This window comes from Mastacembelus armatus, chromosome 18, assembly GCF_900324485.2.
Source record: "Mastacembelus armatus chromosome 18, fMasArm1.2, whole genome shotgun sequence".
In the NCBI taxonomy this organism is placed as follows: Eukaryota; Metazoa; Chordata; class Actinopteri; order Synbranchiformes; family Mastacembelidae; genus Mastacembelus; species Mastacembelus armatus.
Window position 1 is genome coordinate 17,205,510 of NC_046650.1, and position 229,581 is coordinate 17,435,090.

Sequence of the window (229,581 nt, forward strand, 5' to 3'; positions counted from 1 at the left end):
GAAACAGGTCAGACTGTCTGTCTATAAACCAGTCATTTACCTAAAGTGATGTCAGTGTAACTGATGGGGCTGTTTGGTCTCACTGGTGTCACTGATCAGGTTTCAAGTCAAGCCAAAGAAAAGATGACAGCAGATCTCCTCAGGAATAGTAGAGAACAGCGCCCCCAGGTGGATGCACAGAGGAATGTATGACAGTAAGTAAAATGCTTGTGTCACAGTAATGAGCTGTAGTTCTGAGACAGAATGAGGTTTGGACACTTTAGTTGTCTCCTCTTGTATCTTAAATAACAGTCACATGTTTTTCATATTTCTGTCCATAATATATTCAGTTCATGCTAATTTGTGAGCCTGATCCCCCCTGATGTACTGCACATCATTTGAGTCCTGCCACCCAGAACCACAACTATTCTGAAAAAGTTGACCTAGGACGTCCAGATGGGGGCAGCACTAATCTAAATCCATCCATCATCAATCCCCACTTATTCCTAACCAGGGTCACAGGGATCTGCTGGAGCCAATCCCAGCTGCCTTTTTTATCTTTAATAATATTGTAGATTGTGGTTTGCACAGATGAGGCCATGAGGGTTGAATCCAGATACTGTTCTCCTGAAATATGTTGATCTTGTGATCACGATGACATTTGATATTTGTGTAGGGAAATAGCTCCAAAAGCCTTTAGCCTCTAGTCTCTGCCAACACATGTCCTGAGAGGAGAAATGGTTCCTGCTGTTTTAACATGTTATTGAACTTTTTATTTATTTCCTGTCAGGCAACATTAAAGTTTGCTCTGACTGTTTGTAATGAGCAGGTGACAGATCAGCTTTGGGCGACATGTGAAACTGATCCAGGGCGTTGTTGGACCAGAGACACTGAGTCTGTCTTCGTGGAAAGCCATCCAGGTTGTCTGGGACATTTCCACACTGCCATCCATATCATCCACTGGCCTGGCTAAAAATTTTTTTAATTAATTCAGGGCGTTGCTGAAGAACATTTATAATCAGCAAACAGCTTCACTACATAAATACCAGTGAATCCAACTCCCTGATCATCTGGTGTCTTGTCTTTGACAGGCTGTCAGTCTTTACAGGTCTGTTCCCTACAGAGATATCAGCCTCATCTTTAACATCTGCATCATCTTCACCATGAAGACTCTGATTCTGGCTGCTCTTCTTTGTGCCCTGTTGGCTCTGACCTCAGCTGAGGGTGAGTATTACTACACTATATATTGTGTGTATATATGTTTATGGAATAGATATGCAGATGTTATAAATGTATATATTCTGTGGATCAAACCAAATGACTTCTGCGTTAAGTTTCCTAGAGCCCAACACAGATATGAAATGGATCAATATAATGTCTTTCCACCTGTTGTGTCTCTGGAAATGATGCTGACAGGATGTTCTACACAGAGCTGCACTGCCCAAATTCCAACCCAGTCTATTAGAGTTTGTGTTATTGGACTTTGACCACTTTGTTCATCAGAGTTAGATACAACATCCTGCACATTTCCTTCTCTCTGACTTCCTTTAAGGCAAACTAAGGGCTTTGTACTTCTTCATACATTAAGACATATCAGAAATAAAACCTGATTATTTCCTTTATGGTCATTTCTGTATTTTCTCACCTTCATCCAAAGATGCAGCTGTGGACCAAAGGAAAACTGTTTAATAATTACAGAGTTTTAATGTGTCAGAGGAAGAGATGTGACAATAAATAAATAAATAATCGATGATGGTTCAAATTCACAAGAAACTAAACATTATGCATTTTATTTGTCTTTAGGACAGTCTTGTTCCTCTGGTTGGACACGGAATAACGGCCGTTGTTACATGTATGTTCCCACAGCCAAGGACTGGCCTGTTGCTGAGGTAATCAGAGTGTTATGGCCCGGCCTCAGGGAAACCTGGACATAACATAGGTGCTTTCTCCACACTTCCCCACTCTCAAGAAGAAACCAGTAGCACAAATGATTTTAAGGTAGAGGTAGCACTTTATTGCCTTAGAGTCGAACAACTGCCCAAAACAACAAACCAAAAGTCTAATACAAACCCTAACCTTACCCGACCAAACAAAACTAACAAAAAGACAGGTTCTCTAACCTGAACTCCTAAATCCAAAGACAGGAGAACAATCAAATACAAAATAAAAGGGGGGTTCAGTCCTATCAAAGGCTCCGTTGTGCTCAGTATGTACAGTGTAATATTTACCGTATTCACAACTTCATTTCTCTAATGTTAAGATTCACAATACACAGAATTCACAATACACAGTGTGCTGGTTCCCTTGGGAGTGGCAGAAGTGGAGTGGAGTCCAGGCTGCTGTCAGTTGGTGCTTCTATAGACTTCAGGGAAGGACTGGACCAATCCTGAAACGGCAATTGAATTCAAATGGGCCAATCCCCATGGATCCACCTATAACTCCACACCCACTCATTCTCTCTCTCTCTCTCACAAACACACGCACGCATGCACACACACACACACACACACACACACACCACACATACACCAAGAACCAGGAGAGGAGAGACATCTGACAACAATCACAATGATAAATCACAGCAACAACATTATTAATGACCCAGGGTCATAACAAGAGTGATGTGGATTCAGTCCACAATGATTCTACACTGTTTATTTGGTCTGTGTTCACTTTAACACTGGCATCTATTCCTGCCTTGGTGTTTTCCTACTACTCAGCTCATTTTGCTTCTTTACTGACTCCACTGTCTGTTTATCTGCACTGTAGTTAAACTGCCTCCTTCAGGACGGATGGCTTACATCTGTGCATGATGCTGAGGAGTATGCAGTGATTCAGAAAGTGATCACTGACGCTAAAGGGACTGGACTCATATGGGTTGGAGGCCATGATATTACAGAGGTAAATTCACACAGTCTGACAGATAAATACTCAGCTGATATTGGCTTTGTCCTAATGTCACATTGTCACCATCACAATGAACAGCCTACATTACCCACAATGCAACTGGACTGCTGACAACAATGGACATGTGTTATGGTAGAAGCTGCTAATGTTGATTCTCCTTCCTCATTGTCAAACTTCAGTCCAAACCAACACTGACTCAGATCAGACACTCAGTCATTTTATCAGATGTCATGAAGTTCTTCTTTAAAGAACAACTATTGAATTCTCTTTCTGCACTGTTCACATAATCACTGACTCTTGGTGACTGATGTTGACACATAACAACTAATTCATGGCTTTGTAGCTCAAACCAGCCTGAATGTGTCTCTCCTGACTTATTCTGTGTCCCCTCCATCAACCCTAAACACAGTCAGTGTCCTGTGGTTGGATTTGTCTTCATCAGACACTGAAACACGTCACTACATTTGATTCTCTTCTGGTTTATAGGTGGGCAACTGGAGATCGACTGATGGAACACCTTTCACATACACAAACTGGGCTCCTGGAGAACCGAACAACTAGCAGGGCAATGAAAACTGTCTACAAATAACTACTGGAGGTAAATCACCAAAATGTCACTATAGTAAAACAAACTATCTACATATTGATTTGACTGTGGCCTCATTAGACAGTCTCAGGTCTCAGGTCTTGGTCTGTAGCACTGACTGACTCACATGTTACAGGTAGATGGTTCTGGAATGATCTGGATTGTGAGACTCCTCTCCCATCTGTCTGTGTCAAGAAGCTGTGATGATCCCAGGTCTGATCCAGAGGCATGAAATCCCTGTGAAAAGCACAAACACTAGTGGAGGTGTGTTTGTCTTTGCATACTCTCACATTTTGTGCCATCAGTCTCATAGAACCTGAATTCTACTGTATCTCATTTGACATCTTCTATCATATCCAGTATATATCATCTGTTTCTTTTCTATGGCTGTAACGCTACTGAAGGAAGGAAGAGACAAGTAACATAAACAGGAGCTGGACTGTCTCTGAGGTTTTGTGCCTTTAATAAGAGCAGACTGAATGTGTTATGGAAAGAATGCTTTGAGCTCAACTTTATTCTGCAGTCTGACTCTTCTTTCTTGGCTCATGCCAAAATAAAAGTCTATCAGCATTGAAACCAGTTGGTCTGTGTTTTACGGCTCCTGTATTATGAAATTTCAAATCGCACCAGGCATAGCAAATAAATAAATAACTGATACTGTACAACATTATTTTTGAAGGACTTACTGAAAATTCCTGCCCCACAATATGCACTGTAATTATAGAAAAAACAAGACTCATATTTTTATTAACTGTAGTGTTGCATCATCATCCAAACATCAGACAAACACTTATTTTCTTGCAAAAGTGAATCAGCCACCATTTAGTTTAGATTAGTGCAGCCCCCATCTGGACGTCCTAGGTCAACTTTTTCAGAATAGTTGTGGTTCTGGGTGGCAGGACTCAAATGATGTGCAGTATTTCAGGGGGGATCAGGCTCACAAATTAGCATGAACTGAATATATTATGGACAGAAATATGAAAAACATGTGACTGTTATTTAAGATACAAGAGGAGACAACTAAAGTGTCCAAACCTCATTCTGTCTCAGAACTACAGCTCATTACTGTGACACAAGCATTTTACTTACTGTCATACATTCCTCTGTGCATCCACCTGGGGGCGCTGTTCTCTACGATTCCTGAGGAGATCTGCTGTTTAATGTGATGACTGATCAGACACACACTTTTCTAAATACACTGATGGATGCACATGGATCAGTGTCAGGAGACCATCAGTCCTAATGTGTTCAAACTGTAACTAGTAGTTAGAATTTGAGCAGCATTTACCTTCACTTGTCAGATCAGTCTCCTTTCTGTTAATCTGAGACTTAAACCTGGAGATGACAGTTTCATGATACTTCACACTGCTCTGAGATTCTGTTGCTGGGTCCTCTAATGAAATAATTTCACAACAACTAATAAACAGTTTTCACTGACCTATGATCCCTCACAAAAACATTTTCTTGAAACCTGATCAGTGACACCAGGTACAGAAGATCAGGGTTTGGGGGGGGTTCAAGTCCTGACCAGGGTGCCACCAGTGTTTGCCCTTAAGCAAGGTCCTTAACGCTACTGGCCTACATCATTACAAAAATGAGCACAGGAGTCATACAGGCTCAGACGTTGCCCAGGTCAACAAGGTCTGTGTCAGGTGCTGGAGAACCAGGGCAGCCTGATATGAAGTGGGCAACTGGAACATGACATTCATGGATGAGGACAGAGAATAGAGAACTGCTGGAACACCACTACATAAGTAATCCCAGGGAAAGGGGTTATATGAAGAGGATGTGGGACATATGGAAACTTGGAATCCCAGGCATGAAGAATCAGCACCAGGAACTGACATGATCCACACCTACTGTCTAAAGAAGCTAACTCGACTCCATGAGCACCTGGCAGATCAAATGAACCAGCTGCAAATAGATGGGACTCACCCTGAATGGATAACTGATGGAAGGACAGTCTTGATCCTGAAGGACCCCCAAAAGGGAGCGGTCCCATCCAACTACCATCCAATAACCTGTCTCTGCACAACATGATAACAGAGAGAGAAAGGGTTGTCAGGACTTAAGGAACTGAATTGCCAAAAGGCAGCAGAGCAGATGTTGAGGGAAGCTTCAAGAACCTTGGAATCCCACAGGCAAATGGGAATCAAGAAGAAGCTGCAAGTAAAGCAGCCACAGAGAGTAAAGCAAGTCCTAAGAAGTCAGCTAAATGGGAAGAACAAGGTCCAAGCCATCAACACCTACACCCTGCCGGGCATCGGATACCCTGCTGGTATAATAAGCTGGCCAAAAGAGGAGATAGAGGCTGCTGATGTCAAGACAAGGAAGCTCCTCACAATGCATGGAGAGTTTCACCCCAAATCCAGCATCCTGAGACTGTACACTAAGAGGACGGAAGGAGGTCGAGGACTGGTGAGCATTATAGCCACCATCTGAGAAGAATCACCAAAGATCAATAGGTACATCAGGAAGATGGCCCAGAGCGATGGAGTATTTAGTGAATATCTCAGACAGCAGAAGCCCAAAGCAGAGGTCTTACTGGAAATTCCTGATTTTATCATAAGGATATTTGATTTTTTATTCAAAACTGTTTATTTTCTGTTAATCTGAGACCTACATTTGTAGATGACAGTTTCATGCTACTTCACACTGCTCTGAGATTCTGTTGCTTTGTCCTCCAATGACATTTTTACACAATGTTAAGGTTAACTATAAAACAGTTTTCACTGAGATATGGCACCACTGTCGGACTGAAAATAACTAGCAGGTCACTAATGTCTGACACCTGACAGTCCATCTTTCTTTGGCTTGACTTGAAACCTGATCAGTGACACCAGTGAGACCAAACAGCCCCATCAGTTACACAGACATCACTTTAGGTAAATGACTGGTTTATAGACAGACAGTCTGACCTGGTTTCAGTTTGGATTGGATTAGTTAGTGCTGACTAACACTGCAGGCTTGTTTGACTTAAGTCAACTTTCCTTAATTTGCAGTTTTTCCTCCTCTGGGATAATGTTTGGTTAAATTCAAGGAAGATGCAATATAACCTTCTAATCTCAGAACAACCCTTAGACCTCCAGTAGGTCTTGTGAAGCTCCAGAGTTTTCCGAGGCCACAGGAGACACTGTAGAAAATTCCTCCAGGTGGTATCTGGAAGTGCTGTCCTGAAGATCCCAGTAACTACCATGGATGTCTATAGCACTTAGCTATGGACTGGGCAGGTACCTGAAGCCACCAAGTGTTTCATTAATGTGACTGTAAATGATAAAGGGAAACAGAAAAGTACAAACTGTGTGACAAAGTATTTCACTCACCAACAAAGTGTCATGATCCACACCGTGCACTTCCTGTGTTGTTTTATTTTGAAAGGATCATGGCAGGATCTTGTTTTGGTTTTTCACTTTACTTTGACCTGATTAGTTCATTGTTTTCACCTGTGCCTTGTTTTTGTCCCTCACCTTAAATACCTTGTTTCAGTCATTGCTCCAGTCTAGGTTGTCTGTTGCAATACCTATGTCCATGCCTTGTTTGCCTGCTTCTTTCTGCCACATTCTACTCTGCTGTTTTGTCCTGGATTGCCTTTTTGTTTCTCCAAGTTAAGTTAAGTTTTTCTGGCTTTCTTTTGTGTGTGTCCTTACCATGTTTTGTGTGTTTGTCTAGTTCCTTTGGTGTTCAGGTTTTGTCTTGTTACCTTGTGCCTGTTAGTTCCCTTTGTTCATGCCTTGTCCCTTTTTTTCATGTCCATGTGTTCCCTGTTTGGTCTGGTTCGTCTCCCTCAGTGTGTGACCCAGACCCTCATGCCTTGCTCCCCTTGAGTCCCTGTCTTTGTCTTCATGTTCATGGTTCATGTCCTTGAGTACTCCTGTTTTGTGTGTTTGTTTCTTGTTTAACCCTGTTTGAGTTCAATAAGGCCCCTTTTCCTTTACCTCTGTGTCCTGTGTGGGTGAAATGTACTCCCGACCTTGTCTCAGTTCATGACACAAAAATCCACCATCAGTTCCCCAAACAGCTCCCAGATCATGATGAAAGGTTGGATAAGAGTTTGGTTTTCTTTAATACACATGGCTGAACTAATAAACACTGAATAAAAGTCATAAAATGTTTCCCCTTAACACATAATAGAATATTTATTATTTTAATACTTATTTACTTATTGGTGCTTCACTGGGTGGCTCAAAGAGTGGCATCTGGGAAACTGTGAAATTGATTCAGGGCGTTGCTGAAGAACATTTATGCTCAGCAAACAGCCTCACAAAATAAATACCAGTGAGTCCAACTCCCTGATCATCTGGTGTCTTGTCTTTGACAGGCTGTCAGTCTTTACAGGTCTGTTCCCTACAGAGATATCAGCCTCATCTTTAACATCTGCATCATCTTCACCATGAAGACTCTGATTCTGGCTGCTCTTCTTTGTGCCCTGTTGGCTCTGACCTCAGCTGAGGGTGAGTATTGTGGTTTATCCTGCACCCTGTGTGTGTATATGAAAATAAAATTCATATTCATGTAAAACACATATATGCATGTATTGTATGTACAGTACTGTGTAAGTTTTAGGCACAAAAAGTAAAGTATGTTTTCAGAAATGATACTATAAATAGCTATTTTAGAATTATTTTATAGTGGTTTTCTCTCATTTTAGTTTCTGTGAATCAATTTTTCCTCAGTTTGTGGATTTTTTAAGGTTTTTAGTAATTTTATTGACTTTCTAATGAAAGGCTAACAGCCCCATTATGGTTCTCTGGTCTAGGGGCCCCTGAGACACTCTGGGCCCCTGAGAACCTGCTGAGACAGACATGTTCAGTAATCCATCCATGAACTAAAGTTCCTAACACTTGTACAAGATTCAGTTCTCTGCTCAAGAAAATGAAACGTTACTTCTGGTTGATGCCTCATTGACCCCAACTATAAAACGTAGAGATTCTGTTATTGGAGTTTTAACACTCTGTAAGAGTTAGACCTCTGAAGTTTACCTGACCCCATGAATTTACTACAAATTATACTGCACATTTCTACCTGTTGAATCACTTCAAGGCACCAAATGGATTTATACTTCATACAGTACTTCTATAAAACATGAAATATGTCCTGAATTGTCTTTATGGTCATTTCTCTATTTTATCACTTTCATCAAAGGTGCTGCCCCAAAACAACAAACATGGAAGTGAAAAATTCATGAACAGCGTCTTTCTGGGATACATGTAAAAAAGCATGGATTGGAGGCTCTGATGCACAACAGGTAACAGATTCTGACACTTTACACTCATATACTATCGTCTGCCTCATAATGAACCGCCCACATTAACCACTATGCCACTCAGGTGTGTTATGGTAGTTGAAGGTAACGTAGGTATAAGTCCTGCTATCCAGGGTCACAGGGGGCTAAGGTCTCCAGGTGGGTCTGAACTTGTTCAGCTTCATCCTGTCAGAAGCTGATGACAGAGACACAACCCACTGTTGTCTCTGAGCAGCTGCAGCCCTCATCATCTGTCCTGCTCTTTGTTTTGGTTCCTGACACATGTGGAGCTGTGGCTCTTGATTTGTCGTCTGCTTTACCTCACAGTCACGTCACTCACAGTGTGTCACCGGCGACAGCGTTGTACTTGGTCTGTGCTTTTAACAGCTATTGTAACTGTGTATCCAGAGAACGTCTTTCTCAAAGACAGATTTAAAAAGTCACACTGAGGCTGTATGTCTGTGCCAGCCAGCCAAGTTACACTATGCATGCTGGGACACCATACATCACCACTGACTATACATCACCCACAGGGGGACGCCTGGCGCAAAGCACCCTGGGTAAAGGAAAACTGGCTGGTTACCTTATCTGTTCTATTGTTCTACTGTGTGTGTTCTGGTTGTGAATTGTTCATTGTGTGTTCTGGAGTTAATACAGGGGTTTGGGAGCATGTGTGTCGTGTTTTGGGGAGATGGGTTAGTGGCACCGTAAGTGTGGAGGATTGTTGTGGGAGGGACCTCCCTGATGATGGGGGCCTGTAGGGAGAGTGAGTTTGTTATGCAGAATTGTGCAGCTAATAAAGGAGAATATAGGTATGTGCAGTGTGTGTACACTCATAAAACATAAAGAACTAGTGTGTGTGTGTGTGTCTTCTTAGCTATCTAGCTGCAGTCTAGGTAGACCTGTCAGATTGCTGTAATATAAAATACTATCCTGTTCTCTTGTTCCGGAAGGGTTCATGGTTCTGGGCTGATGGAACACCTCTCAGATACACAAACTGGTCTCCTGGACAGCCTGATAACAAGGATGGCAATCAGAACTGCATTCAAATGAACTTCGGAGGTAACTCACCAAACTTTGGTAATAGACAATCTGTCTATATACTGATGTGACCATGGCCTCAATAGACAGTCTCAGGTCTTGGTCTGTAGCACTGACTGACTCACATGTTGTTGGTACTTACAGCTAAGAAGCTCTGGGATGATGGAGACTGTAACCGTGGTAACCCATCTGTCTGCTCTAAGAGGCTGTTCTGATCCCAGGTCTGATCCAGAGTCATGAAAAGCACAAACAAAATAAAAGTATTGAAACCACCTGCTCTGTGTTTGTGGATCCTGTTTGTGCTACAGATAATCTCCTTCTTGCATCACACTGGCTTATGTCTAAAAGTGACTTTGACATAGAGAGTAAAACAAAAGGATTTGCCTTCCCATGTAATCCTGTTTATTAGGGATTTTTCTACCAATAAAGTACATGTAACATTTCTTTTTCTACAGAAAGTCAAAGAAACAGCGTCATGTTTAAAAAGTGAAACCCAGACCACAATCGGTAAGATTGACAGTAGGATTTCAAAGCTTAAAAATCAATTTAAAACGTGTCAAATCTGGTTTTGAAACAGAAAAACAGATCAAACATTTGAAAATTAGATTTAAATGTGTGAAGAAATGTCTTTGTTACTGTCTGTGTTAAAAATGTGTCCAGCTGCTGTTCCAAAGCTGTCCCTCTTCACGGTTAGAATCCAGGTGGAATTACTCATGTCCAGTAAACACGTCTAAACAAGTTTGCTCTGACTGTTTGCAATGAGCAGGTGACAGATCAGCTTTGGGCGACATGTGAAACTGATCCAGGGCGTTGTTGGACCAGAGACACTGAGTCTGTCTTCGTGGAAAGGCATTATAAATGTGATGGAAGTTTTCCTCTTCATGAGCTTGTGCAAATTTCCATAACAGAAAAAGTTTACTCAACATCAGTGATCTCAACATCTTCATCTGTGTGTTTCTCTTCCTCTGTAGTTGGATATTTCCCCCTGATGAAGTTAACACAGTGACGTCGTGTGGACAGGTGCGTGTACTGCAGGCTGTACAGCAGGTACAACAACATACATGCTGAAGCTAAATCAGCATCAATACAGCTTTTATTATAAAGTTGGCCTCAGTGCCATGTGGTGGTTTTATGGCTGTACTCTAGGAGGCTGTGGCCTTACATGTCAGTGTGATATTTCTGCTGACCTGAAAACTGTTTAACACCATAGTTACAGTTCACAGTTTAACAGGTTTGGAATCATTTTTTTATTATGTTCAGTATTATAGTAGAGGATTTTGACAGAACAGGAGCTATAACATAGAGTCATAGACCACATGGATTTAATGCTTGACATTTTTATTTTTGCTCTAAAGGAGAAAGGACAGTTCAGAATAAAGTGGAGCTCAAAGCATTCTTTCCATAACACATTCAGTCTGCTCTTATTAAAGGCACAAAACCTCAGAGACAGTCCAGCTCCTGTTTATGTTACTTGTCTCTTCCTTCCTTCAGTAGCGTTACAGCCATAGAAAAGAAACAGATGATATATACTGGATATGATAGAAGATGTCAAATGAGATACAGTAGAATTCAGGTTCTATGAGACTGATGGCACAAAATGTGAGAGTATGCAAAGACAAACACACCTCCACCAGTGTTTGTGCTTTTCACAGGGATTTCATGCCTCTGGATCAGACCTGGGATCATCACACGTTCTTAGAGCAGACAAAATGCATAAGGCTGCCACAGTACTCGTCACCCCAGAGCTTCTGAGCTTTAAATATCAACATGTGAGTCAGTCAGTGCTATAGACCAAGACATGAGACTGTCTATTGAGGCCATGGTCACATTAACATAACGTTTGTTTTATTACTCTGAAATTTTGGTGATTTACCTCCGTAATTCACTTGAATGCAGAACTCATTGCCCCATTCGTAGTCAGGTTGTCCAGGAGCCCAGTTTGTGTATCTGAAAGGTGTTCCATCAATCCAGAACCAGGATCCCCCCTGGAGAACAGAAGAAAATAAAATGTAGTGATGTGTTTCAGTTTTCATTGTGATGGTGACTGTATTAGGATAAAGCCTGTATCAGCAGTGTACTTTTCTCTCAGACTGTGTGAACTGTTGAATGTTTTACCTTTTGTCCTCCAATCCATACTGTTCTAGTCCATTTGCCGTCAGCGATCACCTTCTGAATTACTGCATAGTCATCTTTGTCACGCACAGATGCAAGGTTTGCATTCTTGTTCCGACAGTTTACCTACAGTGCAGTTAGACAGTGGAGTCAGTAAAGAAGCAAAATGAGCTGAGTAGTAGGAAAACACCAAGGCAGGAATAGATGCCAGTGTTAAAGTGAACACAGACCAAATAAACAGTGTAGAATCATTGTGGACTGAATCCACATCACTCTGATTACCTGAGCGTCATTCCAAGACATATATCTGGGAACATAGGTGAAGCAACGGCCATTATTCAGAGCCCAACCAGAGGGACAAGACTGTCCTAAAGACAAACAGAATGAGTAATATTGAGTTTGTGGTTACACAGCTCTGTTTTTGGGAAAATTGATAATTATCTTTGTTTCACTTCATTGTTTGGGCTAGTAACATCCTGTCAGCATCATTTCCAGAGACACAACAGGTGGAAAGACATTATATTGATCCATTTCATATCTGTGTTGGGCTCTAGGAAACTTAACGCAGAAGTCATTTGGTTTGATCCACAGAATATATACATTTATAACATCTGGATATCTATTCCATAAACATATATACACACAATATATAGTGTAGTAATACTCACCCTGAGCTGTGTCCAGAGCCAACAGGGCACAAAGAAGAGCAGCCAGAATCAGAGTCTTCATGGTGAAGATGATGCAGATGTTAAAGATGAGGCTGATATCTCTGTAGGGAACAGACCTGTAAAGACTGACAGCCTGTCAAAGACAAGACACCAGATGATCAGGGAGTTGGAGTCTCTGGTATTTATGTAGTGAAGCTGTTTGCTCAGAATAAATGTTCTTCAGCAACGCCCTGAATTAATTAAAAAAATTCACAGATAACGGCTGTTTGAGCCACCCAGTGCAAACGGCAGAGAGAACACCACAAACCTTAAGGCCATAACGTCAAAGAACGTCCTAATGTGACTTTTACTGTGTTTATTAGTTCAGACGTGTCAGCAGGACAGACTGAACAGTGTAGACAGTTGTAGGCAGCAGAGATACAACAAAAACCTTTCAGATCCCTTTTAAACAGATTGTTGCTGCTGATGTTGTGGATGTAAATAAAAGACAAAACCCAGCTGGTGGAGAATTTCTGGGTAAATGTTGATGGGAGCTGTAGTTTTTGCTCACACTAGCAGCATGTTAGCCTGCTACAATGCTGAACAAACATATTTATTATTCCACCTGCTCAGAATCAGCATGAACAAATGAAATATCACCTTGAGTCAACAGGCAGTTTTAAAGAAAACCAAACTCTGATCCAACCTTTCATCATGATCTGGGAGCTGTTTGGGGAACTGATGGTGGATCTTTTTTGGAGGAGGAAAAGCTGCAAATTCAGGACAGTGAAATTAACTTAAGTCAAACAGGCCTGCAGTGATAGTCAGCACTAACTAATCCAGTCTAAACTGAAACCAGGTCAGACTGTGTCTATAAACCAGTCATTTACCTAAAGTGATGTCAGTGTAACTGATGGGGCTGTTTGGTCGTACTGGTGTCACTGATCAGGTTTCAAGTCAAGCCAAAGAAAGATGGACTGTCAGGTGTCAGACATTAGTGACCTGCTAGTTATTTTCCAGTCTGACAGTGGTGCCATATCTCAGTGAAAACTGTTTTATTAGTTAACCTTTACGTTGTGTAAAAATGTCATTAGAGGACAAAGCAACAGAATCTCAGAGCAGTGTGAAGAAGCAGGAAACTGTCATCAACAAATTTAGATCTCAGGTTAACAGAAAATGAACAGGTTTGAATAAAAAATCAAATATCCTTACGATAAATTCAGGAATTTCCAGTAAGACCTCTGCTTCGGGCTTTTGCTGTCTGAGATATTCACTAAATACTCCATCGCTCTCGGCCATCTTCCTGATCTACTTATGGATTTTTGGTGGTTCTTCTCAGATGGTGGCTATAATGCTCACCAGTCCTCGACCTCCTTCCGTCCTCTTAGTGTACGGTCTCAGGATGCTGGATTTGGGGTGAAACTCTCCATGCATTGTGAGGAGCTTCCTTGTCTTGACATCAGCGGCCTCTATCTCCTCTTTTGGCCAGCTTATTATACCAGCGGGGTATCCGATGCCCGGCAGGGCATAGGTGTTGATGGCTTGGACCTTGTTCTTCGCATTTAGCTGACTTCTTAGGACTTGCTTTACTCTCTGTGGCTGCTTTACTTGCAGCTTCTTCTTGATTTCCATCTTCCTGTGGGATTTCCAAGGTTCTCGTAGCTTCCCTCAACATGTGCTCTGCTGCCTTTTGGCAATTCAGTTCCTTCAGTCCTGACAACCCTTTCTCTCTCTGTTATCATCCGACCACACTTATCCAGTTCAAATGACATTCCAGTGTCATTGCTGTAGACCCTGGTGGTGTGAATCAGTGAGTCGATGTCTTCGATGTCTTTCTTGTAATCAATCAGGGCAGTCTACAGGTTAGTCAGTCTGGTCTTACAGAGTTCTGCCACCCTGGTGTTCTTCCCCATTCCTTTATGGGCCCTGCTCAAGTATTCAGCCATGTGCTTACTCGTATTAGCTGCTATGATGCCTGACAGGAGCTTCCATGTTGTGCAGAGACAGGTTATTAGGTTGTAGTTGGATGGGATTGCCCCCTTTTGGGGGTCCTTCAGGATCAAGACTGTCCTTCCTTCAGTTATCCATTCAGGGTGAGTCCCATCTACTTGCAGCTGGATCATTTGATCTGCCAGGTGCTCATGGAGTGGAGTTAGCTTCTATAGACAGTAGGTGTGGATCATGTCAGTTCCTGGTGCTGATCAGTTCTTCATGCCTGGGTTTCCAAGTTTCCATATGTCCCACATCCTCTTCATATAGTCCCTTTCCCTGGGATTACTTAGGTAGTAGTGTTCCAGCAGTTCTCTATTCTCTGCCCTGATCCATGAGTGTCGTGTTCCAGTACCCCAATTCATATCAGACTGCCCTGGTTTCCCAGCACCAGACACAGACCTTGTTGACCCGGGCAACGTCTGAGCTAGTTTAAGAATAATAGTAATAATAATAATAATACTTTTATTTATGAGGCGCTTTAAGAACAGCAGGAGATGACACAAAGTGCCGTACACCAAAACAAACAGGAAACAGATATACATAAAAGAAGAATTTTAAAAACAGGTCAAAAGTTTTTCAAAATAAAACAATAAAAAAAAGTCCATAATCAATTCATCACACCGGTCCAAAGACCTGGGTATAGAAATAGATTTTAAGTTGTGCTTTGAACATAACTAATGTAGGGGTTTGTCTTATGTGCAAAGACAAATTGTTCCATAGCCTTGGGGCAGCAATAGAGCTCTATCTCCAAGAAGCTTCCTCCTCGTTTTTGGTAGAACCAGGAGGTCGGCTGATCTAGGGAGTGGCTAGGAGTATAAGGGTAAAAGAGTTCAGTAAGATAAGATGGGGTAAGGCCATTTAAAGATTTAAAAACAAATCATAAAACCTTAAAATGAACTCTAAAAGACACTGGCAGCCAATGGAGTGCAGCCAGGATAGGTGTGTATGCTTGTATTTTTGCGTTCCAGTTTAAAGATGAGCCGCTGCATTTTGGACCAGCTGGAGACGTGAAAAGGATGCCTGACTAACCCCAACATACGGAGCATTACAATAGTCAAGGCGTGATGTAACAAAGGCATGCATTACTAGCTCAAAGTGCTGCCTTGACACTAGAGGTCGTAGTTTTGCCAAACGCCTTAAGTGGAAAAAACTGGATTTTACCACCGCACCAATTTGCTTATCAAATTTAAGGTCCGTGTCCATTTTGAACCCTTAATTAGTGACCAGTGGTCTAAGATGTGATGTCAAGGATCCTAGATTAACATTGGAAGATTCACTGGAAGCACTAGAGCCAACCAGCATTACTTCCGTCTTTGCCTCATTAAAGTGAAGAAAATTTAATGCCATCCAGGCTTTAATGTGATCAAGACATGCGAGCAAAAGTGCAATTGAAAAACCCTCCTTTTGCTTCAACAGAAAATAAACCTGGGTATCATCTGCATAACAATGGAACGATATGCCAGGTCGTCCGAAGATGAAACCCAGAGGAAGCAAGTAGAGGGAATAAAGCAAAGGCCCCAAAACTGAACCTTGGGGAATGCCGGAGGACACACGAGCAGAGGAGGATTTAAAGCTGGCAAGACCCACAGAGAAAGTTCTAGCTGCCAGGTAAGATCTAAACCACTCCAATGCAAGACCACTGATACCTACAACATCATGCAGGCGAGAAATCAAAATGTGGTGGTCAACTGTGTCAAAGGCAGCAGATAAATCAAGAAGAATAAGAACCAGGAAATCGCCAGTATCAGAACAAGTGAAAATATCATTAAAAACCTTAATTAAAGCTGACTCTGTGCTGTGATGTGGTTTGAAACAGGACTGGAAGATCTCTAGGATCTCATGCTCATCCAAAAACACTTTCAATTGAGCATACACAACTTTTTCTAATACCTTTGAAAAAAACGGTAGTCCAAAAATAGGTCTATAATTAGCCAGCACAGATGGCTCAAGACTAGGCTTCTTCACAAGCGGTTGCACTTCCGCATGTTTGAAATTAGAAGGAACAACACCAGACGATAGAATACTGTTAACCCTCTGGGGTCTGAGGGGGTTTTGGGGGCCTGGACAAATTTTGACATGTCCTGACATTTGTGCTTTTTTCAGTGTCTTTTAAACATAATGTCTAAAGTCTACACTGTAATCAGCACAAAATTGGCTACAATAATATGTGAGCAGCAAGTTTATACATGATTGTGTTTTTGAGAAAAAAGTGTTTATGCATGGTTAGTGCAAAACTACAATTTTTTACTCACTGAAATAAGACCATAAAACACAAACAGAACATTGGTTCACAAGACTTTGGAGACCTTCATGTTGTAGGCTAAAGTGTTTACTTCACAATGTTGTGAATGTCATCTTGTTCACACATTCACAGTAAGCAATACACTGATTTAAATTTTCTAAGACACTTTTTGTCCAGAAAGGCCATATGCAAGAGGGTGTGTCTGAGGATGAATAGTCATGTGATTTACCTGAGAACACAAAAGACGCACTGAACGACCAGACAAAGACGCGCATAATGAGCCTTTCAGTCAATGTAGATGGCACAGATTAGTGCAGCACAATACAAAACAATGAGGAGCCAAACGATCCTCATTTGAGTTAAAATCAGTGTTTTTACTCTGAGGACAAACTAAACTATTTGTCTCTGTGTGGAATACAAGAAGCGCTTTTTCACGTGCGTGACGCGCCATCATCCAAACGCGCAGAAAAAGTGAGTAAATTCTATGATGAAGTTTGATATTTTGTGTCATTTCTCGGGGGCGTGCACATATTTACCTGGTTCACCTGAGATTATTTACATGTGAACAGTGGACAGTGTACAAGGCGGGACCGCATTACCTGTAATGAGGTGAGACAGGAAAAAACTTCTCAGGAAAGACTTCTCCTTACGTTCATACGGATTAAATAAAAAGTGATGATTTGTTTTCGACTTGAATTGTTTCACTTAAAAGAAAACATTTCAAGCTTTCTAGTTATATAATTCTTATTTTTATGAGGCAAATATTCGCTGAGATTCTGGTTATTTTATTTACGCGTCTGTGAAGAGAAATGGCAGAGACAGAAAAGGCCGAGAGCGCACCCTGTCGGCTTTCTTTAATTAAAAAAAGCACAACGTTTTGTTGTTATTATGATGGTATACCACTAAAACTAGAGCCTTTACAGATTTGAATGATATACTTTTTTTATCTGTACGATCAGAATTGACGGAGTAATTTAAGTTTGTTTCGGCCTTATCAGAGGTATATTATTAGACTTTGAGCAGCATTTACCTTCACTTGTCAGATCAATCTCCTTTAATCTGAGACTTAAACCTGGAGATGACAGTTTCATGATACTTCACGCTGCTCTGAGATTCTGTTGCTACTGGAATACCTCATTGCAAAAATAAGCTATAGAAACACAGTTGTTCAATTCTAATCAATATCAATGTCACAGCTAGAGGATTTGGTTGGCTCTCTTAATCTCTCAGGCTCCCCTCGCGATCCAGCTCCACACTGGTTTTTTAAAGAAGTTTTTCCTTGTGTAGGCAAATTGGTGCTTAACATTATTAAATAACAGTAACATGTTTTTCATATTTCTGTCCATAATATATTCAGTTCATGCTAATTTGTGAGCCTGATCCCCCCTGAAATACTGCACATCATTTCAGTCCTGCCACCCAGAACCACAACTATTCTGAAAAAGTTGACCTAGGACGTCCAGATGGGGGCAGCACTAATCTAAAGTAAATGGTGACTGATTCACTTTTGCAAGAAAATAAGTGTTTGTCTGATGTTTGGATGATGATACATCAGTGTATTTATGTAGTTTTGTTTCATGTGCAACACCATAGTCAATAAAACATGATTCTTGTAACTTCTATAATTATAGTGGTGGTATATTATGGTGGGGCAGGAATTAACAATAAGCTGTTCCAAAATGATGTTCAGCTTCATTTATTTATTTATTTATTTGCTATGCCTGGTGCGATTTGAAATTTCATAATACAGGAGCCATGAAACACAGACCAACTGGTTTCAATGCTGATAGACTTTTATTTTGACATGAGCCAAGAAAGAAGAGTCAGACTGCAGAATAAAGTTGAGCTCAAAGCATTCTTTCCATAACACATTCAGTCTGCTCTTATTAAAGGCACAAAACCTCAGAGACAGTCCAGCTCCTGTTTATGTTACTTGTCTCTTCCTTCCTTCAGTAGCGTTACAGCCATAGAAAAGAAACAGATGATATATACTGGATATGATAGAAGATGTCAAATGAGATACAGTAGAATTCAGGTTCTATGAGACTGATGGCACAAAATGTGAGAGTATGCAAAGACAAACACACCTCCACCAGTGTTTGTGCTTTTCACAGGGATTTCATGCCTCTGGATCAGACCTGGGATCATCACACGTTCTTGGCACAGACATATGGGAGAGGAGTCTGACAGTTCAGATCGTTCCAGAATCTTCTACTTGTAAGTACCAACAACATATGAGTCAGTCAGTGCTGCAGACCAAGACCTGAGACCTGAGACTGTCTATTGAGGCCACGGTCAAATCAGTATCTAGAGAGAATGTGCTGTTTTCGTGAAGTTTTTGTGGTTTACCTCCAAAATTCTCTGAGGTGGGAGTTAAAGACCCCTCTGACAGTGTGTTCGGCCAAACATTCCCAACAGACCCTCACATTACGTTTGGGCCTGCCAGGTCTTTCCCGCTTCCTCCTCCGCCAGCCGATTCAACTCACCACCAGGTGGTGATCAGTTGACAGCACTGCCCCTCTCGTCACCTGATTGTCCAAGACATACTGCTGAAGGTCAGATGACACGACGACAAAGTCGATCATTGACCTCCGGCCTAGGGTGTCCTGGTGCCTTGTGCACTGATGGACACCCTTATGCTTGATCATGGTGTTCGTTATGGACAGACTGTGCCTACTACAGAAGTCCAGCAACAGAACACCACTCGGGTTTGTATCAGGGAGGCCGTTCATCCTCCTGCGGGTGGTGGGTCCACAGAAGGGCAGCCCCACGTTGCTCTTTCGGGCTTTACCCGGCTGGGCTCCATGGGGGGAGACCCAGCCACCAGGTGCTCGCCAACAGGTCCCAACCCCAGGCCTGGCTCCAGGGTGAGGCCATGGAGAAGGACTACCCGTCGGCCCCGAAGAGATTCTGGCAAACCGTCCGGCACCTCAGAAGGGGGAAACAGTGCTGTACAAACACTGTTTACAATGGAAGTGTGGAGCTGCTTACCTCAACTGGGGATATTGTCGGACGGTGGAAGGAATACTTTGAGGATCTCCTCAATCCCGTCAACACATCTTCCATAAGGGAAGCAGGGGCTGGGGATTCGGAGGTTGAGCCATCCATCACCCAAGCCGAAGTCACTGAGGTTGTTTGGCAGCTTCTCGGTGGCAAAGCTCCGGGGGTGGATGAGATCCGCCCTGAGTACCTCAAGTCTCTGGATGTTGTTGGGCTGTCATGGCTGACACGCCTGTGCAACATTGTGTGGCGTTCGGGGACAGGACTCCTGGATTGGCAGACCGGGGTGGTGGTTCCTCTTTTTAACCTCTTACCAGCAACCCCCATTTTTTGCACAAGGGCAAAAAATGCATACCCAAATTAATCTAGCTGTTGTCTTTACATTTTAAGGGTTATATTGATGACCTTGGTATCACTTTCCAGTTTATTGTGAAAAAGTCAGAATATGGATAAGTCATACTGTACTAAATTTACACAGCCACAAACTTGATAAAAATGATTGAAAAATCCTCGTCTAGTTTTATTGTGTTGTTTTTACTAGAGAACTTGAAATGAAGGTTGATCTGGTGAATCTAGTAACAAAATGGATCAAGGGTCACACTTGTTGACCACAAGAGGTTTTAGTCAAAAATAAGCTAAAAGTGATTTTTCAGCAGTGTTTTTTGTAAGACTTTGCCCAGGCGGAATTTGGGGAGTTTGTAGAACTTGGAGAGTCCAAAAATGGAAAAATGTGCCAAAATGACTTTATGGATGTGTGGAACTGTAAAACACCATATTTTCTTATATAAATCAACAAGACTAGGAAAACTACTCTGTGATGGAGTGGACCGTCACTAAGCCAACAGGAACAACCATAGCCCAAACACATAGCATAAATTTCAGTTATTGAGCACATTTACACTTATTCACACATATATGAACATTGCAATTATAAACTTACCTTTGCCATAATTTTCTCCCCAATCACCAACATTCCACATAGGCTTCAAGGGTGCACACTTGTCGTTCTATTTATCCAATATTTCCATAAGATCAAACATTCGCAAACATTCCATTACAACACGCACTACATTCCATTTCTGAATTTCCTGTTCCAACCAGAGCAAACATGAGTTCCGGGTATATATAGCCCCACCTAATTAATATGGGATATGACGTCAGAGGGTTGGAGGCCTTAGAAGACGCCTCATTCTATTGAGAAAGTGTGGTGGAAGACAGTTGGATAAGCTGTGGGGTTATATGTGCTGAACGATCAACTGTACGTCACAAATGGTGAATGTTTCTAACTGAGTTTTGTTACAAACAAAAAGAAAGGATTGCTGAGAGACTTCTTGTTATTCTTTGCATGGATATTATAGAAGAATATCCTGACGAAATACTTTGCTTTGTTTGCTGTACCTGACAAGGACAATTGCAATAAAACTTTTAACATCTAAACGCTACGGACTTTGCCAAGGTTCTTTTGGATAGGACCCCGTCACATACTCGTAACATGTTTTTATTCTAAAAATAAAGATAAATAATAAACTGACAGTATCAAAACTAGTTACAAAATATCAAAACTACTGACAAAGTATCAAAACCATTGACAATGTTTACAAACTATTTACAATGCACACAAAATCCACAATTCTGCATTCCAAAACACTGGGTTGTTCTAGTGTGCTCCTCACTGTGCTTCGCCTTTTACGCAGGGCAATTTGCATAACTTCCCAGAACATTTCAGCATCATATGATATGTCATTTGAAAGGGAATTTTATTCGCTACAACTTGAGTCAATCATTAGTGAAAAGCATTGTGACTGGCAGCTTACAGCTACATGTGAAAAGTTACACCCCTTCTATGAAGGTAATGTGAAAGGTGTGAACTTTCATTGGTTTACTGGATAGAAAATAGGCAAACATTGGCTAAATTGGTTGAATAACATCTCATTCTCTTCAGGAAACCCCGCTGAAATGAAACCTACCTTTTGTTTCATTATTGGCAGTACATACACGGTAAGAACAAGCGGAGAAGTAACCAAAACAAAAGTTGTTGTTGAAGACTGAAACGCGTACAGTGATGGATTTATGGCTTTTTCTCAAGAATAATACATCTTTTGGACCTAAATTGCTTTATACCGTTTGAACTATGAGACTTTAAGCTTTCATTTGACATATATATTGTTACACTTCATTCAAAATTATTCAGCAATTTTTGGTGTAATATCTGGACATTTCCCCCACCGGATCGTTAGCGATCTACCGGACGGCAACAGGTTTTATGAAGGGGGACCGGAGGGTGTGTTCCAACTACAGAGAGATCACACTCCGCAGCCTCCCGGGGAAGGTCTTTGCCAGGGTGCTGGAGAGGAGGATCCGGCTGGTGGTCCAACCTCGGATCCAGGAGGAACAATGCGGTTTCCGTCCCAGCCGTGGAACACTGGACCAGCTCTACCCCGTCTCGAGGGTGCTCAAGGGTTCATGGGAGTTTCCTCTACCAGTCCACATGTGTTTTGTGGACTTGGAGAAGGCATTCGACCGGGACCCTAGTGACATCCTGTGGAGGTGCTCCAGGTGTATGGGGTCCGGGGCCCTTTGCTGAGGGCTATCTGGTACAAATGGAGCAGGAGCTTGTTGTCAGTAGTAAGTCAGACCTGTTCCCAATGCGCGTTGAACTCTGGCAGGGCAGGATTACTATTGCAACAACACATCATCAGTAGGGTAAAACTAACCTGTCTCACGACAGTCTAAACCCAGCTCACATGCCCTGTTAGTGGGTGAACAATCCAATGCTTGGTGAATTCTGCTTCACAATGATAGGAAGAGCCGGCATCCAAGGATCAAAAAGGACACGCTGGAGGGACTATGTCTCCCAGCTGGCCTGAACGCCTCGGTGTCACCCGGAAGAGCTGGAGGAAGTGTCCTGGGAGAAGAAAGTCTGGGTATCCCGGATTCGGCTACTGCCCCCACAACCCGGCCCCAGAAAAGCGGAAGAAGATGGATGGATGGATGGACGGATGGACAGATGGACGGATGGATGGACGGACCTCCAAAATTCATCTGTAGGCAGTGCTGAACACCCTGATAGTTGTCAGGTTGTCCAGGAGCCCAGTTTGTGTATCTGAAATGTGTTCCATCAACCCAGTACCAGTTACCCTCCTATAAAACAGAATAGAATAATAGAATAAAATGATGGAGGCTGTTTGCTGAGCATAAATCATCTTCTTCAGCAATGCCCTAAATTAGACTAAAGGTTTTGCAAAAAATTTGCAATTTGCAAAAAATTACATTTGTGTCTTAAAGCGTAAACATTGTGTTTACTGAGACAAGACCTAAAGTTTGTTTGGATCCAGTTTGGACTGAAGCCACGTGGAGACTTTAGAGTCTTGGAAAATATCTTCAGTTGAGCAGCTAAACCTTCTTGAGCTCATTTAGCTCCTCAGTTCATTTGTCAGAAACATAGCAGTGTTAATTTTGACAGCAGATTTTAATTTAGTTTTAGTCATACTCTTTTGACTAAAATGCAATTTTAGTTTTAGTCATATTTTAGTCATCTGCTTTGTTTTAGTTTTAGTCTGTTACGCTATTGGTGTGGTGTCGGTGAAGGAAAGGCGTGTGGACCCAAGTGCAGGACACAAACTTTATTCTCCTTGGATCGTCCAGGGCTCAGGCAGAAACAAAATATCCTCCACTACTCGGCGGACAGGCAGACAGGACAGAAACACTCTTCACCTATTGTATTACAATTCGTAGTAAACGTAAGTATAAGTAATTCCGACGGGGAACAAAGGAACACAGGGGATATATATACACAACTCAAGACACAGGTGATACTAATGAGTAAGGACACAAAGCTGCATGGGATTAACACAAACAGAACTAGAACACAGGAAACTGACCAAAATAAAATACAAACAGGAAACCAAGACTCAGGGCCTAACAGTACCCCCCGCCCCCCCAAAAGGCCGGCTCCTAGACGACCTACAAGGTCCCATCACAATGTCCAGGGTGGGAGGGAGGGAAGGTCAGGCGGCAGGTCAGGGAACTCTGGCGGCTCAGCGGGGACAGGCACGTCGGTGCACCGAGGTTCGGGCTGCTGCGGTGGAACCTCAGCGGGGATGGGCATGTCGGCGCACCAAGGTTCGGGCTGCTGGACGGGGACCTCAGCGGGGACGTCGTTGTCGGCGCAGCGAGGCTCGGGAACCTGGACTGGGACCTCAGCGGGGACGTCGCCGTCGGCGCACTGAGGCTCGGGGACCTGGACGGGGACGAGGGTGGCGGCGCACTGAGGCTCGGGAACCTGGACGGAAGCCTCAGCAGGGACGTTGTTGTCGGTGCACTGAGGCTCGGGAACCTGGACGGGGACCGGAACTGGAGCCTCAGCGGGGACGTCTTCGTCGGCGCACTGAGGTTCTGACTTCCACCTCCTAGGGCGGCGGAAACGGCGGAACTGCGGCACCTGGGCTGGTGGTTTAGGCGGCTCAGCAGCAGTGAGGAGGGAAGACTCCAGGCCTAACATAGTTGACTAAATCTACTGTAGATTTAGTCGACTAAAATCTATTGGGTTTAATTTAAGTGTAATTTAGTAAAACTATTGTAATATACAAAATATTCTAAATTAAAATGAAATGAAAAACAAGTTGCATTAAACATGTATGGAATATGGCCTTTTCATAAAAGACCAAAAATTAAATATGCATTCTTTATAACTTGCATATGACATTCTTCATTCTTTAAAACAAAAGAGCAACTCCAAAATTTTTAAGAGAAAAACTGTATTTAGCAGTAAGGTCATTGCATCAAACGTGAAATTGACTATGTTCTCTTTGTTTTCTCCCAGCTGTTGCCATTTCATTATATTTTAAGTTAGCAGGGGCCAGTAGTCTCTACTGGTCAGTCAAACAGGGACAGTGAAAGACAGAAACCCAGTGTAGGCTATGATGATGATGATGTGTACTCGCACATCCTGCGTCACCAGGTGGATCAGTTACTTTTCAAATGTGTGTCTAAGAAGATTAATTCTGATTGGATCTTTACTAAAAACGTCCCTCACTCACATTTTTGTCTCGTTTTTATTAGTCAACGAAAATGTCAGTATGTTTTTATTTAGTTTTCATCGTCATCAGTTTTTATTTAGATAACATCACGTTTTCGTCTGTGAAAACTTGTCCACGAAAATTATAACGAAAATACTTTGTCAACGAAATTAACACTGAAACACAGTCAGGATAACACCAGAGTATCTGGAGCTCAGTGACTATAAATTTTTATGTGATGGAATCTGTAGCCCAGTTGTTATTAATGGACTTTGACTAGTTGACAAAATGAGCTGATATCACCTCACACCAGAGAAGTTCCTATTATCTATCTACCTGGATGCCTTCCCACGAAGACAGACTCAGTGTCTGGTCCAACAACGCCCTGGATCAGTTTCACATGTCGCCCAAAGCTGATCAGTCACCTGCTCATTACAAACAGTCAGAGCAAACTTTAATGTCGCCTGATAGAAAATAAATAAAAAGTTCAATAACATGTTAAAACAGCTGGAACCGTTTCTCCTCTCAGGACATGTGTTGGCAGAGACTAGAGGCTAAAGGCTTTTTGAGCTATTTCCCTACACATATATCAAATGTCATCGTGATCACAAGATCAACATATTTCAGGAGAACAATATCTGGATTCAACCCTCATGGCCTCATCTGTGCAAACCACAATCTACAATATTATTAAAGATAAAAAAGTCAGCTGGGATTGGCTCCAGCAGATCCCTGTGACCCTGTTTAGGAATAAGTGGGTATAGATGATGGATGGATTTAGATTAGTGCTGCCCCCATCTGGACGTCCTAGGTCAACTTTTTCAGAATAGTTGTGGTTCTGGGTGGCAGGACTCAAATGATGTGCAGAATTTCAGGGGGGATCAGGCTCACAAATTAGCATGAACTGAATATATTATGGACAGAAATATGAAAAACATGTGACTGTTATTTAAGATACAAGAGGAGACAACTAAAGTGTCCAAACCTCATTCTGTCTCAGAACTACAGCTCATTACTGTGACACAAGCATTTTACTTACTGTCATACATTCCTCTGTGCATCCACCTGGGGGCGCTGTTCTCTACTATTCCTGAGGAGATCTGCTGTTTAATGTGATGACTGATCAGACACACACTTTTCTAAATACACTGATGGATGCACATGGATCAGTGTCAGGAGACCATCAGTCCTAATGTGTTCAAACTGTAACTAGTAGTTAGAATTTGAGCAGCATTTACATTCACTTGTCGGATCAGTCTCCTTTCTGTTAATCTGAGACTTAAACCTGGAGATGACAGTTTCATGATACTTCACACTGCTCTGAGATTCTGTTGCTGTGTCCTCTAATGAAATTATTTCACAACAACTAATAAACTGTTTTCACTGACCTATGATCCCTCACAAAAACATTTTCTCGAAACCTGATCAGTGATACCGGGGTTTTGGGGGGGGGGGGGGGGGGGTTCAAGTCCTGACCAGGGTGTCTTCGCCCTTCGGCAAGGTCCTTAACGCTACTGGCCTACATCTTTACAAAAACAAGCACAGGAGTCATACCGGCTCAGACGTTGCCTGGGTCAACAAGGTCTGTGTCAGGTGCTGGGGAACCAGGGCACCCTGATATGAAGTGGGCTACTGGAACACGACACTCAAGGACCAGGGCAGAGAATAGAGAACTGCTGGAACACTACTATCTAAGTAATCCCAGAGAAAAGGGTTATATGAAGAGGATATGGCACATATGGAAACTTGGAAACCCAGGCATGAAGAACTGATCAGCACCAGGAACTGACATGATCCACACCTACTCTCTAAAGAAGCTAACTCCACTCCATGAGCGCCTGGCAGATCAAATGAACCACCTGCAAATAGATGGGACTCACCCTGAATGGATAACTGAAGGAAGGACAGTCTTGATCCTGAAGGATCCCCAAAAGGGAGCAGTCCCATCCAACTACCATCCAATAACCTGTCTCTGCACAACATGGAAGCTCCTGTCAGGCATCATAGCGCCTAATACGAGTAAGCACATGGCTGAATACTTGTGGGGGCCCAGAACGGAATGGGGAAGAACACCAGGGGGGCAGAATACTGTAAGACCAGACTGACCAACCTGTGCACTGCATGGAGTGATTACAAGAAAGACAAGTCAGGACATGTGTTGGCAGAGACTAGAGGCTAAAGGCTTTTTGAGCTATTCCCTACACAAATATCAAATGTCATCGTGATCACAAGATCAACATATTTCAGGAGAACAATATCTTGAGTAACTATCAGTCACCTCCTTCATGACATGGATGACATCAAGCTATACACCAGGAGTGAGCGAGACATCGACTCACTGATCCACACCACTGGGGTCTACAGCAACTGGACACTGGAATGTAATTTGGACTGGATAAGTGTGGTCGGATGATAACAGAGAGAGAAAGGGTTGTCAGGTCTGAAGGAACTGAATTGCCAAAAGGCAGCAGAGCAGATGTTGAGGGAAGCTACATGAACCTTGGAATCCCACAGGCAAATGGGAATCAAGAAGAAGCTGCAAGTAAAGCAGCCACAGAGAGTAAAGCAAGTCCTAAGAAGTCAGCTAAATGGGAAGAACTAGGTCCAAGCCATCAACACCTATGCCCTTCCAGGCATCGGATACCCCGCTGGTATAATAAGCTGGCCAAAAGAGGAGATAGAGGCTGCTGATGTCAAGACAAGGAAGCTCCTCACAATGCATGGAGAGTTTCACCCCAAATCCAGTATCCTGAGACTGTACACTAAGAGGACGGAAGGAGGTCAAGGACTGGTGAGCATTACAGCCACCATCTGAGAAGAACCACCAAAGATCCATAAGTAGATCAGGAAGATGGCCCAGAGCGATGGAGTATTTAGTGAATATCTCAGACAGCAAAAGCCCAAAGCAGAGGTCTTACTGGAAATTCCTGATTTTAGTTAAAATAACTAGCAGGTCACTAATGTCTGACACCTGACAGTCCATCTTTCTTTGGCTTGACTTGAAACCTGGTCAGTGACACCAGTGAGACCAAACAGCCCCATCAGTTACACTGACATCACTTTAGGTAAATGACTGGTTTATAGACAGACAGTCTGACCTGTTTTCAGTTTGGATTGGATTAGTTAGTGCTGACTAACACTGCAGGCCTGTTTGACGTAAGTTAATGTCAGCATTGTAGCAGGCTAACATGCTGCTAGTGTGAGCAAAAACTACAGCTCCCATCAACATTTACCCAGAAATTCTCCACCAGCTGGGTTTTGTCTTTTATTTACATCCACAACATCAGCAGCAACAATCTGTTTAAAAGGGATTTGAAAGGTTTTTGCTGTATCTCTGCTGCCTACAACTGTCTACACTGTTCAGTCTGTCCTGCTGACACATCTGAACTAATAAACACAGTAAAAGCCACATTAGGACGTTCTTTGATGTTATGGCCTTAAGGTTTGTGGTGTCTCTCTGCCGTTTGCACTGGGTGGCTCAAACAGCCGTTATCTGTGAATTTTTTTAATTAATTCAGGGCGTTGCTGAAGAAGATTATTGCTCAGCAAACAGCTTCACTACATAAATACCAGTGAATCCAACTCCCTGATCATCTGGTGTCTTGTCTTTGACAGGCTGTCAGTCTTTACAGGTCTGTTCCCTACAGAGATATCAGCCTCATCTTTAACATCTGCATCATCTTCACCATGAAGACTCTGATTCTGGCTGCTCTTCTTTGTGCCCTGTTGGCTCTGGACACAGCTCAGGGTGAGTATTACTACACTATATATTGTGTGTATATATGTTTATGGAATAGATATCCAGATGTTATAAATGTATATATTCTGTGGATCAAACCAAATGACTTCTGCGTTAAGTTTCCTAGAGCCCAACACAGATATGAAATGGATCAATATAATGTCTTTCCACCTGTTGTGTCTCTGGAAATGATGCTGACAGGATGTTCTACACAGAGCTGCACTGCCCAAATTCCAACCCAGTCTATTAGAGTTTGTGTTATTGGACTTTGACCACTTTGTTCATCAGAGTTAGATACAACATCCTGCACATTTCCTTCTCTCTGACTTACTTTAAGGCAAACTAAGGGCTTTGTACTTCTTCATACATTAAGACACATCAGAAATAAAACCTGATTATTTCCTTTATGGTCATTTCTGTATTTTCTCACCTTCATCCAAAGATGCAGCTGTGGACCAAAAGAAAACTGTTTAATAATTATGGACATAATGAGTTTTAATGTGTCAGAGGAAGAGATGTAGTCAGATCAGTCTTTACTACTTTACACAGCTGAAATCTGGAGGACAACTCAGCAGGGCTGAAGAAGAAAAAAAGTGGAGGAAGACTGATGGGTTGAGACACCTGAGGCTTACAGAGAAGAAGAACTACAGGCCCTGTCTCCACCCTCCTCGTGGGGAACGTGCAGAGTCAGAGGGATTATAAGAATAAAGCTTAAAGCTCAGCATTCTAGTCAACAACAGATGGTGCAACCCTGCTCACATCACCATCAACGAGTGGATTCATGGCCCGGACATTGAATTTTGTGCTGTTGGACTCCAACTATATTGGACTATATTTGGAATTTTCTATTTTAAACTTGTCCTGTCCAGCTGCCTCCACATACAGTACTGAGGATCTGGATGCCTTGATCAACCAGCTCCAGGTGGTTTTAATGAAGCAGCTACAGGACAAGTCAGGCATCACTAACATTATAATAAATAACATTAATAACTATAATGTCAATAATACAGAGAGATGACAACTACCACAGAGTATGTGCATGTGAATGTGTGTGTTTGTTACCGAATGTTACACACAGCAAGAGCAGGAGGCACCAAGCTGCTTGGAGACGACACCCATGGGCTCAGACTGGAACACAGGCTTGTGTTGATGCTGTTGTTCCAGCTGAGACTGTTCTTCGTTACCAAAATAACAAGTCGTGGGTAACGCAAGATATCCAAATCATCATCATCATCATCATCACCATCGTCATCAACATCAAGAAGAAGAAGAAGATAGGTAGATGAGTGTAACAGTCCTAACACTACAGACCTGTTTGACTTTAGTTAATGTCACTGTCCTGAATTTGCAGCTTTTCCTCCTCCAACAAAGATCCACCATCAGTTCCCCAAACAGTTCCCAGATGGCCATCAAAGGTTGGATAAGAGTCTGTCCTAAACAGATGAGATACTGAGCAGGACCCTCAAGCTCCCAGTCCTCTGGTGGAGGACCCAAGCTTTGAAGGACAAAGACACCTCCCACAGGAATGATTAGGGAAACTTGATTTGTAAAGGGAATATGGTCAATTTTAAAAACCTCAACCCCCACAATGAACAGCCTACATTACCCACAATACAACTGAACTGCTGACAATGATGGTCACGTGTTATGTTACATGTGGAGGTTGCTAACGTTGATTCATTTTATCAGATTTCTCCTCTAAATGAAATTTACAGTCACTGACCTCCAGAAACTTTGGTCTTATAGGACACAATAAAATTAGATTTTTTAATTTGTGTTCGTGCTGAGGAGAGCATAGGTGTGAACCTTTTTAGTCTAATTCAGGGTCTTTCTGAAGAAGAAGATGTATGCTGAGCAAACAGCCTCACTACATAAATACCAGAGACTGGAATATTAGTCACTTTTAGCAACAACAGCATTGTTGAACAGAACAAATACATATAGAGTATATATATATTGCAGCTTTCAGGTGGAAAACCATCTCCCCTTAAAAATTTAATATGGCACACAAAATTTTTTTCATATTTTTTCATATATATATAAATATTTATATATCAGCTCATGTCAAAGGCCACTGGAGGTCCTGTACGAGAACTGTTCTGTGTATCTAGAAAAACATTTATTTGAATGAAGTCAAAGAACCTTGGAGCACTAGTCAACACTATGATGAAGTCCAAACTCAAAAGAAGTCGGACTCGACTTGTATGTAAATATAAGGTCGTCTCATTTACCTAAAAGTATATATTTTCCTCTGTGTAACTTCTACTACTGTTTGGTCTTGGGGTGATATAGAGGTAGATATTCTGTATCTGTGTGTTGGATCCAAGTCTAGTCCAAGTCCAAGTTTATTGATGGATGGTCGGGTTTTCAAGCTGGTCGACTTTAAAGAGTTCCCAGAAATGACCCCACAGTTCTGTGAGTCATTTTGTCAGACCAACAGCCAGAAGAACCTCGGCTGAGGGTCCTAGTGAGCCGAACCAATACTACAACTACAACAGACTATGGGTCAAATGATGGCAGCACTTATCAAAACTAAACTATGTCTGATGCATCGTTATTTAAAACATAAATCTTGTAACTTTGATAATTACAGTCCATATTGTGGGGCACAAAATTCCAATAAGTAGCCTCAAAAATAATGTTGTACAGTATCATTTATTTATTTATTTGCTATGTCTGGTGTGATTTGAAATTTCATAATACAGGAGCCATAAAACACAGACCAACTGGTTTCAATGCTGATAGACTTTTATTTTGGCATGAGCCAAGAAAGAAGAGTCAGACTGCAGAATAAAGTGGAGCTCAAAGCATTCTTTCCATAACACATTCAGTCTGCTCTTATTAAAGGCACAAAACCTCAGAGACAGTCCAGCTCCTGTTTATGTTACTTGTCTCTTCCTTCCTTCAGTAGCGTTACAGCCATAGAAAAGAAACAGATGATATATACTGGATATGATAGAAGATGTCAAATGAGATACAGTAGAATTCAGGTTCTATGAGACTGATGGCACAAAATGTGAGAGTATGCAAAGACAAACACACCTCCACCAGTGTTTGTGCTTTTCACAGGGATTTCATGCCTCTGGATCAGACCTGGGATCATCACACGTTCTTGGCACAGACAGATGGAAGAGGAGTCTGACAGTCCAGATCATTCCAGAACCATCTACCTGTAAGTACCAACAACATCTGAGTCAGTCAGTGCTACAGACCAAGACCTGAGACCTGAGACGTTCACGTTAATATGGTTTGTTTTACTATAGTGACATTTTGGTGATTTACCTTCAGTAAAAATGTGTAGACAGTCCTCATTGCCCTGATAGTTGTCAGGTCGTTCAGGAGCCCAGTTTGTGTATGTGAAAGATGTTCCATCAGTCCATTTCCACTTGCCCTCCTATAAAACAGAAGAGAATCAAATGTAGTGACGTGTTTCAGTGTCTGATGAAGACAAATCCAACCACAGGACACTGACTGTGTTTAGGGTTGATGGAGGGGACACAGAATAAGTCAGGAGAGACACATTCAGGCTGGTTTGAGCTACAAAGCCATGAATTAGTTGTTATGTGTCAACATCAGTCACCAAGAGTCAGTGATTATGTGAACAGTGCAGAAAGAGAATTCAATAGTTGTTCTTTAAAGAAGAACTTCATGACATCTGATAAAATGACTGAGTGTCTGATCTGAGTCAGTGTTGGTTTGGACTGAAGTTTGACAATGAGGAAGGAGAATCAACATTAGCAGCTTCTACCATAACACATGTCCATTGTTGTCAGCAGTCCAGTTGCATTGTGGGTAATGTAGGCTGTTCATTGTGATGGTGACAATATGACATTAGGACAAAGCCAATATCAGCTGAGTATTTATCTGTCAGACTGTGTGAATTTACCTCTGTAACATCATGGCCTCCAAGCCATATGAGTCCAGTCCCTTTAGCATCAGTGATCACTTTCTGAATCACTGCATACTCCTTAGCATCACGCACAGATGTAAGCCATCCGCCCTGACGAAGACAGTTTTTCTACAGTGCAGATAAACAGACAGTGGAGTCAGTAAAGAAGCAAAATGAGCTGAGTAGTAGGAAAACACCAAGGCAGGAATAGATGCCAGTGTTAAAGTGAACACAGACCAAATAAACAGTGTAGAATCATTGTGGACTGAATCCACATCACTCTGATTACCTGAGCGTCAAGCCAGGTCATGGCTTTGGGAACATAGGTGAAGCAACGATTTTCACTGGGCCTCCAAACGTCACGACAATCAAAGGAAAATGCTAAAGACAAACAAAATGCATAATGTTGAGTTTCTCATGAATTTAAACCACCTCCCTGTTTCTGACAAAGATACTAACAATTACCTTTGTTTCCCTTCATTGTGTTGGGCTAGTAAAATTAACCATCTGGATATCTAGTCCATAAACATATATACACACAATATATAGTGTAGTAATACTCACGCTGAGCTGAGGTCAGAGCCAACAGGGCACAAAGAAGAGCAGCCAGAATCAGAGTCTTCATGGTGAAGATGATGCAGATGTTAAAGATGAGGCTGATATCTCTGTAGGGAACAGACCTGTAAAGACTGACAGCCTGTCAAAGACAAGACACCAGATGATCAGGGAGTTGGAGTCTCTGGTATTTATGCAGTGAAGCTGTTTGCTGATTATAAATGTTCTTCAGCAACGCCCTGAATTAATTAAAAAAATTCACAGATAACGGCTGTTTGAGCCACCCAGTGCAAACGGCAGAGAGACACCACAAACCTTAAGGCCATAACGTCAAAGAACGTCCTAATGTGACTTTTACCGTGTTTATTAGTTCAGACGTGTCAGCAGGACAGACTGAACAGTGTAGACAGTTGTAGGCAGCAGGTCAGACTAGATTTTAAATCTATAAATATAAGACAGAACCGTTGTTATTAATGGACTTTGACTAGTTGATGTCAAATCCCACTGGAGCCTCTCATACCAGATAAGTTCCTATTACCTAGAAAACACTGCTCCACTTAAATTCCAGTTTCTTATTAAAGTACTTGACCTAAGTCAAACAGTCTGGCAGCACTAGTCAGCACTTGATAGTCCAAACTGCGAACTCCAAACAAGTCAGACTAGATTTTAAATCTCAATATCCAAGCGGATACCCCGCTGGATGCCTTCCCACGAAGACAGACTCAGTGTCTCTGGTCCAACAACGCCCTGGATCAGTTTCACATGTCGCCCAAAGCTGATCTGTCACCTGCTCATTACAAACAGTCAGAGCAAACTTTAATGTTGCCTGACAGAAAATAAATAAAAAGTTCAATAACATGTTAAAACAGCAGGAACCATTTCTCCAGTCAGGACATGTGTTGGCAGAGACTAGAGGCTAAAGGCTTTTTGACCTATTTCCCTACACAAATATCAAATGTCATCGTGATCACGAGATCAACATATTTCAGGAGAACAATATCTGGATTCAACCCTCATCGCCTCATCTGTGTAAACCAGAATCTACAATATTATTAAAGATAAAAAAGGCAGCTGGGATTGGCTCCAGCAGATCCCTGTGACCCTGGTTAGGAATAAGTGGGTATAGATGGATGGATGATATTGTGAATTAAAGTCATGTGAGCTGTGAGTTCCTGTGAGTCTGAACTCAAATGTCATCAGTCTCTCAGGCCTGGATAAAGTCAGAGGAGCAGTTGGAGCTGTAGTGTGTGAGTAAAGGCTGGTATCCAGAGCTGAGGGAAACCTCCTGCTAAAAGAGTTTTAAACTATCGCTTTCTTAAGTGATTGGATTATATGGTATATGTTTGTTCTTCCTGCTTCTGAAGAGTGCAGATGCTCTTCTGCTTGCTCCTGCTTCTGCCAGTTTTACTTTCCTTTATTCCATTTTACTTCATGTATTCTTACCCAATGATTTTATAATACACTTTTTAACGTTATTTTACCCCTTTTTTTAACTGCACTTGGAATTTAAGTGAGGATTTCATTTTTCTTTTTGATCAACCTCCGATGACCATGCCTCCCTTCCCTGAGGACGATCACAGCAAACTCCTACAGAAAATCACTATGCTGGAAACTAAAGTGCAAAGGTTAGAGATGAACGTGGAGATAAATGGACTATCTGGGAAAGAGGACACTACTCTACCACTCTACCATAGTAGCAGACAAGAGCATACTAGTATACAGCTAACTAGCATTAACAAGACCGAGCAACAGGAAACAGGAAAACTACTGGTATCAGTCCTCCCTGGAACGCTCTCCGAGCAAAGCCAAAGACTATATCAGGACAAGCAACAGGCAGAACTCAGGCTGGCCAGCGTTACCATCCTCCTCAACTCCTGTGCAGAGTAAAGCACAGTCATGGATAACAGCTAAAGGGAAAAGGAGCAACAAAACTCCTAAGGAACCAACTGTACAGCTACAAAATAGATTCGCTCCACTACTGCAGGACCCTGGATCTTCATCTGATCACTTGGACAATCCCCCACATCCACAGAGAAGGTCTGAAAGCACATCAGAAGACAGAAAGCTCAGAGGAAAGCTAACAGGGCCCCAGACTCTGATTGTGGGAGACTCTGCCATAAAAGATGTGAGACGGATGTGCAGTAGCAACACAAAAGTGCTGTATTTCCCAAAAGATATGGTCTCTGACATTACAAACAAAATCCTGAGCATTGTTGCAGAAAATCCAACTCTGAAAAACCTCGTACTACACACAGGGGCAAATGATATTGTGAAGCAGCAGTCCGAAATCCTCAAAAAGGACTGCTAAACACAGTAAGGTCGCTAAATGCAGAGGTTTTTATCAGTGGACCTGTCAGACCACCAGTCAGAGGAGGAACTGAGAAATTCAGCAGGTTACTAGCACTGAACACATGGCTTTCAACTGCATGTGATGTCCACTCAGTACATTTTATTGATAATTTTAACCATTTCTGGGATCGCAGGCATCTTTTTAAGGGAGACGGATTGTCCCTAAATAAGTCAGGGGTAAAAGCTTTCACCTCCAACCTATTTTTTTTCCTGCGCCACAGTCTTCCCTCTGCCAAGGACAAGATACGACGGGAATCTGCCAAGGACAAGATACGAGGGGAATCTAAACAAAATGAAAAAACATCAAAACATCCACAGCCAACACTCTCCCCCGAAAGCTTTAACATGTAGAGAAGTCAGAGCAAAGATGAGGAGGCCACACCCCCTCCACTAGCAGACACTGTCTGTGAGGATTCACTTCCCACAACCCCACAAACCCTACCTAGTTCACCATCTTCCCGGGGCATCCCATTCCCCATCACCAAGAACCTCGCCAACCTGATGAAGCACATCACTACTGGGCCCAAACTGACCTCCTCCCCCAGTGTCATTTTCACCCCCAGAAGCCCCTCAAAGCGGCATGCCCCACCAATTCCTCAGCAAGCTCTGCTGCAATCATCACAACTGCAGCATCCACCACCCCCTCCTCCACGCCGTCACCAAAATCATTCTTTGTCTCCACAGCCTGATAACAGCACAGCAAGCTCTAACTGATATGTGCTGGGTCCAGGCTGCAATACTGTTAGTCATGGCTCTCTCCAGAAAAAGCCTGTGAAAAGACTGTGACGTTCCAGAATAAAGCTTCCGGGAGAGGAGCTTTATTCTGAAGGAACTAACAGGATGTAGAAATACTACATTCAGCACATTGACTCATTAGGTTAACACTTTTCACCTGTGTTAATTCTCAGCTTAAATAGCAGACCCTGGGCAGCAAGAAGCTGCCAGGTTGTCTGTTGCCATTTCACAGAATAATGCGCCTATCTTTTCATTCACTCAGCGATATCCAGAGAGGGAGTCAAACTTCACCAGCCACAACCGCCTGGTGAGAATACACACTCGGCTAAGGAACTTTGGATAATTCCCCTCTGTGGAAACATCGGGAAGAGGAGAAGGAGGACTGAAATAAACGGCTTAGCTTTGGAGCCGAAATCGTTCGGAAAGACGCCATCTGACACTAAGTTGCAGAGTTGGACCGAAGGAGAACGCGGGGACGCCACTCCGCACCTAAAACAAGGAAGACAGGTGCGTTAACTCCATACCAACTAACATCCTCACTAATCTCTCCTCTCTCTCTATTTACTTCAAGTTTCGGAGGAAGCGATTGCTGTGGCTCTACGAAGAAGCCATAAACAGACACGCTCAACGGATCCCATTAATTGAGACTAACGTCTTCACCGTCATCGAACTAGGTTCAACTGATTCTGCCTCCAGCCGAATCCGTACTGGAGTCTTCCTAGCCACCATCCTCCTGATTATCCATCCACCAGTAACACGATTAGTCACCTTATGTTGTTGTGAATAAACACTTTTCGAGCATTGAATAGACTTTGGGTGTTTCTGTGTGGGGAAGGCTGTGACCCAACATCACAAATCACTAAAAGTCATGACAAGGACCCAATATGCAAATAGCTGTCTCAGTCCCAGTTTTGATAGGTAACAGAAAAAGTCTGATAAATCTACAGAGAAATAAGATTCACCCAACGCATTCTGCAAATTTATGTATCCCTTGCCAACCACAGTATGTCCCTAACACACTAACTTTAGCTCTTTAAATGTCAGGTCTTTGGTAGGCAAATCAATGATTTTATTAAGTATTATCAAGCTTGAGTTTATATTTTTAACTGAAACATGGTTAGGACAAGATAATGCTGCAGTTCTTATTGAATCAACCCCTCCAAATTTCAGTTTTATGAGTGAAACAAGAATACATAAGAAAGGAGGTGGAGTTGCTATTTTATTTAGTGATAGCCTCAAATGTAAAAACATATCATATGGAAAGTTTGACTCCTTTGAATATGTTGCTCTTCATACCAAATCCTCCTGTCGAGCAACATTTGTAACTATTTATAGACCCCCAAAGCACAACGCACATTTTTTTGATGAGTTTGCTAAATTACTATTGTATGCATTGATTTTGATTAATGCAACCACAGGGGGGCACAATCCAGTGTGTTCATGGGCCGGTCCCAAGTCCGTGTAAATGCAGAGGGTTGTGTCAGGAAGGACATCCGACGTAAAATTTCAGTCAAATCAAACATGTGAATCACAAAAATGACTTCCATACTGGATCGGTCACGGCCCGGGTTAACAACGACCGCCATTGGTGCTGTTGACTTACAGGGTGCCAGTGGAAATTGGACTACTGTTGGTCGAAGAAGGAGAGGAGGAAGGCGTGTTCGTAGGCAAAAAGAGAAGAGGAAGGGCAGGAGTGTAGGACTTAGAGTAGGGACTTTGAATGTAGGGACTTTGAATATAGGGAAAACTAGAGAGTTGGCTGATATGATGGAGAGAAGAAAGGTGATTATCTTGTGTGTTCAGGAGACCAGGTGGAAAGGTAGCAAGGCCTATAGATTAGGAGCAGGGTTCAAGCTGTTTTATCATGGTGTGGATGGAAAGAGGAATGGAGTAGGAGTTATCCTGAAGGAGCATTTTGCTAGGAATGTTCTGGAGGTGAAGAGAGTGTCAGATAGGATGATGAGTCTGAAGCTGGAAGTTGAAGGTGTGATGTTGAATGTTGTCAGTAGTTATGCCCCACAGGTAGGATGTGAGTTAGAACAGAAGGAGAAATTCTGGAGGGAGATGGATGAGGTGATTCAGGGTATCCCTAGTGGTGAGAGAGTGGTGATTGGGGCAGACTTCAACGGACACGTTGGTGAGGGAAACAGAGGTGATGAGGAAATGATGGGTAAGTTTGGTATGTAGGACAGGAATGTAGAAGGACAGATGGTGGTAGACTTCTCAAAAAGGATGGAAATGGCTGTAGTGAACACATTTTTCCAGAAAAGGGAGGAGCATAGGGTGACATATAAGAGTGGAGGCAGGAGCACATAAGTTGATTACATCTTGTGCAGACGTTCCAACCTGAAAGAGATCAGTGACTGCAAAGTAGTGGCTGGGGAGAGTGTAGCCAGACAGCATAGGATGGTGGTGTGTAGGAGGTTAGCTAAGAAGAAGTGGGACAGTGAGAGGACAGAAGAGAACAGACAGGAGTACAGGGAGATGCAGGTTGGACTCTAAGGAGGGAGAGGTGGATTTGTATAGGTTGGCGAGGCAGAGAGACAGAGATGGGAAGTGATGTGCAGCAGGTTAGGGTGATCAAGGACAGGGATGGAAATGTGTTGACAGGTGCCACAAGTGTGATGGAAAGATGGAAGGAATACTTTGAAGAGCTGATGAATGAGGAAAATGTTAGAGAGCACAGAGTAGAAGAGGTGACTGTTGTGGAGCAGGAAGTAGCAAAGATCAAGGATGAAGTGAGGAAGGCACTGAAGAGGATGAAGAGTGGAAAGGCAGTTGGTCCTGACAGACATACCTGTGGAGGTATGGAAGTGTTTAGGAGAGGTGGCAGTAGAGTTTTTGACTGGGCTTCTTAACAAGATCTTGGAGAGTGAGAGGATGCCTGAGGAATGGAGGAGAAGTGTACTGGTGCCCATCTTTAAGAACAAGGGAGACGTGCAGAGTTGTGGAAACTACAGAGGAATAAAATTGATGAGTCACACAATGAAGTTATGGGAGAGAGTAGTGGAGGCTGGGCTGAGGTCAGAAGTGAGCATTTGTGAGCAGCAGTATGGTTTCATGCCAAGAAAGAGAACCACAGATGCAATATCTACTTTGAGAATGCTGATGGAGAAGTACAGAGAAGGCCAGAAGGAGCTGCATTGTGTCTTTGTAGATTTGGAAAAAGTGTATGACAGGGTGCTGAGAGAGGAGCTGTGGTTTTGTATAAGGAAGTCTGGAGTGACAGAGAAGTATGTTCGGGTGGTGCAGGACATGTATGAGAGCTGTAATACAGTGGTGAGGTGTGCTGTAGGGGTGACAGAGGAGTTCAAGGTGGAGGTGGGACTGCACCAAGCATCGGCTTTGAGCCCCTTCTTGTTTGCTGTGGTGATGGACAGGCTGACAAATGAGGTCAGACAGGAATCTCCGTGGACCATGATGTTTGCAGATGACATTGTCATCTGTAGTGAGAGCAGGGAGCAGGTGGAGGTTTGCTCTGGAAAGGAGAGGAATGAAGGTTAGTCGCAGTAAAACTGAGGACATGTGTGTAAATGAGAGGGACTCAAGTAGAACAGTGAGGTTACAGGGAGTAGAGGTGAAGAAGGTGGAGGATTTTAAGTACCTAGGGTCAACAGTCCAGAGCAATGGAGAGTGAAAAGAAGTGAAAAGACGTGTGCAAGCAGGTTGGAACAGGTGGAGGTGTCAGGTGTGATGTGTGACAAAAGAGTGTCAGCAAGAATGAAAGGAAAGGTGGACAAGACAGTGGTGAGACCAGCAATGTTGTCTGGTTTAGAGACAGTGGCACTGAGAAAAAGACAGGAGGCAGAGCTAGAGGTAGCAGAGCTGAAGATGTTGAGGTTCTCTCTGGGAGTGACGAGGATTGATAGGATCAGGAATGAGGACATCAGAGGGACAGCTCATGTTAGATGTTTTGGAGAAAAAGCCAGGGAAGCCAGATTGAGATGGTTCGGACATGTTCAGAGGAGGGACAGTGAATTCATTGGTAAAAGGATGCTGAGGTTAGAGCTGCCAGGAAGGAGGCCTAGAGGAAGACCAAAGAGGAGGTTCTTGGATGTAGTGAAGGAGGACATGAGGATAGTTGGTGTGGGTGAGGAGGATACAGAGGATAGGGTTAAATGGAGGCAGATGATTCGCTGTGGCGACCCCTGAAGGGAGCAGCCCAAAGGAGGAGAAGAAGTATGCATTGATTTTGATTGCATTGTTTTAGTGTTTTAACTTTCATGTTGATAATCTCAATGATGCAAGTGCAAAAGAAGTCTTGAACATCCTGGACAACTTTGGGCTTTCTCAGCATGTAACAGATCCAACACACATCAAGGGACACACACTGGATCTAATAATCTCTAAAGGTCTTAATATTTCTGAGGTGGAGGTGACCGATGTTGCTCTTTCTGATCATTACTGTGTTTTTTTTAAAACAACCACCCCTGCTGTTTTGAACACAGGTGAAACAGAGGTAGTCAAAAAGCGGAATATTAATGAGAAGAGCTGTGCATTATTCATTCAGGCTTTTGCACCATCACCAACCATGCCATCAGCCCCTGTTGATGATCTTGTAAGAAGTTTCAGCTCCAAAGTTATGACTATTATTGATTCCATTGCCCCAATTAGGACCAAGGTATTGTCAGCAAGAAAAAAGTCAAAGTCACCTTGGAGAAAAGCCACAGTGGTTAAAATTCAGAAAAGAATATGCAGACAAGCAGAACGCAGGTGGCGAAAAACCAAACTCCAGGTACATTTCGACATTTCGACAGGTACAAAGAGAGTCTTCACAACTATAACCAAAAACTAAAAAATGCAAGGCAATCATTTTTCTCAGAGGTTATCAATAGAAACGCACATTGTTTTCTGTTGTAGACAGACTCACAAACCCAGCACCCTCTATTCCTTCTGAACTGCTGTCCAAAATGTCATGCAATGATTTTGCATCTTTTTTCACAGACAAAATATCAAAGATAAGACAAGCTATCTCTAGCTGCAGTCCAAGGAACATGACAATATCACCTGTGCCTCCTTGTTCTCCAGTGAATCTAGAACATTTTGATCTCCTTGATCACAGAGCTCTGGCAGAAACGCTTCTACAATTAAAACCTACATCATGCTGCCTTGATATTTTACCAACAAATTTTTTTTTAAATGTTTTTAACAGCTTAGCTCCAGATGTATTGCAGATTGTCAATAGTTCTCTTCAGTCAGGGCAGTTTCCCCAGGTCTTAAAAACTGCTGTTATAAAACCTCTTCTTAAAAAGCCTAATCTAGATGCTTCAGCAGTAAGTAACTACAAGCCAATATCAAATCTTCCATTTTTGGGAAAAATAATTGAAAAAGTAGTTTTTCAACAAATTCACAGATTTATGGTGCAAAACAATCTTTTTAATGCACTTCAGTCTGGATTTCGCGCACACCACAGCACAGAGACTGCACTTATTAAAATTTTAAATGATTTACATTTAAATAATGATGAATCCAAAACCTCTGTTTTAGTACTACTGGATCTCAGTGCTGCGTTTGACACAGTTGATCATGATGTGCTGCTTGATAGACTAGAAGCGTGGGTGGGAGTTACTGGCTCAGTGTTAAATTGGCTAAAATCTTACTTACAAGATAGAGACTATTTTGTCTCACTTGGTAACTATGAGTCTGAGCGAACAAAAATGAAATGTGGGGTTCCTCAAAGGTCTATTATTGGTTCTCTCTTATTCAATATCTACATGCTGCCCCTTGCTCAGATTATGGAATACGACAACATTGACTACCATACCTATGCAGATGACACCCAACTTTATACAGTGGGTACGGAAAGTATTCAGACCCCTTTAAATTTTTCACTCTTTGTGTCATTGCAGCCATTTTCTGCAATGACACAAATTTTTAATAAATTTTTGCAAATTTATTAAAAAAGAAAAACTGAAATATCACATGGTCATAAGTATTCAGACCCTTTGCACTGACACTCATATTTAACTCACATGCTGTCCATTTCTTCTGATCCTCCTTGAGATGGTTCTGCTCCTTCATTGGAGTCCAGCTGTGTTTAATTAAACTGATTGGACTTGATTAGGAAAGGCACACACCTGTCTATATAAGACCTTACAGCTCACAGTGCATGTCAGAGCAAATGAGAATCATGAGGTCGAAGGAACTGCCCAAGGAGCTCAGAGACAGAATTGTGGCAAGGCACAGATCTGGCCAAGGTTACAAAAGAATTTCTGCAGCACTCAAGGTTCCTAAGAGCACAGTGGCCTACGTAATCCTCAAATGGAAAAAGTTTGGGACGACCAGAACTCTTCCTAGACCTGGCCGTCCAGCCAAACTGAGCAGTCGTGGGAGAAGAGCCTTGGTGAGGAGGTAAAGAAGAACCCAAAGATCACTGTGGCTGAGCTCCAGAGATGCAGTAGGGAGATGGGAGAAAGTTCCACAAAGTCAACTATCACTGCAGCCCTCCACCAGTCGGGGCTTTATGGCAGAGTGGCCCGACGGAAGCCTCTCCTCAGTGCAAGACACATGAAAGCCCGCATAGAGTTTGCCAAAAAACACATGAAGGACTCCCAGACTATGAGAAATAAGATTCTCTGGTCTGATGAGACCAAGACTGAACTTTTTGGCGTTAATTCTAAGCGGTATGTGTGGAGAAAACCAGGCACTGCTCATCACCTGCCCAATACAATCCCTACAGTGAAACATGGTGGTGGGAGCATCATGTTGTGGGGGTGTTTTTCAGCTGCAGGGACAGGACGACTGGTTGCAATTGAAGGAAAGATGAATGCTGCCAAGTACAGAGATATCCTGGAAGAAAACCTCTTCCAGAGTGCTCAGGATCTCAGACTGGGCCGAAGGTTCACCTTTCAACAGGACAATGACCCTAAGCACACAGTTAAAATAACAAAGCAGGGGCTTCAGAACAACTCTGTGACCGTTCTTGACTGGCCCAGCCAGAGCCCTGACCTAAACCCAATTGAGCATCTCTGGAGAGACCTGAAAATGGCTGTCCACCAACGTTCACCATCCAACCTGACAGAACTGGAGAGGATCTGCAAGGAAGAATGGCAGAGGATACCCAAATCCAGGTGTGAAAAACTTGTGGCATCATTCCCAAGAAGACTCATGGCTTTACTAGCTCAAAAGGGTGCTTCTATTCAATACTGAGCACAGGGTCTGAATACTTATGACCATGTGATATTTCAGTTTTTCTTTTTTAATAAATTTGCAAAAATTTCTACATTTCTGTTTTTTTCTGTCAAGATGGGGTGCTGAGTGTACATTAATGAGAAATAAAATGAACTTTTTTGATTTTGGCAAATGGCTGCAATGACACAAAGAGTGAAAAATTTAAAGGGGTCTGAATACTTTCCGTACCCACTGTATATCAGTATCATCTCATGATTATAGTCCTCTAATTTCATTATGTGAGTGTATTAATCAAGTCAAAGAATGGATGTGCCAGAATTTTCTCCAGCTCACTACAGGCAAGACAGAAGTGATTGTTTTTGGCCCCAAAAATGAAAGGTCAAAGGTCATTGCTCACCTTGACTCCATGTCATTGAAAGCTACAAATCAAGCCAGAAACCTTGGTGTAATCATTGACTCAGACCTGAATTTTAACAACCACATAAAATCCATCACTAAATCTTCCTATTACCACCTGAAAAACATTGCTAGAATAAAAGGTTTTCTGTCTAAACAAGATGCAGAAAAACCTGTTCATGCATTTATCTTCAGTAGGTTAGATTATTGTAATGGCTTGTTTACAGGTCTTAGCAAAAAGTCAATCAGGCAGCTGCAGCTAATCCAGAATGCTGCTGCCAGAGTCCTTACAAACACCAGGAAACTGGACCATATCACACCAGTTCTTAGATCACTACACTGGCTTCCCTTTAGTCAAAGGATAGATTTTAAAATCTTATTGCTAGTTTATAAAGCACTAAATGGTTGTGGACCAAAATATATTCAAGATGTATTAGTTCCCTATGAGGTTTCCAGACCCCTCAGGTCATCTGGGACAGGTCTACTGTGTGTTCCCAGAACCAGAACCAAACAAAGTGAAGCAGCATTCAGTTACTATGCTCCTCACTTGTGGAACAAACTTCCTGAACGCCTGAGGTCTGCTCAAACTGTCAGCTCATTCAAATCAGGACTGAAAACACTGTGCACATTGTGCTTTTATTTTAATTTACTTTATTTGATTTAAATTTATTTTATGTTAAATGTCTTTGTTTTTAGATGCTCTTTTCAATGCTTTTAATGTAATTATATGCCTTGTAAAGCACTTTGAAAAGTGTATGAAAGGTGCTATACAAATACTTTTGCCTTGCCTTGCTTTGCTACTGTTTTCGTTTTGAATGCTGAAATTCTGTTTGGCTTCTGTGCAGTTTCACAATTTTTTTGTTGTATTTGTTCACAATGAGAAGAAAGAAAAAAACAAACACTCATGGCAGAAAGCAAGACAACTGAGGGTTTTGTTGACAAAAGGGCAAAACTCGAGGAGCAGAAAACCAAACTCTCCTCTCAGTTGCAGGAGGCAGCGGGAGAATCAGAGGAGAACTGGAAGGAGGTTGAGTCAGAGGATAAAAGAATAAAGGAGAAGGAAGGAGATGAGACTGTTGACAGGGAGATGTCATCACCAGGAGCATCTGGAACATGGAGGAGAGAACAAAAGAACATCTGCAGCTAAAAACACAGCCAAACTAATGACGACGACAATAATGTAATGTGATTAATACATTCACAGCAAAGAAGAACCAAGTACAGGAGAAGATGGAACAACTTAACACAGAGAAACAGCTTTAGGTTTCATTTAATTAGAAGTTCAGTTTAGAACATGTTGTATTCTTCCCTAATAATACTAACAATAATAATAAATTTTATTTCATGGCGCCTTTCAAAGTCTTAAAGTCACCTTACAGGCAAGTAAAAACAACATAAAACATACTGCATGAAATACATTAAAATGCCTTAAAACGACAAAACAACAAATAGAGTGACAAAGTTATAAACGCAAAAGGTGTAAAGGACAGTAGTATATAATGGTTTATGTGGCGGGGGCTATTAAGGGGGGTCACTTTTTATGGCCGTAATTTATGACAGTCATAAAGATAATAAACCATAAAATCGTCGTCACGCTCCCCACCCACAGGGCGGCGCGATTTTCCTATTGGTCATACCTGTGTCTGTGGGTTGTGGCGTGGTGACGCGCTGCCGAGGTGGGTGTGAGGGTCTGTGTCATGTGTGGCGGGTATTTAAACACCTGCAGAAGGCGCCTGAGGGCCTTTTCTATCGCTTGTTTTATTAGCAAGAATTGTAGGGAACAACCATGATGATCTTTCCGTCAGGTACGTGCGTCGTTTGTTCCTCGATTCAGTAGCGTGTATATCAGACCGTCTGCAGCGTATACATTGTATTTCAAAATAGCGTGACTCCGTCAGGTAGCCTATCGCATCAATTTCGTTGGTGGACGAGGATTCTCCACAATCATCATCATCATCATCTGCTGGAGGCATGTATCCGTCTTTTATATATATATATATATTTTATAATATGTTTTATCTGGGTGATGCTCTTACTGTGGGGATCTAATGGAAATATGGGTCCGCTCAACAGGGACCATCGCTGAGTCGGATGATCGTGGCGAAGCATACCTGAGTGATAAAGGTGAGAGTTATTCTTACGTGTATCCCTGTTTTAAAGCAGGATCAGAAAGTTGTGGTTTTTACAAAATGTTGGTGTGCTTCACAGAAAATCCTGGAGGGCCGCAGAGAGGCCGTCTGTCTTTAAAGAGACGCAGAGAGCATGCTATTTTAACTGAAATAAACAGTCAGGGTGAGTATGTATGTGATGCCGGGTTTATATTAAAAAATAGTAATGGTGTGTATGTGTGTGTAGCTGATTATCTTTTATCCTATCTGGTAATGTAGAGGGTGTCGAGAGCGCGGTGAGCGGAGGAGCAAGCCCCAGCGGCCCTGTGCTACCCAGCCGCTCGAGAGTCGCGGAGCGACCGCTGGCTCCGGAGGGGCTGCAGAGGACGGACGAGCTGTGTCGTGAGCGGGTGATAAGCAGACAGCTCTGGGATTACGATAGTGAGGGTATGAGATTGATATACAATGCATTTCAACACGTTTAAATAAACGAGTTGTTTATAACGCTGTTTTTTAAATGGTTTGTCTGTCTTTATATCTAGATGATTTTCAACCGGCCAAGAGACTGAGAGCTGCCCCTGCGAGATCTGCACAGAAGAAGAAGAAGAAGGAGGAGGAGCAGAAGAAGAAGAAGACCGATTCTTGTGTTACAGCGACACCGGTGGTCGACGAGGAGAGTGAACTTTGGGGATCGGAGTGGGTCGCTGAGACTGCAGCCGCCGCTTTATTTTTGGAGCAACAACAGGTGGAGGACGCTACAGCCTGGCCACTGCATCTTCAGGAGGATTCCACAGCATCTGACTCAACTCGGGGTGTGCTGGAGGATGCGGCTGTTTCATCTCAAGGTGATGTGGCTGTGTGTTTTCCTACCATAAACTTTGATGATTTGTTGCTGAATAGTCAGGACACCGCACCACCCGCCGAGGTGGAGCGTGAGAGGTCGCTGTTGTATACGCCTGATGTTACTCCTGTTGATCCAGTCCGGAAGGGTGGGAAGCAAATTTCTATGCTTGAGTGGCTAGCTGATGGTGCTTATAGCTGTAGTAGTAGTGACTCTGACTCTGAGAGTGTTCCATCTCCTACTCCTGTTGATCCAGTCCGGAAGGGAGGCAAACAGATTTCTATGCTTATGCGGTCGGCTGATGCTGGGTATACTAGTGACTCTGATACTTGTTCTTCATCAGATAGCGAGTCAGACAGTGATTGTTATTCTGCGGCTTCAGAGATTAGCGGTGTGTCAGCTCTAGATATTAATTCTGCTGGTGGTGCATCAGCTGTAGCACCTGCTGGTGCTGCTGTTGCTGCTGTTGCTGCTACAGCAGATGCTAGCACACAGGCCAGTGCTGACAACACGGTCCTGGTAAACCAAGCTGTGTTAGAACTATTGACAAATCTCTGTGCTGCAGTGAAGCACAATGACACAAAACTCACGCGTCTAGAATCGTATGTCACGCATGCTGTACCAGTTTTAGCCGACTGCATAACAGACGCACAAACTCTGTATTCTACCTCTCTAGACAGAAATGGCAGGGTGTGATAACCTGTATGGTGGGGGTGCTGCTGCTGCTGCTGCTGATATTGGCTCAACAATGAGGGCAATGACACATGATCAATTCTTCTCTTGAGCTGCACAAACTTTTGGCGTGTGTTTTCAGCCCATCTGTCAAAATCTGTGGTGTTTAATGAGGCATTGAGATATTCTGTCTTTGGTGGCGGATGGATGTTCAACATGTTCATTAACTGTGTGTTTTTGGTACGCATTTCAGCAGCCCAGCGTGAGAATTGATCATGTGTCATTGCCCTCATTGTTGAGCCAATATCAGCAGCAGCAGCACCCCCACCATACAGGTTATCACACCCTGCCATTTCTGTCTAGAGAGGTAGAATACAGAGTTTGTGCGTCTGTTATGCAGTCGGCTAAAACTGGTACAGCATGCGTGACATACGATTCTAGACGCGTGAGTTTTGTGTCATTGTGCTTCACTGCAGCACAGAGATTTGTCAATAGTTCTAACACAGCTTGGTTTACCAGGACCGTGTTGTCAGCACTGGCCTGTGTGCTAGCATCTGCTGTAGCAGCAACAGCAGCAACAGCAGCACCAGCAGGTGCTACAGCTGATGCACCACCAGCAGAATTAATATCTAGAGCTGACACACCGCTAATCTCTGAAGCCGCAGAATAACAATCACTGTCTGACTCGCTATCTGATGAAGAACAAGTATCAGAGTCACTAGTATACCCAGCATCAGCCGACCGCATAAGCATAGAAATCTGTTTGCCTCCCTTCCGGACTGGATCAACAGGAGTAGGAGATGGAACACTCTCAGAGTCAGAGTCACTACTACTACAGCTATAAGCACCATCAGCTAGCCACTCAAGCATAGAAATTTGCTTCCCACCCTTCCGGACTGGATCAACAGGAGTAACATCAGGCGTATACAACAGCGACCTCTCACGCTCCACCTCGGCGGGTGGTGCGGTGTCCTGACTATTCAGCAACAAATCATCAAAGTTTATGGTAGGAAAACACACAGCCACATCACCTTGAGATGAAACAGCCGCATCCTCCAGCACACCCCGAGTTGAGTCAGATGCTGTGGAATCCTCCTGAAGATGCAGTGGCCAGGCTGTAGCGTCCTCCACCTGTTGTTGCTCCAAAAAGAAAGTGGCGGCTGCAATCTCAGCGACCCACTCCGATCCCCAAAGTTCACTCTCCTCGTCGACCACCGGTGTCGCTGTAACACAAGAATCGGTCTTCTTCTTCTTCTGCTCCTCCTCCTTCTTCTTCTTCTTCTGTGCAGATCTCGCAGGGCCAGCTCTCAGTCTCTTGGCCGGTTGAAAATCATCTAGATATAAAGACAGACAAACCATTTAAAAAACAGCGTTATAAACAACTCGTTTATTTAAACGTGTTGAAATGCATTGTATATCAATCTCATACCCTCACTATCGTAATCCCAGAGCTGTCTGCTTATCACCCGCTCACGACACAGCTCGTCCGTCCTCTGCAGCCCCTCCGGAGCCAGCGGTCGCTCCGCGACTCTCGAGCGGCTGGGTAGCACAGGGCCGCTGGGGCTTGCTCCTCCGCTCACCGCGCTCTCGACACCCTCTACATTACCAGATAGGATAAAAGATAATCAGCTACACACACATACACACCATTACTATTTTTTAATATAAACCCGGCATCACATACATACTCACCCTGACTGTTTATTTCAGTTAAAATAGCATGCTCTCTGCGTCTCTTTAAAGACAGACGGCCTCTCTGCGGCCCTCCAGGATTTTCTGTGAAGCACACCAACATTTTGTAAAAACCACAACTTTCTGATCCTGCTTTAAAACAGGGATACACGTAAGAATAACTCTCACCTTTATCACTCAGGTATGCTTCGCCACGATCATCCGACTCAGCGATGGTCCCTGTTGAGCGGACCCATATTTCCATTAGATCCCCACAGTAAGAGCATCACCCAGATAAAACATATTATAAAATATATATATATATATAAAAGACGGATACATGCCTCCAGCAGATGATGATGATGATGATTGTGGAGAATCCTCGTCCACCAACGAAATTGATGCGATACCTGACGGAGTCACGCTATTTTGAAATACAATGTATACGCTGCAGACGGTCTGATATACACGCTACTGAATCGAGGAACAAACGACGCACGTACCTGACGGAAAGATCATCATGGTTGTTCCCTACAATTCTTGCTAATAAAACAAGCGATAGAAAAGGCCCTCAGGCGCCTTCTGCAGGTGTTTAAATACCCGCCACACATGACACAGACCCTCACACCCACCTCGGCAGCGCGTCACCACGCCACAACCCACAGACACAGGTATGACCAATAGGAAAATCGCGCCGCCCTGTGGGTGGGGAGCGTGACGACGATTTTATGGTTTATTATCTTTATGACTGTCATAAATTACGGCCATAAAAAGTGACCCCCCTTAATAGCCCCCGCCACATAAACCATTATATACTACTAAGGACATCTGAGAAGTGGTCGATAGATGTAAAAACACGGGAACCACAAAGACAGATCGACAATAGAATAATAAGCAGAGGGTAAAGAGCATTGCAGACTAATGATCAATGAGCCAGAGGTTGAGAAAGTTTGGTGGGGAATGCTAGGTGGAACAGGTAGGTTTTGAGAGAAGATTTAAAAGTTGGTAAATCAGGAGACGACCGGACACTGTGAGGAAGAACGTTCCAAAGGCAGGGTGCAGTGAGGCTGAAGGATCTAGAACCCATGGTGGAAAGGCGAGCCGTGGGTGTGCAGAGGAGAATGGAATCAGAGGAGTGGAGTGTACGAGGTGGAGAGTAGATATGTAGGAGATCAGTGATGTACAGTGGGGCTAGAGAGTGGAGGGCTTTGTAGGTGAGAAGCAGGATTTTATTGTTTATACGGAAGGACACGGGGAGCCAGTGAAGTTGTTTGAGGACAGGGGTGATACAGTGTGAGGATGGGGTTCTGGTAATGATCCGGGCAGCAGAATTCTGGGCAAGCTGGAGTTTGAAGTGATTTGAGAGGTAAACCAGTAAGTAGTGAGTTACAGTAATCTAAAGAAGAGGTGACAAGGGCAATAACAAGTATGGCAGTGCTGTCGGAGGTGAGTGATGAACAGATATGATTGATGTTACAGAGATGGAAGTAGGCCGACCGGGTAGTGATATTGATCATGCTGAGAAAAGGAAAGACTGCTGTCGAGAATGACACCCAGGTTGTTGACTTGGGGGGAAGGGAGGACAGTGTTGTTATCGATTTGTATGGAGAAGGTGCCGGTTTTGGATATTGTGGAATGGGTGCCTACAAGAAGAATTTCAGTTTTGTTGGGGTTGAGTTTCAGGAAATTGTGGGTGAACCAGGTTTTGATGTTGAGAAGGCAGGTAAGGAACGAATGAGGGGGAAGGGAGGTAGATGGGGCTGCAGAGAAGTAGAGCTGAGTGTCGTACACATAGCAGTGGAAATTGATATTGTATTGCCTAAAGATATTCCCAAGCGGAAAGAGATAGATAATGAAAATGAGGGGCCCCAGGACAGAGCCCTGAGCCACGCCATATCTGAAATTTGAGAACTGGGAAGAAAGTTCTGGAGGTGGACGGACTGGGTATGGTCTGAGAGGTAAGATGTGAACCATGCGAGAATGGTGTCGGCTATGCCAATGGAGGCAAGGCGATGGAGGAGGATGTTGTGGGAGATGGTGTCGAATGCTGCAGTTAGATCAAGGAGGATGAGTATGGAGAGAAGGCCAGAGTCTGAGGCTAACAGGAGATTGTTGGTGATTTTGACCAGGGTAGTTTCGGTGCTATGGAGTTGGCTGAAACCAGATTGGAACTGTTCATACAGGTTATTGGTGAAGAGATGATTATGGACCTGGTGGTGGACAATTTTTTCAAGAATTTTGGAGAGGAAGGGAAGATTGGAGATGGATCGGAAGTTAGTTAAGTCTGCAGGATCAAGACCAGGTTTTTTTAGAACAGGTGTGATGATGGCTGTCTTGAATGAGGGGGGTATAATGCCAGAACTGAGGGAAGTGTGAATAATGTGGGTAAGATGGGGAAGGAGGGATGGGAGACAGAGAACGCGTGGAACTGGAGGCAGATACAATGAGTGAGGTGTAGTAGGCAGTTTTTGTTTGAATAATGGTTTGCTTATATTTCAGTATGTGGTTTAGAGATATAAGTCCTTATGGATGAATAAACCGTTTGGTTTTGAGGAGGCATAGCTCGGGTGTGTACCATGGAGCAGAGTGTATAAAGGAGACAGATCTAGTTTTGAGTGGGGCGAAGGTGTCTAGTAAATTACATAACTCACTGTTAAAATTGGATAACATGTCGGGGAGGGAGGGAGAGTGATTAATACATGGAAGATTATTAAGTGCAGCTGTGAAGGAGGAGAGGTGGATGTTCTTTATGTTGTGGAAAGTGATGGTGTGGGAGAGGTGGGTTTTAAAGAGAAGTAGTGTGGAGTTAAAACAGACTACTTTGTGATCAGAAAAGAATGTGTCGAGAATAGAACATGACCGAGCAGTGACACCAGAACAGCAAACTAAGTCAAGGATGTGACCATGAGAATGTGTGGGGGAGGTGATATATTGTTGGAGCCCAAAGCTGTGAATACGAACTGTGAGAGGTTCAAAAGACTGGGAGGTGACAGTGGGGTGAATGGATATTTTGTATTTGAGGTTGAACAGTATAGCAAGGCCGCCACTGTGTTCCACTTGGCGTAAATGGCTGAGATATGTAAAACCAGGAGGAACAGACTGATTACGTTCAGCGAAATCGTTGGGCTGCTGCCAGGTTTCAGTTAAACACAGGATGTCCAGCTTATGATTGAGTATAATATCAAAAATAAAAGAAGCTTTTGTGTGAGGGAACGAACATTCAGTAGTCCAAACTGGGTGTTATGGGAGGGTGTAGAGTCCATGTTTCTGGGGAGTTAGTTAGCACTGAGTGGCGTATGCCAGATTTCCTCAGCCGAGGTCGGGAGGCTGACCATATGGAGGGGATTGGTTGAATGGAGTCTGGTAGTCAGTCATGTGGGACAGAATGAACAGCATGTCCAGTGTAAGCATGCAGGGTACAATGAACAGCATGTTGAATGTTGGTAGAAAGCATATGGGTGCCCAGGTGGTTAGGATGCAGACCACCTCCTGCAAAGAAGGCAGGGCGGTTCCAGAAGAGGTAAAGAGATAAATTGGACATTGTATGACAGGGAGACAGACTTGAACCAGGTGTTGAGGCTGAGGATTCTACTGAAGTGGCCGGAGCCTCTTCCAAGCGTGGGGATGGGACCAGAAATAAAGATGGACTTGCCACAGGTTGAGGAGAGAGATAAAATCCTTTTTAGTCAGTTCGGACCAGCAGAATGACGTGTCACATGTTCCAATATGTACAATCACTCTAATGATGGAAGACGGAAGTGTTGGCAGTAATCCAGGAAGCATGTCCAAAATGTCCAAGGCTGTAGCACCAGGGAAACAGTGAGTAGTGGCGTTGAAAAAGCGTGATGTCTTTTCCGCCCACGGACCGCGACCTCGGTCCAAACAAACAGCCAGAGCAGCTGTGCAGAACGATCACTGGACTGGACTTTAAAATCATCTGAATAAATAAAACAATAAAACACAGAGAAACAGAGCATTTACAGGAAGCAGACCTTAGTTTGAGTTTAACACCTGAGTGAAAATGACCATCAGTACCTGAAAGCTGAATGTGTGTGAGTCTGGTCTGTGTCAATCAGCCCTGTGACCTCCCTACACTGTCACTCTCTGTGCTTTAACTCAACCCATTACCATTATTTTTACAGTCAAATAGTTTGAGTGACAGAAGCAGGTGTGACAAAGCTTTTGTGTGAGTTACCTCCACTGGAGGGAGTTAGGAGAAGTTGGAGAAACAAAACCCTGAGGAGTCTGAGCAGACGCTGAAGGGACAAATCATCACTGTGGGGGAACATCCTGGAGTCCTGCTGTTAAACTGCAGGACTCTGTACCTTTAACTGAGACTTTCACAGCTGGTGAGCCTGTTTAGAAACATCTGTTAAAGTATTTTAAAGGTAAAATAAAGTCTGAGTCAAACACTCGATAAAAACGTGTCAGTCCTACCTGTTGTTTGTCTCCCTGTGGGGTCAGAGTCCAAAAACAAGAGCAGCCTCCTGTCAGCTGTGTTCCCACGTTGACTTTGCAGGTGTTGTTGTTGTTGTTTATTTGTTGTGCTCATTCATGCACAGCCTCTTCCTGAAAACGTACAGACGTACATGTTGTTCTAACCACTGATGTGTGGATCATGTCAGTGGTCAAACTGGTCTGACTGTAACAGTAAATGATTAACCAGGTAGATATGAAATCATTAACAGATTCCTAATTAACTCCAGTGCTGCAGAGTCTGGTTCCTCAGATTCATGTGCAGCCACTGTGGAACGTCAACGTTCCATCCACACTGATACGAAGAACCTGCAGGGTCTGTCCAGTAATGGATTTAGAACAAACAATAATGCACAGCTGGAGCTAAAACATATGCAAAGGCTTTAGATTTCCAGATCAACCTTCAAATAGAAACCCTGTCTGGTTTCTGGTTTCCTGAGCTCACTTTCATTTTGAGTGAACTTTGACCCTGTTGCTGGTCACCACAGCAGATCATAAACAAACAACACACCGGGAGAAGAGTCATGATAATTGGTGGCTGTTAGCTGAGCTACTTTACTGCAGAGGGCAGCACCAGGCCTTTTTTAGTGTCAGTGATACAAACGGATCCAAAGACCCTTTGATGGGGTCAGACCTTGGTCCCCCCTGGAGACATAACCCAGTGTTGAAGTGTCTGACAGTATAAACTGTTTATTTCAGTCTGACCCTTGTGGGAATTATTACTTTTATTACATTACAGCTTAAACTATAAGGCATTATTACAGTATACTGGTATACTGTATTGGTATGTGCAAAACAATAGCAGTTTAGAGATGAACATACAGTGGGTACGGAAAGTATTCAGACCCCTTTAAATTTTTCACCCTTTGTGTCATTGCAGCCATTTGCCAAAATCAAAAAAGTTCATTTTATTTCTCATTAATGTACACTCAGCACCCCATCTTGACAGAAAAAAACAGAAATGTAGAAATTTTTGCAAATTTATTAAAAAAGTAAAACTGAAATATCACATGGTCATAAGTATTCAGACCCTGTGCAGTGACACTCATATTTAACTCACATGCTGTCCATTTCTTCTGATCCTCCTTGAGATGGTTCTGCCCCTTCATTGGCGTCCAGCTGTGTTTAATTAAACTGATTGGACTCGATTAGGAAAGGCACACACCTGTCTATATAAGACCTTACAGCTCACAGTGCATGTCAGAGCAAATGAGAATCATGAGGTCGAAGGAACTGCCCAAGGAGCTCAGAGACAGAATTGTGGCAAGGCACAGATCTGGCCAAGGTTACAAAAGAATTTCTGCAGCACTCAAGGTTCCTAAGAGAACAGTGGCCTCCATAATCCTCAAATGGAATAAGTTTGGGACGACCAGAACTCTTCCTAGACCTGGCCGTCCAGCCAAACTGAGCAATCGTGGGAGAAGAGCCTTGGTGAGAGAGGTAAAGAAGAGCCCAAAGATCACTGTGGCTGAGCTCCAGAGATGCAGTAGGGAGATGGGAGAAAGTTCCACAAAGTCAACTATCACTGCAGCCCTCCCCCAGTCGGGGCTTTATGGCAGAGTGGCCCAACGGAAGCCTCTCCTCAGTGCAAGACACATGAAAGCCTGCATAGAGTTTGCCAAAAAACACATGAAGGACTCCCAGACCATGAGAAATAAGATTCTCTGGTCTGATGAGACCAAGATTGAACTTTTTGGTGTTAATTCTAAGTGGTATGTGTGGAGAAAACCAGGCACTGCTCATCACCTGCCCAATACAATCCCTACAGTGAAACATGGTGGTGGGAGCATCATGTTGTGGGGGTGTTTTTCAGCTTCAGGGACAGGACGACTGGTTGCAATTGAAGGAAAGATGAATGCGGCCAAGTACAGAGATATCCTGGAAGAAAACCTCTTCCAGAGTGCTCAGGACCTCAGACTGGGCCGAAGGTTCACCTTTCAACAGGACAATGACCCTAAGCACACAGCTAAAATAACAAAGGAGTGGCTTCGGAACAACTCTGTGATCGTTCTTGACTGGCCCAGCCAGAGCCCTGACCTAAACCCATTTGAGCATCTCTGGAGAGACCGGAAAATGGCTGTCCACCAACGTTCACCGTCCAACCTGACAGAACTGGAGAGGATCTGCAAGGAAGACTGGCAGAGGATCCCCAAATCCAGGTGTGAAAAACTTGTTGCATCATTCCCAATAAGACTCATGGCTGTACTAGCTCAAAAGGGTGCTTCTACTCAATACTGAGCACAGGGTCTGAATACTTATGACCATGTGATATTTCAGTTTTTCTTTTTTACAAAATTTGCAAAAATTTCTACATTTCTGTTTTTTTCTGTCAAGATGGGGTGCTGAGTGTACATTAATGAGAAATAAAATGAACTTTTTTGATTTTGGCAAATGGCTGCAATGACACAAAGAGTGAAAAATTTAAAGGGGTCTGAATACTTTCCGTACCCACTGTATTTTTCAGTAGTTGCAAGGTTTTTCACAGGGCAAAAAGTGGACTAGACATAACGTCAGATAGGATGTGCCTGTTGCTTTTGTTGTTGTACTCTATCTTACAGGAAAAGATTGACCTCTGCCTGGAGGCATAGCAACAGTGATATCTCAGGACATCCCCATCGTTCTCAACCAATGGGAGAGAAACATGCCAACTTCCTAAGGATTGCACATTTCATTCTGTAAGATTATCACTGGGTCGAGGGAAGAATAGGCAGTCAGACTTCATGCCCTGACTAAGACCAGAAGTGAACAAACAGAAGGTTACAACCTCAGACTGATCAGTCTGAGCTGGTTTCTGAACCGTGCTCTGGTTTTCTGCTGCAGAACCTGATGTTAAGTACAACCTTTATTGGGATGAAAAGGTCGTAGAGATGCCGACAGCAAGGGGAGACACTTGTACAGTATCAGGGTCAATGTGGGGGCATTTAAAGGGAGGTGCAGGGGACAGGAGGTTGTGTTTTCACAGCTGAGGCTGGGGCTCAGTGGAGTGAGGCAAACACTTAAAGAGACAACAGACCAATGTGAGGTGTGTGGTGTCAGAGAATGTACAATATGTTTCAATGAAATGCTGGAAATATGCATCATACAAGGGTGTTCTGTTGGGCAGAGGTTGGAGTTTGCAAGGAATCCTGGGAAAGGATGACAACGCTAAAGAGTGTAGTACCCTATTACTGTGTTGTCCTACATAACCTGTAACCTGAAGACACACGCTCTGGTACAGTAGGTGGCGCTATGCACCTTTAAACATTGTTACCACCTGTAAGAATAAAAAGAAGAAGAAGCAGAGACAAAGTCTTTTAAATGTCTTTACTGGAGAAGAAAGGTGTGTTTGCTGGAACAGAGATAGAAAAAGACCAGTAGACTTGGCTGAATCATGAACTGCTGTTAAATGAAGGTAAACTTCATCATGAGCACCTGGTTGTTAATGTTGGTTGTACCTGGGAGGATTGAGGCCTGCTGGCTTTGTGGAAGCACAGCAAGCTAACATGAGGCCACACAGACAGACTGTTGACTGGTTCGTAGTGATTTTTGAGACAAAATGGATTCTGGTTGCTCACAAAGTTAAAGTCCAGATGTTTGAGGTGTTTGTGGCTGGAGAATCATGTTGCTAACACAGGTATTAGTCCCATGTTTCCATGGTTGGTGTTTGCTGCTTGGTGAGACTGAGGAGCATGTTGGGGTCAGGGTGCAGCTGTAGAGGGGGCTTGTTCTGGGACTCACTGTTGAACCTTCTTGGTGTCATGGGCCCAACTCAACAAAACCCCGTTATTGAGATGATTCCCACCTGTAGACCAGCCTGGACTCTCACCCAAAGACTGAAGCTGATGTTGGTATGTTGTTCTTCTGCTTGTATGAATGGGACAGCGAACCAGTGAGCTGTGCCCCCCTTCTCAAAGAGATTCTTTAAAGTCTGCATGAACTTTAAATCCCCCTCATGAGTTAATGTGCTAATTTTGTAGTGTTAGTATAATGGAACATGGGCAGCATGTCCATTCATGCACACATTTAATATCACTGTTGTCATTTCAAGAACAAAAAGTCATTAAGGGTAAAGACCAGGCCAGTATAAAGGAACCTGAACCAAGCAGAAACCCAGGGCTGAGCTCACTTTGAATGAGAGGCTGGAATTCAAACCGACATGTCTAAGACTCTGTGCCAGTTTTTCATGAACACCAGAAAAACCTACACAGGAAGAGGAAGTTGTCACCTTGAGTTTTAAGTCTAATTTCAGCCTGAGGCTCAGACAGTGTCAAGCCACCATGGAGGTCAGAGCGCTGTGCCTCAGACTGTGTGAGTAGAGTTACAGCTGGTTTGTCCTCAGATTTAGTTTTGTTTCTGTGTCTGATATGAAGATTTGCTCTTTGTTCTGTCCAGTGATGCTTCAGGTCATTTTACTGAGGGCACATGTTCAGAACAGCTACACTCAGAAGCAAAGTAAGTGACTGAATAAAAAAGTTTTTGCAGGATTCTGTCTCATACTATCAGGCTGAAGTTTTAAATCCGTCTTTCTCTTTATGAAGTAGGTTTCAAATTGATGTTCATGCAAAACAAACATTTTTACGCAGTTTTTTTTTATGAATCTGTAATTCATATATTTTAATTTCTAATTTTCTTATTTGCTGTTTTTTCTTCATGTGCAGCTTCTCTTCACGTCAAACCAAACAAACTGCAGTACTTTCAAAATGAACCCATCCGTTTTGAATGTGTTGGCTCTGGTGGTCTGACAAGTGTGAGGAGGATCTGGAATAATGAGGAATTTGATCCAGTTTGTTATAAGAGCACACAAACATCCTCCTGCGACATTGATAGGGCCTATCCCGAGGACTCTGGACAGTACTGGTGTGAGGGTAATGGAGAAAGGAGCAGTAGCATCAACATCACTGTCACTGGTATGTTTTTGTTTACTTTACTTTGAGATTTCAGTGTGTTTAGTATGATGTGGATTCACAGTGACTGGGCTGTAGATTCATGTTAACAGATTTTTGTTTTGCATCAATATTTTTATCATTCAAAGTGTAAGAAAATGTGTCAAACATATTTGACCCTAAATGCTTAATAATATTTTCTATGCAGATGGTACTCTGCTGTACACTGGTATTTGTTTGTGTTTGTTGTTGCATAGGTGAGCTGACAGTTCTGAATTATGTCTCATAACATGGGGTCTTGCATATGGAGAATCTGTCTAACAATATGACTTTTTTTTGTTTAGCTGGATCATTGATCCTGGAGAGTCCGGCTGTTCCCGTGGTGGAGGGAGACACTGTGACTCTGCACTGCAGGACCAAGCAAACGTCCAACAGCTTTGCTGTTTTCTACAAAGACAACATGCTCATAAACAGCCAATCTGCAGTAGAAATGACCATTAAAAATGTTTCTAAGTCTGATGAAGGCCTCTATTACTGCAGCATCCCAGAATTTGGACCATCACCAGAAAGCTGGCTGGCTGTCAGAGGTGAGACAAATGGTGTAACAATACTAGAAAATAAAAAAATACATGTTTCACTGATTGTATGGCCAGATCATGTTGTAAAACCTTCTACTGCCATCTGGGTTAATGTGAAACTTCAAAAGTGAAAGTTTTATATTTACAGCTCTTTCTGCTTTGTTCCATTATGTTCAAAAAATATATGCATATTGAAATATAGGAAAAAGTCTGATGGTCTCAACTGTAGCAGTTACTGTTACTACAAATACTGTCACATCTCCCCCACCTGGAGAGCCCCTCTCCGATGTCCCAGGCTCCTATAACATCCTCATCTGGCTGTGGATCGCTGTCATCATCTTAATGATGGTCCTGGTGCTGCTTGTGGTGGGATTTCTTTCCACTAAGAATCGCAGAGGTAAAAATTTGACATTTATCTCACAGAACCTTTGACACTTGTCCATGTTTTATTGTTGTGCAGTTTAAAACAGAAAAGTCAAATGTGCACTGACAAGAGATGTGGGATCATCCAGGGTTTGGGCTTTAAGCTCATTTCACATCTTTCCTTTATTGGTACATGGCTTCTGCTTTTACATGTTGGACAATGTTGTTCTCTCATCAGTACGGTACAAAGTCCATAAAATTATACAAATATATTGTGAATGTTTGTGTTATTTTATTAAATTTTAAACCCCTTTTCTTCTCCTGTCTCTGACATCTGTTTTTGTTTTTCCATCAGTTTCCTCTCGAACACAAACTGCTGCAGCTTCACACCCAGGAGATCATCAATTAGGTGACTCTAATTAAAACAAGCAGCTTTATAAAGACCTGTACAAGGATTTAAATGCACTTTCTGTTTGCATCTGACTCTAATGTTTCAGTCTGTGGACTGGGCGATCCAGAACAGCCAAGTGGTGTGACCTACGCAGTCGTCGTCACAAACCAGACGAAGACCAAAGGTTCATTTTTCTTTTTCTTTAACATGACGTGAAGCCCACAGCAGCTGTACTTTGTCTTAAGGTTCACCTTAATCATCAGTAGCTTTTCTAAGCACATGCACGTTTTATCACGTTTAAACAGGTTAACCACTGACACAATGGTAATAATGTGTTGATGTATGTTGCACAGCAGGACTCGGGTCTGGTTTATTTAGTGTTTTCTCGCTGTGGTCTGTGCAGGTTTAGAAGCTGAGGCAAACCAGAGCAGCAAACCACAGGCAGAGAAACGTAAGGCGACGTTTCAGTCTGTCGTATATGAATCTTTTTATTTAGCTTCTGCAGGTCTGTAATTCTCTTGTGTGCTGCTGGTTTCTCTCCTGTAGATGACAATGAGCACCCACATGAACCCGTGTATGCAGATGTGACCATCACTCAGGCTCCACAAGCTCTGCAACCTGGTCTGTGTAGATCCAAACTGAGTTTTGTATATTTTATAAATAGCATGATGCTTTTACTGTGTGTGTGTGTGTGTGTGTGTGTGTGTGTGTGTGTGTGTGTGTGTGTGTGTGTGTGTGTGTGTGTGTGTTTATTAAAGATATTTCAGTCTCACATATGGAGAGTGGAAAACAGGCAAATGACCCCCACTGTCTGAGAAATCTAATAATAGTCAACAAATCAACATCTTATTGAAATATCTTCATCAGTGGCCAAAACCTTTTTGATCTTGAATTCCTCTTGTTTCCGATGCAGAGTCTGGATTTTCCAGCTCCAGACTGAGTCCCACAGCAGCCCAAGACCCAGGTTTCCCAGAGCAGGGAATTCTGTCATCGTTCACTGGGAAGGTGAGACTGAGAGCAGCCTCTTCTTCATTCGAGTTTTTCTTCTTCAGTGAATGGGGCTGGCTCTGGTGCTGTGGTTTAAGTTCTGTTCTTGTATTTAGGCCCCCTTTCAGCACCAGCACCAGTCCCTTTCACTGCAGGTGGTCTGGTCTGGAAAGCTCAGTAAAAAGCTGAGTAAGTGACTGTTGAGTTCTGATGTGACTTTTGGTCTGTTCTGTCTTACAGGTCAGAGACTGGACCGAGTGACTGATGTGGTTCATGGCTTTTATTAGTATCTGAGTGGACACACTCTCCTTTAGACTGAACTGTGCATGTTTTATTTACTTCATGTAAACAACAGATTTTATAAAATATATGAAAATTATAAATTATTCTTCTTATTAATTGTTATTCTCATATTTTTGCTTTATTGAATCTGTCATTTGTTTTTTCTCTTGAATAAACCAAAAATACATGAAATGTGAGTTTACACTTTATAAAAACAAATCAGACAAATACACTTTATATATATATTTTTTTTTTTTATTGGGTTGGAAATGAATTTACAGGCAGCACTGGGTTTGTACATTTTTAATATCTGATTTTCTGGGTTTAACTCCTTTAACAGCTGGTTAATCACATCCACATGGTTTTCTACTTTCCTCTTTCTCTCTCTCATCCTGGTGTCCACTCCCTCAAGGCTCTGCAGGTGTTTCTCTGTGTTCAGCTGCAGGTTCTCCAGTTCCCCTTTTCTCTTCTCCTGCTCCCACTGAGTTTTCAGCAGGATCTGCCCTACTCTCAGGCATCCTTCGGTTTTCTCTGTCGTCGCCGCTCTCTCGCTCTCTGATATTTCCTTCTCCACTGCCTGAAGCTTCTTGTTGTTCTCCTCCCACTGGGTCTTGACCTCCTGCAGCATCAGGCGGATGTGGTCTCTCTGTTCCTGCTGCATCTGCTGAATCTCCTCCATCGTGGCTAAAAGGTTGTTGATGTGCTGCAGCTCCTCCTGCATCTCCTGGGGCTGTTCATCCAGGGCTGCCCTTTTAGCAGCCAAAGGCTCCTGGTTTCTTGATGAAATGCTTGATACTGACACAGACACAAGAGAATATGACAGTAAACACTTGAAAAATGACTTGACCAGGTGTTTTAGTGCTTGAAAAGCTGTTTCAGATCAGTTTATGGATTTTTTTTAAGACATTTTAAGACACTGTTGTTATATTCTGAAATAAATCAGGTTCTATTCCATGAGTTTTAAGAATTGTTGTCTTTTGATTATAAAGATCTAATATGCGACTTACTGATTTTGTGTAATTTACATTTCCACAGTGAACAGCAAACGATGCCCAACACCAGGCCAGAAACCAGACCACCAGCCCCACCGACGGCCAACAGAACAGTGAGAGAGTAAGTACCTGCATTTATAATACACACATGCAGTTTCAGCATTTGATGTTTTAGTAGAAATTACAGGAATTACACTAATAAAGTATTTTTTTAATTGATAAAGTAAAACATGGACCTTCCTGCTGAAACTGCTTCTCACTGTCTTCTGCCCCATTTGAACATCTAATTGCTGAGAAATGAGAAATAAAATGTGCAGACACAAGAGTCAATGTTTTAAATAAAACGTGTTGCGGGCTGAGATCAGGCTGGACTCTTGTGTGTGGTACCTCCATATGTGGTCAGCAGCACCAGTAGGAACAGACAGGAGGATGTTTTCTGACGCCTCATCCTGGACATCTGAAAACAAACAGCACATCATCATCATTCAATCAACAAATTAAAAACAGCAGCACTTCAAACACTTTAATCAGAGTCAGTATCCACATATTGTGTCAACTGAACCGTGTTAAAGTCCAAGTCCTGGTTGTCTGATATAATGAAATAAACACAGCAGACCTGCCTTTTGCTCAGTGTTACTTCACTTTGAGGTATTGGTCCAATAATAATAATCGCTCCTATGTTCAGGTTTACAGCGTGTACACTGTGTTAATATTCTACAGCCCCAGTCCAAGAGTCCAGTCTCTTAGTGAATCAGTGACGAGTATCATGAGAAACGTTTCTGAATCTTAAGAGTTCTTCCTCCTGTCAGATCAATAGCATTAAAATCAATAATAAAATCAATCTGAGAACTGTCTTCTCAGAGCTCGACGTACCTGATGTTTGTTGACGAGTCGGAGCAAAACTCTGCTGCACGTTGAAGCTGTCGGATTAGATGACCTTTGACAGGGTGTGTTCACTGCCGCTGTGCTCAGCACACACACATTTCTGACTCTTCACACACTGTCACTGCTCAGTACGTTCACTTTCTATAAGTGGGAGCTCATAAAGAGATGACTGGACATGAAATGGAGCTCAGTAATTTGTTGCTGCCGTCACATTGTCCGTCATGTGACTGATTCATGATCAGTGAGTGAAAGCTGCCTCTAACACTTCATTATGAAACTGAAACTTTATTAGAATAATATTTTACAGGAGGAGGAAACAGTCAACATAAAATATGATTAATCACATGATCACAGCCTGCATCAACAGCCTTTTTATTACAACAGACACATTTGACTGTCTTTTATTATTAATGTAGAAGAGAAACTGATGTTTATCAGAAAACAGGGAAAGGACTCAGTTTGTTGTTGTTTAGTCATTAAATCAACAAGGCTCCTCTGTCTCCTTCACGTCTTCACTTGTTTCCTCCTTGTTGTTCTTTGTTTCCTTCTTCCCGACTTTGATTCCCTGAATCACAGTCTGTGTTTTGGTCACTAGTGTCTCAGTCTCATAGACCAGTTGTTGATGTTTAGCTTTTCTCAGCTTCAGCTGATGTTTGGTCTCTAACATGATTCCTTTCAGTTCCAGGTATCTCTTCACTCTGTCACTGTCTGTTTCCTTCCCCACTGACTGAACCTTCTCCTCAATGTTCCCACATATTTTCTCCATCTCAGTCATCTCATGTTTGAGTTGATGGTTCAGGTTCTGCAGCTGGTTCTCCTGTTCCATCAGTGCATTGATCACCTGTTCCCTGTTCTCCTTGTTCTCAGCTAAAAGCTGCTCTGTCTTTGCAGACTGATGCTGCAGCTTTGTCTCTGTGAGAACAAAACACAGATTTAATCTTTAAAAGATTTAATGGAACAATCATAGTAGAGGTTGGAAACACAGAGACATAACACACGAGTGAATCTCATTAAAGTCATTTAAATGTAAAGACAACAAAATATTTCATCAAAAGATATTCCAGCCCACAACAATCTGCTGTTCATCCCTGCAGCTCCTCAGGGTCTGTTAAATATTTTTACTCACTAGTATTTTAAAGTACTTTAAAGTATTTTAATGTGATCAGCTTGTATTCCACCAACAGAGAGCTGTTCTAGTACCTCTGTTTTGGTTCTGTCTCCGTTTCCAAACAACAAAAGCTGCTGCACAAACCAAACCGAGCAAAGAGACCACGATGAGCCCGACAGAAGCAGAAGAACAAGATGCATCTGCAAAGAGTTCGGCTGAAATGATAAAACACAGAACACGATAACAGTTAAAGAAAACAACATCTCAGCACTTTGACCTCAGGAAAAACAGGATAGCAAAAAAATCACCTGAAAGCTGAATGTGTGTGAGTCTGGTCTGGTTGATGTGGGTCTTTTGGACTCTACAGGTGAAGCTGTTGCCGTGTCTCTTCTCCACTGTCAGTCTGCTGCTGACAGTATAGAGGTCATCAGGACCTCGGAGCGTCTCCATAGGTCCAGCAGAGAGGAGGTTTCCCTCAGAGTCCAGCCACAACAACTCCGGCTCTGGATACCAGCCTTTACTCTCACAGTCCAGCTCCACTGCTCCTCTGCTGTTTCTGCTGATCTTAGTTATGACGGGTGACGAGACAGAACCTGGGGATGGAAATGAGATGTCTCTATGGAAATGTAAAGACATGTAGGAACAACATGTCCACAAACTTATGTCCACTGACCAACCACAAGCTGGACAGTCGTCGTTTTACGCTGTGAAGGAAACAAACATCTGTATCTTCCATTATCAGAGTGTGTGACTGCAGACAGCTGCAGGGAAAGGTCTCCAGTCCTCAGTTTCTCAGGAGACACTGATGTTCTTCCTGTGTAAACTGGGTTCTGGTTCACCAGGAGGTTTTGGCCTTCGTGCCACACATGGACAAACCTGGGTTCCAGGTCCAGCCTCCCCCACTCCACAGTGCTGGAAACAGCATCTGCTGCAGGCTCCAGGTGACAGGGCAGGACAACATCCTCACCAACTAATGCTGTCACTGTCTGAGCTGGTCCAGGTCCCTGAGACTGACCTGGGCAGGGACAGAGATGTTCAGGTAAACACTTGACACCTCTTTGATTCTGCTGGTGGTTCTGGTGGAAATTACCTGGACGAGCCTCTGTGAGCAGGAGGAGGATCACAGTGAGCTGGACAGCCAGAACTCTGAAGGACCTGGGCTGAGCTTCAACAGAGAGTCCAGCATGTAGTGAACACATCCTACACATCTGGAGAAGAAACATCTGGAGAAAAAACATGAAGTAAAGGAAGAAGAAAGATCTTTTTCAGTGGAGTTACCTGACTGGACAAATGGACACGTCCAATACAAATGTATGGCAAATGGCAAATTCTGTCACTGACTGTACGTCTAGAAAATGTGGGAGAACATCTTGGAAACTAGTCACCTACATTATGATCCTTGTTCCTCCTTCAACAAACTTTAGTTGGCACAAAAAACCAGATGTAAGTTTAAAAGCAGCAGACATTGTATCCAAACGAGGCAAACACACACACACACACACAGAGACACGACAGTACAAAGTCTTCACTGGTGTAAACTGTGTCAGTGTGTTTTACCTCAACAACACACAGACATGAATCTTAAAACGAAGAGGCAGTGAAAGCTCCGATAAAACTGAAGTCAAATCTCCGTAAAAAGGCACAAACCTGTTGTTGAGTCGGTTCACGGCCGAGACCACGAAGCCAAAGCTGAGCCAGTGAACTTTGACCTGGGCCATAAAGTCTTTCCTCTGTCCAATGATTGACCTGGAGACGTGAAAACAGTCTCAGAGGGTTTTAGCTCAGCCTGTCAGAGTCCAAACTCCTCAGGTGTGGCTCTGACTGAGCACAGCTCCTCACACATCAAGACATTTATGTTGGTGAGTTCATTCATAGCTGGATCAAAGTCCTTCCATCAGACACACAGTGAAGCTGAAGTCATGGTTCAAAGCACAGTGACTTTATTTGGTTTTAATTCATCAGACAGACACAGAAACACACAGCTGAGGGATGTTTTAATCTAAGTTACTGTTGTCTGATACTGTTAATGAAGTTTCTGCCTCTGGGTCTTTGTGAGCCTGATGAAGTCCTTCTCTAGGTCTTTGTGAGCCTGATGAAGTCCTTCTCTAGGTCTTTGTGAGCCTGATGAAGTCCTTCTCTAGGTCTTTGTGAGCCTGATGAAGTCCTCTGCCTCGCAGCACTGCAGCAGTTGCTCTGCTCTGAAATAAAACATGTCAAATATACATGTGAAGAAATGAAATGGCTTCTCACAGATTTTGTCACAAATCCATCTCCATATACGAGACACAAGACAGACTCTCCAACAAAAATATGAAAATGTCCCCTGACAAAACAAAACAAGACATTTAGAGACTTTTATATCTCAGCCCTTTGGACATTAACAAGACACAGCAGCAGTTAGAAAAAGATGTATCATAGTTGAAATATTAGTAAACAAAGTTTTACCATAGTAGTAAAAATATACTCCTTCATCTGAAGAGATTCATCCCACAATAAAACACTAGAGAAAGAAGGAAAATGTGATTTGCTCAAATGTTTGATTGGTCCTTCAATAAATCTTCAGTAAATCCAAATGTCCAAATTATTTCATGTACCTTCCTGTGACTGAGGACAACATTTAGTAAACCCTAACCCAGCAGGAATGATAGGATTTAAAACGCCAACATACCTGTCGAACACCACAGGGCTTCACAGACGAGCAGCAGCAAAGTCCACAGATCAAATATTATTATGGCAAAGTTGAACAGATAAGGTCTGTGTCTGCTGCAGCTGATGTTTGTGTGCAGGCTTCTTAGACTCTCCTCTGCAGGTTCTCAGCATTTCTGACTCATATTCACTGGGTCATAGCTCATTGGCCCCATAGCTGCACTGCTGGTGTATAGTCATGTGAAATCTTTGTGTACTGAAGAACTACAACTTCTCATCTGCTTTATTTTTCAAGGGAAATAGGACTGTGTTCAATGTGGGCAGTTACAGGTTGTCACTCATTTTGATAGAGGAAGGAAAAGCTTGAGATGTGCATGATTTACTGCAGGGGGCAGAGCAGGACTGAGACAGGAACAAAGACCTGACTTCTATAGAGGCCAAATCATCCCAGTCAAAGCAACAGAGACCTGCTGAATTTTATTAGAAAGTACTGGTGAAGCCTGAATACACTGGAGCCTACATTTCCCACAATGCAACTCACATTCACCTTTTGTCCTTCCTGTCATGAAAATGCCACATCCTAAGGCACTGGTTCTCAAACTTTTCCTGCCATTCCCCACTTAAGGCCGAGCATAAAGTTTCAAGCCCCACTTCACCCCAAAAAATGACAATGAAATTTATTTCAAACTTAAAATGTTCAAATTTATTGAAAATAACTTCTAGAGACCCAGGTAGGCTTCATCGTATTTTCTTTTTGGCTGGCTTTTTGCTTGATTTACATACTGTCTGTTGTGTTTTTGTCTGCTGGCGTGGAGTCGCCTGCTCTTTTAGGGGTCCGTGTAACAAATTATCCATTGTTATACCCACTAATCATTGCGTCGCTGCGTGAAGGTTTGCTTATTGTTCCGCTACAATTAAGTCCTGAGGTTAAACATTTATTTCCCACGTCATGGTTCCTCTTGTTTTCCTCTATTTTTTTGTTTTTTCTTTGTCACGTTTCTTTGTATGTGGTTGTTTTATTTTGCGTGTCTGGTGTTTGTCAGTAAAGAAAATTATGAATTAGGACATACACAAAATTAGACTCATTTACTCCCGTTCGCTGCGCCCCACCTGTCAAGGCCACAGTTTGAGAATCACTGTCTTAAGGCAGGCTTTTTAAAAATGCTAAACTCAAACTGAAATAACTGTCAGGCAGCACAGCATAAAAACACCTTTTGCAAAGATATTAATTTATTAGGGAAATTTTGAAAGTTGAGATTTTACAAATCTCATCTACAGCCACAAAAACATACGCAACTGTTTTAATAGGCTGTGTGTGTGTGTGTGTGTGTGTGTGTGTGTGTGTGTGTGTGTGTGTGTGTGTGTGTGTGTGTGTCTGTGTGTGTGTGTGTCTGTGTGTGTGTGTGTCTGTGTCTGTGTGTAGACGCACTCACAGTTAAATAACTCAGTGAAGGTTTTTTTATCCTCCACCCCACGACTGTAAACTGCCGTGACCTCGAAACAGGAAGAGGAGACTCCACCTTCACCTGCTTCACATTTTGAACTCAGTCAGTGTGTCAGCATCAAGACATCATGGAGGTCACAGCGCTCTGCACCACACTCTGTGAGTAATTTACAGGTTACACATCATGTCATTTACTACACGGTCACACTGCCAAGTGTCGGCTGCAGTTTGTGAGTGTGCAGATGAAAACATCCAGCTCCTCTTCTGTCTGTCCAGTGCTGAACATGCTGCTGCTGCTCCCTGCTCAGTGTCAGAGCAGTCCCTCCGCTCAGGGAGCTGGTAAGTTGACGTCTGTTAACTGACTTCACATCAGGCGTCGTCTCACTTCACATCTGAGACACATTGTGTTTTCTGGCTTCACTTCCCATTTGCAGCTCAAAGCAAAGCAGGTTTCTGACCAGGCTCCATGTGACACTATGTCTTGATTGATTTTCTGTCCGTCACAGATGCAGCGTATCCTCGTATTGAGCCCGACAGGCTGCAGTTCTTTGAATATGAATCCGTCTCGTTAAACTGTTCTGGGTTTCCCGGCCCGGCTGGATGGAGAGTGATGAGAAAACAAACCAACTCAGGTTCTTCTCAGTGGGAGAACTCGACTCGGTGGTTGCTCCTTAAACCTGCCTTTGTGTCCCACAGCGGAGAGTACTGGTGTGAGAGTGGAGAGGGAGAGAGGAGCAGATCTGTCAACATCTCTGTCACTGGTGACTTTAACAACCACTGACTCAAGCTCATCTGTGCTAATAGATCAGATATTACTGTATGAAGGCTAACCTGGTTTCTATCAGAGGTGACAGCAGGATAGTTTGAGAAACTCTGTTTGTCTGGTGTTGCAGCTGCTGATGTGATCCTGGAGAGTCCTGCTCTCCCTGTGATGGGGGGACAGACTGTCACTCTGCGCTGCAGAAAATGGGGACACTCCAACCTCCCAGCTGATTTCTATAAAGACGGACACCTGACTGGGACTGGATATGATGGAGAGATGATCATTGAGTCTGTTTCCAAGTCTGATGAAGGATTTTATAAGTGCAGCATCTCTGGAGCTGCAGGAGCATCAGCAGAGAGCTGGCTGGCTGTCACAGGTCAGACCTGATGTTTGAGTAGTAAAAACTGCTGCACAGATGTTTTAGCTGTTTTTTCAGCTGGTTGTGAAAAACGTGTCAGGTGTTAAAACAAAGATCTTAAAGTCTAAAGGTCAGATTGTCAGATTTCACCCATGAAAGGAGCAATTTTGGCTGATGGTGCTGCAGGAAACCATTAAAACCATTAAAACCATAACACACATCATGGCGATCAGGCCTGGGGTTTCTAAGACATGTCCACCACTGTCCTGCTTGTTTTAAAACCATCCCTGCCCTTCCAGCTTCTGATTGGCTGAACACACCTGATCCAGGTAATAAGCAGCTGGGCAGGAATATCTGGAAACAAGGGGCCCTCAAGGGCCAGAGTTAGCTGCCCCTGGTCTAGAACATGTCCCACATATCATAAGTCTGAATGTGTTTCTGTGCAGCTGTTGCCCGGATCGTTCCCTCCAGCCTGCAGCTGTTTGACTACGGCTCCGTCTCCTTTACCTGCGAGGGTCCAAACACCACATCTGGCTGGAGGGTGCTGAGGAGGATCGAGGGACGTGTCAGCACGTGCGTCAGTACCTGGGAGACGCCGACTCCGTCCGTGTGTGCCATCAGACCCGTCTATCCCACAGACAGTGGAGAATACTGGTGTGAGAGTGGAGAGGGAGAGAGGACCAGCACCGTGAACGTCACTGTCACTGGTACGTCCAGATTTCACACCAGTTAAAAAACCAGTGCATCAGTCCAGTCACATGATGGGACAGTTGGTTCACAGCATGTCCATCATATCTGACTTTCATCCTTATGATCAGCTGGTTTCGTGATCCTGGAGACCCCCAGCCTCCCTTTGCTGGAGGGAGAAGCTGTGACCCTGCGCTGCAGGACTAAGACGTCCTCCTCGACCCACGTTGCAGATTTCTACAAAGACGGTCTCCACGTCGGCACCGGCTCCTTTGGAGAGATGACCATCGCCAGTGTTTCTGAGTCGGACGAAGGTTCCTACAAGTGCAGCATTTCTGACTTTGGAGAATCCCCAGAGAGCTGGCTGGCTGTCTCATGTGAGCCAGGGTTCTGTGCTCAGCAGGAACTCACCCAGTCAGTTACTACATATGAAGCTACAGCTTTGTCTTTCACCCTTAACATGCAGTACTGTGCACAGGTTTCTCTGCCCAGATCAGGGCTCTGTGCGGGTCAGACCATCTCCTGCAGGACTCCTGGTTCTTCTTGTCCCTGACAATAGATCTTCATGAACTGTAGTGGGCCCTTTATGGACTCAGGGATCACAATGATCCTGGGATCAGTATGATAAGAACTAAAACCCCTTAAACGTCAGCACAGTACTGTGGATCTCCTGGGAAGCCTGATTTGATTTGACAGGTTATGGCTTCACGTGTCATGTTAATGACATGGGGTCATGTTGCTGCATTTTCCTGAGCTGATATAACAAACTGCTGGTCAAATCTTCAGATTTAGTTTCACTGATGGGTCTCATGTTATTTGGACTGAGGTGTGTGACTTCTCTGTTGTGTTTTCAGGGCGTCCTGGACGGCTTCCTGCCCCCTCAGGCCCGTCCTGCCACATTTATCTGATGCTCAGGGCTGTTTTCACCGTTCTGATGGTGGCTCTGCTGCTGCTGCTCGTGGGGATGCTTCACTGTGGGAAACTCAGAGTTTACACCCAGAGACTGAGCTGTTTGCTGCTGCAGGAGCAATAATAAGAAACTTTCTGCTTGAGCTTTATTTGCACCTGCAGCTCGAAGACGCAGACGTGGAAGGTTCATCAAAGACGAGAGACTGAAACCACATAGATGCAGCCCAGCATTCCATGGACGATGGATGGATGGATGTTGGATGGATGGATGGATGTTGGATGGATGGATGGATGTTGGATGATGGATGGATTTTGGATGATGGATGGATGGATGGATGTTGGATGGATGGATGGATGGATGTTGGATGATGGATGGATGTTGGACGATGGATGGATGAATGAATGGATGTTGGATGGATGGATGATGTTGGATGGATGGATGGATGTTGGATGATGGATGGATGGATGTTGGATGATGGATGGATGGATGGATGTTGGATGATGGATGGATGGATGGATGGATGTTGGACGATGGATGGATGGATGTTGGATGGATTTTGGATGATGGATGGATGGATGGATGTTGGATGGATGGATGGATGGATGTTGGATGATGGATGGATGTTGGATGATGGATGGATGGATGGATGTTGGATGATGGATGGATGGATGGATGTTGGATGATGGATGGATGGATGTTGGGTGTTGGACGATGGATGAATGGATGAATGAATGGATGTTGGATGGATGGATGGATGTTGGATGATGGATGGATGTTGGGTGTTGGATGATGGATGGATGGATGTTGGATGTTGGATGGATGGATGGATGTTGGATGATGGATGGATGGATGGATGGATGTTGGATGATGGATGGATGGATGGATGTTGGATGTTGGATGGATGGATGGATGTTGGATGATGGATGGATGGATGGATGGATGGATAGATTTGTGAATTAAAGTCATGTGAGCTGTGAGTTCATGTGAGTCTGATCTCAAATGTCATCAGTCTCTCAGGCCTGGATAAAGTCAGAGGAGTAGGGGAGCTGTAGTGTGAGAGTAAAGGCTGGTATCCAGAGCTGAGGAAAACCTCCTGCTAAAAGAGTTTTAAACTATCACTTTCTTATAAAAGACTGGATTATATCTGCTACTGTTTTCGTTTTGAACGCTGAATTTCTGTTTGGCTTCTGTGCAGTTTCACAATTTTTTTTGTTGTGTTTGTTCACAATGAGAAGGAAGAAGAAGAAAACAAACACGCGTGGCCGAAAGCAAGATGACTGAGGGTTTTGTTGACAAAAGGGCAAAACCTGAGGAGCAGAAAACCAAACTCTCCTCCCAGTTGCAGGAGGCAGCGGGAGAATCAGAGGAGAACTGGAAGGAGGTTGAGTCGGAGGATAAAAGAATAAAGGAGAAGGAAGGAGATGAGACTGCTGACAGGGAGACGTCATCACCAGGAACATCTGGAACATGGAGGAGAGAACAAAAGAACATCTGCAGCTAAAAACACAGCCAAACTAATGACGACGACGACATGTAATGTGATTAATACATTCACAGCAAAGAAGAACCAAGTACAGGAGAAGATGGAACAACTTAACACAGAGAAACAGCTTTAGGTTTCATTTAGTTAGAAGTTCAGTTTGGAACATGTTGTATTCTTCCCAAATGCATTTGTTCTTGATAAATAATAAGCTTCTAGAAATGTCAACGTCTGGTATTTCTTTGTCTGTCTGTAATTTTAGAAGGTTCTTATTAGCAATAAGGAAAATATGACAATAATTCATTTGGTATATTCAAAACACAGACATGAAATCATTTGTTTTAGGTTTGTCTTTTATTGATTTACAATCTGAAACAAGAGGAACTTGTGTCTCAGAGGTAGAACATGTAGAAGAAGAACAGACAATAACATGAGCATGTTTTGGTGTATTCATATAAATAGAAATGAGAGAATCAGTAGCAGGAGCAGACCATAAATAAAATATCAGTATTATTATCACTGATACAGATGAGATGTAGTCCCTGTGACCCAGGTCTTGGTCTCAGGTTGAAGGTCTGCTACACTCTGGTACACCCATGAATCATCTGTCCTGGGCTGGAACCTGCTGGAAACAATCAGATTATATTTTCTGGCAGAAAAAAAAAAATACACAATGATTGATCACACATCTGCACAAACAGAGTTCAGTTTATCAGGTGAGTGTCCACAGATTTAGTCAGTTCACATCTGGAGTCAGCTGGAAAATCTGATTCAGACACTTGGTCATTAAATGTCCAAGATCATTTCCGTCTCTGTTTTTCAAAAGCCAATGGCTTCACTTTCATTTTCAGCATCAAACACTCTGACTCTGGGACCAGCATCAATAACAGACTAACCTGGTTGTTCTGGGTCTGCAGGTCCCGTTTCAGCTGCTGGATCTGCTGGTCTCTGGACTCCTTCTCCTGTCTGAGCGTCTTAACTTCCTCCTCAGCCTCCATCTTCCTCTTCTCCTCATCCTGCAGCTTTTTCTCCCACTGGGCGACAGGACAGATGAAGACAGACTTCAGTTTATCAGGTGAGTGTCCACAGATTTAGTCAGTTCACATCTGGAGTCAGCTGGAAAATCTGATTCAGACACTTGGTCATTAAATGTCCAAGATCATTTCTGTCTCTGTTTTTCAAAAGCCAATGGCTTCACTTTCATTTTCAGCATCAAACACTCTGACTCTGTGTGAGGTTAATGCTGTTCCACAGTTGACTAAAGTGTCTGGGACCAGCATCAATAACAGACTAACCTGGGTGTTCTGGGTCTGCAGGTCTCGTTTCAGCTGCTGGATCTGCTGGTCTCTGAACCCCTTCTCCTGTCTGAGCGTCTTAACTTCCTCCTCAGCCTCCATCCTCCTCTTCTTCTCATCCTGCAGCTTTTTCTCCCACTGGGCGACAGGACAGATGAAGACAGACTTTAGTTTATCAGGTGAGTGTCCACAGATTTCCACTTTTCATCCTGATAATTATATTTTAGAGAGTCAATTCAGCCACTGCCACTGTTTTTCACATAATGATGGCTTTAATTTAACGTGTCATGGTCCTTCAAGGTACAAAGTCAGGAGACAAACAGTCGGCTGGAGACAGAAACTAAAATGAACCTCGGTCTTCTCTTGTTTCTGGGCCTCTCTCCTCGTCTCCTCTTCATCCTGCAGCTTCTGCCTGGAAATGATCGTCCACTTGAGACAGAGACGAAGGTTGTGAGTGTAACTGAATATAACTGTTCTGTCTGTGTTTGGTTAGTTGTTTTCTGCATCAGCACTTACTGGGAAGAAAGACTGGACCTGTCTTCTTTCTGCCTGAGACTGAAAAGAGAGAGACACGTCAGAGCTCAGGATTCACAGCTACATTAACGTCTGGGCTGGGAAAAAGAACATTTGAACTCTTATTACTTATTTCTACCTGCACATTCAGAACATGAATCTATATTGTAGGTTTGTTTTCTCTTCCTCTACTGAAACCAGTGTTTTGTTTTCTTACATCCTCAGTTTCCACTTTTCTCTCGCTCAGATCTTCTATTTGCACAGTTTGATGGTCGATGAGCTGATGTCTCACTCTGTCACCCTCAGTTTGATTCATTTTAGAGATGTTCTTCTTTCCGCCATGATCGGTTTTATCCGACCGTCTGCTCTGTGTCTCTGGGAAGTGGAAGCAACAGGATTAAAGTGTAAACCACACACCAACAGGTGAGACATGACCAGCTGGAAAATGGGCTTTTACACTTTTACTCAAGTTATTAGATCAACATTCAATATCACAGTTTCTATCACGAGATGTCACATGACTTACTGTTTTTTCTGCATTTCCAAATGAAATAAACAAGAATGAACAAGATGGAAACCACCAGACAAACAGCCAGAGCAGCTGTGGCAGAACGATCACTGGACTGGACTTTAAAATCATCTGAATAAATAAAACACGATAAAACACAGAGAAACAGAGCATTTATAGGAACCAGACCTTAGTTTGAGTTTAACACCTGAGTGAAAATGACCATCAGTACCTGAAAGCTGAATGTGTGTGAGTCTGGTCTGGTTGATGTGGGTCTGTTGGACTCTACAGGTGAAGCTGTTGCCGTGTCTCTTCTCCACAGTCAGTCTGCTGCTGACAGTATAGAGGTCATCAGGAGCTCGGAGCGTCTCTGTAGGTCCAGCAGAGAGGAGGTTTCCCTCAGAGTCCAGCCACAACACCTCCGGCTCTGGATACCAGCCTTTACTCTCACAGTCCAGCTCCACTGCTCCTCTGCTGTTTCTGCTGATCTTAGTTATGACGGGTGAGGAGACAGAACCTGGGGATGGAAATGAGATGTCTCTATGGAAATGTAAAGACATGTAGGAACAAAATGTCCACAAACTTATGTCCACTGACCAACAACAAGCTGGACAGTCGTCGTTTTACGCTGTGAAGGAAACAAACATCTGTATCTTCCATTATCAGAGTGTGTGACTGCAGACAGCTGCAGGGAAAGGTCTCCGGTCCTCAGTTTCTCAGGAGACACTGATGTTCTTTCTCTGTAAGCTGGGTTCTGGTTCACCAGGAGGTTTTGGCCTTCGTGCCACACATGGACAAACCTGGGTTCCAGGTCCAGCCTCCCCCACTCCACACTGCTGGAAACAGCATCTGCTGCAGGCTCCAGGTGACAGGGCAGGACAACATCCTCACCAACTAATGCTGTCACTATCTGAGCTGGTCCAGGTCCCTGAGACTGACCTGGGCAGGGACAGAGATGTTCAGGTAAACACTTGACACCTCTTTGACTCTGCTGGTGGTTCTGGTGGAAATTACCTGGACGAGCCTCTGTGAGCAGGAGGAGGATCACAGTGAGCTGGACAGTCAGAACTCTGAAGGACCAGGTCTGAGCTTCAACAGAGAGTCCAGCATGTAGTGAACACATCCTGTACATCTGGAGAAGAAACATCTGGAGAGGTAATTTTGAAAAACTATATGTAAACGGTTTCATCACATGCAGAATCAGGAACAAATATAATCCCACACTAACACAGATTATTGTTAGACCTGCAGACTGGACAGTGACTCAGTGAACTTTGATTCAACCAGAAAACACCTTCCTGCTTCTGCAGAGCCTAAAAACAGCCAAAGTCTGAGTCAGGAGCCAATCGGGTCTTGAAACCTGCTGTGGCCTGCTGTGTCACTTCTACACAGAAACATCAGAATCTGTGTAAAGTTAAACCTTTTCCTGTGGTAACTGGCAGCAGTTTGATGTTCCTGCATAAATGAGGCGACGAGGCAATTGTTACCGGCGCCAGACCTAGGGGAAATCCGTGCCGGCAGCAAGTGATACACAAGCCGTAAGGCCTGTGGATTAATGAAGAGGAACAGACATAAACGTCTTGCCAAAGCCAGTGCTCGTTTAATACTGAATTTCTTTCAATAATGTTTCATTAACATAATCACATCAACAGAAAAAGTACAGTTAAATTAAGCGAGATGAAAAACTGTATAAACATGTACCTCAATGTGCCAAAATAAGGAAAATACTTTAACTAATGTTGAATTTCCTTAAAACATAGATACAGGTACACATTCATGACATATCCCACATTTAACCAATTGTTCTGGATTTTGACATCGATATGGTTTCTCTAATGTGTTCGCTGGCGCCATTTGGTCATTACAATCATGCTTCTCTACAACACCCATAACGTAACAATGCAGTTCTTATAAGTACCCAAACTAAGCTAATCAGCACTTTTTAAAAAACATTCAAAACATATATTTCCCCGTTACAGAGCATTCACACTGCCTCTCGGTTAATACAATGCGATGATACTACAGCTAACCATACGGATGTCGGTAGGAAATATACAACTTCCTCCTGTTACTTACTAACTCCAAATACATCTAACACGTCTCAGAATGGCACGAAAATCATCACAAACACATTTTGCATCCATTGATGTTTAAACAACCCGGAGCATGAATATATAAAGTTTGACAGTACCTGTGGATTAATGAAGAGGAACAGACATAAACGTCTTGCCAAAGCCAGTGCTCGTTTAATACTGAAGCACTCAGCTGGGTCGCTAACCAATGTTCCTCCCAGTGAATCCACCCAGCAGTGGCGCCCTCTACTGTCTTAAAAATGCCACTACACCAGAGTAGGTACTAAATACACAGCTACTAGTTCACAATTAACAAAAAAAATAGAGGGGTGTCTTGTTTCTATCCAACTAAACATACAGCAAATCCAACCTGCTACACAAACACACACACACACAGAGACACGACAGTACAAAGTCTTCACTGGTGTGAACTGTGTCAGTGTGTTTTACCTCAACAACACACAGACATGAATCTTAAAACGAAGAGGCAGTGAAAGCTCCGATAAAACTGAAGTCAAATCTCCGTAAAAAGGCACAAACCTGTTGTTGAGTCGGTTCACGGCCGAGACCACGAAGCCAAAGCTGAGCCAGTGAACTTTGACCTGGGCCATAAAGTCTTTCCTCTGTCCAATGATTGACCTGGAGACGTGAAAACAGTCACAGAGGGTTTTAGCTCAGCCTGTCAGAGTCCTAAGTCCTCAGGTGTGGCTCTGACTGAGCACAGCTCCTCACACATCAAATCATTTATGTTGGTGAGTTCATTCATAGCTGGATCAAAGTCCTTCCATCAGACACACAGTGAAGCTGAAGTCATGGTTCAAAGCACAGTGACTTTATTTGGTTTTAATTCATCAGACAGACACAGAAACACACAGCTGAGGGATGTTTTAATCTAAGTTACTGTTGTCTGATACTGTTAATGAAGTTTCTGCCTCTGGGTCTTTGTGAGCCTGGCCTGATGAAGTCCTTCTCTAGGTCTTTGTGAGCCTGGTGAAGTCCTTCTCTAGGTCTTTGTGAGCCTGATGAAGTCCTCTGCCTCGCAGCACTGCAGCAGTTGCTCTGCTCTGAAATAAAACATGTCAAATATACATGTGAAGAAATGAAATGGCTTCTCACAGATTTTGTAACAAATCCATCTCCATATACGAGACACAAGACAGACTCTCCAACAAAAATATGAAAATGTCCCCTGACAAAACAAAACAAGACATTTAGAGACTTTTATATCTCAGCCCTTTGGACATTAACAAGACACAGCAGCAGTTAGAAAAAGATGTATCATAGTTGAAATAGTAGTAAATAAAGTTTTACCATAGTAGTAAAAATATACTCCTTCATCTGAAGAGATTCATCCCACAATAAAACACTAGAGAAAGAAGGAAAATGTGATTTGCTCAAATGTTTGATTGGTCCTTCAATAAATCTTCAGTAAATCCAAATGTCCAAATTATTTCATGTACCTTCCTGTGACTGAGGACAACATTTAGTAAACCCTAACCCAGCAGGAATGATAGGATTTAAAACGCCAACATACCTGTCGAACACCACAGGGCTTCACAGACGAACAGCAGCAAAGTCCACAGATCAAATATTATTATGGCAAAGTTGAACAGATAAGGTCTGTGTCTGCTGCAGCTGATGTTTGTGTGCAGGCTTCTTAGACTCTCCTCTGCAGGTTCTCAGCATTTCTGACCCATATTCACTGGGTCATAGCTCATTGGCCCCATAGCTGCACTGCTGGTGTATAGTCATGTGAAATCTTTGTGTACTGAAGAACTACAACTTCTCATCTGCTTTATTTTTCAAGGGAAATAGGACTGTGTTCAATGTGGGCAGTTACAGGTTGTCACTCATTTTGATAGAGGAAGGAAAAGCTTGAGATGTGCATGATTTACTGCAGGGGGCAGAGCAGGACTGAGACAGGAACAAAGACCTGACTTCTATAGAGGCCAAATCATCCCAGTCAAAGCAACAGAGACCTGCTGAATTTTATTAGAAAGTACTGGTGAAGCCTGAATACACTGGAGCCTACATTTCCCACAATGCAACTCACATTCACCTTTTGTCCTTCCTGTCATGAAAATGCCACATCCTAAGGCACTGGTTCTCAAACTTTTCCTGCCATTCCCCACTTAAGGCCGAGCATAAAGTTTCAAGCCCCACTTCACCCCAAAAAATGACAATGAAATTTATTTCAAACTTAAAATTTTCAAATTTATTGAAAATAACTTCTAGAGACCCAGGTAGGCTTCATCGTATTTTCTTTTTGGCTGGCTTTTTGCTTGATTTACATACTGTCTGTTGTGTTTTTGTCTGCTGGCGTGGAGTCGCCTGCTCTTTTAGGGGTCCGTGTAACAAATTATCCATTGTTATACCCACTAATCATTGCGTCGCTGCGTGAAGGTTTGCTTATTGTTCCGCTACAATTAAGTCCTGAGGTTAAACATTTATTTCCCACATCATGGTTCCTCTTGTTTCCCTCTATTTGTGTGTTTCAATGACACGTTTCTTTGTATGTGGTTGTTTTATTTTGCGTGTCTGGTGTTTGTCAGTAAAGAAAATTATGAATTAGGACATACACAAAATTAGACTCATTTACTCCCGTTCGCTGTGCCCCACCTGTCACAGCCACAGTTTGAGAATCACTGTCTTAAGGCAGGCTTTTTAAAAATGCTAAACTCAAACTGAAATAACTGTGAGGCAGCACAGCATAAAAACACCTTTTGCAAAGATATTAATTTATTAGGGAAATTTTGAAAGGTGAGATTTTACAAATCTCATCTACAGCCACAAAAACATACACAACTGTTTTAATAGGCTGTGTGTGTGTGTGTGTGTGTGTCTGTGTCTGTGTGTCGATGTTGATGTTGATGTTGACTCACTCACAGTTAAATAACTCAGTGAAGGTTTTTTTTATCCTCCACCCCACGACTGTAAACTCCCGTGACCTCGAAACAGGAAGAGGAGACTCCACCTTCACCTGCTTCACATTTTGAACTCAGTCAGTGTGTCAGCATCAAGACATCATGGAGGTCACAGCGCTCTGCACCACACTCTGTGAGTAATTTACAGGTTACACATCATGTCATTTACTACACGGTCACACTGCCAAGTGTCGGCTGCAGTTTGTGAGTGTGCAGATGAAAACATCCAGCTCCTCTTCTGTCTGTCCAGTGCTGAACATGCTGCTGCTGCTCCCTGCTCAGTGTCAGAGCAGTCCCTCCGCTCAGGGAGCTGGTAAGTTGACGTCTGTTAACTGACTTCACATCAGGCGTCGTCTCACTTCACATCTGAGACACGTTGTGTTTTCTGGCTTCACTTCCCATTTGCAGCTCAAAGCAAAGCAGGTTTCTGACCAGGCTCCATGTGACACTATGTCTTGATTGATTTTCTGTCCGTCACAGATGCAGCGTATCCTCGTATTGAGCCCGACAGGCTGCAGTTCTTTGAATATGAATCCGTCTCGTTAAACTGTTCTGGGTTTCCCGGCCCGGCTGGATGGAGAGTGATGAGAAAACAAACCAACTCAGGTTCTTCTCAGTGGGAGAACTCGACTCGGTGGTTGCTCCTTAAACCTGCCTTTGTGTCCCACAGCGGAGAGTACTGGTGTGAGAGTGGAGAGGGAGAGAGGAGCAGATCTGTCAACATCTCTGTCACTGGTGACTTTAACAACCACTGACTCAAGCTCATCTGTGCTAATAGATCAGATATTACTGTATGAAGGCTAACCTGGTTTCTATCAGAGGTGACAGCAGGATAGTTTGAGAAACTCTGTTTGTCTGGTGTTGCAGCTGCTGATGTGATCCTGGAGAGTCCTGCTCTCCCTGTGATGGGGGGACAGACTGTCACTCTGCGCTGCAGAAAATGGGGACACTCCAACCTCCCAGCTGATTTCTATAAAGACGGACACCTGACTGGGACTGGATATGATGGAGAGATGATCATTGAGTCTGTTTCCAAGTCTGATGAAGGATTTTATAAGTGCAGCATCTCTGGAGCTGCAGGAGCATCAGCAGAGAGCTGGCTGGCTGTCACAGGTCAGACCTGATGTTTGAGTAGTAAAAACTGACCTTTTGCACTGACACTCATTTCCTTTTATATGGAGCTGAACACTTTGTGTAACAAAACCACAGACTGTGTTGCCGACAGCTTGTAGGGTCTGACGGTAAGAAAAATCTGTACCGAAGGAACAACACACACACACTGGCGACCATGTTGTCCATCGGTGTGTGTGTGTTAAATGTTCCTCGATACATCACCATCACATTAACTGTGGTTTTTACCCCAAACTCCATGGCAGTCTGAGTTTTTATGTGTTGATCTAAACCAACCTGACTTTGGCTCTGGAGTGTTTATTTTTTTATCATTTCAGACAAACTAGAACAATATGCACGGACTCATAGACTGATATTCTCTTTCATATTGTCAAACCACCTTTTCTGAGGGTATTAACAGCATCTAATACTTCCATACATGCAACGCCATCTCAAGAGACCTCTCCTCAGTCCCTCCACCCCGTCTCAGGTCAGCTCTTTTCCACCCTGTTACCAGTTCTCTTCACCGTTTTGGTTGTGGTCCTGTTGGTGGTGGTGGCGGGAATACTTTGGAAACACAGAGGTACAAAAACGTATTTGTGAGAAACATAAAATATGCATGTAATAGTTGTTTTGTCTCTCTAGACATGTTCTGTAAAAGAGAAAACAATACTTTCCTTCCAAGTCAGTTCACAATGATGTTGACCTCATTTTTCCATTTTTCACATTAGTGTTCCACCGTCTAATTGAACATTTTTCCTCTGAGACCACCAGACCAGAACCAGAGCCAGGTAAGGATCAAGAAATTTGTTTAATATAGCAGGTTACTGCTAATGCTATGTACTAGAAATTATTCTCAGTGTCAGTACTAATCACTTAAGTATCAACATACTGGTTCATGGACTTAAATTCTTTCCATTAGTGTGTCAGGAGTAAAGATTAAATTATCTGTATCTTTCTGTCTTGCTACAACAAAATGCTACATTCTATTTAAAAAATAAGTTTATTACTGTTGTTTCAGTCTATGAACATGTTGGTGCGGCTGATCCAGACATGTCTGCATGTACCAGAGGTAAGTCTTCCCTTATTTTTTAGCTTTAGACTTCCTGAGCAGAAATATAAAAACAGCTGTCATCAGCAAAGAAGTGAATTACAACAATGTGGATATTACATTGACTAATGTTCCTTTGTCTATCAACCTAAATGTGAATCCAAGTGCTCACACATAGAGTTTTGTTTTTCATTTATGGGATGACAGAATTTGTTTATGTTTCAGTTTGTCAGGAGAGAAATGTTAGGGGTGCAAGCAATGTGACATATGCTGTTGTCACAGTGGCGACGAAGAAGAGAGGTAATTTATTAACATTTCCTTTGTGCTTATTAGCTCATTAGCTTCGGTTTATTGATCATATTTTTTATTTTTCCTGTTCCTCATACAAAGAAAATCATAAAAGCAAATATGAGAATGAGAGAAAGTTGTGCATCATCTGCAAAACACAAAAACGCTGCAGCGACAGTTTTTGTTTTTCATGGTCTGTTCTGTTTTATTTCAAAACAGACCATGAAGAAAAAAATTTATAAAAAATGTGAAATTAAATTTTTTGTGGTTTCAAATTATTTTGAAAGTCATAATTATACAATGATCAGTGTTTCACTTTTATCTCAGTTTATCAAGCAGCAAATGAGCCTGATCCAAACAAAGCAACATATGCAGCCGTCGTACACAGGACGGAGAGAGGTTCTTTACTAATATCTACAATTCTTAATGTTTACTAATAACAATGTACAGCATAGCAAGTCTGTGTCACAACAAATGGAAACAGTTCATTGTTGTTAACTTTATAAGTCCAGCAAATTCAGTCATTTTTAATTAGAATCACTGATTTCATTGTTTGTTTAAATTAGATTCATAGATTTTTCAAGTTTGTTTTAAAGATTAAAGCTGGGTTTAGTAAAGTTATTAAAGATGCTTTGTAGTGTCCTAGATGGTGTTTTAAATTAATTTTAGTCTCTTTGTGTGTCAGTATCTTTTTATTGCATAGAAATTAATTTATTATTTAAGGTTTTACCACCTTGACAGCTTTAGTTCTCTGTATCCCACAGATCACTGACAGACTGAAGGTTGGACGACTGATGCTGCTAAACCATTGTGCCATAGTGTGTAGAGAACCTGTTCTTTAAGCTTCAGTTCCCCATGCACAGTATTTAGTTTGTAGTGCGTATTGCTGCTGCTTGTAAAGGGTCTGCAGGTGTTGTTGAATCAGTGTCTTAGTAAAGACAAGTCATACATGGACTGATGACTTATTGACTCATTTGACTTATACACTGACTTATGCTTCAACAGTCTGTGACAACAGTAAGAAAAATAATATAAACATCTTTGTTTGTAGCTTTTTAGCAGATTTTCTTCCAGCATTCATGTTACAAGGAAATATGAGGAATTAATACATTTAAAAAATAGACTAAGACCGAGCAAATGAAATGTGCTGTGGATGTCGGATGGTGCTCGTACTGTTTGATGCAACAACTTGGTTTTTAATCTAAAAAAGTATTGTGCTTTTTCTATTTCACGCCTGGCAGCATTTTAAATAGACTTGGACCTCTTTAAGATCATTAGCCTCCACCTGCAGAGCATCAGTGTGGTTAGGTGGTGGTTTATTATAAGGTCTCAGTTAAACCACAGTCCTCTCTGCTCAGCCTGCTCACACGTCTGCTGCTGCCTTCACATAGACTCTGTGGTCGACTGCTCACTGAACCAGACACACTTCTATAAATGGACATGCATGAGAAGAACCAGCAGCGAACAGAGGTAGTGTGTACACAGGTCACCTCCAGGTTTTCAGTCTTTATTGACATATAAACAGTGAACTGGGCCAAAGCAAAGTGGTCAGGATGATGAGGCTGTGGAAGGAAAGGACAAGACGCTCGGCTTCAAATGATGAAGCGGCAGCTCAGTCTCCAGACTGTCCAGGTGAAGAGGCAAAGACACCTATGGGTGCAACAACAACAGGTGCTGTCTGTGCCAACAATGTTAGAGTCAGCCACAGGGTGTGAGGCTGCTGGAGGATCCAACTTCCACATCACATTCACTGAGACCTGGACAGTTTTCACCTGCACACGTTTGTTTCTGCTTTAACTTTGATTTCAGAGACATTGAAATAAACTGCAAACATGTTTAGAACAACTTTTGACTGGCTTCAAATTAAGAAAACAACACACACGCACACACACACACACACACACACACACACACACAGGGCAGTAAAATCCCCACAGACGTATTTAACACATTGATTTTATGATCAAAACTGGGAAAATGTAACGTGACTTTTGACAAACAGGCCAGAACCACATATGAACAAATGTATTCAGAAGTGTCACTGAAGAACATTTGTGGAACCCACAGATTCTCTTGCAGATTTTTCTCTGAGCGGTTCAGACCTGTTGTATCAGTCAGACTGGACAAGACTCATTTGTTCTGGCATCATAAGGCCTGAATCTGCATTTTAGAGTTTAAGTACAGTATCTGTGGATTTTACTACATGTCCTGTTACTGATATATAAACATATTAACAAATCTGAAATACTTTGTTGTTGTTTAGTGATTAAATCAACAAGTCTCCTCTGTCTCCTTCACGTCTTCACTTGTTTCCTCCTTGTTGTTCTTTGTTTCCTTCTTCCCGACTTTGATTCCCTGAATCACAGTCTGTGTTTTGGTCACTAGTGTCCGAGTGTCATAGACCAGTTGTTGATGTTTAGCTTTTCTCTGCCTCAGCTGATGTTTGGTCTCTAACATGATTCCTTTCAGTTCCAGGTATCTCTTCACTCTGTCACTGTCTGTTTCCTTCTCCACTGACTGAACCTTCTCCTCAATGTTCCCACATATTTTCTCCATCTCAGTCATCTCATGTTTGAGTTGATGGTTCAGGTTCTGCAGCTGGTTCTCCTGTTCCATCAGTGCATTGATCACCTGTTCCCTGTTCTCCTTGTTCTCAGCTAAAAGCTGCTCTGTCTCTGCAGACTGATGCTGCAGCTTTGTCTCTGTGAGAACAACAGAAATGAATTTAACCTTTTAACACAGAAAGAGGTGCAACAAAAACAGAAGACACAAGTGAATCAGCCTCAGATCCTTAAAATAGAAGAGAATAAAACAACAGATTGTTTTACAACAGGTTCTACAGCCAACACATGTATTAGACATGATTTATAGCACATGCATTTCTCCATATTAAACTTAATATTAATGTAAGCACATTAAATCATGAACATGAGGAACCTAAATACTGTTCTAGTACCTCTGGTTTGGTTCTGTCTCCGTTTCCAAACAATAAAAGCTGCTGCACAAACCGAACCGAGCAAAGAGACCACGATGAGCCCGACAGAAGCAGAAGAACAAGATGCATCTGCAAAGAGTTCGGCTGAAATGATAAAACACAGAACACGATAACAGTTAAAGAAAACAACATCTCAGCACTTTGACCTTGAAACCAAGTGTGAATGTAAAAAGTCTTTTTTTTGTACCTGAAAGCTGAATGTGTGTGAGTCTGGTCTGGTTGATGCGGGTCTGTTGGACTCTACAGGTGAAGCTGTTGCCGTGTCTCTTCTCCACTGTCAGTCTGCTGCTGACAGTATAGAGGTCATCAGGAGCTCGGAGCGTCTCCGTAGGTCCAGCAGAGAGGAGGTTTCCCTCAGAGTCCAGCCACAACACCTCCGGCTCTGGATACCAGCCTTTACTCTCACAGTCCAGCTCCACTGCTCCACTGACTGTATTGTTTTTCTTTAGGTTGATGGTTATGAAAGAGACAGCACCTGTAGATAAAGAGCAGATGATCGTTTAATCCGGCTCAGGCCTTAATGTGTCAAACAGGAAACGCTATGTGAGTGGAGTACACAGTGAACAGTGCAGCACACACAGGCGTTAGAGTTTCTTCCTGCGGTTTAGTGCAGGAATGTGGCCGGACCAGTAAACTGAAACTGTACTTTACAACCTCTGCTCTATCCTAATGTTGTATGAAAACCAAGGAGCAGTGATTCAGCCTTTTTTGTCACAAACCCCCTTGCACTCAGAACCACACAAGCCCAGTCAAATCCTGTTGATTTACAGAAATAAGACCCTGTGGAGTCCTGAATGTTCACTCACCTACTACCAGTTCAACGGTGGATTCTTTCCCCAGACTCGGAGTAAAGCACCTGTATTTCCCCCGGTCAGATATTCTCACCCTGGACACTTTCAGGGAAACGTCTCCATACGTCAGCTTGTCGATCAACAGTGATGTTCTTCCCTTGTAGTCTGGATTTTTCTGATTCTGCAGCTCTGCACCGTCACGCCACACCAGGACGAACCTGGGCTCCAGGTCCTGTTTGGTCCACTCCACCGTCTTGCCTGAAGCATCCACCGTAGGACCCAGGTAACACGGCAAAACGACGTCGTCACCGGCTGTCACCAGTATTGTCTGAGATGGACCAGTCACCTGGTTCTGACCTGTAGGAAGGGAGTTTGGTCATAAACATCCTGCTGTAGGAAGCACACACAAAACCACGTAAGTCAGACATGTACACGTGTAAACATGTTACCTGCACAGCACGGTGTCAGGAGGACACAGGCCAAGGTGTAGTGGAGAACAATGGTGGACCTGAGCAGAGTCCATCTGTCACAGGAGGCATCATGGAGATTAGATCTTAGCCTGTCCTGAAATAATTCAAATAGAAGGTCTGACTCCATGTTTGCAGCCTGTACCAGTGTTTCATTTGTTCTAAGTGTTCTACAGTAAAACACTGTCAGTGAATAATATTCCTCTGCTATGTTAATCCCTGCAGAATGATATTTATATAAAAATCACAAACCTACCTGTGTCATGGCTCAGTCGTCCTGGATTCATGCAGAACAGTTCCTGAACAAAGTCCCTGCATGTCCTGGTCACGCCCTCTGTACCGCCCACTGTGTTTCATAACTGACTCACAGTCAGCCTGTTTACAGGTCTTAGCAAAAAGTCAATCAGGCAGCTGCAGCTAATCCAGAATGCTGCTGCCAGAGTCCTTACAAACACCAGGAAACTGGACCATATCACACCAGTTCTCAGATCACTACACTGGCTTCCCGTTAGTCAAAGGATAGATTTTAAAATCTTATTGCTAGTTTATAAAGCACTAAATGGTTGTGGACCAAAATATATTCAAGATGTATTAGTTCCCTATGAGGTTTCCAGACCCCTCAGGTCATCTGGGACAGGTCTATTGTGTGTTCTCAGAACCAGAACCAAACAAAGTGAAGCAGCATTTAGTCACTACGCTCCTCACTTGTGGAACAAACTTCCTGAACACCTGAGGTCTGCTCAAACTGTCAGCTCATTCAGATCAGGACTGAAAACTGTTGTTTCCTGCTGCCTTCAAATAATTGTTCATATTTGTTTTCTTAATGTGCTTTTATGTTTTATTTTAATTTATTTGATTTAAATTTATATTATGTTAAATGTCTTTATTTTTAAATGCTCTTTTCAATACTTTTAATGTAATTATATGCCTTGTAAAGCACTTTGAGTTGCGTAGTGTATGAAAGGTGCTATACAAAGACATTTGCCTTTAGGCCTTTTCCTCTGAGCCTGTTCTCAGCTGCAGACCTCGACCTCGATACTAATATTATCTCAACCTCAATAAAGCCAACAATCAAACCTTTGGTGAACAGATCAGGACTAATCTTTGTCATGTGATGCTATAAAATGAGGTTTGTTATGAACAGGAACACACACACACACACACACACACACCACAGGTACATTGCATGCACATGTGCCACCACACTCTGCAGCTTATTCTTATTTTAAATCACTCAAATAATATAACACAGTGAAATGCACACTGTACATTAGGGTTATGTCAGCAGCACCATAATCTAAACAACGTTCATATTCCATGTACTGTAAAAGTAAAAGGCAGCCAGGAAGTGCTGTGTGTCACTGAGCTCATTATCCCCTCACCCCAACCAGTCGAGGCAGCCGCAAATAAAACTGAACTGAACTGAATTAATAGCTGAGACAAAGTCCTCTGACTGATGGGAGTGTATATGATTATTTTCCAGTTTTCGACTTCAAACATCGTGTCGGTTCATCGAGCTCTGCCCACCGTGGTCCTTTAAACCACAACTGCTTTTTGAAACTGTTGTGACATCAAGAGCAAAATAAGCCACAGAGGATCAGCCCTGCCCTCACCCCTTCCACTCCTCAGCCTGATGTTCAGTCAGCAGCAAGTTGACATGGAGGCCACAGCTGTCGGCGTCATCAGACTGTGTGAGTACTGAGTCCGGCTCCATGTCCTGATAAAAAGCACATGACCAGCTGAAGCGTTGTGTTGCTGACAGACAACAGTGGATGCTGAGCTTCAGGATCAGGATATAGAAGCTGTAAACATGTCTGGGCTCTTTTGTCTCTGCAGGGCTGACTGGGATCATCCTGGTGTGTGCACACGATCAGACTATTGGTACGTACAAGTTCCTTCCTGTGGTGTTGAATATAAAAACCAACCACAGGAAGAACATTACATCTGTAGTTTTCTATGTGCAGCTTCATCTGTTTTTGTTATTCAGGAGCCTTCATCTTCCTTCTTTGTTTCAGATGCTGCTTTTCTTCATGTCGTCCCAAACAGGCTGCAGTTCTTTCAGTATGAGCCTGTAACTTTCCACTGTGAAGGGGACGATGGTGCAACTAGATGGAAAGTTGTGCATGGACGCAAAGGGCCATTAGCGTCATGTAATGTCACTAAATCAGGGACAGTATCCACGTTTTGCACCATCACACATCTGTATCCAGATGACAGTGGACAGTACTGCTGTGAGTCTGGAAAGGGAAGAACAAACTGTATCAACATCACTGTCTCTGGTAGGTTCACTGTAAGATTTGGAGCTCAGCCTGAGTTTAACCTGAAATTAATGTTGTTTCCTGTTGTTCAGATGGTTCTGTGATCCTGGTCAGTCCTGCTGCTCCTGTGATGGAGGGACAAGCTGTGACTCTGCTCTGCAGAAACAAGAATCCCTCAGAGTCCAGAGTTAATTTCTTTAAAGACAGACGCCTCATCCACAGCAGTTCAACAGCAGAGAGGACCATCCACACAGTCTCACTGTCTGATGAAGGACTCCACAAGTGCAGCATCTCTGGATCTGGAGAATCAGCAGAGAGTCAGCTGGTGGTCACAGGTGAGACAGTGAGGAGCTTCAACTCAAGTTAAGATGATATTTGCCTGTGGTTTTCCTGCTCGTTGCTCAGCCAATTTAAAGGCACTAACAGCACTAATCATACTGACTCACCACATCATGTCATTTGTGAAAGGCTGATTTGAGAAAGTGTTTCCCAGTGTTTTTTATACAGACCTGAACAAACTTGTTTTTGGGTTTGTTTTTTTTTTTTTTTCAAACAATAAAACTGCATCACAGGCAACATCTGGTCTGACACAACAGGCAGACTATTTGGTTATGATTGCGACAGTGTCTAACAAAGACACATCAAGATGTTTAAAATAATAGTGATTAGAGACAAAGTTAAAGATTTGGTGACATTTACTTTGGCGTGTTTTTTAGGTATTACTACTTTATCTGAGTATTTCCATGTTGTGCTACTTCATCCTTGGACTTCAGTACATGTCAGAGTCAAACCTTGGACTCTTTCTGACCTTAAATTAATGTTGTTTCCTGTTGTCCAGATGGTTCTGAGATCCTGGACAGTCCTGCTGCTCCTGTGATGGAGGGACAAGCTGTGACTCTGCTCTGCAGAAACACAGGTGGGACAGTGTGTGATGCTCAGCAGACCCTGTTCCTCATTTTTTAACTGTGTTCTCCTTTTGTCCCTGAGTATTTCTACTGTAGAACAACCTGTCTTGTTAATGCACTTTTCAAATCATGTTTCTGGGGAACAGTGATGGCTGCTGGGCTGTGTTCTCCCAGTGCAGAACGTGCTGCAAAGTACCAGACACCACTGACGTTCTGCACCTGATGCGATGTATAAACTGCACTGTACCTCCTGACATTACAGTAAATATTTTCTGTTGTGTTTGAACAAACAGAGCCTCCTCCCTCCTCACACCGTAGGACTTTTATTATCAGAGCTGTGGTCATCAGTGTGTTGATGCTGCTGCTGCTGCTGCTGCTGGGACTGCTTCACTCTGGGAAACTCAACATATGAAGATGACCTCATGACCTCTGACATGCAAATGTACCCGCTTTAATAAAGTCAGCAATGATGCGTCAGAGAATACAGTCGATTGCTTTTAATTTCCCATCATGCTTCATGTGGAAGATGGACAGCTGCCCTGTTCGTTTCATCCTCCGTGACGTTTCATATCTGCACATTAATCTGTAACGATGCAGCTGCTGCTGTTTGAAGAAGTGAAAACATCTGTTGGCTTTTGAGTCACATTACGTGCAAACGTCCACTTTCTACTTTGACCGTAACGTTGACGAAGCCTCTGCAGAACAACCGCAGCTTCTCCACGCCGCCATGACACACTGTGGGAACACACTGCAGGGGAAAGACCAGTGTCGTTCTCTGCTGCTTGTTCAGAGAAATAAAATGGACTTTTAGAACATTTCATGCTTTAATGCAGTAAATGTTGAGTATCAGCATCAGCACCATATGTCAGACTGTATGGAACTATATCATGTTTTATTAAAAGCTGTAGAATCAAACTAATGTTTCTGTTCTTCTGTGGCATCATCAGTGTAATAAACGTTAGAAATGAAAACTCAACAAGGAGCAGTTACAGTAAAAACCTTAAAGCCCTGACTTTTCCTCCAGCGCCCTCATCAGGCCAAGGTTTAGGTTTGTCTCATACCCAAACTAAAACCTGCACTTTGGGTTTAGTGCTGATGATGAAGCGTTTGCACGGCAGCACAGTGAGGTGGGATGATGTGGAGCTGCCAGTGTTGTCACTGTGAGCACTGTTAGCTTAGCAGGGCTGCAGCTTTAAAATAGATGTTACTTCAATGAGCTTTTTTATCTCTGCTGTGATCAGACGTGTTTCTCTGTACAGTGTGTCTGCCATGTAGCGTGACCCACCCACTGAACTGTTTCCACCACAACAGGAGGCCTGACTCTTCCTCTTAGAGAACCATGTAAGCCACAGAGGATCAGCCCTGCCCTCACCCCTTCCTCTCCTCAGCCTGATGTTCAGTCAGCAGCAAGTCGACATGGAGGCCACAGCTGTCGGCGTCATCAGACTGTGTGAGTACTGAGTCCGGCTCCATGTCCTGATAAAAAGCACATGACCAGCTGAAGCGTTGTGTTGCTGACAGACGACAGTGGATGCTGAGCTTCAGGATCAGGATATAGAAGCTGTAAACATGTCTGGGCTCTTTTGTCTCTGCAGGGCTGACTGGGATCATCCTGGTGTGTGCACACGATCAGACTATTGGTACGTACAAGTTCCTTCCTGTGGTGTTGAATATAAAAACCAACCACAGGAAGAACATTACATCTGTAGTTTTCTATGTGCAGCTTCATCTGTTTTTGTTATTCAGGAGCCTTCATCTTCCTTCTTTGTTTCAGATGCTGCTTTTCTTCATGTCGTCCCAAACAGGCTGCAGTTCTTTCAGTATGAGCCTGTAACTTTCCACTGTGAAGGGGACGATGGTGCAACTAGATGGAAAGTTGTGCATGGAGGCAAAAGGACATTAGCATCATGTAATGTCATTAAATCAGGGACAGTATCCACGTTTTGCACCATCACACATCTGTATCCAGAGGACAGTGGACAGTACTGCTGTGAGTCTGGAAAGGGAAGAACAAACTGTACCAACATCACTGTCTCTGGTAGGTTCACTGTAAGATTTGGAGCTCAGCCTGAGTTTAACCTGAAATTAATGTTGTTTCCTGTTGTTCAGATGGTTCTGTGATCCTGGACAGTCCTGCTGCTCCTGTGATGGAGGGAGACAATGTGACTCTGCTCTGCAGAAACAAGAATCCCTCAGAGTCCAGAGTTAATTTCTTTAAAGACGGACGCCTCATCCACAGCAGTTCGACAGCAGAGAGGACCATCCACACAGTCTCACTGTCTGATGAAGGACTCTACAAGTGCAGCATCTCTGGATCTGGAGAATCAGCAGAGAGTCAGCTGGTGGTCACAGGTGAGACACAGGTTCAGGTGATGTGGTGACTTCTGCAGCTCTAATCTTTTTGCTACAGTCTTTTTTGACACATTTGTCAAATCTGTTAATTGTAAAAATCATTTGCGTAAGTAGATGTGAAACATTGCACCGCATGGTGTGGTGAGCATTGAAATGACCAGTTCACCTATTTGCTTCCTTTTTTACTTTTCACAGTATTTCCTATTGTTGTTCCACAAGAGCCTGAGATTTCTCCTTCTCCTCGTCTGCTGTGGAAAATTGTTGTTGTTTCACTGATGGCTCTGCTGTTGGTGTTGGGATCATGGTACTGTGTCAAAAGTTACAGGCACAGAGGTAAGAAAATACAGGACACATTTTACTCAGACATTGTGTTCATTCTGTACAGTATGTACCTCCATGAGTCCAGACTGTGGCTTTAGGTCAAATACTCTGGAAATTTATAGCCGATCAGTTTCAGCAGTCACTGAAATCATCATACTAAGAAAATCAATCATTTTATTGTCATTGATTAGAAACAGTTTGGGGCAAAACCCTTCAGAAATCAGTGATGTCGAAGCCTGAGGGACGGCGGCTCTAAAATAATAAGTAAATAAATTCATAAATTATTGTTAAACAGAACAAAACACTTAACATCAGGAAGCTGCTTTGTTTCCTATTTCAAATCAAATCCAAACAAATCTTTTTTCCAAACAAATATAAGTTGAAATAGTCTCCATTTTTATTTATTTAATATTTTTAATTCTTGCTTTTATTTTTACTGTTTTCCCTTTATTGTACTGCAGCAGCTCCCTGCCTGTCCACAGTCACACCTGCATCAGTCCCAGCTGAGAATCAAACAGGTTGGAAGACAAATCATTTGTTAGTATCCAACTGTAGGCGTCTTATATAAAGCTGCTGTTTACACGTAAATATGTAGAAATGTAGTCACCTTGCTTTGTTTAATATGCTCTGATTTAGAAAATGCTCTTTAATGTTAAAAAACATCTTGTTATAAACTGCATGTTGTTAAGCAGACGTCAGTGTAATTGTCTTTGATTTGGGCTCTGCTGCTGTTTGGGTTTTTTTTAGCCCCTGTAACATCGAGTGCACCTGACACAGGAAGAGCAACATATTCTGCTGTGACAAAAATCAGGAAGGAAAAAGGTACATCATCTGACGTTACTTGGTGTTTCTGGAGTACATCTATAATGTGACATGAACACTGACACTAACAGCAGCTAAAAATACAACCACAAGAACAAAGTGGTACATGAACGTACATTAGGTACTTCTGGTGTCGTGTCAGTCTTCGTTGGTTGCTTCTGATAAATGTGTAGATGCTGATGATAATTTGAGCTTCCTGGAATCCATCAACAGAGGAAAACCACAAAGAAAACCGGTCTAAAGTACATGCAGAGTGGAGGTCACGAACTGGTTTTATACACCATAGAAAGTCGCTGGTGTTTAATGAAACTTATGATATAAACTCAGTTTAAAGTTAAAATCTCTGTTTGATTGTTTTGTCTTTAAAAGGAACATAAATTAATGAGGTCAATAGGCTCAGGTGGATTTATTATCTTTTTGATAAGAAATAAAGATGTGAGAGCAAACGCCTGAGGGTTTGACCATCACTTGTTCAGCAGAATTCACCTGCATATTTCAGACCAGATGTTGTTCAGACAGAAACACAAAGTATCAACACAGTTCAACCACTGGGATCATCTGGTGCTTAAACCAAACATTCATCCAAAGTAGAAAACCTGTAACTGTACTTGGGTTAACTGAGACGTAAAAATGAGCATCATCTGCATAATAATGATAAAACTAGAACTAATTAGAAAAAGTATAGATGAAATAAAACAATTTTGTGTTGTTACCATGAAGTTGTGAATTAGTAAAAACTCCAAAAAGTTTGTGCAAGATAAAACTAAAATGAGAGAAAAAGAGAACAAATAAATATTGATATGATATTCAGTCAGCTAACGTTGCCTTTCTCCATCAGATGCGGATGAGTTTTATTCCAGACCAGTTTACTACTCGTTAAGCATGGGTGATGCTCAGGCACTGGGTGAGACTGTGATTAAAGAAACTTTTCAGAAAGACCAGAAATTGGACAATACAATGAGTTAAACAAAGGTCAAAGGAAAGACTATTTTGACAAAATACAGATCTTTTTTTTTTTTTTTTTTTTTTTTTTCCAAACAGAACTTGGAGCATCCAGTATCATGGACAGGTCTGGTCCCTCAGCAGGTACTCGGACCTCTTTAACAGAAGATGCCTGCTACTCTACAATCCAGTAGGTAGGTGGGATGGATGCCTGCAGCGATTCAGGCCACTGGACACATCAGTATGTTTGCTTGATTACAAAGTTGGTTTGGTGACGATGTGAGTTTGGGTTTAATCGTATTGTGCTGTATGTTCAGTTTGACAAAAAGCAGCCATGTTGGTTTGGTTCTCAGGCCAAGCAGCTTTCAGATTTGCTGAATTGTAAATGCAACTCAGAAATGAAACGTGATGCTATTTACAAGTTCTAAACTCATTTTTACAATAACTCAGTAGGACTTGAATGCAGCATTAGTTATTGATTTATTCCTAACTTCATGTTGCTTGAATGAAGAAGAAAATTCATCTTTCATGTTAAAAATGTAAGATTATATGTAAGTTCATGTGAAATAATTTATATGGTAGAATTTGATAAATCAATCAAACAAGTCTGGATTCAAGTATTTACAGGCCATTTGTGACTTTCTGTATTGCATGAAGGAGCTTTGACTGTAATGTATGACCTGTACACCCTGTGAGTATTAGAGCTTATTAATGGAGCAGGCTGATCTTAAGAAGATTCACACTCTGCCTAAATTACCAAGTCAAATGTAAAGCCTGTAAAAACATGTGTACAGATGTGTACAAATCATGTATAAATGATGCAAAACAATAATGGAAGGATGAAGCAAACTTCATATGAGTGGTGTTAAGTTATTACTTTAGATTTCACTGTCTATATTTAACAAACTGAAACTACGTCAAACATCTGAAGCTCTGTGAAATGGGCTCATCTGAAGGCTGTGGCTAATTCACACAGCTTTCAGTTTCTAACAGTAAAACCAACTTGTCCTATTTGCTTCTTCTGCCCACATGCATGAGAACATATTTCACAAGCTCCATGCTGCTCGCTGTGGTCTCCCTCTGCACACTTTCTGTTTTTGTTTGACTTCGTGGTCAGAAACACAGTTTTCTTGTGACCGTGAGTGTCATGAAAGTCAAAAGCAGAAGTGGTTCGTCATCCGTCACTGTCAGGATGGTGAGTTGCTGCAGGCTGATGACTAATATTTGTCAGCATTTAATGAGCAAAGATTCTCCTGAAACTAAGTTTGCTGCAAAATGTTGCTGTTTCAATAGCAAGAGGACCTTTACAGAGCTGACTGAAAACACAGTTTGTGAAAATCTTCTCACAAATTTGTTCATCTGGATGTTTCAGTGTCAATTAAAGCATTAAACACTATTAAACCTCATTCCCTCCTTTGAATTCAATTTCAGCAGAAATCTAAAGAAATGAGATCCAGGTAATGATGTCGAGTTGATGTCTCAATACGAGGTCTGAGACGGTCATGTGGTCCTGAGGTTTGGTAGCATATATAAAGACTAGCACCAAAGCCTTTAAAGAAATGTCAGTCCTCACTGTGCTGCCGTGCAAGTATATCAGAAGACACTGTGTTATTATATCTGCACATTTTTCACTTCAACAAAAGGTAAGTATCTGTTCCCTTCATTCAATCTGTAAGAAAAATAGATTTTAGATTTTATTTATTAAGTCTACTGTACCTTTATATTCATCATCTTCAAGAAGGGCAAGAAGAATTAAATTATTCTGCCGGACTTTTATTTTCCTGTTAACATGACCATTTTTATTGTAATTTATCTCATCTGGTTTGTACTGTAGTAACCAAGGAACTCCCTCTGAGTCTGGATATGTGGTGTCTGAGAATACCATACTGTACCTGCTGAAAGTGCACATTTCCCCTCCCCAGTTCCTTGATTTATTCCCATTCAGCAGTGAGGAGCCACAGTACAGATCTGGCCTCTCGTTTGGTTTTGCTGGCTCAGGATTTTCACTGGTACAGTCTGGTTTGTATCAGTGTCTGAGTTCTGCTGGACTTATCTGGAGTATGTATCACACAGACTCAGTGTTCCTGTAGGCTATTTGTTGGTCGGTCCCAAAAATTAGAGTTTTGCAATCTGGACCAGGTTGACCTACAGAATCAGCAGCCGATTGGTTTGCACTTACAGTGTGTCCAGTTCTCAGCCTGAATTAACGGTTCAGTCTGCTCCTGGTGTGCAGGTTTCAGGGTTAGGTTAGGAAAAAAGACCTTACAGAAACAGAACCTGATTCAGAACTAGGACTCAGCTGAAAGTGAGAGAACTGCCAATCGGTCACTAACAGCAGCTAAAATGAATTGGAGGACTGGGTCACAAAACCTGCTGCAGCCTTCTGAACAAGCTGAAGTCTTGCAAGAGAGAATTTCAACACAAAAGGCATTTTTGTAGCATCATGTCCTATAGGTTGACGTGCTCAGTCAGCAATTCTTGTCATTGTTGTGTCATACCATACCTGTGTCCATAGGTTCAAATACCAAGCCTGGAATACGTCTTCGTTTGGCTGACTCCACTCACTGTTCTCACACCTCCTTCCCCCTCCTCTACAGTCAGACCCTTCTGAACCCTGTGGTCCACTGCATCTTTCGTTGGTCCCCCCAACATTAACAATTAGTGTATTTTAGCCGTAGGAGGATTTTTGCAGTCCTGATGTTCTGGCCTGCTGTGCTCAAGCTTAAATCAAGGACAAATGATTAAGTGCTCCCTTCATTTATTCAACAGAGCTGCCTATAAAGGACCATCTCTGACCTATAAGGGAAGCCCCTCCCTCCAGGTAAACACTGCAGCTTCTTCAGAACTAGAACAACGAGACTGTTCAACATTCATCACCCCTATGCCCTGATGGCTTTGGAGCACGTTTTCATACATTCCTGTTTAACCTGTCTGTGTAAATCAGAGCTATACTTGCTTTCAGGGTTTGTCTTTGTTTCAACTAACTATGACAAAACTCATGTTTATACCTCAGTCAAAACTAAACAAGAAGTCTTCTGGAGATATCCACCCTCTGGTCCTCCCCTCCGGTGGGTGTGGACGGAACTTATAATGGGCCACTGAATTAGTGACTCCTAGTACTTTTGTTTAACATATGAAAAGTACAATAACAGTTCACCTTCACTAGTTGTTGCAATTCTGCTTTGAATGTATTTTAAAATACTTTCAGTGTACTCTTCCTATAAACTGGGTACATGAAATACACTTGAAGTGAAAGTTTAGTGTAATTCCTTGAGTGCACTTATTTGAACTTGTTCTTTAATATACATATTTTGTATACTAAGTAATAAGTACACTCAGAATTATAATTGTGAGAATTGACTGAAAGCATATGAAACTAATTATGTGGCAGTGTCAGTAAAATGGAGTGTAACTTCAGTCTTCCTCATTATACTTAACATACTTCAATGTACTTTGAATGGTTTTACATTCCCTGTTGAGTGTTAACATGAATTACTTCAGTAACACACTCTAATCCCACGTAGAGCATGTTACATTTAACATTGTGTAGAAATACTTAAGCAGCCTTCTCCAGCCCAAGACTGTGGTCTCTGGATGTCGACGCTGATTCTCCCACAGGCAAATCAACTGGATTCGACTTTGCATGTGACAAATAGCAGAAAATCATATCTTGGAATCTGTGTTCAAAGGTTTTAGGAGGGAAAAATGAATGAACAACTGTTACACTCCTAAGGTTAGGGTGAGCAGAGTTTGACTGATTGAGGCGGATTTGTAGCTGTTGAGTTCAGAAATTGTGCCAATCACCACTGATACATTAGAAAAGAAGTCATCCAGGAAATCATGCTCAGGTTTGTCAGACCAGTCTTGCAGCATCAGGGCTGTATATAAGAAGAGGGAACTTCAGTTAAGGTCAGTGAAGCATCATATTTTGGTGTTTAAGTTTCTTGGAAGGTAGGTTCTGTCTTTTTATCTGCTGAATTATTAGGACAGTTCGACTGAATCACTGCAGAAAGAACTACAGACAGAACAGAAAGGCAGGCAAAACATTCAGAGCTAATTTCATATGTACAGTCATTGGTTTATCAGGCAAGTTACAACATAAGAGTCCAGTTTTTAAAAACATTTGTAAAATGTGAATTGTGTTAATGACATGTCTGAATGGCACATCATATATTTAATGATTTATATTTAATCATTCTAACTAACAAGTTCCAGTTAGAGTCAGATGTAAAGTGAACGTCTCCAGGCCGGACTGTCCAACATACTGTACTTGACTGTTTGTCTTCATCAGTCACCAAACAGGGACCAGAGTACTGAGATGGACCTGCGTCCAGTGAAATGGAAAACATGTGAGTACTGTGTTACTGACACAGGTCAAATCATTACTTTATTTAACTTTATTTAAAACTATTACCTGCACAGCCCAACACTTTAACTGTCTGTGTGCATAAAGCAGAGTGAGGGTATAGTGTATTTTCTGAGAGTGGAAGTTTACTCAGTTTATTCCCTGTCTGGACTGACTGGTCCAGTCTGGATTTCATAACTGTATGATGAAACAAGGATCGGCCTGAGTTTGCTGGATTTCAGCATCTAGAAGGTTTTGACTTTGACTGTAAATAATGTGTGGAACAGAAATATTTAACTAAATCCTCAGACTAATTAGTTCTTTGGGCTCATTTCATATTTTAAATACAGGCCTGAAAGCTTCATAAAGAGCTGTAAGCGTCTGTTCTGCTGTGTTTTATAATAATGTAAAAAATAAAACAATATGTGCTGTGATCATGATGGTGTTGATATAATTTAGACTTTTATTCAACATGTCTAAGGGGGTAAATGAACCTTGTTAATAAAAGTCAAAGATCTTTGACTCCTGATCCTCATTGGAGTAAATGTTGTGTTTTGCTTCTGTTGTGTGTCCAGCTGTTGTCGCTGTGCTGCTGCTCACACTGTTCCACAGCATCACTGCCGCTGGCCGCCTGAAAGAACATCTGGCTGATTGCCTGGAGGATAAAGACTACGAGGAGCTGCTGTGGACCGTGCAGAACGGCCTCCCAAACATCAACACATCTCATCATGTGGTCATTGTTGGAGCTGGCATGGCTGGACTGACGGCTGCCAAGCTGCTGCAGGACGCAGGACACGAGGTACAGACTGGACACTAATATGCTGCTGATTTTATCATCAAAACCACTACATCAAAACGTTGATGATCTGGGGCTTTGGGTCAGGACTAGTACTAGAAACAATAGGTACTCTAGGAAAAAAGGAAGTCTGGTTACATGATCTAGCAGAATCAATACCAGTAGTATTACTACATGTTGTAGCATAAGTAGTACCAGCAGTAATGGTGGTTGCAACAGCTGTAAAATATATTACGTGTTAAGTGTTAAGGCATAGTAGCAGTGACAGAGAATAGCAGTATTAGTATAATACGGTAGTAGTTTCTGCACTAGGAGCACTATAAATATATGCAGAAATATTGGTACTTCAAATACATTTTAATATTTAGTATTTTTGTGTTTGAACAAGGTGACAATATTAGAGGCCAGTGGGCGAGTTGGAGGACGGGTGGAGACCTACAGGAATGAAAAGGAGGGCTGGTACGCTGAACTGGGGGCCATGAGGATCCCAAGTTTTCACCAGTAAGTTTATTAATTTTAGACTTACGTGTAACTTTAAAGTTTTTGTAGCAAGTCACAATGAAAAGTATAGAAATTATCATTCATGGGCTGATTTTCAATAATATCCAGATCCAGAAACCACCAAATTATTAAAATAAAGAAGAGACACTGAAAATGGATCAACAGTCACTGTCTCTGCCAACAGCATCCTCCTCTGGTTCATTGACCAGCTGGGTCTCAAACAAAATGACTTCATCATAGATGACCCCCAAACCTTTTACCTGGTTAATGGACTGCGGACAAAGACACACATGGTTCAAATAAACCCTGACATCCTGCAGTACAACGTGTCAGAAAGTGAGAAAGGAAAGTCAGCTGATGAGCTGCTGCAGCAGGCTTTGCAGAAGGTAACTAAGAGAGGGAAGCAAGGAGGTCTTCTGAAACATCTTCTTATGTGCCTGGTCACACAGGAACGTTGATCAAATTCCCACATTCCTGAAGCAGATGGTGCAGACAGGTGGTGTCCTTGGTCATTACCTGAACAAAACACAAGTTCAGCTAATGTATTTGTCGCTTTCATTGAACATTTGAAACTTTTTGCATCTCACTTCCCTCAGAATGGCAAGATGGTTTGCCGTTGACCAACAGCAGTTTTTCCTGTGTTTAACTCTAAAAGACTACATCATGATTTACTTCTACATTTGGTGAATTTGGTGGCCCAAGTACCAAACTTTAAATTACTCGCACGTGTAGAGGAGACATATGATGTCGGACAAAGATTAACGATAACTAGCTCAGAAGATTGTCCGGGATATGAGCATGTTAACAAGCTAAAATCTTAGTTAGCCAGTTAGCATGTTCAGCATCTTAGCTAGGCTGTGACCAAACAAATTAAAAACCACCCTTCCCTTTAGTGACAATAGGTCTGTTAGGTTTCTCAGACTTCATGGAAGCCAATTCAGCACTTTGCCCTGACCAATATGTTGACTTTGACAGACCCACTGGCTTCACTTCACTTTACTCTTTTCTTTGTGGTCACCAACCTCAGAAATCTCCCATTTGCTTGCTTTTTTGTGTGAAGCTGGCCTGTGTAGTTGACTTGCATGTTCGTGGTCCTCACATTAGCAGGATCCACGAAAAAGATGACTAACTCACTTATGACTTGTTACTGACTCCAGTTGTGAAAGTGACTTTTTGTTTCTGTAGGTGAAAGATGAAGTGGAGGCTCATGGATGCAAGGCTGCACTGAAAAAATACGACCATTATTCTGTGAAGGTAAAGTGCATTGTGATCTCATGAAATGTTGTTACTTTACAAGATAACTGCTGAATTATTTAATTATCATTATCTTTGATTGGATTAGAAAACACTAGCTCCAGTTGTACTTGTTTAATAGGAGTATCTGAAAGAAGAAGGGGATTTGAGTCCAGAAGCAGTGAGGATGATTGGAGACCTGCTTAACGAACAAAGCCTCATGTACACTGCACTGACTGAGATGATCTATGACCAGACGGACATCAGTGATAACAATAAGTAAGACCTTTCCTCCCACAGTCAAACTGTGAATTAGTCTCTTTTTGCATTGTACATTTTAAAAAGTGTAAAATCCATAGTCAGTAAATCTGACCCATCATGAAAGTTCTGCAGAACTGAAATTGTTCACTTCTTTGCAGATGACGCTTTTAATCATGTTTAAAGAACATCGAATTGTTAGATCAGTTACTATTAGCGTTAGCATACAGCAGGTGAGAATGTCTCATCCTATCGGTGTGAAAGTATATTATAATGGGATCAGAGGAGCCAATAGATGTACATGCAGTATTTATTCCAACACCACTGGGGAAAAACCTGCTCTTTGGATGTTAAATGCTTCACTATGTTCGTTAGCAAGTCACTAACTTTGTTTGAACTTTACAATTGTAAATCAAACCATATGGAAACACTGCCAGGTCATGTCCTTGTCTATAATATGCATGCTAAATCTATCTGTCTTTTTGCTTTGGAGGTATTTTGAAGTGATTGGTGGGTCAGACCTTCTTCCCAAAACTTTTCAACGTGTTTTTCTTCATGATGTCCCCATTCTCCTCAACTCCAAGGTCAAACGCATCAGCCAGTCAGATAGCGGCATTGTTGTATCATATCAGGCTGACAACCAGTCATCTTTAACACAAATTTCAGCTGACGCTGTTCTGGTAACAACTACAGCCAGAGCAGCCCTCTTCATGGACTTTTATTCCCCTTTGTCCATCAAAAAGATGGAGGCTCTGAGGGGGGTCCACTATGACAGCTCCACTAAAATCATCCTCACCTTCAGAGAGAAGTTCTGGGAGAAGGACGGTATCCGAGGAGGGAAGAGCATCACCGATGGGCCCTCTCGTTTCATCTACTACCCCAGCCACAGTTTCACAAGAAACAAGACCGTCGGTGTCCTTCTGGCTTCCTACACCTGGTCTGACGACTCCCTCCTCTTGAATGGTGCCAGCGATGAAGACCTGAAGGAGCTGGCTCTGAGAGATTTGGCGCAGATCCATGGTGATCATGTAAGGTCTCTGTGCACAGGGGTGGTGGTGAAGAGGTGGAGTCTGGATCCTTACAGCTTGGGTGCTTTCGCTCTGTTCACGCCGTACCAGCACTTAGAGTTTGCCAAGGAACTCTTCAGACCTGAGGGCAGGGTGCACTTTGCTGGAGAACACACAGCTTTTCCTCATGCTTGGATCGAGACAGCGATGAAATCTGCAATCAGGGCTGCTACAAATATTAACAAAGCTGCAAACAAAGGGTCCACTGGAGGTCAGCACCGAGATGAGCTGTAGGCTGTTAAATCTGCTTTCTAGAGCAGTCGGGATAATCAAAGGTGCCCTGGGCTGAATTAATAAATGATTAATTTTAGTAAAACCCAGTCAGAGATTTGTCAGGAATGATTTTCCCTTGTAGTTGACTTCCCTTTTTATACCTATGCTTTAGCTTTGTAACTTTCTTATTTTCTAGTTGAAGCTAAAGTTGTGCCAGTTGTACTTTACTGAACTAGATGGAGGTTGTGCCTCAAACACTGTGTGGTTTTCAATAAATCCAGCTTTGCTTTGCAAAGTGACTGTCAACCCTCATTCATCATTTGGTCCTTGATGGTTTTCTTCTTTTCTTTCACTATCTTAAATTTAAGGTCCAGGTTTGTACTAAGATCCTAAGCCCACCCTGCTGTTATATGTTAGAGTCCTAGCCTTTGAGAAAAGCACTGTGGCTACTTATAACCCCATAGAACTGCAATGGAATATGAAGCATTTGTCTCATATTGATTAGAATAATCAATAGTGGTTAGCACAGTTGCCTCACAGCAAGAAGGTTCCTGGTTTGAAACCCATCAGGGGCCTTTCTGTGTGGAGTCTGCATGTTCTCCCTGTGCTTGCGTGGGTTTTCTCCAGGTACTCTGGTTTCCTCCCACAGTCCAAAAACATGTATGTCAGGTTGATTGGTGACTCTAATCCGCAGGAATAAGTAGGTATAGATGATGGATGGATGATTAGAATAATGGGAAAACTGAAACCAAACCACATTATTGCATTAAAAGAACCTGATAAAATGTCTGTGGCAGAGCTGCAACTGAAAGTATTTTTCTCCCTCACTAATTCAGACAAACTATTACTCGTTGTGGTACACACTGAAACTACATGACTGTGAGAATGACAATCATGTGGGTGGCACATAAAGATTTTCACAGCGTTAAAAAACACATAAAGGAAGTCATGCCCTTTTTGGTAAAGCCAGTCTTGCAGCATCAAGGCAGAGGACTATATAAGAGTCTCCAGTATAACATAAGGTCACTGTATCATCAGACTGAGGTTTAACATCTACATCAGGTAGGAAATCATTCAATATTCCATTTTATGTAATAGAACTGAACAAAATCACCTAATAAAATATAAGTTGGTGCAATTTGAAAAATATGAGTAAAGAAAAAAAAAAATCACTGCAGTGAGACCAATTAATGAAACAATACATTTACATACATTAATTGAATACATTAATGAAAATATACAGCTAAAGTGAAAATGCGAAATGTATTAATAAACATTTACTTTTCTAACAATATAATGTGCATAAAATATGGTTCACAGTTGATGCTGTCATGTTAATAATACAGTAGATGTGCTTAAAGTCTGAATTGTATTGTCAAATACCTGAGATGAAGATGGTTGTACTTCCTGGCTCTAGTCAGGACCTGAGCAACAGCGTTCTGAATGTACTGGAGCTGTTAGTTTTGAGAGCCCCGTGAGCAGTTACAGTGATATGGAGATACTCCTTACTGCTGGAGATAAATGCACCGTCAATACCGCGACTGAGGTGAGACCCTTGAGCAAGGCACCGTACCCCCAACTGCTTCCCGGGCGCCGCAGCAATGGCTGCCCACTGCACCGGGTGTGTGTTCACGGTGTGTGTGTGTGTGTGTGTGTGTGTGTGTTCACTACTGTGTGTGTGCACTTTGGGTGGGTTAATTAAATGCAGAGGGGAATTTCGAGTATGGGTCTCCATACTTGACAATAGTAGTCACTTCTTTCTTTCTTTCTTCATCTGCATGGATGAGTCTTTCCAAGTCTGGTTTAGACCTGATCCCTTTGATTCTGACAATGTTTTTTAGATGGTAAAATCCTGACGATTGATTTAATGTAGCTGTTAAAATTTAAGTCTGAGTCCACGATTATACCTAGATGAGACTCGAGGTGACTGCGGACACTTTCTCTTTGTTTCTGAGGCCCAAAGATGATTATTTCAGTCTTGTCACTGTTTATTTGGAGAAATCTGTTTTGCAGCCACACAGTGATCTGTTCAATACAGTGAATCGACTGGTCCATATTCACCAGTGAGTGAAATGTAAATCTGCGTGTCATCTGCATAGTTATGGTAGGACACACTATTGCTGTGTATTCACTGGCCTAAAGGAAACATGTAAGAACTGAACAAAGGGGGTCCCAAGATGGACCCCTGGGGGACCCCACATGTCAAGGCCATTTGGTGACAACAGTTTTTAAGGCCCTTGGAAATATTCCAGACAGTAATGAGTCATTAACCAATTGAGTGAGTTGTGGTAACACAGTGAATGAATGATGCTCTTACAGTTTTTTATATTTAGCTGTTTCCTGTCACATCCCAGTTCATACAGATGATGCACTGTGTGATAAGTATTTAAAGGGTTTCAACATCTTTTCTCCTGTATGTTTCTGTTTCTTCTCCTCTGACACCAAGGCCTCCAGACTGAGATGGATCCACATATATTAAAGTGGAAGTTTTGTGAGTATTTTGCAGTAATTTTATTTTATTTTATTTAGACAAATCTTTTGTGTCTAAGTAAGTACCCAGAAAATGATGAACCATCCACTGCTGCTTTGAAATGTATTTTGTTCTGCAGTGTGATGGCTTGAAGGTGGACAGAGTTGAGTTTAAATCATAATTTCTCTTCATGAATTGTGCCAGATGTGCACTTTTCACTGTGGTCAGTCAGTCCCTTGATCTTTTGCCATGTCTGCGGTTCTGACCACTGAGGAAAGCATTGCTGTACAGCAAGTTCTGCTTTTCAGCATAAGGTTTTCACAAGTTCAGCTTGATTTTCACTGCAGAATGACATGAAGGGGAACCTTCCACTGGAATAATTTTCACAGACTAAACAGGAGAAGTGGGATTAACCAACATGAACCACATGCTTTTGATTGTGAACTAATGCAAACATCCAAGATAGATTAAATATTCAGATTGCGCTGAGATTAAAATGTGTGTTAATAAAAGTCAAAGATCTTTTGACTCCTGATCCTCATTGGAGTAAATGTTGTGTTTTGCTTCTGTTGTGTATCCAGCCGTTGTCGCTGTGCTGCTGTTCACACTGTGTCACAGCGTCACTGCCGCTGGCCGCCTGAAGGAAGAGCTGGCTGATTGTCTGAAGGATAAAGACTACGAGGAGCTGCTGTGGACCGTGCAGAACGGCCTCCCAAACATCAACACATCTCATCATGTGGTCATTGTTGGAGCTGGCATGGCTGGACTGACGGCTGCCAAGCTGCTGCAGGACGCAGGACACGAGGTACAGACTGGACACTAACACTGTAAATTCACTGTTTTCTTGATTGATTGAAATTATTGGTGGTTGTTTTTTGGAATTAGTTTGTTGTTAAATTCTTCTTTTCATCATCATTTCTCTCTGCAAAGACTCTATTTTCATACAGTAATAATCAATCATCATATATTACCACAGCCTGTTGTTTTAGCAGCATTTGTGGTTTTTCAGTGCTGACATTAAATTTCTCTTTTCTGATAAGGTGACCATATTAGAGGCAAGTGGGCGTGTTGGAGGACGGGTGGAGACCTACAGGAATGAAAAGGAGGGCTGGTACGCTGAACTGGGGGCCATGAGGATCCCAAGTTTTCACCGGTGAGTAACAGATATGTAAAGATATGCTTTTTTACTTTAATAGAAACAGGTCATGTTTTTTATGCCCCTGTTAGGTGCTTCAACAGCAGCTGTTTCACAAAAATCACAGTCTGATCACCCTGTGTCTTGACAGGATTGTCCACTGGTTTGTCAACAAACTGGGGCTAAAGCTGAATCAATTCATAATGGAGGACTTAAACACCTTCTACCTGGTTCGTGGACAGCTGAAACGGACCTACTCAGTGAAACAAGACCCCGACATCCTGACCTATAATGTGTCCTGCGAAGAAAGGCATAGCTCAGCCGACCACCTGCTGCAGGAGGCTTTACAGGAGGTGTGTGAGCATGAAGCAGCAGTTCATGTCTGTGAATATGTTCTATTAGATTATTAAATAAAGTGCAGAAAATGCATATGTATGGACGTATTCAGTAAAGCATTAAAGCAGGGGTGTCAAACTTACGGCCCGCGAGCCAGATCAGGCCCACAAACGGGTTTAATCCGGCCCGCGAGATGATTTGAAGTTTAAATTCGCTGCAATTTTTCAATGAAAGAAACTGCTGTTCTAAATGTGTCCACTGGGTGTTGCAATTATGTTAAGCAGGCAAACTGTTTATACCAGGGCTGAGCAAGTAAGCCTATACCTGTCAGCTGGCCCGGAGCTAGCTGCCTTGTCGTTCTGCCTATTAAATCTTCTACTTCGAACATTACACGCTTTGTCACCGTCCTTGTGTACACAGAGTGCAGAATTTACTAAGAAAAATGGTCATCATCCTATTTATTCACGGAAGTGAATGGGAAACCGGTGTGTTTGGTATGTTCAATCCCAGATAGGCTGTGACTTAAAGTTGTATGACTTTGTAGATAGAGTAGATAGATATGAGATGAAGTTTAAGTTCTAGTCACTGAGGCATTGTGTTCTTGAAATTGCACCAATTTTTTCCTCAGAATTTTCAACTAATTTGAAGTGTTTTGTAAAGATCATTATTTGTGATGTGTTCAGAATGTGCTTGTACTATCCATCCATCCATCTTCTGTACCCATTTTTTCCTGAAAGCCAGGGTCACAGGGATCTGCTGGAGCCTATCCCAGCTCTCTCTCGGGTGAAAGGCAGGGGTACACCCTGGACAGGTCACCAGTCCATCACAGACTGTGCTTGTACTATTTTGGACTAAAATAAAACAAAGGAAACAAATCTGAAGTTGTTATTTTAAAGTTATTATGCCATGATTTTACCGGTGCAGCCCACTTGGGAATAGATTTTCCTCCATATGGCCCCTGACCTAAAATGAGTTTGACACCCCTGCATTAAAGCCTTTATACAACAGAGCAATTGATCTTTTCTGCAGGTGAAAGATGAGGTGGAGGCCCACGGCTGCAGAGCTGCGTTGGAGAAGTACGACCACTATTCTTTAAAGGTAATGCAACTTATTTCATCAGAAAACTCTGCATATTAATTATGTGAAGCACCTGCAGTGCAAATTGGAAACATATTTTCAGCTGTTGGGCTCTGCAGAGTCAGTAACTAACAGATGTTCTGCAGGAAGAAATACTGAATGTAGACATGTGTTTTGTTCAACAGGAGTACCTGAAAGGAGAAAGTGGTCTGAGTGCAGAAGCGATCACAATGATCGGGGACTTGCTCAATGAACAGAGCTTCATGCACCTGGCGCTCACTGAGATTATCTATCTCGAGAGTGACGTCAATGACAAAACCACGTAAGATCCGCTTTGATATGTTGAAGTCTTTGTGCTAGACTAGGCTAATGGACAGATATGATGTTGATCTTCTCATCAAACTGGTAATGCAAGGATCCAAATGTTTCTTTTGATTTTGAAGGTACCATGAAGTGACTGGTGGGATGGATCTCTTCCCCAGTGCTTTTCTCTCTGTCCTCAATGTCCCTATTCTCCTCAACTCCAAGGTCAAACACATCAACCAATCAAAGAAGGGTGTTGTCGTATCATATCAGGCTGACAACCAATCATCTTTAAGACAAATTTCAGCCGATGCTGTTCTGGTAACAACCACAGCCAGAGCAGCCCTCTTCATGGACTTTAATCCACCTTTGTCCATCAAAAAGATGGAGGCTCTGAGGGGGGTCCACTATGAAAGCTCCACTAAAATCATCCTCACCTTCAGAGAGAAGTTCTGGGAGAAGGACGGCATCCAAGGAGGGAAGAGCATCACTGATGGGCCCTCTCGTTTCATCTACTACCCCAGCCACAGTTTCACAAGAAACCAAAACATCGGTGTCCTTCTGGCTTCCTACACCTGGTCTGACGACTCCCTCCTCTTCACTGGTGCCAGCGATGAAGACCTGAAGGAGCTGGCTCTGAGAGATTTGGTGAAGATTCACGGTGAGCATGTAAGGTCTCTGTGCACAGGGGTGGTGGTGAAGAGGTGGAGTCTGGATCCTTACAGCTTGGGTGCTTTCGCTCTGTTCACACCGTACCAACACTTGGAGCTCTCTCAGGAACTCTTCAGACCTGAGGGCAGGGTGCACTTTGCTGGAGAACACACAGCTTTTCCTCATGCTTGGATCGAGACAGCGATGAAATCTGCAATCAGGGCTGCTACAAATATTAACAAAGCTGCAAACAAAGGGTCCACTGGAGGTCAGCACCGAGATGAGCTGTAGGCTGTTAAATCTGCTTTCTAGAGCAGTCGGGATAATCAAAGGTGCCCTGGGCTGAATTAATAAATGATTAATTTTAGTAAAACCCAGTCAGAGATTTGTCAGGAATGATTTTCCCTTGTAGTTGACTTCCCTTTTTATACCTATGCTTTAGCTTTGTAACTTTCTTATTTTCTAGTTGAAGCTAAAGTTATGCCAGTCGTACTTTATTGAACTAGATGGAGGTTGTGCCTCAAACACTGTGGTTTTCAATAAATCCAGCTTTGCTTTGCAAAGTGACTGTCAACCCTCATTCATCATTTGGTCCTTGATGGTTTTCTTATTTTCTTTCACTATTTTAAATTTAAGGTCCAGGTTTGTACTAAGATCCTAAGCCCACCCTGCTGTTATATGTTAGAGTCCTAGCCTTTGAGAAAAGCACTGTGGCTACTTATAACCCAATAGAACTGCAATGCAATATGAAGTATTTGTCTCATATTGATTAGAATAATGGCAGCATGGTGTCACAGTGGTTAGCACAGTTGCCTCACAGCAAGAAGGTTCCTGGTCTGAAACCCATCAGGGGCCTTTCTGTGTGGAGTCTGCATGTTCTCCCTGTGCTTGTGTGGGTTTTCTCCAGGTCCTCTGGTTTCCTCCCACAGTCCAAAAACATGTATGTCAGGTTGATTGGTGACTCTAAATTGCCCATAGGAGTGAGTGTGAGTGTGTGAGGTTGTTTGTCTCTATGTGGCCCTGTGATGGACTGGTGACCTGTCCAGGATGGACCCCTGCCTTTCACCCAAAGAGAGCTGGGATAGGCTCCAGCAGATGAGCTTTAGGCTGTGACTGAATCGCTCATGTGGCTGCAATTATTTCTTGACCTAACTGCTTTATTTTAATTTTTGATCAATCGATCATTTGCTTAGTTTGTCAAATGTTAAAAGATAAATTAAAGATGTTGTATTTTCTGTCACATCTGACACAAAAGCCCTGAATCCTCATATTTGAGAAGCCTGAACAAGCAAATGTTTTGCTTAAGTAAAGAGTGAATTAACTGATTATCAAATTAAATTAACATGATGATTATTCAACCAGACAAAAACAAACACCTCCCATTCTGAAATCTTTTATTTCTGTACATCAACTTTAATTCACAATCCCTCACATTAGGTCATTGTACACACAAACTACTAATTTATTCTCTGAAATTAGAAAATTCATGTGTTCATGTGCTTTTGAATAATGCACAAAATAGTAAAAACTATTTTAATATGATCTTATTATCTGACATAAATACATGGATATAGTAATGTATATGAACTTTATCACACTGTAACATAAATAAAATGCTAAAATAATAATAATAACTGTAATTTGTGCTACACATTTGACAAAATAAAACAAAATCTAGTCTCTCTAAGGGAACACAGGTCTCAGGTGTCTATATATGCAGATGATACGTCCTTCTCAGTATTTGTTTTATCTAAATAAGCTAAATCTATTTTTCTATGCTATAAGTTAGTTGCGTTATATTAATGTCTCTTCACTAATTTCATATAATTCTCCTCAGTGACTGTTTTTAGTGGCAACAAAGCAGTTTACCTGCTCTGTGCAGAAACAGCAGAGGAGAAACCAAACTGCAGGGCAGAGTAGCAAAGTTCCCAGAAAGCAGTACCAAACACCGGACCCTGTAACTCAGCACACTGTAGTTTTGCACCGCAAGACACACAATAACCCCAATGAAAAACAGCCACAGCACTGCCATTATGGCTGTGATGGTGTTGAAAGCCCTCTGTTTTGATTGGTCCACCCGTGCTCTGTGCCCCACTGTTTCCCCAGGCCCTGGACGAATGAGAACGCAGAGAACAGACAAGCTACAAAAAGACACAATAACTAAGGACAAGGCTAAGAAGAAGAAAAGTGGGATGTAGGGAATGCTGGGACTGTACAAAACTGCTACGCCGTCCCATCCAATGGACAGCAGCCAAACACATATGGTGCAGATGTTTCTGATCCTGACCCCCCCTGAATGTTTCAGCCTCAGGTAGACAATGGGCTGAACAACAGCCAGGTAGTGCTCTATACAAGTCAGGATGTGAAAGAAGATTTGTCCAGGAAAAATAAGAGCAGAAAGATGTGTTCCCATGTTCATCACCTCTATGAGACCAGTGAAGGTACCACATACAAAAATCATCAACCCCAATGCAGAGATCACCTCGATGGCAGCTAAGTGGCAGGCAAAGATGTCAGAGTGAGTTGATGTGGCAAAAGAGCGCTGCCGCCACCATCGTTTGTGGCCCAGGTAGAGGACGAAGACGGACAGAGGAAAGACGAGGAGGAACTTGGTAGCCATGAAGGCAATGATGATGAATAATACAACAGTAGAGTCGAGGCATTGCTGGAAGGGTGTGTTTGTGCTGGAAGACGAGGAGTTGGCTTCCATGCTGGTTTGTGTGGTGTTGCTTTTATAGAGAGAAGTGGAAAACATGTTAAATTGGTAAGTTTTCATTTTCTTAGTTTCTATTCAGGAAAATATGTGGAGGCTGATTCCTGATGGGGAACGAGATGAAATTATACACATAATAATAAAAACACACTTAGTTAATACATTTTTAAATTAGTGTCCTACAGTTTTGTCATAAAGGCCAAATTAAGCATATTTTTATCTCCATCTTAACTTAACTTAACTTTAAATCCCAATTTTTGATCCTGCAAACAACATTCCTAAAATGATATTAATACTAAAAATGATTCAGACTTAAAAACTTAATTTGAGCTTTTGAAGTTACTTATTTAAAGATGAATCCTTGTTCTCGCTGTATTTTCTGTAGGGACATTTGAAAGCGCAACAGAAAAGCAGAAAATTAGTGGGAAAATAAGAAAAGAGCTATAAACATTGATAATATCCTCAGATATTAAAAACTGTAGCTGCTGCAGATGGACCTGTGTAATTCATGGACACCCACCTTGTCATCAGTGTCTGAGTCTGATCTGTCTCCTGAGTCTCTACACTCAGTCCGCTGCCCTCAGGTACCTGATCCTCAGGTATGTTAGTGCTTCAGTGTGACTCCACTAATTCAGACATTTGTCCCAGCAGCAGGACTGAGGGCTGTTTTTGCATATTGTCAAACAAACAGATGATTGACTCTTTATGTTTACACTCAGTGTATAAATCATGTCATGCAAATTCCCTTTTGCACATTATTCTTGTCTAGGGAGGTCAGAGCACAGGACCAGCTGCTTATGACTCTGAGTCACTTTATCTGGTAAAGCCTCAGTCACAACACAAACTAACAGTGAAACAGAAACTACCAATCAGTATATTTTTATGCCTCTGTGCTGAGGCTGGAGGTGTTGTATTTTCAGACTGTGGGTCCATAAGGTCCATTCTTAGACAGGTTTGATTCATTCACAGTGTTAAATTTCCTTATACCTCTCATTCATTTTAGTCTGACATGATTCAAATGAGCTGCAGACTGACTGCTCATTATTCAAACTGAACAGCGTGATGCAGACACGGTGTGCACAGACAGCAGTGTGGTGGACATGCTCTGGCTTCACAGTCGACTGTGTCATAAATGAATCTGCTGCTCTGATTTCTAGGAAGTGTCATCTGCGAGTTAAATGACTCACTGCAAACACTTCGCCATTTACAGGAGCTGTGCTGTGAAGCAATTTGACCTAATGACCAAACCACATGATTTGAACTTCCACATCCGTCCCATGATGCACAGAGGCCCAAGAAGAATTTCAGCCAGAAAATAATAGAGTCAGCTGTAAATATTATTTCATCAGACTTTGATCCATTCAGCCCAGTATCATTTGGAAAGTCCAGCAGAGTCTGAGAATTATTTGATTTTACACTAATCATGTGGCCAACATGAGTCAGCCAGCACTGCTGATTCTTCACATCTACGTGTTGGACAGGATTCTCATGATGCTTTATTAGAAAGATTAATATCCTATTTGTTTTCATTTGTCTGTATATGTCTCCACTGAACGTCAATAAATTTATAAATTGGTCCTCTCTCTCTCCTGAGCCTGGTTCTGCTGGAGGTTTTTCCTCTCCACTGTCACCAAGTGCTGCTCATAAGGGATTTGTTGGGTTTCTATGTAAAACTGAATTCAAACTGAACTGAGCTGACCCCCATTCCACCTCCCAGCCAAAGTGCATGTTATCACTCAGCAGGTTGAGGTGATGGATGAATGCAAAAAGACTTTCCCAGCTGTGATTGTTAGTACAGTTTGTAGTCAAACAATCTCATTGTTGGTTTTTCCATATGCAAAAAAACAAAAAAAAAAAAAAAACAAAAACACTCCACAGTCCTGCTGCTGTTGGTCTCTAACACAAACATATTATGGTTCAGAGCTGATGGTGAAGGTAGAGATGAAAACTCTGCTGACAAGGTGAGAGTGATTTCTATTTTTACTTTATATCTGATAACCCTCCTGGTTTAATCAGTCCCCAAAGCAGGACTAAGTGCTGGCAGCCTGGGGGATGTATCTTAGAAATATATGTGAAAGTTCGTATAAAAGCTAAAGGTTGGACGATAAATTGGGGCTTTAAAGGAGCAGGGGGATTATTCCAGAGAAAGGTCTGATCTTTGTCTAATTCATTCTGTTTATCATACTATCACTGGTCTCATTGTCTCTTTGTATCCTCCTCCTCATCTTTATCTCCAGACAAATTGACATGTCAGTCAACTCCTCCAATTCCTCGGACTCCTCTCTTTTCCTCCCCCACTGCTTCGAGTCCAGAACAACCATTTTCATCCTGATGTCCTTCCTCATCGCCAACATCTTCCTCCTCCCTCTGTTCTTCTTCATCCTCAACTTGGGCGTCCGCCGGTGGAGGGATCAACGCCGCAGCTCTGCAGCCACCTCGATGAGCCACTCCGACTTCTTCACTTACAACGTGATTGTTCTGGAGCTGATTAGCCTTGTGGGGGCTGGTCTTTACTGTTTTGGTGCCTACACTGACGCCCAAATACTCCAACAAGTTGGGGGGTCCATCTGCAACATGACCTCACCTGGACAGACTCTGCTACACCTCCTCACCAGTGTGGAGCGCTACCTGGCTGTGGTTCACCCCATCACCTACCGGTCTCTGAGGCAGGCGGGCGGGGTCAGGATCAGAAATATCATCACTGGGTGCGTTTGGCTGCTGTGTATTGGACTGATGGGTCTGAACGAATTCCTGAGTGATATTGTCTTAAGTGTCACAAACTCGGGCCTGTTGTTCTTCTCCCTGTTCATCCTGTCTTTCTGCAGCTTCTCTGTTCTCCATGTTCTGAATCAGCCAGGGCCCGGGGAGATTAGTGGGGACAGGGAGCGGGTGGACCAGTCAAAGCAGAGGGCTTTTCACACCATCGTGGCCATTATGGCAGCACTGTCCTTAAGGTTCATGGGACTGCTGCTGAAATACTTCATGTTTTCACCAGTGTGGCGGACCCAAACACACTGTGTGGTCGGGTGGTCTGCAGTGTGGCTGACTCTGCCCAGCAGTCTGGTGTTACCTCTGCTGTTCCTGCACAGGGCCGGAAAACTAGCAGGCTGCAAACACACCCCTGACTCTGGAAGAGGATCAGATTAGAGCGTCACTAATTAGGTTCAATGAGACTAAATGAAATCAACCTGTGTGAATTACAGCCTCTTATAGTAAATAGTGATGCTTTGTCAAGTATCTTTAATGATGAGGGTAAAATCCCAAACTCACCCCTTTTCATCAGTATGTGACAACCCTCTAATGAAAACCCTTTCACTTCAATAGGTTTTGAAAAGTTCTTGAGAAACAGTCAATATTTGTACAGATCTATGACCATCAGATCCTACTTTGAGTCTATTACAGCCTGTCAGTGCAAGATATGCATTTGAGCTTGTTTAGGGGTTTTTAATAGATGAGGAATCTACCTGTTGCCTTCTTTTCTCTTCTCTTTTTGACTCTGAGCTCATGTTTGGGTTTGTTGTGCTGCACAATGAACCTGAAGTGACTGCGTGTGACCTGTGTAAAACATGTGATATGTTTGATATTTTGCAAAAATAAAAACAAGCTCCATGTTCACGTGAAGCAGGTTTGTACCCAAGCAGAACTTGTCACCGCGAAGTTTGTGTTCCTGTCACATTCTCTTTGAGTTACTGTGTTTGAACTCAACACCTTAAGAGTCCAAACCACAGTAGAGGAAGAAATCTTAACTGCAGATGTGACGCTGCACAGGGCAATATCCACGGTTTGTTCTGCACAGCGGGTTGGGATCAGTGATGCAAAAAGAAAATTTGCCTGCTGTCATTGTCAGAAAAAAATCCTATATTTGCTTTGTGGTATGCAAAAGCTCCACAGTCCTGCTCCCATTTGTCACTGTGCCACACTGAAAATCCACACACTGATGTGAAGGTGTCTCTGCAGCACAGACTGTAACTGTAACCTCAGCTGAGCAGGTGAGTTTTCATCTTTAATGCCTGATTTCTTAAGTAATAACAGGATGTGTGTTATTGTCCAATAGTTATGACTCAATCATTTCTCCAGAACAAGTCGGTGTCTCTACCAGATGTTTTTGGTTAAATAATATATGGTTATTATTGTTTTTTTGTAAGTCACATATCTGGATATTCTAAGGTTTGAGACTATCTTCAGTTTGGAAACTACAGTAGAACCAACACATTCTCCTCCAGGGCTTGTCTGTGCTGTAAGAACGATCAAAATGTGTTTTATTCGGTTCTAAAGGTCAGTTGTGACAGACCCAAATTATCTCAAGATCAAGTCTAATCTTAGATATTTAGGGAACCACTAAAGGGGAAAGAATCATATTCATTATACATATTTTACTCATCGATGTTATTCTCTCTCCTCAGTCCTTCACGTTCATTTCTCCTCCTCTTCTAAAGACATGTCAGTCAACTCCTCCATCTCCTCCCTCCAAATTTTATCGAACTGCTTCGAATCCAGGATGACCGTTTCCATCTTTACTGCCATGCTCATCACTCACATCCTCTTCCTCCTTCCTCTGCTGTTCTCTGTGATCTACCTGGGCCTCCACCGATGGATGAAGCAGAGATCCGGTTCTACAGCAGCAGCGATGAGCCACTCTGACTTCTTCACCTACAACATGGCTGCCCTGGACATAATCAGTGTTTCTGGAGGAGGCTTTTATTGTTTTGGCGTCTACAGTGACGGACGAAGTCTGCAGCAGTTTGGGTACTCCATCTACATCTTCACCTCACCTGGACAGACTCTGCTACACCTCCTCACCTGTGTGGAGCGCTACCTGGCTGTGGTTCACCCCATCACCTACCGGTCTCTGAGGCAGGAGGGCGGGGTCAGGATCAGAAATATCATCACTGGGTGCGTTTGGCTGCTGTGTATCGCAATTCTGGGTCTGAACGAATTACTCAGAAATCTTTTCTTAACCATCACAAAGTCCTGCCTGTTGTTCTTCTCCCTGTTCATCCTGCCTTTCTGCAGCTTCTCTGTTCTCCGTGTTTTGAATCAGCCAGGGCCCGGGAAGGTTAGTGGGGACAGGGAGCGGGCGGACCAGTCAAAGCAGAGGGCTTTTCACACCATCGTGGCCATTATGGTAGCACAGTTACTTCGGTCTGTGGGCGTCCTGGTTTGCACTGTGATGTTTGCACCGTCACTGCTGAATGACACACACTGTGTGGTGGGGTCGTCTCTGATGTGGCTGAGTCTGCCCAGCAGTCTGGTGTTACCTCTGCTGTTCCTGCACAGGGCCGGAAAACTAGCAGGCTGCAAACACACCCCTGACTCAGGATAAACCCTGGATCAGAGAGGAACTTTAATCAGGATGCACACACTTCTATCCCATTTCCATGTAAGATGATGTAAAATATCAATCTATCAATATATGAAACTTCATAATGTTTTCTCAGTGTGTTTCTCCAGCTGGATTCCAGCCTCACCTGTGTATGAACTCTCATAGTCCGTTGTGGATTTTCTGAAGCACTGAGCCAGTACGAGGTGGTTCACTGCTTCGAAGCGTTTGACACAGTAAAAAATGGCGACATCTGCTGGTCAAATCTTAGCATTACATTTCCATGTGCAGGGCTTGAAATCAAAGTAGGAGTGTTAGTGCTGCGCTTTTTTAGTTTGCGTTTCTATCATGTTTTATGTGCGTGTTGCTTTTATTTTATGTCACGTTTGCATTTGTGCACAAATAAAAAAACTGAAATCACCAAAACTGAAGTGGTTAGTGGGTGTTAGAGAAATGCGCTTTCTAGGTTGTTGCTTGTTTAGTTAGTTGGTTGTTTATCTTTTCAGTTTGGATATTTGACATATTTGAAGTAGTATCACTAGTATTTGTACCATACTCTGAGGTACCTGAAGTTGTAACGGTCATTGCCAACGAGACAGGAAACCTCGTGCAGACACAATATAGAGGACTACATCTCCCATAATGCATTGCCGGATTTGATGAGAAGAAGATATGAAAGACAGACACACACACAGCAGACAGGTGCACTGAGCTGAGTGAAGAGATTTGAATAAACACACTTCTTTGTTTATAAATCACCTGAGTCTAATGTAAACTACACAATCCAGTTTAGCCTGGGACATGATACTGTTGTACATGTATGACTGTGATGTCGGAGTATTCAAATAGAAGCAATACATTCTCAGTCGTCAGTGTGTGAGTTTTGTTTAGCGTGACGGTAAAAACATTTGCCTACTGTCATTTACCGTGAAAGTGTCTGAAAATCTGCATCACTTTTGCAACATGCAAAAGACCCCCCACCCCCCAGACCTGGTCTTCAAACACACCCAGGTATTCCTGTACATCTGCACCAAACCCCAGTCACAGACAGCGACTTCATCAGAACCAAACACCACTGACAAGGTGAGTTTCTTTAAATAACATTATGTTATGTTTCATTATTTCTCTGTGTACTTTTCTATTTCATTCTTTTCTCTTTTATTTTAAAGTTCACTTTCCTGTTGAGGACAAGAAAGCACCAGAACAAATATCAGGTAAGGGTCTGGATACGTCCACAGGCCCAATGAGCCACAATACACCTGCTGAAGGTTTTTGTTGTGGGTTTATACTGAAGTCAGCTCAGTAAACCAGATCAAAGAGCTGAGACCATAACACCCTGTAGTCAGAGCCTTGACTGTGTAAAATCACATTCACGTTGCCTCTCTCTGTCTCCCTCTGTGCACCTCATCCTCCTCTGCAGGCCTCCATGTGTTCAAACATGTCAGTCAACTCCTCCTTTGCTTCTCCTCCCCTGCGCCCAGGCCCAGGGGAGCCGGGTGGGGACAGGGACCGGGTCACTATAATGTGTGTCCTGTTGTTGAGCTTAGCAGGGGTGCTGCTTTGTAACGTGCTGTATGTCTCAGTGCTGCTAAGCAGCAGCGATTCGTGTGTGATGATGATGTCTTTGGCCTGGCTGTCCCTGCCCAGCAGTCTGGTCTCACCGCTGCTGTACCTGCACCAGGCAGGAAAACTACCAGGCTGCTCACGTGAAGAAGAATCAGGCTGAGGATTCAATATGAGAATTACCTGCAGAGATTTGTCTGGTCACTACAAACCCAGACCACATGTCCCCCTAAACTTCTAGAACAGAAATGAGTTTATTACTAATAGGAAGTTTTACTAGTGGTTTTTCTTTTGCCAGTGCTTCCTGTAGTGTTGTTATAGGCTGTTGGATGGCTTTTAAAAACTCTCCCAGGTCCTTGTTGAGCTTACTGGTTCTTGCCGACTGTACTTTTAGTGTGTGAACTGTAATGTTTCATGTGAGTATCCAGACATATGGAAAACAGATCTAATGTTGTGTGTAGTCGCTGCTGGACATGCAAATATAATGATCTGTACTGTGTGTATAATACATGCAGGTACCTTTGTGCCACAGAAGGTCTGATATCACAGTGTTATCATCACATTTATGTGTTTTATCATTCCAAACCAAACCACAACAAACAGATGCCGTTCTTGAATCACTGCTTTATTTCGGCGTTGAGTGGTGGTGAATATTGGAGAGACAGTCCATAACAATGAAGACGTGACAGATAGTAAATACAGAGAGCGAGAAAGAGCAGGCAAGTGACGCTGTAAGAAACTGACTGTTGTTGAGTTGGATTCTAAAACACTACATGTCCAGTTTTCATCTCATGGTGCAAACGTACCCAAACTACAGATTTTTCCTAGAGTTCTGCTGGGTTCCTTAAGGAACGTGTTGTCTTCTTACTGTGTGTTGGCGATACATTTCAAACTAAAGTTACTGAGAAGGCATTTCCATCATGTCAAACATTCATATGTTACAGACTTTAAGGATGAATATCCAGCAGACAAGGCCAAGATTTCTTTAAGAATCAAAGCGTCGTTAACATTCAACACTGAACCCACAGGCCACAACCAGCCAGAAGCTACTGGGTCAGCTTCAAACTGTGTTCACAACATTTTCAAATAACCCGTCTGACTTATTTCTGTATGCTAACTCATTAGCTCATGTGCTAAGTGTCCATTGGTTTCAATCACTAATGCTATGCTAACAAGCTGTTGCTAACTTGAATGTTTTCTCCCCTCGCAGCGTGAGAGCTTTTCAGAATAAAACATTAATTAACACTAATGTGTCTGCTGAAAACTGTAAATAGAAAACACATGAAATATTTTCTCTCAACCAACAAAACGTATAAAAAGAAGAAATATAATGGGCACTTAAGAATTGCAATGCACATGGTGGAACACAATCAAATGACTAATGCAATAAATAAATAAATAGGAGGAATAAATAAAGTCGATGCTGTGAACATTATATTTCTGTTCTTGTTAGTGTTAGTCAGCAGGATGTTGGATGACGCAGGTTAAGACTGTCCAGCTGAAGGATGTCATGGATGCCTGTTTTATATTTGATGGAAATGTTTAGTGTAGTTATTATTATTATTACGATCACGCTGCAGTTTTCAAATGTACTTTGGAAATGCTTTGAGGTTGGTATTTAACGTTACTGTCAATCTGCTGTTCAGTCACATATCAGTCACGTAAAACTGAGGCATGCTTCCTAACACCGAGGTATTGTTCTCTGGGTGAGGACGGAACATGTGCGTGACAGCACTTCATGGGTTTATTAAATATGAGGCTGCTGATATAGTGTGTTTGTGAGTTAACGAGGCCAAATCCCATCCAGAGACTAACAGCACCAACAACAGGAGGCCTGTCTCTGTCCAAAAACCAGCTCCAGTCGACGCTGTGAGCAGAGAGAAGCTGGTGGAGCAGTGGAACCAGAGACCAGTGGACTCTTGGTTCCTTCAGAGCCTGTAAACAATGACGGCCATTCTCAGCGTCTGGAGCTGGTTTTTGGAAACAGACAGTCCTCCCATTGTTGGTGAGGAAGAACCACGTGAGCCAGGTCAGCGGTGTGGCTCCCCGCTGTGTTTATAATAGTTTTTGGACAACAATGGAGGTCTACGGCACAGACCCATAAGCTGAACCAGGTTCTGGATTCACACACATTACGCTGAGGACACCACATTCATTGGTGCTGTCAGTCTCTGGACTTGATTTGTGGAAAAATAGCTCAAACTTCCCTCCTCTGGCCTTTTGTTTGCTGTTCCCCAGACTGCAGAAATCAGTATGTAAAAATGTTACTGATTACACATTTGCTTAATTTGAGCATTTTTCATGGTATTATTAAAGTTTTTTTTTTACGTATCTGTAGGAGAAGTTTGTTCTTGCAACAGATTTCTCATGAAAACTTTAGGAACAATGCTGCTCGTCATAGCGTTTCATAAATCAGTCAGTCAAGCCATGAGAATCAGTCAGTCAGACCTTCCTAATGATGACTGTTGTCTGAGACTTGTTAAGAGTATCAGCATATGCTTATAGAAACAAAATCCACATTCCATATTCAGACAATCGAGCGGACAAACGCTGGGCTGAGCAGACTAAAAGTGGCCCATGTCTTAGTCTGTCAAATATTTTTAATGCATCTTCATTCCACAGTGGAAATTTAGAGGACTTTGCTTTGACTATCTTTGCTTCATATTTACAGACTTCCTGGTACAGCTACAGACTCCCACTGCTGATGTCAAAATGATGTCAAGCTAAGACACAGGCCTCTTTTAGCTCATTGGCCATTATTTTGATGGTTGCACATAATACGAGAAGGCAGAACATTAGAAAACTTTCAGTATTTCCATTCACTCTCTCCATCACACCATCCTCTGTTCATTCACTCGTGTCTTTCATCCTTTAATTCATCATGTTCATTCACATTCATGTTTCCAAAGACAGTTTCTTTTCTTCAGCTCCTCCACTGTTGGATTTATGAGAAAGAGGGATTTGACATCATGATCCTCCCACATCTTCTCTCCTCTCTCCAATAATTCTCAAATTTTGCAGTCTGTAGTCTGTACACCAATAACCAGGATCCTAAAACTCGACCGTATTTCCATTACAGTTCTGATAATGTAATGATGGAAACTTGGCTAATCCTGCATCTTTGCTTCCTTCTGTCTATCCAACCTTCCTTCCGTCATTTCAGGCAGAGATTCATGCAAGAATTCCTACAAATCGTGCGTCGTATCTCTCCCCCTCTTCATCCCTGCTGCCTCCGCTTCACTTCACCATCCCAGCCTCCATCATTGGAGGTAGCGGTACACTTTGAAGCAGTGGTTGCCAGAGTCGGCCACTACCACATGCCCGTCTGAAGTCAGAGCCAGACCCTGGGGTCCGTACAGAGGGTCCGCAGATGTGTTGATGTATGAGAGGAAGGAGCCGCTACCGTCGAACACCTAGATATGTTCGAAAGGAGAGAAAATGTGAGCTTTGATTATTCCAAAGGGATTTCTTGTTTTACAGGGCGAGAAGCAGCAGATTGTACTGTTGTACCTGTATTCTACTGTTTCCCCAGTCAGCAACAATGATGTTCCCATTAACGTCCACAGCTACACCCGTGGGCGCGTTGAACTGGCCGTTTCCTTCTCCGTTAGAGCCAAATTTCAACACCAGCTCTCCCTCGGGGGTGAAAACCTGAACAGGACAGAGAAACGCCTGAGGAGTCACAGTCGCGTTGAGTACATTAGGTATCCATAACTCTAATGGTATCCTTTAATTGAAAATGGATCAGGAAGAAAGTCATCTGTGGTCCTTACCTTGACAGAGTGGTTGTGGAAGTCAGTCACAATGATCTCGTTGTTGTTGTTCACTGCGGCAAAGTGTGGCCCTTCAGGAAACAAGCAACAAAAACAAACTATTTTAAGTTTAAGTTTATACTTCCCATGAAGTGTACACTCTGTTCTCTGCTTATCAGCTGATCAGCTGCATGGCTGACGTTTTCCAGAGTCAACCATTCAGGACATTTAAGCAGTTTCCAGTGCTTTCATGCAGTTTTTAGTGTGTACGAGCTCAACACCACCTGCAAACTGCTTGTCACCGTTGCCTCGACTGCCAAACTTGGTGATGAGCTTGCCGGTCAGCTGGAAGATGAAGACGGTACAGGCCTTGTTGTCAACCACAATCACATGACCATTCTGGTCCACGGACACGCCTTTGGGCCCCATCAGTCTGCCAGAGCCGAGCTTCGCCTGATGGGCAGCAAGTCCAACCAATGAGGATCAAAAATGATACAAATAAAAGAATCAACCAAAGGTTTCTACTGATTCTTCAGCCACTAGAAGCTCAAAGGCAGCACACCCACCTTGAACTTGCCATCGCAGGAGAAGATGCTGACCCACTTGTTGTCGTAGTCAGCGATGATGATGTCCCCGCTGGGGTGCACGGCCACACCAGTGGGACGCTGAAGTTGGCCTGGAGACCGCCCCCGCACCCCAAAACGACTCTTGAATTCTCCCTCGTTGGAGAAAATCTGGAGTGAGGAGACACTTGTGAGAAAGATTATTGAAACAATGCATTCCTTAGTCTCAAACCTCAAAGTCTGAACCCACCAACAGTTTCTTAAAGACATGAGGACAAGACGGGTCTTACCTGGACACACTGATTGTTGCTGTCAGCTATCAGTATCTTGCCGTTGGAGGAAGCAGCCACTCCTTGAAGGTTGGTGAACTCTCCTTTGTTTCTGCCTTTTGTTCCTGGAAAGAGCAGGAAAATCACATTAAATGAATTTCTGACTCATTTTTCTGTTTTCACTCGCTTTATTTACAGTCGGACTACTTCTATCTAGACTTGAAATCCCATCATAGTCTAGGAAGTTGGGTGGTGTTGGCTTCAGCTTGAGCCCCAGCCTCTACCTTCTGTTGGTCTATGTTTGGTGTAATTAGGAGTAAAAGCAAAAGTACACAAGTCTCATGGTTTATCAGTTGTGTCCCGTACACACAAATGTCTCACCAATCCTGAAGATGAGGTCGTCTTCTATGGGGTTCTGGGTTTTGCGTCTTGGGGTGCCCAGTGCGCTGCTCGCCCTCTTGGAGCCTTTCTTCTTCTGGCCAGGAGATTTCCCTCGTCTCTTTGCCCCTTCAGAAGAGCCTGTGGACGGGGTGGCATTGGCTGCTGAGTTCGTTGCTGTGGTGGTGGAGGGAGAAACCTGAAGAAACAGCAAAAGAGGGGCAATAATTGCATACAAGTCTGCACTTCAGGTGTTTCATTAGGGGTTGGACTCCATGTGTAATAAAAATAATTTATTTTATTTATTTACTTTTGTGTGCACACACCACCCACCCACCTCGACTTCTACCTCTGAGGCCGTGGTGACGGTCAGTTTGAAGGGACTTCCTTTGATGTGCTGGTCATACAGACGCAGAGCCAACGAGAAGTTGCCCTCTTTGGGCACCGTGTACACAAACTCATATGTCCCGTTCTTGTGGTCCACTATTTCACCATCCACTATGCTGCCATCCGGGGTGAACACCTGGATCAACACATGGGTGTTTTTGTGAATGTCTTCACAGCATTACACACATTGTGTTTGAGAGATGGAGTACAACAAACCTCAGCAGACAGGATCGCATTGCCACTCTTACAGGCTCCCCCTGACTTGTCTCTTGTCACTATAGTAACAGAGGAAGGGTGTCCCACAATGCACTGCTCCAGGCCTGCACCCATAGCCTCGCTCTGGCTCGCCACAGCACTGAGGAAGAGGAGGAAGATGAGGATGTGGTGAAAACGGTGTTAATTTGAAAAATGCTTTGGCAGCACAGACTCACCTGGTTGTCACGATGGTCCCCAGGTTGTGTATGGACTTCCTCAGCCCGTCCGTCTCCATCACCAGATCCAGTTGGTCATTCTCCTCTGGTTGGCAGGGCAGGCTAAGGTGGGAGAGCTCCCTCAGTCTCTCCCCCAGCTCCTGCTCCATCTGCAGGCTCGCCACACATGGGTCCGCCGCCAGAGCTTCCTCCGTCTGGGTACAGATGGCTGTGATGTCCCCGTCCCCCCGGGTGAGGCTGTCTGCCTGAGCCTGAAGGACCTGGAGACCAAGAGGGACAAACATAGTGATTCCTTCCTTTAATGTGTTTTATTTAGTGATGTACTCCAGTTAGAGGAGAGGTTGTAAAACCAACATCTTAGTGGTTTTTGCAGCCAGACAAATGTGCACCTTCTGTTTGAGTCCATATGTGACCTCCAGCTCCATCAGCAGAACGCTCTTCCGAACATCCAGTTGCTTGTGCAGGTCCTCAAAACTTGACTGGATGTCCTCTTCAATGGAAGCTCTCTGATTGTTCAGCTGTTGGAGGATCTCCTTAACGAAGGACAGGGCATCCGAGATCTGAGGGAGCCTGGAGAGCCGTACAGAGGGATCCAGAAGTGAAGACAAAAAGTCTGCTCAGCACAAATTAAGGTTCTTTTTCTGAGGTGTGTTTTCCTTGTCTATGAATATAGTACAACATGCACATAGGCAAACACAAACCACTTACTGATCCTGTTCAGTGATTTGGTCATTTTTGACAGTGTTGTTCTGCAGTTCCCTGCCTGTCCACCAGATGTCAGTCTCTCCACCTCACTCCCTTTACTGCCTCATTAGGTTTCATACCTGTGAATTTCCTCTGTATCTTTAAATGGCAGTGCAATGTAACTAAGTACATTTCTATGTATTTGTATTTTATGCTACTTTATGGTTCTTCTCTGTAACAGTTCATCAGAATTTCCTGAGAGAGGTTTTTCTACAACACTCTTTGAAGTGTTGATCCAGAGAGTCAGTGGTCAAAACATTTAGATGGGAATTTTGTCCTGGTGATTATTAATGGAAGTTTTGTTTGGTCAGAGAGACCCCTGGTGGATAATAGTAGCATTACAGTCATGATACTGCATAGATGCATATTTCACGTTTTTAGACTCTTTAATTCTTTTCCATTCACAAAACTTCAACCCTGTACCTGTTCTGGACCATCTCCAACCTCTCCTGCAGGCTGCTGCGGTGCTCCTCCAGGGCCTGACTGAGGGCCACCTTAGGGTGTTCCACATGGTCCGACATGCAGTCCTCACACAGAGCACCCTCGCAGGACGAACAGTACAGCTCGGCCACCTGGAGGTGAGAAGAACAAAAGAAGAAGGGCGGATGCAGTGAGAGAGAGGTTTGGATAAAACACAGCACAGTGACAGTTAAATGCATTATACTGTAAAGTGTGTGTCTGCTGCACAACACACACTCACAAAGTCCTGACAAATTAAGATTCTGGCTCAGACTGAGTTCAGGTTCAGTTATTTTCGTGTGTCTCAGTTTGATGTCATCCATACCTTCCCTGCATGCTGCAGACAGGTGTTTTTGTTGGGCGGAGCCTCCAGGACGGTGCACTCCTCACTGCTGCTATCTGGGGAGTGTTGGTGGGCCTCCATCTGCAAGCGGCAGCCTGGTGGGGGTGAACCTCCAAACAGGCCCCTTAGCCCACACTGTGGCCAGGGGAAGCAGCTGGATGTTAAAAACAGGGGTTCCTACTGTTGTTTAGTTGTGTTTGGTTTGTTAACTGCTCGTGTCAAACTTTATTCCATCGTGGACTCAAGAGGGATGTGTAAAATATTCAAAACATCCTTATGATAGCTCTTGGCACATGTTGGATCTGAGGACAGCCATTTCAAAGCAGGAGGCACAGCCCCTTCTAGATCCTACAGGAGTTTCCCACACAGCAGCCAGAACACGGTACTGGAAATGCAGATGTAGGTCACAGGAGCTTTCTCTGTAGTTTTAGTGTAACTTGATCCACTTTGCTGGTCAAAGGAGGGGCTGTAGTTTCAGACATGCCCTCTACTCAAGCCTGTTGTCAGTAAAACTTCCTGTTGGGTTAAAAGCAGGGTCCAGAAATCAGGAAGTCATCCATATAAATCCTTCTTTTGCTTCTATAAGCTGTCTAATCTCAGAATGGCCTACAGCATCTTTGAATCCACCAAAAATAAGAGTTCTGGTCTATGAGCAGCAATCCAGTGGCCTTCAGGTCTGATTTTGGGGAAAGCGATGAACCTTAATTTAATTCCAGATGGTTCAGACTGAGGACAGACTCAGTCTGTGTCCTGCAGGACAAAAGACAGAGAAAATGGTAAAAACTACTACCCCAACTGATTTAACCTTGACAAATTTACCACAGTGGGGAGTTGTTTTCAAACGCATTCACTTTTAGTTCAAATGGTCATGTGACATTATGGCATTAGCTGAGGTCTTTTTAACAAACGTGAGGATTGTAAGTTAGACTTTGCCTGCATTCATGTGCAGAATGATGACAAACCACAGACTGTGACAGAAACAGCAGCAGAATAAATGCACCTATCCCCACATACAAACACTCCCCACTATAGGAATGTCCATGTGCTCCTTCCAGCTGGTGCTCCCCCACGATGACTCCCAGATGGTACAGTCAAGAGCGATGAACCTGTTGAATCCCCCCAGGGACAGATGGTGCGACCCTACAGACAGGGTGGGGGGGGCCAACAGGAGACGTGAACATAGAGTACGACACTGATGGAGAGCAGCAATGTAGGTCACAGAAATATCTTCAAAGTGACGAGAAGAGAAGAAGAGGAGAGTACGATGAGGAGGGAGGCTGTGGTATCCATGGAAACAGACCAGATGAGGAGGGGGTGAGATGCAACACAAAGTGGAAAAAAATCACCAGGCCCTTTAATCCTAAAATCCTAAATTTAGCGGCCTGTGTGCTCCATCACAGCTCTATACACACTGACGATACAGCAGCGACACCAAACACCTGCGCTTCTTGGCACCTGGACCCTAAGACCCTAACTACTTCTAACTAGTCTCCATATGTTAATCTGACCTGTGATGTCCGTAGGTTCACCTAGGCCTGATAAAGTCCACACTCAATACACAGTGTGTTTGTAAACTGTTCTTGTTTAGCTGCACTGAACTTCTTTTTAAAAGACACAATTCTCTGTATATGATCCTCTCTTATATTGAGCTATTAGTCAGTGTGAGCTGATACCTGTAACTAAAATGATCCAGTGATTCATTTCCATTATGGTTTTTACTTTGTAGTGTCTCAGTGTCTCCGCCATAGAAGATATCCAGGTCCTGTCTGTATTTTAATGTACTGGGTGTAAAACATGAACTGAATGTGTTATGAATCATTTATAAAGGGGATGGATTATGGAGATGAGTGTCCTGTGATCTTGTACATAATCCTGTTTTAACACCTCCCCCCAAAAACATCCACAACCTGCCTGACATAAAACGCAAACGCACACATGATATCTCATCCTTCTTTTTTCGGTCTTTCTGCAGAATTAAGGACATTTTACACACAGACACACACACACTTTAATTCTCTGCAGTGAAATGCTGCAAAGGATTATGGGCGACAGAGTCTGCAGGGTGTGTTTCTGTGTTTGCGTCTCGTGACCGTGTGGTGACTGTCTGTAACTGTCACTGAGTGACAGACAACCAGAGTCTTTCTTTCCTTCTGTCTTGCACAGAGAATAAATTCCTGTTTGTGCAGAGATGGTGAGACTGAAAATACCAGTAACAAACATGGCTCTAACATGGTCCAGTCCACCCGAAGACCAAAAATATGAATAATGATGGAAAGAACACGAGGTGGAGACAGAGGAAACATTATCTGATGGAAAACATCCACAAACCTGCTGCTATTTCCTGTTTCATCCTGTAGCTGCACCTTATTTCACACTTTCATGGATTACCTGTTGAAAAGTGGTTTAAACATCCTGCTGTGTTTCTAATACGAGGACTGAAACAGACTTAGTTAATTGGAAACCTACTTACGTCATCTTGCCTGCACAGACCAGACTCCGTTTCATTATCACCCTTTCAAAAAAAGGCGACATGCAGCAAAAGTTCGTTTGAGTTGTGCAGCGGCTGCAGGTTGAGGCCGACACTGGATTCTAGAGAGGTTATCAGTGAATCTGCTGTGTGTGCCCACATTCACAGAAAAACACCCAGCACCCTGGTAATCTGACCTCCTCTTCTCTCCATACTCCCGTGGGAAAAATTCATGGTCACTCCTCTTTCTGTTTCTGTTTAATCACTCGTTCCTCCCACAGGTCTCCCGCCCACTCCCTCACCTGTGTCCCTGCAGTTTCCAGCTAATTTATAACTATTTTCTATAACGGTTGTGTAATATTTGGGTTCAACAACAAGCAGACACTGGCTGGTGAACATAACAACTTTCAAAGAAATAAGAATAAAGTGTTCAGGTAAAATTAAAGCGACTTTATCAGAACGTCTTCCAATATTCAGCCTATAGAGCAAAGAGCAAAGCTTGTCCACGTGTCTGTCTGTCTGTCTTTTTTCATGTTGTCTGTTGTCTTCATGGTCATTTTGCATCTTTTTGAGTCTCTTACTGCACATTTGCAGTTTGTGTCTCCTTTATAACCCTTTTTGTGTCTGTACAGTCTTTGCACTTCTTCTTATCCCAGTCTCTGCTCGTTTCTGTCTCTTCCTACTCATTGTGCATTTCTTACTAATCCCCTTTAGTCTCTTCATGCACATTTGCATCTATTCTTAGTTTTTTTTTTCATGTACTCACTTTCCCAACCCTTGTGTATATTTGTGTCTTTGTGTGTGTCTCTGGTTGTTTTGTGTAGTCATTTTCTTCTCTTTGTGGTCATATGTGTCTTCATCACTGTTTTGCATCAGTTAGTGGTCGTTTGCGTGTCTTTACTCATATTGTATCGCTGGGTAGTTGTTTTTGCATCTCTCTGGTTGTTTTGTGTGACATTGTAGTCGTCTCCATCCTTATTTACCATTTTTATGTCATTTTGTTGTGTTTTGTGTGTGCGGTCATTTTTGTGTCTGTCTCACTGTTTTGCATCTGTTGGTCTCTGAGTCCTAAGTATCTTATCAGTTTTCTTTGTCTCTGTGGTTGTTTGTGTGTCTTTATGTGACCCTCCAGTGGGAAATATTAAACATCCTGATCCTGGGGCCCTGATGGCCCCTGACCCCTGGGCTCTGTGGGCCTGTGCCCTGTTCTCAGTTCATACAGAAAACTGCCACAGTCAGACAGGATCAATTTCTGTGCACAGACGTGACGAAGCTCCTGTTACCGTTAGCCCTCAGGATGCTAACGTGCTTACTATAGGCCTGATAGCACACAAACACACACGCACTTGTATTTGCTGTAAAGCTGATGTGGATCAGACTGTGCCTGCGTTCATTCATTCATCCTCCACCCTGGTTCATCCTGCTCTCTGTCCATCCTCCTTTCCTCCCTCCTCATCCCTCGCTCAGGAAAACACAGCAGGTTACAGATGCTGCTGTCATCCCCAGACATTCCTCCATCACTGCCTCCATCCGCCCATCCCTCCATCAGTCCATCCACCCATCCCTCCATCCTCACATCCCAAAACCAGAAAGCCAGCACTCACCATGTTTTCCTAAGACGCAGGCAGTGAGTGTGTTGCTTTTCCAGCCTGAAGCCATCGCATCATGATAGCGTCTTGTTTGCTCCCTCTCTTCTCTGGTGTGTGCGTATGTGTGTGTGTATATGTGTATATCTGTGTGTGTGTGTGTGTGTGTGGGTGGGGGGGAGGATATCATCGTCACGGCAACACCAGCAGCTTGCAGCAGCAGGACCCATTCTGTAGGGCGGGGCATCTGTACTGTCTCACTGTAGCATCCACCAATCAGGAGCAGGAGTGTTTAGAAGGGGGCAGAGGTGATTGGCTGAACTGTCTGTCATTTAACTAAAAGAGTGAGCTGGGATTCTCTCTCTCTCTGTTTATCACAAGGTCTCTCTCCCCTCACAGGTTTTAACTCAAAATAATTAATTTTACATGTATGAAATATTTGTTCTTAATAAAGTTGTAAGATAAAGAGTACAGTTAATTGTACAATTGTGTATTTTGTCATAAATCAGGTTTAAATAAATTTTTAGGGTTAGTTTATATATATATCTATATTTATTTAGATATATATCAAAATATTGTTTTTTATTTTGTTTAATTAATTTAAATCTTCAAAACAATATATAAATAATAAAAACGATTATTGGGTTTATGTATATTTATTTATTTTTACTATAATTTATTTAAAAAATGAATATATCCACAGCTTTACTAAGATTATTAATCATTTTTAAATACAATAAATATTTAACATAAAATCCTATAAATAAACACAAATAGCACATTGTCAGTGGACATTACTAAGATATGTTACTGTAAAAATAAATGTTACTATAAAATAATGTGTTTACGGTTTTATTCCGGTCCAACAGTCGGCGGCGGAAACACGTCACCAGCCGCGATGTTGAAATACAAAGAAGAAGAACTGGCGGAAGTCTTTGAGTCATTTGAGTCGAAGCTGCAGGGTGAGTCGGAGCTGTTGTTGTTCTGAAGGTAAAACGTGTTTTATTTTGAGTCTAACCCTGAAATGTTAACGTGTATTTGTTGGTCACAGTGTGGGGACGTGTCGTTTGGCCATTTTCACCTTAGATGATGAGTTTATTTTACGGATGGTCGTAGATTGTGGCGGTGTCGGGAAGTCGATCAGCTTTTCCCCACGTTGTACTCAGACATCACTGCTGGTTGTTTATTTCGTGTTGTTTGCTGTTTATTTGGAGATGAATGTTGTTCCACAGCAGCTCGGACACAAACTCAACACACCAGGTCCACGTGTTAAACTAGAAAGTGGCTTTAGCACCGACCGTGTGTTTGGGATCATGAAAACCACAAAACCTTCATTTGAAAAGACCAAATATGGAAAAATCAGAAAATGAACAGTGTTTTATTTCTAACAACCTGCCACGTGGTGCAGGCCAACATCTGCCCGCAGCTGCGTCAAACTCCCAAACCTGCTTTTACCATCACGAGCTGTGCATTAGCTTCTAATAAAGAGACAATATGTTTAAAACACTGTCCTGGTGGTTTATGAGCTGCTGGTCTGATTCTCTTAACCTGTTCTTCTGTTTCTCTTGTTCCAACAGTCAGATTCACTGATGTACTTGGTAATAAAACAGGTTCTGACTGATCATATGTTTTCTGTATTTCCCAGGATTGAGAATGACCTTCAGGGCCACCGTAGAGAATCTGCTCAGGTGTGTCGGGACAGAATGGGCGATGATGTCCCTGAACCTGTGGACCGGTGAGCTTCAAAAAAATGAATCCATGATTAGTTGATTCTGAGTCCATACAAATATGTGGTTTATTAAAACTGTTGAGCATTAAGTTTTCACCTGTTGGCCACAGTTCGCTGTGATGATGGTTTTCCTGCCATTCGTAGTTTCCACCTGAGGTCTACAGACCAGTGACGGTCCAAACCTTCCTTGGATGTCTGAGCGAACTGTGGTCCTCTGTACCTGGTCTGTAACTGTGTCTCTGCTTTCAGGTCTAACGTCGTCTCCTTTGTTTCAGGGTGAACACATTGATGTCATGTGACGTCCAACAGCAGCAGTGAAGACCAGCCCTCATGAAGACAGGAGGTGAGTTAAAAAAACCTTTTAGTCCTGCTTGGTGCTCGTCGCTGTGATGATGGTTTTCCTGCCATTCGTAGTTTCCACCTGAGGTCTACAGACCTGAGACGGTCCAAACCTTCCTTGGATGTCTGAGCGACTGAAGGGAATACATATGATTTTGTCTCTGTGCCATAATAATTAATCTGACGTCTTGTTCACTTTCAGGCTGGCTGAGAAACCACAGGGTCAGATGGAGGCGTGTTCGTCATGATCGAGTCCACAGGTTTGTGTTTGTGTGTCAACACATTTTTTTTTTTTTAATTTATCAAGTAAATTTCACAAGGATGTTAAAATAATTTTTTGGGAGACTTGTCCAGGAGGGGAGCTAATGGTCTGAGTTATAAGTTGGTGTGTGGTTTACTTTTATCTCGAAACCTCATTTCTCCTGGGTCAATATCAAGAGCTCGTCCTTGATGTTTTCACCTGTTGACCACAGTTCGCTGTGATGATGGTTTTCCTGCCATTCGTAGTTTCCACCTGAGGTCTACAGACCAGTGACGGTCCAAACCTTCCTTGGATGTCTGAGCGAACTGTGGTCCTCTGTACCTGGTCTGTAAATGTCTCTGCTTTCAGGTCTAACGTCGTCTCCTTTGTTTCAGGGTGAACACATTGATGTCATGTGACGTCCAACAGCAGCAGTGAAGACCAGCCCTCATGAAGACAGGAGGTGAGTTAAAAAACCTTTTAGTCCTGCTTGGTGCTCGTCGCTGTGATGATGGTTTTCCTGCCATTCGTAGTTTCCACCTGAGGTCTACAGACCTGAGACGGTCCCAACCTTCCTTGGATGTCTGAGCGACTGAAGAGGATAAATATGATTTTGTCTCTGTGCCATAATAATTAATCAGACGTCTTGTTCACTTTCAGGCTGGCTGAGAAACCACAGGGTCAGATGGAGGCGTGTTCATCATGATCGAGTCCACAGGTTTGTGTTTGTCACATTTTTTTAAATTTTATTTTCACATGTTGACCACAGTTCGCTGTGATGATGGTTTTCCTGCCATTCGTAGTTTCCACCTGAGGTCTACAGACCTGAGACGGTCCAAACCTTCCTTGGATGTCTGAGCGAACCTAACGAAGTGACAAACATCAGTTTTGTCTCTTGAGCTTTAATCAGTAACTGGTTTAAATGTCTCCCACAGGGTGAACCTTAAAGTCAGTCCAGTCCAAGGAGCATCAACACTCCTGGTTTTTGACAGGTATGTTTGTTTTACCCTATATTTGACTGTAATGTTCACACAGCTGCTCGTCGCTGTGATGATGGTTTTCCTGCCATTCGTAGTTTCCACCTGAGGTCTGCAGACCTGAGACGGTCCAAACCTTCCTTGGATGTCTGAGCGAACTGTGGTCCTCTGTACCTGGTCTGTAAATGTCTCTGCTTTCAGGTCTAACGTCGTCTCCTTTGTTTCAGGGTGAACATGTTGATGTCATGTGACGTCCAACAGCAGCAGTGAAGACCAGCCCTCAGGAAGACAGGAGGTGAGTTAAAAAAACCCTTTAGTCCTGCTTGGTGCTCGTCGCTGTGATGATGGTTTTCCTGCCATTCGTAGTTTCCACCTGAGGTCTACAGACCTGAGACGGTCCAAACCTTCCTTGGATGTCTGAGCGAGTTCAGTTCTAAGTGTTTGTTGACCGACTGCTCAAAACATTTGTCTGAGCTTGTTTTGTTTTTCTTTCAACAGGTTGTTCAGTCAGGAGGCTGCAGTGCATCAGTTTGTCTTCACTGCCACAGTGTTTCTTCAGTGAGATCTGTATTTATTTTGGTTTTAAACCAAGAAATAAAGACCCATTAACGACTTGGATTGACTTGTGGTTTCTTTCATTACAAGCTGCTTATTTTATTTTTCTTCCTTGTTTTTTAATTTGTGGGTCTGAGAACAGGGTGTTGTTAAAAAGTGGACCCTACTAATCTGTATGTATTGTTCATTCTTTATTTTCAGTTATATACAAAATGATTTTAATGTCCAGTAAAAAGAAAAACTTATTTTAAGCTGCAGGTCGTTGTGCGTCTTAAATATTATATTATAGACAAACTGGCAGAAACGATCTGCCAAAGATGAAGTGTACTTTTAATTTAACACGGCACCGTGACCAGTTTTCCCTGACTTAGTTGTGGGTGCACCTTCCTTCAAACACGCGCGTCCCTGTACCAAGATGGCGGCCGCGTTGACGCGTCGCAGCAGCGGCTCATGTGGCCGCGGTCAGCGGGGCGGCTGCTGTCAAACCGGCGCTAACAGCAGCTGTGAGCCGCTTAGCTTCCACCGGGAGCGGGTTGGACGCACACGATGGAGGGTGTACATCCGCAGGTACGTGGGCAAGGAGCGAGTCCAGCTGTTCGTAGACATGACTGTGATATTTCTAATGTTTAAATCGTAAAACTGGGCACAGGCGGCTGACGCGTCGCTAGCTGCTTAGCTAACTAGCCGAGCAGGCTGCTGGTGTTTGGACGTGGCAAGTCCAGGGGGGTTATCAGAAACTGAAACTACATCTTATTTTATTAGAATAACGACACAAAGCGTATATTGTCATCACTCACAGCCTCTGGTTCCTATTGACCCACATTAGACTGTGCAGTGAGACCCACAAACCTCCCACTGCTGCTATTTCTGTCTCTGACCCTCTGATTACAGGACGACCTGCTGAAGATGACTCACAGAGAAAACTGGAGGTGAGTACCAGCTGTGTCCCACCTCAAGTCCTTAAAAACAAGAAAAACACCCAGATAGATGGTCCCATGGTGCTTTTCTCGTCCCCCGTCCTCCCTCAGGGTCCAGCATGAGCGTCTGCACGTGAAGCACAGGGGTCACGAGGCCATGCACGCAGAGATGGTGCTGATCCTCATCGCCACCCTGCTGGTGGCTCAGATAGTCCTGGTGCAGTGGAAGCAGCGGCACCACCGCTCCTACAACGTGAGTGCTGCAGGGTTCTCCCTGAAGGTTTTACTTTCAACATGGGAAATAGAAATTTCTTTGGTGAGCAGTAAATATTCTCCCATGTGTCTCGTCCTCAGCTCGTCACTCTGGTCCAGATGTGGGTGGTCCCCCTCTACTTCACCATCAAACTGTACTGGTGGAGGTTCTTGTCCATGTGGGGCATGTTCTCCGTCGTCACCAGCTACGTCATCTTCAGGGCCACTCGCAAGCCGCTGTCCTGCAGGACGCCGAGGTTAGCAGGAGGACGGTCGGGTCTCTGGACCTGAATCCTAGAAAACAGGACATAAATACGACTTTGAAAAACCTGAGTGGTGGTTTGGTATCAGTTGGATTTACACAGATTTGATGAACTGGCACTGGATAATGAACTTCAACACCCCTCATGTCTATATTTGTTACAGTATCATAATGTTCTGGTCTTGTTTAGGATGGTCTACAAGTGGTTCCTGCTGATCTACAAGCTAAGTTATGCAGTGGGTGTCCTCGGCTACCTGGCCATCATGTTCACCATGTTTGGGTTCAACGTCTTCTTCAGGTGACTTGCTACTGACGCTCGATTATTAAACAGTTCATTCCAGTCCACATGAGCTTTGCTGCCAAGACATTAAATATTCCTGGTATTAACAGACGACTTGTGTTTTCTGTACAGGATCAAGGCAGAGGACTCTATGGACGTCGGAGTCATCATGTTGTTTTATGGTCTTTACTATGGCGTCATGGGCAGAGACTTTGCTGAGATCTGCTCTGACTACATGGCTTCTACGATCGGGGTAGGACTGTTTTCATCTGTTTTTGGAAAGCTACTTTAAAATCTTTAGCGCCCGTCACATCTGCACAAACCAGATGCACCTGTTTTTAGTTTCATCATAAATGATCTGAGCGAAACTACAGATCCTGCCTGCGAATCCTCACTTTTTTAAGTTTTTTGTCTGTGTTTAGTACTACAGCAAGGGGGGCATGCCCAGCAGGAGTCTGACCAATGACATCTGTGCAGTGTGTGGTCAGAAGATCCTGGTGGAGGTGGAGGAGGAAGGATTTATAGAGGACACCTACCAGCTCTCCTGTGGACACATGTATCCTGAACGTTGCTTATCTCCCTCACAGTTGATTTCTGTATATGACATAAAGAAGACAAGCAGAGTAAAGACGACAGCTTTAGAGATGTTGGTTGGTCTGTTTTTTTTGCTCCTGTTTCCAGTCTTTGTGCTCAGCTGAGCTGAAGTGTCAAGTCTAATATAATAATTAAATTATAGAAACAGGATTGGTGGAAAAGTGTAAGAGGTGTTAGAGGTTGGAGAATCCAGGTCTCTGTTTTGACGTTACTGAGGATTTGAAGTCTTTCTGCCTTAGCTCGCCTTGTTCCAGATTCCACGAGTTCTGCATCCGGGGCTGGTGCATCGTGGGTAAGAAGCAGACCTGTCCCTACTGCAATGAGAAGGTTGATTTGAAGAGGATGATGAACAACCCGTATCCTTTCATTTTCCCTGTGATGTTGAGTAATAAGTAAATTAACAGACTTTTGTATCAAGGAAAATTGAGACAGTCATAGGATTTCCTGTTCTGATCCATTGGACCCACTGGCTACGAAGCTTAAATTCAGCACAAAAAGACAAGAAACTCTCCTTAATTCTTTCAACTCTTTCCAGCTGGGAGAAGACCCACGTCCTGTACGGGCAGCTGCTGGACTGGCTCCGATACCTGGTGGCCTGGCAGCCAATCATCATTGGGATTGTTCACGGCATTAACTTCTCCCTGGGCCTTGAATAGAGCCTTGAGGAACGCCGCTGTACGTGCAGGTGGAGTCATGTGAAGGGAAAGAAGCCTTTGGCAGTGACCTGTGGAGGTCAGTGCTGCAAAGGAACTGCCTCAGGCTGTTTTTGGAAGGCTTTTATTTCTGGAGGACTTGTTCTGTGAGAGGACTCTGCCAGCATAAACACAAATCTCCAGTATTCACACCTGTCTGATTTGGAAATGTTTCTGTTATGCCTGTTATTTTTATTGTTTGCTTTGTGCTGCAGTAAAAATGCATTTTATTGCAGTTTTATAATGTAGCTGAACTCAATGCTGCTCGATGCTGGTTCTGTTGACACCATTAGCACAGACCTGATCTGGGTTTGGAGGCTGCTGCTCTTTGCACATTGATTTAAAAACATCTGTAGCCTGTTTACATTTAACTTTTATTATTAAGGTTTTATCTGAAAAGTTGTTGCATTTTAATTTGTAGCTAAAGTTGATGATGAATATCAACATATTGTAGCAGGTGAAGTTAATACGTCACTGTTGTGTTTCTGGGCTGGTTTTGTAGGTTTGGTTTCACTGCAGCTGATCCAATCTGATAAAAACTGGAGTAGAGGAGAATAAAATTCAGAAACTGGACTGAACAGGTTTAATGAGATCCTTGAACAGTTTGCAGTTATTTTCTTTTGCCAAATCAAAAACATTGTTTTCTGATCGAAGCTGCTGCTGATTAATAAACATCTGTAAACCTGATCAGACTGTCCAGAGATGATGTGATCACAACATAGTGGTGAACTTTAATATTTTCTTCTTCAGATTTTTAGTGAAGTCCAAATGTTATTTGTTTGTTTTTAGAAATGAAGATTCACTCTATACTGTGACCTGCTGTACAGGCTGTAACAGTGTGAGTCAAAAGGGTTAATGATGGGGCTGGAACGACGTAACAGAATCCCACCCAGGGTGAACACTTCCTGGATTTTCTCTTTAAATACCGACAGAAATACAGTGCCCGGTCTTTCAGAGCCAGGCAGTTCATGTTACGGTAAGACATTACATCATGGTCTTCATTTTATAAATACATTAAAACATATATGGATATAAACTATTTTTAAAGCCAGAGGAAAATCCGAGCTATAGTTTGACGTTGACTTGTGTTGCTTTGACTCAAGGGTCTGTACTTATAATCGAACTTTAACAAAAGTTTGATTATATGTCATAAAAGTTTAAAATACGTTGCTCAAGTCTCTAAAAGTGCCAGTAGGTTAAGTGTTTGTTGTAATTATTTGTCTTGACGTTAGCTCAGCATTAACCCATAATGTCTGGTATCAGTAAGTTTTGTTTCTGGTGTGCCATGCTGCTCCAACATTAAGGCTGTGGTCTCTATTATTCCATGTCCGTTGTAGATTCCTAACATCTAGGTTTATTTAAGGCTGCTGGTTCGGTTATTGCTTTGAGCTGTTACCTGATTGTTTGCAGGAAGAAGCGGGTCGAGTGTGTGAGTCAGAGGTGAGTGTGTTTCCTCATCGGGGAACTTTCTAGAACAAAACTGCAAAATCAGCTTTTATCCTGTTGAACTAACAGGTTGTGTATTTGGAAACTAAATATTCTACAAGTAAAGCAGTATAATACATGTTATTTACTGCAGCTTACATATTAATGTGTCATATTTAATCATTTTAATGTCAGGGTGAAACTTGATTATAAGTTATATAATAAACATCAATCTGTTCTTATATTTGAGTTGAGGGCGGAATATATAAGTTGTGTTCTTTGCTTATTAAACTCGTCATTTTAACATGAGCTAACTTTATGGTTCTATTTCAGGGGAACATGCCTCCAAAAAAGCAAAACACAAAGGACACAAAGAACACACAAGACATCAGGTCCTTTTTATCCTCAAAGAGAAGTGTAAGTAACAACTTAATGTTCTGCAATCTGTGTTTATCATTTGGACCTTGGTCACTTGTTCAGCCTTAATGTGTAATATAATATGTAATAAACTAAGACCATCGCTCTAACATGGGAATCATTATAGCTGTTGTTGGAACTTTGTGTGTGTGTATGTGTGTGCGCACGCGTGCGTGTGTGCGCGAAACAGGCCAGTCCTGGCAGTAACAAGGAGAACTCACAGCCAGGTGGAGCTACAGCTCCTCAGGTGAGCTCATGTGTCACAAACCTTTTCACACACAAACCCATTAAGTTTCCATTATGTTCACTCTCATTATGATGGAATCTCTTATTTGAACTAAACCAACAGAACGTCCTCTGTGGCGTCCCCTGTGGTGAGGAGGAAATATGAGGCACTGTGGTTTTGCCTTTAAAACAATGGCAGGATGTTCTTTTTTTAAGTCTGCTGCATGATGGTCATGGTCAACACTGGTCTGCCCATCATACCTTTCACACAGAACAGCAACATGGCAGCTAAAAGATGGCAGGCTGGGCTGCCACTGATGTTAATGTTCATAATTTATAATTGTTTTGAAATAATTAATATCTGGAATTTTTACTTGCATAATACAACCAAACCACCACAGTTGTGTGTATTTAGAGGTGGGCCACATTAACAAAAGCACAAAAATAACTTCAGTAAAACAAAAAATCTTAATAATTCCACACACATTAAAGCTAGTTTGTTTTTTGACTTTATAGTTTATTCAGTTATTCTCAACAAAACACATTTGGCTGTTGCATAAATGTGATCAATAAGTTTCTGATCAGGGGAACAACATGAACTCTTTGTCAGGACAAGTGCAGGCAGACACAGCTGCTGGTCACTTTAACCATAACATGAAACCTAAATCTTTTCCTCACTTTGCAGACTGACTCAGACTGTAACATCAAAGTGAAGCAAGAAAATGACACGGTCAGTAAACTGAGATGCACTGCAGGTACAGACTGGGTTGTATTTTTATATGAGGCCATATAATCTTTATTTTTCACTCTGATTTCCTGCAGGACCCACATCGACATCATTTCACAGTGAAGTTTGATTCCAGTAAATCCACAGAACACACCTTCACCTGTGTGCAGCCCTGCACTGTGCTGGAGGCCATAAAATCATGTGATGAGTATAAGAAGATGAAGTTCACAGATGAAAAAATTACCATTAAGCTGGGTAAATCAGATAAGAAATATATTGTTGCAACACATTTCCCTTGTATTTGTATCGAGGAAGATCAATGTCTGACCATATCACGTAGATCAGAACAGATTGAAAAGAGAGAAGAGAGAGAAAACCATTGTGACAAAATGATATATCCAAGAGACCAATACTCAGTCTTCTACATTGATACACAGGGTGGGGTAAACACTGAAACTAAGACGCTTTTTAGAAGCAACATTGTGAAAAAGTTCAAGTGTCTGTGTGTTTATGGAAAGAAGGGGACGACTGTGGAGGCAGCTCTGAAAAGAGACGGTCGCTTTGTTGATGACCTTGGAAACTTTCATCTGTCTGACAATGAGGTTGAAAATCTCCTCACTCACTGTACACAAGTGGTTGACAACCTCAATCACAAAGAATTCAAGATACGTCTTCCTAAATATACGAGTGATGACGATGAAGAACAGCATGAAAGCTCAAACTGTTCCCAACAGTTGCGCAAGTGTGACATAAAAACAATAGTAGATGAAATAAATCAGGGTCCAGTCAGTGTAAAAACAGCACTGACAAAGACAGACGGCAGTGACAACACTGAGGAGATCTATAACCTGCTGCGTGAGCAGTTTCAATGTCTGAAAAAATGGATGGAGAGTAGATTCCCTGGTGAATCTTATCAGGAAGCAGTGAATCTGAGGAAGGAAGACTTTGGAAAGATCCAGGCTTCATTCAGTGAAGTTTTTAGAGTCAGGAAGCTGCTAAATCTCAGCAGGTCAATCTGTCGATTACGTATCGTATGTTCATCTGTCACAGTCCATGGCACAGGCTTTGTGCTGTTTGATAACTACATCATGACAAACGCCCACTTGTTCACAAATCATGCTGTGTTTCAGACAGATGATTGGATAGCAAACACAACAGTTACTGCTGTGTTTAATTGTGAGAATCCTGACGAAAGAACCTGGAACTTCTTTAAAGGTCGGCCCTCAGTAATTAGTTTAGCAAACAAAGAACTAGATTATGTCGTTCTCAAGCTCAACCCTCAGGGCCAGAACATCAGCAAGAAAACAAAAAAGAGGAAAATCAATGTGCCACCAGGGCTCCTGAATAAATTCAGTCCGATGCCTCCAAATGGTGAAGCCTGTGTTATTGGACACCCAGGAGGAAGTGTCAAAAAAATGGATCCTACTTGTATCATTGAGAAAGAGAAGAGGGAGGAGGCTGTCAATAATTATTTAAATTCATACAAAGACACTATGTTCACATTTTTGTCAATCAGACAGCAGCTCAAAGATCAGGGCATTGAAAACATAATGATGGGGGGAAATGAAGCAGACAAAGTCGTGACCTACAACACCCTCATGTATCATGGATCTTCTGGCTCCCCAGTGTTTGATGCTAGTTGCAGAGTTTTTGGTTTGCACTCATCAGGATTTGTCTATGGGCATCCAGGCCACACAGAGAGTGTGATAGAGTTAGCCCATCCTCTGCTCAATATATTTAAAAGCTTTGTCACTGAGCTGAGAGATAATGGAAATGAGGATCTGTTGAATAAAGTTAAGGAGGCAGCAAAGGGAAACCAATACCTAGAAAATATCCTGAAGGATGTGGTGTCGGACACAGAGGAGCCGATGGAGACTGAGTAGAAATTCAGAGGCTCAAAACACGTCTGACTGTAGTAGCAGTACAGAGTGATTTAAATATATAGAAACACCAATAAATGTTCTTTAATGACAACATATTTATGAAATACTATATTCAATTTCTGATAATCAATCAATCCATGTATTACACATTGATCCTTTAAGTCCTTTTTGTGGTGGCAGGTTAATTTTTTCACTTATTGTTTAGTTATAGTTAATTTTTCACAGTAAATTTAATCAGCATTTAAAATTATTTTTGTTTCTCTTATTGTATAAAACTGTCTTTGTTTTTACTCTTTCTGTAAAAACTTTGTACTTTAAATTGATCCACTTTGGCTGATGTTGTTGGGAGGTTGTTGGGAGGCCACAGATCCAGAGACTAGGTTTGTGATGGCGGATAACAACATTAGACTGTGAGCCTTCTGTTTTTAATTTTCTTATATTAAAACTCATTTATTTACTCTGATCTGTTTCCTGTCAATCATTTTTATTACATCTGACTCACAACATGTCCCACCTGCAGACTAAACACTGGTTCCCGACCCTGGTCCTCACTGTCCTGCTCGTTTTCCAACTACCCCTGCCCTGATTACCTGGATCAGGTGTGTTCAGCCAATCAGAAGTGTGAAGGGCAGAAACAGGGCAATGAACCAGCGTTATAGATGGAGTGGTGGAAATATGAGGCACAGCGGTTTTGCTTTGAGAACAATGGCAGTGCTGCTGTTCATGATTCCAGGTTCTCCCTGATGTTCATGTTGAAGGAAAAGTCTGACTGGCTCAATAATAGGATTGAGTCAGTAAAAGAATAAGTTAATAAGGAGTTTCTTTAAAAAACTTAATAAGGCAGAGCTGAACAGACAACAGTTAGTTCTAAAATTGCTGTTGGTACAAACAGGAAACGTCTGCATCAGCTTCAAGTTTAGTCACAACGGTTGTGCAAGAAACGTCGCAGCATCTGGCCCAAAGCAAAAGGTGTGAAAATAATGCAACAGCTTTCTGCAAGTTGACACCAGCCGCCCCCACTGAGGTGTTAGTTACTCGCTTGTTATTTTTGAAATACGAGGAGCGGAGAAGCATAGCACGTACTTCTTCAGAAAGGGCTCAGTGAAGTAGGAACAAAAACTCTAGCCCTTCAGAGCTTGAGGTCTTCTTCAGCTCGGCTGCAGACCATGCTGATGTCAGTCTCCTGCTAAGATTCGCCCAGAAGAACGATAGATCGATTGGTAAGAGCTTACAAGATTTTAATAGTCTAAACTATTGGGACAGTTTGTAGAATTGGCTGAAAATCATTAGTTGTTGAAAAACCTTGTAGATTTTCTCATTGTCTATGTTCTTACAAACCTCAGTTATAATTCAGCAACTGATTTCATTTCAGTTTTAAAAGATTTTTCCCAATTCTGCTGTTATATTGTTTAAATTTGTCAATATTTGATTCTATTGTTAATTTTCATTTGAATTTTAACATAATTTCCAATGTTTGGTATTCATTTAAAGTTTTTATTATTTCTACTTTAAGATGCATTTTTGAGTGTATCTTCCTTTTAACTTAATTTTTGCTTATTTTTCATTTTTATACTGCATTTTTCTTATTTCTAAGCAATTTGAAAACTTATTTTTGTTTTTTATTCAGTATTTTTAGATGCTCACTGGTTAATTTTAAATAAAGATTTTATGCTGATATTTTAGATGTTTGAATTCATTTAAAGCATTAATAGTAGATTTATTTGCTGCAATTTTATTATAACCTTTTTTGAGTGTTTTTGATTCATTTACTGAACTTCAGAAGTTGGTATTTACTGAAATATCCTGTTTTGATAATAAGTTAAATTGAATTTTGAGGAAACTTCTAATTTTGATTTTACAAAAATTATTCACAGAAATCCACATTTTTAATTATTTGCTGAAAGTCACATTTTATTATTTGGTAACGTGAAGATTTATTATTTGATAAGATCATTCTGAGAAATTATTTTGACTTTTTTCCAAAACAAGATGTAAGCTAAGCGTTTTCTTTATTTAACTATTTTATAGTTTATCTTAATCATTTGTTTTTGTGTTTTTGCTTTCCATCTTTGATCATGACTTAATCCTATTCCTATTTGAACCATTTTATTCCTTTTTTAACGTTTTAATTTGGTAATAGAATCAATTGACTTGATTTTGAAATTCTAATTTGTGTGTATTTTAAATTTGAACATGTAATCTCGTTTCATTCCTCTGTGTGGAATTCAAACTTTATCCTGATTGAATCTAAGAGACTAAAACTTTCTCTACTTGGCCACCTCCCGCCGAGCCAAACCCAGGGTTCTCTGAGTAGAACACAGCAGGCCCCCTAAGGTGAGCTGATACAATACTCCCACTACAGCACACACACTGACAAGCGTTAGGCTCACCCACACACCTCATATAGGATTTGGGTCGAAAATCTCAATGGACTCTTTCCCTTAATTTAGGGAAATTCTCACATTTTAAGAGACGCCTATAACTGTTAGGGTCTTCCAGGAGTTTCTGTAGGATTTTTGAGTTTGCGAGTTCTGCTGGCTCCGGTCAGACACACAACAGTAACAGAGGGTGTGCTGCTTGGGAGACAGATACCGGGGACCAATATTCATACTAAGACTAGTGAGGATAATGGGGGAGCCCATTTATCAAGTCCAAGGTCAGAACAACCATCTACCAGGAAGTTTCAGAGCACTTCATGTTTCCCTCTTCTGACCAGCTTTATGGAGATGCTGATTTCATTTTCCAGGACTTGGCACCTGCCCACACTGCCAGAAGTACCAATACCTGGTTAAATAACCATAATATTACTGTCCATATATATATGAACACTCCTTTCAGAAGGCCAACATTTCTATATTAAAATGTTTCTTATTGGTCTTATCTAATATTCTAAATTTAAGATACTGATTTTTGGGGTTTTCATGGACTGTGCACCTTAATCATCACAATCCAAAGAAATAAATGTTTGAAATATATCAGCCTGAGTAGACAGTATCTATATAATACAGGAGTTTCACTAACTGAACTGAACTGAACTACTGAAACGAGTCAAGTCTTCCACCATATTCCAACTTATCCAGATGTACCTGTGTGTGTTAAACAGGACAGTCCTGACAGCAGCATGGAGAACTCACAGCCAGGTGGAGCTGCAGCTCCTCAGGTGAGCTCATGTGTCACAAACCTTTTCACACACAAACCCATTAAGTTTCCATTATGTTTAGTCTCATTATGATGGAATCTCTTATTTGAACTAAACCACCAGAACGTCCTCTTTGGCGCCCCCTGTGGTGAGGTGGAAATATGAAGCACAGTGGTTTTGCTTTTAAAACAATGGCAGCATGGTCATGGTCAACACTGGTCACGTGTGTATTTAAAAAGTTGCCATGAGCACAAAGACATATAAACAAGACAAAAGGTTTTTTAGTTATTACAAAACAAATTAAAAATAGATTCTTTTTTCAGAGTTGAGAGTTTATTCAGTTACTCTGTTGCATAAATGTGATCAATAAGTTTCTTTCCTCATGAAACATGTATGAAACCTGAATTCTTTGCATCAGTGTTTGTTTACTTCACTAAACTGAGATGCACTGCAGGTACAGACTGGATGGTATTTTTATATTTTTTCACTCTGATTTCCTGCAGGACCCACGTCTACACAGGCACATTGTTGATGACTGTGGAAATGATCCACAACAGTTTCGGAGGTGTGACACAACAACAGTATATAAAATACAGCAGGGTCGAGTCAGTGTAAAAAGAACATTTAGAATGACATTCAACGGCGACAACATTAGGAAGATCGATAACCTGCAGCCTGAGCATCTTCCAGATTGGGACGTTCCCAGTGTCAAGGAGCTCAGCAAGTCCATTTGTCGATTACATGTCAAGTGTTTGTCTGTCAGAAGACAGGGCACAGGCTTTGTGCTGTTCGATAACTACATCATGACAAACGCCCACTTGTTCCGATATCATGATGCATTTCAAACAGATGGTTGGATAGCAAACACAACAGTTACTGCTGTGTTTAACTGTGAGGATCCTGACCCCAGCACCTGGAACATCTTTGATGTTCAGCGTCCAGTAGCTGGTTTAACAAACAAAGAACTAGATTATGTCGTTCTCGAGCTCAAACCTCAGTGTCAAATGAACCAATTCGATGTGCCACCAGGGCTCCTGAATAAATTCAGTCCAGTGCCTGCAAATGGTGAAGCCTGTGTCATTGGACACCCAGGAGGAAGTGTGAAAAAAATTGATCCTACATGTGTCATTGAGAAAGAGAAGAGGAAGGAGGCTGTCGAAGAGTATTTAGATTTGTACAAAGACGAAGACAGGCCCACATTACTATACTTCGGAATCAAACAGCACTTCGAAACTCATCCCATTAAAAACATAGTGGAGGGTGGGAAAAAAGCAGATAAAGTCGTGACCTACAAGACCTTCATGTATCATGGCTCTTCTGGCTCCCCAGTGTTTGATGCTAATTGCAGAGTTTTTGGTTTGCACTCTGGAGGATATGGCCATGAGCTTCCAGGACACATGGAGGCTGTGATAGAGTTAGCCCATCCTCTGCTCAATATATTTAAAAGCTTTGTCACTGAGCTGAGAGATAATGGAAATGAGGAGCTGTTGAGTAAAGTTAAGGAGGCAGCAAAGGGAAACCACGACCTAGAAAATATCCTGAAGGATGTGATGTATGTGGGGGTTTTACACCAGGTGAAAAGGTCACTTGAATATTTACTTAACCCTTTTCTGGTGTGTATTTTTGTCTGTGTTATTGGGGTAGTGTTTTATATTTGTATAGGGTTGTAAATAACTGCCAACCATTTGTTTAGTGCTGGTAGAGGTCTGAAGCTAGAGGACACCTGAACAAACATGTAGGGTCTTTTCCAATATGAGTCCACCCCTTTTTACAAAGATATATAAACCTGATTCTGTAAGTCAGAGAATTCTGCAAAGGCTCCTCTCCGGGCGCCTGTGATTAAACCGGAGATGATTCATCACACTTGTGGTTATTTCTGAGAATTAGCAACTCTCAAAGTTAAAGAAACTTCCACGACATGTCGGACACAGAGGAGCCGATGGAGACTGAGTAGAAATTCAGAGGCTCAAAACACGTCTGACTGCAGTAGCAGTACAGAGTGATTTAAAAATATAGAAACACCAATAAATGTTCCTCTTTAATGACAACATATTTATGAAATACTATATTCAATTTCTGATAATCAATCAATCCATGTATTACACATTGATCCTTTAAGTCCTTTTTGTGGTGGCAGGTTAATTTTTTCACTTATTGTTTAGTTATAGTTAATTTTTCACAGTAAATTTAATCAGCATTTAAAATGATTTTTGTTTCTCTTATAGTATAAAACTGTCTTTGTTTTCATTCTCTTACCTTTTTGTAAAAACATTGTACTTTAATTTGATCCACTTTGGCTGATGTTGTTGGGAGGCCACAGATCCAGAGACTAGGTTTGTGATGGGGGATAACAACATTAGACTGTGAGCCTTCTGTTTTTAATTTTCTTATATTAAAATTCATTTATTTACTCTGATCTGTTTCCTGTCAATCATTTTTATTACATCCGACTCACAACATGTCCCACCTGCAGACTAAACACTGGTTCCCGACCCTGGTCCTCACTGTCCTGCTTGTTCTACCCCTGCCCTGATTACCTGGATCAGGTGTGTTCAGCCAATCAGAAGGGGGAAGGGCAGAAACAGGGCAATGAGCCGGTGTTATAGAAAACATATCAGTTAGTCCATCACAACTCGTTTGTTCACTCATTTCAGAAATGCTGAAGCTGTTTTATTTAGCCAGAGGCAAACTCCTCAGGTGTAACAACAGCTCCCCCAAGTGGCAGTTTGACCACACTACCAGCAAACTAATGCAGAACAGCTTTAAAATCATTGATTGTAAAAGAGAAAATCTTATTATTCCCAGGAGTTTTTGTTCACATGAATAATGACGTGTTCTTTTAATAGCTCAGTCACATCAAACACAGACATGATGCAGATACTGTTGGTGACTTACACTTTCCAAAGACATGATCTCTGATGTGCATCACAAAGAGACACCTGTAACTACATTTGATCAGTTTTCTTCATCATCAGAGTCTTTGGGCACATTGCAAACAGAAACTAATAATAGTCCATTTAGCAAACAGTTAAATTCATGACAAATCACAGCTGTAACTCTGGACTGGGCAAAGAACATGTTTCCTCACAGTTTCTTCTTGCTTGTATCTTATGTGGGCTGGACTAAGACACAAGTGAAGGGAACATGGACGGACTTACTGGATTTGGGATTCACCCTAGCCCTGTCTTTCTCTCTCAGTCTTCCTCCTCTTCTTCTCCTCTCAGAGCTATGCGGAGACTCCTCCAGAACTCCCTCCTCCGGTCCTCCTCCTGGGGCCACTCCAGGTAGGTGGTGGAGCTCATCAGTTTGCGCAGTTTGCAGAAGCGTTTGGGAACATCGTCCTTGGACAGCGGCTCCAGGAGGATCAGGATGGCCGCGTCCCTGCCGGCGTTCCCGTCAAACATCCAGAAGTGGGAGAAGTCCAGTTCATAGCGGCACCAGTCAGACTGGACAAAGTTCTCTGAGAGAATGAAGACGGTCCGCCGGCTGTGCTCCATGGCACTCATGATGTTGTCCACAATCCAGTGTCCAGGAAGGAAGTCCCGCTTGTGGAGGCACAGGGTGAGTGGCTCGCGAGTTCTGGCACTGATAGAGTCGTTCTGGCTGTAGGAACACAAACCAGAAAACAGGTTATGGTTCCCCACAGGTTTACACTTGATCTGTGGTCTGTGTGGTTCTGCCCACTAAGATACCACCAGGTGAACTGATTGTGGGATTTGTTCATAGCTGACAGGGGAAAATGCAAACCAGTGTCTGTATCAGGGATGAACCTCAACTCTAGATTTAGATCCACTAAGACCTGTGTATTGTGCTTTAAGGGTCAGGAAGAGCCAAAAACAAAGTACCTTTGGGGGCAGCGTTCATGCTAAAACAATTTAATTCTCTGACCCACATATTAAGTTGAAGTCAAATTACACTGAAATCTGTATGTACAGAATGATACAGAGAAACCTGATGAACAGGAAATGGTGTTAAAAAGACACTAAGTGTTTAACTTGCCTTGGCTCCTCCAGTTCAGGCACCAAGAAGTTTTCCACCCAGGTGGCATCTCTCTCACTGTATGACACAAAAGCATCGTAGGACAGCAGCGGTTCTGAGTCCATCCTGTCTCTGACTCGCCGCCGTCGCCGGGAGCTGCGCTTGGCCTTGACCCATGCCCAGGTCATCTTGAGGTACCAGAGGGCATGGAGGCGCCACAGCGAGATGAACAGCACAATCCCAACAAACAGCCCCACCCCACAGCACACAGACACAAACAAAACCTGATGGCACACAACGATGGACTGGTGGACCTGTCCCACCAGTTGTCCCTGCAGGTCCAGAGGAGAGTCACAGATATAGTTCTCCTCTCCGTCTGCGAAATGCAAGTCTTCACCGGCCATGAGATCCAACTGGAGGAAGGCCACAAACTCACAGGAGCAGACAAACTTGTTCTGACCTGCCTGGAGGTTCTGCAGTCGCCTATATGACTCGAGGTCTGAGCGTCCAAACATGTTCAAGGTGTTTGACTGTAGAAGAACAGAGAGAATGTCATACTGAAGAAAACAAAGAGTACAGGAAGCAGAAACATGCCGTGAGTGTTTCTAACCTGTATAATCAGTGTTTGCAGATTGGGGAACAGCCTTCCAGAGGGCAGCCTCAGGAGCTTGTTCCCAGACAGGTGGAGCTCTCTCAGGGCCGGAAGAGCCAGAGTGAAGTCTTTGAGATCATTGTTGCTCAGATCCAACACCTGCACACGATAAAGTACAACATTAAAGTGCTTTTGTTTGTCAGGGTGACTGCTACATGGTCCACTCTCAGTACCTCCAGAGTTGTGGGTAGACAGGGAGTGACGGTGGTAAGTTTGGCCTTGGAGATGTTGAGGTATCGCAGTAGGGAGGGCCAGGAGCAGCCCTGGGGCATGGAGCTGTAGCCAGTCCTGCTGATGTCCAGGTGGGTCAGTTTGGAGAGCTTTTTTACCAGTTGGCTCACTGTGGACAAAGACTGGACACAGGCAGATGAGTCCTTAAAACCGCCCTGATTTGACATGATATGATCAGTTTATGAGGTAGTCCATGAATGGTCTGTCTGCACCTTCAGAGCGTTTCCACTGATGTTTAAAACTCTGAGGTCCTTCAGCTTCCCCCTTCCATTGCACAGCGTCTCTGCCAGCGTCAGGTCGGTCAGAAGGTTGTCAGACAGGTCCAAGTACTGCAGGTTCTCCAGCAGTTCGGACGTCGCACAGGGCAACACGAATACCTTAGGAGACAAGTGAATATTTACCTTATGGCACCGAGAAGAAAATCTTGTTATAACTTCTGTGACTCATTCAGTGACTGAATCATTTCTTTTGTTACTAAGAGGACTGGGCCCTTGGTGTTTGGGGAAGAACGTAAGGCCTGCACCTCTCGCTTAAGGCCTGACCCTCTCACTTGAGGTCTTCTGTTTCATTGTTTGGTCACATCTGAAACATATTTAAACACCCTTCTGTTGCCATCCATGGCCAGTTCTTCAATCATCTTATTAGCACCTTCTGTTAAAGTTGGCATTTTGCTGGCAATTTTTTTTTTACCTTGGCGTTGATGACCGACACCTTCCTGGGGTATTTCAGCAAAAACTGAAGTTGAAGAAACGACACAAACCGATAAACATCCAACACGACAACGTTGCGTATCAGGAATTCGTCAATGCTTCTGTGGTCAGTCCAGCTGGCATTCTCCCACCTGTATAGATACGGTGATATAGATATGGTTCTCCCACCTGTATAAATTAGTCAACAAACTAAGCCTGGTACGATCATTGGTGTCTGTTGTCTGTTCTGCAGGTTATGTTGCTGTAATTTTCTTCTAAATATAAAGAGTTTGGTTAAATTTTAAAACCACTGAGATGCCAACAGAGACATAACATCCAGCTGTGCCTGTGGTTCACATTTCACTGACAAGATCACAGAGACGTCCTGGTTTCCTACCTGCCCTCACCCACCAGCGTCATGCCTTCCACGAAAAGGGAGGTGACTGGGACTCCGTTTAAAACCACCAGGAGGTTGACGATGGTGTTATCGGCGATGAAAACGTTACGGAAGGTTATGGACCTGAAGGGTGACATCAGAGAGGAGCAACTTTCTGGTTTCTCTGCCAAAAAAGATTCTTGTCATGTTGCTTATGACAGTGATCAGAGCCACGTTAATCAAAGACAATGAGAGGGAGAAGATTGTTTTACTTCACAGCTCAACAGTAACAGCAAACTCCTAGAATACTAGGAGTTAAATTCATAAGTAAAGAAACTGCCCTGTGGCTCTGATCCTCTGCCATACGTAGGTTTGTATTCAGAAGCAGTTTGTGTCCAGACCTGATCCTCCTCCTGGCGGACTCTCTCAGAGGCTGAATGGACAGTTTCGTAGTCAGGTGGAGGTCTTCCAGAATGATGGGTGTCTCCGGATATGACACGTCACAGAGCACAGCCGAGGCCAAAGCTGTGTTTGTTAAAAATGGTTCATGGAGGCTCAAAGTGACGCGGCCCAGTGGCCAAATGTCGCCTAGAGCTCCGGGCTCGTACCTGCAGAGAGTGGAAGACCAGAAGAGCAGGGTCAGTCTTTGGTGTTTCTCGCTCCATGCATCACTTTGCTGGTTTTGGTCTTTTCTTGTGATTTGTAGAAAAATGTAAAAATGTAAAAACACAAAATAAAATAAGGCTTTTACTAAATTTGGATCATGTGACAGTCAAGAATCAAAATGAGTCACTGATGTGTAAATGACAGGAACAATCCAATCTGCCTCAGATCTTATTTTCTGTTTTTAAGGTTTATGTCCTGTGTTCAGGGCTTCAGTGACTCGACTGACAGGAAACTAATCAGCAGTAGATATGCAAACAGAAATGCAAACTATTCTGCAGTTTCAGCTTCTCTAAATGAGATTTTTCAATATTTCTGAGACTTAAGATTCATCAAGAAATTGATCAGGAGATGAGTTTATCATGAAACAACCTTTTAACTGTGGTTTCATTTTACCAGGAGCTTTATCACATGTTGTGCTGTGGTTTGATGCTACCACTAGGGGTCGCCCTTCCTTTCCTCATGAAGACATTTGAGCCTCACGTAACAACAGAAAGTGTCTCTGTCCAACCTGGTCAGGTTGTTGGCGTGAACAGTGAGCTCCTCCAGCTGAGCGACTCCCCCCAGGTCTCCTCTCTTGAGCTCCTGCAGGGCTGGTCCTCCAAGCGCCAGTCTCCTCAGCCTGACCAGGCCCTGAAACACTGCAGGGGAACCCAGGCCCCTGGTGGGGAAACAAGAGGCTGCATTGAAGGGCTACAAAGGACACGGACGTTTCTGCTCGGTTACCTGTGAGCTCTTTACCTGTACGGGTTGTTGAGCAGGTTGAGCCTCTGCAGAGCTCCCAGTTTGCTGAACCATGTGTTCTCCAGAGCAGTCAGCTGATTGTCAGACAGATCCAGCTCCTCCAGGCTCCACAGAGAGTCGAAGGCCATCGGCTCGATCACAGATAACTGATTTCCTATAGGACAGTAACACCCCGACCTTAGACACAGCTAAACATGGACGGGAAACCTGGGAAAGCTCGAGTCTGCTGGTGAAGCACATGCGTTAGGATCCAAACCACCTGGAGCTGCAGGCTGAGATTGTTTCCTGACTTTAACATTAATGAAACATCACATTTACAGGTCACACTTTATGTTTTGAGCTACTTCCTGTTTATAGTCAAGGCTAAATGTGTTAAATATGATCTGCCATCTCTATAAATAAACTCAGCATCAGCGTTACCATGGAGACTCAGAGCCCTGAGTTGTGTGTGGCCCGTCAGGTCATTGTCAGTCACCGTGGTGATGTTGTTGAAGGACAGGTCCAGAATCAGGGCGTGCTCCGTTACCGTGGGAACAACGGTGAACCCATGGTGGGAGCAGTCACAGGAGAGGTGCAGGTCACAGCGGCTGCAGGAGGGTCTCTCTGCATCAGGGTCTGACCTCTGACCTCGGCACAGGGAGGCGAGGAAGAGGAGGGTGAAGTAAAGGCCACTGTGCTGTATCATGGTGGGGAAACGTAAGACGTAGACCTGGATGGAAACAGGGAAGGACACGGTCAGTGGAGCTGCAGCTCCGGTTTCACCTGCTGCCTTTATCTCATGTTGTGTTTCCTCTATTGTCTGATCAACACGTGTCCTATCACCTCAGATATATTTCTGTTACAGAAGGCCCACTGTCATCCACTGACTCAGACCTGAGGTGAACAGACCAACCCAGATCTGGGCCACCTGCATATGCGGTCCTAGGGTCCTAGATCTGATTCCATCAGATCAGAATGCACGTGGTTGTTTTAACGTTTCCCTGCCCTGCACATATCGCCTGGAAGGAACTTATGGGAACCCAGCAGCTTTGGGGGAAACTGTGCACAAATGACATTGTTGTTCTTCACATTTCAGGTCAGTCTGTGCATGGAGGCAGTTTAGGAGCTCAGGGGGTTCAGACCTGAGCCTGGTACATGTCCCTGACACACAACAGACTCACACACAGCAGATCTGATGGAGGTTCAGTTCTGGGATGTGGACACAGCCTGAGTGAACTGAGTCTTTAAGCAGCAAAGACAGAAGAAGAGTGGAAGAAAACAGGAAGTGGGATCTGTTAAAACAGGAACGTTTCCCAGAAGCTTCACAAACAGCACGAGTTTCCCAAACTGCCTGAGTCAACAAGAGGAGGAATTTACTTTCTCCTGCACTGAAGGTTTCATTATTCATACACACATATACACTTTCCACACACATTCATCTGATTTCAGTTCATTTGCTGCTGGAACAGGAACTGACCTAGAAATGATCTGTCTTTGGTTTATAATGTCGCTGAGCTCTGACATCAAATATCACACAGCACACAGTCGTATGTGGACGGATGAAGCTGAACATTTGCATCAAATGTAGTTTTTCTGCTTCATCATTACATGGTAGAATCATCCATTACTAAACTTGTTGCTGAAACTGGACTTAATCTAGTTTAGACTTTGGAAACCAAGTTAGCATTCAGTCTGTGTAACAGGTCCCATTGTAACGAGCATCTCCTTTGTCCTTTCTCTGTTAGTCTGACGCCTAAAAATGAATGAAAACCTGCAGGTTCGTCATCTACCTGGTCTCTGCCGAGCTGATTCCTGAGAATGGCTGGAGGACGAGAGTCCAAGAGCGAGTGGAGGACCGTGCACAGGAAGTCAGAGCTAAGAGGGTACACAGCTCCAGCCAACTGTGAAAAGAGGTAGTGAGCATGAAAATTAACTTTCGGGAGGAAACCTGTGACTGTGTTTGTGGTTGGAATATAAATAAGCACAGGAAGTTCATGTCTTTTTTAGACTTGTTAGATAATTAGGTTCGTGTCACTTCACCACTCTGATATTTGAGAAATGTATAGTTTAATATTTGTTGGGAGGAAAGCTGATTGTTCTGTCTTGTTCTAACTGGTCTGGACTTCTATGTGGTTTCAGAGCAGTAACTGCTGTATTTTAGAGCAGCAAAATGACATATAGACTCTGGTCACGAGTGAAATACTTGGAAATAAACTGCAAATATGACTTTGAAGTACCTCAGCTGTTTCTGGGTGTACCTAATAAACTGGCATCTCAGTGCATGTATGCAGCTGCGTGTGTTCGAGCTGCAGGAGAAGATGGAGGTAAATGTAGTGAACGTCAGACACGATCAGCTTCTAACACCAGACTCCGTCTCAGACCTGCAAGTGTAACGTTGCTGTTGGGCAGAAAGATGATTGATTATCGAGCTGTGCAGCTTTTTCCTCACATGGGTGTGATATCAGCTTTCAGTTCATTGTTTCTGTTCTCATTGTGTCAGACTGTGTTGGCTGTTTGTGCCGTCTGCTTCTCACTTTCAACACAAACGTGAACAAACAGTTCGGCCGTTTTCTGAAGCTGCTCTTGTGTTACGGCCTCGTGTTGTGTAACTGTGGGTGTCGCACGTCATCCAGCGTGACGGCAGGCAGCTGGTCAAAAGGCTACTGGGAATAAAACCCAGTAGTCAATTTATTAGGTACACCAGCTCACGGCTGTTCATTCATCAGTTGTGCTGCAGATGAAATAATAAAAGCACCTGCTGGTAGAAACGTGACCAAACTCCGAGTCACTGTCAGATCCTTTACTGCAGTAAAAACAACAGTACCACACTGTGAAAATACTCCACTACAAGTAGGAATCCTGCATTCAGTCCCACTTAAGTAAAAGAGTCTAAGTAGTATTAGCAAAATGTAATTAAAGTGTCAAAGTAAAAGTACTAATTCTGCAGAAAACTGGCCCCTGTCACTGTTTTACTGTTATATCTGATGAATATTAGCATCAGCATTAATGTACATGTTGAACTTTACTGCAGTAGTGGGCCTAGTTTGAAGTACTTTATAAACTGTGGAGAACTTCATTTGCAGCAGTGCATCATGTTCTACAACTTCTCATGTTTGAAGTTTTTACTGGACAGAAAAACTGTCACTGGAAAAGTAACTGCAGCTGCCAGACACATGGAGTGTAGTAAAAAGTACTACATCTGTCTCTGGACACATGGAGTGTAGTAAAAAGTACTATATCTGTCTCTGGGCACGTGAAGTGTAGTAAAAAGTACTGTATCTGTCTCTGGACACATGGAGGGTAGTAAAAAGTACTGTATCTGTCTCTGGACACATGGAGGGTAGTAAAAAGTACTATATCTGTCTCTGGGCACATGAAGTGTAGTAAAAAGTACTATATCTGTCTCTGGACACATGGAGTGTAGTAAAAAGTACTATATCTGTCTCTGGACACATGGAGTGTAGTAAAAAGTACTATATCTGTCTCTGGACACATGGAGTGTAGTAAAAAGTACTACATCTGCTTCTAGGGTCAGGGTCTGGTGTTTTCTGCTTTCTGTGATGGACTTTTATTTTGGTTTCCATGTTACTTCCTGCCTGGTCATGTTTTCAGGTAGTTTGACGTTCTAGGTTCCTGATTAGTTGCACCTGTGTTCTATTAGCTGCTCCAGACCATTCCTGCCTCAGTTGCTTCTCCTGTGTTTGGTGTGAAAAATAAAGACCTTGGTCATCTGGACTTGGGCAAAGTACAGGTACCTCAGTGTCAGAGTCATGTAGTGATGGTTTCCAGTACATCCTTTAAGAGCAGCAGAGTAGAGTTAACCCAGGAACCAGGCCTTCAGGTTAGTGTCATATGAGACAATGAGACAGAAAAGGAGACGTGGAGTCCGAGCCACTAACCCAGATTTACACAATACCAGGCTGGATCAGAAAGCAGCTTCACATGAGACGTGTTTTCTGTGTTTCTGTGAACATGAACGCGATAAGGAGCTGGAACAGTAGAAGGTGCAGGCAGATCAGATAAGACACAATGTGAACAATCAGATGAAGATGAAACCTAAAACTGTCTGTGACAACAATAGACCCAGAGTAAGGTTTTTCAGCGGCCTGGGTTCTCCAGTAAATTCAGATGGAAATGTCGATCTGCTGAAAAAAGCCTTTGTGCAGTTGTGGGAAGTGACGTAAAGACTCAGAGGAGCTGGGCAGGATAAAAGGCAGCGGAGCAGCAGAGTAGCCCATCACACCAGCTGACCTTGGATCACGTGAGTGGACTGTAGACTTCCTCTGAAGATGATTCTCTTTACTGGTTTTATTGGCTGTAGTTGTCATGTCAGTCCAGTCTAATAAAAATAGGGTTTATATGATAATTAGTTTTCTATTGATGGAAGAATTTAGATTTTTATGTCATTTCAATCCTTTTTTATCTTAAAAATATTAAATGTGTTAGTCCTGTGTTTTCAGAGGTGTTACTAATAAATACTCTGAAATATTCAGCAGTATTAGTACTTTACCTGAGTATTTCCATGTTGTACTACTTCATCCTTGGACTTCACTATATGTGAGAGTCAAACCTTGGACCTTTTCCTGCTCTACATTTATCTGATAACTTTAGCTCCTTTTTCAGGATCAGATGGATCCAACAAAATCCAGACTGATCATCAAACTTTTCAGTCTGGATTAACTTTGCAGGGGGTCCCTAATAAAGTGCTCACTTCTTTGCTCCTGTGACTTCAGGCCCAGCTGCTTCTTCTTCATCATCATCATCATCACCACCACCTCCAACATGAAGGTGCTCAGTGGGTGCCTCACACTCTGCACCCTCCTGGCCCTGAGCCGAGCCTACCCGGTCAACACCAGCTCCCCCCACCGAGTGGTGCAATGCGAGTACGAGAGGGAGCACTGCCAACACCTGATCGGGGAGTACTGCCCTCAGTGTGACGACAGCGGCAACTACATCCGGCAGCAGTGCTCATGGTCCACCGGGTACTGCTGGTGCGTCGACGTCATCAGCGGGCAGGAGATACCCCACACCAGAACCTCGCCGGGGTCCCATCCTGTGGACTGTGGTGAGCGTGAGCGTGTTGGACAGTGCTTCAATATAATGTTCTTTACTTGAAGTTTTGCAGTATTTCCAAATGTACTTTTTACTTTACAGGTAAATATTTACGTAGTTATATAGTTTAGTTACTTTTAGCTGCCACAGTAAAATGCTGCTCACACCTTTTAAATGCATCAGTAATAATGACCTTTATTTTCATACTGGAGCTTCATCATTAACAATGATCTGTTTGCACTGTAGAATATTAATTATTGTTAAACTAACAGCTGCACAGGAACATCAGGACTTAACTTAGACTTCAAGGTCAAATAGAGTTTGGCTCCGTGTGGAGAAGAACATCTCAGGCTGGTGTTTGCTCAGTAAAATGTCTGAAACTTATTTTGCAGACAGTGACTTCTACTGCCCCCACGGCTGGAGCAGCTTCAGGAAAAGATGTTTCATATTCAACGAAACCCCGAAGACGTGGCTCGAAGCTGAGGTGAGGACTGGTGGAGGGATGGAAATGTGCATCCAGTCCTGTTCCGATAAATGACATGTGAAACCTGCTCTTCCCTGGTTCCTCCCAGATTTACTGCCAGTTCGACGGGGGCAACCTGGCGTCGATCCACAGCTACGAGGAGAATCACTTCGTCATGTCCTTGACCAGAGGATACACCCAGACCTTCCCTGAAACCTGGATCGGTGCCTCAGACGCCATCCATGTATGAAACCCTTCTCATGTACTATCCCCAGTTTCACCTATTATTAAAATCTTACTGTAGTTTATTCTCACATCACATTTCCTCCTCATCACACTGAGCATTGACACATTTGGTTCAAGTCTTAAAGGAGGAGGATGTTGTGTCAGTGAAGCTTTACAGTGTTGACACTAATAATAAATATGATAAATCCTATGGGAGTGTAGGTCAAACTAACTGATCATATCTGAGCAGCAGCTGGATGAACTATTCCAGGTTTTAGCTGCTTCTCCCTGTTTAGTCCTGACTCTGGGCACGAGCAGAAGGCCTGTCCCTGATGTTCTCAGAGTCCAAGATGGTTCATATGGCAGCAACATGTCAGAGATGTTCTGTGGTGCTGAGCCATGAAGAGACTTATACACAAGCAGTGCTGTTTTAGAGTCTGTTCTCTGAGAGACAGGAAGCCAGTGCAGAGATCTGAGAACAGGAGTAATGTGGTTGTACTTCCTGGTTCTAGTCATGACCTGAGCAGCAGCGTTCTGAATGTACTGCAGCTGCCTTACAGCTCGTTTTGAGAGCCCTGTGAACAGTTACAGTAATCTAACCTGCTGGAGATAAAAGCATGGATGAGTCTCTCCAAGTCTGGTTTAGACATGATCTCTTTGATTCTGACAATGTTTTTGAGATGGTAAAATGCTGATGATGTTATTGATTTAATGTGGCTTTAATTTCTAACCTGATATTTAGATTTTATAGAAAGAGACTCGAGGTGACTGCTGACACTTTAATTGTGTGTGTGTGTCCGTCTGTAGCCGGGGTACTGGATGTGGACTGACGGCTCCAAGTTTTACTATAAAAACTGGTACAACGATGACGGTGATGACGGCGATGAGACAGACGACAACTGCCTGAAGATGAATTACAAACGTAATGAAGTCACACACACACACACACACACACACACACACACACAGACAGAGAAGCAGCTGCTGTGCATGTTTTCATGTTTACACCCTGAGATCCTTAGTGTGTTTGTGTTTGGTTTCACAGATGAACTGAAGTGGTTCTACGCCTCCTGCAACTCCACCCTGCCCTTTGTTTGTTCCAAGAACTGACCTCTGACCTGACAGTGAAAAAGCTGCACATGCTGTTTCCTGTCTTCTTTGGTTAATCATAGCTTTTTAGAGGGCCACACTTAGGCCGACATGATTCCCTTTCATACGATGTAAATACAGTCAAGCTTCCAGAACCATAGTTAGAAAATGAAGCTGTCAATAAAAAGCTGCATTTAACTGTGATGGTTTATGTGATGCATAACACACAAAGCACTAATGGTACAGGTAGATACTGTGTCTTTTCAAAGATTCATATTTCATATTCTGTATTTCATTTGGCAGGTCTGTTGCTGTGCACTGACCTGGTTAGCACTGTTAACCCAAACATGCACAGTCTGTGAACTGTTGTTTCCCATGTGAGGCCTGAGGTGCCCGTCTTCTAAAAAAAGCCCTTAGGTTCCCCTCCACATCTGTCCTGCTGTGGTCTCAGATTATTGATTGGAGCACAAAGCCTGATATGTTTGTGTGCTGAGGCCTGTGCTTTCATAATGCACCCCTTTGGACTCAAACAGCAGCAGCTGATTTCCCCACAGTGACGCCCTCGCAGCCACAAAAAGCTGTGACTGGACAGAAATGTAGACACGGTATGTTCAAAGGAACATCATAAGTCAAGTAAAAAGTCTCCTAAACATCCCATCATAAGTAAAAACCTTCAGTCAATCATAACCTGAAGATCATTTTGGTGAAACCTGAGCTGAACTCACTGCTCAGACTAAAAAAGACCTAATAATTATCAGACCAGTGCAGATTTTGGTGTAAACCAGAGTAACAAGCTGTGAAAGTTACTGTCATCCAGGACAAAACAGAAGGTTGGACTCATTTCCCATCAGGACCCCCTGTCTGCACCGCCAGGAAGGAAACTGTGAGTCATCAGGGTTGATTAGGATTGATCTGTAAATTTAACCTGTGGAACATAAAGTTCCTCAGGTGGCAGAGTGAAATACTGAATCATCAGTCTGTGGACGCCAGCACTGGCCTGAAAACACTGAGGACTGCCTGCACAGGTGATCGGTAAACTCTGAGTAATCGGTAAACTCTGAGTGATCAGTAAACTCTTTGGCTCTTTTGTTTTTCCACAAACAGATCAAATGTGACTCAGGCTGGAAAAACTGTCCCTGCAGTTATTGACCAGTGGGGGCAGGTCACTGGGACTGGGAGCAGAGGTCCAGCCACAGAGGATAAATAGCAGGTCCCATCAGGCTTCAGGAACAGAGAACAGAGCGGAGCCACACTGACGACACTTTGACACAAGCATGAAGACGCTGTTGTTACTGTATCTGTGCGCATCTGTCGCCTGGGGTCAGGGGAACCTGGACTATGATGAAGACGTGGTGAGTGTTTTGGACTGTGCTCATTTAATAAAATGATTAAATCATAGAAATGAATGAATGTTTCAGTTTCAATACAGGCATGTAAAAGAATAGAGGATTTGTGTGTTCAAAAATATTAACAGTTCTATCTCTTACACCACAGGAGCCCACAAACACACCAGCTGACACCGGAACAGTACGTAGACCTGCTGTGTTTGTCGTCAGACTGCATTTCTTTACATGTTGACAAAAAAAGCCTTAATATAGTATGACCATTTTGGTTGACCAAAAATGCCTTAGTATAGCATCACCATTTTTTTTTTTTGACAAAAAATGCCTTAGTATAGTATGACCATTTTGGTTGACAAAAAATTTCTTATAGTATGACCATTTTTTTTTTGACCAAAAATGCCTTATTATAGTATGACCATTTTGGTTGACAAAAAATGCCTTAGTAGTATAGCATGACCATTTTTTTTTTTGACAAAAAATGCCTTAGTATAGTATGACCTTTTTTTTTTTGACCAAAAATGCCTTAGTATAGTATGACCATTTTACTTGAAATTTTTAAACACTATAATATGACCTTTTTTTTTTTTGACCAAAAATGTCTTAGTATAGTATGACCATTTTGGTTGACAAAAATGCCTTAGTATAGTATGACCATTTTGGTTGACAAAAAAAGCCTTAGTATAGTATGACCATTTTGATTGACAAAAAATGCGTTATTATAGTGTGGCCTTTTTACTTGACAAAAAATGCCTTATTATAGTATGACCATTTTTTTGACAAAAAATGCCACATTATAGTATGACCTTTTGTTTTTTTTTTGAGAAAAAATGCCTTATTATAGCATGACCATTTTTTTTGACGACAAATGCCTTAGTATAGCATGACCATTTTTTTTGACGACAAATGCCTTAGTATAGCATGACCATTTTTTTGTAAAAAAATGCCTTAGTATAGCATTACCATTTTGGTTGACAAAAAATGCCTTAGTATAGTATGACCATTTTACTTGACAAAAAATGCCTTATTATAGAATGACCTTTTGTTTTTTTTGAGAAAAAATGCCTTAGTATAGTATGACCATTTTTTGACCAAAAATGGCTTATTATAGCATGACCATTTTTTTTGACAAAAAATGCCTTAGTATAGTATGACCATTTTTTTTGACAAAAAATTCCGTAGTATAGTATGACCTTTTGTTTTTTTTTGAGAAAAAATGCCTTATTATTGTATGACCTTTTGTTTTTTTTTGACAAAAAATGCCTTAGTATAGCATGACCATTTTTTGACCAAAAATGCCTTAGTATAGCATGACCATTTTTTTGACAAAAATGCCTTATTATAGTATGACCTTTTTTTTTTGAGAAAAAATGCCTTATTATTGTATGACCTTTTGTTTTTTTTGACAAAAAATGGCTTAGTATATTATGACCATTTTTTTTTGACCAAAAATGCCTTAGTATAGCGTGACCATTTTACTTGAAATTTTTAAACACTATAATATGACCTTTTTTTTTTTTTGACCAAAAATGTCTTAGTATAGCATGACCATTTTACTTGACAAAAAATGCCTTATTATAGTATGACCTTTTTTTTTTTTGAGAAAAAATGCCTTATTATTGTATGACCTTTTGTTTTTTTTGACAAAAAATGCCTTAGTATAGTATGACCATTTTTTTTGACAAAAAATGCCTTAGTATAGTATGACCATTTTTTTTTGACAAAAAATGCCTTATTATAGTATGACCATTTTGGTTGACAAAAAAATGGCTTAGTATAGTATGACCATTTTTTTTGACAAAAAATGCCTTAGTATAGTATGACCATTTTTTTTGACCAAAAATGGCTTAGTATAGTATGACCATTTTGATTGACAAAAAATGCCTTATTATAGTATGACCATTTTGGTTGACAAAAAAATGGCTTAGTATAGTATGACCATTTTTTTTGACAAAAAATGCCTTATTATAGCATGACCATTTTGGTTGACAAAAAATGGCTTAGTATAGTATGACCATTTTTTTTTTTGACAAATAATGGCTTAGTATAGTATGACCATTTTTTTTGACAAAAAATGCCTTATTATAGTATGACCATTTTGGTTGACAAAAAATGCCTTAGTATAGGCACAATATAGTATGACCATTTTACTTGAAATTTTTACACACTATAGCATGACCATTTTGGTTGACAAAAAAATGCCCTATTATAGTATGGCCATTTTTTTTTTTAAAAATGCCTCATTATAGCATGACCATTTTTTTGACAAAAAATGCCTTAGTATAGTATGACCATTTTTTTGACAAAAAATGCCTTAGTATAGTATGACCTTTTGTTTTTTTTTGACAAAAAATGGCTTAGTATAGTATGACCTTTTGTTTTTTTTGACAAAAAATGCCTTAGTATAGCATGACCATTTTTTTTTGACAAAAATGCCTTAGTGTAGTATGACCATTTTGGTTGACAAAAAATGCGTTAGTATAGTATGACCATTTTGGTTGACAAAAAATGCCTTAGTATAGTATGACCATTTTTTTGACCAAAAATGCCTTTGTATAGTATGACCATTTTGATTGACAAAAAATGGCTTAGTATAGTATGACCATTTTTTTTTGACAAAAAATGCCTTAATATAGGCACACTATAGTATGACCATTTTGGTTGACAAAAAAATGCCCTATCATAGTATGGCCTTTTTTTTTTTAAAAATGCCTCATTATAGCATGACCATTTTTTTGACCAAAAATGCCTTATTATAGTATGACCATTTTTTTTTGACAAAAAATGCCTCAGTATAGTATGACCATTTTACTTGAAATTTTTAAACACTATAATATGACCTTTTTTTTTTTTGACCAAAAATGTCTTAGTATAGTATGACCATTTTACTTGACAAAAAATTCCTTAGTATAGTATGACCATTTTGGTTGACAAAAAAAGCCTTATTATAGTATGACCATTTTGATTGACAAAAAATGAGTTATTATAGTATGGCCTTTTTACTTGACAAAAAATGCCTTATTATAGTATGACCATTTTTTTGACAAAAAATGCCTTAGTATAGCATGACCATTTTTTTTGACAAAAAATTCCGTAGTATAGTATGAGCTTTTGTTTTTTTTTTGAGAAAAAAATGCCTTATTATTGTATGACCTTTTGTTTTTTTTGACCAAAAATGGCTTAGTATAGCATGACCATTTTTTTTGACAAAAAATGCCTTAGTATAGTATGACCATTTTTTTTGACAAATATTCCGTAGTATAGTATGACCTTTTGTTTTTTTTGACAAAAAATGCCTTAGTATAGCATGACCATTTTGGTTGACAAAAAATGCCTTAGTATAGTATGACCATTTTTTTTTACCAAAAATGCCTTTGTATAGTATGACCTTTTTTTTTTTTTTTGACAAAAAATGCCTTAGTATAGCATGACCATTTTGGTTGACAAAAAATGCCTTAGTATAGTATGACCATTTTTTTTTTTGACAAAAAATGCCTTAGTATAGCATGACCATTTTGGTTGACAAAATAATGCCCTATTATAGTATGGCCATTTTTTTTTTAAAAAATGCCTCATTATAGCATGACCATTTTTTTGACCAAAAATTCCGTAGTATAGTATGACCATTTTTTTGACAAAAATTGCCTTAGTATAGTATGACCTTTTGTTTTTTTTTCACAAAAAATGGCTTAGTATAGTATGACCTTTTGTTTTTTTTGAGAAAAAATGCCTTATTATAGCATGACCATTTTTTTTTGACAAAAATGCCTTATTATAGTATGACCATTTTGGTTGACAAAAAATGCCTTAGTATAGGCACAATATAGTATGACCATTTTACTTGAAATTTTTACACACTATAGCATGACCATTTTGGTTGATAAAAAAATGCCCTATTATAGTATGGCCATTTTTTTTTTTTAAAAATGCCTCATTATAGCATGACCATTTTTTTGACAAAAAATGCCTTAGTATATTATGACCATTTTTTTGACCAAAAATTCCGTAGTATAGTATGACCATTTTTTTGACAAAAAATGCCTTAGTATAGTATGACCTTTTGTTTTTTTTTGACAAAAAATGGCTTAGTATAGTATGACCTTTTGTTTTTTTTTGACAAAAAATGCCTTAGTATAGCATGACCATTTTTTTGACCAAAAATGCCTTAGTGTAGTATGACCATTTTGGTTGACAAAAAATGCGTTAGTATAGTATGACCATTTTGGTTGACAAAAAATGCCTTAGTATAGTATGACCATTTTTTTGACCAAAAATGCCTTTGTATAGTATGACCATTTTGATTGACAAAAAATGGCTTAGTATAGTATGACCATTTTTTTTTGACAAAAAATGCCTTATTATAGTATGACCATTTTCGTTGACTAAAAATGCCTTAATATAGGCACACTATAGTATGACCATTTTGGTTGACAAAAAAATGCCCTATTATAGTATGGCCATTTTTTTTTAAAAAATGCCTCATTATAGCATGACCATTTTACTTGACCAAAAATGCCTTAGTATAGCATGACCACTTTTTTGACAAAAAATGCCTCAGTATAGCATGACCATTTTTTTGACAAAAAATGCCTCAGTATAGCATGACCATTTTGGTTGACAAAAATGCCTTAGAATAGTATGACTATTTTACTTGAAATTTTTACACAGTATAGTATGACCATTTTGTGGTTTATTATGTCATGACGCCTGTTCCCTCTCTCACCCAGGGAGCACCCGTAGACGCTCGGGGTCACCGTCCAATAATGAAGGCCGGGGACACCTACATCCCCAGCCGTCCCACCCCACCACCCGTAGGTGGCGCCAGCAGGTACAACACACATACATGCCAATATATAGGCTATGTTATTGTATTATTTTATTCAATGCAGTACTGTTTGTAGTATTTTAATAAGGGGGGTTAAATCATCGCTAGAACCTTTTGTGTACTTTCATTTAGAAGCTGATTGGAAAATATTGGGAATCTGTCACATGTAGCAGATACTAGAGAAACTCTAGTCATGCACAAGTACTTTCTACCAGTGCAACCAAACAAATGTAAAGTTCTACTGCTCATCTGAACTTTAAGCTAAATGCTAATATCAGCTCACAGTGCTAACATGCTTATATTTGATAATGTGTCCTAAACTCACAGTGGAGCTAAGGCTGATGGGAACTCATAAGTTTAAGAGTTGGTCAAATTATTATTTTATTCCAGTCTTTTCCTGATGGTGGTGCTATACTTTGTCTGAGCTGCACTGGCTCGTGTTTTTGTTGGTTCACATGGGACCATTTAAAAATGAGATCTGACTGTGTTCTTTATGTGTTTCCTGCGCTTTGTCCAGGTATCGTGGTCGCCCCACCTCAGCTCCGGTTGGAGGGCCACAGCGGCAGGAGAAGGTGGAGCAGCCGGAGGATGGAGGGTGCACACATGCCTCAGAGGAGATGGTAGGCACACACCAGAGAAAGTAGTTTACATATGTAGGTGAAAACCTGCCATTAATAATACTGAGGCACGAGTAAATCATCCTGTAAAACAAATACTAACTTGTTGAAGTAGGAAATAAAATGAGAGACTCATCCATTTTTCTGTCTAACAGGGTGTTTTGTGTCCCACTGGCTGTGAGCTGAAGACCACACTGCTGAAGCAAGAGAGGAACACCAAGATGGTAAATTAAACTGATTTACTAAATTAATTTTGGATTTTCCTTTTTCTTGCCTTCTCTGAGCAAAGAGCAGTCACTTCTTTGTAGGAAATTATTTTGCTGCTATAATTGCCAATGACAAACACTGGGATGAGTGTCTGAGTTTTATTTATTTATTTGCATCTGCTTCTCACAGAGCATTAGTGAACTCAGGCCTCAGGTGGATGACCTTTCCAGATCCTCCAACAACATCTTCAACTATGTCAACAGGATGTCTAACTCTCTGAGGGAGAGACAGAAAGTCATTAATGGTGAGTCCAGTTAAAACACTCACTTTCATAGTTGGGTTATAGAAACTATGAGCACAGAAATGTTGTGGATGTAGTCTGACTTGATGTAATGTGACAAAACATGATTGATGGGCGTGGCCTGACTATGTAATGGCCCTGATTAATCACATAATTTTTCACACCCTGATTAATCACATGATTTTTCAAACCGATTAATCAAATGATTTTTCACACTCTGATTAATCAAATGATTTTTCACACCCTGATTAATCTCAGAATATATATATATATACATATAGATTTTTCACACCCTGATTAATCAAATGATTTTTCACACCCTGATTAATCACAGAAAATATATATATTGATTTTTCACACCCTGAATAATCACAGAATATATATATATATATATATATATTCTAATTTTTTAATGTGACAAAAAGTATAATTTCTTTTTCTCAGACAACAGCAGGGTTGTCAGTCAGTACACTGATCAAGTGGAGGAACAACATGCCTACATCAAGGAGACAGTGGATACTGTCTTCCCCTCCACCATCAGAGTGCTTAATGTAAGTAAGAGCTGCCATGACTTAGTATTGGAAAGATCACATATTACATAGCAATGTACATAATGTGTCGTGGCTGTAGGGGATCCTAGACAAGATCAAGGAGAAGATCCAGAGGTTGGAGAAGGCCATCCAGACCCAGAAGGATGACTGCAAGGAGCCATGCAAAACCAAATGTCCCATACCGGTGGTATCTGGTGAGTCTGGTTCTCTTCTTTTGGATGGTTTTGCTTTTTTTTGAAAAGAAAAAAAAAAAAAAAAGGGTCAGTTGGTCATCAAAGTTTTGGGGTTTGTTCTACTTGGATTATTAATATTTATACCAAATTTCAGAAAGATCTGATGAGTAGTTACCTTATTATGTGTTTGATGGGCAGTCAGGATCATCTTTGACATTCCAACTCTTCACACTAAAAATGTCCTGTCCTTTGTGATCCAGGTAAGGAGTGTGAGGACATCTACCGTCGTGGAGGAAAAGAGTCACAGATGTACCTGGTCCAGCCCGACGCCACCAGCCCTCCATACAAGGTCTTCTGTGATCAAACCACACAGAATGGAGGTGAAAATACTTAATAATTAAAATCACCATGTACGTTTAATGTCAGCCCATTGGATTTTAATACCTTTGATGATGGATTTTCATCTTTTGCATTTCTTCTACTTTCTCAGGATGGCTTCTCATTCAGAACAGGCTCGATGGCAGTGTTGACTTTGGCCGGCGCTGGGACGAGTACCGACGTGGTTTTGGCAACACTGCCTTTGATACTGGCAAGGGTTACTGTAATACTCCTGGTAAGACCTTCAAAAAATGAAAGGAGATTGGTTATTAGTTAACACATTTTGCTTTGTGCTTTTCTGAATTACTGCTATTTGTACCTGTATACTTCTAGTCACCATTATTCTAGCAGTTTGTGGACCAATGTACTTAACTTGTTCATCATGTGACAGGGGAACACTGGCTGGGTAATGACCGCATTAGTCAGCTGACGAAGACGGGCCCCACTGAGGTTCTTATTGAAATGCAGGACTGGACAGGAGCCAAGGTGAGTCCTCGAGGTTTCTATCTACAGAAGAAATGATTAGTTCATAAACAGAAAATGAGTTTGTTTTGGTAATCGATTACTGAGCTAAAGGTTTAATGTTTAATTCAATAACTTTGAACTCATATTTACATCTGAAGTGGGTATGGTACCTTTAGCTGGTGCTAATTTCATTAAGCCTCCATTGTAGAGATCTGGGGAATTGTTGAACAGCATTTTCATTGGTGCAATAACGTCTGAGCCTCAGAGGGAACCTGATTTCAGTCCAATCATTTTTCACTCTCATCGTCAGAATCAAAGTAGTTGGTGGCCAGCAGCATGAGAATATACAGCCTGTGTCTAAGGCTAACACTGATTGGCCCAATGATGCAGTTTAACACCAGTTCTCATCTCAGCCACAAATACAGTGATTAGAAAATTAGCCCTCATTCAAGATGGACTGTGACATGTGGGCTGGAGAGGCTTAAGTTTTTGTGGAATGAAACTCACATGGTTTGTATTATGTAGGTCCACGCCCAGTATCGCCAGTTCACTGTCCAATCAGAAGTGACCAGCTATGTGCTGGCAGTTGACGGCTACTCTGGTAACGCTGGCAACACCTTGCTGGAAGGAGCGTCGCAGCTTTTTGGCGTAAACCGCACCATGACCATCCACAACGGCATGATGTTCAGCACCTATGACAGAGACAACGACAAATGGTAAGTGTCCTGTTTTTTAGACACACCCACACTGGGGTTTTTCACTTTATTGACTTTGCATTACTAAAATCTGAACAATGCAGATGTTGTGTGACAGAACAAACTATCAACAAGGCAAAGAACCAGAACTTACTGCTCAGACAACAGGAAACGACAAGAGACGTTAGCATGTGTATGGCAAACATTTTGAAATCTAAAGCTAAAGCATTTTGACTGTACGCATCATAAAACTATGTAGTCATATTGTGTTTCAAGTGTCTTGGTAGTCTTATCCTCTGATTTAGCTTTAAGCTTTTTATTCTAGACAGAATGCTGGGAAATGACCTTTGGCAGAACTCTGGTTTAATGCTCCGTCTCCTTCTCTGCCAGTAGAAAAAAAGAAGTGACAGTCTGTCTCATACCTTTCTGTCCTTGTTTGCTTGAACCAGGATCCCCGGCGATCCCTCCAAACAGTGCTCCAGGGAGGACGGAGGCGGCTGGTGGTACAACCGCTGCCACTCAGCCAATCCCAACGGCCGATACTACATAGGCGGAGCCTACACTCGCCAAATGGCCAAGCACGGAACAGATGACGGCATAGTGTGGATGAACTGGAAGGGGAGCTGGTATTCGCTCAAGGCCATCAGCATGAAGATCAGGCCTTACTTCGCCTCCAGTTAATGGTGTCGGAGGATGTCGGCACATAACACAGGACACTGCCAAAATAAAAGAAACACATTCACAAACACGAGAATAGTTCAAAGCTCTTTGTGATGTTCATCTACTATACAGGCGTTTCCTGTTTTAGCTGCTGATGTTTTAACACAACTAACACTGAGTTTGGACTAAAGCTGTTTGCTGGAAGTGTAAAGAATAAAAAAAACCCAAAGTGCAGGAAGTAAACTCTGTTTTAAAAATAGTTTCATGTCAGGGGAACTTGTGATGGCTCTAAGTGAATGTGCTGTGGTCTGTCCTTTGTTATGTGCTAAGACCAGGATGAGTTAACACTAACTGTCCTCTGCTACTCAATAAACACATTGAGGAACATACTTTGTCTGTTCTGGTGGTTATTTCGCTCAAATCCTAATCAATTATTTACATCTCTGCTGAGGTGCCTGTAGACTAGAAGCCAGATCAGTCCCTCTATATTTTAAGGCTCAAGACGGATCAAGCATGATTAAAAATAAAGAACACTAATTACAAACAGGCCCTGATGGTTCTTACTGTGGCAGAAGGGTTAACGTTAGCACAGCGTCACCTGACCTACCTGATCAGATAGTATGAATTATGATCAACAATTACTAATGACATGGTGCAGATTGGTGGAGGGTCTTTTAAGGGGCTGAGGGCCGTGCAGGTCGTTACTCTGAATGTCAACTCAGCTCTATTACAGTTTAACAGAAACACATGTGAAGAAGCTAATTTGGTTTAAACTGACTGAGGATTAAAAATATTAATGGAAACTTCTCATTTTCTCACTGAAACTCCTGATTCAATTTGAAATCATACAGTTGATCTTAGGAAACTATGGAGTGAAATATGTTTGGGCACATTTTCATTCAGTTTATAATGAATATAAGTGAAGTAATGGATTGGCTATATACAGACATTACAATGTGCTGAAAGGTATTTATCTAACATGCCTAAATAAAGAAAACACAAATAAATAACAGCAAGAAAGATGACGTGTTCTCAATGCTCATATATTTCAATTTGTCAGGTAATTAGAGCTTTTACTAACATGCAGAAAAATGATTTGTCAAATTTTAACTAAAACATTGTCTGAAAAAGTTTTAATTTGGAAAAATGACAGTGACCAACAGAGGAATACAGCAGGCGACAGGAAGTGTCCCATTAGAAACGTTTTAAAACTGGTAAAAATGTTTGTTTCCTGAATGTCCAAAGGAAATGAGTTGGAAAATCCTTGTAAACATTGTAAGTCCTGTATTTAGCCACAGCCTCCTAGGCCAAAGACATTAATTAGGTGGAACAAACCTCCACATCTGCAGGCTCCTCCAGCAGCTCCTCCAGTATGAACTGGGTCAGGAGCTCTCCCCGAACTGTTGGCATGGTCCTATATTCTGCCGAAGGTGCTGGGCCCACATCTACAGTCCTCAGCTTGACGTGTGGAATGCCTCTCTGAGGTGCGGTGCCCTTGCTTCTCTGGTTTCCAGACTTGTCCATCTGGTCCAGATCAGTCCGAAGCGTCTGGTAACTGGGGTGGTTGACAGAGAAGGGTGGTGCCGACCGGCAGGATCCCCGGCAGGCTCGCAGCTTCATGTCAACGTCGACCTGGTAACATGAGCAAGACGGTGAAGTATTAATGTAGCATTAACACCATGACCTGCTACAGAGCAACACCTAAAAACGTCTCTGCACAGTCAACAGAATCCAAAAACCCAGCCAACATCTGTCTGAGCTCACATCTGTCTAAAGGCACACAAGTACCCGGATCACTTTCCTGAGTTACCAAATAATAAAAACACTTTGGCTCAGTAGAACAGACCAGTTGTGATCTTGACCCCTAGAGCCCAAAAACAGTGAGCATGTCACCATTTAAGTGCAGAACGTGACACTTAAATGCATGTTGGCTGTATAGTAGTTGCTCCGTCCGCTCACCTCTGTCCGATACAGGTCTTCGATCTGTCTCTCTACGTTGCTGCGTAGCTCCTTCAGTTTCTGTGACAGACAGGACGATCTCCTCCGTAGTGACGTGAGACTCCTGGCCAGTCCTCCCACGTTTTCCACGAACTTCAGGTTTGACGCTGTAGATGAATAAACAAGCTTTAGTTAGTAAACACGCACAGCTGTCTTTATTTTATCAGCAGCACTAAGAGAATTAGTGAGTCTTACCTTGTCTGGAGTTTTTGCTGAGAGAGGTGTAGATCTGTGTCGTTGCCATCATGGACACGTCAGCTGCGTCTTCATGCATCTTCCTCGTCTTACACACCTTTTGCAGTTTTCTTTCCACCTCACTCTCCATCTGGGAGATCAGACCCTGGAGTCTGCAGCCTGAGGGGCATTTAGAAACCTTTGGAGAGGGACACGTACATCTCATAAACACAGACAGTTTTCTAACTGGGAGTCGACATGTTTGATGTTCTCAAAATTACGTTGTTCACGTTTGCACGGACGATGACACGTGCGCGTGTCTGCATGTGTGTGTTTGCGTGTTACCCAGTCGTCATCTGAACACAGAGCGACGGCAGGCGTCGCTACACAGCGCTGACTCCTGTAGGTCCAGGTGGGCCTGGAGGGCTGTCGGCCATCTTGAGTCTGCTGCATCAGCCTCAAACACACTGAACAAAAAAACAAACAAGAGCACTGGTGTCAGTTTACTTTGATCTGAGCTCAACTCAAACATGACACTGGAAACATGTATGGTGTGTATTTGTGTGCAGCAGTCATGAATTTATTTAGTGCCACATCTGCAGGAGACAAACATCAAACATCACATTCAGCGTTTTTAACTAAAATTGACTCACATTCATCACAAAGTCTGTTTCCTGGTTTTAACTTTGCTTTGTAATTGATTCAAATCACTTTCCTGAAGAAAAGCACAGCCAACCAGAAGAACTAGAAGAATCAAACATTTACCAACATGTTGGCTGCTACTAAAATATAATAAAGCGGGAAACAGCTGGAAACCCTGCACTGAAATAACAGGACACATTAAACACACTACAGTTAAAGCATCACATGTTCATCACATGTTGATTCTAATGTGATGTTTAATCTGCTTTTTTCTTTCTTCAGTCACTTCCTCACTGAAGCTTCTTTAGCTGATTAAAACACGTTCACAGACGATGTGCATTAAATACCATCAGATTTTCTTTAGCTGATCTGAAAACAGTGTTTTGTATTTAAATGACATATCACATATTGAAGGCTTGGTTCTATTTGACTGAAATCATTGCACAAACCACAGCAGCTGAAGTGAACATGAATCTTTATTGATCGACTAGAGACACAGTACAGGTTTTGTAACCCTAACAAACAGCTCGATGCCTTTTACATAATGAACAAACAAACACACACAAAGACACGGGGACACTGTGACATGGTTTTGAAATCCCACAATGATTTACGAGCAGCTCGATAGTCTAAAAAGTCCGAAACCACCTTTGCATTTTGTCCTCAAATATTTATTCAGCCTGAGTTTCATCAGTGACTCTTCTCTTTTTCTCCCACTGTTTTCTTCTGGTGGAAACAGGAATATTTTCTATCATTTGACAGGTTTTCTGCAGCTCTGAGTCGTATTAAAAAGCAACAGGCCGAACAAACATTCGGACAGTTTTCAGGCTGTAGTTGGGCGGTTTATATGAGACCCAGACAACTCCGTTCTGCTCCTTGTACGGCAGGTTACTCTCCGGGTCGTACGTGCCTTTATAATAAATCCCATTCAAGTTAGCTGACTGGCAGCTGTTGTACCACCACCCTCCCCCGAACCTTTCTGCACAACTCTCATCCCAGTTATCATTGTCCCTGTCGAAGGTGCTGAACTTCATCCCGTTGTGGGACATATGTAGTTCTACACTGGGCTTCACCAGAGCGTCCCCTGCATCCCCAGAGTACCCGGACACATGTAGCGGGTAACCCTCCTCCTCTGTACCAACCCTGATTATATATTCTGCACTGGCCACGCCCCCCTCCCAGTCCTCCAGCGCTACCTTCAGCATGGTCTCACCCTGATTGGTCAACAGGTGGATGTTCTGGTTCCCTAGCCAGAACTCCCCTTTGCCCTGCGCGTCCACCGAGCCGAATCCATCGCGGTATTCGGCCCATGTGCGGTTGAAACTGAGCGCACCATTCTCCCTCTGCTGGACTAACAACCACCCTCCCATCAGCCCCTCCTGCTGACAATAAACCTCCACTACCTGTGTGGAGTCCGGGCCGCCGGGTTTGATCTTAAACAGGCCGTTTGTTTCCCCTTTCAGGTGGTTCTGGTAGGCTTCGAAGCAATCTGCAAAAAGAAGGGGGCACAGCGCAGACTGCGAGTTAGCTTGGACTGGCTTGTTCTGTGGTGTGGGCAGCTGAAATCCTCTACAGTGGTGAAACGGGTCATTTCTCACTAAATGTCTAACAGTTCCCCAACTCAACGCCTCTCCCCAACCAGTTTGCATCAGGAATGTGAGCAGGACTTTGTTACAGGGCCACAGCTACGAATTAAGAGACCGATCACATCTTTGCAGATATCTGGGAATCTGAAGCTATGACATAATTATTTAGCACAAAAATATCTTTTCATTTCATAACTGGCTGAAATAATCCATAAATAATCAGTACCATGTCAACTTCTCTGATGGTTTTGTAATTTCTCAGGAAATCAGACAGTTTGTTTGGTGGCTTGTCAAAAGATTTATTCAGGGGTGGTTCTGCCTGGGGAATTTGGACTCGTTTGAATCTTTAATAGAATAAATGTGATTGTCAATGAACATGTACAGAAATATTTATGTCAAATAATAAAAATAATATATGATTTGTACCAGATCCAACTATTAGCTCTGCATTTGCATTTCTAAGTTTGTGGCTTTGACCCTGGTAACAAAAGCCAAAAAAACCAGAAACCCTTTAGATCTCATATTGGAAACGTGCTCCAACTAGTTACACTAGTTCTAGTTAACTCCAATCGATCTGCGTTAGAAATAACTTGGCGTCAAAGAATAATTTCTATCCTGCCTCTTTGATTTTTCATGGAGTACATGTTGAGGAAAATATCTCATATATCTTAGGAATTGAATGGAAAAATGTTTAAGCTCCAATAACAAAGATCTGATATGTTCACTTCATATTTTGGTACATAGGGCGAGCTATGCTAGCTGGCTGATGCTAAAGCACGCTGTCTATGCTGTCTTTCATGTTTTACTCCAGCTCTGATGTTTTGGTACCTTTTCCTATATAATCGGCCTGCCGCTCGACGCGCATGCTCTTCACGCTCCGGGCATGGAAGTCAGGAATGTCATCATCTGTACTGTCTGTCATGAACGCGCCGAGGTCAATTCCAACTTCAGCGCCGAATGGATCTGCAATCCCAGTTTTGGTATCTGCTGTGAGACTTCCCTTGGAGCCACCAGCGTGGACGGTCTTGCTGGTTAAAGATGAAGTTGACGATGAGGAGGAGGAGGATGTGTGGGTGAGTGTGGGGAACAGGGAGCTCATCCCTCCCTTAGTGAGGCCTGCCATAGACTGGCACTCGGGCCCGCCCTCAATCACCTCCTCCACTTTTTCCACCGGCCCATCCTTCGTGTGGACGATGGTCTTCTTGGTGCTCTTGGAGCAAGAGATGGTTCTGGTGGACACGTGGCTTGTTGAATGGCCAAGGCCTTCAGAACCACCACCAAAGAAATCACCTCCCAGCTCAGTGATGGATCTCGATGATGTGGAGGAGGAACCGGAGGAACCAGAGGAACCGGAGGAACCGGAGGACGAGGAAGTGGAAGATGTAGAAGCAGTGTAGGAAGTACCTGGGACCTTGGAGATGGTTGCTGGGGATGAGCTGGAACCTTCCTCCTCTAGGATCAACTGCAAAGTCTTCACCTGAGGAAGAAGAAAGACTTTAGCATGAACAAGTAAAGCTGTAAAAATAAGAGACACGTCCACCTGAACTGAAAATAGTCCATCACTGTAGGGATATTCTTCTTTTTTATTGTCACTGTGTGTTTCCACAGCCTGATATAGTTTCCTCCTCTGTGCGGAGGAGCTCCGTTACTGTTCAGAAACCATCAAAACCTGTCAGCGGCACACTGCTGCACTGGGTGACATGTTCCTTCAAACACCAAATATGAAAATAGTCCCTACAGACGCACTAATTCCTGGTGTTTGACTGTTGAAAAACTACAGTTCAGCATCTGTGTTAGGAGGAACACAACCTCTGTTTCAAAAGAAACAAAGGTTTGTTTCTTCAGCAGGAACAGAGACTGGAATATACGTAAGGTGTCACTCACATCGGTGAACAAGTCGTCTTTCTGCTGTGCTGCCGCTCTGGTGGTCTCGTCCTTGGATTTGTATCTACCGTCCACAACCACGTCCTGCAGAGGCCTGCTCTTCATCACGTACAGAGTCCTCACGGTCTCGATGTTCTGACTCGGTCGGGAGTCCAGCTGATTAATCTGGAAGATGGACAGATTTGGGTTGGCGTGTTGTACACCTTACATTGATGAATGGAAGGAATCTGGTCCATGTTAAATCACTACATATTTTACTTGTTTCACTGTTCTCCCTGCACATTTTCCCTGACGCTTAAAGACAAACTGAAACGACTTGGATGGGACAATTGAAAAAGCTTTATAGCAGCTGGTGGTACCTGTTTCTCCAGGGTCACGTAGCTCTCCTGGTCCACCTGGTACTGGGTGTAGCGCTGGCACGATCCTTTGCAGGACCGGAGCTTGATGTCGATATCCACCTGAGGAAGAGATGGAAATATGCCATGTGTTTGTTCTGCAAAAGCAAAACTGCTGCATATTTTCTGCCAATTAGCTTTTTCAACTTTGATGCAGCTGAACTGGAAACTTAAAGCCTTCCTCTCTCAACATGACCGCCTTTGTCATACTGTAGGTGTATGCTTTCTGAATAACACAGAACCAAAGTACCTCCAGCCTCTGCATCTCGGTGACCTGATCTTTGACCCGATCCTTCAGGGCGGCCAGGACCCTCAACTGCCTGTCGATCCTGATCTTCATGTCTGTGATACTCTGACGCAGATTCTGGGCCAAGTCGTAGTAGGTGTTGTCACTTCCTGTTGGCATTAACACATGGGATTAACCAAAAAATCATTTTATAGAGATGCCTTATATTTTACCCTTAATTTACAGAAATAATATTTGATTAGACCCAAAATTAAAGGGTTACTACACTTCTTCTGAAAGACACATCTTTGGAGGTTACTATTAAAAACTCAAACCAAACCTGAAAACGCACAAATAAACTTTTTTTTTCCTGAGCTACTTGGAGTTTTTCAAATTTAATTAGAAAAGTCTAAAAATGAGGCTTTTTAGGGGCTTTTTTTGAAGGTCAGTACATTTGGATGAATTCAGGTGGAACAGGTTTCAGGTTTAAGATGAACCTCCTAGCAGACTCACCAGTGTCAGTGGTGAGTCTGTCCCTCAGGAAGTCGAAGGTCTGTTTGGACACCTGGTCGGCGGAGCGGTGTTTGGCCTTGTACTGATCGAGGAGGTCGCGGATTATCTTGACCCTCTTCAGCACATTGTGGTCATTTCTATTCATCAGACCCATGATCCTGCAGCCTGAGGGGCATTTAGAGCCCTGATGGAGGACAGGAGGTGGATGGATTAGAAAATATAAGACTGACTGGATTAAACATGAAATCCTAACATTAATAACTGAGCTCTGCTAAAACGTGATGTTGTGATTATATAACAAAAGAAAAGCTGTGTACCCAGTCGTCGTCTGTGCAGAAAGGCCAGTCCTTCTGACTGGCACATTTCTCAGATCTGGTGCCGTGCTCCACCGGGCGAGCTCCTCTGGGATCAACCACCGTGGCCTAGAAAGAGATGGAAAGAGAGAACGATTAATAAAACCAGCAGTCAAAAAAAAAATACAGTTTAACTTATGGTACAACAAAATATATATGAAACCAACTACAGTGAAGTTTCTTACTTTGCTAAATGTAATTCATATTTGACCGTAGTACTGGACTCACCATTGTGGAAGCCACACAAATCAACCCGAGAGAGATGAGAACACCGAGTCGGCCCATCGTGTTTCTGTCTGTTCTCTGAGTGAACACTGGTTACTGAATGTTTCTCCGACGCTGCTCTCGGGTCATTTGAAGGATCCCGGTCAGTCCGACAAACCCGTGACTCATCAGGGTTTGGAAAGAGATCAGAGTTGAGTAACCACTGCCGTGAACTCTGATCAGGCTGTTTGTCGTACTGTGTGTGATAAAGTACACACAGACTGAACACAAACTTTGTCAGATCAGTTCACTTGCTCCAGGATTTACTGGCATTTGAACCCGTTTGTTTCCTCAGGGTAAACAGTGACAAACTGCACTTACAGCAACTCTAATTATGAGCCAGTAATGACTGAAGTGATCAGCCAATTACATGAGTCAGTGTGAGGAGAACACAAACAGCACAGCACATATCTGTGCCGTTTAATAAAAAAACATCTCCAACATCATATGATACTCCAGACAAAAACATTCAAATCTAACTAAAGGAACAAAATCTGCTGAGGAAGAACAAGCTCATCTCTTCTTGGCAAAAACTGTTTAATTTGTTCTTCAGGTTACAATAAACACTAACAGTAAAATACTATGACATTATTTACCTGCCCAAACACTCGGCTTCACATTACCAGCAGACTACATGTTCATATCACTAGCGCATAAAGAGACAACATGAATTTCTGTGAGCGTTTATAAAACTCAGCATATTTTGGGATATTTATTGCACGATTAATGATTTTTCAGTCTCAAACTCGATTCAGGCCCCTGTGTGATCTTATTCTCTCATGACAAACATTCTGCTGTGTTTGCATTGAACCCACTGCTCACTTCTCCTCGCTAATCCATGTTAACCAATAACAGGAATGTTTCCCCATCATGTGACAAGCGGTACACAGGAAGACGCAAAAACAAATCCAGCAGCAACTTGTTTCTTCTGACATAATGTAAAAAAAAAAAGACATTGGTAAAGAATCATGACAGAAAATAATGATTCGATTCTAAATGAAAGAAATCCTGAATCACATTTTACCCGGAGCCTTGCAGCCACATTACAGTTTCAATTAAAGAAGGTCACATCAACTGGCTGTAGTACATAAAGTAAAGGCACTGTCTTACCAAATCACATTATTGAGGAATCACTGACAATCATAAATGTATTTTTCAACAGAAGCAGCAGCAGAACTCTGCTAAATAATATGGTACGTTTTAAAAAAGGAAAAAACTTTTGTTATTTTGGCTGTAAACCACCACAAACCTCCTAATAAAAGCTAAATGTTTAATTTCCTAAACAGATTTCTGTGAATGACTTTTTTTTCTGCATGAGAACATAAAGGGAGAACTCAGGAGTTCAGAAGCCAACTGATGCCGTTGGTTCCATATTTAGAGAACACACATGAAACTCTTCACACTAGTGTAAACAAGAATATTTCCTAGGTAGATATTTCCTACCTATGACTTGGTTTGAAGGCCCATGGACACTTCACCAGGTGGAGCCATCAAAACTAGCATTAGAACATGAACCCACTTTAACACCTGAACCACCACTAAACCCACGAAAGTCCAAAATGTGATCTCAAGTCTCAGTCTGTCTTGTGCGTTAATCTGTGGGTTGTGAGGTGCTGCTGGAGCCTAAAGCACCTCTTACAGTGTTCACACTCAAACGGCTTTTCACCTGTGTGGATACGTAGATGCTTGGTGAGGTTACTCTTGTGGTTGAATTGCTTCCCACACTCTTTACAGTCAAACGGTTTCTCACCAGAGTGGATCAGCTGGTGTTTCTTCAGGTTCACAGCCTGGGAAAAGCACTTGCCACACTGGGAGCAGCAGTGAGGCTTCTCTGCTGTTCTTCCACACTTGTGATTGTTCAGTTCTCTAAGCTCAGTGAAGTCCTGCCTACACAGGGAGCAGCGAGGTGGTTTGTCCTTATGAGTAGACTGGTGTGTCTTCAGAGCCGATGGATGGGCGTAACCTTTCCCACATTTGTCACACACGTAGGGTTTTTCCCCCGTGTGGCCACGTTCGTGAACAACAAGGTGCTGCATGAGACGGAAGCGCTTGCTACAGTGCGAGCAGTGGTATGGTTTATCCCCACTGTGAATCATCTGGTGCTTTTTCAAGTTGTTCCTGACGCTGAAGGCCTTGGGGCACAAGGTGCACTTGAATGGTTTCTCTCCTGTGTGAATGTACTGGTGCGCAGCCAGCGACATCTGGATTCGAAACCGCTTTGAACACAACTTGCACTGGTATGGTTTCTCCCCCGTGTGGACACGTTCGTGCTGTTTCAGTTTTGCCTGGTGCTTGAAGGTTTTTGCACAGTAGCTGCAGCTGTATGGCCTCTCATCAGAGTGACTGAGCATGTGTACTTTCAGGTCTCCCCTTCTGGCGCAGCTCTTCCCACATTGCTCACATTTAAACGGCTTTTCCTTGGTGTGGATCAGCTGGTGCTCCTTCAGAGTGCCTTCTCTCCCAAACTGCTTACCACATACCTTGCAGCTGAAAGATTTCTCTCCAGTGTGGGTGAGGAGGTGCTGCCGCAGGGTCTGCAACACATAGAAGCTCTTATTGCATTGCGTGCAGGCGTGACGCCTCTCTCGTGGAGCCTCTTCTGAGATTTCTTCTCCTTTAGCCTTGTGAACTCGTGCATGCAGCTTTAAGTCCCGTGAAGTCTGAAAAGTAAGACTGCATTTGCTGCATGAATACACCGTCCGCTCTGTCTGTTCTGACTCTGGCTGGTTCACTGTGGCTCTGCAGTGGTGTCTCTGGTGTCTGATGACGTTGCTCTTTCTTGCAAAGGATTTCCCACAATGCTCACAGTGGTGATACTGAGGTTCATACACATTTTCCTGCTGGCTCTCTGCTCCATTTGGATTTGTCACATAGCAGAAGGGGGGAATAGGAAAAAGAGAACAAGAAAAATGTATAAAACCAACCACTTTTCCTAAATAAAATAGTGTAAAACATTGAATTTAAACATTGGAACTTCATCTAATGCTGTAGTAGTATCAGTATTATTGTAGTATTATGGCTTTTCTAAACTTTAAATTAGGAACTATCTGCCCCTATATACTTTATAAACATATTTACCTCCTGGTTCAGAAGCTTCTATATCTTCAATGTCATGTGGCTCCACTGGGGCAAAGGTGTCTGAAGGGTCATCTTCCTGACTGTGTTGGGGTTTTGAAACTCCCCAGCCTGCAAACCATAGAATGTCAAACCATGAACAGGTGGAATGGTATGTTGGTGTATCACATCAGTTGTCCTTAGATAAAAGCCTAAAGCCCAGGAAAGTAGGAGACATATTGTTCCAGCACCTTTACAAAACCATTAATTCTGGATTTTTCAATAAAGGAGACCAGAAGCCTCAAATCCAACACAAAGCAGATGGTTTTCATTTATTGTCTCAAAACATGTATCATCAATTAATTAGTGGATTAACAGCAGCTACTTTGGTAATCTACTGAACATTTTAGTCAATTGTAAAGTAAAAATATCATGAGACAGCTGCTTTTTTTGTCACATATAAATGATAAATTCCTGAGTTCTGGACTTAGTTGGACAAAACAAGCAAGTCTCCTCCCTGTCCGACATCTGCATAAACTGAAACATGTAAACGCTGTTTGTCTGCTTGTTCACAGCTGCTGCTCACCTTCTGGTTCCTGCTTCACAACTAGTCTCAGGCCTGCTGGGGTCTTCATACAGTCCACCAGGCAGACCGACAGCTGCCTGAAGCCCAGCAGAGACAGACTGCTGAGAGAAGCCATGGCCTGCTCTCCCCCAGCCAGTCAGTCAGTCAGTCAGTCAGCAAAAAGACACTTTATTCTGAAAAATACAGTCACAGGTCAATCTTAAAGACAAGTCTGCTTTGCTTTAACATTTTAATGCCTTCTAAGTACACAGTTTAATATAAGTACACAGTTTAATGTAAGTACACAGTTTAATGTAAGTACACAGTTTAATATAAGTACACAGTTTAATATAAGTAAGTACACAGTTTAACCTAAGTAAGTACACAGTTTAACCTAAGTAAGTACACAGTTTAACGTAAGTAAGTACACAGTTTAACCTAAGTAAGTACACAGTTTAACCTAAGTAAGTACACAGTTTAACCTAAGTAAGTACACAGTTTAACCTAAGTAAGTACACAGTTTAACCTAAGTAAGTACACAGTTTAACCTAAGTAAGTACACAATACACTGCTGATTAATGCAAAACAACTGGCAGCACCTGCGTGAGCAACAACGCTCAAACGAACAAAGTCCATTTGTATCTTCACCTGGCTGTTAGTGTCACTACAGAGAAGCATGAATCGATCAGCTCCTTAAATAACCAAGTCAGACTGATGGTGTTATTGAAAGATTAGCATCAGTAAAGTCTGGAGTTTTCTGTCGTTTCAACAGGCCGAACTCATCGCTAATGTGCTAAGAAGCTAGCTTTAGCTTTTTGGTCCTAGCAGAACCAGGCGGCTGTCCGCCTTCCCTGCCAATGTTTGTCCCGGTCTGAGTCTTTATTTCAAGGAGGAAAAGCTGAAACCACAACACAAATGTTGTCCGAACTCACCAAACCCCGTTAGCTCTCGTCGTTCCCGGGGTTAACGTTTGAGCTAAACTCCTGTTTTACACACGAACCCTCCGTTTGTATCAACATAATAAACACAGCCCACTTCGGCTCTGTGGTTAGAAACCACCGCCCTCTCGCTTCTGGAAGCTAAATATGAAACTGAAAAGCCTAAAAACAAGGTGAAAACTGAGCGGAGGGAATGAAAGAAACGCAAACCGAAGGGAACCGTGTTTTTCCGGGTTTTATTAAAGGACGAGAATATCAGCCAATGGGCTCCGAGATCGTCAAAAGGAGGCGGGGCGTTTTAGAGCTTTGGCGCGAATCTCACTGTTGCTTGGATACAAGGGGAAGGCACCGCATGGGGGACACAAATGATAAAGTTCGCGTTTTACTTAAAGTCTCTAAACTTGTTTGTTAAACAAGCCATTAATTATATATATTAATAATGACATATTATTATTTTTACATTACACTCTATATATATAATTTCTGTCAAAAATAGACAGACCCCAAACTAAAATAACACAGGCTCAATACACAGTGGGGCAAAGAGAAAAAGAATAAACTATACGTAGAGGGTGTTATGCATCAAATGTCACATGCATGTCACAGGTTCGAAAACATTACAAGAAAGCAAACTAAAGGTGAAGCTGTGGGTCACTTCTCTAAACACCACTAGATGGAGCCGTGGAGTCAGTTTGTGTCATTTGGAGCTGGATTCTGTTTTAAAGTGAGCTCTTCCAAAAAAAAAAAAGAAGAAGAAGCAGGTTTACCTTAAATAGACAGTTTTAATGGACACCTGAGTGAAGGAGGTCTGACTGTAAATGTCAGGAATTAGTTGTGACGCATTAAGACAAAACGTGTCAGTGTTCACACTGAGATAAAATATCAGCCAGTCACTGTAGCGGCACAAAGAGAAGAGACATCCTGCAGGCTCAGACTGTGACAAAGACCTAAACTTTATAATGGAACAAGACCAACGAGGCAAAGACAAATTCAGAACCTTTAAGTAATATGAATGAATTTACTCCTTCAGTTTGTGCTGCACCGTCCTCCCTTTGCCTTTGCCACATTAATAATTGCCTGTCACTCATCCTTTGTGCTCCTTCCTCCTCTTTCATGTCCATATCTCCTCTGTTCACTCCATATTCTCTTCCCTCCTCCACCTGTTCCTGTCGTTCTGCTCCAACTTGTTTTCCTCCTCCATCCACTGCAGAGCCTCAGAAGGATGCTAATTGACTTCTGATGCATTTTTAATGTTCAGCCACCCAAAGCACAGTCTCCTTGCACAGTGTGTGTGTGACAGTTAAATTGAGTTGGTGTATTATGCATCGTCAGTGTCGGCGTGTGCGCGTCAGAAAGTGTATGTGTGCAAGAATCATGCTAATGCGTGTGTCTGTGTGCTTTAATTTGCCTTGCTGTTTGAGTATGTAAGTAAATGTGGTGTGGGCATGTTTTTGTGCATAATCTGGTGACAGGAAGTCAATTTGTGCTCATCTTTTCCTGCTTCAATCCACACTCCCAGCAGACGCCTTAATGGCAAACTGGGAGAGCTGAGTAACAGGAAGCCAGACAGGACAGTTTCTTACCGGCCACTGATGAAAGTTCGTGGTTAACAGCTTTTCCGTACACTATTTCAGGGTGGCTGCACTTCATTAAACCAAGCCGCAGCATCCTGTAGGACTACCAGGAAACTGGGTCACTCGTGTGTGTGTGTGTGTGTGTGTGTGTGTGTGTGTGCAAGTGAGAGTGTGTGTTTATGTATTCCCATGAATCCAAATGATCCTTAAAAGGGCAGAAACGTACAGGTGATCCTCCATTCTGCTGCTCCTCCAGCTGAAACGTTGGAAAATAGACTCAAAGGCTTGATTAAAGAAAAAGTTAAACATCTTGGAAAATGCTTTTTTAATCAGAGCTGATGCTGCAAATGGCTGCAACTTTTATTATTGTACTCTAAGTGTCTCTCTGTAGCAAAAACACAAGTGCTTGTCTGTGCTGGTCCTCAAAGGAAATTAATTAAATAGTCTGCAAATATTATGAGTGTGGGTGAGAGAGAGAATGTGAATGAGGTGTCCACTAATTAATTCTGAACATTTCCCACACATCACAGATTGTTAGGTGTATCAAGGAGGAGGTAGTGAGTTTATCTCACATTCTTCACACATCACTGAAACGTGTGAGTGTTTTTCACTCGTATCTTTGCATTCATTTCTCCTGCATGAGAAAATGCATCTGTTGTGTTTTTGTATTCATATGGTTCCTGCAGAGTCTTTGCACTTGACCAGCTGCTGTGCTTCATGGCTGCATCTGAAGGGAAAACAAACACAAGTAAATGAAAGAGAAACATCCTGTTTCCTCACCACAGCATTTGATTAGCTCCTCCGATGTATATCACACAACGTCCCCCGGCATCCTCTGAATGATAAAACACTTACTGTGTGGGTTTGTCTCAATCCAAAGCTAATCAACACAAATCGCTGCTTTTCCTCTTTGAAACAAACCAAATGTGATGTGCTCATTAGCGGGTGTTAGAGTCTGACTGGTGTAACTGCTCCTTTAAAGGTTACCGAGCTGAAAAACGCACTGAGACACATTTTCCATATCGTCAAGGCAGTTTTGTTCACACTGTTATACATGAGAGTAAGATATCAAAATAAATCACAACTAGCTGCTTAGCACTAACGTGTGAACATGTGACCAGTGGTTGAAAGAAAAGACGAAGCTGCCAAACAACATAAAATGACGGCGACAGTCGGTGGAAGAAGCACCTCATTACAACGTTTATCACTCTGTGTCCAAATGAAACACATTAGGTATGAATGTGACCACGCGGCTCCGCCTGACTGAACTGATTAATGGAAACAGGCGTCTGAGGTGTGGGGCTAAAACACCCAACACAGAAAGAGATAAATGGGGACATGGCAAAATCAATTACAGCACGAACAGGGAGATGGTTTCAATTTTAAATTACTGCGTCACACACTTTGTGTGTGTGTGTGTCTTTCTGTGGTTGTGTGGACATGTTTTTTAGTTGGAAACCATCTTTGTGAGGGCCTTTCACGTTCACAGGGCTGTTTGAGGGATTTAGCGTCAGGGTGGAACCAGGTTTAGGTCTTGGACTGGAGGATGTGGTGTGCACCATCAGGTTGACTCCACTCTTACATTCATTACCTGGAGGATGTGCAGAAATAGTTTTTCTGCATGGCTAACTTTTTAATTCCTGTGTGTAAGGCTGTATATTTCACTACAGGGTGTGTGTGTGTGTGTGTGTGTCAGTGTGATGAGATACAGGACTTTGCTAATCGAACAAGTTTTTCTATTTGTTCCTTGACTTCACACTTGGATTCACCTGATAGAAACTGCCAGCCAGTGTCAGGACACACACACACACACACACACACACACACACACAGCTCTATATAATCAAGAGCCTTTGCTGACTTGATTCACTGCCAGGTCACTAACACTAACCTTTACCTGAATCTAATTCCAACCTTAGATTAAAGTTTCATCTGGGTCCTAACGCTCAAACTGGCCATTAAAGTGTTTTCAACTTATTAAAGTGTTTTATGGGTCTTTGGATCCAAATTACAAAACTACACTTTGGCGTTTAGTGAGTTATTTGTCAATATGACATGTTTGTGAGTCATCTTTAATAACTTTGCTGTAAAGGAAAGTGGAGCTGAAAAAACGGAGCTTGTCATTTCCATGAAAAGTAAAGAAACATGTCTTCAGACCCAGGAAGTTGACGGGAGGGGGCGGAAACGGTTAAAGTTCAAACCCTGGTCCTGAATCATTTCTATAACCTGCTGCAGGGCACCGAGCGTTCATCCTGGGAGGAGAATTATTTCCCTGCAGACGGTGCTGAGGCCGCAGGTTCAGTGCAAAACAACAACACTGTGCCTGAGGTTGTTACAACACTGGGGAGGATTTAATGCTTTCAGGAGACACTGTGGGACTTGGATGCAGATTCACAATTTACTGAGCTGATTAATTATGAATGGGCTGTGGGGCCGGGCTCTTAGACGGAGCAGAATATTACAGTATCACATCTTTTCTCTGAGGACCCGATCAAAGACGCTGATTTTGAAATGTCTGAAATGAGTAGGTGGACAAACTCCGGGCTCATGCTGTTGTTTTTCTGCTGTGGATTAAATGTTTCCAGTGTGTCTCAGTTTAACATGCTAACATTTGCTAATTAGCACAGAATGGGGACAGCTGGGGCTGATGGGAATGTTTTGTTAGTTAGTAGGTGAACCGATCACAGAACCAATGGCTGTTTGGACCAGAGCGTGTTGCTGATCTGTTCAGCAGCTGTTTGAAAAGCACAGCCTGAAGGTGCCAGAGGGAAAGTCTTCAGACTTCGTCCTCTGGGCCCCATGAAGGTCTCTGCCAAATGTCATGGAAATCTGTCCAGCAGCTGCTGAGACATTGTAGTTCGGACCAAAGTGCCGGAGCGAGCCGTAGACTGAACACTGTGCAGGAGGACAAAAACACATTTATGATTTAAAATGTCATTTTTTTTCACAGTACACCCCAGAATACTAGAGTACAACATGAAAAATGGATTGTTCACTGCATGGGGTCTCTACATTTCAGGGCATCATGGCTCAGTAGTTTTGTTGTTGTGTCTTAAGTAGAACAGATTCCCTCAGGAGAGCAGGGGTCCTGAGTTCAGCGGGAACAATGCAGCTTGTCTCTTTACATTATCCCAGCACCGTGAGGTTCCACCAGGCCACGGCCTCAGCTGCTCTCCCCAGCTTCTCCTCTGCCTCGTCTCAGGAGTCTGGGCCTGTGGAAACGTGCTGTTGTTCGACTCACTGCTAAATCTGCTAAGATGTGAAAGCGTAACATCATCTAGTATTTAATGCAGCGTGGTTTGATTTGTGGCCACTAGGGACAGAATAATTCTGCACTGTGGTAACAGGCACAAAGGCCTGACACCTTCTAGCAAACATCCAGCAGATTTGTCATCCCAGTGGGGCCGTGTTTGTGTCCACCTGGTGAATCGGCTTCCAAAAACTGCTGATAAAAATATCTGGCTCTTTAGCTGCTAAATTTTCTAGTTACTAACTGCAGACTGGTCTCCCAGTTTGTCATGTCCCTCCACAACATCTGCTTTAACAGGAGATACATCACTTTAAGGAAGAAAGCGATGGGGCCGTTAAAACATCCACTGAGGCAGTCCCTGAAAGCCTGTGTGCCATTAATCACGTCTGAGTACGTCCTTCAGAATGACTGTGCCCAAGAAAACAAACTACAGAAGCTGTAGATGTGTTTTACAGTCACTACATTCACTGAATGGACGACGAGTTGATGATACCAGGACAGGAAGTGTGTCTAACCCACCTGAAGCTGCTCTAAGGACACAGCTGCCTCTCCCCACGTCTCCGAGTAATTTAGAGGAACAAATAACCGTAGCTGCAGGGAAATAAAGACAGAAACATTAGTGATCTCACACAAATGAAACACAGACAGATGATAACCTTTGTTTTCAATTGGATTAGCCTGGTTCCACACCTCGTTATTGATCCTGGCAGGGACCTTCAGGTGTGACAGCAGCAGTAACAACAATAACACTGATGGTGCATATAGTGTATATATATATATATATATGAACAGACTATGGGGAGAGAATAACAAGAGGAAATGCATCTGAAGCTAAATAAAGGATGTGTATGTGTGTGTGTTATTCTGCAGGCTCTCAATTAGCAGAAGAGGCCTCTCCGTGTAATTTACAAAAACACAGCAGGCTGTAGCTGTGAGGCGACACGCTGAGATTCAGAAAAACCAGGGCGACACCGTTTCATCTCTAACAACCTTCTAAACGTTTGTTCCCTGCTTGTTAAGGAGGCTGTGATCCGCGGAGGCCGGCGGACACACTCTGAGCTTTCTAATTGGCTGGGGAAACGCCGTCCATCGGCGTCCGTCGGCCTTTGAAGGGCTGACGGTTGTTTCTCACCTCGGGGAGGTAATTAGATCCATCGTGAGACCTGAAGGTCAGCGGGAATAAACTTAAGCAGCAACACTGATAATGATGTGTCAGATTAACTGTAGAACTCAGCTTCCTGCTATGACCTTATTAAACTTGTAGTATGTAGTAGTAGAATGCAGTACTTTATAAAAGTACTAACGCGGGATAACAATGAAAGTTCTTTTTCCCGTGGATAATCCTGGAGCTCTGCCTCAGCATCCGTCAGCATGAGCCTCTCCTGGTTCACTGGAGCAAAACATGAACAGCTGCATCAGAAACATCCAGTCACTGAGCTTCAAACCGCTAAACCCACATGCAGACACTTCCACCTGTCACCTACGTACTAACTTCACCACCTGAGGGAGTGGAGCGAGGAGAGAGGGCAATCAACAACAAACAAACACTGTGCACCATCAACGTACAGCTCAGGAGCATGGACACCTGCAGAAGGTGCAGAGAGAGAGAGGGACAGAAGAAGTTTCATTCTGAAGAGAGGGAGATATAAAAACACTGATGAAGGAATAAAGAGCAGAAAGGTTTGAACATATTTACTGGAACAATGAGTCACATCAGAGCGGGACAGACTCCGACAGAGATAAATGTCAGGCGCAGAGAAAGAGAAGCGATGACAGCGAGAGGAAAAGATGATTAGCGTTTAGAGACGGAAAGACGTCCAACAAAAAACAGAAGAGAGCGAGAACGTGGAGAGAAAGAAAAGAAAAGCCAGGCAGACAGCGACTGAAGTGGGTCTATTTTAAACCAGCTCAGTCTTCGTGGTGTGTGTCTGTGACAGTTAAAGTTGAAGACCAGAGACAGACCACTGGAGGAGAGTGGTCCGTTTGCTGATAGTCCTCTAACTGGTATGAGTTCACTAACACGGTCATAATTAGTTTACACTGGAGCAATAAAGACTGTGCTGCATGAGGCTCATTACTTTCACTTTGGGACTGAAGCTTCTGTCATGCAACATGAAAACGTCACCTAGGACTTGGGAACATCTTGGATTCGTCCTGTGCACAAACAACCCAAATAATAACACTCCCATAAATACTGATGTGTGGAGGCCGAGCAGCCACAGAGGATTATTTGTTGTGGTGAAGTGCTGCCGCCATCGTCTCTGGCTTTGCTGGAACTTTCCTCCGGTTTTCTGGCTGTGAAGGATTCTGTACCTGAACCTTTCAGCCCGGACCCACAGGATTAAAGATACGTGACGAAGAGCTGGTCTAAATGACAGAGATGGATGGAAGCCATTCGCTTGCTGTCTGATGTCTTTGTTCACTCGTCCGTCCATCTGTTTGGGATATATGAGCTCCTCTTCTATAAATAACACATCCCATAATTTCTTCCATTTATCTGCCGTCACCATTTCCCTCCACACATCATCTCTGTGCTCTGTCTGCTCATATCTTCGTCGTGACAACCATCAGTCAGTCCTCAGCCTGTGTTTTCATTCATCTATCATCCACTAATCCATCCATCCACTCACTGTCCATCTGTTTGTTACTCAGGATCAATTCGTCCTCATCCGTTTTTCCAGCCGTCATTTAACGATCATTGATCATGTCTGCAGGATTCACCTCACTGAGTCCACTACATGGACTGATGTGGCCCAGCCTTTCCTTCCTCGTTCCCTCCTGTCAGGTTAGAGCAGTGTTTACGCTCTTTGCTGTTAAAAACTCAAGCTTCATCGTCAGTTTTCTGTTTTTTAAACTAAACTTTTCGTCTGCCCTACTTTCACTGATTCCCTCTGACATTTCTTCTTTGCTCCTGTCAAAATGAACCCACTGATGGAAGATTGGGTTGGTTGATTGACTTTCTTGAGCCTGCACTGTCATTTTTCACCTTCAACACTTCGTTTTTATCAGAGCGTTTCAATCTGCCGCCTGATAAACGTCTGAAATGCCAGAACTGTCCTGAGTTAACGCCCCAGAAAACACAGCCTGTGTTGGTGCCATTTGTCTGGGACTCAATAATTCAGATCTCATTTGTTTTTACATCCAAACCTTAGCTGCTGCTCTCACTGAGCACAGGCCTTTAAAAATCATCTCTGTAACTCTGACACGCTGTTAAGATCCGGAAATTGATCTGCAGAATCCATTTAGGTTTGAAAAGCTCACGGCTGACTGAAACAAACCCAGAGGTCAATCGCAGCTTTTTATTTAGTGTGAGACTGATGACAGCTGTGCTGGTGTGTGTGTGTGTGTGTGTGTGTGTGTCTGACATCCAGAACACACTGACAAATCCTCTGACGTCTCATTAGCTGCTCCGTGCTTTGTTTTAATCACATTAAACTCACCTCAGGGCTGGTTTCACTTTGCAGCTGCGGGGACAGAGACAAACCTCCCAGTGTGACTCACGTCCAAACACCTGCAGAAACTTCTAATGCAGGAAAACCGCAAAGCAGCAAACTTTCCTATCACCTCAGATCTATTTCTACTACAGGAGGCCCACTGCCAGATGTGAACAGACCAAACCGGCTGGTCTCAGATCAGATCCGGGCCACCTGCATATATGGTCCTAGATCCGATTCCTATCCGACATTTGGACGCAGGTCTCGGCTTCATGTCTAAATCCTGACATGGAAATCAGAGCCTGGTTAGAAATCACTGTGGAGGAATTAGTATTCAGGATGACTTTCCTCTGTCCATCCCTCATGTTCAGCCTCTTTTCTTTCATTTGGATTTGAACTGATACGTGTCTCCTGTTCACTCAGCGAACACAGGATCACATTCTGTCACTTTTTATTCAAACCTTCAGTGATGTTCAGACCGAACAATCAGCACACAGTTGCTTTGTGTGTGTAATTACAAACCTGTGTGTGTATGATGCATCTTTTTTCACCTGCAGACACAAAGACCGGGGGTATTTCTGTCCAAACAAAGACAACGGTGCTTTGCTTCAACAACTTTCCTGTTTGATGAGAATGTGTCTGTACAAGTAATGAGCAGATAAAATCAGAGACAATTCAACACACAGCAGCTGAATGAGGAGAAGAGATTTTGGCGGAATAAAAAAGAGTCATTTGAGTTTTCAATAAAAGGGGACATACACGGAACGTGTGGAAACACTGGACCATGTTAGGCCCGTCAGCCGGCAGTGTATTTGTACACCGTGTTTTTGGCAGCTCAGGCTGAAGAACAAAAGCGTCACAGTGGGTCGATTCACAATCAACAGTGAGCATTTTCTTTTTCATCCAACCCAAAACACCCACTGCTGAATTGTGGCTGCAGGTCCTGTGCCAAGAACCGGCTTCAGCTGGAACCACGTCAAATCAACAAGCAATGAAACCCAGTTTTTCTGTATGTTTTAGCCCAGTGAGCACAATTTCTGTCTTTGAAGTTGGTTTTTACTGCAAACTGAAATGGGGTGAAACCTGGTCAGTAGCAAACAGAATTTGTGCTTAATGGGCTCAAACCTGCAGTGTGCTGTTAGAGTCACATTGGATTTGTAGGAAAAGTTTCCTCAAGCACAAACAAAGTCCTGTTTGATGATAAAAAGGCTGAAAAGAGCGAAATGCGCAGGGGTGAACCTAGAGTCTGAAAGCTGCACAGAGCCGTGAGTATCATCGTGCTGACAGCACTCACAGAGAACGTGGCTAAAAGCAAATCCACCGGTGCCAACATCATCTGGGCCTCGTGTGGAGAACATCCACAACAAAGCGACGGCCAACAAAATCCTCTCATCGAGCGCTGAGGCTCGGAGACAGACGACTCTGAAACCAACAACGCCAAGACGCTGCCTCCCTTTGTTTCAGTGAAACACAAAACACCTCCAGGTCCAGCTGCTGTAACAAAGATGTGCCGCTTTCCTTCAAACATACAAAACAACACATGAGTTGTGATGTTTGAGCATTTTCCAGGCTGTTTCTTTTTATTGTTGGGCTGATAAAACCAGACAGTCAGTCTCCAGACTCTCCAGGGGAAGAGGGACAGCAAAGATCAGTCAGGTCCAAACGTGATTCCCTAGAGCCAGTGTTTGGTTTATCCATTCTGGGCTACGGTAGAAACGTGGCAATGCAGCATGGCTGCCTCCGTGACAGGAGACCAGCTCCCCTAGATTTAAAGGATCAAATTAAGAAAATGCAGCAGTTGTAGTTTTCTTGTGGTTACACAACATATTACACATTTCTGCTAATATCACTCTAAATATTACACACTCCACCTTTAGAGCTGTGACATCCAGCAGTGTTTCCAAGTGGGCGGCTACTAATAAGCAGCAACAGGTGACAACAACAGGAACATTTGCACTTACTGGTTTTTCTCTTGGGAAATGGTTTATCACAGTCACAGACAGGAAGCAGTAATTTAACCGTCAGGGTGATCGTCTCATTGCTATATCCATCCATCTTCCCACTTCTGCTCAACCATCACAAACACATCCCTGAACATTTCTGCAAGAAAAGCTGTAACATCGATTTAAAAACAAGAAGAAATTACAGATAAAAACAAACTGAGTTCCATTATTTTCCACATTAGTGTCTCCAGTCTGAGTGAAGCTACAGTTTGACTGAAGGGAATTCAGACAGAAAACAATCAGATCCACGGATAAAAAGTTTTATTGGCTAAATGAACAGACCATCAGGGAGAAATTCTGCCCTCAGGAATATTAAAAAGTGAAGAGTGGCTCATTTCACAGGACACTGAAGAAGCAATCATCTGTCTTGTAGTCTGAGTCGGGAACTAATACCAGATAAGCAGAGTTTCTCAGAGAAATATGGCAGAAATAATGAAGAAAAAGACATTAGGTACAGTTACTGCCAGAATCCAAGCTGGTCCCCCATATGTTGAGATTCTTTCATTCCCTCCCTGATCAACACTTTAAACAAACATTTCACAGACGTTTGATTTATTTTATTGTGTTGTTCAGACCCACAGTACTGTGTGTTCTGTCGAGGCAAAGAAAATAAGACCACCACAGTAGAAAAATGGTTGATCACTGGGGAAGGTTTTAGACCTCATGGTGTCCAGGTTGGAGATTTTTCCAAAGAGCTCTGCTCAGACAGAGTCGGGTCAGACAGAGGAAAGATCAGGTTGTTGTAGCTTGTTGACTTGATGAAGAAGAGTCATTGCTTTTTGTCACTAAAAGGAAGCTGAGTCAGTGTTGGGACTGCCTGGTGTTTACAGGGACCAGATACGTTGAAATGTGTGTTTTGGTGATGTGTATTTTCTGCATGTCTCCGTGTGATAAATCATCAATGTTTTTTTAGCGGCTTCAGCACTGGACTGAGATGAGCTCATGGGCACAGACGTTAGGCCTGAAATCTGACAGACAGCAGCCGCCTGAGGAAACTGACAGGACTCTGGTGCAATCTGCAAAACAGCAGCAGCAGCAGCAGCAGCAGCGGTTGTAGTAGCATTTGTAGTACCAGTACCAGCAGCGGTTGTAAACATGAGAGACTCAGAAGGACATGGGGCTGGAAGCTGTCGGCACAGATGTTGAGGTCACAGAGGAGAATCCTGTATCTGCAGCAGCATCGTACAGGAGTGGCATCTACAATCCATCCGTCCATCTGTCATCCATCTATCGTCCATCCATGCATCCGTCCATCCATCATCCATTCATCCATCAGGAGTCCTTGGGAGACAGAGATGACATGTCCCACATGTCCTGCAGACACGTTCGTTTCATGTGATGAACAGCAGGAGACAGATGGATAACAGCTGAAACAGGGAACACCCGACACACAGAGCTGGATTCAAACCACAGCTGTCGGCGACGTTAGTTTCCATCGTCGTCAACAAACTGGATCAGTCATCCATCCTGATTCTGTCTGCTGAAAACTGGCCCTTTCGGTCCGATGGCAGCCAGAGATGAGGAGTGATGGTAACAAAGAGACAGAGCAGCCTGACCTAAATGTCAGCAGACCGTTAAATAAACCCATTTCACTGACTCTATTATGGGTTTTGATTTCTAAGTCCACCAGAAACCAAACATCAGTTCAGGCATTTTGCCTCCACAGCCTGCTCTTCAACACTCCAGCTACAAATTTAAAGAACAGATTTACAGTTTTGACCTGGAACATTTCTCACTTTGCAAAAACACCTTTTCATTCCCAACACCCCCCTCTGTCAGGCGAGGCCGTTACTGGGCTGGACCTGACAGAGACGGGTGTCTTTATATTTGTTCTTTTAGTCTCTTTGGGATTCTTTATGTCTCTCTTTGGTGGTTTTGCATCTCTGTGGTCATTCTGAGTCCGTTTGTGTTAAAATACACTTAATGGATTTAATTTTACATTTTACAATCTTGTGTTTTTTTTAGTTTTTAATGTTTAAAAATCTGACATGTCCCTTTAAACAAGTGTAGTTTTATGAGCTGCTAAAATTCAGTATTAACATTATTATTATTTTTACAGTTATTTTTCAACAGTATTTCTAGTCTTCATCCTTCTATTGTTCTCCAGCAGTTAATTTCTGCATTTAAGACAAATGACCAGCAACAAAAGGTTGGGCCTGTCTGCTGCTCTCAGGCCTCCGGGTCGTCGCCTTCTTCCTGTCATAACACATTAAGCAGAAGAAACAGACGTGCTTCCATAGCTAAAGGATTTCTTTTTAATATATCACTTTGCTGCAGCGTGATGACCGGCTCTCTCAGTCTCTACTATTTCTTAAAGATGCACTCATGGGAAATCACTGTGCATTATCATAAAATCCCCCTTAACACGTCTGAGTCCAGCCAGTCCATCCCTGCAGCCTGAAATTTATTCCCACCGACTGAGTCATTGCACTTCAGAGTGAAATTGGAATCCAGTGTTCGGTTATAAGGGTCAAAGTGAGTGACTCCATCCCCAAATACCAACCATTATCCCAGCAGCTCAACACAACGGGGAATACGTGGACTGAAGCTGTTATCTGTCTCCCTGGTCCCTTCCCATGCTGTGTGATTTGATTTCTTCCTGATCATCGCTCCATTTGTGTGTTGTCCTTGTAAACTCTGAGTAAATTACTCCAAAACAAAATCTACACTATGAACAATGTGGACTAAGTCTCAGAAAACGACTCCATTAGCTTAAAACCTGTTGACACCAGAAAAAAGCTCAGGACCAGGAAGTCAGAATAACAGGAGGGGAGAAAGAAACGCTAACCTGAGGTGGAAGAGTTGGTGCGACAGAAACAGAGAAAATGAATGAACGACACAAAGAGAAATGACGTAAACACAATAACTGTAAAACCGTCTAATTTCCTGTATCATTCCCAAACCCACCGTCACCGTTCCTTCGCTCTGACTTCCTCTGCAGGGCTTTGATCCGGTCTATTATCCATCACAGTGGGATTTTTGTTGATGAAAAGTGTTGGTGGCTTAATTAATCACCCACTGTGTGTGTTTTTGTGCAATGTCGCACACTGATGCAGTTTGTGTTAAAGGGCTGTTCTCATTGGCTGTCAGGTGTTAAATCTGCAGATATTACAAAGTTTAACAGCTTAACAACCGTCTGGTGTACGGAAGCCCACAACTGACAAAATTCAAATATGGACTAATTAATTTCACAAAAACACCAAACGCTAAAATTTGTTTTAAATGGAAACACAAGAATATTTGTGATCCACTCACATTGACCTGGACTTTCTTTAATGTGAAAAGTAAAATTAACATTTTTAATTTAAATTTAAATATTGTCACTGTGGACTTCCATACTTGACCCGATTCCTGAACAACTTAAGTGGTTTAAAAAATGGCCGGTTCCCGAGTGTTCCCACTTTACACGCAAATCCCTTTATGGGGACGCTCGGATCTCACCTGCAGCTGCAGCAGCGGATTAACGTCACTTCTCTGCACAATAACGGGTTAATCTGAAAATGCACAATGGAAGCAGAGGTTGTTAAATAAAAAATGAACAGGTCCTGGAGCCGTGACTCAGTTTAGTCCCAGTTTAAAATGACATTTTCAGAAACAGATATAGTTTATTTTATTTGTTTTATTGTGGTATAATATATATTATATTTTGTTTGGTTTTGGTTGTTGCTTCTGAATTATGTCAGAAAAATGTTCACAACAAAGGACAAACCATAAAAACACATTGTCTGCAAAGCAAACACACTTTATAATAAACTATATAAATGCTCCATGAATGAATATGAGCTTCTCTTTTTTCTTAATGTGTTTCTTACTTTAAAGCTGCAGAAATAAACGTTAGGACGTCTTTAATTCAGTTTTCTTAGATTAAAATAATTCTTACATCTATAGTTTTAGGTTAATATCAACATACTGATTTTAAAGCAATGTCAGAATAATAAAGAGCAAAGTTCCCTTGAAGAACCTTCTTTGAGTCAGACTCTGTGTTCTGGTTTGTCGCTTGTGGACAGCAGCACCTTGACAGTGCATGTTCTGCTTTACAGCTTTAATATCTGTCTGTCATTATGGAGCCTTTCACTGGTTCAACACTCTGTGGTTTACAAGGACACGCAGAGTCAGAACCAGCCAGAGGCGGGTTTGTGCTTGAGAATAATGTCGTGTGTTGTTGGACTCAGGTAAAGGCCAACAGCTTGTGCTTGGTTACAGTCAGTATTTACACTGGATTACACATCGGACAACATCACAGCAGGTACGAAGCAGTTTACATTCAGGTTTAAATAAGGTCGAGCAGCATCTGCGTCCTCGTGGTTCGGTCCGTAGAGGAAGACAGCGTCGGCTTTTTGAGGCAGGCATGCAAAGACACACGAGGAGCCGGGACAGAGAAACAGCTGGTACAGTACGGAGGGAGGGAACAGAGGGATTGTGGGATAGCCGTCGGGCGAGGCAGTGACGCAGCTCAGACGAGGAGAGGATTAAAGACAAGATGGAGGCTCCGATCTGCAGGAGGTTTGGTCCCAAACACGGTGCTAGTTTTCTGTCAGCTGCTGTAATGTGGCTTCACAGTCCACACATTTCCTTTCTGAGGGAAACATGTGATTACACTCAGCCAGTTACAGGTCGAACACACACAACCTTTGGTTTGAACAATTGGAGATTAACCCCTAACTGTGTCTGAGAAGGCGATGGTTTGGAGAAGCTGTGCCGCACACTGAGGTCCAGCCTTTCCAGTCTGAGTGTGCTAATCGATACCTTTCTGAAGAGTCTGTTGTTGTTTTTGTCTACAGTGAAAAGACACGGTTCACTTGTTGAAGCCACTGGAGATTCACCTGTCGATAGCAAACGTCATTAAAAAGAAATCTTCAAAATTAGGTGAAATTGCCTGAAATGAGTTTCCCTTCCCTGGGAACAATCACATGTTAATGTTCTGTCACAGCTTATTGTCTGTGCTGAGTCACGTAATAAAGCAGAACTGAAAACAGGCCGCAGACTTTACTACTGTACATCACTTCACAAGTTCAGTTAAAGTTTAAACCTTTAACTTTCTAAATGAACAAAAAGACAAAATCACAAGGAAATAAGTCACTGGAGCTTATTTCGTGGAAACATTCTCAGGTTGTTGGGACGGATCTTTTCTTTGCTGCGTTGGACTGATTTTCTGTCTGTCCATGTCTAAAGCTGCTTTTTTGCCTCTTTATCCCACATTTCACTCTTTTCTCTCCTCCCACTTCCTTCTCTTGAATAAGAACAAAACATCTGACCTGTTCGACCACGGCGTCTCAAATCGTTTCTGTTTTACACGCCTCCATCCGGCTTTCTGTGTAGGATAATCCACATTAACCATGTTTTCATTATGTAACAGTGTCTGATATTTTACAAAGCTTTCTTCATGCATCCCCAAATCCTTCTGCACAGTCCCCAGTGTCCTCAGAAAACGTCTGGACAATCAGCTCATATTCCGGCTCCATGGATCCCTTCAGTAACAGATTCTGATTCCCCATAAGCCACTCTGGGTTGAATGTACAAGCAAAATGTGGAATGAAGAAGAGTAAAGCCCTATTTTCACAAGGTTTGCATTTAGGTTTTTTCATCAGCATCAAGGAAACAACGGGTTTCCATTAAATGTTTAAAATGTTGTCTACAAACTTTAGAAACAAAGCGTTTCAGTTTTCAGTGTCACAAAGCTGAATTTCACTGGAGCAAATCCCCCCCAGAAAGAGCTGCAGTCATCCGTCACGATGACGTCACATCCTCAAAGTGACGGCGCTTCAGGCCTCGAGTCATTCAGCAGCTCATCTCCTGTCTCTCGTCTTTTTCCAATCCCTGCTCGTCTATTTCTGGGCTTCAAAAACCTCTGTAATCCCCCAGGCTTCCCCTTACTCTGTCGTTTCTATTTTCTCTCACATCCCGATCTCCCCTTTGATTCTGTCTCTGTCTCTGGTTTTCTTCTCGAGTCTATTGTCTTTTGGGGAACAGCGGATTTCTTTTCTTTCCCGCCTCTGCCTCTCTCATCTCTCCATCGGTCTCCCTCTCCTCCACCCTCTCCAGTTTAACCTCCCTCCAGCGGTCAAACGTCAGTGGCGTTCAGGCGGGTGGACACCACATCCTGGGATTCCAGCACTATCTTCTTTCCTCTCCCTCCTCCTCCTCCTGCCCCAGCGGGGTGAATGCTGTCCAGACGGCTGCTCCTCCCCCTCTCTCCTCCCTTACAACACTTGAAGACGGCGAGGAAGGCGGCACGGTAGTTGCGGTTCATCCAGCCGTAGAGCAGCGGGTTGGCGAAGGTGGAGCACATGGCGACCACGTGGAAGATGGTGTAGAGTAGGTGGAAGTCACGCATGTCCAGCACCGTGCTGTCGATGTCTGTGGCCAGCTGGAAGGCATGGAAGGGCAGCCAGCTAACGGCGAACACCACCACCATGGTCACCAGCATCTTGGTGGTCTTGCGGCGCCGCCGATGGCGCTCGGAGCCTGCGGCGCTGTTGCCAACACTCTCTGCTGGGCTGACGTGGCCACGTAGTTTGGACCAGATTCGGGCGTAGGCGAAGGAAATGATGGACAGTGGCAGGAAGTACTGCAGGATCAACATGGAGATGCTGTAGATGGTGCCATCGGTGCTTTTACCAGGCCACTTCTCCGTACAGACCTGGGACAAGACACATGGATGGAAACATGGATGGTTCAGTTTAGAATATTTTTAGATTCAGAACAGATTACATCTGCTGTACCTCAGGTCTCCTCAGCCTCTAGAGGATCTAGAACAAACTCCCATTATAAGCCCCTCCTTCCTGCTCATTGCCCCGCCCTTTCCAAGCTCCAATTCCCCCCAGATTCAAACCAGATCCATTTAATCCAAAGGTCCAATCAGGACCATGCTAGGTGGCTAATGCTACCCAAACCAACAGGTTAGCTTTAGATGCTAACACATCCAGAAGGAAGAAGGCCCCATGTGGATCCAACGTGAGTCCTTTGGCTGCTTTGAACACTCTCCATGTGAAAAAGCCAAAGCCATGTTAACCCTGATTGTTGGTCTTTCTTTGTCCCACTGTCTCTGTGCTAAAGGTGGCAGACGGGCCACTTGTTACCTGCAGGTACCAGTGAAAAATCTTCATTAATGCACCTTTAAGTTCACTGGTGTGTAGTTTATATGAGATTAAATCAGATTCCAATTCCAAGACAAACTCAAACATGAACATGAAGTTGGACAAATAAAGTTTGACTCAAGGGAAGAAATGATGGAGACGAAAACCAGCAGGACCATCACACAGACGGTCTTACAGGTGTGTGTGTGTGTGTGTGTGTGTGTGTGTGTGTGTGTGTGTGTACCTGTATGGTGTGTCCCGGCTTCAGAGTGAAGGAGCCGTACTCTCTGAAAATGGCCAGAGGGCTGGCGAGCACAGCGCTCAGCAACCAGGTCAACGCTATCACCCCGAAACACACATCCTTACGCATCCTTGTCTCCAGGTGGTACACAATACACCTGAAACACACAACAACACACACACATATGTTACTATTACACAACAGCTGTAGCAGCCAGCTTCTCTGTAAGGTACTGAAATAATTGTACAGCTGAGAGGCAGACGTGTAGGTTGGCGACTGACCACAGGAAGAATCAGCAGCCATGTAAAACCTGTGAGGCTGGACATGGACCCAGTTTCTAAACACTGACAGAACAACATGCTCACAATCACCCTGAGAGGAACCAGTTAGTGTCGCGAGGGCAGGAGGCTGGTTCTGCAGTTCTAGGATGTGTGTTCATTCCTGAAACCAACTCAAACTCAGGGCCACACTAACTACGGCACATGCTGGAGTTACTGTTCACATGAGGAAAGGGAGACAGTACAATGGTGGTGTCAACATGCAGCCTAAACCAGCTTGGTTTTTTAATGTGTCCTAATGTGTCCCACAGTGCAACAGATGTTCTCACATGTTGCAATGAACTTAATTAAAATTAATTTGTCAGGAACCATCTGCCACAACATCCATTTCGAGCTGCTTTGCACCACTTTTCCATCTGCAGTGCTTGAACAGGTGGTGGAGACAAAAGGCAGAATGATGACACCAGATTGTGGACACTGGTGAGAATAAATATGGTTTTAAAACCTCACTTCATGTAAATAATGTTCTGTGCTGAAAGTTGTTCCAACTCCTCACAGGTGAGTTTCCTGCAGGGCTGCACGAGTTCAGCAGCTTTTAAAACCGACTCTGTAAAGTCGCACAGGTTCAAATTATGCAAATGAGCCTCTGTGCATCCAAACTGCACCGCTGCTCTTAACTCCCACACTCGAACAGCCGAAAGAGCAGCGGGGCCATCAGAGTGGGCTCCATTTGCATGTAATCCTCTTTTTCTATGAGCAACAGCATTAGGACAATTAATGACTCAGATTTGCCTTTTTTCTGTCCTTTACAGCATCAGACAGTGAAACCCACGTCCATCATTCAACTTTCACCAACACTTTCTGCACAAAAACATCTGGCTCAGTTTTCACGCCGCCTCTGGTTGCCGCTGTCGTCCATTTGTCCTACCGTTCCTGCTCCTCACCTGATGTGCCTTCCTGTTATCACACCCACACCAGGAGCTTCTTGACTCTTTCTGCTGCAGGAGATTTGCTTTTGAATCCAACCCTCCAAAGGCAGGAGGCATTTCACACCAGATCATATTTCTGAAGGCCCCAGCTCTCAGCTCCACTCACCTGTGGCGGTCCAGGGCGATGACGTTGAGCGTCACCGTGGAGACGTGCACGGCGAGCCCCTGGGCGTAGGGCAGCAGGAAGCAGAGGGTGCTGCCAAACTTCCACTCTCCCTGCAGCGTGTAGACGAGGGTGAAGGGCAGGCACAGCGTGTTGACCAGCAGGTCGGCTGCAGACGGAGAAGTTGAGTCAGGACAAGATACTGAAAACATGAATCTGTGGGTCTGGAGGAAAAGAGAACTGCAGCTGTTTGGGCTGGATGCTGGTGAAATCTTCCTCTGATTTTAACTCTGGTATAAAGTTAGATTTTTAAAAGCTTGCTGCTTTTTTCACAGCCTCACATGTTGCCTAATGATCTCCGCTGAAGCATTTGATGTGAGACAGTAACAAACTGCTGACGGTGCTGCTGCGCTGAGCAGAGAAGCTTTTCATCATAACTCCTCTTTATGACTACAGCACCCTTTACAGCTCAGCCATAAAACACAGATCTGTTGTCTGAAAACTGCACCACCTGGCCACTCATCACCTAAAACACCACGTCAGGGTGTTAAAGTCTCCTGCAGCTGAAACTTCAGTCTAGTTTGAGTTTCCTCTCCAACGCTCACAACCATAAACTATACTCATTAATAAGACTGATCATTTCTCAGGTGCAAACAGTTTGTAGTCACTGTATTTGTCTTTGTGGTTGTTTCTGTGTCTGGTTGTCATTGTCCTTTGTGTCTCTGCATGTGTTTGCACGTCTCTGTGGTTAATTTGTGTCTCCGGGGCCTCCCTGATGCTTCGGGCCCTGTCCCTGAAAAATCAGCCCAGACTGTCTGTGAGTGAAGCTCAGGGAATATTTCCCAGCTGGATGAAGGGGCAGAGTAAAATATATGAAGCTCATACAATGAACATTTTCATTTGCCTCAGTTCTTGGCATGAAAACCACCATTTCCTTCTTGTCCTGGCACAACAATCTGGCAGAATGACAACAATCCTCACTGCTGTCCTGAAGCAGCTGCTGAGGACACACAGTCAAAACAACTGGTCCCCAGTCATCACACACAGGGAGCTGCAGACAGACAGCAGCATCACATGATCACATCCACCTCTGTACCGACATCTGCTGCTGCCGGGCATCAGTAGCTAAACATGTGTCACAGTCAGGACACATAAAGACTGATATACATCTCTGCATTCCTGCACCGCTGTGTAAATCTTCCTCGAGTGGCTGCTCAGTGGCAGCACCACCCAGCGGTTTATAGGCCCAAGGGAGAAAAATTATAAAGCACATTCATTTTTCAAGATCCCTGCCTGCACAAGCTAACATCTGCTGGAAGAAATATTAGCAATCAGCTCCTGAGATTCCTGGACAAAAAATTCACATCCACTTTGCATAGATGTGATCGAGCTCCCCTGCCGAACAAACCGGTTCAATCTGAAGATCTTTAATAAATGGATCCAAATGTTTCCCAGCTCTCAGAGGACACTTTTTAACATGCTAGCAGTAGGCTGTACCACTGTGGCTGTTTGTGTGTGTGCAGCATGTTAAACATGCATCAGCATGGTGGCATTTTTCTTAAGACTAGTTTAGGACGCTCATGTTACTGCCAAACATATCCTGACGTTACTGCACCTTTCAACAGCAGATACATTTCTGACCTGAAAATTATGAACTTTCAAACCACGTAGCTTCAACACGTGTGAACTATTGTAATGTGCAGGACTTCATCCTCATGAAAAGTTAAGACACAGGTGTCGAGTCAACAAATGGAAACTTCTTCAGCACAGTTTATAAAATAATAGTGTTATATACCTTTAAAAAACAAAATAATACGCTGTTACATACCTTTAAAAATAAAGTAATACGCTGTTATATACCTTTAAAAATAAAATAATATGGTGTTATATACCTTTAAAAAATAAAATACGCTGTTATATACCTTTAAAAATAAAATAATACGCTGTTATATACCTTTAAAAATAAAATAATATGGTGTTATATACCTTTAAAAAATAAAATACGCTGTTATATACCTTTAAAAATAAAATAATACGCTGTTATATACTTTTAAAAATAAAATAATATGGTGTTATATACCTTTAAAAATAAAATAATACGCTGTTATATACCTTTAAAAAATAAAATACGCTGTTATATACCTTTAAAAATAAAATAATACGCTGTTATATACCTTTAAAAAATAAAATAATATGGTGTTATATACCTTTAAAAATAAAATAATACGCTGTTATATACCTTTAAAAAATAAAATAATATGGTGTTGGTCCTCGGCTCGGTGAGTCCCGTTAAACTGGTTTGAGTCGAACGCCTCACCTGCACAGTGAGCACCTGGTCTTCACGCTGATTGCTGCACAGCAGCTGCAGCTGTTTTAATCGAGCCTTCTGCTAAATGTCTGACTAGATGTTTACTGTGTGTCTGGTACAGGACGGCGTCCCCTGGTTGGGAGATGGGGGTCCAGTTTGTGGTCATTAAATCTGTGATCACGGCATCGTTCCAAATCACGTTAGACAAAAATGAAAGCACTGCAGGGAGAGCGGGGGAGAGCAGCAGTCGGCAAATGAAACAGAATTGAAACAGAAATGAGAGAAAGAAGAGCAGTGGGGGAGGAGGGGGAGGCAGAGAGACACAGGAGAGACAAACTGCTGCCAGAGAATCTGAGACAAAAAGAAGAGATAGTGAGAAAAGACAGGATGTCACACACCAGTGGCCAAAAAAAAAAAAAAACACAAAACGTCCACTGACAGAATGACCACAGGTTTAAGGCAAACTGGTTATTTCAGGACACTGTGGCACCGTGACAGCACAAAGTTATTTACAGCTACATTTATTTTCTACGTAACAACATGAGAATAATTAATAACACAAATCACTTTGATACTGAAAGAAGGTTCAGCACAGGTTTACTGGCATCATAACCACAGATAATGATCATTTAAAGGGGCGGCATCAGATAAAAGTCGTTAATAAAGTTTATCATTATCTAAGCTCCTTCCTGCCACGTGCTGCACATTTGAATTAACGCACCTGCAGTGGATTTCAGGAACGTGCTAAGTGATCGCTCTAAACTCTCGAGGGCCTGTAAAGCCAAATATGATCCAGGAACCATCAGACATAAGAACAGAGACACTGGAGGAAGAAATGAAGTGAGAGAGGAGCCTGTGGGCTCAGCCAGTGTTTCTGTTTGATGATGAACTGTCTGCTTCCCTGCACACTCCACCGTGCATTCAGAGGAATTGAACCGACAACTTCCTGGCTGCTGTCGTTTCTGCACATTTCACATCCCATCAATCACGTCCGTCTCTTTCTGCTCCTGATCTTTCTCTCGGCATCGCTCGGCTGCTCCTCTCACTCTTTTAATTCAATTAGAGCAGGACGACGGTTTAGCATGTCGCTGGCAGAACGTCAAGTGTGGAGGAATCTGCCTGAAATGTTCCTGTCTGTATATATTTCTGCTCAAAGACCTTTGCATTCAAACTTTAAAAATGTGGACAGGAGAATATTTTCATTGCCTGTTTGGATTTTTAACGTAAAGAGAAACATGTAACAGATCCAGAATAAATAAAAGTTACTCAGTGACTTTTCTCTGCTGCTTTCATTTGGTTATTTCCTCTTCAGGTTAAATGTTCTGTCTCTGTTCACTTTCATCTCTCTGAGCCACATTTCTCTCATGAATTCAATTGCTTCAAAATGAGCAGCTTGTTTTTTTCTCCTGCGCTTCAACACACGTTTTATTTTGCAGCCGTCACTCTTCACTAACGCTGGTTTAACCTTTAATCTCACATCATGTGTCATTAGTATTCTCCTGCTGCTTCCCAAATTGGGCTCTTTCTGCAGAGGAAGTTTACAAACCTGATGTCTCCTGGTTCTTTTGTCAGGCTGTCCTAATAAAACACCTGCAGCTATTTCCTCTGCATTACTGCAGACTCTGATTATCCAGCTAGAAAACATGACGTGACTTTGGTTTCTTCCAACTGCACTGAAAAAGCTCAAATCATTCACGTCCCAGAGTTTATGTGTATGTTTTAATTATTTAAATGTAATTGTGTATTTTATGATCTGGGTCTGGATGTATTTCTAAAGTGATCATCTCAGCAGTGAGTTTAAGCTCATCATCTAAAAATGTACAAAAAGTGTTTTCATATGAAAATCTGTGTTTTTAATTCAAACCAGATCATCCTGGAAAAACGCAGGAAAGTTTGACTCGGCTCACAGGAGCTAACTTCCAAAAACAGTAAAGACGAGCTAATACAGGCCGTCGCTGTGTGTTCATTACTGATCGCCAGCGGTGGGTTTTACTCTGCATCCAATTTTCTTCACACTTTCCAGGCCAACCAGACCTCCAAGCTATTTAAAGCCTCACACACACACACATACACAGGAACAGAAGGACCACTTCACACTCTAATTATTCATTTCTTCGACTTTATTTACATATTTGTTTATGTGCTTTAAGCTCAGAACAGAGGATTTTAATTTGAATTCCTCCTGGACAGTGAGTCATGAGGAATAGTTTTAAAAACTGCTGCCAACATGTTCGTTTTTAATCATCAGCAGATTCTTCATTTTAGAAATACACAGTGTGTGTACTGACTATTCACTTATATGGTCCAATTGTCAAAAACCTGCATTACTGATGGTAAAGTATGTTGAACTGATTTGCTTTTCATTAGATTAGTGCAGGTCAGTGAGGGTTAAGAGTTTCCTGAAGGGCCAAAGGATCAGTTTAATTTGTTGGTAAAGTGACTCAGGCCTGTTCATAAGGGCATCGAGAAGCTTTACGGGTGAGGCTCAGCACTGTCATCAAAATGGTCCAGGGTGACAAAGCTTAGGTTTTAGACCAACATTAAAAGCTGTTTTGGCACCTTAAACTGCATGACTGCTTGTCAGCATGCAGGGCAGAACTAGCTGTTAGCTCTGGTGCTGAGTTCAGGGGTCTGGGTATAAAGGAAGTGACAGTTTTTACAGAAGAAAAGGTCGATTTTGATCTTAGAGGTCACAGTTTCTGTCGCTGTCCGTGGTGCTGGAGCCTCAGCTGAGACCGTCACTGTCCTTGGTGCTGAATCCACACTCACCCAGCTGTTTACTGTTTTATTGTTACATTTGCTTTACCTCCAGTGCGTGTTGTGAACTAAATGTATTATTGTCCTTCTTGACACCCCCCCCCCCCACACACACACACACACACAAACACACTCCATTACTTCTCATTGTTTATGTATCTTATTATCTTGTGTACTGATGTTGTGTCATGAATTCATGAATTTATGATAATTCGTCGTTGGAGCTACATTGTTGTGCTGTTTAATAGTTTAATTAAAATTCACACACATTTAATAAGTAGAATTAATACGCTGAACTCTGTCTGTTGTTTTAAACAGCTACAGTGTCTCTACAGCAGAGACGATCCCGGCTCTGAATATCTGATGAATCATGCACTGGTGTGAATTTTAACACCTGAGCGTCAGCTCACAGGTGGGGGCCTGGAGAATGTCGCCTCTTCACACCTGTTCATTAGAAATAAACAGAGCCGTGCATCGAGGCTTTTAATCTGAAGAACATTTTGAGGCATGGCTCTGAACAGACGGTTAGTTAAGTGATGGTCATGACCCTGTGGTTGCTGTTGTTATTGTTGTTTACTGGCATTTTTATCCAGTTTGAAGCTTGGGATCAAAGCCGACATATTCTCCAGCTCATTAAAATACACAGTTAAGTTTCACTTTTGTACAAGGTAGAACTAAATGTGAAGAGACCTGACAAAAACGCTCACATACATTATCACATTTATATATTTTTAAATTAAAAATGTAACATACACAGGTCGAGCACTTCCCTCCTCTGCTGGCAGTGAATTAGAAAGAACAGTGTGTTTGTGTGTGTGAACCTACCAACTGCCAGGTTGGCGATGAAGAAGTTGGTGACGGTGCGGAGAGTCTTGAAGCGGTAGATCACATAAATGACCAGAGAATTACCCAGAACCCCCAGCACGATGATGGTGCTGTAGGCCAAGATGAGCACCACCTGGAAACAAACACAGCTGTGAACATCTGGCAGAGGCTAGCATGTCACTGCAGACTTTTATTTTGAATGTTGCTTTTATTTGTTTATTCATATGTTGAGATTCATTAACACAGAAAACACACAGATAATGCAAGTAATACCCATCGTGCTGCATGTGGTCTCCTTTAAAAAAAAGAAATAGATTTTTTTATCCTTCCTAGATCCTTGTGATCAGTATTGACATGCAGTTCAAGAAATATTTGATATCGTTGGGTCACCACACTGCTGCGAAGGACCCTGTTAATTATTAGAATTGACCACAGTGAAAGAAAAAGTCGATATGTGAAGCCTCTACCTGTACACTCAGCAGTTTAATTGTGTCCTCTGGGAAATTCAGGCCCTCAAACAGTTGGGTCGGCAGAGCCGGGGGGACAACGCCGACCTCTGGGTCATAGTCACGGTAATCGGGGTTACCGGGGTCGTCATCGGGGGTCGTCGACAGGAGTCGCAGCTCGTCCTGTGAGGCGTTGGCTGCGCTGAAGGTCTCCATGTCCAATTACATGTGTTCAGAGGGTAACGCCATGTCACACACAAACACACACTCACAGCCTCAGGGGGGACAAAGACAAACATGGACACACAGGTGAATCCCAGATGAGAAAGCAGCTGTTTGACTTTTCCATTAAAGCTGCAGTCACTGTTTTTTTTAACCACTAGAGGGCAGAAACAAGCTGACTGAAATTTTATTAGGTCTATATCCACTTCACAGAGACTTAGTTTCACTTGTTTCAGATTTGTTATGAACTAGTCTGAGACTAAAGTGGGAAACGTTTCAGTTAATTCACTGAAATCAGTACTTCACTATGGGAGTTGGACTTCCGTGTGACTTTCCAACATGATTGCAGCATTAACACTTCTTCCAAATACCCCCACATAGACAGAAAAAAGAAAAGAAAAAACACACAAAAACACTTTTAAAACATTTCAAAACTTTTATAACTTTTGTTCAGCCCACTGGCATTTTTTTAAAATAAACTCACAACTTTCTGAAAACGCGTGTTGTTACAGAGCCCTGCAGCGCCACAGTCGACCCGTTAGCTCGAGTGATGCAGAGCAGCAGATGGATGTTGGACCGAGCAGCTCCCTGTGGTCTCACACCCTCCGGCTGAAAATACTCAGGAATAAAAAGCGTTTCGCGGGTTGGTTGGACTCAGATCATGTGGGCGGAGAGAAGGTTCTGGTGCCTGAGCTGCCAAAACTTTTCCTGCGTTTTCTTTTTATTCTGTGTGAACACAAAATGTTCCAACGCCACACAAGCAAAAAGCCACTTTCAGTAAATCATATAACACACACACACAAATACGTTGAACACATAATCCTGGTTGAAAATAAAATAAAGATACAGACACAGGTTACAACCAGAACAGAAGGAAGTAAGAAGTAACGTTCAAGGTAAAACAGCAGCTGCAGAAAAAAACAGAATATTTATCTCAATGTGTAAAGGTAGACCCTTCAAAATAAAAGCCTCATATCAACTTCGCATAGGAATTCCTAATCATAATTTGGACAAGACAGGAAGTGCAAAAACACACACACAAGATTAACTTGGTTTCCATCACTTCAGGGGACATTACACTGAAAATAATTGCCTGGACACATACTCTAACCTTGAACCAGATAATCACCTCAAGATTTGATGATTTTCTTATGGGGACCAACATCCGGTCCCCACAAATGGGTTGTCAGATTTGGGTCCCCACAATGTTAGTAAGACCTAGTGCGCGCACACACACGCACACACACACACACACACACACACACACACACACACACACATACACACACTGCGATGTAGGCCACTCAGCCCACCTCATGGGATACATCAACACACACACTGAGCTATTTACACAGGAATATTTACACACACACACTGAGCGACGGAGGAAGTTAACACACACAACAACCTAAACACAACCAAAACCTCCCAGCCACACACACACACACACACACACAGTCTGCAGAGTTGACTGCTTGAGCAGAGTCACCAGGAGACAAACTCCCCACATCCTCTTCACACTTTCATCGTAGTTTTCCCGCCTGTCTGGACTTTCCTGACGGAAACAGAGCAAATCCTCTTAATTGCAGGGTTGTTTCTGTGAATGTTGGGTCTGACGGAGCCTATCAAATATTTTCCTTTAAGGATCTAAACACCCGTTCTGTTGTGAACCAGTCCACAGAAAGAGCCCCATGTATTAAGCAGTGGCACAGAGTCCATTTGATTTCACTTAATTATTGTCAAGTGGCTTCATTGACATTCAACGGGCACTGAAATCTTACAGGATTTCTGAGGACGACTCTTCATTATTTATCTTCACAGGCCGGCCTGAACGATTAGCGGGGTCAAATCAAAGACAAGCGATTCTCAGTGGCGCCTCTAGAAAACGGAGAGACCCAAACAGAAGCCGAGGTTAACAAGGCTCCCCTGACTCAGTTGTCAGTATGCTCACTTCCAGGCAGCAACAGCACAAATTCGGTTCTCTGGGCTCAACGCTGCAGTTGGACTGTTTTTCAGAACAAAAGAGCCTCATGTTTTCAGCCTTTACACATGTGCTGCATTAGCTGTTAGCATGTGATGTTTTCATACACTCACAAATATACAGACGATTATTACTGCAGTGCTTTGATGCTACAACTCTGCAGTTTTAATGAGCATCTTCTTCCTCTGACCTCTGAGCAACTTTGTTGGATTCGTTTTGATGTTTGACGTAATTAAAACTCCTCCTAAGTTTAAACAAATGGCTGAGATGTTTGACTCAAAAACAGCAATCAGCCTCTAAGAGATGAAAAGTGCCAAAATACAGTCTGATCATCAAACTTTATTGATCCCCAGTGGGATATTACCAAGATACCCAGCAGTATATAAAGTACTTCAAATTAGAAGTATATAAGGTAGTTAACGTCAGCTACCCAGCAGTATATAAAGTACTTCAAATTAGAAGTATATAAGGTAGTTAACGTCAGCTCCAACATTAAAGTGATCAACACAATAATCATCGCATCAATAGTCGTGTAGTGTGACAGTTTTGCGGTTCCTGTACAGCACTTTGGTTAACTCAGTGGTTAATTGATTGTCTCATTAACTGCGTTATTGGTCACTCTGTTTGCAGTGCTTGTTAATGGAGCACATTTTAAAGCTCACAAATGAACTGAAGTGTCTTTAAACACGAGGGTTTGTGTTAGTGGTCGGTCTGTACTGATTTACAGACGTCAGGGCTGTGGGTCAGTAATTGGAGCACTGATTAGGGAAACAGGAGACGTGTGAAAGGTCTAATGATGGAGAATAATGCTGCAGCTGAAAATGACACCGATCACCACTGCACCCAGGTCCAGGCCGTAAACATACCACACCCTTCTACGTTTGAACCATGTGCTGCTTACCAAACTTTACCCAAACCAACGGACTTTGCAGGGTTAAAGCTCGTCTCACTGCACCTGTCAGTGTGGGGAACGAGGTGCATCCATACGGTTTCATTACAGTGGCACTGCCCGACCAAGGACATGCAAGGAATCATGGCCCGAAAACACATGCAACAAGAAGTGTTACAGAATGTTACAGAAACTGGTAGTTTCCCAGTGAGAACCAGGCTCTGGCTGTGGAAAAGAGACGACCCCTTTTTAAAGCAGAACAGCTGGTTTGTGTCTAAGGTTAATGTGTCTCATAATTGAAACGACACAACACAGTCAACCTGCAGGAACCAGAGCGAGTCCGACAACAGCTCCATCATCTTCCGACCTGTGGCGCTTTAATACGGGAAGTCACGCCACGGTGGGAAAGCGGATAATGAAACAATCAAAATCCAGGCCAGCGTCACATTTAGGTCAGCTGCTCTTATTTCATGTATCCGGGAAAGACGAGTGAGCACATGGAGAGCTGCCCGGCAACATCTCTGACCTCTGACCAGTCCAGGGTCGCTGGGCTGAGAGCGGAGCATTGATGAAACGCAGCAGTTAAAAGCCTTCTGACAGTCGAAACGACCACAACGCTGTGGAGTCAGTGTCAGGCTGATCGACCTGAGGCCACGTCTCCGCTCCACTGCACTTTAGTGGTCGACACAACACACACATCAAACGCACAAAAGACCAGAAAACAGACTGTTTCACTGCTTCGCCTTTAACAGTCGACATCTGAGCACATTAAGACGCTGAGCCCCAACATTTCTCTGTTTTTACTAGTTTCTTCCAAAAGCCTCATTCGTCAGAACTGTCTCCGAACTGTGGGGTCCACCTCAGAACTAACAGCAGGACAAACAGAGTCTGTGATTTGAAAGTCACGTCATGAGTGAAGGCTGGAAACATGGATTGATAATTGTGGCTCCATCGCCTCGACGACCTCTGACCCCTGGGTGCGGTAAATCTGTCTCTCAGTGAGAGAGGACGACGTCATCCACAGAGTCTGCTATAAGAGAAATGTTAGTAAATCCTGGTCTGTGCTGGTGTGTCGAGGACAGCTGCTGTAAATTTAAGCAGAGGTCCCTGAAGGCAGCGCAGGAATAATGAAACGACCCTCAAACCCGTGATTTAAAGAGTTAAAACCTGCATTTGACATCATAAATTCTTCTAGCCACCCTGCGGTCGGCCACAGTGTCCACAGAGACACCTGCAGTGTGAGCTGAGCTGCTGCACGGACCAACATGAGACACAAACCCGAAGTTCCCAGACTGCTGAGAAGTTTTGCTGCCCGACTCTGCTGAGTAAGATTTAATGCCGACTGGAAACCACCGGGCAAAAAATGATTTTATTCCAAAAACACAGTGCAGCTCAAAAAACTAATTACTGTTTCTACTCATTTCTGACTGATAATTAAAGACGGTGCTGGCGTGTAACCCGAGGAGCAGCTCAGGATTAATAGAGTTTAGCATTTACAATCATCTTCTGGCAATAAGTGATTTTAAATGCCAAGCATGTCCAAAATGTCAGAAAGCAGCTGCAGGTGTCAGAGACAATCTGAACGGCTGGAGGTGAAATTTAAGGAATTATCTGTGACATTTTGATTTCAGTGAATACAAAACCTGCTTTGTTTGGCATAAACAGTGGAAGAAGAAGAAGAAGAACTATGGGGTCAACGACAGAATCAAGGACAGAGGAGCCAGGAAACAGGTTTTAAGAGACAGGAGACGTCCTTTCCTCGGATCCTTAATCTGCAGAGTCCAAACACAAACTGATTCACACTAAAGGGACGTGTCAATCTGCAACAGGCTTGTGTTAAGGATCCACTCGTGTATCCTCAGTTCTAGCTCCTCCTGGGAAGTCCTTCACCATGGTGGACCAGAACGGGTCGAGGAGAGAAGAGCGGTAAAATAAGATAAATGGGATCCATCCGTGGATTCAGAATCAACAGGTAAAATGTACAGGGGAGGAGATTTCTAGATGTTTTTTAAAGTACAACATGATGAAATAAAGTGTGAATGGAAACGTTCGGGAGGAGCTGAGCACAATCACAACAACCCAAAGGCCGAAAACCCGACACACGGCCCCGACACTGGGATTTCCCGACGACAATTAAGATTTTGGCACTTCAGTGACACGTGAACGAAACGAACAAGCTGAAATGTGACATTTGACGCCTCCAAACACAAAGAGCGTTCACCTCAGCGCGACTGAGCTCGACCTCTTCCTGCTGCTCCCAGGGTGAGGACAGAAATAGACGCTGCAAACGAACGGGGAAGTGAGAAAATGGAGCGATGAATAAATCAGCGGTGGGTGACATGGAGATAACAGCAGAGGGAGAAGGTGCCTGTCACCAACATGAGCAGACCTGAAAAGTTCAACACACGAAACAGGAGGCTTTTGTTTATTTTTTGTCAACATCACGATCATAAAGAAATAATTTCATCTGCAGCTCTGCAGCAAGGCCTGCTGGTCAATCTCCTATTTATGAGCTGTTATCAGTTTTCAGTTGCGTGTGTGTGTGTGTGTGTGTGTGTGTGTGTGTGTGTGTGTGTGTGTGTGTGTGTGTGAGGGGGTGGCTGCTATCCACCCGTTTTTATGTGCACTTTCAATTTGCCCATAAAAAACTGGGGCATAAATTCCAAAAATAAAGCAAAAAAAAGTTTGTGATACTTGGCCAAGTATCACAAACTCAAGCTGTATGAAGTGACGTGAACACAAATAAAAACACATTAGTACAAGCAGCAGTACATGAAGTACTTCGGATTATTTATCAGCATATTAAGTCGTTAACGTCAGCTCCACCTTTAGCCGCTGCAGCATTAAAGGCTGTTTTCAGACTTTGCTGTTTGTTTTCAGCGTGAGAGAGAAAAGAGGAACAGAGGACACTAACACACTGAGAGTGTGTGCGTGTGCGTGAATCAATAACGAATCAATATATTTGGACTTATTAAAGAGTGAAGTGAAGCCAGCGCCCATATGGCACTGATAACTCCTGGGGTAATAGGCTGCTGATAAGCAGCTATAGCCAAGTGGGCTATAAAGCCACAGTAATAATGTCGGCTTTAAATAATCCTCCTGAGAGAACCAGGGAGACAGGACCGAAATAAATCAGGAAAAACTCTGCAGACCCGATCACTGCGCTTTGTGTTTGAAAAGGTGAAAGGAGCTGAGAACAGCTTGTTATCTCCAAATAATGAAGCTTGTTTTCTTGAGACAACGAGAAAAGGTGTCATTAACAGGAGAAAACAAGCTTTGTTTTGTCCAGATAACAAGAGGAGAAATGATTACAAGCAACGTCGTTCGCAGCTTCTCTATTGTTTCCATTTCCTCACACTTTCAGACACAAAACACCGACGTCACCGATTCGTGTTCTGGCTTCTGTAAAAAAGTGAGAAGAGACATAGAAAGAAGGAAAAGCTGAATTAGGATAAACGAGAACAGGGTGATGTAAAACTGATTCACACTTTGATTCTCCTGCAGTTATGAGATGCCGAACGGTCCGAACACACTGCGTCCTCATTACTGGCCCCCACAGAAAGAGTCTTCATCAGACTTGAAGGACGAAGCGACTGGGAAAATTAAGAGATTATACTGGACCTAAGCTAAACAAATATCCTGTCAATTTCCTGCCTTCAGCAGCCGCCAAGCCGAGCACAGAGGTCAGGTAAATATCAAGAAGCTCCAACAGGATTACAAGAAAACAAGAGACCAAAGAGGATCTGATCGAGAAAGACGTTTTATGGCTCCGTGGACGTGTCCTGGGCCAGAGACGGTCATCTGCAGATTCTGAGGAAGCAAAGACCCGTCTCCAGCAACCTGAGCACCACCTGCACCCTGTCCCTCGTTAATCTACGTCACCCTCGTCTCACAGTTTGACACCTGCTGCTTCGTTGGATGGAACAGGTGGAGAACAGGAGCTCTATCCAGGGCTGCAGGTGTAGGAGTGTGATGGGATCATGCCCCTCCTGGTGTGTGTGTGTGTGTGTGTGAGACAGTGTGACTGTTCTGCACCTGGAGCAACATCTGTTCACCTGCCACACCCCCCGCCAGCTGCTGATTGGTCACGTTGAGCATCCAGACCAATTAATACACCTGTTTGTGAAAGCTGCCATAAGTAACCGGACAGTGAGCACAGAGTCTCTGGCTTATCTGTCCGTTCTGTAAATTCACTCTCTCAGGCCTGAAAACCACGGTGCAGCAGCTGGACACAGCTGGACTCAACAAATAATCCCCAACCCTCTGAGTCATGGATTCAATTTCTCAGACTCAAGTGATTTGCAGGGTGAGCACATTAAAATTTGGTCCCAGATATAAATTGTTCGAACCGGGTCACCAGCTGTCGGCTCTGCAGCTCATTAAAAGCAAAACCCTCCACAGTGAAACTGAATTCAGACGATTCAGGAATTTTTGGGCGATGCTGCTCTTTGAAATGATCCACTGGTTGTTATTTCCTTCATACACACACACACAAAGCAAACACCAGCGTGTTAGTGGACCCCCAGGAGCTGGAAAGACTGAGCAGTTCTTCTGCAAATGCTGATTTAATATTTAAACAGCAAACACTCCTAATCACAGGAGCAGCTGCTTCGTGTGTGTGTGTGTGTGTGCGTGCGTGTGAGTGTGTGAGTGTGTGTGTGAGTGTGCAAATAACACACACCCTCACTTCATGGCTGCTCTTATATTTGGAGCTTTGGGTCCATATTTCAATTATTTCCCAACATGCTTTTAGGCAAGAACACAGTCCAGCTGCAGTAACATGTAGAGAATACTAGCAGGTGTATACAGTTGGATATATTTGCAGTAGTACTGTAGTAATTCATATATTACGTGAGGTAATTAACAAATATTATAAGAAACATTCAGCTCCTTCAGATGAAAGAGCGAAAACAGTAAAACCAGAACATCCCATGGTTCCACTAAACACTTGATTGTTTAATCTGTACGCTGGTGCATGTGTGTGACCTACACTGACCTCTCCGCCGGTTTCCGGGTCGGTTAGCGCGGGGATCGGGTCCCGGGGGTACGCGCTGATCCCGAGTCGCTTCTCTCAGTCTCTCCGGCAGCCCGGGCGGAAACCACGGAGACAGTCCCAGGGCGCACGGCTGCCATTAAAAAAAAAACAAATATTGTGTTTTTAAAAAAATAGGCTCTAATGTTGAGAGTTTAAATCCTCATCGTCTGATCCGGACCCAACCGAGTGCGTCCCCCCAGAGCCGCGTCCTCGGAGCGCAGCGCCAGTTCTCCTTTTCGTTTTCCCGTTTTTTGGGAAACATACAACACAATCCCGCCCAGAGCAGCGCTGACACCCGCTTTACTCTCACTTCGCATCAGAACCACCCCCCGGTACCTTCGGCCGGAGGTCCCCAAAACCAAGCGCTGCCACGAACCGAAAATGTCCGGCGCTTTACAGACACATTCAGCGTCACCGCAGCACTACAAGACGTTTAATTCGTCTTTGGAAGGTGAAGGATCTCATCTGTCCCCCTGGTCTCCGGCGTCAAGCGCTTTACGCACGGCGCGTAAAAGCCGAGTGGTGGATCGGAGGAGGAGGGTTTTCTCTTTATGGGAGGACGAGAGGAAAGGGTGGCGGTGGTGAAGGTGGTGGCGGATGGGAAAAGGGGAGTAAGAGATGAAATAATGAAGACGCCTGAGATGAAACAAGAGGAAAAGGAGAAGAAAAGAGAGGAAGAGGAGGATGAGGAGGGTCTGGGGTGGAGATGAGGGAAAGGAAGGAAAACATTTAAACGTCACTGCAACTTTTCATTTTCGTCCACCTTTTTCTCTCCGTCGTGTTTCCATCGCAGACTTTACTTCCTGTTGGATCACAAGCTTCCAGCTGAGACCTTCATATGTGATCACCATCAAACGGTGTAAACAGACTCCTGTCCCCACAGCAGCAGAAACACACACTGACCTCCTCCACCTGTGGCACAGATCTGAACTAACACACCTGAGGTTTGGAGTCCAGAGTCCATGTAGTGATGACTCAGGCTCCAGTCCTGTGTCTGACCCGGTATCTGACCCAGTGTCTGGTGGGGCTCTGGCTCTGTCGAGGCTTTTGTGAGGTGTGTCTGCCACAGTCGAGCAGCGTGGAGCAGTTTGTATCAGATTACATGGATTTGCATTAACTATATCAAACGTCTGCAGCTGTGACGCAGGAACACACCAGGAACCGAAGTGTTGGACGTACCACAACGTACCACAAACCTCCCCCAGCAGCCATGAGGGTCTGAGGGTCCTGAGGCTTTATTCTTAATTTCAGAGTTAAATGTCAGAGTCAAAGGAAAGAAACAACACTGACGTCGTTTCTGCCTCAGGTACTGGTTTGGGTCAGCAGAAGCAGAGTCCGCAGGTGATCTCAGCCTGACTGCTTCAGTTTTACTGTGACGTAACTGAGCCTCACTCAGACTGAACTAACAGGACATCAGTCTTATTTGTCTCTGTGCTTCCACGTGTCCCCGTTTGCTGAGACCTGACCCAGAACTTCAGTGGTTCAGACTTCCAGACCCCCCAAACCTGCAGTGACGTCTCCTCATGCAGAGCAGAGAGACTAGAGAAAAGGTGCTTGTGGTCTGTGAAGGTGCTGGAGGTCCAGTCCAGTTCTGAGACACAGACATCACCGTGCCCTTGACTCAGTTTAAAAACTGTCAAAGAGTCTGAGGATATGAAAGAATGAGAGACTCACGATGGTTTGTCAGACACAAACAGGACTCACAGCCACAGAAACACCAGGAGCTTCAGCTGCTGCACCGCAGAACATCTGCCAGGAACCAGTAAAGATGGACCAGGTGGGAACAGGTGTGTGAGTGGGCGGGGACGGTCAGGTGACTGAGAACAAAGGGAAAGTAGGTGGGCACCTGGTGGCTGGATGAGGAACAGCAGGAGACAGACTCATCACAGGACAGGAACCTGTTTGGGATCCATCGCTGATTATTGGGCCTGTGTCTGTGAAGAACCTGCAGACAAAACAAACACACACACACCAGGTGGACCAGAACACAGTGACACAATTATCACACATTCTTACAAGTCACTTCCAATAAAACCAGTCAGCAGGAACACACACACACACACACACACACACGGAGTGTTGCATTAAAAAGAAAATTTAAACGATACAGGGATGAAATCACGACTAAATATTTTACTGAGATTAGAAAATATGACGGACAGTGGAACCAACGAAAACCCGGTAAAAGCATAAATGTATACCTCATGTTTATTGATGAGTCAGAGTAAGCTGCACTGTGCTGCTCCTTCACAATAAAAGTCCCCTGAAGCTCCTGATGATGAAATCAAAGTGACACCCGTCTGGTCACACTGTCCACCAACCGCTGAGTGTGAGTGTCGGCAGGAAGTCTGCTCCACAGCCGCTCTGACCCGTCGCGTGTGTGTGTGTGTGTGTGTGTGTGGACATTGCACATTGTGCACTGAAGCAACTATGTGTTAGTGTGAAGCGCAGTGTGTGCGACAGCCACACTGCACGGACTCAGACTCCCATCATGCCACAGACCTAACTCCATCTGCAGATGAATAAACCTGAGAACAGACTCAGTAAAGTAGAAGAAGCTTCTTAGCGTGTTGGTACATTTCCCTGCTCCGACCTCACTGGTCCTGCTTAGTCCTTAAAACACCCCCAAGTGTTTTGTTTCGCTGCTTTTTAGGGTTCAGTCATTTCCCACAACAGCTGCTCACATTAGTACTGAAGTAACTGCAAATCACTGCAGTCGCACTGGGACAGCACTCTGAAACTACTCAGTATTTACTGCAGTACAGTACAAATCCTACGTAAGTAAAAGAGTCTAAGTAGTATTAGCAAAATGTACTTAATGTGTCAAAGTAAAAGTACTAATTCTGCAGAAAACTGGTCCCTGTCAGTGTTTTACTGTTATATCTGATGAATATTCCTGCTGCATTAATGTACATGTTGAACTTTCCTAGTAGTAGATAGTGGGACCAGTTTGAAGTACTTTATAATCTGTGTAGAACTTCATCTGCAGCAGAGCATCATGTTCTACAAGATCTCACATTTTTGAAGTTTTTACTGGACAGAAAAACTGTCACTGGAAAAGTAACTGCAGCTGCCAGACACATGGAGTGTAGTAAAAAGTACTACATTTCTCTCTGGACACATGGAGTGCAGTAAAAAGTACTACATCTGTCTCTGGACACATGGACTGTAGTAAAAAGTACAACATCTGTCTCTGGACACATGGAGTGTAGTAAAAAGTACAACATCTGTCTCTGGACACATGGAGTGCAGTAAAAAGTACTACATCTGTCTCTGGACACATGGACTGTAGTAAAAAGTACTACATCTGTCTCTGGACACATGGACTGTAGTAAAAAGTACTACATCTGTCTCTGGACACATGGACTGTAGTAAAAAGTACTACATCTGCCTCTGGGATGTACTGGAGTCAAAGTATAAAGCTGCAGAAAATGGAAGTACTCAAATAGTACCTCAGATTTGCACTTGAGTAAATGTACTTCATTACTGTCCAGCCCAGATATTGGCTGTAACATCATGAAGGTACGTGACACACTTGACCTGCTCAGTGTAAACACACAGTTACTGTTGGTCCTGATGCTGCAGAGTCACGTCAGGAGACACATCACACTGGTCAGGACCAGCTGCAGACTGTGAATGACTTAATGCTTCATCTGCACAACACACACACACACACACACACACACACACACACACACACACACACACACACACACACACACACACACAGTTATATAACACTGGGCAAACACAAGTGTTACTTTCCATCAAACTGAGAACTTTTTAGATGTTTTAATATCCAGCAGTCAGTCTGAGGGAAATTCATTTCCCACGGTTGTCATTAAATCCAATACACTCTGACTGCGCGCACACACACACACACACACACACACACACACACACACCAGTGCTGCTTTTGTAATGTGTCCTGCTCTGTGTTTGTCACCACTTCAGCACAGCTGATTCTTCTCCTTGTCAGCGTAATGAAGCCGACAGTCACAGCTTCTGGGATTAGAGCCTGACGGAGCAGAGGGCGAAGGAAGAACAAGAGGAAAAGACTTTTCCTGCTAACGTGCTTTAACGCCTGCAGGGTGAGCGGTGTGTTAGTGCGGAGTCCTTTTACAGACGCACAGTAACAGGTCGCTGTATTTGTGCTGAGCCTCAACTCGTCAGGCTCAGCTTCACCCTGTCAGATTTCACTGGCGCTAACGAGCTCAATTAAAAAGAATGAAACATCAGTTGACTCAGTGAGGGTGTTGGTTTCTGAAAACCCAGGAGAGCAGCTGCTCCGGGATCAGCCCTGAACTCAGCACGTACCTGGAATAAAACAGGACGGCCTGTCCGAGGCACATGGGGTTAAAAACCCATCACCATGTGTTACCAGGTTGACTCTCAGCACTTGAACTTTATCTCTGAACATGCTTCAGGAACAGCTGTGATCCCACTTCTGACATTTAGTGTGTGTTTATGTGGTGGCAGCTCCGTAAATGTCAGAATCAGACAGAAACAGTGTCCCTGCTGAGGTGGATCCATCGGAGCCAGTGAGCGGGAAGGCAGAGGAATGAGGTCGGTGTGCGTCACGCTCGACGTCTGTGAAGGCTGAAGGTTGTGGAGCTGATAAGAGGCCCAGCAGGGAGGACACGAGGCCCAGCAGGGAGGACACGAGGCCCAGCAGGGAGGACACGAGGCCCAGCAGGGAGGCCACGAGGCCCAGCAGGGAGGCCACGAGGCCCAGCAGGGAGGACACGAGGCCCAGCAGGGAGGGGACGAGACTCATTCACTCTGGGCTCATCAGCTTGAACTTTCTGAGCTGACAGGTTGTCGTATCACTCAGCTGATTTCAGCTCCAGCTGAGGAAAGTTGGTCATTTACAGAGTTAAAACCCCTGCACTTAAATGCACCTGCTGATGTGTGAGTGTTATAGTCTTCAGCTCTGACACACAGAGGTCACCAGAGGTCACCAGAGTCCTCTCTGCTCTTAAATTATCGTGAACTATCAGCCTGTAAACAAGCATCACCGACGTCCTCGCTGACTGATGACACCCGGTGCGTTCTGGTCCTTTTCCCGGCTAACAGCTAATCCATCTCACAGTGTGAGAAGTGGAGCAGAAGATAAATTGCTGAGTGAACCTTCTCCTCACATGAAGTGAAGACAGATTAATGCAGCTGCGGATGAGACAGTCCGACCGTATTGTGGAGGATTTGATCTCTGCCTAAACACACACCGCCTGTTTGTCAGCTCGTGTTTCTGCGAGTCAGGTCTCACTAAGAGATGAACGACAGCACAGATGGATGATCCTGCGGCTTAGAGTCGTAACCGTGAGCGGAAAGTGGCGTGATGGAAATAGATGTTTCTGAGCTGCTGTCGCTGATCAGATGCTGCTGGGTTGAATCCCGGGCCTCTCTGGAGCTCACTGCTCTGATCAGTATCAGATCCCACACATGCAAACTGTAACTCAGGCGGTGGAGTGATGCTGATGCTCCTGATAAAATACTGATTCAGTGTGAATGTAGAGTTTGAGTGGATGCATGGCTGCAGGGAAGCAGCTTATTTAAGCTGCAGTGATGGAGCTTAAGGTGGATTTTATTGGACCTGCCAAACGAACGACGGCCGAGACTGAAAAACCTAAAAACGTCTGCGTCACGTCGGTGATCGGGGAGGTTTTCTCTCTCTGTTGGACATGTTCAAGCCCCAAACATCAAGTATGTGTATAAAGCTGGATCAACACCAGGATCCACAACTACCGTCTTAGTGTGCTAGTTGGGACTACAGCCAAAGTCCAGCTGAGGCTGATGGGAAAATGAGTTTTTCCTGGGAAATGATTAGAAACGTTTCAAGTAAAATCAGAGAATCAAAATGAACTAAAACTTTTGGAAATGGGAAAGTGAAGTGAAAGAGAAACCAGCGTCAGCACGTTAGTTATTCCTTCAGAACATCTTCAGAGACTCTATTTCACATGCTGACCTGCTGCGCCCTCTGCAACATCACACGCTGTTTTCTCTCAGCTTCACGGTCTACAAAGAAAGCTCTTCCTCCGATCCAACCAGGACGGCAGGAGAGCTGAAGCAAAACAAACATGAAGCTGCTTTGTGTTTCATAGATGATCCAGTATTGACTGACTGTACTGTGTGTGCAGGAGGCTCGTTTACTCTGTGCCTCGGATTTTTCCTCCCATTTCAAACTTTTAAGACTCGAGTTGAAGGAGCAATGAACCCTCCCCTCACACGTGGTGCCAAACTCCACTGGGCTTGGAACAGAGTCCCAGGGTTCTGGACTCACTGTGACTGGATTTGTATTCGTGTTTTTACTTTTCTGAGAGAACACGTGGGTCGTCGGTTCGATCCCCAGATTTTCCATCTCAAAGTGTTCTCGGGCAAGGCACTGATCCCGTCCATATCATCCTTCTCCTCTGATGTGTGAGTTCATCTGTGTGAACAACAGACCCAAACCCAGGAGTAAAGCTGAGGCTCATGGGTCCAAGAACTGGACGTTTACCAGTGACCTGGTTCAGCTCAGGTTGTTGGAAAGAGGACGAGCAGTTTCACCAGGTGTCGAAGGAGCCGACGTGACGTCTTAACGAGTCCATGGCGGAGCTTCTGTCCTGCACAGGGACACCGAGGTAAACGAGTGTGTGGTGGTGTGTTTAAGTGTGTGGGGCTTTTCATTCCTATCGTGTATTGTTTATTGTGTCGTGTCCTAGTTGGACAGTACGTGTTGGCACATGTGGTTCTCTTACATAATGTGCTTATGAAGTAAATGAGAAACGATGCTGTTGCTGTGTGAAGTAAGACTGAGGTCTATGGACTCATCTGTTTCCAATTTGCCAGTTTGCTGATGAAGTTGTTCCACAGATTAAAGTAAAGTATTAAAGTAAAGCTGTTTTTACTCAGCACATATATAATATTTATTTAAGTTATATTTGAACAGTTATTACACAATTACCAATTACTGACATTGTATTAGGTCCGTACCCTAGAATACTACAAGTACTACTACCTGGCTGGTAGTTTGGGTGCAGTGGGACCAGATAATGTGTCTTTAATGAACTTTTACTTCACTGTTCGTTCAGACAAGCAGGAGAAACTCACCCATGTGACGCTGCAATAGCTTTGCTGGTTAATTACCTCAAACAGCCTCACACACTTTTGTGGTTTTGGACCAAGTGATCAACAGATGGACTCGTTGCCGGTTCAGCCAGAAACCCCCAGACCCCAGGGGCACCTTTGGTCTCAGTTTCACTGGACAGACAGAATAAACAGCTTTGTTTGCACTTTGACTCCATTTGTTTCATGAAGACAAACCAGCAATGAAACGACATTTTTAACCTTCAATTAAAAATTAATTCACTTACAGGAAAAACACGATTTAACGTCAGTCGACCTCGGGAGGTTGTGAGGAGGCGTAACACGGGGCTTGAACCCTGTCGGTCTCAGCAGGTGTGTTTCTGTAAAAGCGTGAGCTCTGTCAAACACAGTGGAACAATGCAGCTCCTCCTCAGAGCGAAGCGTGAAACCAACGCACCTCTGGAACATTTCCTGACCCACATTCACTTATTGTCTGCAAACAGATTATCTCTTAAAACAGCCTGTGTGTGTGTGTGTGTGTGTGTGTTCATATAATGTACAGTGCAGGCTACAAACCAGTGTTTAACAGCATGAAGACAAAAAACAACACACCACGTTATGTTTCGGTGTAAATAGCTTCATTTTTATAACTGACCCAAAAACCAAATACCTGCAATGGTGTGTGTAGAAATTAGAGCAGCATGTGAGCCAACGCTGATGTTTGTGTGATGCATGAAATCTTTATTTGGAACAATGTGTGTTTCCCCTCCGGTCAGAGCTGGAAGGAAAAGAAGACGTCGAGTCTCTGTCTTCATTAAGTCTTGATGGAGTTTCTGCCTCCATCCTTCTCTCAGTCCCACTTTCCTGCTCTACTTCCTCCTCCTCGTACGCTTTTAACACGCAGTGAAGAAGAAACTCCTCGTGCGACACCAGGGGACTCAAAGCCAAACCGATTAATTCAGTGACTACAGAAAGTCAGACTGTGGCAGGGAGTCTCTAACTGCTGGGACCTTTGGATTTTCAGCAGGTCCACTTTGGCTCAGGTGGACACAGGCAGCAGAGAACAAACTGGAGCTAAAAGGAGAATAAATACTGGACCTTCTTCTGCGCCTGCGAACACATCGACTTCATATGGAAAACATGATTTTAAGCTACTTGTGGATTAATTCACCCATCATCTGTACCCCCTTAGTCCTAACCAGGGTCTGCCAGGATCAGCTGGAGCCTATCCCAGCTCTCTTTGGGTGAAAGGCAGGGGTCCACCCTGGACAGGTCCCCAGTCCATCACAGGGCCACATAGAGACAAACAACCTCACACACTCACACTCACTCCTATGGGCAATTTAGAGTCACCAATCAACCTGACATACATGTTTTTGGACTGTGGGAGGAAACCAGAGTACCTGGAGAAAACCCACACAAGCACAGGGAGAACATGCAGACTCCACACAGAAAGGCCCCTGATGGGTTTCAAACCAGGAACCTTATTGATGTATAAACAAATCCACTGAATGATGGGGTGGGGAACTAAATCTGTTCTGTCTTGGAGCAGGGGCCTGAGAGCTGCAGCTGGTACCTGTATATGGGAACAGAATTACATCCCAAACCAAGAGGGCAGGTCAGTCTGGGCAGGTCACAGAAGCCAGCTGCAGGAACGTTTTTTTATTTGTCTCATTTATCTTTACACAACTCTGCTCTCTGCTCAGCCTCCACTGATCGCTCCAGCTTCGTTATTAAAAAGATACACGGGGCTGATGCAGGAATTCTGTGGGTCTGTGTCTGAGCAGAAGCTGAAATTAAAACAATAAAACAGCACAGAGGACAGATCCTTACAGATCCTCTTTTAGATTTTACATTTCACGTCTTCTCTTCTTCTACAATTATTCACATTCTGCTTCCAGTAAATTTCAATCTAATCTGCTTCAGATTTGAGAAGCGTGAAAAATGGTTCCAGGGTTTGGCTCTTTTCATTCTTTTCCTGTTTTTCCTGTGAAGGAAACAGATTAAAAACGGCCCCGTGGATGAAAACCAGCCTGGTGTTTCTGTTTGTCTCAGACGTGTGACAATGATTCCTCGTCTCTTTCACTCTGTCGCTCTTCAATCTGCCGTTATCAGAGCGGAGAGATAACACTCACACACACACTCTCACACACACACACACACAGATCTGTGCAGTTTCCATGAACAGCACATTTCAAACGCACATGAAGCACAAAACCATAAATATTAACGTTCCCATTGATAATAACCATGTTTGTAGGTTTACAGGTGAGGAGCCTCAGGGATATAATCCAATACACTCAGTTTAAACCTGACTCAGACCTAATTCATCCTCTAACACACCGAGACACCTGCAGAACAGATCCCCACTCACTCAACTTTCTTAGTTTCTAAGTTAAACGTGTCGTCTCTCTCGGGATCTACAGCTCAGAGCGAACATACAGAAAGAAACCAGCAGGATTTTAAACCAACCGCTAATGAGGAGCAGCTGCAGTCCAGAGAAACCACAGACTGATCCAAGTCGGACCAGGTCAGGTGAGACTAAACAGGTGGTACAGGGAGTCTCCCTGCGAACCCAGCTGGCCTCATCTCCTCTTGCTTCACGTCCTGGTGTTCGCCGTTTACCCAGAATCCCTTGCTCTCTCTGGGACCGAGCGCAGAGCTTGACATTTACAGTTTGATCTTTCTGGGGTTTTTCTTCCATCTTGTCTCTGCAGCAGCTGGAAAACACGGAGAGACAGGTTGAGTCTAAAAGTGTGAGGGAGGTGCAGGTATAATAATAATAATAATAATTAACTGAAGCTAATTAAACAGAAACACTTTGACTCATTTTGCTGCTGTTCCCAGAGTAAATGTTGATTTTTCCTCTTAACGTTAAAAACATTTCCATGTGCAAGAAGAGATGAGTGTGTTTCACATCGGTGTCTCTCTGCAGCTCGGAGCCTGGAGGGAGGAATGAAATGAATGCAGCACATTTTGGAAACACGTCAGTTTGTTTTCTTGCTGAGTATTAGAGTCATTAAAGCCGAAATATGCAGCAACAACCAGAGAGCAGAGAGAAGAGAGCAGCAGTTTGCAGCTGTGAAACGTGTTGTTGCTGCTTGTTGCAAAGAAAATCACTCTGATAAAACCTCAGTCTGGTTTTTCAGTGTGGATTAAACTAAAGAGGCAGAACTTGGTTGTAAGAAGTGACATGTGAGTGTCGGGCACTGACCGTCTCTGTGCTGCTGTAACCAGGAGCTGAAAAGCCTCTGAATGTGTCTCCATAATCTGCTTAGAGCCTCGACTGTCTGACGGCTGACGGCCGAACGTGGACTGAGCTGAGTCGGCCGTGAGCAGTTTACTGTCGCTGACAGACAGCTGGGCTTTAAAACACCAAAGTGCTTCAGAGGTCGATTCGCTGACTCGCCCTTTTGATTATGGACCTAAGCTGCTGCTTCTCACAAAACGGTCCAGAGAGTCTCCTGGGCCGTTAACAGTTCCTGAGCCTGGCACCATAGTCTCATAGACCAGGAGGGTCTGATGGCAGCTGTGCCCAGGCTGAAAACAAACACACAGCTTACGTTCTATAACACGAAGCTGCATTTGGCTGCAGACGCCTCCACATCAGGAGGTCGAGGAGAACAGGTGGACTTTACTGACAAGGGGCCCAAATTAAAAAGCCATGAAGATCTGCTTTCTGAAAGGAGACACGACTGAGTCCTTATCAGGAACTGACCCACAGAAACATGGACATATTCCCTATTAGGAAGAAATTTACAAAAGGCAGCCATCATCATCACACACACACACACACACACACACACACACACACACACACACACACGGAGCAGTGAGTTTTAACAACACACTCTTTCAGGCTCCTCTTTATAAAAATTAAATAAATAAATAATGAAGTAAGGCCTGAAACGAAGACGATCTTTCCTCATGATGAAGCCAGACATGAGGAAAGAGGGAAACGTGCAGGAAAAAGGGAAGATAAGACGTGAAACCAGTGGGAAAGCATGAAGATAAGGACGTGTCAGGGAGAGAGAGCGTGGAAATGAAGAGGAAATGGGATGATTAGACTTTTCAGAGCAGCAGTGAATCCACTTCCATGAGTTTCCAACCACACAGAGCAATCAACCAGCCACGGACGGAAACTGCTCCCTCACTGTGGTTCTCTGCTGGGAAGGAGGCGAGGGCGACCGCATCAGGTGACTTAGACCGTGGGCGGGGCCAAAGTCGTCTGTTAGTGCACACAGGAACATTTTTATGTTTCTGCATTAACGAAGACGCAGCGGCTCCAACGTCCAGTTAGTCTGACAGACCAGTATGAGGCCACTGAACCCGTCTCCATGTGACGACACCACTCACTCATCCGTTCATCCATTACAGCAGAGAAAAGGTCAAGCAGGTTATCAGGGCGAACACTGCTCCGTCAATAATCCCCCAGAGCTGAGACGAGAGTTTGGACAGGTAAAACCAGGCGGACCATGACTGTGGGGCTGGTTGTGAACAGCATGAACAGACTAAAGGTGAATATTGTAAAAGTGTGTTTCATTCTTTGCGTTTGCAGCAGCATCATCCTGAGAGAGACCACACAGTCAGTGGTGTGTTGTTTTGTTGAGACCCATCAGCTCACGGACTCTGAGCCTGTTCAACCCAAAGGCAAGTTTCCTACATTCAACAGCACATTAACTGTGTTGCTGCTGCTCCTGAATACTGATCAGACCCGTCCACCTGCCGCCATCAACACTCTGCTGTGTCATTTAGGAAATAACGAGACGCGACATTGGGCTCTAAATGAACACAAGGACGAAATGAGAACTTCATTTTGAGAACATGGCACAAAAATATCATTACCTGAACCTCACTGACTGAATACTAAAACACCGAGGATCCAGTCTGAAGTGCCATCAGCAGAGTTGGTCTCTATTCTTCTTTCAGGGCCTCATCTCTTCTCCAGTTTTTCATCTTAGCAGGAGTCCAGAGGCTCCAGTCTGTCAGAACAAGGACACAAATATATATTTTAGATTTTATTTTTTTATGTTTACTCCAGTTCTGTACTCTGAAGTATTAGTGCTTTACCTGAGTATTTCCATATTGTGCTACTTCCTCCTTGCACTTCACTACATGTCAGAGTCAAACCTTGTATTTTTTCCTGCTCTACATTTATCTGATAACTTTAGTTCAGGATCAGATGGATCCAACAAAATACAGACTGATCATCAAACTTTATTGATCCCTGGGGGGAAATTCACAAGATAACCAGCAGTATATAAAGTACTTCAAATTAGAAGTATATAAGGTAGTTAACATCAGCTACCCAGCGGTATATAAAGTACTTCAAATCAGAAGTATATAAGGTAGTTAACATCAGCTACCCAGGAGTATATAAAGTACTTCAAATTAGAAGTATATAAGGTAGTTAACATCAGCTACCCAGCGGTATATAAAGTACTTCAAATTAGAAGTATATAAGGTAGTTAACGTCAGATACCCAGCGGTATATAAAGTACTTCAAATTAGAAGTATATAAGGTAGTTAACATCAGCTACCCAGCAGTATATAAAGTACTTCAAATTAGAAGTATATAAGGTAGTTAACGTCAGCTACCCAGCGGTATATAAAGTACTTCAAATTAGAAGTATATAAGGTAGTTAACGTCAGCTACCCAGCGGTATATAAAGTACTTCAAATTAGAAGTATATAAGGTAGTTAACATCAGCTACCCAGCGGTATATAAAGTACTTCAAATTAGAAGTATATAAGGTAGTTAACGTCAGCTACCCAGCGGTATATAAAGTACTTCAAATTAGAAGTATATAAGGTAGTTAACATCAGCTACCCAGCGGTATATAAAGTACTTCAAATTAGAAGTATATAAGGTAGTTAACGTCAGCTACCCAGCAGTATGGAAAGTACTTCAAATTAGAAGTATATGAGGTAGTTAACGTCAGATACCCAGCGGTACATAAAGTACTTCAAATTAGAAGTATATAAGGTAGTTAACGTCAGCAGTATATAAAGGACTTCAAATTAGAAGTATATAAGGTAGTTAATGTCAGCAGTATGGAAAGTACTTCAAATTAGAAGTATATAAGGTAGTTAACATCAGCTACCCAGCGGTATATAAAGTACTTCAAATTAGAAGTATATAAGGTAGTTAACGTCAGCTACCCAGGAGTATATAAAGTACTTCAAATTAGAAGTATATAAGGTAGTTAACATCAGCTACCCAGCGGTATATAAAGTACTTCAAATTAGAAGTATATAAGGTAGTTAACGTCAGATACCCAGCGGTATATAAAGTACTTCAAATTAGAAGTATATAAGGTAGTTAACATCAGCTACCCAGCAGTATATAAAGTACTTCAAATTAGAAGTATATAAGGTAGTTAACGTCAGCTACCCAGCGGTATATAAAGTACTTCAAATTAGAAGTATATAAGGTAGTTAACGTCAGCTACCCAGCGGTATATAAAGTACTTCAAATTAGAAGTATATAAGGTAGTTAACATCAGCTACCCAGCGGTATATAAAGTACTTCAAATTAGAAGTATATAAGGTAGTTAACGTCAGCTACCCAGCAGTATGGAAAGTACTTCAAATTAGAAGTATATGAGGTAGTTAACGTCAGATACCCAGCGGTACATAAAGTACTTCAAATTAGAAGTATATAAGGTAGTTAACGTCAGCAGTATATAAAGTACTTCAAATTAGAAGTATATAAGGTAGTTAATGTCAGCAGTATGGAAAGTACTTCAAATTAGAAGTATATAAGGTAGTTAACGTCAGCCACCCAGTGGTACATAAAGTACTTCAAATTAGAAGTATATAAGACAGTTAACATCAGCAGTATATAAAGTACTTCAAATTAGAAGTATATAAGGTAGTTAACGTCAGCTACCCAGCAGTATGGAAAGTACTTCAAATTAGAAGTATATAAGGTAGTTAACGTCAGATACCCAGCGGTATATAAAGTACTTCAAATTAGAAGTATATAAGGTAGTTAACGTCAGATACCCAGCGGTATATAAAGTACTTCAAATTAGAAGTATATAAGGTAGTTAATGTCAGCAGTATGGAAAGTACTTCAAATTAGAAGTATATAAGGTAGTTAATGTCAGCAGTATGAAAAGTACTTCAAATTAGAAGTACTATCGGCCCTGTCATCAGCGAGCAGCACTGAGTCCCAGGTGGTTCAGTGCAGGGTCAGAGGGATCACTAATGTGAGTCATATCAGGGAAACATGAGTCTGGGTTTTCTAAATGACAGGTTTTACACATTATCTGCAGATCCTCATGTTTCCTGGTTTCTGGTACCCGCCTGAACCAACACAACCTGAGCTCTCTCCTTTCACATCAGAAATCAACAACATTCAATCACACGCTCTTGTTTTGAAAGGAGCTTTGTCCAGGCCCCCTGGTTCAGAAACAGTGAGTTTGTTGGGGACTAATTTCAGCAGCGGAGGAATCTACATTTAGTGAATAAACTGGAGCCTCAGATCGTCTCTAATGCTTCTGATCTTGTCAACTGTTGTTCATTATCAAACATAATTAACTGGCTTCATTTGTGTGTGTGTGTGTGTGTGTGTGTGTGTGTATAGAGTAAATTAACTTCTTCCATCGCAGCCTCATCGTCCCTGATGCTCCGTCCTCCAAGTCACCATGACGGAGACGCGGCTGAGGCCGCAGGAAAAGGAGAAGATGAAGCGATGGCGTGGAGGGAAACACGAGGCTGATGGAGAGACAACAACATAAACAGACGTATCATCTTTGTTGACACCAACAAGATAAACGTTCCACTGTTGCACCTGTGGAAGGAAACCTGAGCCTCGTTTGGGTCCTTCATCAGTGCAGACCGAGGCCTGATCACATTAGGGAACTGGGAACAGTCAGGTGATGTTTGTTTCACCTGCGACACAGACATGAAGTCCCGTTTGGGTTGGAGCCCACGGTGTTTTCTTCTCTCAGACATAAACAGGCTGCAAAATGAAACCAGAACGTTCCCCGTGAGGCTGAGGCACGGAGACGGAGGAACATGCAGTCAGCATTGATGAGAGGAAACCCGGTCTTCAGTACTTCTCCATGTTCTCTCCTGTGAGCTCAGGTCTTTAGAGCGAGGCCCGTGAGGAATCTCCACCTCCTCCAGTAAGACGACGAGCGAGACACAGGAGAAACCAGCCGGGGTTTACATGCACATCAGTAATCTGATTAATCCCCCCACTTCTTTCAGATCATCACAGCTGGGCATTGTCTGAAACCGTCGCCTCAGAGCTTCTGTTTCACGCACAGCAGAGAAACAACCTCAGCTGACTGTTAAAGACCTGATCGTACCAGGGTTAAACCTGGTTAAACAACAAAGTGAATGGTTTTGTTAAATTCAGGCCTGAGGGACCAGGGATCGGCTTTTCTTTTCCATTTTCTCCATCTCATCTACAAAACAATCAATGAATTATTAAGAAAACAACTGTCAGACATATT

At 42.9% G+C, this 229,581-nt stretch overlaps 22 protein-coding genes, 2 long non-coding RNA genes and 7 other non-coding genes across 51 annotated transcripts; 20 read left to right on the plus strand and 11 right to left on the minus strand.

Annotated features, from left to right (window-relative positions):
- Nucleotides 1-11,317: 11,317 nt before the first annotated feature.
- Nucleotides 11,318-32,769, minus strand: LOC113141693 (C-type lectin-like). Of its 3 annotated transcripts, none has more exons than XM_026326278.1 (5): nt 32,684-32,769; nt 32,392-32,523; nt 31,788-31,899; nt 31,599-31,675; nt 11,318-11,431 (listed from the first exon to the last, which is right to left on the minus strand). In XM_026326278.1, exons 1-4 carry the CDS (start codon nt 32,702-32,704, stop codon nt 31,608-31,610), a joined length of 333 nt encoding a protein of 110 aa, XP_026182063.1. In that variant the 5' UTR covers nt 32,705-32,769; the 3' UTR covers nt 11,318-11,431; nt 31,599-31,607. The 3 variants fall into 3 exon arrangements, 2 of the variants coding, with proteins under 2 accessions (XP_026182063.1, XP_026182060.1); XR_003296778.1 differs by having other exon boundaries at nt 11,328-11,386; nt 31,554-31,675; XM_026326275.1 differs by lacking the exon at nt 11,318-11,431 and having other exon boundaries at nt 31,476-31,675.
- LOC113141592 (type-2 ice-structuring protein-like) lies at nt 11,379-12,739 on the minus strand. Its single transcript, XM_026326107.1, has 5 exons — nt 12,536-12,739; nt 12,150-12,235; nt 11,871-11,993; nt 11,629-11,740; nt 11,379-11,508 (listed from the first exon to the last, which is right to left on the minus strand). The coding sequence occupies exons 1-5, from the start codon at nt 12,594-12,596 to the stop codon at nt 11,441-11,443; spliced, it is 450 nt and encodes a 149-aa protein (XP_026181892.1). The 5' UTR covers nt 12,597-12,739; the 3' UTR covers nt 11,379-11,440.
- Nucleotides 32,770-57,505: 24,736 nt separating the features above from the next.
- LOC113139777 (Fc receptor-like A) lies at nt 57,506-60,865 on the plus strand. The gene is made up of 11 exons (XM_026323294.1): nt 57,506-57,615; nt 57,700-57,759; nt 57,966-58,214; nt 58,535-58,777; nt 58,971-59,165; nt 59,487-59,540; nt 59,629-59,706; nt 59,926-59,973; nt 60,069-60,143; nt 60,436-60,527; nt 60,750-60,865. The coding sequence occupies exons 1-11, from the start codon at nt 57,585-57,587 to the stop codon at nt 60,768-60,770; spliced, it is 1,146 nt and encodes a 381-aa protein (XP_026179079.1). The 5' UTR covers nt 57,506-57,584; the 3' UTR covers nt 60,771-60,865.
- A 2,068-nt stretch (nt 60,866-62,933) lies between these two features.
- Nucleotides 62,934-65,600, minus strand: LOC113139657 (butyrophilin subfamily 3 member A2-like). 3 transcript variants are annotated; one of them, XM_026323014.2, is made up of 6 exons: nt 65,334-65,600; nt 64,867-64,999; nt 64,450-64,791; nt 64,085-64,369; nt 63,869-63,991; nt 62,934-63,580 (listed from the first exon to the last, which is right to left on the minus strand). In XM_026323014.2, the coding sequence occupies exons 2-6, from the start codon at nt 64,997-64,999 to the stop codon at nt 63,150-63,152; spliced, it is 1,314 nt and encodes a 437-aa protein (XP_026178799.1). In that variant the 5' UTR covers nt 65,334-65,600; the 3' UTR covers nt 62,934-63,149. The 3 variants fall into 3 exon arrangements, with proteins under 3 accessions (XP_026178799.1, XP_026178793.1, XP_026178784.1); XM_026323008.2 differs by having other exon boundaries at nt 65,424-65,596; XM_026322999.1 differs by having other exon boundaries at nt 64,867-65,599.
- Nucleotides 65,601-67,987: 2,387 nt separating this feature from the next.
- Nucleotides 67,988-70,779, plus strand: LOC113125444 (low affinity immunoglobulin gamma Fc region receptor II-a-like). The gene is made up of 5 exons (XM_026298907.1): nt 67,988-68,205; nt 68,373-68,627; nt 68,760-69,005; nt 69,806-70,177; nt 70,529-70,779. Exons 1-5 carry the CDS (start codon nt 68,109-68,111, stop codon nt 70,705-70,707), a joined length of 1,149 nt encoding a protein of 382 aa, XP_026154692.1. The 5' UTR covers nt 67,988-68,108; the 3' UTR covers nt 70,708-70,779.
- A 1,620-nt stretch (nt 70,780-72,399) lies between these two features.
- On the minus strand, nt 72,400-77,155 carry LOC113125445 (butyrophilin subfamily 3 member A2-like). Of its 6 annotated transcripts, none has more exons than XM_033325691.1 (11): nt 76,993-77,155; nt 75,395-75,512; nt 74,978-75,319; nt 74,613-74,897; nt 74,399-74,512; nt 74,090-74,247; nt 73,876-73,914; nt 73,711-73,788; nt 73,360-73,497; nt 72,961-73,098; nt 72,400-72,689 (listed from the first exon to the last, which is right to left on the minus strand). In XM_033325691.1, the coding sequence occupies exons 2-11, from the start codon at nt 75,510-75,512 to the stop codon at nt 72,666-72,668; spliced, it is 1,434 nt and encodes a 477-aa protein (XP_033181582.1). In that variant the 5' UTR covers nt 76,993-77,155; the 3' UTR covers nt 72,400-72,665. The 6 variants fall into 6 exon arrangements, with proteins under 6 accessions (XP_033181582.1, XP_033181580.1, XP_033181583.1 ...); XM_033325689.1 differs by having other exon boundaries at nt 75,395-75,527; XM_033325692.1 differs by lacking the exon at nt 76,993-77,155 and adding an exon at nt 75,926-76,792.
- Nucleotides 77,083-83,308, plus strand: LOC113140991 (low affinity immunoglobulin gamma Fc region receptor II-a-like). Of its 4 annotated transcripts, XM_026325170.2 has the most exons (10): nt 77,083-77,204; nt 79,411-79,509; nt 79,627-79,689; nt 79,857-80,111; nt 80,244-81,069; nt 81,218-81,277; nt 81,508-81,558; nt 81,763-81,837; nt 82,153-82,224; nt 82,590-83,308. In XM_026325170.2, exons 2-5 carry the CDS (start codon nt 79,479-79,481, stop codon nt 80,498-80,500), a joined length of 606 nt encoding a protein of 201 aa, XP_026180955.1. In that variant the 5' UTR covers nt 77,083-77,204; nt 79,411-79,478; the 3' UTR covers nt 80,501-81,069; nt 81,218-81,277; nt 81,508-81,558; nt 81,763-81,837; nt 82,153-82,224; nt 82,590-83,308. The 4 variants fall into 4 exon arrangements, with proteins under 4 accessions (XP_026180955.1, XP_026180939.1, XP_026180948.1 ...); XM_026325154.2 differs by having other exon boundaries at nt 79,411-79,689; XM_026325163.2 differs by lacking the exon at nt 82,153-82,224 and having other exon boundaries at nt 79,411-79,689.
- A 10-nt stretch (nt 83,309-83,318) lies between these two features.
- LOC117152757 (butyrophilin subfamily 3 member A2-like) lies at nt 83,319-86,386 on the minus strand. The gene is made up of 6 exons (XM_033325693.1): nt 86,335-86,386; nt 86,061-86,175; nt 85,627-85,968; nt 85,008-85,295; nt 84,782-84,904; nt 83,319-84,527 (listed from the first exon to the last, which is right to left on the minus strand). The coding sequence occupies exons 1-6, from the start codon at nt 86,341-86,343 to the stop codon at nt 84,097-84,099; spliced, it is 1,308 nt and encodes a 435-aa protein (XP_033181584.1). The 5' UTR covers nt 86,344-86,386; the 3' UTR covers nt 83,319-84,096.
- Nucleotides 86,387-87,735: 1,349 nt separating this feature from the next.
- LOC113125446 (sialoadhesin-like) lies at nt 87,736-89,653 on the plus strand. Its single transcript, XM_026298909.1, has 6 exons — nt 87,736-87,769; nt 87,915-87,959; nt 88,094-88,357; nt 88,429-88,671; nt 89,175-89,252; nt 89,535-89,653. The coding sequence occupies exons 1-6, from the start codon at nt 87,736-87,738 to the stop codon at nt 89,651-89,653; spliced, it is 783 nt and encodes a 260-aa protein (XP_026154694.1).
- Nucleotides 89,654-90,653: 1,000 nt separating this feature from the next.
- On the plus strand, nt 90,654-93,872 carry LOC113125447 (high affinity immunoglobulin gamma Fc receptor I-like). The gene is made up of 9 exons (XM_026298911.1): nt 90,654-90,691; nt 90,837-90,881; nt 91,016-91,279; nt 91,351-91,593; nt 91,789-91,926; nt 92,376-92,432; nt 92,662-92,736; nt 93,575-93,640; nt 93,778-93,872. The coding sequence occupies exons 1-9, from the start codon at nt 90,658-90,660 to the stop codon at nt 93,870-93,872; spliced, it is 1,017 nt and encodes a 338-aa protein (XP_026154696.1). The 5' UTR covers nt 90,654-90,657.
- Nucleotides 93,873-95,249: 1,377 nt separating this feature from the next.
- LOC113139495 (L-amino-acid oxidase-like) lies at nt 95,250-102,318 on the plus strand. 2 transcript variants are annotated; one of them, XM_026322792.1, is made up of 9 exons: nt 95,250-95,321; nt 96,448-96,499; nt 97,970-98,027; nt 98,599-98,822; nt 99,208-99,320; nt 99,505-99,706; nt 100,506-100,574; nt 100,696-100,832; nt 101,305-102,318. In XM_026322792.1, the coding sequence occupies exons 3-9, from the start codon at nt 97,997-97,999 to the stop codon at nt 102,110-102,112; spliced, it is 1,584 nt and encodes a 527-aa protein (XP_026178577.1). In that variant the 5' UTR covers nt 95,250-95,321; nt 96,448-96,499; nt 97,970-97,996; the 3' UTR covers nt 102,113-102,318. The 2 variants fall into 2 exon arrangements, with proteins under 2 accessions (XP_026178577.1, XP_026178586.1); XM_026322801.1 differs by lacking the exons at nt 95,250-95,321; nt 96,448-96,499 and adding an exon at nt 97,624-97,629.
- Nucleotides 102,319-103,090: 772 nt separating this feature from the next.
- On the plus strand, nt 103,091-108,547 carry LOC113139517 (L-amino-acid oxidase-like). Of its 3 annotated transcripts, XM_026322825.1 has the most exons (9): nt 103,091-103,153; nt 103,509-103,637; nt 104,538-104,582; nt 105,143-105,366; nt 105,602-105,714; nt 105,848-106,049; nt 107,062-107,130; nt 107,295-107,431; nt 107,553-108,547. In XM_026322825.1, exons 3-9 carry the CDS (start codon nt 104,552-104,554, stop codon nt 108,352-108,354), a joined length of 1,578 nt encoding a protein of 525 aa, XP_026178610.1. In that variant the 5' UTR covers nt 103,091-103,153; nt 103,509-103,637; nt 104,538-104,551; the 3' UTR covers nt 108,355-108,547. The 3 variants fall into 3 exon arrangements, with proteins under 3 accessions (XP_026178610.1, XP_026178619.1, XP_026178627.1); XM_026322834.1 differs by lacking the exon at nt 103,509-103,637 and having other exon boundaries at nt 103,095-103,153; XM_026322842.1 differs by lacking the exons at nt 103,091-103,153; nt 103,509-103,637 and adding an exon at nt 103,709-103,712 and having other exon boundaries at nt 104,546-104,582.
- Nucleotides 108,548-120,727: 12,180 nt separating this feature from the next.
- Nucleotides 120,728-125,066, minus strand: trim2b (tripartite motif containing 2b). Its single transcript, XM_033325686.1, has 13 exons — nt 124,968-125,066; nt 124,607-124,755; nt 123,829-124,009; nt 123,440-123,699; nt 123,225-123,363; nt 122,971-123,144; nt 122,625-122,820; nt 122,265-122,368; nt 121,978-122,145; nt 121,696-121,864; nt 121,433-121,503; nt 121,170-121,310; nt 120,728-121,072 (listed from the first exon to the last, which is right to left on the minus strand). The coding sequence occupies exons 1-13, from the start codon at nt 125,064-125,066 to the stop codon at nt 120,920-120,922; spliced, it is 2,004 nt and encodes a 667-aa protein (XP_033181577.1). The 3' UTR covers nt 120,728-120,919.
- Nucleotides 125,067-129,958: 4,892 nt separating this feature from the next.
- Nucleotides 129,959-132,942, plus strand: LOC113141822 (uncharacterized). Of its 2 annotated transcripts, XR_003296826.1 has the most exons (9): nt 129,959-130,028; nt 130,684-130,773; nt 131,043-131,110; nt 131,309-131,366; nt 131,743-131,810; nt 132,008-132,065; nt 132,283-132,339; nt 132,552-132,619; nt 132,823-132,942. It is a non-coding gene; the product is annotated as an uncharacterized LOC113141822 (long non-coding RNA). The 2 variants fall into 2 exon arrangements; XR_003296825.1 differs by lacking the exon at nt 132,283-132,339.
- Nucleotides 130,879-130,970, plus strand: LOC113125794 (small nucleolar RNA SNORD14). Its single transcript, XR_003295207.1, has one exon. It is a non-coding gene; the product is annotated as a small nucleolar RNA SNORD14 (small nucleolar RNA).
- LOC113125791 (small nucleolar RNA SNORD14) lies at nt 131,149-131,240 on the plus strand. The gene has a single exon (XR_003295204.1). It is a non-coding gene; the product is annotated as a small nucleolar RNA SNORD14 (small nucleolar RNA).
- On the plus strand, nt 131,581-131,672 carry LOC113125796 (small nucleolar RNA SNORD14). Its single transcript, XR_003295208.1, has one exon. It is a non-coding gene; the product is annotated as a small nucleolar RNA SNORD14 (small nucleolar RNA).
- Nucleotides 131,848-131,939, plus strand: LOC113125797 (small nucleolar RNA SNORD14). Its single transcript, XR_003295209.1, has one exon. It is a non-coding gene; the product is annotated as a small nucleolar RNA SNORD14 (small nucleolar RNA).
- Nucleotides 132,118-132,209, plus strand: LOC113125792 (small nucleolar RNA SNORD14). Its single transcript, XR_003295205.1, has one exon. It is a non-coding gene; the product is annotated as a small nucleolar RNA SNORD14 (small nucleolar RNA).
- On the plus strand, nt 132,390-132,481 carry LOC113125790 (small nucleolar RNA SNORD14). The gene has a single exon (XR_003295203.1). It is a non-coding gene; the product is annotated as a small nucleolar RNA SNORD14 (small nucleolar RNA).
- Nucleotides 132,658-132,749, plus strand: LOC113125793 (small nucleolar RNA SNORD14). The gene has a single exon (XR_003295206.1). It is a non-coding gene; the product is annotated as a small nucleolar RNA SNORD14 (small nucleolar RNA).
- Nucleotides 132,943-133,322: 380 nt separating the features above from the next.
- On the plus strand, nt 133,323-136,449 carry rnf175 (ring finger protein 175). The gene is made up of 9 exons (XM_026323820.1): nt 133,323-133,446; nt 133,771-133,808; nt 133,908-134,049; nt 134,151-134,305; nt 134,501-134,608; nt 134,723-134,843; nt 135,013-135,146; nt 135,439-135,540; nt 135,720-136,449. Exons 1-9 carry the CDS (start codon nt 133,426-133,428, stop codon nt 135,838-135,840), a joined length of 942 nt encoding a protein of 313 aa, XP_026179605.1. The 5' UTR covers nt 133,323-133,425; the 3' UTR covers nt 135,841-136,449.
- Nucleotides 136,450-136,726: 277 nt separating this feature from the next.
- On the plus strand, nt 136,727-141,016 carry LOC113139345 (protein FAM111A-like). 2 transcript variants are annotated; one of them, XM_026322498.1, is made up of 6 exons: nt 136,727-136,852; nt 137,287-137,316; nt 137,635-137,718; nt 137,909-137,965; nt 138,629-138,673; nt 138,766-141,016. In XM_026322498.1, exons 3-6 carry the CDS (start codon nt 137,641-137,643, stop codon nt 140,551-140,553), a joined length of 1,968 nt encoding a protein of 655 aa, XP_026178283.1. In that variant the 5' UTR covers nt 136,727-136,852; nt 137,287-137,316; nt 137,635-137,640; the 3' UTR covers nt 140,554-141,016. The 2 variants fall into 2 exon arrangements, with proteins under 2 accessions (XP_026178283.1, XP_026178275.1); XM_026322490.1 differs by having other exon boundaries at nt 136,733-136,852; nt 137,214-137,316.
- A 610-nt stretch (nt 141,017-141,626) lies between these two features.
- Nucleotides 141,627-145,689, plus strand: LOC113139739 (protein FAM111A-like). The gene is made up of 4 exons (XM_026323211.2): nt 141,627-141,773; nt 142,806-142,887; nt 143,657-143,713; nt 144,196-145,689. Exons 3-4 carry the CDS (start codon nt 143,675-143,677, stop codon nt 145,360-145,362), a joined length of 1,206 nt encoding a protein of 401 aa, XP_026178996.1. The 5' UTR covers nt 141,627-141,773; nt 142,806-142,887; nt 143,657-143,674; the 3' UTR covers nt 145,363-145,689.
- An 811-nt stretch (nt 145,690-146,500) lies between these two features.
- On the minus strand, nt 146,501-152,909 carry tlr2 (toll-like receptor 2). The gene is made up of 12 exons (XM_026322264.1): nt 152,795-152,909; nt 151,446-151,734; nt 151,023-151,179; nt 150,793-150,942; nt 150,020-150,226; nt 149,640-149,762; nt 149,244-149,394; nt 148,766-148,930; nt 148,496-148,675; nt 148,281-148,421; nt 147,692-148,200; nt 146,501-147,295 (listed from the first exon to the last, which is right to left on the minus strand). The coding sequence occupies exons 2-12, from the start codon at nt 151,708-151,710 to the stop codon at nt 146,887-146,889; spliced, it is 2,457 nt and encodes an 818-aa protein (XP_026178049.1). The 5' UTR covers nt 151,711-151,734; nt 152,795-152,909; the 3' UTR covers nt 146,501-146,886.
- On the plus strand, nt 152,196-158,031 carry eslec (eosinophil lineage-specific marker). 3 transcript variants are annotated; one of them, XM_026324294.2, is made up of 7 exons: nt 152,196-152,398; nt 152,750-152,917; nt 155,738-156,069; nt 156,449-156,540; nt 156,629-156,763; nt 157,552-157,666; nt 157,790-158,031. In XM_026324294.2, exons 2-7 carry the CDS (start codon nt 152,823-152,825, stop codon nt 157,852-157,854), a joined length of 834 nt encoding a protein of 277 aa, XP_026180079.1. In that variant the 5' UTR covers nt 152,196-152,398; nt 152,750-152,822; the 3' UTR covers nt 157,855-158,031. The 3 variants fall into 3 exon arrangements, with proteins under 3 accessions (XP_026180079.1, XP_026180070.1, XP_026180088.1); XM_026324285.1 differs by lacking the exon at nt 152,196-152,398 and adding an exon at nt 152,508-152,615; XM_026324303.1 differs by lacking the exons at nt 152,196-152,398; nt 152,750-152,917 and adding an exon at nt 154,388-155,265.
- Nucleotides 158,032-159,051: 1,020 nt separating this feature from the next.
- On the plus strand, nt 159,052-168,434 carry fgb (fibrinogen beta chain). The gene is made up of 13 exons (XM_026322887.1): nt 159,052-159,185; nt 159,328-159,360; nt 163,901-164,001; nt 164,516-164,618; nt 164,771-164,839; nt 165,012-165,126; nt 165,568-165,674; nt 165,754-165,868; nt 166,108-166,227; nt 166,338-166,460; nt 166,617-166,711; nt 167,216-167,406; nt 167,835-168,434. The coding sequence occupies exons 1-13, from the start codon at nt 159,108-159,110 to the stop codon at nt 168,064-168,066; spliced, it is 1,482 nt and encodes a 493-aa protein (XP_026178672.1). The 5' UTR covers nt 159,052-159,107; the 3' UTR covers nt 168,067-168,434.
- Nucleotides 165,513-167,336, minus strand: LOC113141925 (uncharacterized). The gene is made up of 4 exons (XR_003296873.2): nt 167,198-167,336; nt 166,292-166,732; nt 166,023-166,201; nt 165,513-165,901 (listed from the first exon to the last, which is right to left on the minus strand). It is a non-coding gene; the product is annotated as an uncharacterized LOC113141925 (long non-coding RNA).
- A 2,883-nt stretch (nt 168,435-171,317) lies between the features above and the next one.
- Nucleotides 171,318-176,570, minus strand: fga (fibrinogen alpha chain). Its single transcript, XM_026322391.1, has 8 exons — nt 176,045-176,570; nt 175,781-175,885; nt 175,464-175,647; nt 174,975-175,120; nt 174,689-174,787; nt 174,330-174,494; nt 173,274-173,922; nt 171,318-172,348 (listed from the first exon to the last, which is right to left on the minus strand). The coding sequence occupies exons 1-8, from the start codon at nt 176,099-176,101 to the stop codon at nt 171,645-171,647; spliced, it is 2,109 nt and encodes a 702-aa protein (XP_026178176.1). The 5' UTR covers nt 176,102-176,570; the 3' UTR covers nt 171,318-171,644.
- Nucleotides 176,571-176,778: 208 nt separating this feature from the next.
- Nucleotides 176,779-180,869, minus strand: LOC113139577 (zinc finger protein OZF-like). Its single transcript, XM_026322877.1, has 4 exons — nt 180,632-180,869; nt 179,721-179,893; nt 179,159-179,266; nt 176,779-178,928 (listed from the first exon to the last, which is right to left on the minus strand). The coding sequence occupies exons 2-4, from the start codon at nt 179,833-179,835 to the stop codon at nt 177,655-177,657; spliced, it is 1,497 nt and encodes a 498-aa protein (XP_026178662.1). The 5' UTR covers nt 179,836-179,893; nt 180,632-180,869; the 3' UTR covers nt 176,779-177,654.
- Nucleotides 180,870-196,703: 15,834 nt separating this feature from the next.
- npy2rl (neuropeptide Y receptor Y2, like) lies at nt 196,704-214,107 on the minus strand. Of its 2 annotated transcripts, none has more exons than XM_026323145.1 (6): nt 214,010-214,107; nt 205,943-206,196; nt 205,476-205,608; nt 199,589-199,754; nt 198,219-198,372; nt 196,704-197,538 (listed from the first exon to the last, which is right to left on the minus strand). In XM_026323145.1, exons 2-6 carry the CDS (start codon nt 206,135-206,137, stop codon nt 196,960-196,962), a joined length of 1,227 nt encoding a protein of 408 aa, XP_026178930.1. In that variant the 5' UTR covers nt 206,138-206,196; nt 214,010-214,107; the 3' UTR covers nt 196,704-196,959. The 2 variants fall into 2 exon arrangements, with proteins under 2 accessions (XP_026178930.1, XP_026178941.1); XM_026323156.1 differs by lacking the exon at nt 214,010-214,107 and adding an exon at nt 206,628-206,649.
- Between the last annotated feature and the right edge of the window lie 15,474 nt (nt 214,108-229,581).

Bases quoted from the DNA above. Each gene is read 5' to 3' on its own strand.
- eslec (XM_026324294.2), top strand. From the start codon at position 152,823: ATGGCTGGAGGACGAGAGTCCAAGAGCGAGTGGAGGACCGTGCACAGG. The intron at 156,070-156,448 runs GTGAGCGTGAGC...CTTATTTTGCAG, and splicing joins GTCCCATCCTGTGGACTGTG to ACAGTGACTTCTACTGCCCC. The intron at 156,764-157,551 runs GTATGAAACCCT...GTCCGTCTGTAG, and splicing joins GTGCCTCAGACGCCATCCAT to CCGGGGTACTGGATGTGGAC.
- LOC113140991 (XM_026325154.2), top strand. From the start codon at position 79,593: ATGAAAACATCCAGCTCCTCTTCTGTCTGTCCAGTGCTGAACATGCTG. The intron at 79,690-79,856 runs GTAAGTTGACGT...TGTCCGTCACAG, and splicing joins TCCCTCCGCTCAGGGAGCTG to ATGCAGCGTATCCTCGTATT. The intron at 80,112-80,243 runs GTGACTTTAACA...CTGGTGTTGCAG, and splicing joins TGTCAACATCTCTGTCACTG to CTGCTGATGTGATCCTGGAG.
- LOC113141693 (XM_026326278.1), bottom strand. From the start codon at position 32,704: ATGACCTGGCTTGACGCTCAG. The intron at 32,524-32,683 runs GTAATCAGAGTG...TCTGCACTGTAG, and splicing joins TGACCTGGCTTGACGCTCAG to AAAAACTGTCTTCGTCAGGG. The intron at 31,900-32,391 runs GTAAATTCACAC...TCTGTTTTATAG, and splicing joins GAGGCCATGATGTTACAGAG to GAGGGCAAGTGGAAATGGAC.
- LOC113139739 (XM_026323211.2), top strand. From the start codon at position 143,675: ATGGAGAACTCACAGCCAGGTGGAGCTGCAGCTCCTCAG. The intron at 143,714-144,195 runs GTGAGCTCATGT...GATTTCCTGCAG, and splicing joins GTGGAGCTGCAGCTCCTCAG to GACCCACGTCTACACAGGCA.
- trim2b (XM_033325686.1), bottom strand. From the start codon at position 125,066: ATGGAGGCCCACCAACACTCCCCAGATAGCAGCAGTGAGGAGTGCACC. The intron at 121,865-121,977 runs GTGGGTGTGCTG...GCTGCCCATCAG, and splicing joins CCTGCGATGGCAAGTTCAAG to GCGAAGCTCGGCTCTGGCAG. The intron at 121,504-121,695 runs GTGGTGTTGAGC...TGTTTCCTGAAG, and splicing joins CGGTGACAAGCAGTTTGCAG to GGCCACACTTTGCCGCAGTG.
- LOC113141592 (XM_026326107.1), bottom strand. From the start codon at position 12,596: ATGAAGACTCTGATTCTGGCTGCTCTTCTTTGTGCCCTGTTGGCTCTG. The intron at 11,994-12,149 runs GTAATCAGAGTG...ACTGCACTGTAG, and splicing joins TGTCTTGGAATGACGCTCAG to GTAAACTGTCGGAACAAGAA. The intron at 11,741-11,870 runs GTAAAACATTCA...TCTGTTCTCCAG, and splicing joins TATGGATTGGAGGACAAAAG to GGGGGATCCTGGTTCTGGAT.
- LOC113139517 (XM_026322825.1), top strand. From the start codon at position 104,552: ATGGATCCACATATATTAAAGTGGAAGTTTT. The intron at 105,715-105,847 runs GTGAGTAACAGA...GTGTCTTGACAG, and splicing joins AGGATCCCAAGTTTTCACCG to GATTGTCCACTGGTTTGTCA. The intron at 107,131-107,294 runs GTAATGCAACTT...TTTGTTCAACAG, and splicing joins ACGACCACTATTCTTTAAAG to GAGTACCTGAAAGGAGAAAG.
- LOC113125444 (XM_026298907.1), top strand. From the start codon at position 68,109: ATGAAAACATCCAGCTCCTCTTCTGTCTGTCCAGTGCTGAACATGCTG. The intron at 68,628-68,759 runs GTGACTTTAACA...CTGGTGTTGCAG, and splicing joins TGTCAACATCTCTGTCACTG to CTGCTGATGTGATCCTGGAG. The intron at 69,006-69,805 runs GTCAGACCTGAT...CCTTATGATCAG, and splicing joins GAGCTGGCTGGCTGTCACAG to CTGGTTTCGTGATCCTGGAG.
- fga (XM_026322391.1), bottom strand. From the start codon at position 176,101: ATGGGCCGACTCGGTGTTCTCATCTCTCTCGGGTTGATTTGTGTGGCT. The intron at 174,495-174,688 runs GTACCACCAGCT...TCCATCTTCCAG, and splicing joins ACGTGACCCTGGAGAAACAG to ATTAATCAGCTGGACTCCCG. The intron at 172,349-173,273 runs GTACCAAAACAT...TTCTTTTTGCAG, and splicing joins GGCCGATTATATAGGAAAAG to ATTGCTTCGAAGCCTACCAG.
- LOC113139777 (XM_026323294.1), top strand. From the start codon at position 57,585: ATGGAGGTCAGAGCGCTGTGCCTCAGACTGT. The intron at 57,760-57,965 runs GTAAGTGACTGA...CTTCATGTGCAG, and splicing joins CAGCTACACTCAGAAGCAAA to CTTCTCTTCACGTCAAACCA. The intron at 59,166-59,486 runs GTAAAAATTTGA...TTTTTCCATCAG, and splicing joins TTCCACTAAGAATCGCAGAG to TTTCCTCTCGAACACAAACT.
- LOC117152757 (XM_033325693.1), bottom strand. The intron at 84,905-85,007 runs GTACAAAAAAAA...TTATCATTTCAG, and splicing joins CACACACATTCAGCTTTCAG to CCGAACTCTTTGCAGATGCA. The intron at 84,528-84,781 runs GTACTAGAACAG...TTGTTCTCACAG, and splicing joins GAGACAGAACCAAACCAGAG to AGACAAAGCTGCAGCATCAG.
- LOC113139657 (XM_026322999.1), bottom strand. From the start codon at position 65,014: ATGTTTTTTCTCCAGATGTTTCTTCTCCAGATGTGTAGGATGTGTTCA. The intron at 64,792-64,866 runs GTAATTTCCACC...GTCCCTGCCCAG, and splicing joins GCTCACAGAGGCTCGTCCAG to GTCAGTCTCAGGGACCTGGA. The intron at 63,581-63,868 runs GTACTAGAACAG...TTGTTCTCACAG, and splicing joins GAGACAGAACCAAAACAGAG to AGACAAAGCTGCAGCATCAG.
- tlr2 (XM_026322264.1), bottom strand. From the start codon at position 151,710: ATGATACAGCACAGTGGCCTTTACTTCACCCTCCTCTTCCTCGCCTCC. The intron at 150,943-151,022 runs GTAAAGAGCTCA...TTTCCCCACCAG, and splicing joins CTGCTCAACAACCCGTACAG to GGGCCTGGGTTCCCCTGCAG. The intron at 147,296-147,691 runs GCAAGTTAAACA...GTGTTCCTACAG, and splicing joins CCTGAACTGGAGGAGCCAAG to CCAGAACGACTCTATCAGTG.
- LOC113139577 (XM_026322877.1), bottom strand. From the start codon at position 179,835: ATGGCTTCTCTCAGCAGTCTGTCTCTGCTGGGCTTCAGGCAGCTGTCG. The intron at 179,267-179,720 runs GTGAGCAGCAGC...TATGGTTTGCAG, and splicing joins TGTGAAGCAGGAACCAGAAG to GCTGGGGAGTTTCAAAACCC. The intron at 178,929-179,158 runs GTAAATATGTTT...CAAATGGAGCAG, and splicing joins AGAAGCTTCTGAACCAGGAG to AGAGCCAGCAGGAAAATGTG.
- LOC113125447 (XM_026298911.1), top strand. From the start codon at position 90,658: ATGGAGGCCACAGCTGTCGGCGTCATCAGACTGT. The intron at 92,737-93,574 runs GTACATCATCTG...TTTCTCCATCAG, and splicing joins AAAAATCAGGAAGGAAAAAG to ATGCGGATGAGTTTTATTCC. The intron at 93,641-93,777 runs GTGAGACTGTGA...TTTTCCAAACAG, and splicing joins GGGTGATGCTCAGGCACTGG to AACTTGGAGCATCCAGTATC.
- LOC113125446 (XM_026298909.1), top strand. From the start codon at position 87,736: ATGGAGGCCACAGCTGTCGGCGTCATCAGACTGT. The intron at 87,770-87,914 runs GTGAGTACTGAG...TTGTCTCTGCAG, and splicing joins TGTCGGCGTCATCAGACTGT to GGCTGACTGGGATCATCCTG. The intron at 89,253-89,534 runs GTGGGACAGTGT...TTGAACAAACAG, and splicing joins TCTGCTCTGCAGAAACACAG to AGCCTCCTCCCTCCTCACAC.
- fgb (XM_026322887.1), top strand. From the start codon at position 159,108: ATGAAGACGCTGTTGTTACTGTATCTGTGCGCATCTGTCGCCTGGGGT. The intron at 159,186-159,327 runs GTGAGTGTTTTG...CTTACACCACAG, and splicing joins TGGACTATGATGAAGACGTG to GAGCCCACAAACACACCAGC. The intron at 165,127-165,567 runs GTGAGTCCAGTT...TCTTTTTCTCAG, and splicing joins GAGACAGAAAGTCATTAATG to ACAACAGCAGGGTTGTCAGT.
- rnf175 (XM_026323820.1), top strand. From the start codon at position 133,426: ATGGAGGGTGTACATCCGCAG. The intron at 134,050-134,150 runs GTGAGTGCTGCA...TCTCGTCCTCAG, and splicing joins GGCACCACCGCTCCTACAAC to CTCGTCACTCTGGTCCAGAT. The intron at 135,541-135,719 runs GTATCCTTTCAT...AACTCTTTCCAG, and splicing joins AAGAGGATGATGAACAACCC to CTGGGAGAAGACCCACGTCC.
- LOC113125445 (XM_033325687.1), bottom strand. From the start codon at position 75,569: ATGAAACCGTTTACATATAGTTTTTCAAAATTACCTCTCCAGATGTTT. The intron at 73,498-73,710 runs GTTCATTTTAGT...CCTGTCGCCCAG, and splicing joins AGAAACAAGAGAAGACCGAG to TGGGAGAAAAAGCTGCAGGA. The intron at 72,690-72,960 runs GTTAGTCTGTTA...GATTGTTTCCAG, and splicing joins TGCAGACCCAGAACAACCAG to CAGGTTCCAGCCCAGGACAG.
- LOC113139345 (XM_026322498.1), top strand. From the start codon at position 137,641: ATGCCTCCAAAAAAGCAAAACACAAAGGACACAAAGAACACACAAGAC. The intron at 137,966-138,628 runs GTGAGCTCATGT...CTCACTTTGCAG, and splicing joins GTGGAGCTACAGCTCCTCAG to ACTGACTCAGACTGTAACAT. The intron at 138,674-138,765 runs GTCAGTAAACTG...GATTTCCTGCAG, and splicing joins TGAAGCAAGAAAATGACACG to GACCCACATCGACATCATTT.
- LOC113139495 (XM_026322792.1), top strand. From the start codon at position 97,997: ATGGACCTGCGTCCAGTGAAATGGAAAACAT. The intron at 98,823-99,207 runs GTACAGACTGGA...TGTTTGAACAAG, and splicing joins TGCAGGACGCAGGACACGAG to GTGACAATATTAGAGGCCAG. The intron at 100,833-101,304 runs GTAAGACCTTTC...TTTGCTTTGGAG, and splicing joins GACATCAGTGATAACAATAA to GTATTTTGAAGTGATTGGTG.
- npy2rl (XM_026323145.1), bottom strand. From the start codon at position 206,137: ATGGAGACCTTCAGCGCAGCCAACGCCTCACAGGACGAGCTGCGACTC. The intron at 205,609-205,942 runs GTAGAGGCTTCA...GTTTGTTTCCAG, and splicing joins TTAAACTGCTGAGTGTACAG to GTGGTGCTCATCTTGGCCTA. The intron at 197,539-198,218 runs GTACACACACAC...GTCTTGTCCCAG, and splicing joins AGCCGGGACACACCATACAG to GTCTGTACGGAGAAGTGGCC.